This window comes from Sorex fumeus, unplaced genomic scaffold (genome assembly GCF_029834395.1).
Source record: "Sorex fumeus unplaced genomic scaffold, SorFum_2.1 ptg000193l, whole genome shotgun sequence".
In the NCBI taxonomy this organism is placed as follows: Eukaryota; Metazoa; Chordata; class Mammalia; order Eulipotyphla; family Soricidae; genus Sorex; species Sorex fumeus.
This window is the reverse complement of record NW_026606250.1, coordinates 1,330,771-1,574,563: the sequence shown is the minus strand read 5'-3', so window position 1 is coordinate 1,574,563 and position 243,793 is coordinate 1,330,771. Positions and strand designations below refer to the sequence as shown.

Sequence of the window (243,793 nt, the reverse complement as noted above, 5' to 3'; positions counted from 1 at the left end):
GCCGGGAAGGGGCGCTCAGGCTTCCCGGCCTTCCACACTCAGGGCCAGACCCGCAGTCCCCTGGAGCCCCAACGAGGCTGGTCTGGGGCACAGACACAGCCCATGGGGCTGGGCGTGGATGGAGGGGGCGGTGGTAGGCCCAGACTATGGGGCACAGTTTTCCGGACAGCAAACGTCGCAGTGCCGGATCGGGCCCCACTTCTGCACCAGGACCAAGGGGGCAGCAGATGTGGAGAACCCCCAGAGGCACCCCATGGGCGGGTGGGGAACCCTGAGTGTGGGTGGGGGAGAGCACGGCCCAGGCGGCCTGGGGAGCAGTGAACAACCCCCGGCCTCCTCCCTTCTGTCCTGGGGGCCCGGCTGGGATCTGACGTGCAGATCTCTCGGGCTTGGGGGTCTTTGTGTCCCTGTGCCCTCAGGGTCCCTGCTTGGGGGCTGCCCATGACAAGCCCTGGCCTCAGTCCAGTCGCTGTGGACAGCAGCCCTGAGCTCTTCCCTTGAATGCTGGCGAGGGCCTGGCCTCCCCAGCACGGGGGGGGGGGGGGTGCGGGGGGGACGGCGGGGAGTGCTGGAGAGAGCACAGTGGGGAGGGCACTGTGGGGAGGGCTTTGCACATGGCTGACTGGGATTGGGAGTGTGCACATGCGTGTAAAGCATGTGTGTTTGCATGTATGATTCTGTATCATCCATGTGCACATGGGCCTATGTGTTTGTTACATGTAGAGACACGTAGAGGCATGTACTCCAACCTTCTGGCCCACACCTGGTGACGCTCTGGGCTTACTCCTGGCTCTATACTCAGGAAGCACTCCTGGCGGGACTTGGGGGCGCACATGCAGTGCCAGGGTTCGAACTGGGGGTTGACCAAGTGCAGGGCACACTCCCTGCCTATTGACTCTCTCCAGTCCCTAATCTTACTATGTATCTTTTTTGAAGGTTATAAATATTACCTGGCTTTATAATTCCTTGTGCTGGAGCGATAGCACGGAGGGTAGGGCGTTTGCCTTGCACGCAGCCGACCCGGGTTCGATTCCTCCGTTCCTCTCGGGTAGCCCGGCAAATTACCGAGAGTATCCCCCCTGCACGCAGAGCCTGGCAATCTCCCCATGGCATACTTGATATGCCAAAAACAGTAACAACAAGTCTCACAATGGAGACGTTACTGGTGCCCGCTCGAGCAGATCGACGAACAAATCGATGAACAACAGGACAGTGCTACATGTAGAGACACAGGGTGCACATGTGTGCACTTGCATCACGTGTGCTTGTGCTTGTAGATGGAGTGGTTCATTACATGAGTTTGTTCATGTCCATTGAGAGTGTTACTTCGAGGCATTGTTTATGCGCGCATGTGTGTATGTGTACGGTGCACTCACGGACACGTGTATGCATGTGCATGACTGCTGTGTGTGAAATCTTGCTGATAGATGCAAGCATGTCTGTTATCACATGTGCACCTGTGGGTGTACTGTGTATGCATGGCTGTAGATGCACGTAGGTTGAGCATGGCATGTGTGAGCATGTGTGCATGTGTGTGGGGCCAGGGAGGCCCAAGGCAGCGGGAGCGTTGGGTGAGACATCCTGGAGACTCAGTAGAGGTGGGGCTGAGGGGCCCAGGAGCCCTGGGGCCAGAGGGTGGGGGACACGGGACCGGGTGCTGGGCTTCCCATCCTGTGTTCCATGCGGCGTCCAGCTAACATGCATGTCCTTCCCCGGAGTCAGGAGGCCTGGCTGCGGCATTCGCACAGGCGCGTGCCAAGCCCTTCCCCAGCGAGCTGATTAATGAAGCCGCTTCACTCGGTGGCTCCCCACCCCAGCCGCTCCGCCTGGGATGCCTGTCCAGCTGCAGCCAGGGAACTTTCCAGCAGGACAGAGTCGGTGTCCCTGCACCCAGGCCACCCAGCAGAGCGGCAGAAACACAGGACGCGCCCCACAGAGGTGGGGGCCCTGCGGAACAGCCGGGAGACAGCCTCGCTGTGCCCAGGCCTCGCAGCAAGATGCACGCGGGAAGCCCCCACCGCAGCCCGCCCGCAAGCCTGTCTGCTGATGGGGGCGGAAGGGCCGCCAGCTCCCGTCACCTGCCCCGCGCCTCCCTGAAGGCCCCCAGAGCTGCGGTGAGCAGAGCTCCGTGCGATGGCGCCCTCTGCTGGCCACAGGTCTGGACACATGGCGATACATGGGCAGATGGACACCTGGTACTGAGCACATGGGAAAACAGATACCTGGGCACACGGACATGCAGGCACAGGTACGCGGATGGGACGTGGACTGCGACGGTGGCGGCACAGTCACTGGAAGAGTGGGGAAGGCCGTCCCGGCATGACATGCATTGTGCAGACATGTGACTGACCCATGGCAGAGAGGCCTCAGACATGCTGCAAACACGTGGTGGACACTGAGACGCGACTGCATGAGAAACGCCCAAGACATTTGGCCGACGGGCTGCAGAAGGAAGCCGCACCCTGGAGCCAGACACCGCAGCCGCCTGCCCTGTGGACATGCGAGAAGGGACAGAGCAGCAGGGCACGGCCCAGGTGGGTGGGCATCAGGCCACTGAGCACACTCAGACATACTTGTGCACACCTGTAGGCACCTGTGCACACACGCAGACAAACCTGTACACACACATGCATTCAGCTGTGCACACACGGACACACCTGTACACATATACACACCTGTGCACACATGCACATACGCGCACACATGCAGTCACATCTGTGCACACACGCAAACACACCTGTGCACACGCATGAGGCAGAGCCCCTAGAAGCAGCTGCCAAGCCTGTGGCTGGAGGTGGCGCAGAGCAGAGGGGCACACGGCCCGCACACAGCAGCAGCAGCAGCAGCAGCAGCAGCGGGATGGCTCAGCAGAGGTGGAAGTGCCACCTGCCCCCCAGCAGAGCTGTACGAGGATCAGACGGCGGTTCGGGGGACCCTCTCCTGGACCAAGAGGCGGAGTGACCCGTGTTCAGTGGCCCTGAAGGCCCAGGACCGTGTGGATAGTGGAGGGCAGCGGGGAGACGACCTGGTCATGCCCCAGGTTTCTTTTTTTTGCTTTTTGGGTCTCACCCAGTGATGCTCAGGGATCACTCCTGGCTCTTCACTCAGGAATTACTGCTGGTGGTGCCGGGGATTGAACCTGGGTCGGCCACATGCAAGGCAAACGCCCTACCCGTTGTGCTATCGCTCCGGCCCTGTTTTTTTTTGGTTTGGAGGCCACAACTGCCAGAGCTCAGGGCTGACTCCTGGTGGCGCTCGGGGGACCCTGTGGGTACTGGACGGAACTGGGCTCTGTCTTGTGCAAGGCAAGTGCCCTGCCCATTATCCTCTGGCCCCCTGGGTTCTGCAGGCAGAGATAATCCTTAGGGTAGGGCGGGAACGTGGTGCTGGCAGCGGCCAGGCAGCCCCGCCCGAGGGCTTCGGTTAGCCGCTCCTAGCAAATGTCAGAGGTCAGGGGAGGTGACGGGGGCAGTGCAGAGTTCACGCAGCATTTCCCGAGATGGGGCTGCCAGGAGTGGCCGTACCCTTGGGTGCCGTCGCCGTCTCCGCCTGTGGGAATAGGCACATGCGTGTCTTCTGTGCTCACCTCTGGGCAGACACACACTCACCTTCCAGAAAAAGTCAGTCACAGGTCATGGGGAAGCAGGACAGTGGGGCAGGGAGATGACAGGATGGGAATGGGGTCACGGACGTCACAGGTGTTCTGGAAGGCGCAGCACTCGGTTCTTCCAGACTCGAGCTCAGGGGCTGGCGTGACAGCACAGTGGAGAGGGCACTTGCCTGGCACGCGGCGGACAGGGTTCAAGCCTAGGGTCCCCCGAGCACTGCCAGCATGGCCCCCAAACCCCAAGTAAACAGATTCCAGCTCAGTGGCAGACCGCATCCCCACGCCGTGCCCCGTTTCTGCTCAGGCCCTAAATAAATGTGGGGTGCCCAGGGGACAGGGCGGCCAGGTCCACCAGTCTGGTCAAGAGGGAGGTATGTGCCACCCTCACCACAGCCAGTGCCGCCGGGTAGGATGGCCGCGGGGAATGGCTGGACATGAGGCGCGTCCTCCCTCTGGGCACTAAGCAGCAGGACCCAGTCAGGTGGGTGCCCCGACAGCCCCATGAAGCCCCGCAGGGTGAAGCAGGACGGGGCGTCTCTGGGTAGGAGTGGGGTGGGGCAAGCGAGGGGACTGTGGCAGTCAGTGTGGGGTGACACGCATACCCAGGAAGTCTGTGTGGGGTTCAGTGCTGGACTGGGGGCAATTCACCTCCCACAGACACGCGCCTTCTAGAAGCTGGGACGCTCCGAGCTCACGGGCCCAGCACCTGTACTCAGGAAGCTTCCGGTCCATGCACAGGTCTGCCCGGCCCTTCTCATACCAGATCAGACACCAGGAGATTCTCAAATTTGAGTGATCGCGGGCATTTTCCAGAGATTAAGAACTGCACAGCTGCATGGACGCACCACAGCGAGCCAGGATGTGTGCCAGACTCAGCGGCCAAGCCAGACTGTGCTGGTCTCCGAAGGTTGACAGGGAGACCCCTGAGTCACATTCAGGCAGGCCAAGGAGCGCTGGACAACTGGAACCAGGAGACGAGACCCCAAGCACCCCGCTGCTCCCCAAGTTGCAACTTGTTCCCGGCCCCATTCCTGCACACAGGGGCACCTGGTGCCCTGAAGGGACGGTGCCAGGTGCCCTGCCCAGTCCCCGTCTATGTAAAGCAGATGGCCAGGCTCACGGGGCCCTCTGCTCTCGTGATCTTGGTTCGGGCCCTGCTGTGACCCGCCAGCCAGGGAGCAAACAGCTCCCATCCCCTTTCCCTAGGCACCTTCATTCTCCCGGGCTGCAGAGCCACACCTAGTGGCGCTCAGTGTGCCATTGTGCAGGGAGTGACAACCGCATGAAGGCATCTGATGGCAACAGCCGAGTGGGGCAACCCACCTCACCTCAGCTCCTGGGGGTGGGCACCAGGCCAAGCCTGTCAAAACTGACTTCCACAAAAGCATCCCGGTGCCACATGTCCTGCCCAAGCTTTCTGTGACCATATGCAGACCTGAGCAATGGGAGGCTGATAGGAACAGGCCGTCTGCCCTGACCAGGCCCCGTGGCCAGTGGACTGGTAGGACCTCCCGATCCACACTCCAGGCACTCACAGGCACATTGCACCGAGGGAGTCCGAACACGCCTGCGCTCCTGAGCTGCCCTGCGGTGGGCACAGGTGGGCAGGGCTGTCACCCCCTGACCCTGTCCAGCTTGGGGGCTGGAGATGTCAGTGCCAAATGACAGGGGATCCCCGAAACAATGTGTGTTCAAGGGGTCAACTTTCTGAGACCATTTTGGTCATTCTTGAAATCGAAGAGAAACCTTTATTTTCAACAAAACTGCTGAGAAGAGATGGTTCCGTGATCCAATAGGAAAGTCTCTCACCACATACAGCACCAAAATATCTATTTAAAAATGAAAAATCCCACACAGCCCACTTGTCTCACTCATTTCCCAAGCCACTCAGCCCAGACCCAAGGGGACAGTCAAACGCAGCCACACACGGAGTCCTCACAGCAGATCCAACACGGATAGTCTTTCCCAGGAAACAAAGAGCAAACCAGCCGAGGAGACGCACGGAGGGAGGCGCTGTCTGCCCATGCGCAGAAAGCAAGGTCAGGACCAGTGCTCGGGGTCGAAGCGGGCACCCTGGGCGCCCGGCGCCGCAGCTCCCAGCCCTGGCATGGAGCGGCCAGGCAGTCTCCAGCAAACTTCCGGCGTCCATTTCCCAGCGCCCACCGGGGTCGTGGCTCCCTTCAAAGAGGATCCGGGCCGAGAGAAAGAAGGAAAGGAAGGGGAGCAGTCTGCGCCTGGCTCCGGCACGCGGCTACTTGGGCTCCTCGATCACACCCCTGCTGAGGTCTGTCATTTTGGGGTATTTCACTTTCTTCTGGTCCAGCTCATTCTGAGCCCAGAGGAGGAGCTTCAGCAGCTTAGCCAGCTTGGGTGTTGACTCCCGGTTCTCGTAGTCCAGCACGGCCTGGTTCACCTCGCTCCACACCTGGGGCACAGGCACAGTGAGCGGCCCCACGGGTGGGCTGGCCACCGGACTAACACTCCCTCCCCACGGAAAGCCGGGCCCGTGCCCTTCCTGCCCGGCATGGGGGCTCACGGTCACAGGACCTCTGGCCCGGGAAAAGCCAGGAGCCAGGGCAAGTGGGGCTCCGGCTCCATCCTCACGGGCAGGGGAACCTCAGGGAGAGGGGACAGCCGGCGGGAGAGACCGCAGGGCGGGGAGACCCTGTGGGGAGCGGCCACGGGGCTAAGGCAGGAAGGACGGGAAGAGCCTGCCGCAGAAGGTCAAGGCCAGTGGGAGAGCCCCGGCCCGGGCAGGGGAAGTCCGGGCCAGTCTGGGCACTGGGGGGAGTGCCCGGACGGCTCGCAGAGGACGGAGGGACAAGGATGCGCTCCCGGAGGCGCTCACCTTCTGCCGCTGCATCATGTTCAGGAGGTCCCCGAAGGGCGACTCCTCGGGGTTGTCGAAGGCCAGCAGCGCCAGCGTGCGCTCCATCTCCGTCAGGCACTCCCTGCTCTCCTCGCCCTGCTCCGCCAGCTGGGTCTGGGCGAACTCCAGCGCCGCCTCCGTCTCCCGCTGGCGGATCAGCTCGATCAGGTGCTGCTGCTGGATGTGCAAAAGCAGCCGGGCTCAGACCCCGCGACCCCACAGCCCCCGTGGCGCGCATCGCGCGAGAGCCGAGCTCTCAGCCCCTCCTCTCAGCAGACCCTGCGCCGCCCCCTACTCCCTACAAGCCCTGGGCACCTGCTGGCGGCCAGCATCCGTGAGATGCTGCGTTTGCAACCCCCAGCACCAGCAGGAGTGGCCCCCAGCACAGATCCACGTGTGGCACTCACCCCACTCTGGAGGGGGACGCCTGGGACTGCTGAAGACCAGCCCAGCTGGTGGGGAAGGGGCTTTCCTTGCAAGAAGCTGACTTGGGTCTTATTCCCAGCCCCTCTGGGGTCCCCCTGAGCACAGAGTCAGGAGTAAACCCTGAGCATCCTGGGTGTGGCTCACCCCCACCCCAAACCACTCCCCCACACAAAAGAACCATTTCTGAGACATCTAACAGCTGACTCCTGCATCGTCCCTTTCCCAGTGCAGTTCAGCCTTGTCACTGGGGCTGTCACGAAGGTGCCCTCCGAGCTGGGCCTCCCAGCTTACTTGCAGGTGGAAATACAGGTAGCGGTTTGTGTCCAGGAGCTCGGGGTGGAGACTGTTGACCAGGGCGATGGCCTCCTGAATGTGGCCTTTGAGGATCATCTCCCGGATCTTGATGCGCTCATCCAGCGTCTCCAGATCCACGCTGGGCTCGATTCCGGACTCCATACGGAACTTCTCTGCTGCTTCTTTGAAGCCTTCTGAAAGCAAACAAGGCCCAGCTTTGCTGCGTGCAGAGTCGGCAAGACATTGGCAGTCTTTCATCTCTAGCAACCCTTCACCCTGGTTGAGCACCTTCTGCACGAACGAAGCTTTCCTAGGCTTGGGTGTTAGTATCAGCGATTCACTAGTGATGCCCCTGCAGTACAGAAGGGAGAGGCTCCCCAATCTGAGCGGCCAGAGCGCGCTGGAGGAGGGACAGCAGGTCAGGAGAACGGCCGGGCACCCACTGACTCTCGACATCAAAGCCAAGGTGCAGTGCCCCTGGGGCAGAAGCTTCGGGGAGGCTCCTTTGGGAAGGAACGTCCACAGGCGGGGAGGGCGACCCACGCCCCAGCAGACCGCTTCTGTCTCCTGTTCCTGTCCTTCCTCCTCCCCGCTTCTCAACTGGGCCACGCTTCCGGGAGCGCTTTATCAAACTCACCAGACTGGCCAGGAGAGCACAGACTTGGCTGTAACACGCTTTCGAACAGTTAACTTCCCCGATGCAGAGTCGGGGAGGCGGGTGTGGCCTGTGTCAAGTGCCTGCCTCCCACATAAGGCCCCGGACGAGCATGGGCGATGGTTCATCCGTGGGCAAGGCGACACGCGCTCCAGGCTTCATCTTCCCAGGCTTCTTCCCTCCCTCCCAGTCACATCTGCTGGCACCCAGGAGCTCCTCCCACCCTGTGCTCAGAGATCACCGGAGATGGAATCTGGGCTTCTCACGTGCAAATCAAGTGCTCGGCCCAGGAGCTCTCCCCTGCTCCAGACCCCAGAACGGGCCCCTGCCCCGGCCTTTGGCCAAAAAAAATAGAAGACAAACAAACCAAAAAGCCAAAAAACAGCCCAGTAGTGAACTCCTGGCCACAGCTGGTGGTGCTCAGGGCTTCCTCCCCGCCTGTGTCTGCCTGCAGAGGTCACTCCTGGTGGGCTCAGGGACCCACACGTGGTGCCAAGACTGAACCCAGGTCAGCAACACACAGAGCAAGTCCGTGCTGTCCCCCCACTCGGATCTCCGCCTGCGGCCAGGCCTGGCAGAGCTCCAGCTGGGAGCACCCAGGAAGTGCCTTACCAGACCCTGGACGATCTCTCTGGCCCCAAAGGAGGCGGCTTGCGACGGGCACCGGGCAGATGCCTGGACACACCTCCCCGCGGGGTCTCCCCGGAAACGGCTAACTGCGTCCACGCAGGGAGACTCCGACTCCGGAGGGACAGCGGTTACCTGTGACCAGGTAGTTCATGATGAGGCGGTTCATGTCCGCGCGCTGGACGTGCAAGTTGTTGAGCTTCTCCATCCACTCGTCCTTCGTGATCTCGTCGGGCTTCTCCGCGTAACTCATCCTGGTCTCTCTGCGGGACACGCTCGCCTGAGGATGCGCCCGGAGCCGCGAGCGCGCGCGGGGGCGGGGACCGGGCGGGGCTGGGGCCGGCGGGACCGTGGGGAACACGGGCGGGGGCGCGAGCCCCGGCCGAGGCGCGGGGAGACCGAGCCGGGCCGAGCCCCGGGGCCCGCCACACCGGCCGGGCCTGTCCCCACGCCACGCGCCAGCCGTGTCCGCGCGGGCGCGGGGCGCCGGGGTGACGCGATCCCGGCCGGCGCGGGCGCCCGGAGGAGGCGAGGGCCGGCGGCGGGCGCGGGCGCGAGGGGCGAGCGGGCGACCCCCGGGCCCGGCCCCCGGCGCCCGCCCGGGCGCGCGCCCACCCGCCGCGGTGGCTGTGGCGCGGCGCCCCCCCTCACGTCGGCGGCGCCCGTCAGCGGCGACCCGGCGGCACGTGGCGGGACGCGGCGCGACCCCGCCCCCGGCCCCGCCAACCGCCGCCGCCGCGGCCCGGCGCCCCCCGCCCCCGCCCGCCGCCGGCCGGCCCGCCCCCCGCCCGGCGGCCCGCGGCCATCTTACCGTGCGGGCCCCGCGTCCCGCGCTGCGCGGAGTCGCGGCCGCTCGGGGCCGGCCGGCCGGCGGGCAGGGGCAGGGGCGGCGGCGGCGGCGGCGGCGCGGGAGACGCGGCCGAGCGGGGGCCGCGGCGGAGGCGGGGCGGGGGCGGGAGCGGGCGGCGGGCGCAGCGGCGGCCGCCCCCTCAGCCGACTCTCGCGAGACGCGAGCCCGCGAGCCCGCAGCCAATCGGGGCGCGCGCCGCCGGGCCCGCCCCCGGAAGCGCCGCGCTGCCGCTTCCGCTTCCGCGCCGGCGCACGGCGGCCGGCGGCGCCTCGCGCTACGGGTTGGCGCGAGAGTCAAACGCGCCGCTCGGCCCCGGGCCAGACGGCCGCCGCGGAGGCGGCGCCGGGAGCTCGCGCCGGCGGCCGCTCGGACTCGGAGGCGAAGGGCTCGGCGTCCTCCCCGTCGTCTGCGTAAGGCCCCGGCCGGGGCGGGGCGCGGGGCGGGCGCGGGAGGGGGCGGCCGGGCGCGCGCTGGGCCTGGGGCGCGCCCGGGGGTCGCGGCGTCCCGGCGGGGTCGTGGCCGGTCCGGCCCCGGCCGTGCGCGTCGGGCGCTCGTGGTCGCTGCGCCCGGCCTGCGGCCGTGCTGGCGTGGGCGGGCCCCTTCCCCGCGACCGGCGCCCCCGGGGTCGGGAAAGGCCAGCGGCGCGCCGGCGAGGGCCTCCCTTCCCGGGCCGCGGGCTGGGCGCAGGCCCCCACGGCGTCGTGCTGGGGGCGGCTGGGGAGGGTCGCCCCTTGCCCCCGCCCGGGCTTCCCCCGCTGGACCCGCGGCCTGCTCGGGCGGACGGTCCGGCCGGACCCGCGCGGGCTTGGGCCGCCCCGCGTGCGACCGGCGACGCCTGGGTCGGGGCGCCAGGCCCCCTCCTCCCTCTCCGCTGCCTGCCCGCCCTGCGGACGCGGCCGGAGCCGGGCGGGCACTGCACGTTTCTTCTTGCAGTCCTGGCAGCGGTGGGGCTCGGGCTGGTCGAGGGCGTCCGCGCGGCTCCTCGCACCCTTTCGCGTGCACCTTCGGGCTTCGCCCTGCACCTCGGGGTCTGGTGTCTCGGTGTCGGGGCCCACCCCGTGTACCCTTGCTACGGGGCGCTGGGATTTGCCTCTTACTGTTTCTCTGACCACCGAGATCACACCTTTTGTTTGTCGGGGGGCCACACCCGGCGGTGCTTGGGGCTCCTGGCTCTGCACTCCCGTCCAGGCTCAGAAGACCCTCTAGTGCCAGGGGTCGAAGCCTTGTTGGCCGGGTGCAAGGCCAGCGCCCTTCCTGCTCTGCTCTACAGCCTCTGTGACGAGACACCTTTCTGGGGTACTTGGGGGTACAAACACCGATCTCTTGCCGAGGAAAGATCTACTGTGTTTGGATTTGGGGCCTCATCCAGTCCACCTAGCTGTTGCTCAGAGTTTCTTCTTGCAGTCCTGGCAGTGACGGGGGAGCCTGTGCAGAGCCAGGGATGAACCGGCGGCAGCTCTGTGCAAGGCGAGCTCTTTCACCCCTGTGCAGTCCTGAAAAGGAAAGCTTTTCCCAGTTGTTTCCCCCCTACACACGTTTGTAACTTTACCCCTTTTGCTGGGTGAACCCAGAACCATGCATGCAAAGCTTGCCCTGTATTAGTAGGGTTTTGATTTTGGGGCCACTCTGGAGGCCCTCAGGTTATTCCTGGCTGTGCACTCAGGAATCACTCCTGGCGGGCTTGGGGGACCATATGGGATATATGGGTATGGGTGTGGGTACCATATGGGTGTGCCAAGGATCAAGCCTGGGTTGGCCATGTGCAAGGCAAGCACCTTACCCGCTGTACTTTCGCACCGTCCCCTGGCCTCCAACCTTCTGTAAAGATTTGCAAGATTTTATTTCCTCAGATTTTGAAATAACATTCCTTAATGCTGGCTTTTGGCCATACTCAGCTGTGCTTAGGGCCTACTCCGGTTCTTTGCTCAGGAATAACTCCAGGCAGGCTCAGGGGATGGTGAGGTGTCTGATCCCTGATAGCATGTGAGGTATCAGGGATTGAACCCCGGTTGCCTGCATGCAAGGCAAGTGTCTTCCCTACTGTATTCTCTCTCACAATTTTTCTTTTTGTTTCTGGGCTGCACCTAGCTGTGCTCAGGCTTGTCCTGGCTCAGTGATCAGGGATCACTCCTGGCGGAGATCGGGGGACCATGTGTGGTGTCCGGAGGTGAACCTGGGTCGACTGCATGCAAAGGTCCTACCCGCTCTACTATCACTGGTCTTCCGGGCCCAATTTCTAAATTTGGGGGGGATAGGCGCACACCTGGAAATGCTCAGGGGATGCTCAAGGGTTATTCCTTTGCTCAGCAATCAACTGCTGGTGTTTGGGGGACCATATGGGATGCTGAGAATTGAACCCTGGTCAACTGCATGCAAGGCAAACACCCAACCTGTCGTCCTGTCACTCTACTCTGGCCCTTCCAATTTCTGAATTTTAGAAGCTCTTGGTTTTGTAACTCAAAAGTTTTCCAGAATTAGAACTGTACCTTATGGTGTTAATTTGTGGAAATTCAGAATAAAGTTTTTTGGGTTTCTCTAAGAGATCCCTAACCATTCAGCCTCTAGATTCTGTTCGATGTTTCCTTCCGGTATGCTCTCATTTAATATCCTTGCTGGGTTTCTGGAAACTGACTGTAAGCCAAACCAGGCAGAAGGAACGGGATCTTTTAATAAAACACTTTGCTGACCGGATCTTTCACCGGGATTTTGCCCCTCATTCCCTTGTCCTGAAGCTCCTTCCCACCGGGCCTGGAGCTTTTCGACTCCTCACGCTCCTGTTAGGTTGAGTGACCGGCAGAGCTGGCCTCACCCTGCTGGTCCCTCGTAGACAAGCCTAAGGCTGCTCGCTGCTCAGACCCTCCGGAGGGACTGGAACCGGTGCCCCCTAGAGGCTCCCTGCTCGCCGGCAGGCCTAGGCATCGCGTGATGGCCTTGGGCCCTGTCCTCCCATTCCCTTTGCTGCACTCTGGTCGACGGAGTGGCCATCGGGGTGCATGGTCTGGCGCACAACTCCTTCCTGCACGCCTGCCTCTCGCCTTTTCACTGGGTAAGTTTGCCTTCCAGTTCCCAGAGGGAACCACCGGCGGAAATGATGCTCCGGGAAGGCTCACGGTTACCAAAAGACTGCACCGCAGCACTGTCACACGTCTTCCCGTTGTTTATCCATTTGCTCCATTGTGAGACTTGTTACTGTTTCTGGCACATCAAATATTCCACGGGGAGCTTGCCATTCTCTGCTGGAGCAATAGCACAGCGTGTAGGGCGTTTGCCTTGCACGGGACCAACCTGGGTTCAATTCCTCTGTCCCTCTCGGAGAGCCTGGCAAGCTCCCCATGGAATATTCAGTATGCCAAAAACAGTAACAAGTCTCACAATGGAGATGTTACTGGTGCCCGTTCGAGCAAAATACTGCTATGGTCATAATTTTTTTGTTATTGTACCACACACAGTTGTTCTCGGGACTTTTTCCTCCTGGCCGTGCCCAGGGAACCATCTGCGGTGCTAGAGATTGAACCCTAGGATTTTTTTTTAAGTTTTGGGGCCATACTCGGCGATGCTCAGGGCTTACTCCTGGCTCTGCACTCAGGGATGACTCCTGATGGTGCTCTGGGAACCATATAGGATGCCGGGGATTGAGTCTGAGTTGGCTGCTTGCAAGGCAGGTGCCCTAGCCACTTCATTCTGGCTTCTTGGTAGTGAAGTTTTGCTGAATTCAGGGTAACTTGAACATAGCATAACAGAACATTTGTCAGCAGAGGTGGGGAAATCTATGTTCTGCTCAGCCCTGTGGATATTTATAGTGCCATTCTGGGCCCTACAATACGGAGGGCCTTTGGGCAGGCAACGAGCATTTGTGTCAGGCCCACTATGTACCAAGGGTCAGACCACAGGGTTTTGTGGACCTTATATATCTATACTGCAGTGGGGGCCTGAACAGTCCCTGCCCCTGTACTGGGGGGGGGGGTTGGACATTTTGGATGGAGGTGTTCATTCTGGTTTACAGAAATAACAGCTCTGCTCTTGGCTAGAGAAGCACCTCACATTCCTTCTCCAGAGAAGGCTCTGCCTGGTGTCAGGTGGCCTGGGGCAAGGCCTTGGGCCCGGGTTCAGAACGACAGGCAGGGGTGATAACCTTCTCCCCTATGCCCTTCGTTTAGTTAGACTTGTAGTATTTAGAATTGACCATTTGCCTCCTTTTAAATATATAAAATAGCCATGATCTAAAAACTTTGAAAATTTCATTGAAGCATGTCAATTTCAGCATCTTCTTGCAAGGAATGTTTTAGCTAAGAAAAAAGTAACTGGTGAGGATATATATATATATAACAAGCGCTCAGTGGTAGAGCACTTGCCTTGTATATGTGGGACCCTGAGTTCAATCTTTGGGTGTTTTTTTTTTCTTTCTGGGTCACACCCAGCTATGCACAGGGGTTACTCTTGGCTCTGCACTCAGGAGTTACTCCTGGCGGTGCTCAGGGGACCATATGGGATGCTGGGAATTGAACCTGGGTTGGCCATGTGCAAGGCAAACGCCCTCCCTGCTGTGCTCCAGCCCCTGAGTTCAATCTTTGGTACCACAAAATAAAAGAATAGGGCATTGAGTAGTTAGATCAATACTACATGAGTATCTAGTCTTTGCAATAGTTACTAAGGCAAAAGATTTTAGTTTTTTAGCCTAAGACCCTAAACGGCTGTGGTTCCCCTTTGCTATGCAGGCACAGCCCCCAGCGGGCAGCTCCAGGCCTCAGGGTCAGACCCCGGGTGAATTCTGGCCACTGCACCTGCGGTTCCCCTGCATGCACCCTCTGCAGCTCTGGCCAGCTCACTTCACTGGCTGTGTCCATCTTATTGCTGCTCAGATGTAGGTGGGGAATTCGGTCTGCTGGTGCTGAGTGGTCTGTGTAAGAGATCCGTGCTTTGCCTGGTGGCCACAGTCCAGTGCTCCTAGCTCAGCCATGGTGGCTGGTTTGTCTTGTCCCTGCTCAACCAACCAGTGACCTGACAAGGTGCAAAAGTGATTTGATTCATGAGTTTTTCGGGACAGTGATTGAACTGTTAGCGGTTTCAGAATATTTGCATTCCCAGGTGGTACCCTTGGTCCTCTGCCTCCTTCCACAGTGCTTTCAGCCTGGCTGCCTGTGTCAGGGGCAAGCAGCCCCCCGCCCCCCCGCGGCCCCACCCGAGTCATGCAAAATGGTGCCCACTTCCGCACCGGCCGCTGACAGCCTCGGTCTGTTGAGGATCAGGTTTGGAAGAGCCCTACAGCCTCCCTCCAAAGCGCCGCTCTCCCCCGCGCTAGCAGGCAGGCACAGGGAGTACAGAGATCGAGTGCTTGGCGCTTGATCCTTTCCTGGGTCCATCTGGTTTCTCCAGTGGGCTGGGACCCTGGGCCTTGCCTCCTTTGGGCCTGAGAAGACATGAGCGTTGAGATGCCTTTGTTCCCAGCGTGGAGCTCTCAGGCCTTGGGGTTGCATCTGGCCTGTGGATCTCCCCCACGCCACCAGGCGCTTCTCAGCTGCTCTGAACCGGCCTTGAAGCCGGGCTCCCCGTTCTGTTTCTGTTCCCCGTCCTCCTAGTCCCCCTCGTCGTTTCCACGGACTCTGATGGACTCTGGCCTTTGTGCTGGAGTTGTTTAGGGAAGAATTTGAGACAAATGGAGGTGCCCCCTCCCCTTTTGAAATTTCTCCTTACGCTTTATATATACACTGTGGTTTACAGTCAGTATTCCAACACCAACCCCACCCTCCCCTTCGGCTCCCGGTGTCCCAGCCCCCTTGGAGCCTGCCTTTTAAGTGGGCTTGCTCCTCGGATTGCACGCTGGCGGGGGCGCGGGAGACTGCTCCTGGCTGGCACTCAGGGATCCCTCCTGATGCTGCTCGAGGGAGCACAGGGGGTGCCAAGGATTGAACCCGGGTCAGCCAAGTGCGGGGTAAACGCCCTGCCCGCCGCGCAGTCGCTCTGGCCCCCCCGATTTAACTGCTGGCCTGGGGAGTGTCCGGTCCCACTTCAGAAATGCCTCTCCCCAGGGCGGGAGCGCTCCGTGAGGACAGCCGGAAGTACCCCTGGGGTTTCGAAGGGACACTAGGGTTCCCAGGCAGGGCCCGGCCCCGTCCGTTGGGGGCCGAGCTCGGCGCGAGTGGCCTTTCCGCCCCGGGCCGCTTCTCGCGGTGGGGGTGCAGAACGTGGGCGGCCGTGTGGCCCTGTCCCCGGCCCCACCCCTGCGGACCCTCCCGTGGAGTCCGGGGCCGGGCCTGGCTTCCGCCCGGGGCGCGGAGTGTGCGCGGCCGCTCTAGCCCGCTGCGTCTCGGTAGCTTGTGTTGGCCCGGGGCGCCCGCACGCCGCGACCGCTCTAGCCGGCTGCGTCTCGGTAGCCAGTGTTTTCCTTGGGCCCGGGGCGCGCGCACGCCGCGGCCGCTCTAGCCCGTGGCGTCTCGGTAGCTTGTGTTTTCGCGGGGCCCGGGGCGCGCGCGCGCCGCGGCCGCTCTAGCCCGCGGCGTCTCGGTGGCCGCGCCGACCCCGCCCGTCCGCCCACTCGGCGGCCGCGCTCGGAGGAAATGGCTGCGAGACCCTCAAGGCCTGCGGCCCGGTGAGTGGCCTGCGGGGCGGAGGCGCCGGCCGCCGCGGGCGCCCACGGGCCGGCGGGCCGGCGGGGCCGGGCCGGGGCCGGGGCCGGCGCCGGCGTCGGACCGGCGGGCCGCGGCGTCCGCGCCGGCCTCGCGCGCTGAGGAGAGAAGATGGCGGCGGGCGGGCCTGGTGGTCGCGGCCGGCGCCCCCGCTGCCGGGGCGCCCGCCGGGCTGCTGCGGGCCGGGCCGTGGCGGGAGCGGAGCGGAGCGTCGCGTCGCCGTCGCTCGGGCGCATCACAATGGGCCGCGCCGGGCCGGGCGGGCCGAGGTGCCGGTTCCCGTCGGGGCGGCGGGCGGGAGGGCAGCGCCGCCCGGGAAGCTCAGCGGGGGCGTGGGGGGCGCAGGTGGGGCTCGGCGGCGCCTGCGGGGGGCCGCCCCGGGGTGCTCGGCCGGCCTGCCCGTCCCCGGCTGTGGCCCGCGGCTCCGCTTGGGGCCCCGGCGTCCTTCCCTCCGCCCGGCCCGGTGCCCGGGTGGGCGTCGCGGCGGGGTCGTGCTCCCCGTCACCTCGAGCCGGGGTCCCGCTCCGGGCTCCCGGCTCTGCGCCCGCCCGCCCGCCCGGTGCCGCTCGCACCCCGACCTGAGCGTGTTTCTGCCGCTGCTCGCGGGTCCGAGCGCCCTGGCCCGGGAGGCGCGCGGGGCGGCCCCGCAGCGGCGGTCGCGTGATTCGCGCGTGGCGTCAGGGGAGCGACCCCGTCCGGCGGGGTCCGGCGGCTTGGCGAGCCGAGGGTCGGTGGGTGCGTTTCGTGGGTGCTGGCGTTCCTCCTGTGTCTTCGTGGGATGTGCGGGAAATTCAGACGGGGAAAAGTAGGAGGGCAGAGACAACAGACATGGGCCCTGGGCCCCAGACCCGCCGCCAGGCCGAAGGTGGGCATGGTGGGCAGGCTCGCAGGTCTCCCATCCAGAGCGGGAAGGTCGAGGAAGGGTGGCTGCCGCCCGCTCACATCCGTGGCCGAGCAGGCCAGGAGGCCCCTGGCCGCCAGTGCAGCCCTCTGCCTGGTAGACCGCGTATGTGCGTGCGGGCATCTGCTCTCCCGCTTGTGCCACCCGCCGCCCCGACTTGATTTAATCATGGTGGGCGCCTCGGCCCACGGCCGGAGTGGATACCTCATGCTGGAGGCCGGGGTTCATCCGTTCTTTTCTGTTGTGTTTTGTTTTTTTGGTTCATCAGTCCTTAACATCCGTGATTGTGTGTTCCTCCCCATCGTCCAAGCCAGGAATCCTTAAGAATTGCTGGTGTGTGACCCAAAAACTACAAATGAGGCATTGAAATGAGCTCAAAAATTGATAAGCACTTGTGTATTAACGCACACGACATGGTGATTGTTTTCCAAAACAAAAACATCGGTGGGCATGGTGACATCTTTTTTAATGTTCGGCTCCACTGACAACAGCCAAAGTTGGCATTTACTTCTGGGTTACATTTGCTGAAAACTGCTATTAGAGTAAGTAATATTGTCCCGCTGCAATGGACTTCAGGCTACCGAAAGGGTCTCCATCGCACTTGAAAACCTCTGACCCATGTCCTAACTTCTTGATCTGCCAACTGCAGTGAAAGGTTTCTGAATGCCACTGCCAGTAATTGAAAATGAAACAGGAAGTGAATCCAAGGGCTTTCTGGCGCCCTCACCTGTGTTGCTTTTCCTGGGGGGAGGGGTTGTCTTTGGGAAAAGGTTAGCCTTCCTCTAGTTAAAGATTAGAAATGTGCTTATCGTGGTAATGAAATTAAAGTTCCTTCCAGACTTTACCCCTGGGGATTGGGTCACCCGTGAGAACTCGACGGTGTTGGCAATGTGCCTGCTTTGTGGAGAACAGCGTAGACGGCACTCACAGCACGCTGTTCCCTGTCTCTGCCTCTGCAGGGGTGGCCTGGAGCAGAGCTTGGCTTTATTTCAGCCTCTTGCTGATGCAGCACGGATGGGGTGTGGTGGCCGGTGTGGGTGCTGCAGAGTGAAGTGGGGCCCCCATTTGGTGCTGGGGCCAGAGTAAGCTTTGGAGGATCTAAAACAGTAGGTTGGCCAGCGGGGTATTCTCTGGAGGGTTGGCCTCTTTTCCTTCTGGTGGTCGTAGGTGTGAAACCCAGGGCATCGCACAGAGTGCTAGGCCACTGAGCCCTGAGCCCAGGCCAGGATCAGCATTCCTGATGAACAGCTAGAGTTAATAACTCTCCCAGCCGCCTCTGTCAGAGAAGAAGCCTGTCCAGGAACCTTATCCTAGCGTTACCTTGGGCATCTCTCAGGAGCTAGTCTTGGCTCGCACAGCAGCTTTCTCTTTTTTTGTTTCTTGGTTTGGCTTTGGGACCGTTGGGGGGTGCTCAGAGCTTACTCCTGACCGGGTTTGGGGGACCATGTGTGGTGCTTTGTCTCAAACCAGGGTTGGCTGTAGGCCAAGGCGAGTTCCTTACCTCCTGGACTCTCTCCAGACCTTGTGAGTGACTCTTGTTCTTCATAGGTGTTCAAATAAATGAAATCAGGGATTTCTGTTTCGTGGACTTTGTGTTTCTTGTTTCGAGGCATCCCCTGCAGTTCCTCACAGCTCCTGGCTTGTGGCTGGGGATCACTAGGCCAGGTGGCATGGGGGATCACACCTAAGCCTCACATTTGTGAAGTTGCTCTCCACCCCGTTGAGTCATCTTCTGGGCCTGTCCTCCTCCTGTGTTTGGGCATTGGTGGGGAGAGAAGAGGGTCAGGTCAGCCTCAGCTTTGGCTACTGCCTGGAAACTACTAAGGCCCAGATTCCTGGACACAGCTAGTGGCCCAAGATTTTGGGGCACGTTCATAAAAACTGACTTGTAAAGGTGTTTTTAACTGGAAAACCTTCCTTTCTGTCTCACTAGTTTCTCTCTCAGAAGAACGCCGGGCTAACATCTTGCTCCCTCCTCATCCAAGTAAATTAGAGTTGTGGCGCGCATGACCTGTTATACCAAATATAAACATCAAAATATAACGAGCTTTGGCCTACCCAGTCAGGAAAGCTCTGAGTTCGGCATGCCCGGCAGCCAGGTGGTTTCTTGCAGTGGCTCTGATTTCTGACTCCTGCTGAATATTGTTACCAGATCATAGTTGGGGTCCTGTGAGGGTTCTGAGCTGGGGGACTCCAGGTATCTGTGTAGATGCGTGACACTCATGTGTACCTGGTTTCTCCTGGGAGCTGCCGTGACAGTAAGCCCCAAGTAGTGTCAGAGGGCAGTTAAAGGGCACTGCACTGACTACAGTGACTCACTAGGGTTTTGTCCTGTTGGGCCACACAAACTGCTGCTTGGGGCCTGGATTACGGAGTTCTTTGTTTATTTTTGGGCCACACCTGGCGGTGCTTGGGTTATTCCTGGCTCTTCACTCAGGAATGGCACCTGATGGTGCTTGGGGGATCATAATGGAATGCCAGGGATTGAACCCTGGTAGGCTGTGAGCAAGTGCAAGGCAGATACCTTACCCTTACTGTACTATGGCTCTGACCCCCACAGAGTGTGATGGTTTTTTTTGTTTTTGTTTTGGTTTGGTTTGATTTTGGGGTCACACCCAGCCATGCTCATGCTTAAGGTTTACTCCTGGCCCTGCCAGGAGTACTCATGGTGGTGCTCAGGGTACCATATGGGATGCTGAGGATCGAACATGGGTCTCCAGGTGCAAGGCAAATGCCCTTCCTCCTGTACATTTTTGGGAGGTTGTTCGTATTTGGTTTTGTTGTGATCCACTTCTAAAGGAACATTTTACTGAGTTAGAGAATCTAAGAAACTGTAGAGGTTATTACAGATTTTGTTTTTGGACCACGCCCTTAGTGCTTGCTCCTGGGTCTAGGTCTGCATTCTGGGGTCACTCCTAGTGGGGTCAGGGGAGCGAGCACATGGGATGCCAGGGATTGAACACAGGCTAGGCACATGCAAGGCAAACACCTTACCCATTGAACTGCCTCTAGGATCTCCCCCCCCCCCAGTAGATTCTTAAATGATAGAAATGGTACATTTAAAAAGTACCCTGTGTGGGGCCAGAGCTACAGTGTGTCATGCGATTGTCTCACATGCAGCTAGCTTGGCCCTCCAGGAGTCAGCACTGCGAGGTGTGGCCCAGAAACAAAAAAGTTCAGTGAAGCGCTGGCAAGTGCTCCGAGATAACCAGCCTTGCGTGGTAGTGGACACGCTGGGCTGCAGAGCAGTAGCTTCTGAGCCCAGTGGTGCCCACCCTGGCCTCTGCACTGTGTGAGAGGGAACTGCAGGCTTCAGATTCGGTGTTTCCACTCATTCTCTCAAGGAAGCGCTTGAGGGATTTGTGGCTCATAATAAAAATTGTGAAGTTTTAGGGACTGGAAATCATAGTACAGCGGGTGCCTTGCCCGTGGTTGACCTGGATTCAATTCCCCAACACGTGGATGTACCCCCTAGCCCTTCCAGGAGTAAACTCCGAGGCCCCCAACGGGGGGAAAAAAATTAAAAACCAGAACCAAACCAGACTACTACTACAAAATTTCTGTCATTCAAAACTTAGAAAGTTTTGACAGTTACAGATGTTGAGGGAAAGTGTAACTCTTTTGCTTTGTCTAATAACATTTCCCAGTTGCTCAGACACACGTGTGTTCAGTGTGTGAGACAGACTGGCTGGCAGGTGTGTCAGAAAGTGGTCTTGGTGGGTTGGCAGATACACGCTACTCTCTCTTTGGAGGTCTGACTTAGTATCTGCCAACAGCCACGTTGGACTGAAGTATCGGTGAGGTCGTCCGTCTGATAGATCAGGAGCAGAGGTTTGGGGACACACCCAGAAATGTTCAGCTTTACTCCTGGCTCTGCTTGGGGACCCTTCCTGCCGGGGGCTGGGGGGAGCAATGCGTCCCCCCGGGGAATCCGGCCCACGTGGGCCGCGTGCAGGGCAAGCACTCGGCCTGCCGCACTGTTTCTCCAGCCATCAACTACTGCTTTTTTCCTTCAGGAAATCCTTTCACTAAAGTGTGAAGTGGGGGCCTTAGTGATGGTACAGCGGGGAGGGTGTTTTGTCTTGCACGCAGTCAACCAGGATTGGAACCCAGGCATCCCATATGGTCCGCCGAGTGTTGCCAAGAGTGACGCTGAATGCAGAGCCAGGAGTAACTCCAGAGCATCTCCAGGTGTGGCCCCAAAATAAATCAAAGCAGCGTTAAGTGGGGGGCTAGGTCAGGGAAGGGACAGCCGAGACAGTGTGGTCACTCTGGATGAGGACTGGATGCTGACAGGAGATCGGATGATGTGCAGGAGACCCTCTTCTACTGGGATTGGAACCCACAGTGCCTGGGGCAAGGAGGAAGATAAAGGGAAAAGTCCACCTTCGAGGCAGTTAGGGGAGGGGAGGCGGAGGGAAGCTTGGGACTCGTTTGATGAAGGGATTGATGTTGGACTCAGGCATAAATAACTTTAAACTCAGGATTCAGTTGAAAAGCAGTTTAAAAAACGTCTACATGTAGTAGGGTTTTTTGGTAATTTTGGCTTTCTCATTTACATTTTGGGAATATCAATAAAACAGTCCAGATAAACAGAAGCTCATTGTGGGTTACTCCATTTTTGGAGCATGAAGGCCTTTGAGACCAAAAGGTTTGCACGCCGCTGCTACTTGGCAGGGAGGTGGCAGGTAGGCTGTGTCGTCCTGTTCTGAGTGACTTTGGCCACGTGGCTCCGTGGTGTAGACACTAGAGTTGAAAAATTCTGGCTTGGATAAATCCTCTTAACACCTTGGTTCCTTCTAACTGGTAGGAGATGGAGTTTTCTGTTGGGAGGACATTTCCGTGCAGAAGTGTCGAGAGATCATTTAAGATGATGTGCAGGTGTCTCTGGGGCTCTCAGCTCGAGAGAGAAGCCTCTCCTGGGGGGGAAGGGGCGCTGTCAGAGGACCCCGCTCATAGCTCCAGTCTGCACAGCTGTCCATGAAATCCTGCTGCAGGAACTCAGGACAGTTCCTTTGGCTTTGGCCTTGATTGCAGATGGTTTTGGTCCTTGTTGCGTGCTTTGGATCCTGAAGTTCTTACTTCGATTTTCGGTGTGTTGAGGGAGGGCTGCTGGCGCTCTTGAGTACCGGGTGCAGTTCAGGGGACAGAACCCACATCCCCTCCCTGCTGGCCTGTGCTCCAGCCCTTGAAGACCTCTGCCTGGCCCGTGAACTGAATTGTTTTAGAATTTATTTGAAAAAATAGTGAATATAATGAATTTTCCAAATATTAAGTCAAGGTGAATGAAATGTTAGAAATGATCTGAATATTCGGAATATGTACTTTGATCTCGTTCCATGTCATAGAGGTTTATTCCCATCTGTGAAGCAAATTAGTTTTTTTGGTGGGGGAGGGAGGGAGAGCACACCCAGTGATGCTTAGGGGTTACGGGTTGCAGTTGGCTCTGCACTCAGGGATTACTTCTGATGGTGCTCAGGATGCGAGGAATCGAACCTGGGTGAACCGAGTGCAGAGTAAGCACCCTCTCCTCTCCCCTGTGCTGTCTTGGAGCACCGCCAGGAGGGATCCCTGAGCACCCCAGAACAAAAGCCAAAATGTTGTGATTTAACTCAGCGATGTTCAAATTCACACTTCTTTTTTTTTCTTTTTGGGTCACACCTGGCGATGCTCAGGGGCTACTCCTGGCTTTGCACTCAGGAAATCACTCCTGGCAGTGCGCAGGGGACCCAGCTGGGATGCTGGAAATCGAACCCAGGTTGGCCGTGTGCAAGGCAAATGCCCTACCCGCTGTGCTATCACTCCAGCCCCAACATTTTGATTATTTTAAATCTTGGAACATCTTGTTTCATAAATGGTTGGTTTGGTGAAATTTAAAATTTTAAATATAAATGGTTGCTTTAAGCAGGAACTGGAGCGATAGTACGGCAGGAAGGATTCTTGCCTAGTGCCCGACCGACCCTGGCATCCCAGAGAGTGCCGAGAACTTTTAGGTGTGACCCCAAAACCAAAATATAAATGAAACTGCAAGGTAAAGTCCCACTGGATTCTTTCTAAAATCTATTTTTGAAGTTTTGGGGTCACACCCGGTGCTCGTGGCTTGTGGGTGGCTCCTTGCTCAGGGTTCCCTCCTGGCAGCTTAGGGACCTTGTGGGATGCTTGGGTTGCGCCCGGTTGGCTGTGTGCTGGGCAAGCGCCCTGTCCACTGTGCTGCCTCTCCAGCCCTAGATCCTTACGGCGAGGCGGGACTTGCCACCTTTGAGGGCTGTGGTAGCCAGGGGAGGGCCCGAGTACTGGAAGAGCAGTCCGTGGTTCTGTCTCTTTAAGACAAGGAGGCGCCTCAGAATGTTGGTCTTTGTTCTGAGGTCACTGAGGCTCACAGTTACTGGGAGGCAGTTGGAGGGAATCCAGTGGAGGAGGGGAGGTGTGTTCGGATTCAGGCTCAGCTGGGGGCAGTGGGCAGTTGGCTGGCTTACTGCTCGAATTGAGATGCTCAGGAATGGGTACTTGAGGCCTTCCTAGGACCAGGCTGTGTGTGTGAGCTGCGTGTGACTGTTGGAAGGAAGAGGGGTAATAAGCCAGAAAGATGGCACCGTGGGTGTGGTGCTTGTCTTGCACGTGACTGATGTGGGTGGGATCCCGGCGTCCCATGTGGTGCCCCAGCATCACCGGAAGAAATTGCCAAGCTCAGAGTCAGGAGTAACCTCGAGCATCACCTGGTGTAGCTCTGTTTCCCCCGCCAAGAGGTGGGGGCATTAGACACGAAGACCGTTTGTTCTTTTTTTGTGTGTGAACTCTGCATTTTTTTTTTTTGACCGTCTGTTCTTAAGATGGTCAGTGGTTGATCAGGAACAGTGGTCTCCTTTTTTTTTTTCATATGATGGACTTACTTTAATCCTTACAGGAGAGGTGTTTAAAGCTCTTAATAGCAGTCTTCTTTTTAAAAAAGCCGTACCACTAAATAAAAGCCTAGTTAATATCGAATATTTAAAGTTGGTATATCTACAAAACTGAGGGTTCTGGGTTTTGAAGGCTGGTGGTTTTTTTTTGTATTCCAGGGATTGGATCAGGTATAATGCATTCGGTATATGTTCTTGACCATTAAGCCATGTCCCTGGCCTGAGAGTTTTTAATAATTGTGTTTACGTATATAATTTTATTATTTTGATTTTTTGTGTTTGTGCCTACACTGGGTTTCAGTAAGATGCCCTTATCTCAAAAGCTCAGCACGCCTGTGATTGTTTATGAAATTCACCATCCCCCTCCCTTCATCCCTGTAGTTCCCTAAAGATCTATAAGTATTTTTCTTGTCTTTCAGGAGTTTGCTGCGTGGGAGTGTATCTAAACGATCTGAGCTGTCCGAGTGACAGATCCTGGTACTGACGCTGAGGACAGCAGCCCGGCGGCCTGGGTATTTGTTATATTTAGGGTCTCAGAGTGTCCAGCCTTTCAGAGTCAGGCAGGTAAAGTATCTATAAGGTTAGACCACAGTCATAAAACTTTATGGGGTGGAGTCGAAGGGGGCACGCCCTGCTGTGCGTGGGCTCAGGGGCTCTTTTGTGGCGGTGCTCGGAAGCACGCGTGATGTCTGGGATCAGGCTGAGGATTGCTGCAGCATCTTGCCATGCCCTAGTCCCTGTACTATCTCTGGCCTCAACATTTAGCCTGATTCTGTTTGAAATTGTATTTTCTGCTTAAAAAAAGTGGATACATTCTACCATTTTCATTTGTGCTGTTCGTGGGGCCTCTGCTTTGTAGAGGAAAGCTTAGTTGTGAAGCACTGACATACACACAAGCACATGCCCCCCTTTCCCTGCCGGGCACGAGCTTTGTGGGAACTGAGGGCTCGAACTGCATCATCAGTACAGATTAAAAATGCTGTTTGAAAATGCAGACTTAAGGAGCCAGAGGGAGAAGACAGCAGGTCAGACGAGCATCCCCAGGAGTGATCCCTGAGCGGAGCCATTAGTAAGCCCTGAAGAGCACTGCCCGTGTGGCCCCAAAGCCCCCCTCCCCCCCAAAAAAAAAGGGAGAACAGAGACTTGTTCACCTTAAGATGCTCTTCTGTGCTGCAGGATGGTTTGCAGGAGAAAGGATTTCCCTAACTAATTGCCAGGGCAGGTGACCTGCCGCTGGTGTAATGAGAGTCGTTCGCCCTCAGCACCCTCCTAGCTGCTGTGAGGATGGAGTGAGTGCTGTCCTTTTTGAAGGCTTCCTCCTCTCTCGTGTCAGGGCTCAGCCTTCTGCCATCACTGCCCGTCCTGTCGCTGTGAGAGTGGACGGCGAGGCTTGCTCTTGGCGTCGCCTCAGCGTCACAGCTGATTTCACATTGCTGGGTCCTTTGGTTGGGGAGGTCATCTTTCACCTGACCTTGATCAGGTGGCCTCAGCACAGAGGTGCCGTCCTGGTAGCCCTTGGAACACTATTTCTGGGGGGGCTGCAGGATAAACGGGCTCTCAGGAGCGCTGACATGTGGCGGGAGGTGGCAAGTAACCGGACTGTGTGGGGTGTGGAAACGTGTGTGCACTTTGTTTCTCAGGTTTCGTTCTCTGCCAGTCTCCTCAAGGATGGAACATGGTATAAAATCAGAGCTATCGGGAACACGGAAGTGACTACCAGCCTGACAGACAGCCTGGACAAAAAGTCTCGAGGTACAGACCCTTCCAGATGGCACCGTTTTCTGAGGGGCTCGTTCTTGAATGTGGCCTTTTGGTAAAATCTCTAGGGGAACACCGAGCTACCTGGCTGCATAGCGGCTGTCCCCAGCACTAGCGCTCACTAGCGCTCAGCGGGCCCCTGTCTAAGCAGACCCTGGGTGGAGGGCAGTCTCCTCCCCATGTGGCCCTCCAGGTGCCGAGACTGCACTGGGCCCCTGCTCTTGGCCTCCCATCCGTGTGTGGGCTGGTTGGTGGCAGCCCGGGGTAGAAGGAGCCGGTCCTGGGTGGGTGCGAACTGGCTGGCCTGTAGTCCAGCCCACCCGGCTCCTTGGGAAGTAGGTAGACCGTGTTCCACGGGTTCATAGAAACCCTGTGACCGCACTGGTGCTGTTGACTGCTGGGTGTTTCCTGCCTGGTTCCTGCCGCCTCCTAAGCAGCGACTGACAAAATGCTGGTGTGCTGCTTGTTTCCCCTGACGCAGAAGCTCTGCAACTAATTCCATTTGCTTTTTTTTTTTTTTTTTTTTTGCTTTTTGGGTCACACCGGCGATGCACAGGGGTTCCTCCTGGCTCTGCACTCAGGAGTCACTCCTGGCGTGCTCAGGGGACCATATGGGATGCTGGGACTCGAACCCGTGTCGGCCGCGTGCAAGGCAAACGCCCTGTCCGCTGTGCTGTCTCTCCAGCCCCTATTCGCATTTGCTTTGAGTCTCCACGCTTGAGAAACATCATCAGGAGCACTTGCTCTGATGGACAGCTCTCCCTGGTAGGAGATGTTCTGTGCTTTGGTGTTGGGGGGACTCCTTTGCAGTGCTCAGGGGCCGCTCCCAGTGATACTTGGACAGCCAAGCCAGACAGTTCGGAGCTAGGGCCCGGTGATCTGGTGTGTTGGTGGTACCCAGTTCCTGGGGGCGGGGGGACCAAGTCGTGCTGGGGTCACGTGCAGGGATCCAGCCCCGTGCTCTGCCCACCCCCGGGGGCCGCGTGCTCTTGCAGCTCAGTGGGCCTCATTCACGTTGGTCGTGCTGTGGTTGCGTTGTGCCATTAGGTATGGATGATAAAGGTGAGCCGAGCAGTGAGGAAACACCCAGGGCCATCAAGCCCACAAGTAAGGAGTTCAGGAAAACGTGGGGCTTCCGACGAACCACCATCGCGAAGCGAGAGGGTGCTGGTGACGCCGAGGTGGACTCTCCGGAGCGGCAGCCCCAGCAGCAGCAGAGCCTCTCCTTGCGACGCAGCGGGCGGCAGCCGAAGCGGACCGAGCGCGTGGAGGAGTTCCTGACCACGGTCCGCCGCCGAGGAAGGAAGAATGTTTCGGTCTCTCTGGAGGAGTGCGGCGAGCCCACATCTTGTCCAGTCACAGATGTGGAGACTGCCTCGGAAGGGAGCGTGGAGAGCACCTCTGATCTGAAAGGGGGCCCCAAGGCTGACCCCACAGGAGAGAAGGATCCCCCCGCCTCTGCTGAAAAGGCCAGAGGGGGCGAAGACGACGACGACACCTCCGACAGTGACAGTGACGGGTTGACTTTGAAAGAGCTTCAGAATCGCTTGCGAAGAAAGCGGGAGCAGGAGCCCTCTGAGAGGCCCCCGAAGGGGATGCAGAATCGCCTGCGGAAGAAGCGACGCGAAGAAGACCCGACAGAAACCGTGGATGTAGAGGCGGGGAACGCAGTCGAGAGCTCACTGCCCTGCAAGCAGGAACCCGAGGCTGACCGGGGGACGGCAGCCCAGGCAGCCAAGGACGATAAAGAGGGTCTGTTGGAAGGAAAGGCGGCCCGGGGGATGGCAGAGGAAGAGCCCAGAGAGCTAGGCAAGCACAAGCCCGAATGTGAGGTGTACGACCCCAACGCCCTCTACTGCATATGTCGTCAGCCTCACAACAACAGGTAGGTCCCGGGAGAGGAGGGTGCGAGCTGCCCGGTGAGCACCTTGTTAGGGCTGGAGCATAGGAGTGCGGTGGGTACGGCGCCTGCGTGGCAGCTCGCCCGGGTTGCTTTGGTCCCAGGTCCCACCAGGAGTGCTCCTGGACACAGCCCTCCGCATGGCAGGTGGGTCGTTGAGTGTCGCTGATTGTGGCCCAACAACCAGAAAGAGAAAGAGGAGCAAGTCCTCATGGAAAAAGAAACCCGGCTTGGGTGGTCACCGTTGCCAAGTGTCACGTGTGGTCGGTGCTGTCGCAGCTCAGAGGGCCACGGGCTGGGTGCTGGGCAGAATTTGTGAGCCGCTCGGGCCTACTGGGTGTGCTGAAGGCACTGGCCTAGTTGGGGTGGCCCTACCCGGGGCCCCTGCAGAACAGCTGACACGCCTTGGCTGACCGTTCCAAGCACGTACGAGAAGCGTGTGGTGTTTATTACTTTCACACTTGTCTGTAGTTGTTTTCCATTCTAGAATATTGAAACCAGCTTGACTTGTTAGTGTTTAAAAGTCAGTATTTGTGTGTTGTTTTCCAGCCCTAGTACCGTTACTTTTTAATTTCAGGTTTATGATTTGCTGTGACCGTTGTGAAGAATGGTTTCATGGCGACTGTGTGGGCATTTCAGAGGCTCGAGGGAGACTCTTGGAAAGGAATGGGGAGGATTACATCTGCCCAAACTGCACCATTCTGCAAGTGCAGGATGAAACCACCTCGGACTCTGCAGAGCAACAGGAGGCGAAATTCCGGCCGGCAGATGTCGACGGTGCGGAGTGCACTAGCATAGGGACGATTGAGCAGACATCGAGTGATGACCAAGGGATAAAGGGCAGGATCGAGAAAGCCGCCAACCCGAGTGGCAAGAAAAAGCTCAAGATCTTCCAGCCTGTGAGTACTTGTTCTCTGAGCGCAGGCACGGGGTAGGGGCAGCACGATGGCGCTCTCCCGGGAAGGAGCTGGGTGTGGCCGTGGCTTTGAGCGGCGACCGAGCGCTCCGGACTGCCCTCCCAGGGACTTCCCCACTCCCCTCCACGAGGGCCCCCGGGGACCAGCTGATGCGCTCTGCTGCTTGGTTGACCTCCCGTGTTCCTATGTGGGTTCACCTTTGCAGTTCGGTCTCTCCTTCACTGTCTTCCCTTGCTGTGAAATTTTGAGTTGTATGTATGTTAACAAAATCAGTTGCAGTTCCCTGAAAGACAGTGAAGGTGTGTAGGTTGCCAGCACAACCAATCCCAACCCCTCCCTCACAGCATATGCAGCAAAACCTCAGGTGTCTCTGGGGATGGGGCTTGGGGCCATACCAGCCAGCTCACAGCTTACTCCTGGCTCTGTGCTCCTCAGGGACCACTTTGGGTGGGATTAGGGGATCGTGAGTGGGAGTAGTGGAAATGGAACCCGGTAGCCGTGGGCAAGCCAGAGCCCTGTGTGCTGTACTATCTTTCCAGACCCGGGGACTAAATTCTTGTGCTGTTGACCCATGATCTCAGTGATGCCGCCAGCAGTGGCTGAGCCACATCTGTTGTGCTGCGTTATGTGTTGTTGTTATATGCTTTTGTCATCAGGTTGGGGTCGGGGGAGTGCTGAGGAAGGAAAGGGCACCCCTAGACTGTTCGTTGGGGGGGTCACAGTACCACTCTCCTTGCCCTCCCATCTAATGAGGGGCTCCACATGCACTGTGCCCATCGGTGACCCTCAGGTTGGCCAGTTTGGGAAGCTGGCCAAGTATGCATCACCATCCCCGACTCCCACTCCCCTGTTCTCCACACAGGCTGGAGGTGTGGTCGGTGTGGGATTAGAAGGGAGGGTTGGAAGCTTTGTCCTGGGTGTCCCTGGCTCCTCACCCAGGGAGGAAAAGAGCCAGCCCGGGCCCCGGCCTCTGTCAGTGGGCGCACAGGTAGCTCTTGGGTAGTTCTTGGTTCTGTGTCTTTCAAACTTCTCACAGCTGCTCTGCTTTATTGGTTGTTGCGTGTCAGTTGTGAGGACTGTACCACTTCAATGCGTTTCCCATAGACGAATTGGCATTCATTCGTTCTGTTATGAAAAACGAGAACTAAGTACATTTCTAGGAAAGTCATTGTCCTCTCATATTCCAGAATCCCTCTGTGCTAGTATTCCGAGTAAAGCTTAGATTCTTCGGGTGGACCAGAACCTACGTGTGGTCTGTGCGCCTTGTCTTCAGATCAATAAATTTTGGAGCTGAGAATCGAAGCAGTAGTGCTTCTGCCCCCTGGGCTTTGTGGCAGCAGGGTGGCGTGCCTTTCTCCCGCCTGTCACTCAGTGACTGCAAGTGGCTCAGAGGCCAGGCTGTGGGGGAGGGCGGTCCATGGGTTTACTGTAAAACTCCCATGCAGCGTTGGCAGCATTCTCAGATTGGAAGGTGACTTGTTGCTTCCTGGAAGTTCACATGGAATTTGGCGTCCTAGATTTTATTTGCAACCTGCTTTAAGAACAGTATTGGATGTTTCTCTTCGCTGGAAATCCCAGCGCTTTTCACAAGGGCCAGACCCTTTCCATGAACTCTGGCCTCCTAGCTAGGGCCTTGAATGACCTCAGCTGAACTTTTTTTTTTTCCTTGAAAAATAGTCTTTTATATTTGTCCTTAAAGGGTGAAGTAGTGTAAGCTTTTTACATCACAGATACGATAGGCTAGTTCCAATTTGTTTTTTTTTTCCATTTTTTTTTATTAGTGAAACACCATGAGGTACAGTTGTAGATTTACAATTTTTTTGTGCTTGGGCTTCGATTATACAATGATCAAATACCCATCCCTCCACCAGTGCCCATTTTCCACCACCATGGATAATATCCCCCCCACCCCCATTCCCCCCATCCCACCCTGACTGTGGCAGGGCAATCCCTCGTGTTCTCTCTCTCCTTTTGGGTGTTGTGGTCTGCAAAAGAGCCATTGAGTGGCAAACATGTTCAGTCCATAGTCTACTTTCGACATGCATCTCCCCTCCTGGGAGGATCCTCCAAACACCCTTTGTCTGGTGCTCCCTTCTCTATCTGAGCTGCCCTTTCCCCTCAGCTGAACTCTTGTCTCTTGACCTCGTATTAGAACTTGAGTGGGCGCCAAGGCCTCTGTACCATGGATGGTGGAAAGGGCAGGTACGGGTCTTGAATGAGGGCCTCAGTGGGGATTAGGTATCTGCTCAGAGTAAGCAAAGGTAAGTTTCTAGTTGTATTAAAAACACTTCAGGAGGGTGGGGCCAGAGTGGTAGAACCTGGGTAGAGTGCTTGCCTTTCATGCGATTGACTCCAGTTTGATCCCCAGCATCGTATATGGTCCCTCCGCTGCTGCAGAGCTAAGAGTAAGCCCTGAGCACTGCGGGGTATGCCCCCAAACGTAACAAAGCGAAAAACAAAACGTACTCCTGAAGGGCCTGGACAGATAGTGCAGTGGGTAGGGCACTTGCCTTGCTCGTGACCAACCTGGTTGTAGCCCACAATAAATCAGTAAGTTGGGGGGGTGCACTTATAAGGGCCAGAGACCTAATACGGCAGGTAGAGCGCTTGCTTGCACGTGGCTAACCTAAGCTCAACCCCTGACACTCTCATTTGGTCCCTGGAGCCCCGCCAGAAGTGATCCCTGAACACAGCCAGGAGTAAGCCCTGAGCAGCACTGGTATGGTCTGGGGGGAAAAAACGAGCAGCTTTCTAGTAACTGATGTAGGGACAGTGACCTCAGCGCACAGGCGGTGGTTTTGCAAAGCCCCTGACCGCTGGTGCAGCGAGCACATTGTTTGAAGCCACACATGTTCTGGCGCAGGTTGTCGAGGCTCCTGGCGCCTCCAGATGCATTGGCCCCGGATGCTCGCGTGTGGCGCAGCCTGACTCCGTGTACTGTAGCAACGACTGTATCCTAAAGCACGCTGCAGCCACGATGAAATTCCTGAGCTCGGGCAAAGAGCCCAAGCCTAAAGAAAAGGCCAAGACGAAAGTTGAGAAGCTCGGTCTTCCCAAATGCAGCGTCCAGGTAAGCGGAGTAAGTCCCGAGCGGCTGGGCAAAGGGTGGTCGCTTCCGGGTGAGGGCACAGCAGGCATCGAGGGTGCAGACCATCCTCTTGACCTCGTCCCCACGTCTGTTCTAGTACTTTCTTCACCCCTTTCAGCCAGTTTCTTATCAGAGTCCTGCAGTAGCCTTTGTTGGAGGACTTCCTTTGTCCTCCCTCCCCCGACTGAGGGACAGTAGCGCCCACACAGGCACCCGGTGGACATGCCTCCCTTCCCTGCTCTCTGGCCTCTTCCTGCTCTGCTTGTGCTGGTGAGAAGCCGGGGGTGGGGGGGGGACCTGGACCACTTGAACACTCGAGGGACTGTCTTCGCTCCTGCGTTGAGTGTTGTGCCCTCCGGGCGCCTGTCGCAAACCTCCCCAGCACTATTGGAAAGACCCTCCTGGTGGCGCCTGTCATCTGCCCAGGGTATCACCTGGCGGGCAGGAACAGTGACGCCCGCTGGCAGGGAAGTGAGAGTGCGCCTGCAGTTCCTGGTGCGGCCCAGGCAGGGCCCTTGGTTCCGCACTCTGGCCTGCCGCCTGGCCTCCCTTGAGGGTTCATTCTCGTGTGATGCGGGGCCTCAGTTGCTCCAATGTCTTAAGTCCTGAGTATGTCATTGTCGTGGGCAGGAACCATCACCTGCTGCCGCTGCCTAGTAAATGTGTACCCAGCCGGGGCAGGGTGGGGACCCGGGGGGACTGGACTGCACAGGGCGTGTGTCCTTACTGACCTTAATGGTTGGGATTTCGTGATTCTTCAGGCAGGCATTAAAATCTCTTCTGTGCACAAAAGACCAACTCCCGACAAGAAAGAAGTCCTGTTGAAGAAGGTGCTGGTGGCCCTGCCAAGGAGCGAGGCCCTCCCGCAGGAAGCAGCCTGTGATGCCAGCACGCCATCCTGGGCAAGCGACCACAATTACAATGCGGTCAAGCCAGAAAAGACTGCCGCCCCGTGGCCATCCATGTTGTGTGCATGTATGTATCACCTCGGGGTAACCTCCTGGACCCTCCCGTGCCTCCTGCGCAGCCGTCCACGCGGGCCTGGCCGCAGCTAGCAGCCTCGGCCGATTTTCATCTGCACCTGCAGATTGAAGCAAGTGCCCGCGCCTGAGACACTCTTGAGCCCTGTGCCTGTCCGTAGTCCTTCCTTCTGTCTTGATTTTCCAAAGGCTGGACAACCCTCATTGTTGAATGCTTGTTACCCAACAGTTGGTTGCTTTAATGTTTTCTTTGTCGGGCTGCGGTAAGTATTAGCATTCTCCTCAGCCGAGTCTGGTTGCACCGACCCACTGCCCAGCACTCGTTAAGTCCATCTTGTCCGATTCCAGGTGTCAGCGCAGTTCTGTCATGGCCCCACTAGTTTGGGGTGGGTCTTTCCACTCTCGTCACGTGTGATCACCGCCTTCCTTGGGGAAGTCTAGTTCTGTACATTAGTGTTTCGCTTGATACTGTCCTGAAGTCCGAGTTTCGGGATTCAAATGAGTATTTCTCATACCCAGCTCACATGCTACACACCCACACAAACACATTTGCCATTCCCCACGGCTTCCGATGTTGAAGGTAAGTGTCGTGTGAACATTGAGCAGCGCCCAGCTGAGGGCAGCTGCCAGGAGAGCCACTTCCAGACTTCTCCTGAGTGATTCCACCGCAAGGTGCAAATGAGTGGAACCAAGGGATTTCGAAAAGATTTTTTGAAATCACACGTCTGATCATGAAACTTGGATTCGTAAAATTGTTTCACAGTCTGACTCCCAGAATTAAATTTTAGAAGTTCACGTTGACCTGTGGGGCATATCTTTTACTGTTAAGGTTCTTTTCAGAAGGCAGGCATCTAGCTCCGAGGTAGGACACATCACTTTGGAGTGTTTGGAGCCCTCGGTGCGATTCCCAGCAGTCCCTCCCAGTATGTGTAGGTTTGCTGTCTGTCCTCCTGTCCCTTTGAAAAGCATCGAAGTGGCTTAAAAGCCTAAGTGGTAAGATGACCGAGGCACTCTGCGCCACCTGAGCCCATCGCGCCAGGAAGGAGCGCTCCTGGAGACGCCGGGCCTGGTGCTTTGGGAAATGGGAGGCCACACTCCCACGTAAAGACCAGTATAGTCGCAAGGAAATTTCCAAGAAGACTAGTTTTTGGCTTCTCATTAGGCGGGGGGTGGTTCATACGCAGAACCATTGTGGCATTGAGATGAATTGATAAAATCCGGGTTGTTTGAGCTAAGAATTTCATCCTAACGAGCCTCAGATGTGCTTCCAGTTATATATAGCACCTCTGTAAAGTGGCCCGTTCACGGCGCGTTAGAGTACGGGCGGGAGGGTGGGAGTGGCTGCTGGGGTGTCTGCACAGCTACCGGCATCTCAGAGTAAAAGCGGACAGGCCTGGCCCCCACCTGCCCTCAACATCAGTTCCACGGAGCCCGTGAGTGCCAGCGGGCGCGCGAGAAGTCAGTGGGAAGACGGGTGGATGGGCTCGCCTCCAGAAGCTCACTCCCGCCTCGCTCGGGTTGGAGGGGGCGAGGTGGGTAGAGTCGGGGTCCTGCCGCTAGGGAGACTCCGGTCTCCGCTCCTAGGTGAGTGATTTCACCTTGAGCACAGGAGCCGTGGAGGGTGCAGTTCTGCTTCCCAGATCACTGATGCCAATGTAGGACTGTTTCTCGGCCAGGAAGGCCGCCTACTGCTCATCCAGAACCCAGCATGCCCCAGAGGGACCCTCTGCCACCTCTCCGGCCACAGGCTGCGACGCCCTCTTCCTGCACCGCTCCCTGAAGCTGCTGTGCTCTGAGCGACAGGACGGACCAATGGTTACTTTTCCCGGCTTGATACTAGTTGCTTCTGATCATTTGCTCTCCCAGAAATGTCATCTCAGAAGATGATTGGGTGGGAGGAAAGTGAGGTGTTTGGTAAAGCAGCTGGCATCGTCGGCCGGGAAGGTTGCCACGTAGTCAGCTGAGCCCACCTTTGACCGTGAGGACCCCTCCTCCTGCCTTGGCCCGCGGAGCGCTGCTGGTGTGGCCTCAGCATTTTCAGCCCCCATACTGCTGCCCCAGGATGCCCAAGCACCCTTCCCCCTCCCACGACCCCACCCCCCGGTGACAACAGCTGCCGCTTCTCCGTTAACTTGGGGTGCTTGTGGTGCAGGTCGTACTGCTCCCCACCCACCCTTAGGGGACAATTCCGTGCTCCTGTCAGGGTCGCGTTCAGCTTTGAGGGTTTCTAGACAGTTGGCCTGTTTGGGCTGCTTTTCTTCCCACTAGTACTGTTCCTGCCAGAATCCCTGTATTGTCAGGCGTGGAGAGAGATGAAGCCTTTTTCGAAAACGCCTGAGGTTCCTTGTGGACAGTTTGGGATTCTGCGCTGCATATTCATATGCACAAATCCTAGGCTTTTTGAACTCCAAGTGTCTCATGATTTGACCTAGAAGCACATGCCCTGGACAGGTTTTGAATGGGAACTGCGATTTCTACATTTCATCTAGCTCTGAGTGCTCAAATGGAAAATCTCAGAGCCTGTGTCCTGACATCAGGCTGCATTGTGAGACCGTCCAGCCTCGCGTGTATGGACAGGTCACTGCACAGCCCTTGGTGCAGAGTTTAGATTGTTGGAGGTAGCACGTTTCCTCCAGCAAAAATGCCAGGGCCACTGTGCTATGAGAACTTGAATTAGAATAAGAGCGTTGAGCACGTGTCACTTGCATGATCCCTTTTTGTTTGTGGAAAGGGGGCCCAGCGGCCATCCTCAGGGACATGGCTGTGATTGGCACCAAATTACTGGGCCAGGGATTGAACCAGGGCCAGCTGTGTGCAAGACCAGCACCTTAACCCCTGGACTGCCTCTCCATCTGCCTCCCCTTACCCCTTAACTCCAGAACTGTCGGTGGCCATCAGACGGGCGGGGACATGTCAGCCTTCGCGCTCCTCACCGGTGTGCTGCTCGTGGGCTTTTGCATCTGCCGCCGCTTGTTTCCCAGCGGTATCTGTGAGGGTCTGTCTTACAGGCTTTTCAAGAAGAGCCAGCTGATGAGAAGAAAGGGCCAACAAACGGATTCCCGTGACCCTAAATCGGCCAGGCCCCATGCTGCCCCCTTCTCGGGCTCCCCAGGGAGGAGAACCAGTGACGTCCCCAGCTGGCTTGTTCCTGCCAGCTTCACTGCTCCTTGGTGACCCTCACGCCCCTGCTTGGAGCTGCTCAGGAAAGCCTTTTTGGTGGCTTTCCGGTGTCGGCGAGCCAAGGTCCTTCCGTAGGGCACACTGCAGTCCCTGTGTGAGTCTGACCGCTTTCTCGACCCGCATGTGACACATGAGCATGCACAGGAAGTGCAGTAAAACTAGCAAAGTCATGGCCACTTTTCATGGAAGAAGGTTGGGGCAGCTCTTACTGCGGGAGCCTGGAGGACGGAGCGAGAGGATCCTGAGGTAACAGCTTCCCTGCCCGCCCATGGGCGGCTGCTAGAGACCTCCTGGGGTCTGGGGGCGGGGGGCCTGGGCAGCACCAGGGAGGCCACCTAGATGCCAGCAGCTAGGGGGGAGACAGCCACTGTCTTCCAGGATGGGGTTCGTCACGGAGCGGGAGGCAAGGGGCGGCTCACTCTAGACATGGACTGTCCTCTTCCTGTCTGGGGCGGCTCTGGGGGTTAACCCCGAGGCTGTGAGCCTGCAGGGTCTGAGCCCATTCTCAGAGAAGAGTGGGCAGCCACCTCTGGGGGTTGAGGGCTGCGACCTCAAGACAGCATGAGCGATTAGTGTCAGAATCCTCAGGCCAGAAGATCTGCACGACCTTTTCCACCCATCTGCTCGTGACCTAGGCTGTGACCCTGACTCCCAGTCAACGAAGAGCCCCCACCCCCTCGGGTGTTACCAGGGTGTAGCTTTCCTGTGGTAGACGCAAATCAGGACTTGGCTGTACTTGTAGGAGGATGGTTCCCCTCAGACACTTGAGCAAGCGTGCCACCGCAGTGGCCGCCTCTTGCTGCTCTCACCCACTCTTCACACTGGAGAGCGCCTGCCGGTGAAGACACAGTGGAACTGGGGATTCCATTGTACATGGCCGTGCCAGGAGCAGATGCCCGCATGCTTCAGCTCTGCCCCATGCCCTGTCACAGCAGTGCTGGGAGAGGTGCCAGGACCTCTGCTCTCGCCACGTGCCCGCCAGCTCGCCCGTGAAGAGGAACCCTTCCTGGTCTGCGCTGGATGGGGGGGGCGGGGGGCTGGGGGAAGGGCCACGTGGTCTGGGCGAGACAAAAACATGCACCCAGGTTTCTTGCAGGGGCCTGGTCCAGGAGCTGTATCTGAGGGGACAGAGCCACGTGTGTTCCCTGCGCTCCGCATGCCCCCTTTAAGGTCCCATAACGGGGACTGGCGTTGCGCCATCCTGCTGACTCTGTCCCACTAGTGCCATCCAGTGGCGGCACGGCAGCACTGCAGCCAGTCTCATGTCCACCTGACCTGCTTTTGGAAATTGCCCCAGTGTGTGTGCTGATAAGTCTAGTGCACCTGAAACATTTTCTGGCTGTTACAAGTAAATGGCTGCATGCACACAGCATCCGAGGCAGCAAGCAGCTGTTGTCGTGGCGCCTTCCAACAGTTTGCTGAGGGTTCAGCAAGCTCAGAGCCCACACCTGCACCACACTGAGCCTGCTCGCAGGTGGAGGAGCTTAGACCCCTGGGGAGGCACGCAGGGCCCGGGCAGCATGAGGTCAGCCATCCACTGGGGCTGGCCTGCACTTGGCCCACTTCCTTTGCCCCACACAAATGCATGTGTAACTTAAAGAATTTGAAGAGTTGGCAAGTCTGATGATAGCTCTCCTCACAAGGAACGTTCTATCCCGCCAGCATTGTGCCATGGTGGGGGCCTCTAGGTCTGCACGCCAGTGGCTGCCGCTGTCACTGGTTGGACTCGGTCCATGTCCTAGACGTTCCTTTTCAAGGTAGAAGGGCATAACTGACTTGTACCCTGAACATTTTACCAACGAGAGACAAGTTTGACCGAGGCCCAAGGAATTGCTGGACATTGACTTCTGCGTGAGACACTCCAGCCCTTCCGACTCACTGAGGCTGGTCAGCACTCTGGGTCCTCAGAAGCGATCTGTGGGATTGTCTTGACAAAGGCCCTTTGAGGCAGGAGGGGGCAGGTCTGACAGTGTCCTGTATGTCACGGGCATGAGATGAACTCGCAGCCCCTCATGCCACCTTTCCCAGCACACACTCCAGGTAGCACTTGGGGACCACTCCTGGCAAGCTTGAGGAACCATATGGGATCCTAGGGCTCGAACCCAGATCAACTGCATGCAAGGCAAGCACCCTACCTGCTATACTGTGCTGGCCACTCAGGGCAGCTTTGGGGTTTGAAAGCATTGCTGGGCCAGCAGAGTCTCAGCTGGGGGTTTGTGACTACTGCCAGGCAACAGCTCCTGCCACGTTTCCTGCCCTCCCTTTCCACATGAGAGGGTCTCAGCTTACTTGGGTTGGGTGCCGGGTGCCTCACTGCCCGTGTGGTGGCCCCTTGGAGTTGACTCCAGTGGGTGAACTGATGATTGCAGAGGGGGCTGTGCCTGGGGTCTACTTGGGACCAAGGTGAGGATGGGGCTTATGGACAACTCTGCCTCCTGGTCGGATTGCCCCTGCACTGTGGCACTGACCCTGCACACCAGGTGACCTAATGTTTGTGAGGGGGTGGTGGGGCAGGCCCTCCTCCCCGTCCCTGGGGAGCACAAGAGCACTGGAGTCTTTTTCTTCCATGGGGGCAGGAGTCGTTCGCAGCCATTCTGTGACTGGACCTCCTGCCCAAAGTGTGTCCCCAAGGAGCATCCTGCTTTTCTTGACTTTGTCCCAGTATTCCTGACTCCTGAGTGCCAACCTTGTACAAGCCTGCTGACACAGGAGTGAGACAGGCTAGTCGTAGAGCTGTCTGATCCCCAGTCTGACATGACAGTTGGAAGCACCCAGTGACGCTGGGGTCCAGCAAACCCAGAATCCTACAGTGGTGCATTACACGCTTTTTGCAGGGGTTACAGGGTTTTGTTCATGTGTTCAAACTTCTGGGTCCGGTACTTGTTTAGAAGTGCAGTTTTTGGTTTTGTCTTCCCCGATAACTGGACATAGCAAGGACTGTGTGGATGGGAACACTTATGTAACAGCATTTTTGTGTGCTTGTCATATCAGTGTTCCGGTTCACTCCTCATGGTTGCAAGTTGCTGGTGACGTTCCCCACTCCAGAATGAAGCCTGAGTAAACATCCCCCTTCCCTATGGGCTGTTGCTGATTATTCCAAAGCCTGAAGGATTTTTCATAGCAGTTCCAAATTTGTAGTTTGTCTTAGCTATTGGGAAAGAGCTCTGGTTCATGTTTACAAGAAAATCGAACTTGGGCACGGGGAGGTAGTTCAGAGCGGTGGAACAGCACGTGCTTTGTACCGAAGAGCTCCAGGTTCCATCCTTAACATTGAGCTGGGAATGACCCCTGAGCACTCTGCGTCGTTTTGGGTCTTCTGGAATTCCTGGAATTTGCCTCTCAGTGTTGAAGCTCAGCTCATTGAAATCGAGACACTGCTCCCTGGTTGGCTTACTGACCGTAGCCAGAGTTCAGTGGAAAGAGTGTTTTGGAAGTGTGGTTACTATCATGACTACCGCTGGTAGCCTTCACGCCCGTTCCGAAGTGACTGCCGCCAAGGTTATGTGCTTGGGTGGAGAGAGTTCATGGGTTTGGTCTCCAGCACCCTCCGTGCTCCCCTGAGCTCCGCCAGCAGTGATTCCTGGACAGGCGGGGGTGAATCCGAAATAAGATCCTTTGGGGGAGCCGTGCAGGCCCACGGCCCTACTAAGCCTGTTGCCTTTCCTTGCAGCCACCAAAGAGGACCGACGTGTGGAGGAGAAGCCGACTGCGGCAGCGGCTGTGCCTAAGAGAGCTGTCCCTGCAGGCTCCTCTGCCGGCAGCAAAGCCCCTGTGCCCAGAAACCTCCTTCCGAAGAAGTCTCCGTTCGTGAACGTGGCATCCAGCAAGCCAAGCATCAAAAGCTCGTCGCCGGGCTTCCAGGGCACCATTCCTAAAAGACCCTGGACCACCGCGGCTTCCGCGGGCAGTGCTTCCACTGCCAAGAGGGCAGGGCTGGCACCTGGCACCTCCACATCTGCTTCCAAAAAGCTGCTGGGTTCTGCTGCGCTGCTGGGGGCCGGAAGGAAGCTGGTGGGTGCCTCCGTGCCCGCAACCTCTCCCGCCCCGGGACGGCTTGGGGGCTCAGGCCCGGCCCCAGCCCAGCCAAATTCGCAAATCCGGCAAAATATAAGACGTTCCTTGAAAGAGATTTTGTGGAAAAGGTGGGCTATCTGTGTTCAATTCGTATCCGTGGAGAGCTTGCCCTTCCCCAGAGGTCCCTTCAGGATTGCCCTGCTGTTCGGAAAAAGTTTTGTGGGAGGGCGCTGTGGCTCACCCGCGTCTTTCTGATTCCCCTCTAGAGTCAGTGACAGTGACGACTTAATCATGACAGAAAATGAAGTCGGGAAAATCGCTCTCCACATCGAGAAGGAGATGTTTAATTTGTTCCACGTTACAGACAACCGCTATAAGAGTAAATACCGCAGCATCATGTTCAACCTCAAGGACCCTAAGAACCAGGTGTGTGTCACATCTCCCGAAGGCTGAGGGCTCCAGGCCAGGAGGTGCCTGGTGACAAGTGTCACCCTCGCAGGACTGACTGTGCCTTTGCCAGTGCTCCCTCCCCCGTAGCAAGGCCTGCGCCACCCATTGCCCCTGACGTTCCTTCTGGGCATGGCTGTGAACGCCCCTTCCCGAGGTGAAGTGTCTGCAGGGCCACTCCGTCCCCGGCCTTGGCTGCTCGTTCCTGGGGGGACGTCAGCCATGGGCTACCTGGCTTCTGCCCCGTTTGTGCTTTCCAGCTGTCCTCCCACACACACCGTGGTAGGGGCCAATGGCAGGGACTGTGGCTCACCGGCTGCCCTGACCTCTAGGCTAAAGTCTCTGCCTCTGTCCCCGACTCCACATTTGTGTTTTGGGGTTTTTTTTTCTTTTTGGGTCACATCCAGCAATGCACAGGAGTTACTCCTGATTCATGCACTCAGAAATCTCTCCTGGCAGTGCTCGGGGGACCATATGGGATGCTGAGAATCGAACCCGGGTCTGCGGCGTGCAAGGCAAACACTCTACCCGCTGTGCTATTGCTCCAGCACCCCGACTCCACATTTGGCAAGGGGTTCTGATTTGGGCAGAGGTGGCCCGACCGCGGCCCCAGGCAGGACTTGCCCCCTCTGCTCTGCCCCCCGCCACCGAGCGAGAAGACCTTGAGCAGTGAACGGAAGCTGTTTGTCTTTCAGGGCCTCTTCCATCGTGTTCTGCGGGAAGAAATCTCTTTGGCAAAACTCGTGAGAATGAAACCGGAAGAACTCGTATCCAAAGAGCTTTCCACCTGGAAAGAGAAACCCACCAAAACCGTGAGTGCTGTCAGGGCCTGGAGGCGTGCCGCGCTGACGGCACCACAGCCACTCAAGTCACGGGGGCTTCCTCTCCCCAGCAGGTGACGGAGGCCCGGGCCAAGCTGCACAACGAGAGCAAGAAGGCGGCTGTTAAGCAGGAACCCCTGCCCGACATGGAGGACTCCCCGCCCGTGTCCGACTCGGATGTAAGTGGGCGCCTGCGCGGGCGGCAGCCCTCCCCACGCTCGCCTCAGGCCTCGCCCCAGCTTGGGCTCACGGGCTTCTCGTTGGCAGGAGCAGGAGGCCGCACGCGCGCTCCCCGAGAGCAGCGCAGCCCCCCTCCTCGACACGGTCAGCAGCATGCTCAGGGACACCACGAGCCAGCACCGCGCGCACCTCTTCGACCTCAACTGCAGAGTCTGCACAGGTGAGTGCCAGGCCGGTGGCCTCTTCTCCTGTCCTCCCTGGCACGTCGGGCTTCTCACGTCCCTCCCTCACACCCTCAGGTCAGGTTCTGTCCTCGGAGGATGAGCCAGCCCAGAAGAAGCCCAAAGTGTCAGCCACTGCCAAGAGGGAGGACACCAGGCCCAAGGGTGACGGGCCTGCCTCTGAGCCAGCCCCGAGCGAGAGGCCGCCCAGAGATGGCCCGGAGCCCGAGCTGGAGAGGAAGGCCTTCCCTGCCCCCGAGGAGCCTGCGGACGACGGGCCTCCTGAGCCCTGTGTCCCCGAGGGGCCTGCCTGCCCAGCACCCGGGGCGAGTGGGGTGCTCACGACGGTCACACTTTCGGGCCGGGACCCCAGGACTGCACCAAGTGGGTCGTGCACGGTCACAGCCCCTGCCGCAGCCCACCCAGCGGAACCCCGACAGGACGTACCGAGGCCGCCTGTGCCCTCCGTGACAGTGCCCAAGTCCATCCTGGCCAAGCCGTCCCCCTCTCCCGAGCCCAGATATCTCCTCCCAGTGCCACCGTCAGCGAGCATCGGGTACGTGTCCCTACAGCCCCGCGTGTGCCCACCGAGCACCGTCTGCGGTGCCAGGGTTCGGCATGGAGCTGGGCCCAAGAAGCAGCTGCCTCAGTTCAGTGGTTCCCCTTCACCTGGGAGGCCTTGTGTCTGTGACATTGTCATTGCCCTGATTGGCTTGGGGATCAGGCTGAGTGCATGCTTTGTGGGCTGGGTCCCAGGTTGATCCTCAAAACCGCGGGATCCCTGATCACTGCTTGGGTGTGATTGATTGATTCAGAGGCCAAAGAAACTGACAATAATAATCAAGTAATTAAACAGTAGGTGGCCAAGACCTGTAAGGATTCACTTTTAAACCTGAAGTTTTCGCCCTTGAGAAATTCATTGAGTAGAGAAATTGACTCTTACTTCTTTTGGTTTTTTTCCCCCCAGTGTCTCCGAGACACCGTCCCCGCCGGAAGGAGACACAGCTCTCTTTCTGTCTCGACTCAGCACCATTTGGAAAGGATTTATTAACATGCAAAGTGTAGCGAAATTTGTCACGAAGGCGTACCCTGTCTCTGGATGCTTTGATTATCTCAGCGAGGTCAGACCTGAGGGCTGTGTGCGTGCGTGCGTGCGTGTGTGTTGTGTGTGTACGTGCGTGTACCTGTGTGAGTGAGGCCTCTAGGCACGGGTTCTCCTGATCCTGTGTTCTGGGTGTCTACATGGATAAGCCCCTCTAAGGCAGTAGAAATTCCTGCGGGTGCCACCTGCACAGTAGCAGAAGCTTAGAGGAGGTACTGGGCACCTGGGTGTCCATCGCCACTGTTGGGCGGCACGTCTGCTCACCTGCTGTGCTGCCAGGACTCACGGCTTGGTGGGTCAGTCAATGGCAAGGAGCCCTGGGACTCCAGTGTCCCGTGTGTCTGGGGAGCCCTGGGTGTTGGGCGGGACCCACCAGGCTCAAGCCCTCTCGCTGGAGCCTGACTTCAAGGTGACCTCCGGTGCCTTCTGTCTAGGACCTGCCCGACACGATTCACATTGGTGGGAGGATCGCACCGCGGACAGTCTGGGATTATGTCGGCAAGCTCAGATCTTCCGTGTCCAAGGTACCGCCAGCAGCCTGGCATCTGCAGCACCACGGGGGCGGATGGGTCCTGAAACGCCCACTCGGGGGCAGTGCGCCTGCCGGGCAAGCGTCCCGGGTCAGCTCATCGCTGTGTGGCACAGCCGTGACGGGGTGGCAGCCGCCCAGGGTGGGGCTGGCCTGTTGGCTCTGCGCTGTGGGAACGGAGCCAGATCCTCCCCAGCTTAGCAGGAGTCAAGGTCCTCGCTCCCGGATGCCCGGGAGCTCTGCCGTTCCCCCGTGTGATGGCACCTGACCGGCGCCTGCCTGTTTGTGTTGTAGGAACTGTGTCTGATCCGCTTTCACCCTGCGACCGAGGAGGAGGAGGTGGCCTATATCTCTCTCTACTCCTATTTTAGCAGCCGCGGCCGCTTTGGCGTCGTGGCTAATAACAGCAGGCACGTCAAGGACCTCTACCTGATCCCACTGAGTGCCAAGGATCCCATTCCCTCCAAACTCTTACCCTTCGAGGGCCCAGGTAAGCCCTGCCTTCTGGGCGGATGAGTCCCGCCCACCACACCGAGTTCACTCAGCACCGGTGACTTCTCGGACGGGGTCTGGGGGCTCCTGTGGCCCTGGGAGCTAGGCTCGTGAGTGCTGGGCGTGGCGCGACAGTGCATCGCGGTCCCGTGGAGAGGTGCGTGCCCCCGGCCCATCCGGGCTCAGTGGCCAGGCCGGCCTGTGTGTCTGCCCTCGGCCTCCCCGCCCCCGCCTGCTCCCCCTCCCCCCAGGAAGTCTATTCTGAGTCCAGCTGGAAAGGAACACACCTGGCGCCGCCTCTGTCCCCTCCACAGGCGGAGGGGAGCTGGAGGGGCGCGTGCGGCACGGAACCCTGCCCCGTGCTCCCAGGGACCCCAGAAAGAGCAGGGAAGCCCGTAGTTGCCGAGCAGCCTTCCGTCGACTCCGCTTTAATTCTCCTTGCAAAACAGTCTGTACTTACTCCTAGGACCACTTCTGACTTCACGCTCGGACAGTGGGTGTGGCCGGTGGGCGGGTGGCCTGTGCAGTGCTGGGAAGAAGGCGATGGGATCTTCCTGGGTGCAGCGCCAGGTGGGCGGGGGCTCCCTCTTCCAAAGCTGCTCTGGGCCGAGTCTTCGCTTCTGCCTTCTGTCCTTGACCCCGTCGCCGGGCCCTGCCTTCCAGCGATGCCCGTGAAGGCCCAGGGCACTGTGACCCCCTCGGTGGGTGACGAACGTCCACTGGCACCATGTCAGGTGGGACCTGCGAGGCACACTCCAGGCCATGTCTGCGCGCGCACACAGGACGGAGGCTGCTGGAGGGCAGCCCTGGGACTGGCCTGAGCGCCCCAGATGCCGCAGGAGCCCCACCGTCAGTGCGGAAACCGAGACGGCCTTGCGCAGCCAGAGTGCTCCTCTCAGCCGAGGGCCCTGCTTAGAGGGGGTCGGGGCCCTGCTCCCCCTCCTGAGACAACTGGATGGCTGGGCTTAATGAGAGGCAGGGTTCAGTGTGGGGGTGCAGGGGAGAGGGCCACCAGGGCCTCCACAGTGAGGGTCGGGCTCGCAGGTGACCTCCCCTTAAGGGCGCCCCATGCAGAGGGAGGCCGTGGGGGCAGTGCGGGGGGCGGGAGGTACACCACTTCCTGACCCGTGGAGAGGTGTCTGCAGTGAAGCCTGAGCCACTGCGGGTTATCCCCGGAGTCCCGCACTTCGGCCCCACACCAGACTCAGACCTGTCCCCTTTCATGGTGGCACTTGCCATTTCCGCCACCTGCCTGTCTGCATGTCCTGGTCCGATGGAGGTGGGGGGGTTCCCGGGCCTGTGTGTGATTCCATGGTCTGGTGTGTGCGGACCTGTGGGTGGCTGGGCATGGACTGGCCTCCCACACCCGTGGCTCTGTCCCGTGGATCCTCTCTTCGTGGCCCCTGCAAAGATGCATGGGCGGAGGCTGTCATGGACTGAGGCTGTCCTGGCCCCTGGGCAGAGTGCCCAGAGGCTCTGCACGCCTGTCTGGCAGCCAGAAGAGGACCCTACCCTGGCCGGCCGGCTGGCCGGCCGGCACACGTCTGAGCTCACATACCCAGTAAGTGGGCATGGGCCCCCGGGGGCCTCATCTTCTGCCTCTCTCCAGTGGGAAGCCATGGATGGGCATAGCGCAGTGCTCGGAGGGAGGGCAGGGGCCAGAACGTGGGCTGCTGGGGACAGCGTCGCAGTGGACACAGGTCTCAGCTTGCCCAAAGCATTGGGTGGCGCAGAACAGCCCACCACACAGGCCCTGCACTGTCTGGATCCCATGTGGACACGCTGCTCCCATGTGGCTGCTGTCAGCCGGGTCAGACAAGTCAGGTGGCCCTGGGCTGCTTGTGTCCTTTGTCCAAGGACTACACGGCAGGGCGGCCTCAGCCAGGCTAACACAGAGGCCCACTGCCCCTGCGCCTCCCAGCAGGGCCCCCCTAGCCCAGCCAGGACTCTGCAGAGCTGCTCATCCCGGGGTGGGGGTGGGGTCTCAGCCAGCCAGTGCCCGGGGTTCACTCACGGGCTCTACCTCCGCGGGCTGACGCCTGAAGTCTTCCCCTGGAACACCTCAGGGGAGGGAGTGCCAGCAGGTAAGCCAGTCGGCCGTGTACCGACGTACACGCCTGTAGCTCCATGCACACTGGCCAGGCTTGAGCCAGACTCCCGGACGGAATGTACCACCGCCGCCCCTCAGATCAATAAAGCTCTTTCAGAGAACCTGCTCAGTGCCTGTTTGACTCGCACCTCTGCCAGCTGGGGCACCTGTGACGGGTCCAGCTGCGAGGAAGCACCGACACCCGCAGCTTCACTGCCCCTGCTGGTGCACGAGCCACCACTGCTCCAGGCCCTCGATGAAGACGGGCTGAGCCCAGCCTGCTGAGCCTGGCTGTGCACAGGTCCTGGGGTGGAGAGCGGGAGGCAGGAGAGCCCCCGGGAGGGTGTGCGTGGGGCTGGCGCAGAGCTGGGGCCCCGTGTTCCCAGGCCTCTCCCACCTCCCGTCTGTCCAGCTAGGTTCAGACCCCGGGAGGGTTTTCTTCCTTGGGTCCTTGGGCCAGGAGGAAACTGCCCAGGCAGAATGGCCGGCTTCCCTGTGGCACTCTGCCCCGGCCAGCGGGAAGGCTGCCTGCGCCCCTGCGCGCTTGCATCTGCTCTCCCCTTTTGGCTGGGGGAAGGCACAGCCTCCCCGCACCTCACCCCTGCTCTTCGAAGGGGTGGCCCTTGCCTCTGCTAGAGGGACTGAGCCGCGCCCCCTTTAGCCTTTCCCAGGCCCTACTAGCACCCCCTCTGGGTAATGTGAAACCCAGCCCCTCCCACCGCCTCTGCTAGGGCTTCATTCAGGAGCGTCAGGAGCTGCCCCGACGCGGCTTCCTATGGGCCCCCTCAGAGCCATGGAGCCAGGGCAGGAACGCAGGGTTGCCCCAGTGACAGGCACAGGTCGGCCCTCGGGGGAATGTGCCGCTGACCCTGGGCCTTGGCTCGGAGCTGGAGGCTCAAGGTGTTCAGAGACACTGGCTGTGTCTTCCATACCAGCACTGGCACGGGGCTGGCCCGTCCTCGTGCCTGGCCACGTGGGGGTGGTGGGATGGCACGCTGCCAGGACCACACCTGTTGTCCAGGCTGAGTGCAGCTCCCCCAGCGGCGGCTTGGCCAGCCTTGTGGGGCGGGCTGTGGGGGTTGCCTCGTGGGAGGGGCACAGCACACCTGCCTGCAGGACAGGCTCTGCAGCTGGCTGTGTCTACTGACCGCCCGCAGATGCACGCGGAGCTCTGCTCTGCAGGAGCCTCGTCCAGGTGCCTGCGTTGCTCGCGCTCCAGGAGGGGAATCAGAGTGTGTCCCCCCCACACACACACACACACTCCCCCTCTGCCCAGCGCCCTTCAGAGCAACGTCTGAGAAGGCTACTGCCCTTCCAGCCTTGTCCTCTCTCCCCGAGACCCTACGCTGCCCAAGCGTTTCTGAGATGCGGGGCCAGGGTGCTGTGGGGAACGTGTTCCGAGGCGCCTCGGTTCAGAGGCCCCTGTGCAGCTGGACCCACTGTGCTCAGCCCCCTCCCCACTGCCCTTGGCTGGAACCCGGTTGGGCGGGAGCACCAGCTCCCTGGGCTAAGATCTGCCACGACTTAGCTGGAGTTTCTGAAGAGTAGAGCCTGTCTGTACAGACGTGCCATGCTCCGAGCCCTTGTGTAATATGTCTGGTGGATTAGCGCCTGGAGGCTCCTGTTCATGGGCCTGGAATCTTCCATAGCTCTTGAGTTTTCGTGGTGGGAAACCTGAGAGATTTGGCCGTTCCCATTTTCATCTTTCGCCCCGTTCCTCGTCCAAGGCTGAGGTGAATTTCCCCGATGGTGTGTGTCACTCTCAGAATTCTAGCGGCTGGAGGACTGAGCGTTAGGGCTCGCCCCTGACCAAGTCCTTCATATCCGCGTGTTTAGTGCTGTCATTGTCCACGGCAGGCTGGAGTTTCCGTCACCAGGGCTCTGGCTTCCCGCCAGGTAGTCAGAGGCTGAGGGGCAGCTTGGGGGGTAGGCGGGGGGGGCGGGGAGCCGCAGCCGTGGGCTCTGCGCCGTCCCTTGGGCTAGTCAGTGCAGGACGTGCTGGCGCCGCCTCGGGACGCGGGCGGGGTGGGAGGCTTGTGCAGTTGGATGGGCACGGATGGGCGCCTCGGTGAGGCAGCCCAAGAACTCCCTCCTTGTAATTTGATTGTACCAGTGAGAACTCGCCCGACTGGCCACATGGAAGTCCCCGGGGGCGCCGAGCTCGGGTTCTAAGGGGCACACGTCTTCTGTCTTGCAGGTCTGGAGTCCCCACGACCGAACCTCATCCTCGGGCTAGTGATCTGTCAGAAGCTCAAGCGTCCTGCCGGCGTCGGGGAGTTAGAGAAGCCAGAGGAGAAGCGGGCCCGCCTGCCCGCCGCGGAGGAGCTGGACGTCCCTGCCTACCCCCGGCCGCCCCTGGCACCTCAGCCCGAGAAGAAGCCCCCGAAGTATCAGCTCTGCTCCGGGGACCCGGTGGCCAGCACCACGCCTCCAGGCTCCCCTCCGCCTCCGCCCCCGCTCCCAGAGCCCCCAGCTCCGCCCACTTCGGCGTCTGTGTTGAAAATACTGTCCTCACTCAAGTCCAGTCCCTCCGGCACTGCCAGCCCCGCAGCCTCCTCGCCGGTGGCCACGGCAGCCACGGCCACCGTCACCTCCTCGGCCGCCAAGACAGCCTCGCCCCTGGAGCACATCCTGCAGACCCTCTTTGGGAAGAAGAAAACCTTCGAGCCCCCCGCCCAGGAGCCCGCAGAGGCCGCCCCCGCCCCCCTGCATGACCCCAAAGGCCTGCCTGACAGCGGGCTGTCTGCGGCGCCCCTGCTCGACCCCATTGTCCAGCAGTTCGGCCAGTTCTCGAAGGAGAAGGCTCTGGAGGAGGAGGAGGACGACAGGCCCTACGACCCCGAGGAGGAGTACGGGCCCGAGCGCGCCTTCGCCGCGCAGCTGAGCGAGAGGAGAAACCCAGACCCGGGGCAGGGGGAGGAGGCGGAGGAGCGGGAGGAGGTGGCGTATGACCCCGAGGATGAGACGATTTTGGAAGAGGCCAAAGTCACCATCGACGACCTGCCCAACAGGATGTGTGGTGACGCCAAGGGTCCCGCGGCCTCGGCGGCCGCGCCGTCCCTGGTGGAACAGCAGAAGATGATCGAGGAGCTCACGAAGCAGATCGAGGAGCAGAAGAGACAAGTGGAGGAGCAGGAGGAGGCTTTGCGGCAGCAGCGAGCGGCCGTCGGGGTCTCCATGGCCCACTTCTCCGTGTCTGACGCGCTCATGTCGCCGCCGCCCAAGGCAGGGCTCCCCAAGGCCGAGGTGTTCGCGCAGGAGCCGTCCTCGGCCGGCCGGCCCGCCGTGCCCCCCGCGTCCTCGCCGGCGACGGGTCCGGGCTGCGACCCCCGGCCCAGCAGGGACCCCCGGCAGGCACGGCGACTGGCTGCCGAGGGCAGCGACGGAGAGACGGGCCCGAAGCCTCCAGCCAGAGAAGCGCCCGGCTTGTCTGCAGCCCCCACGGGGGCCGCTGAGCCGCCGGGGCCCGCGGCCTGGGCTCCCGCGGAGGACACGCTGCTGCCCGCCCCGCCGGAAGTGCCTGCCTGCAGCCACGCCGAGAGCCTCGGCCCGGCGCCCGGGGACGGTGCGGTCAGGCCTGCCCGGAAGGTGCTGCTGCCCACGCCCCCCAGCCCCGCCTTTGCCCCCCACTTTCCCGTGCCGGGCGACGGGCAGGGCGTGCACGCGCCCCCCGGCAGGGAGCCTCTCCCCGGCCCCATGTTCCCGGCCCAGGACCCGGCAAGCGGCTCCTCCCCGTACGAGGGGCCTGCAGGTGCGGAGTGGGCCGACGGCGAGGGGCTGCGTGCTGCCACCGACGCGGACGGAGCCCCCGTGTTCTCCCCACCCGGACAGAAAGTGGGGGCCCCTCCGCCCCCATTTCAGGGCCAGCGCGAAGCCGCTCCACGCGCGTTTGGAATGTCAGGGCTTCACGGCCCCGGTTTCCCTGGGCCCAGGGGCCCCGTCCCCCCGTTCGCCGAGGAGAACGTGGCTTCCGGTGCTGAGGGGCCCCGCGGGCCACCGCCTGCCAGGTTCGGGGCACAGAAGGGGCCCATCCCTCCCTTGTTCTCAGGGCAGCATGGACCACCCCCTCCCTACGGGGACAACAGAGGCCCCTCGCCCTCGTACCTGGGGGGTCCCCGAGGCGCCGCTCCGGCTCAGTTTGAAGAGCACCAGGACCCCCATGGGGAGAAGCTGGAATTCCAAGATGACCCCTATGGGGAGATGGCCGGGCCGCCTGCCCAGTTTGAAGGACCGGAGCATGCCCAGTTCTTGGGGGCTCGGGGCCCCACGCCTTTCCAGTTCGGGGGCCAGCGGCGGCCCCTGCTGTCTCAGTTCAAGGGACCTCGAGGAGGCCCCCCTCCCTCTCAGTTCGGAGGTCAGCGAGGGCCACCCCCCGGCCACTTCGTGGGCCCCCGGGGGCCGCATCCCGCTCCCTTTGAAGCCACCCGCGGCCCCCATCCCGGTCAGTTCGAAGGGCCCAGAGGCCAGGCACCAAACTTCATGCCGGGCCCCAGGGGCCTGCAGCCGCAGCAGTTTGAGGAGCAGAGGGTCCACTCGCCACCCCGGTTCACCTCCGGCCAGAGGGCGCCCGCACCCCTTCCTTTCGGGGGGCCCAGGGGCGCCGCGCCCTTCCCGGACAAAAGCGAGCCAGCGCCTCCCCGCTTCCACTTCCAGGGCCAGGCAGCCTCGGGGAAGCTCCCGCCCCGGCCCCTGCTGGAGCTGCCCAGCCACCCGCCGCACCGGAAGGACCGCTGGGACGAGGGGGGCCCGGCCCCGGCCCTGCCGCCCGGCCCGCTGGGGCCCGAGGCCGAGGCTCAGTGGGCCTCTCCCGACTTCCGCGAGGGCAAGGGCCACGAGTACCGGAGCGCCGGCTTCGAGGCCCGGCCACGGGAGCGCTTTGAGGCCGGGCCCAAGGAGAAGGCCGCGGACGAGCCGGAGGCCTCGCAGCCTGACAGCCGGCAGGGCCGCGCCTTCGACGAGCGCCGGCGGGAGCGGGAGCGCGGCAGGAACTGGAGCCGCGAGAGGGACTGGGACCGGGGCCGCGAGTGGGACAAGGGCCGCGAGCGCAGCGCCGGCCGGGACAAGGACCGGGAGTGGGACAAGGGCCGCGAGCGCAGCCGGGACAAGGAGCGGGAGTGGGAGCGCAGCCGCGAGCGCAGCCGCAACCGGGAGCGGGAGCGGGAGCGTCGGCGGGACCGCGGCCGGTCCCGCAGCAGAGACCGCGACCGGGACAAGGGCCGCGAGCGGGCCCGCGAGCGCAAGGAGCGCAGCAAGAGCAGGGACAGGGCGCGGGAGCCCAAGGCCGACGCCCCGCGCGCCGACGTGGCGGCCCAGAGCTAGGGGCCCGCGCCCGGCCGCCACCTGCGTGTCTGGCCGTGGCTATGAACTCCGATGCAGCATAGAATATTCTGGACTGCGGAAATTACTGTAATTTTGTGTATGATGGTTTCTTACGAAATTCCACGTCTCTACAATTCTGATGCTTTTTTAAGGAAAAACAGAAACTTACTCTTTCCATTTAAAACGACCGAAATGGGAAGCACCTCCAGAAGCACATTGCTTTCTCGCTGCAGTGTCTGCAGTGACCCGACTCCGCCCGCAAGGGACCCTCGCTCCTTCCCCACCTGGCCCCTCTGGGTTTCTTTGCCCCCAAAGCTGCTTTTCAGGTAGGAAGTTCCCTCTGCTCTGCAGGAAAGGAGGAGCCTGAAAAGCACTTGCCTTTGTCAGAAATTTGAATTGCAAATTTCAGCCTAGAAACAAAAAAAGGCAGTTTCTCAGTTTTGCTCAGTTTTTGTATAGCTAGCGCCTTAATCCTTTTTTTTCTTCCCGGAAACATGGTTAAAAGCAACATCTGCCCCAGTAGATCCTACTGCATTTTAAATAAAGATGTGTTTCTAAAACGTTAGAATTTACCAGCCTACAGAGAAAGTCGAAGAAGACGCAATCACGCGTCCGGGTCCCGGCCTGCGGGTGGCTGTGGAGACTGACTCACCCACCACGGAGGCAAAAGCTTTTCACTGTGAAGCGCTTCTGGCCATGGGTTTTTCAAGTACTTCTGAAGTGTGAAATAGAGAAAGCCTAATTTATTTGACTGTACAAATCCACTTTGATAATTTTTTTATATTTTCATAAACTTTCGCAAATATAAAATTAGAGAATTTTATTTGTTCTTTGGAGTCTCCTCCATGTATGTCACTACAGGGTCCCCTCCCGAGCACACACGTTTCTGTTTGGGCCGTCGGAGCAGAAGCCACCGGGCACTTGTCCAGTGGCATTGCATTGGTGTCCAGCTCAGCGTCTGACGTGAAGTGAAGGCTTCCTACTTGTCAAACGTGCGTTTCTAATTTAAATACACAAATGTAAAAATCAAGAGTGTTTCTTTAGGTTGACTTGATAGACATTTCTGTAAATTGTATTTTATATTGCAAAGTATTATATCACTGTACATTGAGATGGAACTTCATAGGTTTTGTTACTTGAAGTAGAATAAACACCGAGAAGACTCTGCCTCTGCCTCCTCGCTTCCTCCTTCCTTCCAGCTGTGTTCCAGCTGTGCCGAGCAGCCTGGTCGGGACTCCCCGCCCAGGCCCACATGCTGGACGGGGTTTACCGTAGCAGGCTGGCAAGCGGGGCACGTGGCAGGCGGCCGCGCAGGGCTCCCACTCTCGCCCCCCAAAGGTTAGGCTCATTTCGTCCTGTTCCAGCTGGGATCTTTTGCAGGCTCCAGAAATCTGGATGAGGGGGGTGGGCGGATGGCCCTCTGCCGGGACAGAGCGAGCCTGTCACCAGGGGGTCCAGCGGTCCAGGAGTCCCTGGAGGGAACTCTTGTCCCCACCAGTGCCGGCCTTCAGACTGCATTCAGCTCATGCCAGCGGGCCCTGAACTAGAATGGCCGCCCACCCCCCATCTCTCGCAGCCACAGCCCACCCCTGTCAGCACCTCTGCCTTAGGGAAGGTGCCTGTCGGAGATGGGTGGAGTACAGATTTCACAGTACCCGGGGCTGGGCCATGCCCACGTCCAGGGAGAGAGTGCCCTGCTTCCTGCCAATGCCCAGGCCTAGGGCCCACTCCCGCCAGGGTTCTGGGACGCACTGTGCCCCCCATGTTCTCTTGCCCTCCGTGCCCCTTGTTCCCCAGGCTTCCTGTGCTCCCGGTTCCGTGCTCTCCGTGCTCCCTGTGTTCCTCGTGCTCCCATGCTTCATGTTTCTGGCTTGGTGGAGGGACATGAGCCATCCCGGGGCAGGTCTGAACTCTAGCAGTTGTCCCTCCAGACCAAGCATGTCCTCTCTCTGCAGGAATCAGGGGACACTGACAGGCTCCAGGAGGCCCCTACATTCCTGAACCTCGCCCCTAACAGACACCCCATCCCCGGCTGGTGCAGCCCCTTCCGGGCCACTGACGCACTGCCCTGAGGAACAGAGGCTGGTGGCAGTGGATGAGCGCTCGGAAGCCGGCGAGGCCCTTTCCGGCTCAATGAGCCCCTTCCAGCCGGCGAGGCCACCGCTGCGTCCAGACCAGCCTGCCTGCTGCGCTCCATCCCGCCGCACAGCATCCCCGGGCCCCCTCATCTCCGGCCTGAGCTCGCCAGTGACCGCGGTGGGTTGCCTCCACTCACAGCCTCTGCTCCTCTGGCTTGCTTCGCCCGTTCTCTTGGTCTTCTCAGAGAACCAGTTTATGCTTCCGCTGGTTCTGGGCTTGGGCCACAGGCTGCAGTGCTCAGGGGCTGCTCCTGGCGCTGTGCTCAGGAATCGCTCCTGGCAGTGTTCGGGGGACCATATGGAATGCCAGAAATCAAACCTGGGCTGGCCACGCGCGAGGCAAGTGCCCTCCCCGCCGTGCTACGTCTCCACCCCTACACTTGGAAATATTTTTCCTCGTTGGCTCTTAGACTTTTTTTCTTCCCAGGTCCCCCACCCCAGGGCTTCGAGCTGTGGTTCCCACCCCAGGGTCCCTCTCAGATCCACTCCTGTGTGAACTCCACGTTAGCGTCCACAGTCCAGCCTGGCTTTGCTTCCGGAAACCTGTTGAGCCCCAGGGATGAGCGTGCCAATGCTTGCAGCATTGGAGCTCTGTGTACGGTGACCTTTACACGTATATGCAGGTGTAGGGTTCACATGCATGCATGGCTGTGATATGCGTGTGTGAGTGTACTGCGTGCCTATAGGAGTGCATATTGCACCCAGCTGACTGCAGCGATGGGGATACTTGACTGTAACTGCATACATGAGTGCAGCTGATACTCGTAGGAGTGCACATGTCTGACGGAAGCTGTGCACATGGATGGATGTAGCAGTGCAAAGTGTGGGCGTTGTTCCAGGGTACATACATGAATGTAGCATGGCTGTGTACAGCTGTCCTTGTGCATGTACATGGGGATAGTTGTAGACATGCACGCACACGTGGGTGTACTGCCCACAATCCTGAGAGTAGTTGTATGGTGTGGGTATTGCTCTGTCCAGTAGAGTTGTGGCTGTACCCAAATGTGATTTTCCTGTACCTGAGTCCGAGTGTATCGTGTGCATGTGTGCGTGTCCTGGGTGTATGCGTGGGGATGAGTGTAGCCTGTGGGTGTTGCTGGGTGTTTCTGGGGAGAGCTGTGTGCTTCTAGGAGCATGCTGTGCCCATGCATCGGTGTAGTTTGTATACATGCCTGAATGCAGCTCTGTGCGTCCATGTGTAGTTATGAGCATGCATGAGGTTGGCTGTGCTGTGCATGCGTGTAGTCGTGTATATGTGTGACTGCAGCAGTTTGCACAAGTGAGTGTGGCTGTGTGCACAAGCAAACCTGGCTGTATGCATAGGTGTGCAACTGTGTATCACTCTGGCTGTGCCCGTGCACGAGTGTGACTGTGCCTGAACACGAGTGTGACTGTGTTTGAGCACGAGTGTGACAGTGCATATGAGTGTGGCTGTGTCCGTACACGAGTGTGGCTGTGTCCAAGCACAAGTGTGGCTGCGCCTGAGCACAAGTGTGACTGTGTATACATGTGAGTGTGGCTGTGAACACACACGTGAGTACAGCTGTGTCTGCTGATCATTCCGCTGAATCACAGGTACTGGATACGCAGGAACCACCTCACACTCTTACCCGCCTGACATCCAGGGAGAGCTGGTCCCCCCCGCCCCAGCCAAGATGCCTTCCTAGTATCCTGCTTTTTTTTTTTTTCAGATTAGGCTCCCCTGTGCTGTCATATGTCCCCCATCCCTGAGTCTCTTGGAAGGACATGTGTCCCTGCTCTTCGTCACAGTGTGGATGTGCAGGACACAGAGTCCGTCTAGCCGCCGTCTGGCATTTCTGTCCGTGTCTCCCACCAGGGCATGGCCAGGTTCTCAGCGCTCGCCTCTGCTTCCTGCTGGGGGAGCAGCCCCCTTGGGGAATGGCCTCGCTTCCCACAACAGCGCCCAGGCCCGTCTGCCCTGAGCAGCCCTCTGCCAGCAGGGACATGGCTGGAGAAGAGAGGAGGGAGCACAGGGAGACAGAATGGACAAGCCAGCCACCACAGCCCGGCACAGGGCCTCAGCCCTGACCAGTCTCCACAGGCTGGAGTGTCCCCTGGCCCCTCGACGGTCTGCCTCTCTCTGCATCTCCTCCTTCACCCGCCCATTGCCCTGGAGCCAGAAGCACCCGTGTCGAATCTGTCTCTCTGTGGTGCTTCCGTGGCCGTCCCTTGTCACGCTCATGGAAGCCCTGGAAGCCAGGTCATTCTCGTGACCTCCGTGCCCAAGGGCTCTCAAAGGGGCGCCTTGCAAATAGCAGCCTCGCGTGGCGGAGACAGTGGTCTGGGCCGCTGACAGAATCTATTTCCCTCCACACACGGTCATCTCCATCGCGAGGCCCGCAGAGAGCAGTACCCACAGCAGACCGGGGCTTCTCAGAAAGGCATTGGGGTTCTGCTCAGGGCTTTACTCCAGGCGGTACTCAGGGGACCATAGGAGACACTGGGGATCAAACTCGGGTCAACCATATGCAAGGCAAACACCCTACCCGTGTACTATCTCTTCAGTCCCCCAAGCTCTTAATTCAGTGGATAACTGCCTTGCACGCAGCCACTCCAGGTTCAATTTCCAGCATCCATACGGTTCCTCAAGCACCGCCAGAAAGTGATCTCTGAATGCAAAGCGAGGTGTGAGCTCTAATCCCTGCAGGGTCAGGAGCCCAAAAAACCGTAGTAATAAAACTTTTTTTAATTGAATCACCATGAGAGACACGGTTACAAAGTTGTTCATGATTGGGTTTCAGTCATGTCATGTTCCAACGCCCATCCAGTATACGCTAATATTCCAACACCAGCTGGTATGTATTTCCCACCACCAATATCCCCAATTTCCCTCCTGCCACCCCACCTCCCAGCCTGCCTCTATGGCAGACACTTTTCTTCCATCTCTCGGTCTTTCCTGCTGGGCATTATAGTTTGCAGTAAAGGTCATCTTGCATATCCTTTAACTTTTCAGCACGCAGTTCTTGTCCAGGGAAATCATTTCCAACTCTCAAGAGTGGTCCCTTATCTGTCCCTGTTGCCTTCTCCCCACCCCCGAAAGAAAACTACCTTAATTCCTTGGCCGGTGTTTGGACCGGGGCCGGCTTCTGCCTTGCCAACAGCGTTTCACGCCTCAGGTGTGGGGCAACTGTTGGAAGACAGGTGGACTGAGGAGTTGGAAGGGAACCCCAGCACCCCACGGTTCAGGAGCTCACACAGCATCACTGAAGGGCAACTTCTGGCCTTCGGGTGGCGGGTGACTGGGCCCAACGTCACCCTGGGCACTGGGTCTGTAGGTGCAACCTGGATGTTTGGTTTGTTTTGGAGCCACGCCTGGAGGTGCTCAGGGGTTCCTCCTGGCTCTGCATCAGGAATCACGCCTGGCCGCGGTGCTCAGGGAACCACAGGGGATGCTGATGACTGAGCGCCGGCAAGTCAAGCGCTCAGCCGATGTGCGATGGACGTCTCGTGACCCATAGCAGTGCGGCGTCTGGAAAGCCTGGCGGACGGCCCAGTGGCGTCCAGCGACCGTCCAGCCATACACCCGGCTTCATGAGCAGTCAGCTCACGCCAGCGCCCTGCCCCGCCAGCGCCGTGGTCCCAACAGCCTGGCGCACGATGGCTTGTTGGGTGGGACAGCTAACCCGGGGTCAGAGTCTGTGCACTGGGGGGCTGGGAGCTGAGGACCCCGCAGCCTGGGTGGGCGGGCGCTCGATCCGGGTGCGGTAGGCCGGGGTGCGGCCTGGCCGGCTGCGGGCTCTTGGCTCCGGGATCCGGACAAGCCCTCCAGGCCCGCAGGCCCGCCCCAGGTGCGGTCCCGCCCCCTGGGGCCCCGCCCCGCCCCGCTCAGGAGGCCCCGCCCCGCAGGAGGAGGCCCCGCCCCTCCCAAGGAGGGCCCGCCCCCCGCCGCCGCGGCGCGCGCACCCCGACGGCGCGGCCCGGCGGCGGCGGCGGGGCGGTTGGCGGGGGCGGGGCCGCCGCGCAGGGGGTGGGGTTACCGTTGAGGGGCGGGGCGGCGCAGGCGCGCTGCGCGGCCCAGCGGTTTCCCGCCCCCCAACGTCGTCGCCCGTGGCGGCCGCGCCCGCCCGTCGTGCTCGGGCCGCTCGGCCGCCGCCGCCGCCGCCGCCGCCGCCGTCGCTGCGCGTCCGCCGCCCTCGGGCCCGCCGCCGCGCGCCCCGCCGTTGGGCCGGCATGTCGGGCCCCGGGCCGCGGGAGGCGCCCCCGGCGGGCGGGCCGGCGGGCCCCGAGGGCGCGGACGCGGCGCTGGGCGAGGCGGGGCTGAGCTTCACGACCACCGACCTGAGCCTGGTGGAGATGACGGAGGTGGAGTACACGCAGCTGCAGCACATCCTCTACTCGCACATGGAGGCGGCCGACGGCGAGCTCGAGGCGCGCCTCAACTCGGCCTTCCTGGCGGCCGCGGCGCCCGGCGCGGCGGCGGCGGCGGCGGCGGCGGCGGGCGGCGGCGGCGGCGGCGGCTTCGCGGGCGCGGGGGGCGCGGCGGCGGCGGCGGCGGCGGCGGCGGCGGGGGGCGCGGCGCCCGTGTACCCGGTGCTGTGCCCGCCCGCGCTGGCCGACGGCGGCTTCGCGGGCGCCAACCCGTGCCTGGGCCACATCGACTTCCAGGAGCTGCGCATGATGCTGCTGAGCGAGGCGGCCGCGCCGCCCCCCGAGAAGACGCCGGCCGAGCCCGGCGCGCCGCGGCCCAAGCCCGACGCCAAGGAGCACGCGGCGGGGGCGGCGGCCGGCGAGGCGGGCGCGGCGGCCGAGGCGCGGGCCAAGCCGGCCGTGCGCGTCCGCCTGGAGGACCGCTTCAACAGCATCCCCGCCGCCGCCGCCGCGGCCCCCGCGCCCCCCGCGCCCGCCGCCGCCGCCGCCGCCGAGCCCGCGCCGCGCGCGCCCCCCGCGCCCGCCGAGCCCGCGCCGCGCGCGCCCGAGCCGCCGCCCGAGCCCGGCGTGGCCACGCTCAACAAGTGCGTCCCCGCGTCCGCGCGGGTCGAGGGGCGGGCGGGCCGCGGCCCGCCCCGCCCTGACCGCGCCCGCCCCCCGCAGCCTGGTGACCCTCATCCGGCACCCCTCGGAGCTGGTGAACGTGCCCCTGCACGCGCCGCCCGGCAAGTGCACCGCGCTGGTGAAGAACAAGACCACGACGGCCGCGGCCGCGGCCACGGCGCTGCAGTTCACCTACCCCCTGTTCACGGCCAACGCCTGCGGCGCCGCGGGCGGCGGCGGCGTTGGCGGCGGCGGCGGCGGCTCGGGCCTGGCCCCGGCGGCGGCGCAGGTAGGGCGCGCGGGCGGGCGGGCGGGCGGGAGCGCCCCGCCGGACGGACGGACGGACTGACGCGGGCCCGCCCCCGCCCCGCCCTCCCAGAGCTCCGGCGGCTCCTGCTCGGTGCTGGAGGCCGCCAAGCACCAGGACCTCGGTCTGCCTCGAGCCTTTTCCTTCTGCTACCAGCAAGAAATCGAATCCACCAAGCAGACGCTGGGGACGAGGAACAAGGCTCTGCCCGAGCAGGTCTGGATCAAAGTGGGAGGTAGGTGCCAGCCGGGAGGGGCCCGCCGGCCCAGAGGCCGCCCGGACGGACCCAGGCGGGCGGTGGCGCCGTCGCGCTCTCGGTCTCGGCTGCCTCCCGGAACTCAAGCCCCTTTCCCCCACTCCGGGGAAGTCCACCGCGTTTTCGTGGGCTCCAGCTCCTGGGCCACGTCGCCTTTCCCTCTGCCCACTCTGTCCCCGTGTGAGCCAGGCCAGCATCGAGAGGGTGGCATTGGTGGGGGCTCCTAGAGGCCGGAAACTGCTGGCCAGCCCGACCTGGCCCCAGTGTGCAGTCAGGACTCTGAGAACAGTGCCCCCACTGGTCCACGCATCCCTTTCCCGGTGGCCTGCCTGGTGTTGGGGACCCCTGTGTGCACCTCCATGCAGCTGGGGCCCTTCCGCCCAGGAAGGCCGACTACAGTGCGCCAGGCACGGGCCGTGAGATGCTGTCCGTTGTCCCTTGTCATCTTGCCACAAGACTCGCCATGGGAGGGGGCTGGGGAGAGGTGCAAAGGACGGGAGCGTTTGGCTGCCTGCTCGGGCCCTGGCTTCCAGGAACCACATGGACCCCCGAGCACAGAGCTGGGCCCCAAAAAAGCCCTGCTGCGGGGGGCATCGCCGTAAGCCCTTTCACACCTGCCTTCTGGACTCGGAGTTCGAGCAGTGTGGTTAGAATCCCTCAGAGGAAGCATCTCCTCCTGGTTCCAGTATTCGCTTTCTGATTTTTGGGTCACACTTGGCAGTGCTCAGGGCTTACTCCAGGCTCTGGGCTCAGGGGTCACGCCTGGCGGGCCTCAGGTACTGGGGATAGAATCTGGGTCGGCACCATTCAAGGCCAGCACCCTCCCCCCAACACACACACGGTGTTACCGCTCCAGCCCCTGGTCCTGCTTCCCGTCCAGAGGACACAGCACTGCTGGCTCCAAAGGGGCACTGCTGACAAGGCCTGGGCTGAGCAGGTCACAACCCCTGTGCTGTGCTGACCACAGGCGTGGACTCGGTGCCTGTGGCCCCCGCGCTGTGTCCTTGGGGCTCCTGGTCCTTTAACGCTGGTGTCCCAGGGCCGCTGAGGACGGGAAAGGGGCCCTGGCCAGGAGGACACCAATTAAATGTGCTTTTCCTTCTTTTGCAAAGAAGAAGCGCTATGTAAACAGGCGATAAATAAGCGGAATCGAAGCCGCATCCGCCAGCTGGACGCCAGCGTGGAGCGGAGAGCCCTGGGGGAGATCCAGAACGTGGGCGAGGGCACCTCGGGTGCCCAGGGCGCTTGGCCTTCGGCCGAGTCCTCGCAGTGCGCCCTGGGGGAGCAGAGCCAAAGCGGGCCCCAGGGAGGAAGGTCCCAGCGCAGGGAGAGGCACAACCGCATGGAGCGAGACCGAAGGTAACCCGGAGCAAAGGGTCCGGCGCGTCGACCGGTTCGTGGTGGTGGGTGAGTGGTAGCTGGGACTGCAGCTGGAGCGTGTGTGCCGGCGGGCGGGCGGGCGGGCGGGGCGTGTACGTGTGGGGGCAGCAGGTGTGCGTGCGAGTGTGTGTGGGGAGGCGGGCAGGTGTGCAGGCTCGGAGGGGGCTGTGGGGAGGGGTGCCGAGTGCGCAGGTGCGTGCGGTGGGTGCACGCAGGCAAGAGGCCGGGCGTGGGAGCCTTGCCCAGTCTGGCGGGCCCGGCCGGCTCTCAGGGCTCGGCGAGGACTTGGGGCTCTGCTGTCTGGAGCAGGGTCACAGCAGCACCAGCCGAGTGTCCCGGCAGGCGTGTGTGAGCCCGGGTCGCCCCCACAGGTGCACTCTGCTCCAGTACTGGATGCAGGGTCCCCTCTGCGGGCGGCCAGACCTCAGCTTCTGGTAGGAGGGTGCTCGAGGGTCCCCCGTCACGGCCTCAGCGCCCACATGACCCGGGCCTCAGACTCTCAGGTTCTCGTGTGGGGGGGGGCTCGCTTGCCTGGAAGTGGTTTTCCCGTGCGGCTCTTCTGTGGAACAAAAAGGCAGTTCGGTGCCTTTGTCACTGCTGCATCGAGGCCAGGCTACACAGCGGGCAGGCCGGGAGCCTCTGGCAGGTTCCTGCCACCTCTGCCGGCCCTCAGTGTCGTGAAAAGTGTGTCCCAGGCTTCACCTCCGCCCAGGCTTGGGCCCCTTGTCCGGTCCTGGAGGAGGGTGCGTCTGGCACTTGACCCGGCAGGAGCCCGTGCCAGGGAGTGGGGACCCTCGTGAGTTCCTGCTCCCTAGGGCCTCTCCCTTCCCTGCGCTCACAGCACTCTGCGGCCCGTGAGTGTCTGAGTGTCGCTGTTTGTCCCCGGAAGCCCGGCTCCGGCCTGGCTGTGGTGGAAACGGCTGCCGAGTGGGCTTGTTGGGGCCGTAGTTGGCAGCCGTTCCTGGGTCCTCCTCCTCGGGCACCCGGAGAACCTGCTGGCAGGGAGGCCCGGAGGGCAGGTGTGGCCGGCTTGGGAGGGTCGCCTGCCGGAAGAGGCGCGAGAAGTGACGGCTCTCCCACCCCGGCCGCGGCTTCCGCTTCTCCATACGGTTTTCTGCTTGGGCCACAGGCGCCGGATCCGCATTTGCTGTGATGAGCTGAACCTCTTGGTCCCGTTCTGCAATGCTGAGACCGACAAGGCCACCACGCTGCAGTGGACCACGGCATTCCTGAAGTACATCCAGGAGCGGCACGGAGATGCCTTGAAGAAGGTGAGTCGCCCAGCGCCACTGGCCTTGCTGTTCGGAGCCCTGGACGCTGCCGTCTGCCCCGCTTGCGCCACGCTCGGGTCCTGCAGGCCGCAGGCCGGTGCCTGCAGGGCCCGAAGGCCGAGGACCCCCAGGGTGAATGAGGAGTTAGACGCAGAATGCTGCCGTGGCGTCTGTTCGGGAAAGCAGCTAGAAACCCCTCCAGCGGCCTGGGCTTGAGGCGCGCCCAGACTGGCCACGGGCCCAGGCGTCTGGGGCTGGGCTGCTCCGCCTCGGTGCCCCTGACTGACTGCCCCGAGGGACTCTGGCGACTGAGGGGGCAGGACGGAGGTGTGCCTGGCCGGGAGCGGGGGCGACACCTGGCGTCAGGACTTCCTGCGTGTCTCGGGCGGCAGCTGCCGACCCCCCTGTGGCCACGCGACCGTCCCGTCTGGGGCGCTTCCTTCACGAGGTTCGGGTTTCACTGTGCCCTCAGCTGCACCTGAGAGCCGGCCTGGTCCAGTTTGTCCCGATCAGATCGTGTCGTTGATGACACCACTATGCTTGAGCATCGCTTGGTAAGGGTCGACTGTTGGTTTGCGTTTAATGAAATAAAACTCTTCGATTTGAAAAAAAAAAAAGACTGTTTGCCCATGTACCTTTTAGTAATTCTTAATGAAGTTCAAATGACAAGTGAATTAAAATACTCAAAGATTAAGTAGACCGAACACTTAATGAGTGTCACATTTTGTTCATGCTCTGCTTTCTCGACATTACTGAAATTCAATCATGCTGAATTCGATGATTTCCGAATCAGAGCATTAGACTCCTGAGAGGCAGAAAGTGGCGCCCACAAGCAGTTTGGAGGCGTGGAAGGGCTCCGCGGGGACACGGCCCCCCTCGGCAACTTGTTACCCCTCTGTGGACGTGCCCCCCCACCCCGCCAGCTCTGCCCCTGGGGAGGCCGCGGGCAGGCGTGACTCCTGCTGGGGGGCAGTGAAGGTGGAGGCTTGGACCCGCAGCCGGTACCCTGTCCCTGGTGGGGCAGGTCACGGAGCCGGTCGGAAAGCTGGCATGGGCCCCCTTGGGAAGAGTGGGCGGGGCAGCTGCTGACTGGCTTGTCACTGGCGCCGCAATGTCTCCCGGCTTCCTGCAGCCGCTCCCGGCTCTGACCCTGCCAGAAGGCCCTTGGCGCCGCGCGTGCTGGCCCCTGACCTGCTCCTTGGCGTCTCTGGTCTCTTACAGCATCCCCTCTCCTCCTCCTGCGTTGGGGCCTTCCCAGCTCGCACCGCGCCTTCAGGCCACACTGCCGCTGGGCTCTGGCCACACAGCATCTCACGGTGTTTGATGAGTTGTGACAAGGCCATACAGTCCGGCTCATTGAAAACAGATGCTAATTGGGGAGTGGAGGACAGCGGCTAGCTCAGCCTTGATTCAGCTCGGAAGACTAGCACCCCGTCTCCCTCTTTCCCGGAAGCCGCAGGACCCAGTGAGAAGAGGAGAAGCTCGCCCTCCCCCACTTCTGACTCAACTGACCCAAGCCGCACCTGTCTTCCTGTGAAGAGTCTTTAGATGGTCTCGAAGAATGTTGTTAAGCCGGAAGACCGGTTGCTTTCTCCTTTCTACTTCCGTTTAGTTATTCTCCGCGGTAAATGCCGCCTTGCCAATTCCGTGCAGGTTCTGTCTAGCCGGGCTGCAGGTGTCAGCAGCGAGGCGGCCGTCCGTGGGCTCACCTGGAGCGGCGTCGAGGCACAGCGCCCTTTCCTGCCTTGGGCAACGTTCGGTTCGCCCTGCTGCAGACAGGTGCAGCTGCCGGCCTGGGCGGGCTGGCTGCTCTCGGAGTGCCTGGGCCTCCACCTTCCCGATGAGCCAGAGTGAGACCGGCGACAGGACAACTAGTGTTCGCAGGTGGGCCGAGGACTCGTGCGTCCTCCAGAGAAGACAAGCGGAAGGCCTGGGTGTGCCTGGGAAGATGCGCGGCCCCCGGTGACCACCGCAGCCGTGCCCCAGAGCCAGACAGCGGGACTGGAGCCTGTAGCCACGGCAAAGCTTGTGTGCCGTTGGGGGGCACGGACGGGACAGCCCTGCGGAAACAGGATGGCAGGCCCCCCCTCCCCGGTCTTCACAATCGGAGAAACTCACGGGGCAAGCCCCCAGTCCACCCACAGATGAGCAGAGGCGCCCTTCGCACGAGCACTGTGGGCTCAGCGCACACACTTGGCCGCCCTAGAGACAGACGGAAGGTAGAAGACGGGAGGGCCGGGCTCGGTGTGGGGCCGGCTCAGGGCTTAGTCCAGGGAGACCGCAGCGTGGCCGTGTGAGCGTGTGCACACTGGCATGGGCACCTACAAGCCAGGATTTGATTCTGTCGGGAGGCAGGACAGTTCGCCCTGCACTCCACCGGGTCCAGGCCCTGGTACCCCGACGGTGCCCCCAAAATAAAGCTCTGACTATTAGAGAAGCTTCTGGAAAATGTCCATTGATTTGTGAAACTTACGGGGGTGGAATAACGGAGCGGTGTCCCTGTAACCGAGCCTGGCGCGACCGTGTCGCTGCCTCTCCCTCCTGGGGCGGGAAATGCCCCAGCAGCAGCATAGCGCTGGGCCACGTCGTCCGCTGGGCTGCCCAGGCCGCCTTCAGTGGACAGCCTCGTTCCCTTCCTCTCCGTCTCCCCCTTTCGCCTGCGACTCGACTGGTTGGAGTGTCAAAGTCCCGTATGACGTCCTGGAGGCAGCTGCCCCAGTTGGCTGTGCAGTCACAACATCTGCTGCCCAGGGGCCATTACGGTCAAGGCATTTGGGGCCCAGGGGAGTCTTGGCCATGCGTTCCTGTGCGGGGGTCATGCGCAGAGAACACGCATGGTGCGTGGAGGCAGATGGAAGGTGCTGGAGGTGGAGGACGCAGGCACGTAGTTACGAGGGCGGCGGCTCTGCGTGTTTGACCGCGGTAAGCGAGGTTGCGAATAGGGTTTTGGTCACTGAGACCCCCAGCATGGCTGGGCCTGTGGCCGTCTGTTGGAACCCAGGACTGACTGCCGGGCAGCAGAGGTGGGTCCCCGTGACTGCGGCCAGAGCGAGGCGGGGCTCCCCTGAGGCTCCTCTGAAGGGGTTAGCTCTCCAGGTCGGCCCTCGGCGAAGGCCGGTCTCCTGCTCCCGCTTTCCAGGCCCTGATGGTCATTTCTTCGCTTTAGGAATTCGAGAGCGTGTTTTGTGGTAAGACCGGCAGGAGGCTGAAGCTGACCCGACCAGATTCGCTGGTGACGTGTCCTGCACAGGAGAATCTGCAGAGTAGCCCCGCGATGGAGATCAAGTGACTGGGCCTGCAGCCCGATTCCTGGGAGAGGTGAACGGCCATTCCCTGGGACCCGCGAGCACGCCACGGCCCACGGCCGCTCGGGAGTTTGACTCCAAAGGATGGCGCAGGCCCACGGGACTCCAGTGAGGACTTTGAAAGCATTTTGTAGAAATATTTCTCTAGAGCCAAACACCCAGCCACTAGTGTCCTCTTAAACCACTTGAGGATGAAGACATCTTGACAATTAGTAAGTAATTTTTTGATGATCTGTCTGATTCTATCATGTTTCCTTAACATGATAACCTTGAAAAAACACCTTTGTAATTTCTTTAGTCTTAAAAAGGTACATTGCTTTTTATTTTATTTCCATTTAAAATACGCCCTCTTAGCAACTGGACAAGTTAAACTGTACTTAACTAGAAGTAGTTTGGAAATTTTATTTCGTTTGTTTGTCAGTTCCCCTTGTAAAGATTCCTGGTCATGAAGGACTGTGTCGCAAAATGCAGTCCTAACGAAACCCTTTTGCTAGAAATTTTCCAGAGACTTCCTTTCCCAGCCTTTGTCCCTAACTGAAACACTGTCTCGTGGACTGATGGCACCTCATGTCACATCCAGAGTCGTCACTTCCTGTGCAATAAACTGTAGAGTTTGGAACTGAGGTTTTCAAATGAGTGGCTTTATTTATTGCAACACATAATACCGTAGGCTTTAGTGCAATACAAAAGTCACCTTCCACGGACTCTGGCCACTGGTGCAAGTCGCCGCCCAGACTAGCCCGTCCCCTCCCAGAGGGGAGGCGGAGGCCAGGCCCTGTGGCCTTGTCCTTCTGTGGCCATCACGGATCTGAAGCTAGGCCAGACCTGCCACCAGGGTTCTCTCGGTCCTCACGAAAACGCCGTGTAAACAGTGGCTGAATGTTTTACCTCCTGGAATCGTATAACCTTTCTCTGAGTTCCCTCCTCCCGAGGGCTGGATGGAGCACTGTGTCGAGAGTCCCACGCCCAGGAGAGGCGCTCGGCCCCTGTCCTCCGCCTCTGGCCTCTCGGCTCATTCCAGTTATGTTCTAGGAGCTTCTCGGACCTGACTTCTCCCCGCCCCCCCCTGCCACAGCTCCTTGGCAGGCCGAGGTGTCACAGATGCCGGGGGTCCCCTGAGCACCCACAGCACCAGGAAGGCCGGGATCTCCGGGAAGGCCGGGCTCGCCATGGGCTCCGCTGTGGCCATCTCTGCTGGCGCCGGGCACGCCTGGCGGTCCTGGGGGAGAGCAGGAAGGTGAGTCAAGATGCAGCAGAAAGGAACTGGGGCCCAGCTCTTGGGGTGCCCGCGCGGGAGGAAGTGTGGGCGGGAGTCTGCGCCTGGGACTAGGGGCCCGGGTGTGCGGTGCCAGGCGGGGTGGTGGCTCCTTGGAGCCTGGTGGCGGCCAGTGTCCAGGCCGCTGCTGGGGCGGGCGAGCCCCGTGTGCCCACTGTGATGGCATGGCGTGCCCATGGTGACGGAACAGCCCCTCGTGTTGCCTTGGAGGAGCCAGACCCCATGCGCATACCTTGGGGCCCCTGGTCTCCATCGGGCCCGTCCAGACCCACGCCAGCTGCACCTTTGTCTCCTCTGTCTCCGGGGGTCCCTGTGGGGGTAGCCGAGCAGTGTCAGGGCTGGAGTGAGAACAGGGGGTCCTTCCTGTCGCGCCCTTGACTCTCCCCAGGGGGTCGGGGACGTTCCGCCTGTGTTGAGGGGTGTGGGGGTCCCGGCTCCAACCCAGCCCGGGGTGAGGCTGCCCCTCCCAACCCTGTGGGCAGCAGAGCGGGAGGCGCCCCGCCCACGGCTCACCTCGGGGGCCGGGGTCTCCCAGCTCTCCGGTGGGACCGCGGTATCCGGGGGGGCCTCGGGCTCCAGGGTGGCCAATGGAACCGGGGGGCCCGGGGGGGCCGGGGGGCCCTGCCGGCCCGGGCCGGCCGATGGAGCCCGGCTCCAAGGGCTTCCTCAGGTGAGCGGCCAGCTGTGCAATTTGTTCTTGGGGAGACAGACGGAGCCTCGTCCCAGGACCCAGCAGCTGGACTGTCCCCGGGGCGCGGGAAGGGGGGGCGGAGACCGCGCCGGGGGCGGGGGAGCAGGACTCACCGCTGACCAGGCCCCCACACAGCTCCCTGATGTGCTGCTCACTGGCCTCCTTGCCCTGGCGTCACCCACAAACCCATCAGCACCGGGGCCCGCTGGTCCCCCCACCCAGGGGAGCCCGGCCCAGGAGTGGTGGGTGGGGTGGGGAGGCATACCGGAACACCTGCTCTCCCGGTGATGCCAGGCACGCCGGGGGCACCAGGCAAGCCCAGGGGCCCGGGCGGCCCGGGGACACCGTCCACACCGCTGGTGCCGTTGGGGCCCTGGGGGCCTTTGGGGCCAGGCTCCCCTCGGCTGCCGGACTGGAGAAAGCAGGACCTGAGCGCGGGCCCCAAGGGCCCCACCCCCCGCCCGGCCTGGCCCTGGGTCTGTGGGGGGCGTCTCCAGCACCCACCTCTCCTTTGGCTCCAACGGGGCCGCTGGGACCCTGGAGGGAGAAACGGTGGTCAGGGCTAGGCTGCCGGGGTCACTCATCACACTGACCTGGCCACTGTCCCCTCCTACAGACCTGCCGCCATGGACCACATGCCGGGCTGTGTCCTCAGGCACTCCGGGCTGGAGGGACAGGGACCAGCCGGCCCCCAGCCCCTGGAGGCGCCGTCAGCCCCTGCACCGCGCTCTGCCCGGGCCACGGGAAACGGCGGGGCGGAGGGACAGGGCAGACCACCCGCGTGTGTCTGCGGATGAACGGCATGGGCGTCCCGGAGCCGCCCCTGCTCCCCACCCAGCCCCTCCCCCCTCCCCGTCTGGCTGCGCCAGCTCTGCTGATCGGGCTCGAAGCCAAAATAAAACCAAAGCGAAACTGTCCAGCGTGACTCATTCCCACCACAGGTCCCGGGAGAGCCTTCGGGGCACTCACCAGGTCCCCTCTGTCCCCGGGGAGGCCATCGGAGCCCGCGATGCCCTGAAAGAGAGGCTGTGAGTGCACCTGCCTGGCCTGGCCTCACGGGCAGCAGGAACCAGCCCTGGCCCTGCGTGGCCTGACCCCAGACCCGAGCGAGCCCGCCGGGGCCAGCGGGGACCGGGTGGCCTGGACAGGGGCTAGGGAGTGGAGGTGGGTGGGTGCGATGTGGGGCAGGGGCGGCGGGGGGCGGGGTGGGTGTGGCACACAGGGCAGCGTCGGGCACGCGAGAACGACATGGAGGCCCGGGGTGCCGAGCACAGGCCGGCCTGGCCTCGCCCTCACCTGCTCCCCCTTGGGTCCGGTGGCTCCTCCAGGCCCCTGTGGGGGAAGAGAGGCAGCAGTTAGGGCCCCATGCCCACGCTGCCCCCCACGCACAACCCGACCATCCCGGTGGACCCAGATCCCAGAGCCAGCCCGCTGGGCAGTGCTGCTCCAGCGCTGGCTCAGACGTGAGCCCTGAACACGGCGGCCCGGGACGAGGCCCCAGGATAAGAGCAGGGGGGTGCGGGAGGCGGAAGGTCCAGGAGAGGGTCTCGAGCTCCCAGGCAGGAGGGACCCCAGGACCTGGGCCGCAGGGCCCCGTCGGCTCCCACTCTTTAGAGCCCAGAGACCCCAGTGACTGCCAGGAAGCCGGGGGTGACGTCTCAGTGACAGGAAGTGGAGGCAGGACCTCGGATAAGGAGCCCACAGGGTCGCAGCCCGGCCCCCACCCCCACAGAGACGTAGGCTGAGCCAAGCTGACCCGTGAGTGCCCACAGCCTGTCAGCTCTGTGTGTGACTGCTCCGTGGCCTGTCTGTGAGCTGTGTCTCGAAGTGTGTGTGTGTGTGTGTGTGTGTGTGTGTGTGTGAGTCTGTGTCTCTGTCTTTGAGTTTGTGTGTGTGTGTGAGTCTGTCTCTGTCTCAGTGTATCTGTGTCTGCATCTGAGTGTGTGTGTGTGTGTGTGTGTGTGAGTCTGCATCTCTGTCTCTGAGTATATGTTTGTGTGTGTGTCTGAGTGTGTGTGAGTCTGTCTCTGAGTGTGTGTCTATGTCTGTGTGTCTCTGATTGTGTGTGTGTCTGTCTCTGAGTATGTATGTGTATGTCTGTGTGTCTCTGAGTGTGTGTGTGTCTGTGTGTCTCTGAGTGTGTGTGTCTGTCTGTCTCTGTCCCTGAGTGTGTGTGTGTGTGTGTGTGTGTGTGCGTGTGTATGTGTGTGTGTGTGTGTGTCCCCTTGGCCGGGGCCATCAGGGGTAGTGCTTACCTGGTCGCCCATGCCACCTCGGAGGCCCTGGGGACCTGGCATCCCAGGGTCGCCAGCACTGCCCTTTCGGCCCTGCAGATGAGACCCAGGTGGTCACACAGCAAGCCCCCAGCCCATGCCGACCCTCCGGCTCCAGGACCCAAACCTGACCCACCTGAAACCCTCGGATGCCAGGGGCCCCGGGAGGACCTTGTGGGCCCAGAGCCCCCTGGAAGACAAAGGTGGGTGAGTGGGCCCTGCTGGGCAGATGCCAGAGGCTGGGGCTGCTCAGGCCGGGGCGCCATCAGGCTGGGCCCCGACTCTGGGCACTCATGCCCTACTCACCGAAGAGCCGCGGTGGCCGGCCTCGCCTCGCTCCCCGGGGACACCGGCGTCTCCCTAGCGGAGAGGAGGGGTCAGTGGGGCCCAGAGCCCAGGGTGGGAGAGGGGGGCTGGTACTCACCGGGATGCCGGGCTCTCCAGAGGGCCCTGCCTCACCCAGCTCTCCATCGCAGCCCTGCACGGGATGGGGTGTCAGCGTCCGCCCGGCATGTCCACCCCACGTCCCCTGAGGGGGTCACGTACCAGTTCTCCCTTCTCACCCTTGGCCCCTGCTCGTCCCGGGAGGCCCTGCAGGCAAACGGCAGGGGTCAAAGGACGTCAACCTGGGGTGCAGGAAGACCCCCAAGGGACAGGCGAGGGGCTTGAGTGGCACCTGGACCTACCACTCAGACCCCCTCGAGCCCACTGAAGCCCCATACTCACGGGCAGCCCGTTGGGGCCCTTCTCTCCCGGGGCACCGCCATGACCAGTCTCTCCCTGCAGGAGGGGAGGGAAGCTGTGCTGAGGCCCGAGGCAGGCCTGCACCCCTCCCCTCGGGTGCCCGCATGCCCTTGCCCATCCCCCAGTGCCCGCACACCCTGTGCACCCGGCGCCACCACCAACCTTCTCGCCGTCCGTGCCTGGCACTCCGTCTCGGCCGTCCTTGCCTGGCATGCCCTGGGAGCAAGAGACAGGCTGAGGCCGGCTCCCAGCACCCTAAAGAGCATCACTGCCTGCCACGGCCTCAGCCGTGTGGACCAGGGCTGCCCACAGTGGCCAGAACACATCTGTCCCTTCCAGCAGCCTTGTCCCAACTAGGCACCAGGACTAGCCCGGACTCTGCCCCCACACCTGGATGAACTTTGATGCTGGGGACACAGTGGGGAGGGGGACCCGCCAACCCTGCGGGGAGACCCCTCGCCTTGGCAGCAGGAGTGCTGGGGAGCAGAGGGAGGGGAGGGCCGCAGGGAAGGCCACTCACCGGCTCTCCGCCTGGCCCGGCCACTCCAGGGACCCCTTTGAGACCTGGTTTGCCCTGGAAGACAGCACAATGGACAGAGCACCAACTGCCCCCAAGGGGGCCCGCCCCGACCGCCCCAACTGCCCAGGAAGCTGCTTCTGTGCAGCTGCCCCAGGACCTGGTGTCCCACTCACCAGGTCGCCCTTGGGGCCACGGAAGCCCTCGGGGCCCCGCTCGCCTCTGTGTCCCTGCAATGCCAGAGGAGCTGGGGTGGCGGGCAGCTCTCCAGCCTGTGCCCGCCACCACTGCCCCGCCGCGCCCAGCTGTGACTGTGTCCTCGGCCCGCGTCAGGGCGAGGGGCAGGGGCCGGCCTCTCCCGGACGCCCACATACCGCTTTTCCGGGTGCTCCTGGGACACCGGGAGGCCCCCGGAACCCGATGGGACCCTGCACAGGAGAAAGGGTGTTGGGGCTCACGTCGAGGGGCTCAGAGTTCCTGGAACCCCCTGCACGTCCCTGTCAGCTGCCCAGCCTGGGCCCTGGCCCGGCGCCCTCAGCAGGCCCAGCCTCTCCGCCAGGCGGGGTTGGCACTTACCCGGTCTCCGGGGGGCCCGAGAGGCCCTGGGAACCCTGGCTGCCCCCGGGGGCCCTGTGGGGAGAGGCTGGTGGTGACAGCGGCCGCGGCTGGAACTGTCCTGGGGGGCCCCCACAACCCCGCCCGGCCCCTCACCTGCAGGCCCACGGTGCCCGGGATGCCAGCGGCGCCAGGGGGGCCGGGCGCACCCTGCGAGAAGGGGAGGAGGTGGTGAGCGACCAGTGGGGCGCCCGCTCATGGCAGACCCGGCCAACCCTCCCCCTGCAGAGGCCCCCCCGACCACACGCGCCCCTCGTCACCTTCTCGCCGTCCTTGCCGACTTCTCCTCGCTCCCCCTTGTAGCCCGTGGGCCCCTGAAAGCAGCCGGGAAGTGGCACCATGTGACCCTGCTGGCAGCAGCGGCCCCCCTCCACCCCTGGGCACACCAGGGGCCCGCGGCCTCGCAGCTGTCCCTCACCTTGAAACCGGGCATTCCTGGGGGCCCAGGGGGTCCTGGCGGGCAGATGGCTGGACACTGCGGGCGACAGAGTGCTCAGGCCCCGGCCACAGGCTTCCCTGCCCGCTGGGGCCCACCCAGCCCTGCCCGCGCCCTGGAGTTGAGCAGTGGCCCTGGTCACCCGAGCCGACCCAGCCCTGCCCGTGGGCACACCCACCTGCAGATCGGGGACACCTTCTGGGAGCACGGCAGGGTGGCCCTGGGGGAGACAGAGCTGGTTCCTGCCCGCGGCACGTGGAGGGCGGCTGGCGGCTCTCACCCCGGCTGCTGCCCCTCAGTACTTACCGGGGCGCCAGGAGGTCCTGGGGGGCCAGGCAGGCCTGGGAGTCCCGAGGGTCCCTGGCGGGGGTTGTGGCTTAGATGGGGCAGGCACGGGGCCCCTGCAATCAACTGGGTGGGGGGGGGGCGAGGACAAGGCCACGGGGGGTGCGAGGAATTGGGGGTGTTCTGGGAGGGGTGTGGTTACTCACCGGGGGTCCCCGAAGGCCGACGCCACCCGGGAGGCCACTTACTCCTGCCTCTCCCTGGGAAGGAGACATGGGGAGTGGGCCCCCGAGTCCGACCTGCCCGTGTCCCCCGCTTGGGACGCGCAGCCCAGGTTGGCCTGGGGGTGGGTGAAGGCTCTGGTACTTACGGGGGGTCCAGGGAGGCCTTTGCCCTGCGGAGCCGAGCACAGGGAGGGGGGTCAGACTCGCCCTGCGGGAGGGGACCCCGGCACCCCCCCGCCCAGGCCCAGCCCTGAGGAAGTGGCTACTCACCCCCAGCCCGGGGGGTCCCGGAGGCCCCAGGTTTCCCTGCGGAAGGAAAGAGGGCAGCGGGGTTTCTGATCTGGTCCTCACCTGGGGCCCAGGCAGGAGCCTCTGTCCAGGCCTGGACAGTCCCCCCAGCACTGCAGGAAGGGGGCTCAGCGTCCCCGCGGAGCTTCCTGCTGCTGGGCCGCCCACCCCACTCCCCCCGCCCGCCCCCAGGCCCGTAGCTGAGCCCAGGGGCACAGTCGGGGTGGGGGCCTGCGGAGGAGGGGCGCGGGGGGCTGGCAGCAGCTGCCTCTGCTGCGTCTGAGAACGCCGTCAGGCCCAGGAGGGGGGGTCGGGGCAGGAGCACAGTGCCCCCGCCCCACCCCCCTGGCGCTCGGCCCCTAGACCCCTCCAGTGACCTGCCCGCTGCCTGCCTCAGCTTACCCGTTCTCCAGGGGCGCCCTTGGGCCCAGGGGGTCCGTCCTTCCCCGTCAGACCCTGGGAAGGACACGGACGAGGTTTGAGGGCGGTGTCGGGAGAGGACAGCCCCTCCGAGGGGCCCAGAGGCTGCCTTGGCTCCGTGCCCCTTCCTGCCAGCCCACGGCTGCAGTGCTGGGGGGAGACGGCAGCCCCGCCCCCCGATGCCCCCACAGCCACCAGAGCCCGGTCAGTCGCACTGTGCCAGAGCCGCCGAGGCGGGAGCCCCTGAGGTCCCGTGAGGCCTGTGGGACCCTGGCCGCGGGGTCGGGGTCAGGGGCAGCACAGAGCCACTGCCCAGGCAGCTCCTGGGGCACAGCTGGGCAGCAGGGGAGGATGCAGACCCCAGGCCCGGACACCCTCAAGGGCAAAGGGGGGAGGGGGAGGGGCGGAGGGGGAGGGGGGGGAGGGGGCAGGGCCAGCCGGGCCCACTCACGTCCACGCCGGGCAGTCCAGGCAGCCCCGCCTCTCCCGGCGGGCCTGGCTTCCCAGGGGCGCCTTTGGGTCCCTGTGGGGAGACGCGTGAGGGGAGCTGATACCCGGCTTCTGCAGCTCTCCCCGCCCGCCCGAGGGGCTCCCGGGGCCGGTCCCGAGGGCCCCCAAGCCCCGTTCCTGGGCCTGATTGCGGTGGGGGATTCCAGGCCAGCCAGCCAAAGGCACCTGGTGGACCCCTTTCCCCTCCCCCCTCTCCACCCCTCCCCCATCCCAGACACTCACCGGGGCCCCAGGCAGGCCAGGGGGACCAGCTTCTCCCTGCAGGGTGCGGTGTAATCATGTGTCCCCACGGCGCCCCAGAGACGCCCACCCCTCGCAGCGGCTGGCCAGAGCCCCCGAGCGCCTCCTGGAGGCTTGAGCGCCCCCAACACGGGGCAGCAGGAGGGCGCCCCTTCTTGCACCTAAGCCGCCTCCAGGGCCTGGGGGGAGGCAGAGGAGACCCTCCTCCACCCTCCCCACTCTGCCTCCAGCCCGGGGACCCCAACACCAGGCCTCAGCTCCTCATGTGCGGCCCCAAGGCCACCCCGCGCCCCGCTGGGCCCCGACTCCTGTGGTGTGCGGCAGAAACAAGGCCGCCTTTGTGTGGCTGCCTCCCACCCGCGTCACCCCAGCCTGAGAGGGGCGACTAGAGAGGCAGCGACCCGCCCCCCGCCGGCCCCAAACTCACGTCGATGCCGTCCTTGCCCGGCTTCCCGGGAGGTCCTGGGGGACCTGCGGGCCCTCGGGGTCCCACTTTCTGCAGGGAGAAATGCCGCGAGCAGCTGGGAGCCCCCTCTTTCGACCCAGACCAAGGCCTGAGACCCCCCCAAGCCCCGGGACCCCCCAGACCCGGCTGGATACAGCTTCCAGCATCAGCCCGGGAACAAAGGCGGCTGTGTGCCCGGGCCCGGGCCCGTGGGGACGGCGCTCCAGGCTGCCCGCCTGTCGTCCCGGAGCCTCAAGGCCGCGCCCTCCCGGGGCTGCAGCCGGGCCAGCAGAGTCTCACCTGTGCGTGGGAGCCGGCCAGGGTCAGGAGCAGAGCGGGCAGCAGCAGGGCCAGCACGGGAGCCCCGGCCATGGCTGCAGCGCTCTGAGCAGTGGACGGTCTCCGCCCCGTGGCACAAGCCCCCGATTCAGCCGGCCCACCTGGGGCCGCCCCTGGCACTTGGGGGCCGGCCTCCGGGCCAGCGGTGCGCACACACACACACCTTTCAGAAGGAAGACAGAGCCCCTTTCTCCTCCCCGACGGGGCGCCCTGTCCCCACCCCGGCAGCCTGAATGCAGAGTCTGTCTTGCTCCCGCGACCCCCACACCGTGGCCAGAGGAGGGGCGCCCCTCCCCGCTGGCCTGGGCGTCACCACTGAAGCCTCCACTCAGCCTGTGGCCAGGACACTGCCTCCCTGACCCCCAGACACCAGCCTCTGTGGAGCCAAGGCCTGGGAGGTGCCACCGGGAGACTCCGACGCCAGCCCTCGCAGATTCCCTAGGAAAGCTGGTCCCGGCGGGGGACGGTGCCGGCTCCAACCCAGCACTGCACAGTCCCGGGGCTGGATTCCCCAGTGCAGATAAACTCCCACTTAGCCTTGCTCAGTGTGAGTCAGTGCAACAAGGAGTGGGAAAGCCGGGACTCAGAAAAACGGCGACCAGGCCTTTAGAAAGCTGTCAGGGCGCAGGGATGGCACACGGGGGAGGGCGACCCCTGCTGTATCATGGCCACCCACAGCATCCCCACAACCCAAACCACGGAGCTGGAGCGACAGCACGGCAGGGGAGGCTCTGCCCTACGCATGGCCGAGGGTGGACCCCTGACATCCTGTAAGCCCCCACCCCCGAGTCCTACCAGGTGTGACACCCCCCCAAACCCCACAAAACCAGAATACCCAAACCCAACAAAAAAACTTTATTGCTAAAAAGTGTCCCCAGGTAACCCCGAGGGAGCCATCGGCCGAGGGTGGAGGTGCTGGCAGGCTTCTGGCCCCCTGCAGCGTCCCTGCGTGAAGATACTTCTCTGGCTGCCGTGCTCGTGCCCGGAGGTCCCAGGACGAGGGAGGCCCTCTCTGTCCCTCTCGCTCAGACTGTCCCGGGCCGGCGTCTCGAAAGGACCTTTGTTCTGAGTGGTCTCAACAGGCTCAGGATTTGGGCAGTCACGGTATCCCCCCTCAGGCTTTGCTGTGTCCATGGAGGCCCGGCAGGGCAGGCTGAGGCAGGTTCCTAAGGGTCCCGAGGGCTTAGGGGGACACGAGCCCTGGCTCCAGCCTCTCACGGCCGCTTTGGCTCCTGCAGGAGAGACGGCTGCACGTCGAGGTTGGTCCCCAGCTGGGACGTCCCCTCTGGCCGCCTCTCAGGGCAGAAGGCGCCCTCTAGGAGAATCTGCTGTTCAGTGGGGCTTCTTTCTTCAGGTTCTCAGCTAGATCTTCTGGAGAACTGGCTGCAGTTGCTTGGTTGGTCAGCTCAGCTGCCTCAGCTGCCATCAGCCTCCTTGAACCTCAGGAACCAACCCCGGACTTTTCTCCTGCAGCTTCTTTGCCTCTGTCCACCTCGTGGAGGTGACATGAGCCAGGGCCTGGTCTCAGTGAGACCTGCAGTTCCAGGGCTCAGGAGACCACCGTATGGAGATCACACACCCCATCTAACTCTAGCCGTCAGGCTGCTACACACCCACATCACATAGGTGCTCTCTGCAGCAGCCCCTTTCATTTCTGCCAGAACTTTTCTTGACCCCGACCACCTGGCTCTTTTGTAAAAGAGGCCCAGCTTTGGGCCTTCCTCATTCAGCTTTGTCATTTGTAGTTTTTTATGTAGAGAGAAGTGGGAGTCTTCTTTAGGTCTGACCACTTGAGAGGCCATGGGAAGACTCTTCACGGGCATATTTCAGTATTTGTCTCAGAATCAAGAGGGAGGAGAGGAAAGGATGTGTGGGGGACAGGGCTCGATGGAGTGCTAGGGCACACATTAAGTTCTGAATGTGGGCACAGTGTGTGGAACCCCGAAAACAGTGAGCCATCCTATTAAAGGTCACAGGCTAGAAGATCACCATGACAGGATTAATAGTTGTGAAGATTTGAAATATTGGGAGAACCCCCCAATCGTGATGCAGACATGACATTAGCACCTGCTGTTGGGAAAATGGCACCAACAGGGCTGGGAGACAGAACAGCGGGTGACCCGGGTCAGCACTCGAGTGCAGTCCCTGAACAGCCCGGCGTGGCAGGAACAGACCCACCAGGAAAGTGGGCCCCAGCACTGGCCCCAGACAGCTCCAAGGTAGACGCGGTGGCGGCGGGGTCACCCTCTCTGGAGTCAGGGCCGCAGGACGCTGCCCTGGCCGACGCGCCCACACACGAGGCAGCAAAGTGGACGCATTTATTGGGAAAGGCCGCAGCACCGAGACGGGCGTCGCGCCCCAGGCCGGCCTTCCGCCACTCCACTAAGGCTGCCCGGGGCTGGCAGGCGCCACATCCTCGGGCACGGCGGGTTTGGCTTTCTCCTGCACCTCGTCTGCATTCTCTCCACCCTCGGGGCTCCTGGCGGGAGACTCCGCGGCGGGGACCGTCTTCCTTTTCTTCCTCACCTCCTCTGAGCCCTTGGCCGCAGAGGACTCCGGGCCAGGAGGCGCCACCTCCCGGGCGTCCTGGTCGCCCAGGCCGGCCTGGCTGAGCGCAACGTCCTTCAGGCCCAGCGTGACACTCTCCATGTCCTCCTCGGCCGGGTCGTGCGCACGGCTCCCCTCCAGCTTCCTCTTCTTGCTCTCCTTGGGGCTGGCATTGCCCCCTTCTCTGACTGGCTCCGGGGCGAGCGCGTTGGGGGATGCGACGGTGGGCGGCATGTCTGGGGGCACATCGGCAGGTGCGCCTGGGGGCGCGTCGGCAGGGGCATCGGGGGCCGCATCGGGGGCCACACCGGCGGGCGCTTCGGGGGCCGCATCGGGGAACGCGCTGGCGGGCGCGTCGGGGGGCACATCGGAGAATGCATCGGCGGGTGCGTCAGGGAGTGCACTGGCGGGAACGTCGGGGAGCGCGTCGGCAGGCGCGGCGGAGGCCGGTTCGGCGGGTGCATCGGCGGGCACCTCGGGGGACGCGGCGGCAGGTGCATCGGGGGGCACGTCGGGGGACGCACGGGCGGGCGGGGGGCTCCCCGGCGCCGCGGGCGCGTCCTCCCGCGCGGGCTCCTCCTGGGGCTCGTCGGGCGGCGGGAGCTTCTGCAGGCGCGCGTGGGGCGCCCACACGAAGTGCGCGCGCGGCCGGAAGTGCTCCCAGGCGAAGCGCAGCAGGAGGCGGCGCTGCTGGCGGCTGCGCACGGAGAAGACGAAGTAGTCGAGCGCGCTCTGGCGCACGGCGGGCAGCTGGCCCCGCACCAGCGTCTCCTCCAGGAAGAAGCGCGCCAGCGGCGCCTGCAGGTGCTCCAGGCCCAGCTCGCCCAGCGACTTGAGGATGCGCGTGAGCCGCAGGTTGTTGTGGCTGTGGCTGCGGGGCGGGCGGCTGTTGAGCCTGGGCCTGGGCCTGGGCCTGAGCCCCGCCCCGCGCCCCGCGCCCCGCGCTCACCAGTTGAGGTTCTGGAAGCGGGCCAGGTAGTTGTGCGCGCGGCGCAGCCGGCCGGTGCCGCGGTCCTCCAGCCGGATGCCGTAGAAGCCCAGCATGAGCTCGTAGGCCCGCACCAGCCGCTCCTGGGCCTCGGGGCAGCTCTTGAAGGCCTGCGGGGCGGGAAGGCGCGCGTGGCGTGGGCGCGAGCCCGGCCCCGCCCGGGCCCCCACCCCGCCGCCGCCGCCCGCTCACCTCGATCTCCTCCAGCGTCAGGGGCTTGGCGTGCCAGTTCACCCCGGGCTCCCGCAGGGGAAACAGCCTGCAAGAGGGGGCGGCCTTCGGTGGCGTGGCCCCATCCCCGCACCCCAGGCGGCCCCCAGCCCGCAGGAATAAGCCCTGAGCGCGGAGGAGCCGGACGCTAACTGCTGAGCGCTGCTGGGTGGACCCCGGACAGAGGAGCGACAACGCAGAAGCAGAATCGAGGGGAAAGGAAAAAGCAGCCGGCTGAAGGCCAGTCCAGGTAAGGGGGGCCAGGGGGGCCCTGCGCAGGAGGCGGTGCTCAGGGCAGGGTCGGGGGCGCTGTCCAGGGTCGGGGTGGGCGGTGCTTGGGGCAGGGGCGGGGCGGGGTCGGGGCGGTGCTTGGGGCAGAGTCGGGGGCGGCGCCCAGGGCGGGGGCGGGGCAGGGGCCGAAGGTGCCCAGGGCAGGGGCGGGGCGGGGCGGGGCGGGGCGGCGCCCAGGGCTACCCGCCGCGCTCACCACTGGATGTAGGAGTGATTGTCCTCAAGGCGGTCGTAGTCGTCCTTCCAGTTCTGCAGAATGTCCTCGATGAAGTGGCCTGGAGGGGCGGCGGGCGGTGTGCGGGGCGCCCCGTGCCGGCCCTTCTCCCCGCGCCCGGACCCCGCGCCCCGGCCCCGGCCCCCGCGCCCCGTCCCCGCGCGCGCACGCACCGTCGGGCAGGAAGCGCGTCTCGTTCCTGTAGAAGCTCAGGTTGGGCATGTCGCCGCGGCTGTCCCTCTCCCGCAGACCCTGCAGGCCAGAGGGGAGTGGCGGGGCGCCCCGGCCGCCCCCCGCCCCGCCCCGGGTCCCGGCCCCGCGGGCAGCGCCCACCTACCGGGTAGCGGCGCCGGTACCTGGCCGTGTCCCGCGCGGCGCGCCAGTTCCGGGGCCCCGGCGTCCTGGGCTGCGGGGGAGGCGGGGTCAGCGCCGCTCCGGACCCCCGCCCGGCCCGCCCGCCGCCCCCCGCCCCGCCCCGGTGGTCGCCCCGGGCAGGGGCCCGGGAGGGGCGGGCCGGCCGCGCGGGCCCGCGCCCCCGGCGGGAGCCCCCCGGGCAGGCTCGCGGGCGGCGGGCCGGGGTCGGCCGCGGGCCCGCGCGGGCCGGCCGGGGGGGCGGCAGGGGGCCGGGGGCCGGGGCCTCGGACCCCGTCCGCGCCCACCGCCGGGCTGCGCACCTGCAGCGCCGCGCGCCGCGCCTCCCGCCCCGCCTCGCCGTCCGGGTCCGCGTCCCCCGGGGCGGGCGCGTCGCCGTCCGCGTCATCGCCGGCGCCCGTGGCCTCGCCGTCCTCCCCGGAGTCGTCCCAGGTCGAGTCGCAGGCCGGGTCGTCCATGCCGGGCGGTCAGCGCGGGCCGGAAGCGGAACCCGCGGGCAGGAAGCGCGGGCGCGGGGGGCGGCGCCGGGCGGGCGCGGGGGGCGGTTCCGGGCGAGGCGGGGGGCGGCCCCGGTCCAGCAGGGGGCGGTGCCAGGCGAGGGGGCGGTGCCAGGCGGGCGCGGGGGGCGGTTCCTGGCGCGGGGGGCGGCCCCGGTCCAGCAGGGGGCGGTGCCAGGCGAGGGGGCGGTGCCAGGCGGGCGCCGGGGGCGGCGCCGGGCGGGGCGGGGGGCGGCCCCGGTCCAGCAGGGGGCGGCGCCGGGCGCGGGGGGCGGTGCCAGGCGGGGCGGGGGGGCGGTTCTGGGCGGGGCGGGGGCGGCCCCGGTCCAGCAAGGGGCGGTCCCGGGTGGGTGAGGGCCGTTCCGGGCGCGGTCGCTGGCGCGAGGAGCCGTTCCGGGCGTGGCGTGCGCGGGGAGGGGGCGCGCTCCCGGGTGCGCGGGGTCGGCCCCAGGTGCGGGGCGGTGGTCCCAAGTGGGACAGGGGCGGCGCGGGAGTGCGGTCCCGGGTGCGCGAGGGGCGGTCCCGCTGGCCGGGAGGTGGGCTGTGGGATGGAGGGGTGCTCTGCAGGTGTGGGCTCAGAGGGTGTCCCAGAGTCCTAAAGACCCTCGGCCCGAGACCCCTCCCACACCCAGATCGCCGTCCTAGCGCCCAGGTCGCCCCCCGGACCGCTGGTGCTCAGAGGCTTGCTGTGCTGTCCCAGGGAACTCCTGCCAGAACGTGATCCCCCTCCAACACTCTGCTCGGGGCCACGTCCCAGGGATCCTCTGGAAGGTGGCCGCCGTCTGAAGGCCACCCGCAGGACAGCGCCCTCTGGAGCAGACCTCCTCCAGGGTGCCGTCCCTCCTGGGCCCTCCTGGGCGCCCCAGCCCCTCCCAGCTCCCTCCCGGGGCCCACCCACTGCTCAGCTGGCCCCCTGGGTTCTCAGCGCCACAGTCGGGCCAGCGGCAGAGCTCACAGGCCTTATCTTAGAATGACGCTGCCAAGAGGCAGCAGAGTCTGAGGGTGTGACTGCCACCAGCCTCCTGGCCGTGTGTCCGCGTTCTTGCCTGGGTCCCGGGCCCTGGCCTGACCAGAGACTGAGGTGGTGTTGGGATCTGGGCTGGGGCTCCCCGGAGGTCCGGGTGATGCAGACCCTTGCTTGCCCTCAGCCAGGCTGGGGAGCCCAGGGCCGGCGCCTCACGGGCCCTCCACACATGGCGCGGCTGCAGCGCTCCTGTTCCCGTCTCACGTCTGCACCCATCGGGCAGTTTGACGGATACGTGAAGCCCTGGATAAAAACGTCCCCCTGCGGCAAAGAGGGTCCACTCGGGCATCCAACCACACAACTCTTCGGCTGCCTGTGCTTTAGTGCGTGGCTCAGATGCAGGATCCCAGCCATGGCGGCGCCAGTGGGGAGCTGGCCGCACCCAGGGACTCTGCCTGCAGGTGGCCAGGTGACACAAAAATAACCAGACAGATTCGCAGCATCTGGCGCATAAAAACTGAGGAGAAAGTGTCTCAGTAGTCAGGACCTTAAAAATAAAACATCTCAGAGAAAACGCAAGACGATGACATTTTGGAAATACTGGTTTCATAGAAAACTAGTAAAATAGGCTTCTTACAAAGGAAATGGCGAAATACCAACGGGTCATGTACATCGTTACAGTCCAGGGAAGGGGTCTGACTGTCCGGGCCGCAGTCCCTCAGCAGCGCAGACAGATGGACAGAGGAGGGCCCGGGCCCAGAATGCACGCCGGCGCTTTTATTGCTTGCTGTCTGGGCTCCTGTCGGTGCCCCACGCCCGGGGAGCCGCGTGGGCACACTCACTCCAGCCTGGGCCTCAACTCGTGCGGCCGACGTCAAGGTCCCGGGGCCTACGTTCGGCGCCGCTTGGCAGCGCTGGGGCTGGAGGGGTTGCTGTTGGCAGTCAGGACTTTGTCGGTAACCCGGCTGCGCTTCCGTTTATCGGCCCCTTCTTTGGACCCCAAGTCTGAAGAGTTCTTGTCTTTGTCTTTGCTGGATTTTTCCGTCACTTTCCCCAAGCTTCCTGAAGATGAAAAAACTGGGAGACAAAACATTTGGGCTGGAAACGACATCCAGATTTTGCCTCATCTTCCCACTCACTATGTCGGTGGGGGGCACTGGGGTGCTGCCCCCTCTCCACGGCTTTCCGGCCCTGCTCTTCCGGTCACCTGCCCGCCACCCGCACCCTCACCTCCGTGTCCACATCTGCCACAGACACGCTAATGTCCACGCCTGCCATACGCACGCGCACACAGGTCTCTATCCACACCCGCCACACACAATCACACCTGTGTTTTCACAAACCACACACCGCACACACGTGTTCACACTGCCACACGCACTCGTGCCTGTCACACGTACTCACATGCCTGTCCATGTTCACACCCACCACACGCACTCACATACCTGTGTTCATGTCTGCCATATGCACACACGCCTTTGTTCACACTCACACTCCCATCACATGCACTCCTGTGCCCGCTCACGCTCACACCCACCACTCGCACACGCTCACCTGTGTTCATCCCCGCCACATGCCTCACACCCGTGTTCACATCTGCTACAGGCATTCACACACCCATGCTCATGCCCACTATACACACACCCATGTTCATGTCTGCCACACGCACGTACCCGTGTTCACGCCCACCCCACATGTCTGCATACATCCACCATCTGCCCACACGCACACACATGCACCTGCATACACCCAGCCGCCTGCACGCGCACGTGGGCAGTCGCACACAACAGACAGCTGCCTCGGGGCTGCACAGCTCCTGCTCCTGGCCGGAGGGGGGGGGGGGGGGCGACCTACCGTCATCAGCCCCACTATGCGGGTCCACGTCTTCCTTCATCTCCTCCTTCATCTCGTCCTCGATGATCACTTTCCCTGCGGAGAACACAGCTGGCCTTACAGCTGGCCTCGGCCACTCGGGTGAGAGGTGCCGCCACGTCACGCCCCTGGCCAGGAGAGCGCCCAGCGCCCGGCCCCCTGCGACCCTGGCGTGCTGCTCACAGCACCTCACCTTCTCGGACCTCTTGGATGATCTCTTCTGGGAGGACGAAGTTCCTCTCGGGGTTCGGGAACGGGAGGATCTCAGACTCGTGCTGACGGCCAGAGGAGTCACGTGGGTTTAACGAACAGGGAAATGCACCCGGGCAAGCCGCAGCACCCCGGAGCTGGCAGGGGAGCATCAGGAAGGGGGAACCGGGGAACTGCAGGAGGCGATGCAGACGCAGGGCCTCGAGGTGCCACGCGAGGGGCTGCTCAGCCCCAGGAGGCAGAGGTCAGTCCGGGCAGCGCCCCAGGGCAGGCTGCTGCCACCTCCACACACCGGACACTGGCCGGGCCCTTAGGACACTCCCTGGCTCCAGGGGCCTCACGTCCGGGCCCCAGCCCCGGGCACGGGCACGGCCTGAAACCCAGCAGCACCCTTGGGGCCAGTGGTCTGTCGCCTCCCAGCGGGGGCCCAGCCCACTCATCGGTCTGGTCCTGCCGCCAGCACCACTGGCCGGGCTGTGAGCAGGGGCTCGGAGTCCCCAGCTCCGAGCAGGGGGTTCTGCCCTCCAGCTGCTCCCAGCTCCTGAGGGTGCATGCCGGGCAGGGGACGGCTGCAGGGCTGGCCCTCTCCGTGGCGCCCTCCCCACCCGATGCCAGCGGCGGGGCCCTGCCTGCTTTCGGCCGGGGCGGGGCTGGGGGCGGCCGGACTGGACTGGGCTGGACGGACAGCGGCCCCCGGCCCTCCCCGGGGCGGCTTACCAGGGCCTGCATGTCGTACATGGTGCTCAGGTGGTCCCAGATGACCTTGGAGGGCACCTGCCGGCCGATGTTCTGGCTGAACTTGTCCCTGATGCAGATCATGTGGAAGTGCCTGTTCACGCCTGCGGGGCAGAGCGGGGGGGGTTGGGGCGCGTCGGGGCCGGGGGGCGCGCGCCGCCGGCCGTTGCCGCCCCCCGCTCACCGACGGGCTTGTGGCCCAGCATGGCGTGGAAGAGGCACACCTCCACCTCGGGGCTCCACACCACCGTCTCCTCGGCCGGGCTGGCGGCCGCCTCCCCGGGGCCCTTGTCGCCCGCCGCGCCGCCGCCGCCCACCTCGGCCTCCCCCATGGCCCGGCCGCCGCCCACGAGCCCGGCGGGAGCGGCGCGGCCACGGCTCCGCGCAGGCGCACTCGCGCGCGGCGCGCACGGCGGGGGCGCGCGCCGGCGCAGGCGCCGTGGAGGCTCGTTGCCGCGCGCGCGCGGCGCCCCCTGGCGGCCGGACCCCGCGCGCGGGGCGCGGAGCCGGGAAGGGGGCGGGGCCCGCCGCGGCTGAGCCCCGCCGAGCCGCGTGGTCCGCAGGAAGACTGGCCGCCGGGGATAGCCTGCGGTCGCGCGTGCTGAAGGGCTCCGGCGCCCCGCCTGGCCTCAGACTCGGTGCCTGGGACCTGCCGTGCCTCGGAGGGCTCCCGGCGCGGGCGCGGGCCTGAGGAGATTCCGACTCCTGGGCGGGCCTGACCGGGAGGGCGGAGTCGTGGTGGGCGGGGCCCACCGCGAAGATGAGCCTCTAGGCGAGGCGGGGGCCAAGCGCAAGGGGCGGGGCCAGGGCTGAATACCTGGGGCGGGGCTTGGGGCGGGGCCAAGCGCGAGGGCGGGGCATCGGGCGGAGCCAAGTGCAAGGGGCGGGACCAGAGCGGAATACCTGGGGCGGGGCCAAGCGCAAGGGGCAGGGCACATGCCAGGGGCGGGGCCAAGTGGAGTTTTGGGCGGGGCCAAGCGCAAGGGGGGCCAGGGCTGAATACCTGGGGCGGGGCCAAGATCGAGGGGCGGGGCACACGAGGGGCAGGGTATCGGGCGGAGCCAAGCACAAGGGGCAGGGCCAGGGCAGAATACCTGGGGCAGGGCGGGGTAGTTTGGGGGGGGCCAAGCCGAAGGGGCGGGGCACATGTCAGGGATGGAGACCAGGGCGGAGTCTTGGGTGGGGCCAGAACAAGGGGCAGGGCACATGCCAGGGGCGGGGCCAAGGTGGAGTTTTCGGCGGGGCTAAGTGCAGGGGCGGAGTCTTGGGCGGGGCCAAGCGCAAGGGGCGGGGCACGTGTCAGGGGCGAGGCCAAGGTGAAGCCTTGGGCGGGACCAAGCGCAAGGGGCGGGGCCAGGGCAGAGTCTCTGGGGCGGGGCCAAGCCCTGAGCCTGCCGAGAGGGTCGCGGCCGCGGCAGGGGGTCAGCGTGGGCCCTGAGCAACCCCCACCTCTCAGGCCCTGGACTCTGCTGTCGCAGGGCCCCGGCCTGGCCCGTGCCACCCTGAACTGTCAAAGGCCACAGTCCGCCTGGGCACAGCGGGACAAGCTGGAGCCAAGAGAGGCTGGGTCTGGGCAGCTGGATGCTTGCCAGGGCACCTGCTGGACAGCACGGAGAATGTTCTGGAACAACCCAGGTGCTGCTTGGGGCTGGTTCTCTCTCTGTCTCTGCCTCTGTCTCTCCTTCTCTGCCACACAAGTGGTGCCCGGGGCTTATGCCTGTCTGCTCGGGGGACCATACGGGATGCTGGGAATTGAATCTGGGCTGGCTTCCTGGCCACACCTCAGGACTTGGGTGAGAAACCTCCCTTGGGCTGGAGAGGTAGCACAGGGGAGGCGCTGGCATTCCATGCACCTTGCCTGGGTTCTATTCCAGGCGCCGCACAGGATCCCCAAATCCCACCAACAGCGATCCCTGCGCACAGAGCCAGGAGTAAGCCCTGAGCACTGCCGGTGTGGCTGCCCTCAGAAATCCACTAAAGTAGAACCCTTCTGTGCTCGGGTCCTTCCCGCCCCCCATCTCCTCAGCTCGTGCCTGCACTGTGGGGGCACTCGGTCCGGGGTCCCCCTGGCCTTTGTCGGGCTCTGCGGTGCTTGTGGAGCGAGCAGCTTCCCTCCACGTCAAGTGACCACCGGCATGCTTGGCAGACACAGCCAGGAAGTCGCCCCTTCTGCATTCTTGCCTGGACCTGGGGGTCCAAGGCTGGGGCAGCTTCCCTCGCCAGCCCAGCCCACGCTCAGCCCGCGCCTCCCTGCGGCTGTGAAGGAGTCCTCGCCGGGGCTTGGATTCTCGAGCATCGGAGTCCTGCCACGGGGGGCTGCGTGGGGCTGGTTTCCGTCCTGCTGTCGCCGTGGCCAGAGCAGCTGGTGGAATGTGCTAATTGGACGGGGACTCAGGCACCGGCTCCTTCCGGGCCTCCCAGGCGCAGCTGTGCAGCCCCTTGCCTGGCACAAAGGCCAAATCCCCCAGAAGCCTCGTTTCTGGATGGAAATTTCCTTGGCAAAGTTCGCCAGGCCCCGACCTTGTTATTAGCGGCCTCTGTGACTCTGCTGGCAAGAAATTTCCTCATGCTCCTTTTCCGTGGCCAGGGGGATCAAACAGTCGTTACAACACAGGCTTCTGCCCGGAGTCTCGTCTTCCTTCGTCACCTGCCCACCGCACGTGCCTCCACTCGTCCCCCATCCACCCGTCCGCCCGTCCATCCGTCCACGCGTCCGTCCTGACCTGTCCCTGCACCTTGCTCTCGCCCCTCCCCCAGACCCACCCGTCCGTCCCTCTGCTCCACTGTCCCTCCATCTGCTGACACCCCGCCCGTCCATCGCCCATCCTCCATCTGTTTATCCCTCCATCCTGCACCGGTCCATCTGGCCAGCTGTCCCCCCCTTGCAGTTAGCCATCACTGCTCGCTCCCCCCACGCACTCACCCTCCACCCTCGCTCCCTCCCGGCTACTCCTCTCTCACTGGCCATTCACCTGCCCCGCTCCTCCGCCCTCAGACCCGCTCCCCCGCCACCGCGCCTGCCCACCCTCTCATCCTTCCCTGCACACTTCGCTGGCCTCTTGCTGGCCAACTAGGCCCTGGGAGTGAGCAGCGTGATTAGTGGGAGAGGAGGGCAGGCGACGGAGAGCACATGGTGCCCTGTGGGAGGAGAGCAGGGGGAGGACAGGGTAGGCTCTGTCCCTGCGGGGGGGGTCTCTCTTTTTTTTCTTAGTTTTTGGGTGACATCTGGCGATACTCGGGTTACTCCTGTCTCAGTGCCCAGGGATCACTCCTGGTAGTGCTCAGGGGCCATAGAGGGTGCCGGGGATCAACCCCAGGCTGGGCATGGGCAAGGCAGGCACGCAGCCCCCTGTAGCATCTCCCCAGCCCCTAGGGTCGGGGCTCTCTTCTGTGGTCGCCCCGGCCTGTGGTGTGCTTGAGCTATTGGGTCAGGTTTTGTCTTCCTCCTTGGTAGCTGACCCCGTGTGCCAGGAGAACGCGTGGGCCCTCTCCTCTCTGCTCCATGCTCTCCTTACCAGCCCAGCTGCCTCCAGAATACTGCCTCCCTCCTCCCTCCTCCTACCTGCTTGTGGGACTGGGAGTGCTCACCGGTGGGCTCAGAGGGAAGAGAGTTAGGCTTGGGTTAGCGTCAGGGTAGTCAGACCACGGTCAGTCAGGGTCAGGTCAGGTTGGTTAGGGCCAGATCATGATCAACAGGGTCAGGTAAGGGTCAAGGTCAAGATCAGTTCAGGATCTGGGTCAGTCAGGGTTAGATTGTGATCAGCCAGGGTCAGGATCGGGTCAGGTTAGAACCAGTCAGGATCAGTCAGGAGTCAGGATCAGGTCAGGGTCAGGTCAGGGTCAGGTCAGGGTCAGGTCAGGGTCAGGGTCCACATTGTTAGGGTCAGAGTCAGTCAGGATCAGATCATGGTCAGTCAGGTTCAGGGTCAGGTGAGGGTCAGTCAGGGTCTGGTTTAGTCAGTGTAAGTCATGGTCAGGCAGTCAGCATCATACAGAGTCAAGTCAGTCAGCATAAGTTGGGTCAGGTCATTTAGCATCAGTTAGGGTCAGGTCAGCCAGCATCAGTCAGGATTAGGTCAGTCAGGGTCAGGTCAGTCGGCATTAGTCAGGGTCAGGTCAGCCAGCATTAGTCAGGATTAGGTCAGTCAGGGTCAGGTCAGTCAGCATCAGCCAGGGTTAAGTCAGTCAGGGTCATATCAGTCTGAGTCAGGATCAGGGACAGGTCAGTCAGGGTCAGGTCAGTCAGCATCAGTCAGGGCTAAGTCACTCAGGGTCAGATCGAGCTGAGTCAGGATCAGGGTCAGGTCAGTCAGGGTCAGGTCAGTCAGCATCAGTCAGGATTAGGTAAGTCAGGGTTAGGTCAGTCACCATCATTCAGGGTTAGGGTCAGATTAGGCTGAGTCAGGATCAGGGTCAGGTCATCCAGCATTAGGTCAATCAGGGTCAGGTCAGTCAGCATCAGTCAGGGTTAGGTTAGGCAGGGTCAGGTCAGTCAGCATCAGTCAGGGTCAGGTCAGTAAGGGTAAGATCAGTCAGCATCAGTCAAGGTTAATCAGTAAGGGTCAGATCAGGCTGAGTCAGGATCAGGGTCAGGTCAGTCAGGGTCAGGTCAGTCAGCATCAGTCAGGGTTAGGTCAGTCAGCATCAGTCAGGGTTAGGTCAGTCAGCATCAGTCAGGGTTAGGTCAGTCAGCATCAGTCAGGGTTAGGTCAGTCAGCATCAGTCAGGGTCAAGTCAGTCAGCATCAGTCAGGGTTAGTCAGGATCAGATTAGGCTGAGTCAGGATCGGGGTCAGGTCAGTGAGCATCAGTCAGGATTAGGTCAGTCAGGGTCAGGTCAGTCAGCATCAGTCAGGGTTAGGTCAGTCAGAGTCAGGTCAGTCAGCATCAGTCAGGACTAGGTAAGTCAGGGTTAGGTAGTCAGCATCAGTCAAGGTTAGGTCAGTCAGCATCAGTCAGGATTAGGTCAGTCAGGGTCAGGTCAGTCAGCATTAGTTAGGGTTAAGTTAGTCAGGGTCAGATCAGGCTGAGTCAGAATCAGGGTCAGGTCAGTCAGCATCAGTCAGGGTCAAGTCAGTCAGCATCAGTCAGGGTTAGTCAAGGTCAGATTAGGCTGTGTCAGGATCGGGGTCAGGTCAGTCAAGGTCAGGTCAGTCAAGGTCAGGTCAATCAGCATCAGTCAGAGTTAGGTCAGTCAGCATCAGTCAGGATTAGGTCAGTCAGGATCAGGTCAGTCAGCATCAGTCAAAATCAGGTCAATCAGCATCAGTCAGGATTAGGTCAGTCAGGGTAGGTCAGTCAGCATCAGTCAGGATTAGGTAAGTCAGGGTTAAGTCAGTCAGCATCAGTCAAGGTTAGGTCAGTCAGCATCAGTCAGGATTAGGTCAGTCAGCATCAGTCAGGGTTAGGTCAGTCAGCATCAGTCAGGGTTAGGTCAGTCAGCATCAGTCAGGGTTAGGTCAGTCAGCATCAGTCAGGATTAGGTCAGTCAGGGTCAGGTCAGTCAGCATTAGTTAGGGTTAAGTTAGTCAGGGTCAGATCAGGCTGAGTCAGAATCAGGGTCAGGTCAGTCAGCATCAGTCAGGGTCAAGTCAGTCAGCATCAGTCAGGGTTAGTCAAGGTCAGATTAGGCTGTGTCAGGATCGGGGTCAGGTCAGTCAAGGTCAGGTCAGTCAGGGTCAGGTCAGTCAGCATCAGTCAGAGTTAGGTCAGTCAGCATCAGTCAGGATTAGGTCAGTCAGGATCAGGTCAGTCAGCATCAGTCAAAATCAGGTCAATCAGCATCAGTCAGGATTAGGTCAGTCAGGGTAGGTCAGTCAGCATCAGTCAGGATTAGGTAAGTCAGGGTTAAGTCAGTCAGCATCAGTCAAGGTTAGGTCAGTCAGCATCAGTCAGGGTTAGGTCAGTCAGCATCAGTCAGGGTTAGGTCAGTCAGCATCAGTCAGGGTTAGGTCAGTCAGCATCAGTCAGGGTCAGGTCAGTCAGCATCAGTCAGGGTCAGGTCAGTCAGCATCAGTCAGGGTTAGTCAGGGTCAGATTAGGCTGAGTCAGGTTCGGGGTCAGGTCAGTCAGGGTCAGGTCAGTCAGCATCAGTCAGGGTTAGGTCAGTCATGATCAGGTCAGTCAGCATCAGTCAAGATCAGGTCAGTCAGCATCAGTCAGGATTAGGTCAGTCAGGGCAGGTCAGTCAGCATCAGTCAGAATTAGGTCAGTCAGGGTCAGGTCAGTCAGCATCAGTCAGGGTTAGGTCAGTCAGGATCAGATCAGTCAGCATCAGTCAGGGTTAAGTCAGTCAGGGTCAGATCAGGCTGAGTCAGAATCAGGGTCAGGTCAGTCAGGGTCAGGTCAGTCAGCATCAGTCAAGGTTAGGTCAGTCAGCATCAGTCAGGGTTAGGTCAGTCAGCATCAGTCAGGGTTAGGTCAGTCAGCATCAGTCAGGGTTAGGTCAGTCAGCATCAGTCAGGGTTAGGTCAGTCAGCATCAGTCAGGGTTAGTCAGGGTCAGATTAGGCTGAGTCAGGTTCGGGGTCAGGTCAGTCAGGGTCAGGTCAGTCAGCATCAGTCAGGATTAGGTCAGTCAGGGCAGGTCAGTCAGCATCAGTCAGGATTAGGTAAGTCAGGGTTAAGTCAGTCAGCATCAGTCAAGGTTAGGTCAGTAAGCATCAGTCAGAATTAGGTCAGTCAGGGTCAGGTCAGTCAGCATCAGTCAGGGTTAGGTCAGTCAGGATCAGATCAGTCAGCATCAGTCAGGGTTAAGTCAGTCAGGGTCAGATCAGGCTGAGTCAGAATCAGGGTCAGGTCAGTCAGGGTCAGGTCAGTCAGCATCAGTCAAGGTTAGGTCAGTTAGCATCAGTCAGGGTTAGGTCAGGCAGGGTCAGGTCAGTCAGCATCAGTCAGGGTTAGTCAGGGTCATGTCAGTCAGCATCAGTCAGGATTAGGTCAGTCAGCATCAGTCAGGATTAGTCAGGGTCAGATTAGGCTGAGTCAGGATCAGGGTCAGGTCAGTCAAGGTCAGGTCAATCAGGGTCAGGTCAGCATCAGTCAGGGTCAAGTCAGTCAGCATCAGTCAGGGTTAGTCAGGGTCAGGTCAGTCAGCATTAGTCAGGGTCAGGTTATTCAGGATTAGGTCAGTGAGCATCAGTCAGGGTTAGGTTAGTCAGGGTCAGGTCAGTCAGCATCAGTCAGGGTCAGGTCAGTCAGGGTCAGGTCAGTCAGCATCAGTCGGGGTCAGGTCAGTCAACATCATTCAGGGCCAGATTATTCAGAATTAGGTCAGTCAGCATCAGTCAGGGTTAGTCAGGGTCAGATTAGGCTAAGTCAGTTCGGGGTCAGGTCAGTCAGGGTCAGGTCAGTCAGCATCAGTCAGGGATATGTCAGTCAGGGTCAGGTCAGTCAGCATCAGTCAGGGTTAGGTCAGTCATGATCAGGTCAGTCAGCATCAGTTAAGATCAGGTCAGTCAGCATCAGTCAGGGTTAGGTCAGTCATGATCAGGTCAGTCAGCATCAGTTAAGATCAGGTCAGTCAGCATCAGTCAGGATTAGGTCAGTCAGGGCAGGTCAGTCAGCATCAGTCAGGATTAGGTAAATCAGGTTTAAATCAGTCAGCATCAGTCAAGGTTAGGTCAGTAAGCATCAGTCAGAATTAGGTCAGTCAGGGTCAGGTCAGTCAGCATCAGTCAGGATTAGGTCAGTCAGGGTCAGGTCAGTCAGGGTCAGGTGAGTCAACATCAGTCAGGGATATGTAAGTCAGGGTCCGGTCAGTCAGCATCAGTCAGGGTTAAGTCAGTCAGGATCAGATCAGGCTGAGTCAGAATCAGGGTCAGGTCAGTCAGCATCAGTCAAGGTTAGGTCAGTCAGCATCAGTCAGGGTTAGGTCAGTCAGGGTCAGGTCAGTCAGCATCAGTCAGGGTTAGTCAGGGTGAGGTCAGTCAGCATTATTCAGGGCCAGATTATTCAGAATTAGGTCAGTGAGCATCAGTCAGGGTTAGGTCAGTAAGGGTCAGGTCAGTCAGCATCAGTCAGGTTCAAGTCAGTCAGCATCAGTCAGGGTTAGTCAGGGTCAGATTAGGCTGAGTCAGGATCAGGGTCAGGTCAGTCAAGGTCAGGTCAGTCAGGGTCAGGTCAGTCAGCATCAGTCAAGGTTATGTCAGTCAGCATCAGTCAGGATTAGGTCAGTCAGGGTGAGGTCAGTCAGCATCAGTCAGGGTTAGTCAGGGTCATATTAGGCTGAGTCAGGATCAGGGTCAGTTCAGTCAGGGTCAGGTCAGTCAGGGTCAGGTCAGTCAGCATCAGACAGGGTTAGGTCAGACAGGTAAGATCAGGTTAAGTCAGGATCAGGCTCAGGCCAGGGTTGTTTAGGGTCAGGTCGGTCTGGGTCAGGGTCAGTGAGCACCAGTCAGGGTTAGTGTGGGTCAGGGTCAGATCATGATCCATCAGGGGCAGTCAGGGAAGTCAGTTAGAGTCATCAGAATTAGATGATGGTCATTCAGGGTCAGATCCGGGTCAGGCACAGGCAGAGTCAGTCAAGAGCAGGGTCAGTCCTGATTCTGGGGTGGTCCTGAGCAGCTGTCAGAGGTGGCACAGGGCAGGGGGCAGCAGGGGAGTGCTGAGCGCACGGCTCGGCTCCTGTGGCCCCTTCCTGTCGGTCAGCATCCCCTTCCTCCAGACAGGGCCTGGGGGCACAGACAGCAGGAGATCCCTGAGGACAGAAACACAGACGTAGGGGCTGGTGGAACTGGTTATGGGGACCCCCGGGTGGGAGTAGGATGGGGGACTGTGGCCTGCACCTGGTGACTCCAGTCGGCCTGTGGTCAGAAGGGTCTCCATGGTCACCACGCCCCCTGGGTCAGCATGTCCCCGTGGTGAGGAGTGTCTCCACGATCAGGAGGGTCTCGTGGTGAGGATTGGCCCATGGTCGGGCGTGTCGAGTGATCAGGGGCGTGGCTCCTGGTACAGGACAGTCTGTCGGGGAGAGCACTGGGTCACCCGCCCCTCACCCATTTTGGTCTCCTAATGGACACAGACAGACGTGCCACTGATGTCCCGTGTAGCTGTGACAGGAGAGTGGGACCGTGTGCCCTGGAGGCTGGGGATGGGTCCCACCAGGGCTGACGTCCGGCCCTGCTGCTGCCTTCCAGCCCCAGGTCTGCCCCTCCCTGAACGCGTCCCTCCCACCCGCACTTCGCCCTGGGCCCAGCGCGTTCCCGTCGGGCTCTCAGATGGCCGTAGTCGGCCGGGCAACAGTCGCATTCGGAGGTGAGGAGGGGGCTCAGCTGGGCGACCGCGGGGGAGGCCCGTCCTGTGCAGGGAGGTCAGGAAGACCCTTCCGGGGATCTGCACCCAAGCCCCCCGCAACCCCTCCTCCCTGGGGTCAGCTTCTCCCCTCCCCCCCTTCCCCTCTGTCCCCATGGCCTCCTCCTTCCCGCCATCCCTCCCCTCCCTCCCCCCTCCCTGCCTCCCTCCTTCCCTCCCCTTCCTCCATCCCTGCCTCCTTCCCTTCCTCCCTCTAACCCTTCATTCCTCCATCATCCCCTCCTCCCTCTATCCCTCCTCCTTCTTCACCCCTCCATCCCTCCCTTCCTCCCTCTGTCTGTCCTTCCCTTCTCCCCCCTCTCTATCTCCCTGCCCCCGTTGTTGCCTGGACTCATCATCACAGTGTTCACTTTCCTTCTTCAGGCTCTAAGACCCTTTACCCGAGAACTCAACGCAGCCAGGCCAGGACCATCCTGGGGCGCTCACTCTAGCGCAGCGGGGGCCTAAGCAGGCCGAATCAGGGTGTTCTGCGTCTCGCAGGACAGCAGGGCCTGCCCGGTGCTGAGACCTCGTGTGTGCTACATCCCGGGAACAGGCCCTGGAGCAGGCTCTCCCCTGCCCCCACATGTCCAGCCCAGGGTCCCTCCCCCAGAAGCAGGACTAGAGGCCAGGCGAGGGTGCACTTTATTGGTGGGCGCAGAGGGCAGGGTCAGGTGGGCAGGCCCAGTGGTCTCCTGGGCTTGGGGTGGTCTCAACGTCCCCGTGGCTCCTCGCTGGAGGGACGGGCCTGCTCTGGGCACCGAGGTGGAGAGTGGCCGGCAGAGCCCAGTGACCCCCGGCTCCAGCGGCTCCGCCCTCCAGGGTGCAGACAGGGCCTGACCCCGGGAGACATCACGTGGACCCCTGGAGTAGGTCCAGGGGCTTCGCCTCAGGGCCTGCCTGGGGCTCTGGGCGTGGAGGGGCAGAGTCGGGTCTCGCCATGCACGTGTGTGTTCATGTGTGTGGTGCTCACGGCGGGGCACCCATGCAGAGGCACACGGGTGCCTCACGGTGCATCACCTGTGTGTGTGGTGTGTGTGGCACGCATGTGGTGTGCTCGCAATTGCCCACGGGCAGGTGTGCGTGGGTGTGGCGTGTTTCCTAGTATGTGCGTGCTTGGCACACTCACGTTCACTAAATGTGTGCTGGCCCGTGTGGAGGGCATGTGGTCTCTGCACATGCACGCATACGCACAGGACATTCACGTATGTGTCTGTGTGCATGTGAGTATGAGAGATTCGTGTGTGTGTGCTCTGTGCCTATGTATGCCCACATACGTGCACGGGTGTTCACATGTGCAGTGTGTCCATGGGATATTCACATGTGCCCATATGTGCATGTGGGGTGTTCACATATAATGTGTGTGCGTGGTCGTGTGTGATGTGATCATGTGTGTACATAAATGCTCACGTGTGTGGTGTGTGGATGGATGTTCACATGTGTGATGCGTGCCATGTTCACATGTGCTTGTGTGCGCATAGGTGTACACGTGTGTGCAGAGGCAGGCCCTCCAGGGCTCTAGTTCCTTATCTCCCTGCGATGCTGTGCCTTAAGGGCTGCCAGGGACCAGGTCTGCAAAGCATCCAGTGAGACAAAGCTAATGGTGGTTGGGGGGATGGGGGGGTCCTGGACTCCGCCTCCCGCCTCCCCCCAGCCTCTCACCCCACAGAGCCCCTCCCGGGCAGCCTCCCGTTGCCCGGCAACGGATGGGGAATGGCAGTTCTGTCTCCTGTCTCCTGTCGGGCGGAAGGGAGCTGCGGGCAGTGGAGGGGCCGCCCCTGCCCCCGTCAGCGCTTCATTCCTTCAGATGAGTCTCGGTGAATGGGGTGAGCTCGGAGCCTTGGGGCGACCCCAGCTTCTGAGGGTGATGGGGGGGAGGAGTGTGGGGGTGTGGCTGGGGGGAGGGCAATGCTCAGAGGGGAGGGCCGTGGGAGGCCGGGCTGGCCCGGGAGAGATGTGGGGATGGGAGGGGGGACCTCGGGGCTTGGGGCCTGGGGTCACGTGGAAGGGTGGGTGGTCAGCGGGGTGGGGGTCTCCTTCCAGGGCTGATGGGCAGCGAAGCGAGTCCTACTGGCCCCCGCCCTGAGCGAGGCAGGTCCGGAGCCCACTGCTGAGGTTTGGCTGGGGGCTTGGCAGGAGGGGGCAGCTGTGGGCTCCGGGCTCCTGTGGCCCCCGCTGGGCCGGGCCACGAGGCTCTGTGACCTGGTTCCTGCGCACTGCAGGCATCGGACTGGGCCGAGGGGTCGGACCCACTAAGGGGCCCAGAGACGGCAGAGGGACAGCCATGGACAGTGGGGACAGCTGGTGACGCGGCCCTTCCTGGTGCCCTTGCCCTGAAGCTGCCTGCAGGCTGGGGGCCCCCGCGGGCCTCATGCCTGTGCCGGGGTGCCCAGGGAGGCTGGTCCGGGCCAGGTGCTCACCGGCCATGCGGAGGCCCCGCCTTGTCCCTGGAGCCGGGGCCGGCCCTGGGCCCTGCACTCTCCCGAGGCCTTTCAGTCTCTGTCCATGGGGGACTGGGCGAGAGGGGCTGGGGAGGGGCCGGGGGCTAGTACAGCGTCTCGCGAGTGATGTTGCTGGAGCACGTGTGGCTGCTGGACACGCTGTTGGCCGTCCGCGCCAGTCTGGCCGCACGGCGGTGCCAGGGTGGGCACAGGCAGCCCAGCGTGGCCACAAAGGCCTGGCGGAAGTTGGCCGACACCAGGTTGTAGAGGACAGGGTTGACAGCTGAGCTGACGTAGAACAGGGCATTGGTCAGCAGGTAGAAGTAGTGGTAGAAGTCGTACAGGAACCTGGGGTAGCAGGACAGTCAGGCCCGCACACGGAGCCAGCCCCGTCAGACACGCACACGGAGCCCACCCCCACCAGACACGCACACGGAGCCCCCCCCACCAGACACGCACACACAGAGCCACCCTCGTCAGACACACATACAGAGGCACTCCCATCAGACAAGCACACTGAGCCCACCCCCATTAAACACGCACACACAGAGCTACTCCCGTCAGACATGCACACAGTGCCACCCCCATCAACACGCCACCCAGAGCCACCCCCATCAGACAAGCACATGGAGCCCACCCCCATCAGACACGCACAGAGCCACCCCCATCAGACATGCACAGAGTGTCACCCCCATCAGACACACACACACAAGAGCCACCCCCGTCAGACAAGCACAGAGTGTCACCCCCATCAGACATGCACACACAGAGCCACCCCCGTCAGACAAGCACACAGTACCACCCCCATCAGACACACACACACAAGAGCCACCCCCGTCAGACAAGCACACAGTGTCACCGCTATCAGATAACGCACACACAGAGCCACTCCCGTCAGACATGCACAGAGCCACCCCCATCAGACACACACAGAGCCACCCCCGTCAGACAAGCACACAGTGTCACCCCCATCAGATAACGCACACACAGAGCCACTCCCGTCAGACATGCACAGAGCCATCCCCATCAGACACGCACAGAGCCACTCCCGTCAGACATGCACACAGTGCCACCCCCATCAACACACACACAAGAGCCACCCCCGTCAGACAAGCACACAGTGTCACCCCTATCAGATAACGCACACACAGAGCCACTCCCGTCAGACATGCACAGAGCCACCCCCATCAGACACGCACAGAGCCACTCCCGTCAGACATGCACACAGTGCCACCCCCATCAGACACGCACACACAGAGCCACCCCCGTCAGACACGCACATACAGAGTCCGCCCCTGTCAGACACACACACAAAGCCACCCCCATCTGACACGCACAGAGCCCACTGCCCCCCACCCCCAGCAGACCCTGCCAGCACTCTCCCCTCAGAGATGCAGGCCGCGGCCCCGACACCCATCAGCTCTGCCCTTCTGCGGGCAGAGGCCGGGCCAGGTGCAGGGCCGGGGTGAGCAGGACTAGTCCCCCAACACCGGACCTGCTCCTGGTACCTCGCGCACACCACTCTGGAACCTAGCAGCGGGGCCCACGCAGAGACGGTGCCGCTGGCCCCGGCCCCTTCCCGGGGCCCCGTGGCTCTCCTGACGGGCCTGGTTCCCCTGCCCCTTGGCTCACTCCCCGGGTCACAGCCCGTCTGGGGGCCCCGTCCCACCCTGCCAGCTCAGCACGGAGCCGAGAGCGCTGCCCTAGCCCACCTCCCCGCGGCTGGGGCCACTGTGGGTGCCCGTCCCGTGCCCCTGCCCATCACGTCCGCCTGCTGGGGCCCCCCGCCGAGCTCCCCGACTCACGGAGTCCACTGATGTCCGGAGATGTAGCAGAACATGAGGCGCCGCACGTGGTAGGGCAGCAGGCAGGCCACGAAGGCCACGACCACAGCACCTGGGCCACAAGAGGCGGAGCTCAGAGGGCAGGCGGGCGGGGAGCCGGGAGGGAGCCGGGAGGAAGACGCGGGCTCAGGGTGAGACAGGCAGGGGGAGAGGAGTGGCCGGTCCAATTGTCACACAAGGAAGTTCTTTTTTTTATCACACCCAGCAGTGCTTAGGGGTGACTCCTGGCTCTGTGCTCAGGGATCACTCCTGGAAGGACTCGGGACCATTTGCGATGCTGGGGATCAAACCCAGGTCGGCCACACCCAGTGCCCCTCGCTGCACTGTTGCTCTGAGCCCGCCCGGAGGCCAGCATGCCCACCTATGGCCACAAGGCAGTGCAGGATGGGCAGACAGGCACGCTGGGACCCGTGGCAGCAGCCGGCCGAGCCAGCGGGCGTCACGCTGGACCGAATGCGTGCGTCACTGACCCGGGCACGCACACCCCAGTAGGAGGGGTCGTGTTCCAGGGGCAGCGCGCTCTCCTCAGACGGAGCGTTCTGGAGCCAGAGGGAGTGGGCAGTGTGAGAGAGGGACGGCGACGGGCGCGTGGAGGGTGGAGAGATGAGCGCGTGGCTGATGGCTGTCGGAATGGGGCAGGCGGGCGGCGCAGACCATGGAGGGGCCGGTGGACCAGCCATCGAGGAGTAGGTGGGCGGTGATGGGTGGGTGGGTGAGTGGGCGATGGACGGCAGGCGGACGGGTGATGAGGAGGGAGGCGGACGGGGAGTGGGTGGATATTACAGAGCTGAGTAAAAGGGAGGAGTGAGCATGCAGGGGTGGAGACAGAGGAGGGCGAGTGTGCAGGGGTGGGTGGGTGGGAGGAGGGCGAGCGTCTGCCGGGGAGGAGAGGAATGCCCCTGAGGGCTGGCTGTGCTGCCAGCCCTGCACGCTTCATTCTCTGGGACTTGCAGCCTCAGCGCGCGTCGGCCTCTGCTGTCCCCCCAGGCCCTCCCCGGGGCCCAGAGGACATACGGAGCACCCGCACTCCATGCCGCAGCGCCTGCACCCGGCCTGGCTCGATGGGCATGGTGAAGGATCCGTGCTGCCCCCCGACTGTGGACACCTGGCCCAGCTCGGCCGCGTGGCGAACCGTGGCGGCCAGCTTGTTGGCGATGATGGTGTTGAGGATGGAGATGACCACCATGGGCACGACGAAGGACATGAAGGTGTTGACCTGCAAGGACATGGGCGAGCGGCGTCAGACCCGCGTGGCCGTCCCGTCCACACAGCAGACCCGCCCCCGCAGCTCAGAAGGTGCAGCCTGGCCAGTCACTGGCTCAGAGTGGCCAGCACTGGCCATGCCCGTGCCCCCGCCCCTGCCCTGCAGCGGAGAGGGGCGCAGGCCCCGAGAGCCGCAGCACCCGGGCCAGTGTGGAGCCCCAAACTGCATTTGGCTTTTTCTTCTGACCCTGGCCCATGCCTCCATCCCTGTCTTGCACGAGTCACCTGTCCCCAAGATGCCTGCTTGGCCTCCTGGCAGCCCCTCTGCGGGACCCCAAGGTGCCATCAGGGCTGTTTCCGGGGCTCCCGCCAGCAGACAGCAGCCATGCGTCATTGTCCCGGGCGGCTTAAACAGAACGAGTGTATCCAGCGCAGACGCCGAATGTCAAAACATCTGAATTCCATACCTTGCTGAGCCGGCGGGGCCGCGAGTGCCCAGCGTGTCCCGGGGTGTCAGGGCCTGGCCTGGACGCCAGTCGCCCGCTGGAGGATGTCCAGGCCTTGGTGTCGGGCAAAGCAAGTCCCGACGGAACGAAGCCTCAGCCCCCTTGGCCGGGAGGCGAGGGGCCTCTGGCCAGCTCAGGCAAGAGAGCATCCCTCCCCAAGAGCAGACACGGCCCCTGGCAGTGCCTCAGAGATGACGCGGGGGGGTGGGGGAAGGACACCATCCCCCTGGCCGACCCGAGGCACCGGGCCCTCTGGCCGGCCCCATCCAGCAAACACCACCAGGAGCAGACAGGCTGGCTGCAGTCGCAGGAAAAGAATGTCTAAGAATAGCTAGGAAAGTTCTGGAAAGGGAGCACGGTAAGTCACCCTGGACTGGGCGGCATCGGCCTGGACCACACAGGCAGTAGCCTGGAGCCCAGGGCCTGCCCACACCAGCCTCGTTCCCGAAGGCTACGGGGCCCAGTGGGACCTGGGCCCTGTCCTCAGCGCCTACTTTCCCCGTGGCCAGGATTGGAAATCAGGGGGTTCCGGGACAGTCTGGTCACCCCTGTGCCTCAGAGCTGTGCCCTGGTGGCCACGCGTGTGGCCCTGGTACTGCCCTTGTTTCCTTGGGCCTAAGGGCCTGGGAGGACAGGCGCGTGGCCTCGGCACAGAGCCCTGTGGGCGGGCATGTGGGCGCGGCTGGCCGCCTCATGCCCAGACGTGGCCCTTCAGGCACTGGACTCAAGGCCGAGAGTCTCCCCCATGCCCACAGCCTCGGAGTGCCACTGACACTGCCACACACCCAGCCGCGCCACGGCCCACGTGGGGACACGGCCGATGCTGCAGCTTCACGCGAGGGACTCTTGGTAGCACCGGCCCCCTCCCCACGCGGGACAGAGGGGCACCGTCCCAGGACGACATGTCAGGGAGCCCCCATGCCGCGCTCACGGACCTGGGCTCCACCAGTAATGCCAGGCGCAAGGGGGTGGCACGGGAGCCGTCTGGGGCCATGAGGGGGGATGAGCCTGCAGCCCACCAGCCCCAAGACACCCCTTCATGGGCGTCCCTGTCCCACGTGTCCCCGGCTTTCCCCCTTGGGGTCTGAGCTCCCCCGGGAGGCGGGGAGGCAGCACCACGGACAGCACCGGGCACCCTTGGGAAGCGCCCAGTGCCCCCCCCATCCCCTCACATCCTGTCCCCGACACCCCACTGGCACCAGCCTGGCTGCCGGGCATCAATCAGATCAGGGAAGCGGCCCCCAGTGCCCAAATCCCCCTGGGCACAGGGGCGGGGCCACCTGCAGTGGACGCGGGTTCGGGCTTTCGAAGGTCATCAGGGGATGCCTGGACAGGCCGTTCCTGCTCACAGCCAAAGGGCAGCAGGCTGGGCGTGAAACAGCAGCCGGCACAGCCGTGCGTGTCCCCTGCGGGACTCCGGACCCTGGAATGGTCCCCCAGCGCCATCCAGCACGGTGGCTGTGGTCAGCGGGGCTGAGCCAGGCCGTCCCAGCAGCTCCTCGTGTTTGTGGGCTGTCCACGTCCAGCTGTCCCTGAGGGGGTCGGGGGTGGGGCGAGCTTTGCTCCTGGGGACGTTTCCCTCCCACAGACTCGGGGAGGGTTAATGAGGATCCATTTTCCGGAAGGGGCTGGGACGAAGCAGCTCTTGATGACACTTAAATTACGGGGAATGTGGAGCCCCGAGCGCCCATGAATATTGATGCTCCGTGAGGACACCCATGGCCCAGCCTCAGCGCAGCCTCGGACTGACACCCACAGACACTTCCACCTGGGAACCTTCCGGAACTCGGGAATGTCCAGCCCAGAGGCGCCTTTGCCCTGCCCCCCAGACCCCCAGCAGGACGGGTTGGAGAGGGGTGGCCGCGTGCAGTCCCGCTCTGCCTGTCCTCCTGGCTGAGGACTGTCCAGCTCGGGCCCGGCGTCCCCGAGGCTCCGTCTTCCTGCTGCGTCTGTGTTCCATGTAGACGGCTGTTCTCTGTGCTAGAGGCCTCGGGCACACCTGTGCCCAGGAGGCTGGACCACGGCCTTCCCTGCCAGTGTCCACGCTCCCGCATCTCTGGGAGGCTGAGGGGCTCCCTCCTCATGGTGGCCCCGAGGGAAGCGGAGGATGAGAAGCTGCAGGAGGTGGACGGGGGTGGCCGCGATCCTGTCCAGCCAGGGGCCTCCGGGCTGTCCAAACGGTCAGGGCCTCTGCCACAGTGAGCTGGGGCAGCTCATCCTGGGCTGGGTTGTTCCTTCCCGTCCCTGCTGCAGGGGTCGCCGCCACGGGGTCAGCGGGAGACCAGACGTGGCTGGGTGCTGCCGCCCCAGGGGGCTGCTCAGAGGCTGTGGGGGGCGGGGGGGCACTCACGAGGCCTTGGAGCCGCCCGCAGAGACTCCAGCTGCCCGCCGGCTCCCCGGACTCAAGGGCCAACTCCACTCGGGGCCAGCACGGGGTGCCAGAGGAACCCCAACAGCCGCTTCCTGCCCCGTCCCGGCAGATGCCTCACAGCCAGGTCGCGCCCCCTCAGGCCTTCCCGGGGCCGCGCTGGACGAGGAGCACTGGCCGCAGAGCCCCCGCCGTCCTGGGCAGTTGGGGCCGCTGATAGGCTGGTGTTTCTTCTGCCCGCTGCCAGGAGACGCATGCTGGCCGTACAGGGCGTGAGGGACATGGGGAGGCCCAGGGGCCACAGCGAGAACCCGCCAGCCCCCGGGACAGGCAGACAAGCCGCAGGGGCAGGAAGAGCGAGCGCCGGGGGTTGCAGCAGCAGATGACGAGCTGGGGCCGGCCAAGGAGGAGCTCCCGGAGACTGGCAGGGCGGGCAGCTCTCACGCACACTCAGGGATCTGCAGTTTTGGGGTACTCAGCCCTGCCACAGCCAGTGCTCAGGGGACCTGAGGGCCGTGGACACTGCCCAGTGTGGGCATGAGGGGTCTTTATAGTGGGGACAGCTTTAGTGGGGACAGGCTCTGTCCCTGGGCCGCTGCCCAGGGCTCATGGACCCCACCCAGGGCCTGGGGGGAGGGTTTGGTCCGAAGTTAGCACTGTCCCCAGAGGCAGAGCTGTGCTTCCAAAGGGTCAGCAGGGGACGACAGAGTCCAGTCTCTCAGTGATTCTCACACAGGAGACGCCCTGGACCCCTCCCCCAGGAGCCAGTTCCTGCTCCGTGAAGAGCATCAGTGGGACTGTCCACCCCGGACGGGAAAGTGAGCACTGTCCACACCAGACAGGACTGTGGGTGGACAGTTTCCATGGAGCTACTGGAGACGCAGAGGGGGCAGAGGTGAGTGTGGGGCATGGCCAGGCTCTCTGGACTGCCCGTGTGCGGCCTCATACCTGTCGCTTGCCAGGTTCGGGAGTGGGAGCAACCAGCTCCCCAGCCCGGCCCGTGCAGCCCCTCCCGTGTGGTTTGTCCCACCCCACAAACGCCTGCTGGCTCCAGGGGCCCCAGGAGGGCCACGCGTGTGTGTTTTGAGGGTGTCTGTGTCTGCGTTCACAGTGTGTGTGTGTGTGTGCGCGCGCGCTGAGGGTGTCTAGCTGTTCTCACGTGTGTGTCTCTACCCATGTCATCTACGCTCATGTGTGCGCGTGTCTGTGTGGGTCTGTGCTGGCGTCCTTGTGCCTGGGATGTGCCTGGACACTGCTGGGCAGCGCAGAGCAGGGGAGCCAGGCCGCCCCGGGGACTGGCGCGGCCCAGTGGGTGGCGGCGCCCTGCAGGGTGGGGGCGGCCAGGCGGCCTCTGAGAGGCGGCACGCAGGACCCCCGTGGGCTCTGGAGAGAGCGGGGGCAGTGCAGTAATCAGAGCCCTTGAATGGAGAGCCCGGCTGAGGCCAGAGCGTCACAGTGGAGTGACACAGACGTCAGCGAGGTGACGCGAGCCCCCTGGGGGCAGGGGCCTGGACACGGCCCCAGGCTCTTGGGGTGGGGGCTCCACTCCTGGCTCTCGCAGCACCCCACACCCCGATGCCAGGCTGGGGGGGGAGAGCTGGGTCGGGCTCCACAGCAGCCGCGACCGGGGAGAAGATCTGCTTCCTCTGTGTGGCCCGCAGGAAGGGCCCATGGGCAGCTGCTGCCCAGAGTCCTCATGGCCGGGGGCGTTGCAGGTGGGGCTGCCTCTGGGCACCCGTGCTCGGTGCCGTGCGGGGCCGGGAGCTTCCTCGGTGTCCCCTTCCCGGCCCAAGACCAGCACACACCGGCCTCGGCCCACTCACCTCACAGGCTGCCGGCCTGCCTGGCCCCGGGCCCCACACTCCCGAGGGGCAAGTCCACCGGGAGGCGGCGTGCTGGGTGGCTGGAAGCACAGCCTGGTCAGGTGGGGCCTGAGGACAATGGTCCAGGGCTTCCGAGTCAGCCCTAGCCCCAGGCACCTGCTCCCACCCCAGGCACCTGGTCCTCACAGCCCGAGGAGTGGCGTCGCCCACCCTCCCCGACCCGCGTGCCGGAAGGGCACTGCTCCCACCCAGCTCAGGCAGAGGCCAAGGTGGGGCGGGGGTCAGCCAGGGCCCCCTGTGGGGCAGGCCGGGTGGCCAGCAGGGAGTCTGGCCGGACTGGGCCCAGGAGGGACAGTGAGTGTCCAGGGCACACACCGGGAGCTGCTTGGCGCGCCCTGCCCACCTGCCAGCCCCTCTGCCAGGCTCCCCCGCCGCCCCGCCGCCCCCGCGGCTCACCTGGATGATGACCTTGAGGGTGTGGGTGCTGGTGACGGGCGTGCACACCAGCCCCCCGGGGTGCTGGCTGTCGGCGCTGAGGTTCTGCTGGCCCATGGCGAAGAGCATGGGCACGGCCAGCAGCCCCGAGGCCAGCCACACGGCGCTGATGAACTTCTTGGTGCGGCTGCGGGACATGAGGGTCTTGGCCTTGAAGGGGTGGCAGATGGCCAGGTAGCGCTCCACGCTCAGGCTGGCCACGTTAAGGGCCGTGGCGTAGGTGCAGGCTTCGCGCAGGAAGTAGTAGCCGCGGCAGACGGCGTCGCCGAAGGCCCAGGGGTGGTGCACCCAGATGAAGTTGTACAGCTCCACGGGCATGGCCAGCAGCAGGATGAGCAGGTCGGACAGGGCCAGGCTGCCCAGGTGGTAGTGCACGGTGCTCTGGAAGCCGTGCAGCGGCCGCCGGCGCGCCAGCGTGAACGCCGTTACTGAGTTGCCCACGGCGCCCACCGCGAACAGCAGCAGGTACACAGCCGTCACCAGCGTTTTGGAGTAGATGTCCGTGTTCACGTCCAGATTGCTGCTGGGCGCCGCGCTCGGCCACTCCGAGGCATTGGCGGCGCCCGAGCGGTTGCCCACGCCGGCGGCCAGGAGCGCGGCTTCCAGCCCCGACGGCGGCGGCGCCAGCTCGGGCCCCCGCGCGTCCGCCGAGTGGTTGAGGCGCATGGTGGCTGCGGGGCGCGGGCCCGGACGGGCGGGAGGCCGCGGGGACCCGCGATCTCCGGCCGCGGAGCCGGACGAGCCGAGCCGGACGAGCCGCGCCGCGCCGCGCGCAGCGCACGCCCCGCGCCCCTCCCCGCGCCCCGCTCCGCGCACAGCCTCTCCGGGCACACCCGCGCCCCGTTCCGGACACACCCGCGCCCCGCTCCGGGCACACCCGCGCTCGCTCCGGGCACACCCGCGCCCGCTCCGCGCACACCCGCGCGCCCTGCGCCCGCTCCGCGCACTCCCGCCGCTCCGCTCCCGAAGCTCCGCGCTCCGCCCCGCGCGCCCCCCGCCCTCCGCGCGCCCGCGCCCCCCTCCCCGCCCTACCCCGTCGCTCCGCGGCCGCGCCCAGGGCCGGGGCGGGTCGCTGGGGAGGAGGCCGGCCCCGGGGGTGGGGGGTGGGGGGTGGGCGGCGGGTCCCTGTCACCCCGGGCCGCCGAGCAGAGGGTCGGGTCGCGGGTCGGAGGAGGAGGCGGCGCAGCTGGCGGGGCCTCCCTCCCTCCTGGGGTGCCCGCCGGGAGCTGAGCTGGGGCTCTGGGGGGCTTCATCGGAGCTAAGGGGGGTGAAGGCGCGCACGAGGCGGCACAGAGCAGAGCCCTGAGCTTGGGGCGTCTGTACGGGCAGGGCACCGCCCCGCTGGCCACCTTCTGACCTAGGGCCACACCTGTCTGCCCTGTGGTCCCGCCGCACAGTGGAAGTGAGGGACCTAGCGTGCCTCGGGGAGCAGATGGCCCCGGACCCCACCCTCCTCTCTGGTCCCCAGTGGCTTTGGCTCCTGGTCCCTGACCTCACTGGACCCTGGAAGGCAGCAGCCCCACTGCTGACTCCTGGGGGCTGGCGGAGAGCTGAGCGACCCCCGGCCTGGTGCCCCGCAAGTGCCCAGGGCTGGGAGAGGGTCCCAGAGAGACCCCGGTGACCTCACGAGTCGGGAGGCACCTGGGGCGGCCCGTGCTAGTCCCGCATGGCCCCTGTTCCGGCAAACACTCCCGCTGCTCCTCTAGCTGGTGTTTGATCAGCAAAACTGACCTTTCGGCTCACTGGCTCCTGAAGGTGCCGTCTGAGCAGTGAGATCTCAGGGCGGAGGAACAGCCGCCAAGTAACTTGGGGCAAATATTATGACAAGTGTTTGCTTAGCCCGGAGGAAGCGCCGCCCAGCCTGTTCACAGAGCAGCTGACACGAGCCCCGCTCCCCGCGGCCCCCTCACCCGGCTCGGCTCCCCAGAGACCCCCCACATTGGCACCTCTCCTGCCCAAAGCTCGCTGGGCGCGTGGGGGCCAGGGTGAGGGTCCTGATCGTCGCTTGCCCCTGGGACCCAGGATGAGCAGCCGCAGGACAGCTGAGGGTCGCGGGCCGGGACCCCCAGTGAGGTGGGCTCTGCCTCCTGCAGTGTCCTGATTCACGGGCGGGGGGAGGCTGGGCAGGCAGCGGATCCTGCAGGTCTTGGGGTCCCGTCCTGTTCTGTCTCTGGGCCACACGCGCGGGTCCCCTCAGGGGCTGTTCCGAGTGCACCCAGCCTGAGCCCTCAGCCCCCTGCAGTGCGGCTCCTTCACAGGGAAGGCCCAGGACAGGGAGAGGCCCCACTTCTCAGGAGCCTTAGGGCGGCCACCTGGGGCATCGGCCTGGGGGCAGGTTCTTGGCTCTTGGCTGGCCCTGCCCTTCCCGTGGGCTCTGGGGCTGGACAGGGCGACACGAGAACAATCCCAGGACTCCAGGAACAGTCCGCTGGTTCAGTCCACCTGCGTAGACACGGGCACGACCCTCTGCCCTCTGCGGGAACCAAAGGCCTCCCTCCTCCCCGGGGCGTACTGCCTGAACCTTCCAGCTCCACAGAGTCCTCAGCGGGCAGCCGGCCACGGTAAGAAGGAGCCGGCGTCCCGTCACGGCACCCCTGTCCTGCCAGGCCTCTGGCACGGACGCCAGGAGCGTCGTGAGATTGTGGGGGTGAACAAGCCTGGGCAGGTGTGACAGGACCCACCTACTCTGGGGTGTGAACCCCCAGCAGTACTCAGGGCTCACTCTCGGTGGCATTCAGGGGACCTAAGAGGTGCCAGGGATCAAACCCGGGTCGGCGACATGCAAGACAAATGCCCTCCCAGCTGTCCTATCTCTCCGGCTCCAACACCCATCTCCCACCCCTTCTCTTGAACTCTGCTCTCTGCCCTCTGCCCCTGGCAGTGCCTTCCAGAAGGGTGTGGGGGAAGAGGAGGACGACAAGGAAGACGAGGAGGAGGAGGAGGAGGGAGAGGAGCTCAGAGGATCCAGCTCTTCCAGGTGGCTCCCCCCATGCAGAGGTCACTTGCTGTACCCACCCCTGTGGCTGGCCCCTTGGTGGACGTGCCCGCCTGGCGCCCTTGTGCCGTGTGGGGGTTCAGGGCATGCAGTGGAGGTGTGAGGTGCCACACAGACTCGAGGATCCATGAAGGGTGTGTCGGGGAGGGGCCGACACTTCGCGCTTCCCAGGGAGCTGGAGCCGGGGCTGCATTGGGGGCTGGTTCTGTGCGGGTTAGGGGAGCCCTCCAGGGCCTCCCGCGGGGGCGGGCAACTGGCGCTCAGCCCTTCCCTCCCGCCTGCCAGGGCTGCAATCAGCTGAGCGTAGGTCAGGACCAGCGTGGCCACACCCGCCCGCCCTCTGTCCTGAGCCTGCACGGGCTGCCCGGCCGGGCCTGAGCCGGATGCCCACTCTGGCCCCTGATCACTTCAGATGCTGAACCAGCAGGGTCTGCAGTGGTTGCTGTTGTCGGAGGTCGCCACAATGGACCAGACAGTGGACCCGCTGCCGCCCTCCTGGGCCCAGCCCATCAGTGTCCAGGCACTGCCAGTGGATGGCCAGGGATGCTGCCCTCTGCTGGCCGAGTCTGGGTCTGCGCTGCTGGCTGGGCAGTCGTGGCCCCCTGGGCGTCCAGGGGACAGGCTGGGCAGGAGCCCAGCAGCTCACGACCGCGCCCGCGTCCTTTACCGAGCAGTGCCCCAGCATGCGGCCTCGTCCCCCTGAAATGGTGGCACGTGACAGACTCTCAGCTCTGGAAATTTCGAGGCTGGCAGATAAAAAGATGTTAGTCCTGCTCAGGCCTGGGACGCCTGGAGCAGCCAGTGGGCCGCAGCCTCAGGGCAGCGCTGGGCGGGACCTCAGGCACTCTGAGACATGGAGCAGGCTGACAGGGACAGGTCCAGGTCCAGGAGGGGCTCAACCGTCTCGGGGGAGGGTGGGCCCCCACACCCAGAGGGCGAGCAGCAGCGGGTCAAGGGGTGGGAGGGCTGGGCCGGGGCTGGCTCCCAGGGGTCCTGGGGATGGGCTGGCTGTGTCTGGGTCCCTGAGGCCCCCAGGTCCACCAAGATGGGTGAGGTGGGTCCCAGGGGTGGGCGTGTGGAAGGGTGAGTACTGCTGGGGGTGGGGGCTGTAGACGGAGGCCCCAGGGCTGGCATGTGGGGAAGGGGTCAGCTGCACGGGGGCACCCCCAGCCACGCGTCCTGCACCGCCACAAATCTGTCCCCTTCCTTGGTCCTGGGCCCCAGATGAGACCCTGCCTGAGCGTCCCTCAGCCACCGCCGCTGTGAGCAGCCCCGCCCCAGCCACACAAGAAGGGCCGCGGCCAGCAGAGGTCAACAGGCAGACTGGGCAGAGGGGCTCCCGCCCACTGGGCCGCGGGGCAGGCGCTGCCCCTCAGTCTGCATTCAGGACGGGGCTGCCTCACTCGCCCTCCTCAAGGCCACCCCCAGTTCAGGGTAAGACCCCCTGGCCTTCCTCGGGCTCCTGAGTGACCCCCAGGCCCCAGGGGCCCTGGCATTTCTGCAGCAGTGGGTGGGGCCGGGTCCTCCGCAGGCCTGGCTAGCTGTCCAGGCCATTCAGGGCCGCTGTGGGTGGCAGCAGCCACCGCCACACATGACCACACGTGGGGACACTGCGCAGTGGCCAGGCCAGACCCAGGGCCCAGCATCAGGGTGGATCTCCACTGCCCCCTGGCGCTCGCTGTCCACCACTGCGACTTCTCCACCCCTGAAAGTCCTGGGGTGGCCGTGGGCAAGAGTGAGGGACAGTGCGGGCAGTGATGGACATGAGAGGCATGGACGAGGGGAACGGGAGACACCCTGACACACATGTGCCCCACACCCACGGCGACCCAGAGGGCAGCAGACCGGAGGGACTCTGGGGGACAGACTGACTTTATTGAGTCCGACCCAGGGTTGCAGGAGCCAAACACGCGACCTCCCCCCGCCCCCCCAGGGGGCTGTGTGGGCCCCTGCCGGGGAAGGGCAGAGGGGAGGGGTCAAGGAGGGCAGGCACTTTTGCTGCTGTCTCTGTCGGCCAGGGACAGCCAGGGGACAGATGGCCCTCTTGCTGGTCAGTGCTGGCCCTCAGAGGCCAGCCAGTGGCGAGCTGTGGCCCCCGGGGCACCTGTCTGTGTCCCAGAGCCTCTGTCTGAGAACCCTGAGTGCCAGGAGTCACCGAGTGGACGGTGGGACCACTTGGCCCCGGAGGACATGGGGACAGCCTGCTCTCTCCCTCTCCTGCGGGTCAGTAGCAGCGTCAGACAGGGCTCTGGGTGTGCGTGTCCAAGGGGCCGTCAGAAGCTGGTGACTGGCCGGGCTGGGCAGGCTCCCGGCCGCAGGGGGGACCCGGCGGGGCCTTGTACAGGAAACAGGCGGTGGCGAAGAGGGTGAAGCCCAGGACCTGGGGGGACAGGAACCTACTGGCCCCCAGGTGGAGGGACACCGAGTGCCTGGCCTGGGCCTGGTGGCTGACCCCTGCCGGGTGATCGGACACACACGCGCCAACAGGCAACTGTGGTCCTGAGACACTCAGCTCCTGAGTGTGGTCGTGCCCACTGCTGTCAGCGAGGCCTCAGGGACGTCCACAGCACACGACAATCAGACCCCAGGGTCAGAACAGCCTCCGCAGTGGACACAGGCCGCTGAGGGTCGCGGGTCTGGGCCTCCGGTGAGGTGGGGCTCTGCCCCGCAGCGTTCTGCTTGGTGTGGACACGACGGCCGTCCACCCACGATGCAGCGCTGCTGCTGCTCAGGGCCGCTGCGGGAGTCCAGGCAGGGAGGGGGCTCGGGGGGCTCACCTTGTAGGCCAGCCCGGTGGCCAGCATGTAGCGGCTCAGGGCCGCGTTCCGGTAGAGCAGGCAGGAGCTGCGCCCGCCACAGCCCGGCCGCCAGAGCAGGCAGGCCCTGTCGATGACCCAGCCGAAGGCGATGGGCCCCGGGACGCCCCCTGCGGAGAGGGCGGCTCAGGGGCGGGGGAGACCGCGCAGAGGCGCGGGTGAGCCCCCGCCCCCGCACGTACCTAGGCTCCTGACCACGACCCACTGGATGCCCAGCGCGAAGGATCTCTGCTGCTCACGGACGCACCTGCGGGGGGCACGCGGTCGGCCGGGCGCACCCCGGCCGCGCCACACCCCACCCCGACCCGGGGGCGGGCACCTCGCCGAGGACGTGCGCTCTCCGGCCACTGCTCCCGGGGTCCGCAGGGTCCGCCGCAGGCTGCGAGGCAAGGCGGGGTGGGGGGAGCGCGACCCCGGCCCGGCACTTACCGCAGGGTGGCCGTGAGCGCGGGGACGCTGCCGGCGAACGTGAAGAAGATCAGGGCGAACAGGGCGAGCAGGAGCAGGGCCTTGGCGGGGCAGGGGGCGGCGCACCTGCCCGCGGTGGTCGGGCCGGCCGCGCAGCCGCAGCCTTGGTACTCCTGGGCGGGGGAGACGGCGTCAGGGGGCGGCGCCGGGGCGCTGGCGGGGGTGGGGGGCGTGTGGGGGCTGGGAGTCAGGGGCGGGGGCCTGGGGAGTGCGGGGGGCCCGGGCGTCGGGGATCTGGGCGTCGGGGGGGCGTGCGGGTTTTGGGCGTCGGGGGGCGGGACCCCGGGGCGTGCGGGGTCCGGGCGTCGGGGCCGCGCGGGGGCTGCGCGCTCACCTGCCGGCCCCCGGCGCCGGGCGCGGCGGGCCCCGGGCAGCCCGCGTGGCAGGGCGAGACGAAGGTGAGGCCGCGGGGCGCGCACACGGGGCTGTAGCGCGCGGCCCGGCAGTCGCAGGCGGAGTTGCAGGACGCGTTGAGCTCCAGGCGGCCCTCGGGCAGGGGGCTGGGGCGGGCGCGCGGTGAGGGGCCAACCTCCGAGCGGCCGGGCGGAACCTCTCGCGGTCGCTCGGCCCGCTCCGGGCCCGGTCCGGCTGGTCCCCGCCTTCCCTCCGGCCCCCGCCCCACCCCCTGCTGGACCGCCCCGCAGAAGCCCCAGGAGCCGAGCCGGAGCGTTCGGGTGTCCCGCCCCGCCCCGCGACTGTCCCCGCGCCCTGGGTGTCCCGCCCCCCTGCATCCCGCCCCGCGCGTCCCCGCCCCCCGCCCCTGCCCGCGCTGGCTCCCTCTCACCTGCCGCCGTAGGTGACCGTCACCCCCGCGACGGGCGCGTCGGGGCAGTGCAGCAGGAAGGCGAGCGCGGCCGGCAGGCTGGTCAGCGAGCAGAGCAGGCAGAGCCTGGCCAGGCCGGCGCCCCGCAGCGTGGACCTGCTGGCCAGGAAGCCGCCCAGGAAGGTGCCGCCGCCGCCGGCCGGCACCACCAGATACCCTGCGGGGGCGGGGGGCGGGGGTTCGGCGAGGGGAAACCGAGGCTGGGGCGTTTTTCTCCAGCTCTGGGGGGCGCCGCGGGACAGAGGGTGCCAGAGGCGCGCAGGCGGGGAGAGCCCGCGACCAGCCTTGGCCCTGGCACTGGCCTCCCACGCCAGCCCCGACCCCACAGCCAGCGCCAGACCCTCTGCGCCCGGTTCTCACCGAACAGGGTGGCCGCCTCCGAGGCGCTCAGACTGAACTGGGACTCCAGGAACTTGGGCCCGAAGGTGGACATGCCCGCGATGAGCATGGTCTCCGCGGCGCCCGCCACACACAGCAGCAGGAACGGGGGGTTCCTCAGGACGAGCCACGCGGAACTGTGGGGATAGGGGGCGGCGGGCGGCAGCGGGCACGGCTCCCACATCGCCCTCCATCCACGCCCACGCAGCCCTCACACCCACACCCCCCACACCCACTGACACCTACACCCTACTCCGCCTACATCCAGTCCCACCCAAAGCCATCCTACACCCACACACACCAGTCACACCCAGTCACAGCCACACCCACACCCATACTACACCCACACGCAGTCCCACCCACACTCACATGCACGCCTACACCCAGTCATACCCACACTCACACCAAGTCACACACTCACACCCAGTCCACCCACACCCCCATCAGCAGCCCATATCCATGATCTTATCTGGCAACATCACGGCCATGCATGCTTGTGTGTCTGTGTGTGCACGTACATGCCCGTGTGCATGTGTACACGTGTGTCTCTGTGCATCCATGCATTGAGTATGCATGTTTGCCTGCACACTCTGGCCTGGGTGAGGGGAGACACGGGGGCATCTGCCTGTGCCCCTCTGTGGACAGCTGTGCACCTATGGGAACCGGTCAGGGCTGACAGGCCGAGAGAAGAGAGGACATGAGGACAGTCCACTGGCCACCAGCCAGAGACCAGGGGACCAAGGCTTCAGCCTGGACATGACCTCCAAGGCACCCAGGGTGGGGAATTGTGGAGGGGGTAGGGTTGTACCAGGGCAGTGGGGGGCCTTCAGGGGCAGTGGGGGCTTACAGGGGCAGGTCTCTGAGGGTCTTGCCGACGTCAGAGCTGCTGGTGGCCTCAGGGGCGTCTCTCAGCCCTTGGGTCTCTGACATGTTCGTGCCTATGTTGCTCTCGGAGCCTGTGCAGGTGACAGGATCATCAGAGGTGCCACCCAGTGCAGGGTCCCCTCCCACAGCCGGTTGGGCAGGAACGGGTGGGGTGTCCAGCCGGCGCCGCAGGGTGCCGGAGGTGGGGGGAAGCGACCAGGCCCCGTCTCCGGGGCTTGGCCCAGTACAGGCAGGAGGGGCACCCGAAGGTGCTGCGCTGGACCCCAGGCCACCCTAGGACAGCCCATGGGTGCCCCTACCTGGCATGTGCTGCGGGAACCCGAGGATGGGGATGGCGATGAGGAAGGCAGCGGCGCCCGCGCCCAGGAAGCCAACCCACCACGCCCCCACCCAGAGCGGGCTCTCGGGGGTCAGCGTCGTCCTGTGGAGAGACGGTCAGTGCAGTCACTACACGCCTGGGGACGCCCCCTCCAGGCTGACGAACTGCACTCGGGACAGACGTACAGTGGACGTCACACGGGACAGAGTCGGCGTCACACGGTCAGAGCCGGAGTCGCATGGGGCAGAGTTAGGGTCACACGGGACAGAGTCAGGATCTCACGAGGCAGAGTCAGCACAGGGCAGAGCTGGGCCGGACCTCCTGCCCATGCCCTCTGCCTACTCTCGGCCGACGCTGGTCACTCACCCGCGACCCAGCTCTGTGTACACCTTCAGCAGGGCGCCCCCGATCAGGTAGCCCGCGGCGGGGCCAAGGATGGCTGCGCTGTAGACGGCAGCTGTGGGGTGGGGGGGGGGGGTGAGCAGGCCCTGAGGGCAGTCCCCGTCTCTCCCCTGCCTGGTGACCCCCGGGCCACCCGCTGCAAAGCGGCCCCGCCCCACACTATCTCTGCCTTCACAGAGAGCCGAGAGCGGGCAGTGGGGTCCACTGAGGGGCGGCCCGGGCCTCGCTCATGACCACTAAGAAGCAGCTTCCAAGTGACTCACCCATGTACACCGGCGCCTGGCTGGGCTTGACGTTCTCGTCCAGGTAGGTGACGCCCAGCGTGTAGAGGGGCGCGGCCCCCACCCCGTGCAGCAGCTGGCCCAGCACGAAGAGTATCTGGGGGCCCAGAGGGCCGGGGGTGCCGCCCGGGCACTGCGTCTGGTTGGCTGGGCACGTGGCCACGCCGTCCCCGGCCGCCTCATAGGGGCTGGACGTGAAGTGGGGCAGTGCGAAGAGCAGCGAGCCGGTGCCCAGGACCAGCAGCCCGCAGCCCAGCCAGCGGGGCCGGTGCCCGCGGCCCCCGAAGTAGCCGACGAAGGCGAGGCAGAGGCAGGCGGCCGCGTCATAGGCGCTGGCGATCAGGCCACTGAGGGCGCCGGGCAGCCGGAAGCGCCGCTCCAGCGAGGTGACCACGCTGTTGACAAGCCCGTTGACCGTCAGGCCCTGCAGGAAGGAGGCGGCACACAGGAGGCACAGGAAGCCCCCTGGAGACACGCACCCCAGGCCTGTCCGCCCCGGGGGCCAGCCAGGGGACGCCTTCCGGGCCCGCCCTGCCACGCTGTCCATGTCCAGCCGGGGGCTGGCGGGGGTGAGCTGGGCCACCGACACCAAGGGCTGGTCCCCCGCCGAGTGCTGGGGCATCTCTGTGCCTTGACGGCGCCACAGAGCCCAGGCCTGTGGAGAAAGTTCCGGTCAGGGGGCCGGCGCCGCGGCCAACCCGACATCCCACCCCGCAGACCTTGCTCACCGGTCCTGCGGCTCCCTGGACCCCCTCAGTCTCCACCCGGGTCTGGCTGGGTGGGCAGGGCCTGCTGGCCAGGCGCGGGTGGGCCCGCCGAGGCAGGGGTGCCGGAAACACCGGTCACACTCCTGCTGCTTCCCTGTGGTGGTCACTGGCCCAGACGTGGGGCCGAGTCCTCCTCACGCTGCCCGGTGCTCGGCTCAGCTCAGCCCAGAGCCTCCCGGGAGCCAGGGCCTGTGCTTAGGCAAGGGTGACTGACAGGAGGGTGACATGTGCCCTGGGGCCAGCCCTGGGGCCACAGTCTGGGGCTGCCACACGAATGCGTAGGTTTGCACAGATTGATTCTGTGACCATGTCTGTACTCACGGCCCCTCACACCTGTGTGCATGTATATCCATGTGAGTATGTGTGCGTCTGTGTCACGCCTGTGGGCGCAGTCATGTATGGGTGCACGCAGGACATGTTAAAAGAATTCTCTTCTGACTCCCCTGGGCTGGACCAATCCCATCAGCTGGCCACGGCAGAAAGAAATCCAGGTCCCTCTCCGGGCCCTGGCTGCACCCATGGTCTGGCTGGGTGGGCAGGGCCTGCTGGCCACTGCAACCGCCTCTCACCTGCAGCCCCCGCCCCCTGGGGCAGCGACACCCCAGGGCCCCAGGGAGACGGAGTGCCCGGCCCTTGCTGGCCTGTCTGGCTCCAGACTGGCTGTGCAGCGGGACACTCAACTCGGCCCTCCGTCCCTGCACCAGCCATGACCACCCTGCAGCGGGGACACCACTTCCCTCGGCAGGACCCTTCTCTCCCTGAGCTGGGCCTGAGTTCTCCCACAGTCCGGGTACAGACTGGGCACAGTGGGGCTGGCAGGCCTGATTTGCATGTCGGTGACCACAGGGGGCTCTGAGGGGGAGGCAGGCCACGGCTGCTTTGCATGGTGGACAGGAAGTGTCCCGCAGGGAGTGTCCCTCAGCCTCCCCTTCCATGTCCAAGCCACGCTTGTAGCGCCAGGTGTGCCCACCTTGGGCCTCAGTTTTCCTGCCACACGGCATGGTGGGAGCAGCCACTACACCTCAAAGGGAGACCCCCGCTCAGAGCAGCCCCTCACATCAGACCCCGGCACAGGAGATGCAGGCCAGGACTCGGCCAGCGGGTCCTCAGGGACTGGTGGGCTGAGCCTGAGGGCCACGTCCATGCGGCTGTCGTGCCCACGTGACTGCTGGGAGGACCCCACAACCAGGGCCCAGTGAGCTGGGGGAGGGGTCCGCCCGCTGGGATGCCAGGGAAAGACAGGCGCTGGCCTCCCTGGGCGCAGCAGAGTGGGGGGCGCAGTGCACAGCCCCCCCAACCCGCCAGGGAATGAGGTGGGCGCCCTGGTACCTCCCCGGGAGTTGGGGGACTGGAGTCACCGGCCACCCTGGGAGGGGCACGGCGACAGCTGCTGGGGACCTCAGCGGACCGCGAGAACGCACGGACGGGGGCGGCCAGAGCCTGTCCTGGCGGCCGAGCAGCGACCGGAAAGCTGGTGGGCGGCTCCTGGAAAAGTACTGTGCTCGGTGGGCAGCCGCGACAGCCGCTGCCCAGCCAGGCGCCCGGCAGGCCACGCACTCCCCGCGCGACGGGCGCTGCCCCCTGCACTCCCCGCCCCCAGCAGGACGCCCAAGGCGCGAAGCTGCGCTCACACCGGTGGCCCCTGGACCCGCTGCCTGGGAGGGCCCCCCCCCCAGTCCAGTGCAGCCTCGCTCGTCCCGCCGGGGCCAGGGTCCTGCCCGCCGAGGGCGTCCCGGGGCAAACGCGAGGGGCTGGGGGCGCCTCCCGCCCGCGTCCGCGCGGCCTCGGTCCTGCCAAGGTCAGTGAGCACCTGCCGGGCTCCTGACGTCAGCAGGCCCGGGCCGAGCCGCCGCTCACTTACCGTCCGACCGTCCGTCCGTGTCGACCCAAGTTCTGTCCCGCAGAGGTCCAGCTCGGTCGGTCAGCGCGCCCGCTCATCGCCCCGCCCACGCGCACCGCCCCGCCCGCCCCTGGACCCCTCCTAACTCCCCCCATGAGCCCGGCCCCTGTAAGGCCACGCCCCTACTCCTTGGCCCCCTGCCAGGCCCGCCCCTTTCTCCTCCCTCGTCCCCCCTTGTCCCTGTGGTTCCAGGAGGGGTCTCCTTCGCTGGGGGGGTCCTGAGAGCTCGGAGGTCCACCTGCTGCTTTTCCCCGGCTAGACGATCCTTCTCTGATGCCTTGGCACCCGCTCCAACAATCCCCGCAGGACCCCGTGGGACCCGGGGTTTCCGAGTCTGTAGAAGGGGCGCTGTCTGCCCCTCAGGGCGGTGGAATCACCGGAACGAAGCGTGGTTTGGGCCGGGTGGGCTATCCAGGTCCGCAGCTCAGCTCAGCGGCAGGCAGCCTTTCCTGTGAGTTTGCAGGCAGAAACGTGGCGAGGGTTGGTGTCCCCAGGCCGCCAGGGGAAGGGGCAATGCTTGGCACCACCAAAAGGCACCCACCAGTGTGGGCGGGTTTCAGCTTCTTCCTGCCAGGGGTCCCATGGGGGTCCTGTCCTCAGCTGCCGAGCCCGGCTGCCTGGACCCTTGTCCTCCGTTGCCTGCCCTGTCCCCAGGTGTCCCTTGGAGAACTGGTGCTGCCGGGCATCATGGGCGGTCACAAGAAAACACGCCGAGGACCTCAAGGGCACGCCCGAGCCCACTGCCTGTCCTGACTGCCCAGCCTGACCCCTCTGCCACTTCGCCCAGGGACGCTGGTGGGTACCACCTGGCTCCCGGCACAGGGGCACACTCCCCCCTGGAGTTCCCAGCACTGCAGGCGCCAGTGCTCCATGCATCTGGGGGGCTGGTGCCAACCGTCCTCCGCCCGGGGAACACTGGCCCTCCAGTCCCCTAAAGCAAGGACTCAAGGTCCCTGTCCCAGCCCCTCTCTCCTAGATGGATGCTCTGAGGTGCAGTGGGCAGCAGAGAGCTGCCTGGAGACGGGCATCGAGGCTTCCCACCACCCACGTCGGCCCCCAGGGCCCGAGTCTGCATGTTGGACCTGGTTCCGCTCATGGTGCCAGAGTGGGAGTGATCCCACCAGCCATCCTGCCTCCCACCTTCGCTCAGAGAGAATTCCAGGAGACGAGGGCGGAGTGACCAGTTTATTCCGAGAAGAGGAAGGAGAGGGCCAGCATGGACCGAGGCCTCCACGAATCGTCTTCGAATGCCTTGGCCGGGGCTTCTCTGCAGACACGAGTCAGCCCGGGCCCTGCTGGGTCGGAGGGGTCTTCCCCGCGTGCCCTTATGTGGGGACAGCTCCTATCCTGTGGGCGCCGGCCAGCCTCGGGGTCAGCGGGAGCCTGCTCAGCGGAATCTCCTGCTCCGGGGCCACACCTTGCGCTGCGCTTGGGGGTCACCCTGGAGGGGACTGGGACCCTCTGGGCTGCTGGGGATGGAACCAGGCAGTCACGCGCAAGGCGAGCGCCTCCCAGGTCTGATCGCGTGGACCCAGATCAACGCCTCTGGGCCTCTGGTCTTGGCTCCGTTACCTCCCGCCTCCTCCTCCCACCCCGTTGGCTGCGTCTGAGAGGAAGTTGGGGTAACCCTTAGGGCGTTTCGGCCCCTGCCCCAGCACATCCCTGCAGCAGGTGCCAGGCAGGGCTCAGGGGCTGCAGCCTGGGAGGAGTTGTCTGTGGGAGGCAGCCTGGTGAGTGCCAGAAACTTCTGGGCTCAAGCCTTCGCAGCTCAGGGTTAGGGGGCCTGCCGGTCACGGACAGCCCTCCCCCTGCCCACTGGCTGCTCACCCTGGGCGCCCAGGCAACTCGGCAGCCTCCGGGCTCCTCCCCTCCTCACTTGGGCCCTGAGTTCGCCACTCGGGGGGCAGGTCCAAAGGAAATGGGGTCCCCCACGCCCTGTGCTAGATACCACCAGGGTCCTCATGCTGCAGGAGCGTCTGAGTCTGGGGGTCAGCTGCACTCTGAGCCTCCCCTCACCCCTTCCACCCTTCCTCCCAGTCCCAGCCTCCTGGCCCTTTTCCCCGGGTCACCCCTGGGGAGAGTGGGGAGCGTGCAGGACTCCGGCCCTCCCCTCCCGCTGCTCCTGGGGTGACTCACCCAGGGCCTGGGGCAGGGTGGTCCTGCCCACCACGACTTCCCGTGCCCCAGAAGAAGTTGCAGGCTTGGAAAATCACTGGGCAGGAAGTGAGGGAGTTTCAGCCCCGGGGCTGGAGAAAGAATTTCCTGGGTGGGTCTGGCCCGGGGCAGCCCTCGCTCCTGTTGCCTGAATTCCAGGGTCCCCTTCACTGCCCCATTCTTCAGGCGGGTGACTGAGTGACCTCAGGCTCCAGCTCTGTGCAGGGCGACGGCGAGTCCCCAGAGCCAGCCCCTGTGTGTTGTCCTCACCCCAGATCCATCCCGCACAGGTGATGTGTCTGTGGGCTGCCCCCCAGGAGAGCTGCCCAGGGCAGTGCGGGTGGGAGGCGGCTGGTGTGACCCAGCGTGTGGCAGTGCCCAGAGGGGCCGCGGCTGGGCTGCAGGGTCGGTTTCAGTCCAAGGCGTGGGCCAGGGGCACTGGGCTCAGGAGGCAGAAGCACCAGGGCCTCCGTGCGTGTCCTGCTGCTGGACCCGCTCACCTGCGCCCGGCCCCTCCTGTCCCCATGCCCACTGCCTGGCTTCTCGGGGCTCCCATGGTCTGGGGGCTCACTCGGTGGCAGCCAGTGCTTCTGAGCGACTGGGGTCGAACTGGGGGAGCTGAGGCCGGGTCACGGCACCCACGACACCCGGCCCTCGCCCCACACCCCTGCGGTCCCCGTCCCTGCCAGTCCAGCCCAGCCTCTCTGTCTCATCCTGCAGCCCCCGTGGGACCCTCCGGATCCGCCCCATGCCAGGTGCGTGCCCTGGACCGGCTGAGGGCAGGAGCTCATACTTCGGGGACGGAGGTGCAGGTCCTGGGTCGCGGCCCCCCGCCTGCCTGCTCGCCCCATTCTCCCTCTGCCCCTCAGCGAGAGGGCACCGGGGAGGCCTCGCCCCATCCCCAGAGCCGGCCCCAGAACCGGCCCTGCCCGGAGCCTCTGCTGGGGAGCCAGTGTGTGAGGGTGTGTCGCTGCGTGCGGGTCTGTGTGCCCGTGCGGGACTGGGTGGTTCTGTGTATGCGTGAGTGTGTGAATCTGTGTGCTGCGTGCGAGAGTGCGTATGTGTGTGGCTGCATGTCTGAGTATGCATGTGTGAAAGTGTGCGTGAGTGTGCGTGTCTGCGTATGCGGGAGGTGCGTGTGTGACTGCCTGAGTGTGTGTATGTGGGCGTGCGTGTGTGAGTGTACATGAATGCGTGAGTGCGTATGAGTGTGTGAGTGTGGGTCTTTGGTGCTGACCTGAAGTCCAGTCGGGTCAGTTCCTGGCTGGGCTGTTCTGGGGGCTCACTCGGTGGCAGCCAGTGCTTCTGAGCAGCTGGGGTCGAACTGGGAGAGCTGAGGACAGGAGCTCAGCCGATGTGACAGGGCCTAGGACCCCTTGGTGGGGGCCCACTGCCCGAGGGCCTGAGAGGACGTCGGTCTCTTCACAGGCTTCCTCCCACCTGACCTCCAGCCAGACCCCCAGGACCCTGCTTGGGGAGGCCCCGTGGGGCCTGGCTGAGCAGTAGGGCCAGGGAGGGGACCCCTGCTTGGCAGTGACAGGGCGTGGCTGTGACCGCCCCGGCCACTTCCTCTCGGCGCCTGACACAGAGTCACTTAGGAAGCCACAGGCTGGGGACGTGGTGCTCATGGCCTGTCGTGGCTGGTGGGAGCAGGTGACGTCCTCCCTGGGAGACCCCATCTGTGGGGCTGTGGGCATCTGTGAATTGGGCAGCAGCCCCTCTGGTCAGAGCGGGCCAGCTGCCACCTGAGCCGCAGGAAGTGACCCTGGGCAGTGCCTCGCCCCAGGCCCTCCCGGCCAGACCTGGCCAAGTGGAAAAGTTCGGGCTGGACCTGAGGGGTGGGGTCGGTGGAGGGCCCAGGGCACAGACCCTCCGGCCCAGCCCCGAGGCCGATGAGTCACGGCAGAGGCGGCGAGCCGAGAGTTCTAGTGAGGACGCGTGTCTGCACTTGGAGCCTTCCTGGACCTCGGCCCCCCCCATGTGCCCTGCGGTGCCCACTGGGCAGCTTGAGTGGCCCTGGTAACGAGGCCGGGCAGGAGGTGGCCGCTCATCCTCTGCCCGGAGCGTGACCCAGACCCGTGGCAGACGTGCTGTGCCCAAGGTGGTCTGCATCAGAGTAGGACACGCAGCCAGGGCCCCCTGAGCTGAGCCCACCCAGGCCAGCATCAGACCCAGTCTGACAGCAGTGACCCCGGCCGCCCCCGTCCCCGCCCTTTACAGACCGCTCAGGTCATTCCCGTGGGGAGCACCCACAACTGTCACACAGTTCCTGGCCGGCTCATCTGTGGCGTGGCCCTCTGGACACTCCCTCCCCAGGGCTGGGCACTGTCCGGCCAGCACAGCCTCGTGCTGAGAGCCAGCGTGGAGGTTGGGCTGAGGCGCAGGGCATGTGGGGGCCACTGCTGACCTCTAGGGAGGGGGTCCCTGTGGGGCTTAGCCGGCAGCTGGACTCCAGGTCACCTCTTCAGAGGGCCCGGGGGACCCTGCTGAGGCAGAGGATTGGCACACGGGTCGCCTGGAAGCTGCCTTCTGCCAGTCCACACTTGGGGGGCTGGAGCTTCACTTCAGCTGAGCTCAGGGGTGCCCGGCGGCCCAGAGGCTTCTGCAGACCCTGTCCAGACTCAGCCCCCGCAGCCCAAGGTCCATTTCCCTGCTCAGAAAATGGCAGGGTAGCCCCTGATCGAGTCCTGCAGTGCCGCGCTGGGCCAGCAGAGGGGGCCACGTAGTTGGGTCTCCAGAGGGAAGGGACAGGCACTGACCAGGGCCCCAGAGAAGCGACTGGTCCAGCGGGGCAGACACCAGGCCCTGGTCATCGTCTGCTGGGGCCTTGGTGTCCATCCTCAGGGCCCCTGGGGCTGATCCAAGCTTTGTTGCCCATGCCCTGCGGTCTTTTACCCCACCCAGTCCCCCGCCCAGGCCAGGGGTGCCCTCTAAGGTGGGTTCGGGTGCAGGGCTGGAGAGGTGCGGAGTGTCCAGGCCCCCATCCCCCGCCTCTGCTTTGCATGCGGGGGCCCCACCCACTAGCTGCATGGTGAGGGGGGCGCCTGGCCTCGGGGTGTCTGGCTCTCTGCTTCGGGTCCCTCACTGGCCGCTGCCTCAGTGCAGGGGGGAGGTCTGATGTCCACGGCTCACCCCGCACACTGCGGGCATCCTGGTAGCCTGTTCCATGCCTGGGGAAACCCAGGGCTGGGCGGCCGGCTCTGTCTGAATCACCAGCCCAACGGGAAGAAGGGCCCGGAGACCCCCGACCCTGACACGGTGGGCGGCCCCTTTGTCCGGTGAGCTGGGCCTGGGCCCTGAACCCCCATCTGCTCCCGGAGCCACCTGCGCCAGCTCTGCTGGCACCTAACGCCCCGCTGTCAGCCTGGGACCTCCCTCTACTGCCTGTGGCCTCGGGCGTGTGGCCACTACCTGCCCATCGGCAGACACAGCTGCAGCCAGATGAGGAGTCCAGGTGGGACAGACCAGGTGAGAGAGTCCAGAGCGATTCCAGGTGAGGGTCGAGGTGAGAGGGTCCAGGTGAGTGTCCAGGTAAGAGGATCCAGGTGAGTTTCCAGGTGAGAGTTCAGGTGAGAGTCCAGGTGAGGGTCCAGGTGAGGGTCCAGGTGAGGGTCCAGGTGAGAGGGTCCAGGTGTGTGCCCAGGTGAGAGGGTCCAGGTGAGGGTCCAGGTGAGGGTTCAGGCAAGGGGGGTCCAGGCTAGAGGGTCCAGGTGAGGGTCCAAGCGAGAGGGTCCAGGTGAGGGTCCAGGTGAGAGGGTCCAGGTGTGGGTCCAGGTGAGGGTCCTGGTGAGAGGGTCCAGGGTCCAGGTGAGTGTCCAGGTGAGGGTCCAGGTAAGAGGGTCCAGGTGAGTTCCCAGGTGAGGATCCAGGTGAGAGGGTCCAGGTGAGTGTCTAGGTGAGTGCCCAGGTAAGGGTTCAGGTGAGTGTCCAGGTGAGAAGGTCCAGGTGAGAGAGTCCAGGTGAGTGCCCAGGTGACGGTCCAGGTGAGGGTCCTGGTGAGAGGGTCCTGGTGAGGGTCCAGGTGAGGGTCCTGGTGAGAGGGTCCTGGTGAAGGTCCAGGTGAGATGGTCCAGGTGAGTGTCTAGGTGAGTGCCCAGGTAAGGGTTCAGGTGAGTGTCCAGGTGAGTGTTCAGGTGAGAGGATCCGGGTGAGTGTCCAGGTGAGTGCCCAGGTGAGGGTCCAAGTGAGGGTCCAGGTCAGAGTCCAGGTGAGAGGGCCCAGGTGAGAGGGTCTAGGTGAGTGTCCAGGTGAGGGTCCAGGTGAGGGTTCAGGTGAGAGGGTCAAGGTGAGTGTCCAGGTGAGAGGGCCCAGGTGAGAGGGTCTAGGTGAGTGTCCAGGTGAGGGTCCAGGTGAGAGGGTCAAGGTGAGTGTCCAGGTGAGAGGGCCCAGGTGAGAGGGTCTAGGTGAGTGTCCAGGTGAGTGTCCAGGTGAGGGTCCAGGTGAGAGGGTCAAGGTGAGTGTCCAGGTGAGAGGGTCTAGGTGAGGGTCCAGGTGAATGTCCAGGTGAGGGTCCAGGTGAGAGGGTCAAGGTGAGTGTCCAGGTGAGAGAGTCTAGGTGAGTGTCCAGCCGGGACAGCCGCGGCAAGATGCCCAGGTATGAGAGTGGGCCCTCCAGGTGGCACAGTTGCGGGGGTGCAGCATCTCTGCTGTCACCCAGTGGTGCTGACACTTCCCTTCCTGTGCCTGGTGGTGGATGGCGGATGGTACCTGGTGCGCCCAGTTCGAGTGTTTCTTGGTGAGATCTTCTGGATCATTCTGCTGCAGCTGACCCTCTGTCCTCTTCTCCGTGTGGGAGCAGGTGCGGAGATCCGGCTGCGACTGCCTTGGTGCACAGGGCCAGCCTAGCACCCTTGGCTGTGTCCCCAGGGCCCTCTCATCTGCATGGGTGACAGGGCTCGCAGGTGCACCCCACTGCCCTATCGCCTCTCCTGCCAGGAAGATGGCCACTTACGCTTCGCTGGCAGCCTAGTATCTAGAAGGTTCTCCGCCTGCTCTGGGGCCAGCACCGTGGACCTGGAACTGCCATCTGGTGAAACACGGAAAGTTGTCTTTCTCAGGAAACAGCTGGAGCGCAGAGCCGGCTGGAGTGTGGTCTGGGCAGTGCCCACTCATGGGCAGTGGGTGGCCTGAAAGGACGCAGTTCCAGGAGGGCCCCACGCAGCCCTGGCTGGCCTCAGCCGAGCGTGCCCACCTTCACCCTGCAGAGCCGTTGGTATCCAGAGCAGCGGGCGGCCCTCTGACGGCTACTGACCTGGCCCCGGCTGGCAGGCTGCTCCCTGTTGCTTTCTGGAGGTCAGCGGGCCGAGCAGGCGTGCTCTCAACGGCTTTGCAACCGCCCAGCAAACCTGCGGGTTCCTCGCCATAGATCCGGCTCTTTGCATGTACTGGGCGAAGGTCGGGTCCCAGCTGCTGCGACTGGGTGAAATACGAGGCCAGGACAAAGGCTGGGTGGGAGGACGGGCGGCGCCCCGCCAGCCGAGGGGGCCAGGGAGAACTGGCGTGCGGAATCCCATAAATCAGGGCGATTTTCGTTTGCAGGCTTGCAAATTGATTAAAGTGTGAGCCATCCGGCGTCTCAGCCGCGCTCCGGCCCGCGCCCCGCGAGTCAGCACTTTTCCCGGAAAGCAGTAACCGCGACGCGCTGCCAGGAAGGCCGCTGCGGGGCCAACCCTGCGCTCGCTCGCAGGTGCCTCCCCTCCAGCCCCCGGTCCGGGGCGCTGGCGGCTGCTCTTCCGGTCCCGCAGGCGCGGTGGGCCATTTGCTCTGGCTGGGACAGACCCCAGCAGGCGGGGGAGGGGCGGCCGGGCAGCCCAGCCCCTCCTGGGGTTCTCCACACCTGACGAGAAGCAGAGAAGCACCGTCTGGGGGTGGGCACCGCGTGTCTGCGCCGGTTGCAGGGGTCTGCGTGTCAGAAGTGCGTGTCACATCAGCTGCATGAGTGTCTGCACGTCTGCATGTGTGTCTGCATGTCTGCTGCGTGTCGGCTGCCTGTGTGTCTGCATGTCCACATGTCAGCCTCCATGTCGGCTGAATACGCATCTACATGTCTGCATGCGTGTCACTTGTGTCTGTGGCTGCGTGTCCAGCTGGCGCCTCTTTCAGTTCCTGGGCCCACAAGGGCAGGGGCAACTGCAGCCAAAACGGTGTCTGTGCCCTGGAAGCCCAGGGAGAGGAGGTCCGAGCGCCCTCAGGCTGTGTGGGCAGAGTGACCGGTCCCGGGGACTGTCCCCGAGACCCCTCAGTGGAGCTGACATCCCTGCCCCCCAGAGTGGCCCCCTCTGGTCTCTGCAGGCTTGTGTTCCTGGCCCCACCCCTTCCAGCTCAAGCCTAGACACAAACAATTGTCTCAAGGCCTGACCTGCTCTCCACCCCTGCCCACACCAAGAAAGCCTCCACTACCTTCCATCTGCAGTGAAATGGTGCCTCCTCCAGGAAGCCCTCCAGATAATCCTGACCTCGTCCCAGAAATTCTTCCTAAACCACATGCAGGGGACTCTTGGGGTGAGATCGATCTCTCCTGTAGACTGGAGGCTGGCCCCTTGGTCCATGAGTCCTCACAGTGATTCAGTGAGCAGATGGGAAGGGGGTGGTACAGTGGGTCAGGATACCCTGAGGTGCTCAGCCCCCTGAAGTGCCTGAAGCTGGGCCCTGCGGCCCCAGGGCTAAGGGTTCTGTGGGTGAGTCTGAGCCTGGTCGTGGAGGACCCCCATCAGGCGGCTCAGGTCTCCCCAGGGTGGTGGGGTCACTGGGCCCGGCTGCCTGGGGTGTTTCCGCTGAGCCCGCCTTCTTCCCAGAGTCTGTGCCATCAGGCTGGGGGCCCGGGAAGGGGTGTCCTGCGACTCAAGCCCCCAGTCGCCCCGGGGACTCTGGGGCGGCTCCCCCCACGCACAGCTCCTGGGGGGTACCTGGGACCCTCCTCGGAGACGCTGCTGGCCCCTCCCGCCTCCTGCCCGTGGCCAGGGCAGCCCCGGCCTCAGTACAGCTGGACATGGGCACCCTCCATGCTCTTGGCCTCCCCTCTGCCAGGACCCGTGACCTCTGACCTCTGACCTCCTCTTGCCACCTTCCCTCCCCCCTCTGGAAGAGGCACTTTTCCATCAGCGGGGCTTTGACTCACGGAAGTCCAGGAGCACGTGGGCACCCCGTGACGTGTCAGCCTGTGTGTGGGGGCGGCCCTCCCTCCCTCCGAGCCCCCGTCTGCCCCACGCTGGTGCCCCGGTGGTCCCTCTGGCTTCCCTTGTGTTCGGCCCCTGGTGGTTCTGAGGCCCTGCACCCACAGGGCTGAGCCTGCCCTGCGCCCCAGGGCTGTCCTGCACGTGGTCTCCAGGGCCAGCCGCCTCAGGCGACTTCCAGGCCAGTGTTTGAGAGTCCAGCCTTCAGGGGCGGCTCCCTCCGAGTCAGGCCCTGTGGCCCCGGGGGAGCCCGATCCCTCTGAGAGGCCTGGCGAGTAGGTGTAGCCCCCACAGCACACACGCCCGGCCCTCGGGCTGGTGAGGTGTGTGTGATGGGGAGTGGTGTGAGTGTGTGAGTGTGCGGTGTGTGAGTGGTGACTGTGTGTGTGGAGTGTGAGTGTTGAGTGTGCGGGGAGCGGTGTGTGTGAGTGGTGACTGTGTGTGTGGTGTGTGAATGAGTGTGTATGGAGTGGTGTGTGTGCACGTGCGACGTGTGCGTGGCTGTGTTGCGGGGATGGGCGTGGAGGGGTGAGTGGCGCGCGCGTGTGTGATGTCGGGGTGCACCAGGCTTCCGTCCCGGGGGCCCTGTGCCGCGCTTCCCCCTCAGCACTGGAGCACCCTGAGAGAAGCCAGTGGCCCTCTTCTCCAGGGGATCTCGGCGAGTCCAGCGCTGGGGCCTCAGTTTCCCCACTCGATGTCCCGGGGCGGGGCTGGCCGGACTGCGGGGCGCGGCCTGTCCTTGGCGGGAGCCGCTGCGTCCTGCCCGGTGCCTGGTGCCGAATCATTCACTCTCCTGGCCCGCAGCATGTTCTGAGTCACAGACTCACGGAACCGCAGCACGAGCTCCCTCGGCGCCAGGCTCTGCCCGGGCCCTGCCGCTCCCCGAAAGTGGCTGTGTGTGGAGTCACACAGACTCCAAGCAGGAGCAGGTTGGCCAGGGCATGTGTGCGTGTGTTTGCATGTGTGTGCATATGTGTGTGCATGTGTGTGGCGTGTGTGTATCTGTGTGTGTGGTGTGTGTGCATGTTTATGTGTGGTATGTGTGTGCGTGCATCTGTGTATGCACGTGTGTGTATCTGTGTGTGTATGTGTGTGCGTGTGCGTGAATACAGCGGTGCAGGCGTGTGTGGTGCCCGTGTGTGTAACACAGCGAGCAGGGGGTCTGACTTGGGCTGCTCATCCCCTCAGCCCCTCGATGGTTCGGGTTTCCATTCGCTTGCTGTTTCTGCTGACTTTCCCAGAATCCCCCGCACCCAGGTCCCTGTTGCCTTTGGCTGCTGAGAGACAGGCAAGGCCTGAGGCGCCCAGGCTGTCCAGCGGTCAATCAAGGACAGCCCTTGACCTGGTCTTCGGCCCAGACTCCAGTGAGGCAAGCCCTTCCCAGGGCTCCAGCAACGGAAGACAGTGAGGCGCCCTCAGCCAGAGCGACCCTCGCACCCCTCGGGAGAGGGAAGGCATCCCCCCGGGATACAGAACTCACCCCTTAGACAGTTTGTCTCCTCAGGAGAGAGATTCTCCCTCAGGAGAAGGGACGTGTCCCCTCAGAAGACTGATTGTCCCTCAAGGAACAAAGACTGTCCCTTAGGAGACAAAGCTCCTCCTGAAGGGAGATAGTCTGTCCCTTGCTTGGGGGGAGCTTACCCCTCAGGAAACAGTTTTCCTCCTTAGGAAAGAGAGCTTGTACCCAGGGGAAAGTTCTTGTCCCATCAGGAAAAGTAACTTGTACCTCAGGAGAGTTTGTCCCCTGGATAGATTGTCACTTCAGAGAGTGCCTGTCCCTCAGGACACAGACTCTCCCTCAGGACCCTGAGAGAGATTGTCCCTCAGGGCCGGACTCTTGTGGGGGGTGTGAGGTGGAAACAGGGGCGGTGTGTTGGAGGGTACTCCGGGAAGCCTTGCGTGTCCCTGTCCTTCGGGGCAAGGGGTCTCCAGAGCAATGTCCATGGCTCCAGGCGCCAATTCCTTAAAGTCGTCTGTTCGGAGAGAGAGGGAGACGGATAGGTGCCAGGCTGACAGCAGGGATGACAGAAAAGTGAGAGGCTGGACAGGTGGGCATACGGGGGACAGGGAGGCAAGACAATACTGACCGACAAGAGATGATGGATGCTGACAGGAAGCCAATGTTTGGGCAACACAGGTGCAGGCGCTGATGCAGAGGCTGCTCTGGGCACACACGCAGATCAGACGCAGATGCAGAGACAGAGGCTGATGCAGACACAGATGCTGATACAGATACTGACGCAGATGCAGACACAAATGCAGACACAGATGAGACGCAGATGCTGATACAGATGTAGCAGATACGGATACAGTTGCAGACACAGATGCTGATACAGATACTGATGCAGATGCAGACATAGATGAGATGCAGTTGCTGATACAGATGTAGCAGTTACTGATACAGTTGCAGACACAGTTGCAGACACAGATGCTGATACAGATGCAGACACAGATACTGACACAGTTGCAGACAGAAGCACTGACCACAGCCCTGTTTCTCCAAGTACCTTGAAGACAGAGTGCCTCCAAATCTGTAGCCACTTCCCAAGCCTGGTTTCTTAGGTCTGGGCAGTCCAGCTGGGCATTCATGGTGCCAAGAACTCAGACCTCGGGCACCCAGACCTTGAGAGGGCAGTGAGCCCCGAGGGCTTTGCACTACCCGGGCACTGCCCTAGTGCAGGCCTCGGTGCCCCGGGAGCAGTGGTGGGGCAGAGGTGGCGTCAGGGGAGGGCACTGTCAGGGTACATCCTGGGGTCCATGCCAGGTGGGGCCTGGCAGCTTTCTGGCAGCCGTGACTGTACAGCCAGGAGCAGCTTGGTGAACTGTCTGCCAGGCCCTTGGGCAGAGCTGGCAGGGGGGCACGGGGAGTCTGGGGTGCGAGCTCGTATGCCCCCACCCTGTTGGGTGGCTTCTTCAAAGCCTCAGGCCCGACGGTCCCTGGCTTGGGCATGCACTCGCCGCTCCTGTCCACTCCCCCGTCTCTGGGTGCCAAGCTCAGGGGTGCTGGCACTGGGTCCTGTCCTGGGGTCACCCTGAGCCCTGTCCTCCACCTGCTTCGGGCGCTGGCCCAAGCAGGGGCCCCAGCCCAGTGGTCCTGGACACCGGAACCCAGGAGGGGGTGGTCCTGCCACCGCAGGCCCCCTACGAGTGCCCCTCGGCCCAACCCAGGCACACAGTGTACTGCCCAGCTGGACCCATGTGCAGGGGCCCAGGGACCCACCAGCTGCAGCCCCATCTCAGCCTCCCCCCTCGGCTTTCCCTCCCGTCCACACTCCTGCAGAGCTGAGCCCTTCCCAGCCCCACCCCCTGCATCCCCAGCTCCTGCTGCCGGGAGTCCCAGGGGTGGACACAGGACAGTGGCGAGGGCACTGGCTTTGCACGCAGCTGACCTGAGTCCAATCCCCTGCACCCTACAGGGCCCCTGAGCCCACCAGCAGTAAGTCCCAAGCACCGCTGGATGTGGCCCCAAAGCTGAAACGAAACAAAACAAGTTTTGAAATCCCCAGAGCTCGAGTCTTGCCCTCTGCCAGGAGGGCCACCGGGGAAAGTTGCTGAAAAAGAACAAGCAGGTGACCAGGGCCGACCTCTGAGCTTAGGGCAGCCCAGGCCCAGCCCCGTGCGAAGGGCTCCGTGTACGGGGTCCAGGGTTTGGGGTCCCTGGTCCTGTGTATGTGGGTCCCCGTGTCTGGGGTCCCCCACACGCACTCACTGAGGAATGAATGGGCGTCTAGGGTTGAGGACCCTTTGGAAAACCATCCTGAGCCTTCGGACACAGGGACAGGGAGATGGGGATGGGGACGGGGACAGGGACGGGGAGAGGATAGGGACGGGGACAGGCAGGGACAGGGACGGGGACGGGACAGACAGAAGCTGCTCGGGACACACGGGGCAGAAGTCTCTAGTTCACTCCAGCAGGGCCTGCGGGTGGGGGTGGGCAAAGTCGGGGCTGGAGATCTTGGCCTGGGGGGTCCCACGGTCCCTGCAGCAGGAGCTGGGAGGGACCACATGCTGGGAGGCCGCGAGCCAACAGCCCTGGACCGGGGCCGTTAGCGTGCTGTCGCTAGTTATTAATGCATCGATACATTGATACAGCACCGCATTAATAATTCACGTGTCAGCCCTGGTCTGTGGGTTCCAGGAGGCTGCGGCCAGCCGGGGTCCCTGGGAACAGGGTCTGCGCCCAGAGGCCAGCAGCCAGCAAGCACATCTTACTGAAAGACGGGATGACCAATGACCGTTTGCTTCCGCTTCCCGGGGCGGGGGTCTGTCTGAGCCCCCACTTCCCACAGACTCCGCCCGTGCCCCCAGGGTCCTTCCCAGGGGACTGTCCGGGCGCAGTGCTGAAAGCCAGCACTGGAGGGGCCCCGCCCCAGCACTGACGGCAGCGAGACGGGAAGCCGTGAGGCCTGGTCCTGCGGACCTGGGGCAAGAGGTGGGTGCTAAGGGTGGGGAGACCCCGGGATGGGCCGGGGGGCCAGAGCTCCTGGTGGTTGAGAACATCCTCCAGACTCGGGCCCGCTGCCAGCCAGCACGGATCAGCAGGAGAAAGGGCTGGGCGCCGCCGAGACACACAGGCAGCGACAACCGCCTGGGACCCCGTCCTGGCCAGACGGCTGCCATCACGGCCACGTGCTCTGGGCTGACACAAGCAAGGCCAGGTCGGGGCCAGCTCCACCCTGACGCAGCCCAGAGGATGGTCACAGGTGAGAGCACCAGGAAAGGCCCCTGGGACCGGGCAGAGCCGCACGCTGCCACACAGCCCCTCAGCCGGGCCCACCGAGCACGCCATGCACAGGCGAGCTTCTCGGAGCCACGTCGTGCGGCCTTGGCATCTGCCCTGTCACCGACAGCCCCCGCCCATGGCCCCCGCCCCAGCTGGAAGCTTCCACCCGAGAGGCAGAGAGGGGCCTCACGTGGCGGCTGTGGAATCCAACCCAGGGAAGCTGTGGAGGGGCAGGCACGGCCCGTGAGGAGGCGGACGCCTGGTGGCCGCTGGTCTCTCGGCACCTGCCATGTTCTGGGGGCCCCAAACGCCCCCTGTCTGTCCCCAAGGTGCTAGAGAAAGGTCACACAGAGATGGGTCGGGTGGGGACTCCGGGCCCCTAGGCCTCCCCCCAGGGGTCATTGGGGGCAGCCGCTGGCCCTTCTAGAAGGATAGTGGGTCACTGGTTGATGGATGGATCAGTGGGTCAGCAGGTCTGGGAGCAGGGGACCAGGCAATGGGCATCAGTGGACAGGGAGCAGTGGACGAGCCTCAGTGGACAGTGGAGCAGGACTGGGGGTCAGGGGACAGGGCCCCGGCGACGGGCATCAGGGGACGGGATCAGGCGTTTCCATGTGAGGGGGCAGAGCAGCTGCCCTTCGCTGGCTCTGGGTGCGAGTGCTGCGTAGAGCCTGTGGCTCTGCCTCCTCCTCCACGGGGGTGCCAGGAGGAGGCCAGGCCTCGCGCCGCTCCACTGAGGGCTGCGTGTCCAGGCTGTCCTGTGCCGCTGCCGTCCTGGAGTCGATGGCACCGCGGGTGGCACCCATGGCCCAGGGCTCACACCTCCCGCTCACCGGCCTGGGAAGGGCAGGAACCTGCGCCCCGATTGGGGGCACCCGGACAGTGGGAGCCGCTGCTGACCCCTGGGCCACGTGCCCCTGGCCCCTCTGCGTGACGGGGACGGGCCGTCTGTCCCCAGTGAGTGCCGAGTGTCCCGGCCTGGACTCGTGACCACACCCCATCTCCCCGCCCTCAGGAGAGCTGCCCCCACTGCCCCACACAAGGGGTGGCAAGCAGGAGAAAGCACACGCACGCACACGCTCACACACGCATGTCACACACGGCTCCCACTGAGAGAGGAGCAGGGAGCGGCTGCACACACCCCGGGGCCTGGATGGGCCCCAAGAGGCGCGCCTTGCGGGGCTGCCAGCTCAGGGGCAGGCACGGCCGCGCGAGGACACCCCCGTCCCCGTAGGAGATCAGAGACAGAGACGCGCGGGGGTGACTCCAGGCGGCTCTTCCCACAGCAAGTTCTTCAGCAGCGGCAGCGTGTGAATGGGGGGGTGAGCCCTGGGGAGTCTGGGCCTCCCCAGTCTCGTCGCCACCCAGGGACTCGGCACCCTCGGGCTCCAGGCTGGGCAGGACGTAGCCTGCAGCCCTCAGAGCCGAGCCCGTGTGTGTGTGTGTGTGTGTGTGTGTGTGTGTGTGTGTGTCTCATCTTAGTGTCTCATCTGCAAATAGCAGGATCTGACTCATGGGAATTCTGAGGAAGGGCCAAAAACCAAGTGACCTTGGAGACGGGCTTAGCTTACAATGAACGCTTGTTTGTTAGATGGACGAAAACTGGATTAAAAAGTTGGGTGGATGGATGGACAGATGGACAGATGGATAGATGATGGAGGGTGAGTGGACGGGTGATGGGTGGATGATGGGTGATGGATGATTGATGGAAGGACGGATGGATGAGGGGTGACAGGTAATGAATGACGAACGACTGATGGGAAGACGGACGGTGACTGGGTTGGCGATGATGGTTGATGAGGAAGGAGCAGATAACGGGTGGAGGAAGGGTAATGGATTAATGATGACCAGGGATGGGTGATGTGTGAGGTCTGGTGACGGGAAGATGGAAGGGGTGGAGGGACCCCCTACCCCCATGTCACACAGGGGCAGGTCATGGCAGCCGTGGCATGGGTCTCTCCCGGGAACGGACATCACACAGGAGTGAGTCCGAGCAGACAGAAGGTGGAGGAGCACTTGCCAAGGCCGCGAGGGGTGGAGCGGGGGTATATAAACCGCCAGCCTGCATTGGGGTGCCTGGGGGAGGGTGTGGGGGGCTGGGCTCCACCTCCATCACTGCTGGGTTCTGCCCCTCGGAAAGGACAGTTGCGCAGCACTGCCAGGGAGAGAGCAGGGCTCCCTCCCTCCCTCCCCTCCCCGTCTCTCCTTCCCTCCCTTCCTCCCCTATCCCTCCCTCTCTCCCTCCCTTCCCCCCTTCTCCCCATCCTCCTTCCCTCCTCCCTCCCTTCCTTCCCTCCCTCCCTCCCTCCCCTCTGCCTCACCTGGCAGGGCTGGGACCGGCTGTGGTGTGGGGATCTAGCCCAGGTCTGTTGCTTGCAAGGCCAGTGCCCGACTCTCTCTCATTCATGTCACAACTATGACTCTGTCATGCCCGAGAAAACCACGCAGGGAACGCCCCCGGCTGCAATCACAGCCAAGCTGAGGCCCGGCCACCCCTTCCTGCCCCCCAAGGCAGGTTCTCCCCGTGTGGCCCCAGAGGCAGCGCTCAGGGTGGGGGCGGGCTTCCTTCAGGACCCTCCTTCCTCCTTCCCTCCTTCCTCCCTTCCTTCTTTCCTTCCTTCCTTCCTTCCTTCCTTCCTTCCTTCCTTCCTTCTTTCCTCCCTCCCTCCCTCCCTCCCTCCCTTCCTCCCTCCCTCCCTTCTTTCCTTCCTTCCTTCCTTCCTTCCTTCCTTCCTGCCTTCCTCCCTCCCTCCCTCCCTCCCTCCCTCCCTCCCTCCCTCCCTTCCTTCTGTGCCTCCCACGGCAACGGGGACCTTGCAGGGACTCCAGGAGTCTGCCCAAAGCCTGGGCCCAAGCTGAGGGAGCCACTGGCCGTCCTGCGTGGGGTCCGGGCTGGCGGGCCGGGTGCTGGTTTCCGCTTCCGTGGGCCGAGCCGCGGCAGCTTGCGGCAGCAACGGTGCGCTCAATGCGCAGCTACAGCTGGTTGAAGGGGACCAAATCCATAGAGCAGTTGATTTGGTTCCATTTTACCAGCTTTAGCAAAGCATTTGGTCCCAGGCCCGCGGCAGTGCAGTGGCGACGGCGGCTGAGGAGGACGGCGAGGGGCCCGCACCCCTTCTCCGCAGCGCCCGACACACACGGACACGCACAGACACGCACAGACACACCTGCACACATGTGGGCGCGCACACACACCTCTCGGCCTTCCCGGCCTCCCACAGAGCTTCCCTGAGGGGCCGGACCCACCCTGGGGCACCTACCCCCCTGCTTAGCCTGGACACCTCCAGGCCGGCCCTGCCCTCCACGATCATCGAGGCAGCAGCTGGGCACTCGGCCTCTCCCGGGGGGGCTCGGGCCAGAGCGTGGCAGGGACAGCGGCCTCTGCCCCGGGGCCGCCCCACAGCATCTGACTGTCTTGCTTCACTGCATAAAGCAAGGCTGCCCCGACACCCACTGGCCAGGAGCACCTCCCGGTGGGCTGCCCTGCAGGGTGGGCTTCAGGGGGGCCCACTGCACACTCCTGCTCCCCAGCTGCCCGCTGGGCCTCTGGCCTCCAGGGCTGCCACATGTGTGTCTGGTTGCGGCGCTGCAGGGCCCGAGGAAGGAGACTGCGGCCCTCCTGACCCCTCTGGACTCCAGCCCCCGAGTGGCCCCACAGCGACGAACCCTGACCCCTGCACCCCGAGCTGTGGCTGACACTTGGCGCAGCCCAGCCTGTGTCCAGGGTGCTCAGAGCCGCGGGAGGGAGGCAGAGGCCGGCGCTCAGGGTCTCCATACCGACTGCCTGGCACCCCGACGCCCACTGCCAACATTGCAGTGTCCAGCGCCCTGACTCTCCAGCAGCCCGACTGACCAGCACCCCAACTGACCAGTGCCCTGACTGACCAGCACTTTGACTGTCCAGCACCCTGACCAGCACCTTGACTGATCAGCGGCGCGACTGACCAGTGCCCCGACTGACCAGTGCCCTGACTGACCAGCACCTCAACTGACCAGTGCCCCAACTCACCAGTGCCCTGACTGACCAGCACTCTGACTGTCCAGCACCCTGACCAGCACCTCGACTGACCAGTGCCTTGACTGATGAGCACCTTGACTGACCAGCGCCCCAACTGACCAGTGCCCTGACTGACCAGCGCCTCAACTGACCAGTACCCCGACTAACCAGCATCCTGACTGACAAGAGCCTCAACTGACCAGTGCCCCGACTGACCAGCGCCCTGACTGACCAGCACTCTGACTGTCCAGCCCCTGACCAGCACCTCGACTGACCAGTGCCTTGACTGATGAGCACCTTGACTGACCAGCGCCCCAACTGACCAGTACCCCGACTAACCAGCACCCTGACTGACCAGAGCCTCAACTGACCAGTGCCCTGACTGACCAGCGCCTCGAGTCCTGGCAGGGCCCGACAAGTGCCCAGCATCTCCCTCTCCCACCCCAGCCCAGCGATGGCTCCCTGAGCACAGTCAGGCCTGGGCTGCTGGTGGAGTAAGGGACCCGGGTCTCACGTCCAGCATCTCCGACAGGGACCCCAGGGGCTCGCAGCGCCAGGGCCACCCAGGCCACCCAGCCCTCCCAGACACTCGCCTCATCGGGAAGGTCCCAGCTGTGGGTGGGCCCGAGGGCCCCCATTTTCCCGGGCTGTGGGGAGCGGGCTCTGCATCGGACACAGAAGACGGTTAAGTTCGTTCACAAACGCCCGCTGGACCACGCTCTTCCGGGGCTGCTGGGATCGATGGGAAACTAGAGGCCATGGAGATGCTCGGTTCGAGCAGCAGGGACGGCGCGAGGGGCCTGTCCACGGGGGCCGCGCCACACGGCAGCCAGCACTGCCCCGGCTCCTCCTCGGCCTCTCCCTGTGCTGATGATGACGGCCATGGAGGACCCGGGGCGGCAGCCCCCGCCCTCTCCGCTCTGGCGACTGCCCCCTCAGAGCCGGCACAGGACGCAGCACCCGCGGCAGCCCCTCGCCAGCTGGCCGGCCTCCCCGGAGTCCAGCCCTGTAGCCTGGCGGCGCTGCCCAGTTACTCCGGCTGCACCTGCGGGTCCTCAACTCTGGATTTCGGTTGTCAGAAGAAATGGCAGCGAGTCACAGGGGGCCGCTCCAGGCAGGGCAGCCCCTGGACACCCCAACAAGGCCCTGCGCACGCCCGGCAGTCCGGCCCCTGCACTCCCGGCGTACACCGAGAAAGTTTCCGATGGCTTCGCCGGTTTTTAAGAAACTCATCAGCAAACCAGCAGGACTAAAGGCCAAAGCCCGTCCTGAGATAAGTGTGGCCTCCCACAGGCCCAGAGAGGGCGGCGCGGGCAGCGCCCACAGACCTGCAGGGGTCTGCATGAGGCGGCCGGGAGGAGAGGGACCCCAGCCTGCTGGGCCCCAGGCCCCTCAATTGGCCCCACTAAGGGACACGAGGCCAGCGGCAACTGCAGCCGCCAACTCCGGCCCTGCCCCGGAGCCAGCCGTGAGCGCCCGCAGGAGGCTGGGGGCCGAGCCTGCAGCGGAGGCCAGGGGTCACGCCAGCCCTTCACCTCCCTTTGCTGAAGGTGCCCCACGCCCTCGGGGTGGATGCAGCCACCAGGAGGTGGCAGCTGTGGAGGGGGCGGGGCCGGCCGCGACTTCCTGGCCGGAGGCGTTGGAGAGGCCCCTCAGGACAGCTGAGAACTCGGTTATTTATACCGGTGAGCGGTGCCATATCTGGGCGTGAGCGGGGCCTGCCAGGGACAAGGCCAGCGCCATCTGTCCTGAGTGTCCTTCAGCCCCCAAGTCCCCACTGTCCCCGCGAGAGGCCCCTCTCGCCCTCGCCCACCACGGACTCCACGGGGCTGCCCACCTGCGCCTGGAACTCCGCACAGCAGGACCATGGGCCCCGAGGTGGGGCTGGACCCTGCGTCCTGCGGGCGTCCCACCCAAGACTCTCCCCTGCCTGCAGGCCCCGCTGCCTGGCCACAGCTCTCAGCCGGCCACCGTGCAGGGTGGTGCTGCAGACCCCACACAGGCCACCCGAGCACCCAAGTCTCCTCCCTCGGGGCCTTTGGGGACGCCTGAGGCCTCAGTGGGGCTGACTGAGCACAGAGCTGCGTGTCTCGCACCCCAGGAGGCCGGCCCTGTGCCCCTCAGCATCCGCGCCCGCGACCACCCGCACACATGCAGCCTCGCACCACCCAGCACACGCGCACTCACCAGGAATGTGCTTGCATGCGGACACACACTCGTGTAACACTGGCTGGGTGCATGTGTGCACACACACATTCACACGTGTGTGCACACGTGCACAAATGCTCGCGCATGCTTGCACATGCCCACATACGTGTACACACGCGCCCTCACAGGTCCATGGCACACTCCCAAGGCACACACACCCACGCTTGTGTGCCTGCATGTGCAGCACCCAGACTCAGGCGCACACGCTCACACATGGCCCGTGCTGGTCCCCACACGCAGCTGTGCACGTGCTCGCAGGTTGGCCTCACACACGGCCACACGAGCGCACACACTGCCCGCACCCTGCCCCTGCCCTGCGCGCTCCGCTCCCGAGGGTGGAGGCTTCCCAGCAGCCGGGCAGAACAGGGTCCGCACCAGGGGGGGAGGCACGGACACCCCTCAGCCGGGGCGGCGCTTCCGGGGTGCCCTGGAGCCCAGTGAGCTCCGGCCAGGGCCTCCTGCTCCCCCAGGGCACCTGCCCGTCTGGCCCCACTTGGCAGACAAGCCCCTGGGGGTCCCTCCTTGCCCGCAAGGCCCCAGCCCCCTGCTGGGCCTCCCCAGGCCTCGTGGGCAGGGAGGGGCCCCCAGTGGCCAGCGTCAGGGCTGGCGAGGGACAGGAACTCAGGCCCACCAGCCCTGCCCCTCTCCCCTGCCCCACATCCTGCCAGCACAGCGGTCTGCGGCCGGAGCTGGAAGCCAGCGGGCACAGGTGACCTTCCGGGGACACACACGGCCCGCCGCCCGGCGCCCGGAGGCTGGAGGACGACTGTGCGAAGGGCCCGAGCTCTGGGAAGTGTCCCCCCGCCTCACCCCTGCGGGACGAGTGCTCCCGAGCCCTTGCTCCTAACAGGGGGTGAGTGCTCCCCGCCCCCCTCGCCTCCTGCCAAAGCAGCAGCAGACTGGGGGCGGGGTGGGTGAGGAGGAGCCCGGCCCTGGGTGAGGGAGGGCGGGGGCAGCAGGCCCGGGCCCAGGGGCAGTGCCTCCTCCCAGAGCCCCCGGGACAGCCGCACTCACCCTGGGGCCAGGCAGCCGCACTCCGGGGGGCCTCCGAGTCCACCCTGGCCGCTGTCCAGCGACATGCGCTCCCTCCTCGGTGCCTGTCCATGCGCCTCCGGGGCCCCTCTCCTCGTCCACTCGCCCCGCGGGGGGGCCTCCACTTTCCTCGGCTTCCCCGAACCGTCCCTCTGCCGGAGCGGCCCGTGCGGGACCGGCTGCCCTGACCGCCCTGCCGCAGTCAGCACAGTGCATATTTAATGGACGCGGGACGTTCCCTGCTGCTGACCTGGCAGAGCGTCAGCCGCGCCCGAGCGGGGCCTGGAGCGAGGCCCGGCCTGGGACACACACTTCCTTACATTCCATAGCTCAGCAGCTCCGTATGGGCCTATAAAGAAGCGTGTGCCCCAAGCAGGGGTCCGGCCACTCCGCCTGGGGCCCGGGGCCTCGTCCACCCCTCGCCCTCGGTCTGCCCACCCGCCTCCACCGCGGTCCTGTGGGTTCCCTGGCCGTGCGCGCGCCCACACACTCACACATGCACACGGGCCTCAGACTGGCCCTGCCCCCACAGCTGGTGAGTCGGGACCCCCAGGAGCAGGGGGACACCACGGTCCCCAGGACAGTCCAGACAGCAGCGGTGGTGCTTACCTGGGAGGCCGCAGTTCCTGCAGACGTGCTGGCCCGGGCTCCTGGCCACTCTCCGCCGGGCGCAGGCGAGCTCAGCTTGGCCCAGAGAGGCCTGTCTCCAGCCGGCCACCGCGTCCGCCCTCTCCTGCACCCCGCCTGTCCCTCTGGACAGCCCTCCGTGGCCAGTGCCTCACTGGCTCTTCGGCGCCGGGATCAATATCACTTCCGGTCACGCACAGGGTCGCTTCCTGTCCACGATTTCCCGGGATGCGCCCGCCGGGGGCTCAGCAGACTTGGCACTTTGTGGAACGTCACGGGCGCCGCCTTGTCCTGAAACTTGCTGGACACATCTCGAGGGGACTCAGCCCACCCGGTCTGAGCAGAGGGAAGGGATGGCCCTGGTGGGGGTGGCGCCACGGCCGAGGCCACCAAGGCCAAAGTGAGCCGGCGGCGGGCGCGGGCGCTGGGGGGCTGGGCAGGAGGTGGCACCACTGAAGGTTGCTGCGGCCCCTCCAGCGCAAGGCAGCGCCCGCCCGCCCGCCGCACCACTTCCCGCTCCTGCAGTCGCCAGGCAAGGCTGGGCGGTGGCCGCAGCCCCTCCCCACCCCCACTGCAGGGGCTCCCGGCCAGCCAGTCCAGAGAGGCGGCTGGGGTTGGCCTGAGCGGCGGAGCTGCCCTTCAGAGGGCCGAGCGGGCCCTGAATGCTGAGAGGTGTCCGCAGGCCCAGGTCCACGCTGCTGTCCCACGTCATCTCAGTGGAGCTGAGGATGAGGAGGGACAGGCACAGCCCTTGTCCTGGACACTTCCAGCCGCGCCCTGGGCTCTCTCCTGGACGAGCTCCTGAGCGCTGGGTCCCAGGAAAGCAGAACCCCGAAGGGCAGCCTTGGCCGCCCTGCGCCGCGCCCCACCGCAGGAAACAGTCCTCCAAAGTTCTCCAAGGTGCACTGCAGCCCGGGCTCCCCCGACCGGGCTCCTCCTGGAGACCCCCGCTCTGCACACGCTCTGCACACGGGGGGCAGCCTGCCCCCGCAGCCCGGAGCCCCTAAGTTCCCCGGTGGTGCAGACGTGCTGCCTCTGCCCGGCTTTGTCACGGCTGCAGGGTCCTCCGGCGCCTCCGAGCGATCCCGCGAACGCGCGTGCCAAAGTTCCCGCAGCAGCCGGAGCGCCGCGCCCGCAGCCGGCCGGAGCCCTGCGCCCCGCGCGCCCCGCTTCTCTCGCGCCCCGTCCCCACGCCCCGAATCCCGCGCGCCCCGCGCCCCGCGCCAGGAGCCCCGGGCCCTCCTCCCCCGCGCCCCGCGCGCCCCGCTCCACGCGCCCCGAGCGCCCCGCGCCCGAGCCCCGCAAGTTCGGGGCGTCCGCGCGGGACTCACCGCAGGGCGCGGGCGCGGCGCTGCAGCACGGCCGCCACATGCACTTTCTCGGGAGCCAATCGCGACTGCGGCGGTGGGGGCGGCCGCGCTCCCAGCAGGGCGAGCGCAGGCGGGATCACCCCCTTCCGCACTGGCCCTTCCCCCGCGCCTGCAGCCGCGCGCGCGGAGCCGGGGGGAGGGAGCGCGCGCGGGCGCTGCGGAGTTGCGGGGAGCTGGCGCCCGCACACCTGGGCCCCGCCCGCAGCGGCTCCTGCACCGCGGGTCAGCGCCAGGTGGAGGTCAGTGGGAAACAAAGGGGCCGCGCCAGGACACGCGGCTGCGGGGGGCGGGGAGGGCGGGCCGGACCCGATGGGGCGCGGGCTCACCTTTGCAGCCCTTTATACCCCCACAAGCATCCCAAACACGCGGCGGCGAGTGGCCCCCTCGGCCCAGCTCCCTGACCATATATAGTCAGGCAGGGGAAGAATAGCCGCGCGGCCGCGGGAGGCCCAGCCAGGCCCGTGTGCGGCTGTCCGCGCCCCACGGGGGCCACTGCCCCTCCCGGTCCCCCAGGGCTGCCCTGCCTCGCCCTGCCACCCCCCGGCTATTCTTAGCTCCGCCAGCCCAGAGGACTCCTGGCAGACCTGGGAGATCCGGCAGCTGCCGGCACCTGGTCTCGCGGGGCCGCCGGGCGCTGGGGCCCTGGCTTTGCCCTTTCACCCAGAATTAGGTCCTGGTCAGGTGGGGGCAGCCGGTTCCGGAAGCCCGGGCAGCCCAGAGCAGGGCCTGGGGTCACCTTGCTCATCCCTGCCGCAGGGGGAGGGGACCCTGGCACTCCTGTGCCCGTCCTGTGCTCACCCTGAGAACCACAGGTCGGGGGCACACGCTGACCCTCGGACAGGAGACCCTTCGACTTCCTGCGTGGCCCGGGCGTCCCCGTCCCGTCCCACACTGCCTGCAGGCGGGTGCAGCGTTGGGGCACCCCAGGCCCAGCCCGAGGCTGGTGGCCAGGTGGCTCCGGAGGTAGCACAGGGGGCCCAAGACAGGAGGCCAGGCGGCAGCACAGCACGGCCAGGCCCTGTCCCTCGCGGCCTGTCCACTGCGTCCTGCTATCCTGCCCCCAGCCCGCCAGAAGAAGGGGAAGGTGACAGGGAGTCATCAGACCTCAGATGGCAGGAGGGAGGCACCTTCAGTGACTCCAGGAGGGTGCACAGCCATGAGTCACGCCGAGAACCAGAACTGACAGAGTTGAACACGGCACATGGTACATACACGCATGCATACACTGAACACAGCCCACACAGTACATACACAGTACACAGCACACGCATACACACAGCACACATACAGCACACAGCACACACAGCATACATATGATACACACAGCACACAGCACACTCACTCACAACGGTAAGGCGGGGTGGAGGGGCGTCCCTGGGGTCCCGGGCAGGGACAATGAAGACAGGCAGCCATGCCGGCCCCGTCCCACCTTCAGACTCAAGGAGGCCCTGGACGCAGCTCCGAACACAGACCCCCTCGGGACAGGAGCACAGATAGAGCAGTGGACGCTGCTGGTCGAGCTGACGCCGATGCCCCCTGGAAGCCCAGCAGGGTGTGCCCTGGAGGGAGATGGCCCGCGGCCCCCCAGCCCCCATCTCCCTGAAGTCCACAAGGCACATGCATGCTCACCACTGACTGGCCTGGGCTCGGCCTGGGCTGACCATGGTAGGGGGAACCCGCCTCACCCAGGCTCAGCTCCAGCAGCACGGCTGGGCCCCGAGCCCCGCCAGGAAGGAGGGCAGCCAAAGAACACAGCCTCCTTCCCCCCGAGGCAGGGAGCACTGAGAAAGGGAGTCCTGGACGAGGAAGGTTCTGGAAGAAGAGGCCTGCTGCGGTCAGAGGCTGGGAGGTGAGCTGGGAGGAGCATTGCTGGGCCCGGGGTGGCCAGGGCTTGGAGGACACTCAGCCATGCTCCTGCCCCCAAACTAGTGACTTCCTGAGGGGGGCAGGGTCCCGCCTGCACAGGGAGGGCAGCCACGCCTCAGAGCCCAGGGGGGCCCCGCCGGGGCCAGTGGCCAGTGAGTGACCCCTCGAGAAGCAGCCAGGAGGGCGCAGTGAACACCCCCTTCTGCAGAAATAGGGCAGCGGGCAGGCGGGCTGCCTGGCCGCTGAGGAGGGGGCTGGGCAGGGGAGGCGGGTCGGACCAGCGTGTGGGGACACAGACACAACGTGACGTGGTGTGGCGTGACGTGGTGTGATGTGACGTGGCCGGTCCAGCAGCAGGAAGAAAATGGGCACGGGTGTGTCTGCGCATCGGCCCCGGGGCAGTGGCGGAGCGCATGACCGGGACAGCCCGGCTCCAGCTCAGCAGCTCCCAGGGGCCTCCAAGAGCCTCGAGGCCGGAGACTCAGTGTGGCCACGGGCACGTGGGGGCTTCCCAGAGGCTGGGGCCCCAGGCGGGGGTCCTGGGGGTCCTGGGGCCCCGGGCCTCGTGCTGGGTGGGGGAAACATGCCTGCAGGACATCAGACCAGGTCATCAAGCCCGAGGGTCCTGCCCCGCCCCTGGGCCTTCCCACGTGCCCTCATGATCCCGAGAGGGTGGCCCAGCTGGACCCTGCGTGGCCCTGCCCAGCCCAGTGCCTGCCGCGAGCGCCGTCCCCAGCAGGCTCTTGGCGCTGGGTGTTAGGCTTGTTGGTTGTTCTGGGTGGTGCTCGGGGCCGACTCCTGCCAGGCTCGGAGCTGGAAGCAGCTGACGCGCCCCCGGTCGGCCGACGCCCACCTGAGCCTCACGCCAGCCTGTCTCTTGACCGAGAAACAAGAGCTCAGGGAGCGCAAGTCGGGGGCCCGGCTGGGTGTGGCCCCTCTGCGGCCAGTCTGCTCAGGGGCTGACAGGCAGGGCAGTAAGGCGCCATCTACCTTGGAGCCTGTGGCCGGGCCCTGCCCCTCCCGCCACCCGCCGAGACCCCCTGCGCCTCCCGCCACCCACTGAGGCTGCTCTGTCTGTGTCCCGAGCCCGCGTCTGCAGGGGCGTTGGCCCTGAGGCTCGGCCATCTGGCACCTGCTGGCCCCGCTCCTCCGGACCCTACAGGGACACACCCATCCCGGGAAAATGGCTCCCTTCCCGCACGAGACTGGGGCCTGGACCAGGGACACTCTGGGGGGTCTCAGTCACAGGGCACCCCCGGGATTCTGCACACTGGACCCCAGTTCTGTGGATGTGGGGGCTGAGCCCCCCGCTGCCTGAGAAGGAGGGTGGGCTGGGCCAGCCTAGGGCAGTGAGACGGGTCAGTCCACGGCCACAGGACGCCTGCTCCCCTGCGCCCGCCAGCCACAGGAGTGACACAGACAGGAGGGCTGCCCGGCAGCACTGCCGGCGTGTGGCCTGTCCCGTGGCCCCAGCAGGCTCAGCGCAGGTCCCAGGCCCCTCACCGCCCCACCCCTCCTGCCTGGAGCCTGAGCTCTGAACCCTCCCGAGGCCGCTCCCCTGCCCACCGCAGACAGCTGGGGGTCCTTCCTCTGGCGTCCGTCCGCGTGCCTCCACCCCCGGCAGAACTTGGGGTGACCTTGAGAGCCCGGCGGGGGCGGGCCTTCGCTGCCAGCAGGAACCTCCCACGATCTCCTCACAGCGGCAGCAGCTGCCAGGGAGCATCGATCCGGGCTGGGGGCTGGCCCCTGCCTCCAGGCTGGCCTCCATCTGCACCCACCAGGCCAGGGCAGAGGCGGCGGGGCCGGCTGTGGGGTCGGGACGTCCTTGATCCCTGCTTTAGCCCCACTCCTCAGCCCTCAGCACCTGGGACAGGCCTGGGGCGGCCCCGGGCCCTGCCCTCCCTGCAGGGCGCCTTCACCGGCCACGGCTGCTCCTCTGAGCCAGAGCTGGCCTGCCTGCCCCCGGCCCCCATGGATCCTGGTCCCAGAGCCCAGCCTGTGGCGAAAGGGCTCCTTGCACCCTGGCAGGGCCCTGCACCCACAGACCAGTGTGAACACCGCCAACCCTCCCCCCACAGGGCCCAGGAGGGGCCAGGACAGGGCCAGGAGGGCTTCCTGCAGGAGGAGGCAGCCGCCCCTGAGTTAGTCCTCAGCTCTCTGGGCCCTGGGGAGGCTTGTCGGGTCAGGAGCAGGAGCTGGCTCGGCAGAGGCACCTGTGTCCACACAGCCCAGCGGCACCTCCAGCTGGCCCTGGGGTGTCCGGCTCGAGGGCACTGCCCGGCCACTGGGGAGGCTGACCTCAGGCCGGCCCAGCCCCAGCACCTGCTGCCTGGCCCAAGAATAGCCTCCACGGAGCCGAGCAGAGAGCACGCGGGAGCCGAGCACAGGGCCCGCGGCCCCAGCAGGGGGACAGCTGCTGGGCAGCCCTGCCCAGAGCCTGCCGTGACCTCCCTCCTGCACCCTGAAACTCGCATCCTTCACCCTGAACCCCTGCACCATGCACCCTGCACCCTCTACCCTGCACCCGGCACCCTGTACACTTCACCCCTGCACCCTGCACCCCCACACCCATGCCTCCAAACCCCAGAACCAGCAGGTCAGGTCGAGCCTGGCCATGCCCTGGATGGCCGTGAACCCCTCGCCCACACCCCGCAGGGCCCTGTCTGTCCATCTCCTGCCCCCAAAACACCGTCACACTCACCCGCCGTCTCCTCAGCCCAGGCCTGAGATCAGCCTCTCCCCACTGGGCCCCCATTGCCACCCCAGGGGTCCCTGGGTGAGATCAGTGGCCGGTGATGAGCCTGTGGGCTGGACAGATGGACAAACAGTGCTGGGAGCTGCTGCGTCCTTCCCTGGGCAGCCCGGGAGCCACAGGGATGGACACAGAGGACCGCAGGAGATGGCCCCCAGAAGCCTGCGGGGGGCCGTGGCCCAGGGCACCCCACACACCTTCAGGGTCGTGAGGCCTCGGGGCAGCTGCGGGACAGCCCTCCCTGCCCTCTGTCCTTGGTCTGAGGCAGCAGGCCCAGTATGGGCAGGACCCAGGGGACCCCCTGTCCTCTGGCTACTTTCTCGCAGTGCCCTCTAGGGCCCGTGGGGCATGGAAGGGATGGCCTGGGTGTCCGTGTCCTGCAGAGGGGCAGGCAAGGGCACCAGGCAGCTATTTAAAGACAGGCTGGGACAGGTGTGGTGGGGGAAGGGCACTGGACACTCCCTCATGAGTCTGGGTGGCGAGGGGACAACGGTCAGTGCTGGCCATGAGGACAGCCCGTGGTCAGCCTTCCTCCATCTGTGCTCCAGCCTTGCTGGCCTGGGGTCCTGGGTGCCCACGAACGCTGTTCCAATGTCCCCATGCCCTGGCCCTGGCCCTCCTGTGGGGACAGTCTGGGTGGACGCAGGCCAGGCAGGGTCCTGCAGACCCGCGCATACTACCCCTCACAGTCAGCGCTCAGGTCTGAGTCTCTGTTCGCTCTTCTTGACGGGGGGCGGGGAGTGGGGCACCCCCAGCCCAGCTCTCTGTGCCTGTACACGCTGCTGATCTCACCAGGGCTCCATGGCGGCCGCTCCCCCATCCCTGAGGGGGTGTCCCACACCATCATAGCCAGCCGAGGGCACCCCCCTACCCACACACAAATGCACACACGCATGGACACACAGACACACATGTGCACTCATGCACACACAGTGGACAGTGGGCAGCTTGGCCACCAGCATGCTTGCGTGTGCGCAAGTGCGCACACACAGGGCATGCAAGCCAGCTCACAGACGCACACCCACATGGGAGACAGGGTTGGGGTGCCCCCTGGTGGCCATCCTGCGAACACTTCGTCCCAGTGGAAGGTCAGGCATGCTGGCCTCTCTTCCCTGGGACACACGGCCCTCCCTGGTGGCACCCAGACTCCCATCCAAGCTCTGTCCCTCGCCAAAGCTCACAGACCACCTGCGGTGAGCACATGTGGCACCAGGTTAAAGCCCTGGCAGGTCCCCGCGCATCGCAGGACCTGAGTTCCCCAGTGTGGCCCCCATAGCAGTCGTGGCCTGGGTGTGGGCCAAGTGGCCGGTGTCCTGTCCACATAGCCTGGGTCCTGTGAGAGGGCCACGTGGCCTCTGTCGAAGGTACAGAATTGCTCCTGTCTGTCTCTGTCCTTCTGCCCGTCCTGCCCATGGGATGTCCACCAAGATCTCATCCAGTCTCCCTGCACTTGACCAGGAACCTCAGGGACGTGGCCACTCCACGGGTCATCCAGCACGGGCGCACCTGGCCCTGGCCTGGCCACCCCCTGCCCCCCCCCGCATCCAGCCTGCATCCCAGCCCTCATCCCGGCCCTCTCCCGCGCCTGCTCCCGACCTGGGCTGGCCGAGCTGCAGAGCTGACAGTGGGACGTGGGAGGGAGCAGCCAGGCCCAGAGCCTCAGGGGCGGTCTCCAAGCTCACGTGTGGCCTCGGGAAGGGCCGCGCTTCCCTGGCACCTCCGGGGATGGCACAGCCGCTCAAGGGACAAGCCTCTGGCGCCTGCCCACGCTTGGGGGCCCCCCCGTGCCCCAAGTCAGCAGAAGAGGCCGGAGGGCACAGCCCCCCGTGGGCTCTGCCCCTCCCCGTCACCGGCACCCACTTCCCCACTGCCCGGGCCTACGCTTGCCGGTCGGTGAGGGAGACCCTCAGCTTCCGGCGGTTCCCCCTGAGAAGTCCCAGGTCTGCCCGGCTCCCTGCATGGCCACCAGGGGGCGCCCGCCACGTGCCTGTAGTACCCAGGACGCCCCAGACCCAGCCTGAGACTGTCACCAAGGCATGGTTCCGCAAAGCTGCTGCCCTGCTCCTCAGGGTGCCTGCACACACCTCAGGCTGGGCCCCCTGCCGAGTGCCCGCTGCCAGGCTGCGAAGGGGAGCGGTTCTCAGACCCAGCACCAGCAAGGACCTCCTAGGGGAGGCGGCAGCAGTAAGGAGGGCTTCCCGGTGGAGGCAGTGCCTGCCTACACAGAGGCTACAGCTTCTGGGGGCCAGAGAGACCCTCCCTGCACCTCCTCAGGGGCTGCAGAGGGGTCGAGCACAGGCACCGTTGTCCCGCCCAGGCTCAGCCACAGTCTGGCCGCCCAGGGCTTACTTAGGTGCCTGTCTCCTCTGCACACACCGTCTGAGTGCAGCCCCCACGGCCCAGTGCCTTCTGCCTCCCTGGACGTGCCAGGTGTGCTGGGAGCTGCTGGACCGGACATCCTCACCCCATCCGCCAGGGGCCTGCAGGAGGGGGCTCGGCCTGGGACCACCCTGGAGTCCAGCCTGGAGCGACCAGGAGTCTTGCAGACCCCACCTGGTCGGGAGACTGCGCCCACCTAGGACCCAGATGCTCTTGTCCTTGTGGGTCCCCCCGGTCCCCCTAAATCATGAGCCCATTACCGGGTCCACCCACCATCCCCCAAGAGCCCCACTGCCACCAACTCCACTGGGAAAGTGGGGAGACCGAGGCACGAGAGGCGAGCAGGGAAACGGAGGCAGGACTCCTCCAGAAATCAATCTGCTGTTAGAACTCAGGTATGCAGGTTTTGAGACTGAGGTCTCCAGGCTGCCTCCCCCCACCCCTCTGTACCGTCGGAGTCCGGCAGTCACAGTCCCCCAACGCCACCGCCCAGTTCACAGTTTAACTCTGGCTGCATCGCTGTGTTAAAAACTGTGGACTTCTTGGGGGCTGGAGTGATAGCACAGCAGGTAGGGCGTTTGCCTTGCACGCGGCCGACCCGGGATCGATTCCCAGCATCCTATATGGTCCCCCGGGCACCACCAGGGGCAATTCCTGAGTACATGAGCCAGGAGTGACCCCTGTGCATTGCCGGGTGTGACCCAAAAAGCAAAAAATAAAAACAAAAAAAACTGTGGACTTCCTGGAGCCACATCCCAAACTTCACGTCACTGATAAACCAGGAGTAGCAGGAGGAGCTCAGCAGGATGACGGAGGTAGCGTGGAAACGTCCAGTCTCAATGGACAGAACGCGAACACAGAAGGCTGAACCCGGCTCAGCACCGAGGAACCTCCATCAGCAGGGGCTTAGCGGCTCCACGGTGAGATTCGGCAACCTTCACTAACGTCCTCTAAGAAAACATGTTTTGATCATTCTGTTAGCAAGTTATTTGTGAGCAGCAATATTAAATAAACCGTTGCGGGCCTGCTGTCCCCAGAGGCCTAAGTGGCGACTGGGAGAATCGGCGACAACGGCGGAGATGAGCCGCAATGGCGGTGGGGTTGGTGTTGGAACACTGAGCGCCTGTAACAAATCGCCATGAACAACTTTGTAAAATTAAATAAACATTTGTTTTCTTAAAAAAGAAGCCGAGCCATGAGAAGCAAGCGGGGAAACTGAGGCACGAGGCATGCTGCGGGAGTGGGGTCTTGAGTCCACGGAGAAGCAGGCTTCAGTCACGGCAAGGACTCACAGAGACGGGCTGAGCGCCGGGCCCCTGGCCCCGACTCCACGCGGGCGAGGCACGAGTCACACCGCACGGCCGCGCCATGCCCCAGCCGGGTCGGAGGCCGGGCGCCGAGGCCAGGGCTGCCGCTGTCCGGTCCGCGGTTCTGCCCAGAGGCTGCTCAAGGCGTCTCTGTGGGTGCTGGTCCCTGAGGTCCGAGGCGGGACAGCCTGCCCGACCCCAGGGGCTCGGGTCCTTCCGAGAAACCAGGGACTCACTGCAGATGCCCCCCACAGCAGCTCCTGCGGCCTCGTACCCCTGCAGAGGCAAATACGGACACACCCACAGGGCGTCGTTGGCTCGGGGGCAAAGCAGCCACCTCTGCGGCCATGTCCTCCCCACTCGCTGTCCCTGATCCTACAACCGCCTTCAGGTGAAGGATGACCACAGGCCCAGGAGCAGGAAGCCGAGAGCCCCCCAGGGAGCAACCAGAGAGAAGCTGGGCTGTTGCCCTGCCCTGCCAGACGCACAGTCTGACGGTGAAGGCGCGGGGACCAGTGCCCCCGTGAGCACTGTGCTCCAGGTCAGGCGGGGTGCCGGGCCTCTGACCCGGCTGGGGCATGGCGCGGCCGTGCAATGTGACTCATGCCTCGCCCGGCATGGAGTCGGATCCAGGGGCTCGGCGCTCAGCGCCTCTCCGCGAGTTCTTGCTGTGACTGAAGCCTGCTTCTCCGTGGACTCAAGACCCCACTCCCTTATCTCTCTGCAGATCTGGAGCCAGGGCGGGGTGTCGGCAGCAGGGACAGAGCCGCTGGTCCCCGTGACCCGGCCGGAGCAGGTCCAGCGGGGCTGGCTGGACAATTCCCCCCACAGAGTGGGAGCCGGGGTCCCGCTGCGGCTGGGGCACTCCTGGGGGCCAGGCAAGGTGGACCTGGCCAGTCGTGGGGCACCTGCTCCCAGCGCCCTCCACACACACAGCCCCAGAAGCCGGCTGCCCCGGCACCCCTGGGGCAGCACCCTGCCTCTTCCTGAGGCGCCCCCACCCCCTTTCCCAGCCGGAAGTGCCCTGAGTAGCCCCAAACATGGTCTTAGGGGGCAGCACCGCCCCCGCCTGGCTCTGGAGGGCAGTGCTAGGGCCCAGGCAGCAGTGCTGGACTGAGACCCCAAGAGCCACCCCAGGAGCCAGAGCCAGCCAGGGCCCAGCTGGCAGGCCCTTCCCTGAGCACCGCCCAGAGCACGTGTATGCGTGTGTGCATGTGTGGGTGTGTGCGTGTGCACGTGTCTGCATGGGTGTATGTATGTGAGCATTGTGTGCACACACAAGGACGTGAGCATGTATGTGTGTATACGTGTGAGTGCATGCAAGTGCATGTATGTATGTTCATGGCTTGGCCGGCCCCATCCCAGGACAGCGTGGTGGCACCCCAGTGTGGGGGGAGGCGTCCTCCCCTCCACTGGCACCACAGAGCCCGTCCTGCCCTGCCTCCCTTGCTCGGGGTCTCACCGTGGGCCCCTGGGGAGAGACCGGGCTTGGCGGGCCTCTCCCAAGGCCCTCAGCTGGGGCTGGGCACCACACCACGTGCTCCCCACACTGGTGCCTGGGGAGGGGGGAGGAGCTGGGAAGGGGCTTGGCAGAGACCCCCCCCCTTGAAGGGCAGGCACAGTGGGGACCGCGGGGAGCTTGCACCTACTCCACGGGCCTCTGCCAGGAGGGCCCTGGGCACCCGCCCTGTGCGCAGATGCGGGGGCTTTCCTGCCCCCCTCCCACACACACAGAGGCGCCCAGGCCCAGTCCCTGGCTGACTCCAGTCGCCAGCGCAGTTCCCCCTCTCTTCCCGCCCAGGCCCGCAGGGTCACGTGGCAGAGGGCTGACCCCGCGGGGAGGGAGCCGAGGCCTGGACGGTGGGGGCGGGACGGGGAGGGGCGGCGCGCACCGACGCGCCCGAGATCCCCGAGCGCAGCACAGCGCAGCGCAGCGCCGGGCCGGTCCGCATCCCGCCTGCCCGCGTCCTGGCCAGCTGGTGAGTGCGCCCAGCCGGCTGTCCCCGCCCGCCTCCCGCCGCCTCTGCGCCTCTCCCAGTGCCGAGGGCCGGGCGGGGACCGCCCTGACCCAGGGGACCCCGCGACTGAGGAGTCGCCCTGAACCCCGGGGGTCCCGCGTCCCCATGTCTGGGAGCCGCCCTGACCTCCGGGACCCCACGGGCTGGGGAGCCGCCCTGAACCCAAGGACCCCACGGCTGGGAGCCGCCCTGACCCAGGGGACCCCGCGGCTGGGGAGTCGCCCTGACCCCCGGGGGTCCCCAGCCGCCCTCATCCCGGCTGTGCCCCGCGCGCCGTAGCTGAGCACCTCGCACCCGGATGCGCTGGGCCCCGTGCCCAGAGACCCGCCCCAGGAGCCCCACGGGCCCCACGAAGGCGGCGGAGCTGCGGCATCGGCTGGGCTGGGCCCCCGCGGGTGGCCGAACGGCGGCGACCGCGACGTGTCCCCTGTGCAGGTGGCGGCCGCGCCCGAGATGTACCGGAGCCTGACCCTGGGCACCAGCCCCGGCCCGGCCGCCTTCGCCGACTCGGGCGCGTTCCTGGTGCCGCCCGCGCGCGTCCCCCCGATGTTGCCCTACCTGCCCACGTGCGAGCCAGGCCCGCAGCCGTCCGCGCTGGCCGCACACCCGGGCTGGGCGCCCCCCGCGCCCGCGGACCCTCCGGCCTTCGCCTGCAGAAGCCCGAACCCGCCGTCCGCGCAGCCTCCGGGGACCGGCGCCTTCAGCCTCGCGCACAGTCCGCCAGGGCCCGGCGGGGGCCGCGGAGACGGAGGCTCCTACCCGGACCAGCATTCCCGGCCCGTGGGCGCCCCTTACCCCACTCCCTACCCCGCCTACGTGGGCTCCGAGGTGGCCCCAGCCTGGGCCTCGGGGCCGTTCGACGGCAGCGTCCTGCGCGGCCACCCGGGCCGCAGAACCGCCTTCGGTGAGCGCGCGCCGGAGCGTGCGGGTCGTGGCCGGGCGCGCGCGGAGCCGGGGTGCACCGTGGGGCTGGGGTCGGAGCTGAGGCAGGGGCGCGGGGCTGGGGCTGGGGCCCGGGAAGTGCACGGGGCTGGGGCGCGGATTGGGGCAGAGGCTGGGGCGTGGGGCCGTGGCCGGGGTGCGGGGCGCGGGGCCGGGGAGCGGGGCTGGGCTGGGGCTGGGGCCCGACGTGCGCCCAAGGACCCGGACGTAGCGCAGCCATCTGTCCCAGGTGGACCGTAGTGCGCAGACCCCGCATTCTAGGAACTGCGCCGACCAAACCGACAGCCCTCCCCCCTCCCGGCTCTTTGGATAAGGGGCACCTTTGTGGCTCTCATCCTTGAACCCCTCGCTCGCTCGTTCTGGGTGGCGTCTGCTGAGAGCCCGTGCTGAGACAGTCCTATGAAGTTTTGGAAATGATTTTTTTTTCTTTTTGGGTCACACCCCACAATGCACAAAGGTTGCTCCTGGCTCTGCACTCAGGAATTACTCCTGGCTGTGCTCAGGGGACCATATGGAATGTTGGGAATTGAACCCGGGTCGGCCGCGTGCAAGGCAAACGCCTTACCCGATCACTCCAGCCCCAGGAAATTATTTCCTTTAAAGTTCCAAATACTGGTTTATTATTGGAAGCCATGGGAGTGTGGTCTAGAATGTTCCTTTATTCTATTCTGAGGCCTGGTTTCAGTCACTCCCAGCAACTCCGGGGTCTGAGTTTGGGAAACAGGGTCCAGACCTCACAGATGCCCCAGTTTCCCCCGCCCAGCAGAATCCTACAAGGACCCCTGTCCTCCCTCCCCGCTTCCCCCAGGAAGCACGGCTGGCCTTTGCAGGAGACCAACTCCGGGCGCCCACCCCCCGGGGAGCCCCTACCAGCCCATCAGCACCCCTGCCCAGGGCACCCATCTGCCCCGACACTTCGGGGGAGCTGGGTCAGACCCACGCTGAGCCCTTTACGTCTTCCCCTTCCCTGCCACTCTTACCCCTTGGGGCCTCCTGCGTCCCCCAGATATGGCGAGGTCGGCTCCTGCTGGCAGCCCTGGGATCGCGCACACTGACAATGGTCAGATGAGACCTGAGGGCCAAGCGGTCGAGGCCTCCTGCCATGCAGGCTCAGGAGGTCCGGGGCCCACGGGCTGCCTGTCCCTGCAGTGTCCGACTTCCTGGAGGAATTCCCGGGGGAGGGCCGGGAGTGTGTCAACTGCGGCGCACTGTCCACGCCTTTGTGGCGCAGGGACGGCACCGGCCACTACCTGTGCAATGCCTGTGGCCTCTACCACAAGGTCAACGGAGTCAACCGACCTCTGGTGCGGCCACACAAGCGCTTGGTGAGTGCCACTGGGGGACGGGGCAGGCTGTGGGCGGGGCCTGGGCGAATATAATATGGGCGGAGCCTGGGAGGGGCAGGGCTTGCGGGTGGGGTATGGGCAGGTGTGGATGGGGTCTGGGTGGGCGGGGCCTCAGGGCTGCTCTAACTCAGCGGGGGGCGGGGGGGGCTGGGCCCACCCCAGCACCATCTCCCCATCTTCACAGGGGCCCCCTGAAGCCTGACCTGCTTCTGGGCTGGTCTCACTTCTGCTTCCTTCTGGCCTGTGGCTGGGCAGGGAGTGGGTGGGACAGAGCAGAGTGCCCAGGGTGTGAGGGACAAACTTTGACGCTGACACTGTGGAGAGGCCGGGCTGGGAGTGGGGAGCAGGCGTGTGACCCCCAGGGGTCCCACTAGTTTGGGGCAGACCTTGCACTGGTGCCTCGTGGCCCCCAGCTACAGTCTCTTCAGACTGCGGGATTCTTGGCCACTGCCCTGCAAGGCCCGGGCTGCCCCCACCACCCCCAACGAGGCGGGCAGGTAAGTGGGGGTCAGAGGTAGGGGTCCCCTCCCTAAATCCGGCTTGGGCTGCGTGGATCTGTGTCCTTCTGGGCACTCTGCCTCTCAGGGCCCGCCGAAGCCCTCCGCTGCCTCCACCTCAGCCGGCGGAGGGTCTCCCCAGTGACGGGAACCAGGCAGAGCGGCCTTGGGCTGGGGTATTCCCTGGAGGGGGAGGGCCCGCTCCTGAGGCGCCCCCTGCCCCAGCCCCGCGGGCCACAGAACCCTACCTGGGGGGTGTGCCTATGCTCTGTCTACGGGCATGTCCAGGAGGAATTTGGAGCGCGGGGTGACCGAGGCTGGGCACGACTAGGTGTGACTAGATGCAGGACACGAGAGGGACAGAGGCCAGTTCCATGTCTCACCCCCCACCCCCCAGTGGGCTCTGGGGCCCCCTGTCACCCCCTCTTTACTGGTGGAGGGCTGGAGTGATAGCACAGCGGGTTACTGGTGGAAAGCCAGACCCAGAGCAGGGAGACCCTGCCGGAATGCCGCACACTCGGTGCGGTGGTCGGCGCCGCCCAGCCACAGCGCCCAGGCCTCCCCCCACAGTCGTCCCGGCGCGCTGGCCTCTGCTGCTCCAACTGCCACACGACCAACACGACGCTCTGGCGCCGCAATGCAGACGGCGAGCCCGTGTGCAACGCGTGTGGCCTCTACATGAAGCTGCACGGGGTGAGTGGGAGGGGCGGGGCTTGGGAGTGGGCGGGGTCTGTGGGAGCGGCAGTGCTTGGTGGACGGAGCCTTGGGGTGGGCGGGGCTATGTGGGTGGAGTCTATGGGAGGGGCCTCTGGGGCGGAGTCTAATGAGGGGCGTGTCTGTGGGAGTCTTGGGCGGGGCCTCTGTGGGCGGGGTTTATTTAGGGGCGTGTCTGTGGGTGGAGTCTTGTGGGGGTGGAGTCTATGGTAGAGCCTCTGGGCGGAGTCTGTGGGAGGGGAGGGGCTGTGTGGGTGGAGTCTATGAGCGGGGCAGGGCTCGGTGGGCAGAGTCTACGGGAAATGGGCCCCTGGGATGGAGTCTGTTGAGGGGCATGTCCTCTATAAGGAGGAGTCTGTGGGCGGGGTCTGTTGAGGGGCGTGTCCTCTATAAGGAGGAGTCTGTGGGCGGGGTCTGTTGAGGGGCGTGTCTGTGGGCGGGTCTTCTGTGGGGCGGAGCCTTGAGAGGCGGGATTTCTGTGAGGGCCTGGGTGGTGGGCGGCCACTGGAGCCCAAAAAGGCAAAGCCAGGAGAGGCTGCGCCCTGGGCCATGGAGCCTGATCAAGCCTGGCAGGGTCTGCACTGCTCCTGCTGGACCCCCTGAGGATCCTGGGCAGCTGTTCTCCAGGCAGGACTGACCTGGGGCCTGGCTCAGGGCAGGGCAGTGCCGGTCAGCCTACACATCCTCACAGGTGCCCCGGCCTCTGGCGATGAAGAAAGAGAGCATCCAGACCCGGAAGCGGAAGCCAAAGAGCCTGGGCGGGACCAAGAGCTCCCCAGGTGCCAGGCCAGGGCCCCCCAGTCCCACCCCAGCCTTGCCCCAGGGCAGGACGCTGCTCACAGCCCCCCACCCCTCGGTCAGTGTCGCCCACCAACTCTTCCCCACCTTCAGGGTCCACAGGGAACCCCGGCACCTCCCTGCCGGCCTCAACCCCCCACCCTGAGAGCTCTGTGCCCATTTTGAAACCTGATCCCAGCCTGGACTCCCCATCGTCCTGCCCCGGGCCCAGCGGCCCAGCCCAGGTGAGGCAGGCATGGCCAGTGATCCCCGGACATGACGGCCGCCCGGCAGACTGCCCCCCAGGCCCTCCGTCAGGTCACACTGCTGTCCTCCCTGCAGGCCTCTGCTCGCCTGGCCGAGCCCCTGGCCCCCGGCCACCTGGAGTTCAGCTTTGAGCCAGAAGCCTTCGTGCCCCCTGCGGCTGGCCTGGGGGGGGCCCTGCGCCAGGAAGCCTGGTGTGCTTTGGCCCTGGCCTAGCCCAGCAAGTGCGACTCCATCCCCTGAGCAGGAGCCCCCACCAGCGCACGGCGCGCGAACTCTCGTCTACTCTCGCCGCCCACCGCCCTGTCCGCGGCCTGTGGCAGGACCACGAGGCAGAAGGAGGGGGGCCGCCCAGTGTGGCCCACAGCCCCGGCTCTGCACCTCCTGGCTGGAGCGGGCCACCGAGACTCGGGGACAGCTGGTGGCCACACCGGCCTGGGCCTTCCATGGGCGACTGGTCAAGGGCCCGGCCCGACAGTGTCTGAGGCTGAGAGGGGCCTGGCCAGCGCAGCGCAGCAGTCTGTCCTCTCCTGCTGACCCCCAAGTGCAGCTGACGGAGCCAAGGGTGGCAGGGCGGGGGTAGCCAAAATCTGGGTTCGAGACTCCCAGACTCCGTTTTCCTTCCCCTCCCCGTCCTGCACCGCACGTGCCCGGCTGTTGCCTTTTGCCAACAAGACCTGATCTTCCCAGGAGAAGCCAAAGTCTGGATTGTTTTTAAGTGAATCTTGGGTGAGAAGCGTCCCCCCAAGCTCTGTTGAGTGTGGACGTTGCGTTCGACCCTGGGAGCTGACTCCCCGCAAAGCTGAACCCTATTTAAAACTCACACCCTGGAGGCGAGGGCTGGGCCTGGTGGGAGACAGAGAGCTCCTACACTGACCTCGTGGGGCCGACAGAAGCTTCTGGAAGGAGTCCACTTCACCCTGATGTGGCCTCTGGGTTGGTTTCTGAGACAGAGGCTGCCTCCGTTTTCCCGCACTGGGGAAGGCTCGCCTTGGAAGTGCCCGGGACCTGCCGGGGGCCCCTGGCCATGGGAGCTGCTTCGCCTCAGGACCCCACGGGGCAGGAGCAGGACAGACCCAGCAAGAGGCAGCCCAGGCCCACACTGAGAGGTCGCCTCTGCAGCCGGAGGATCTGCCCGGGCACCGTGCCTCTGGCCTGGGTTGAGGCAGCGGGGAAGAGCGGAGGTTTGGGGCCAGGAGTCTCTGGTGGGTCGCGGGTGCGTGTTCACAGTGGGGTGGGGCAGGAGGCTGAGGGAGTCCCCGTGGGAAATGCAGGAGGAAACCAGGGCAAAGGGCAGTGGTCAGTGCCTCTCCGCTCCTCATCCCGTCCCTCATGCTCTCTGGACCCACCACAGGCTGCGCGATCCTCAGCAGGGGCCCTTCCCAACTCAGGACTGGGACTCGGAGCCCCTCAGGAGGGACACAGCCCAGGGAGGGACACGGGCCCAGGAGGGACATGATGTGAAGAGAGCCGGGGGCCACGGAGACGGCCCCAACTAGGGTGGGGACAAGGACTCTAGGAGACTCTCCAGTCTGTGGGGGCTGCCCTGACACCCAGAGGGTCTGGAGGTGCCCCCCCCATGCAAGGGACGGGAGGGGGAGGAGGAGCGCCCCTCATGCCCCAGGAGCTGGCTGGGCAGGGCCTGTGCTAATTTTAGCCTTTCTCCCTGGGACCCTGGGGCAGGAAGCTGTCAGCACCCAGGGCCTTAATATAGCTCTGGGCACCCCCTTCCTGCCAGGGGCCTTCCTCTGCCCGTCGGGACAACAGGATGAGTGGAGGCAGGCAGGGGCACAGCATCACTCAACCCCCCCACGTGGCCAGAGAGCCCAGGGTTCGGGGCCGGGCCTGCTTCAGCCCACACAGGAGGGTCCCCCTCATCCCCAGGGCTGCCTGGCACAGGGTGGGCAGATGGACAGACGGTTAGGGTCTCTTGGAGGAGGACAAGGCTCTGACGAAGGCAAGTTCCTCGAGGCCTGGGGCGAGAACAGCCCCTGGGATGTGAGGGGTGCGGCCGCGCCTTCACGGGGGCCCTGGTGCCTCCCGGGGGTCTCCAGCCTCAGTCCTGCCCTGCCCCTGCCCAGGCCTGGCACGTGGGGTCAGCAGCTCCAGCACGGGCACAAACCAGGCCTTGGGGGCGCGCGGGGGGCACGTTGGAAGGACACGAGACCTCGGGCCTTGCTGCTCCTTTGGGGCTCCTGTCCCAGGTTTCTGGAGAGCTCAGTCAGGGCCTGTCCTGTTCCTCGGGGCTCCCCCGGGGTCCTGCCCATCCCCGCCAGGGCCCCCCGCAGTCCGCAGCCTCGGCCTGGACCCTGGCACATTAGACCTGGCCGGACGAGGAGGAGCAGGCAAAGGGCCTCAGGCTCCCCGGGCCCCCGCAGGAGATGAGAAATGACCCCAGGCACTCCCGCCAGTCCCCCAGGCTCCAGCCCCGAAGAGCAGGGTGGGCAGCCCCCCTGCAGTGCCCGCGCCCGCCAAGCGCTGACACGGACGGCTCCAGCAGCCTTATTTATGACCTGATAAAGCTCCGCTGGCGGTGGCTGGCCGTCTGGCGAGGGGCCTGGGGGTGGGGCCGAGCGGCCCGTGCTGGACCCCGGAGGCCCCCGAGGACTCTGGACTTTCCTTCCTGGGCCAAGGCTCTCCTCCTCCACACCTGACACAGGGGCTCCCTGCCACCCCGCCCAGCCCGGCCTGGCCCTGCCCGCTGACCCTGCTGCCCAGGGACCCGCAGCCAGGAGCGGGGCCCCTACCGGCAGGGAGCAGACCTTCCAGGGTGCAAGTTTGGGACTGTATCTCGCCAGAAGCCTGAGTTCACTCTGTTCCAGCTCGAACCCGTCTGCCAGGCACCCCCAAGGATGAACCCCCCGGCTGCAGGGGAGATGCCTCCCACCCTCGAGAGGCCCCGGGGCAGTCAAATGGGGTGGGGGCAACCGAGACTGGCAAAGATGTGCCCTGCAGAGGCCTGTGTGGTGTGGGTCCCTTCCGGCCCACATGGCTCCCCGGGGGTTCCTGGGCACCAGTGTCCCCTGCGTGCCCCAGGACAGGAATGGTGGTACCGTCTCCAAAGGTGAAGACGAGGCGGCTGACTTGGGGCGCCTCACACCATCTCCACCAGCAGCCGCGACGGCGGCCGTAACTGGACCCCAGGTCTGGGGAGCAGACTGGGGGTCTAGGGCGGCTTTTGCGGGGGGTGGCGTCCGGGCCACACCTGGGGCACTCGGGGTCTGGCGGCCATGGGACTCCTGCACACAGAGGGGCACTGGGCACCGCGCAGCCCCTTTCTGGAGCCTCGAGACCCAGAAAGCTGCAAAGTCTCCCCAAGTCTGGCCGGGGGCCACATACACGAGGGGAGGGGGAAACTGCCCAGAGAATCAAGGTGCTCCAGCCCAGCCGCTGACCGAGGGACGCCCAGGACCTGCAGGCCCCCTGGAGACCTCCCGGGCACAATGGGCTCTAAAAATACCCCCAGGCGAGCAGGATTTCCCAGTCACATCTGTAAGTCCTGTCCCGGAAATTATAAATACTGAGTGATGTTCATTCGGAGCCGTGAGTCACAGGGACGGCCTTTGTGGGGACAAGGGATGTTTTTCCACGTTTGTGATTTACGTTCCTTTGCAGCTCGATCCAGCAACGCCAAAAGGGAACAAGTGAAGCTTCCGTCCAGGGCCAGGAGGGGCCAGATGTGGCCCACGAAGCGGCTGCCCTCCCCTGCTCCAGCCCCCAGCCTCACTTGCTCCCCCACCTCCTAACTCTCCCCAGCAGCAGGACCTTGAGGCCCACACCCAAACATCCCGCTTGGTCCTGCTCTCTCTGTGCAGCTCCAGGTTCTGCTCAGGACGGCCCGTGGCCCGGCAGTCATGGAGTTACAGACTGAGACCTGCTCGCATAGCCCCACCCTAAACTGTAGGCCCCGCCCCTAATCCACAATGCTCCAATCCACAGGCCCCACCCAAACCACAGGCTCGGCCCCTGCCACAAGGCCCCACCCAACCCATAGGCTCCGCCCCTGCCACAAGGCCCCACCCGAGCCGTAGGCTCCGCCCCTGCCACACAGGCCCCACCCCAACCCGTAAACTCCGCCCCTGCCACACAGGCCCCACCCAACCCGTAGGCTCCGCCCCTGCCACACAGGCCCCACCCAACCCGTAGACTCCGCCCCTGCCATAAGGCCCCACCCAACCCGTAGACTCCGCCCCTGCCACACAGGCCCCACCCAACCCGTAGACTCCGCCCCTGCCACACAGGCCCCACCCCAACCCGTAGACTCCGCCCCTGCCATAAGGCCCCACCCAACCCGTAGGCTCCGCCCCTGCCACACAGGCCCCACCCCAACCCTTAAACTCCGCCCCTGCCACACAGGTCCACCCCAACCCCTACATAGGCTCCGCCCCTGACAGGCCCTACCGTCAGTCTCACCTTCCTCTTCTCTCTACCCTGCTTGGGGTGGTCCAGTCTCCCTGTCCTGCAGCATGTCTGGGGAGTCTGAGGACACACTCAGAGTTGGCCCCTGCCCAGCTATATGAGGCCAGTGGCACAGTGGCACCGGCCAGAGTACAGTGGGGTTTCGAGGGGACTCAAGAACCAGAATCTCTGCAGCCCCCTGTAGTGTCTCCAGCCACCTGGCTGAGCCCCAGCGATCAGCAGCTGCCAGGGGCCAGGAACCTTGGTCAGAGGTCCAGCAGCACCTTGGCCAGAGCTTGGGGCCCCTGCAGTGGGCACGAGCTGCACAGGAGCAGGGTCAGGGCAGGAGGCAGGCACTGGGCACTGGCCTGACATCCTTCTCTGCCCGAGGGGCTGGGGGCTCTGCAGCCTTGGTTTCCTTGGAAGCAGAGGCATAGGGAAAGTCTGGCGGGATATTCTGGAAGAGAAGAATACCCACAGGGTAAAGCCCCCACACAGAGAGGCTGGGCAGGGCTGGGCGTCCGGGGTGCCCTGTGATTTCCAAGCCCCAACACACAACAGGTCTGTACGAGGGAGGGACTCATGGTCCCTCACACCTGGGCAGGGAGTGCAGGGCTCCCCTCCCCCCTCCTTGCCTCTCCCTGTCTCTGCCTCTGTGTCTCTCCCGGTCTCTGTCTCTGTGTCTTTCCCTGTCTCTGTGTCTCTCCCTGTCTCTGTCTCTGTGTCTCTCCCTGTCTTTGTCTCTCCCTGTCTCTGTCTCCGAGTGTCTCCCTGTCTCTGTGTCTCTCCCGGTCTCTGTCTCTGTCTGTCCCTATTTCAGGCTCGCCCAGCATCCTGGGATGGCATGGGGGGTTACCCCCTTGCAGAGCTTCCTCTGTCCTAACCTGAGCAGGACGTCCCACAGCCCAGGGAAGGTGGGCCCTTTCGGGCGCAGCTGCTCACATGGGGCCCACACGAGGCCCCTGCTGGACCAAGTCAGTCTCTGATGGTCATTAGCCCTGGTGTCCCGACACCCTCTCGGGAAGAGGGCCTGAGGCAGCCCCCAGCAGAGCCTGAAGCCCCTTTCCCCAGGTCCCTAGGGAGGCCCCAGTCCCTCTCACCCTAGCCCCAGCCAGGTGGGGGCCAAGTGGGGGATCTGTTCTGTAGTGCCCTGGCTCCTGCCTGGGGCGAGCTCCATAGAGGCTCTCCGGGCTATTTTTAAATAGACCCCGGAGCTATTTTAAAAAGCCACTTGGGTTTGAAATATAATACAGCAGGGAAAGCACTTGCATTGCACATGTGGCCAACTCTAGTTCCATCTGGCATTCCATAGGGTCCCCCAAACCCCTCCAGGAGTGACCTCTGAGCAGCCAGGAATAAGCCCTGAGCACCACCAAAAGCCATTGACAAAGTTATTAAAAGCAAATCCAGGGCTGAAGAGTCAGTACAGGAGTTAAGGCACTGCCCTGGTTCAATCTCCAGTTCTCCATGTGGTCCCCCAAGCATCACTGGCTACATCCTGAAGACCCCGATGACCACCCAGAGTCCAGGCTCATGCCTGACACCTTGGGGCTCAAATAGCACCCCACTCTCAGACCCTCACGCGAAACTCAAAAGCCTAGCTGGCTGAGAACCCCCAGTCTCCCAAGCTCCTCTTGAGGGACCCCCCAAAAAACAAAGCAAACCCAGAACTGCCTACAAACTACAGTTGCTTTATGTGGCAGAGATCCCTGCAGTGCCATCCTCCAGGACCCGTGAGGGCCACAATTGAGGCCACACCCAGAGCTCAAGCTACACCCACGGCTCAAGCCACACCCACAGCTCAAGCCACACCCACAGCTCAGGCCACACCCACAGCTCAGGCCACCCACACAGCTCAAGCCACACCCACAGCTCAAGCCACACACAGAGCTCAGGTCACACCCACAGCTCAGGTCACACCCACAGCTCAGGCCACACCCACAGCCCCGGCCACATCCATAGTTCAAGCCACACCCATGGCTCGGACCACACCCACAGCCTAGGCCACACCCCAAACTCAAGACACACCCACAGAGCAGGCCACACCCACAGCGCAGGCCACACCCACAGCCGAGTCTACACCCACAGCTTGGGGCACACTCGCAGCACCCCCAATGTTTGGACCAGCTCCCACGGGTGCTCTGGCCAGGCCGAGTGCCTCCGAAAGCCAGGGAGCTGCTTGTGGCCAGCGAGGACCTTCTGGGGGCTCCAGGTGCTGGAATCTGGGGTCCCTCTAGGGGCTCAGGGGTCGATGCCTGAGCAGGGACAGCCAGGAGGCCAGCACCCGGCTTGGGATGGGACCCCTGAGGGCCCCCGGAGCACAGCAGGAGCTGGGGACGCCCACTGAGCGCCCACTCTTCTCTCCAGCGCTAGAGCAGATGCCTCCCGGGTCCCGGCTGGCGTGACCACACGCTGCCCCTCTGCCCCGGCTCTGCTGCCGTTCCCAAGCCCTGATGCTGCCCCTTGGATGCCCCAGAGAGGGAATAAGCAAAGACGCCAAGTGGGCCAGCGGGCCTGAGGGGTCTGCTTCTCCGGGGACCCCGGTCCCAGGGCGCCCAGTCACAGGCGGGAAGGGGCTACTCAGCCTCTCACTGGCCAGCGCAGAGCCTCGGGCAGGAAGGGTGCCCGCCACCCACGGGCACAGGCCTTCTGCAGGGGGCAGACCCAGGGACCACGGGGGCAACCTCCAAGTGAGGGTGGCAGGGCAGAGACCCCCCCTCCATCTCTCCCTCCTCCTTCCCGTCCTCGCTCCCTCCCCCCCTCCTCTCCTTCTTCCTTCCTGTTTCCCATCCTTCTTCCCCTCTCTCCCATCCTGCCCACTGGGGGTCCAGACCCCGCCCCATGAATGGCCTATCCCAGGGGAACCCCTCACCCGCCACCCATGTCCTGTCACCCCCACAAATCTCGGCTGGTTCTTCCTGGCTCCCCCGCACCCGCCCTGCACACCCACTCAGGGCCCCTTCTGGGTCCTGGGCCCGGCTGTGGCTGCCCTGTCGCGGTCGACGCCCCCACGCCCGCTGGCGTGCCAGGGATGAACCGGTGAGGCAGGAGGCGGCCGGGCTGGACCCTGGGGAGCGGGCAGAGTCGGTGGGCCTGGGCGGGCGTCTCAAGCAGTGCGTTCCTCACAGTCACCCCGAACCCCGGCCTCTCATAGTCACACACAGTCCCCCCCCACACTGTCCTCACACCCATCTCCACGCTCGGGCACAGAAGCCCACCAGGGCGCGGGGCCTCAGTGCTGCGAGCCCGCAGCCGCCGTCCCTGCGTGCGCGTCTTTGATCTCCCATCAAGGCCGGCCCCTGTCGGGCTGCTGCTGACACTGTTTATTAGTCTGGAGCGGCCGGGCTTCGTGTCCAGCATTCCGCATGCTGGAGAAATGTTGATGAAGTGTCATCACCCTCACGGGACGCGCGTGTTTGGGAAAGCGACGGCCAGTGCGTGGCCCACACAGGCCTGTGGCTTCCTGACTGACGTGAAGCGCCCCGTGAAGCGCCCCGCGCCGGCTGCCCCCGGGAGCCTCCCCCAGCGCAGGGTCGGGGGGTCGCGCTCACCTCGGCCCTTCCCACAGCGAGAGGCACTCGGGCTGCCTCAGCGTGGCCCTGACTGTCTCCCCAGCTTGGAAATGTCCACCAGCTGGGGGCCTCTGGGTGTGGCCCCCCCAGCCCAGGGACAGTCTGGGGCCTGGTGGGTGCTATAAAAACCCCCGCACGGCCCCTGCCCACTGCCCCCGCGGATGGAGGCCGGTCAGGCCCCGTCCAGGTGCCGTGAGCCCTGTCCCCTGGGCGGTGGCCAGTACTGGCGTCCCCATCTTGGCGTGCTCCAGGAAGAGGCACCGGGGCCCATTCTCGGGGGCCAGGACCCCCGTGCCTGCGGGCAGCACTGCCACCCACGTATCCTCATCTCTCTTCCCGTGTTCTCATCATTCAGCCGTTTTGGAGGCCGTAAAATTCTGACTTTTCATATTCCCCAGTCCCGTTTCCCATAAAACAGCAATATTCGTGTTTCTGGAAAGCCGCCGCCGTTCCCGTATCTTTATGAAGTGAGCGGGATCCGCGAGGTCTGTCCGAGCCGACAGCACGGCAGGTCGCCCCTCCCGCTGGCAGTCCCCGAAAGCCCGCAGGAGACGCGGCTTTATTATCTGTGAGTGCAGCCGACGGCCCGGCCCGGCGGGGTCACCCGTCAGCGACACCCCCACCCCCAGCGTCCAGCGCTGGGCCCGGGCCCGGAGCTCGAGGAAGCCGGAGGCGCTTCTGCGCAGACACGCGGCCCTGGGAGCCTGCCACGGCCCTCGGCCCTCGGTGCCGCTCAGATCCAGGGACAGATGAGCAGAAAAACAGGTTCCAACTTCCCGGAGTCGCTGAGGAGGAGCAGACGGCAGGCTCCGGGCAGAGGCTCGCGAGGGGCACTGCGCAGTGCCAGGCCCTGCGCCCGGATCGTCACTCTCGGCCCGCCTGGTCTGGGTCTGCAGCGGCCTCTGCCCGCAACGTGCCAAGAGTGACCCCGTCTCGAGGGCACGGGGGCAGGGGCCGCTCTTGTTTGCGCCCGCCCCCCGGGCCAGGGACCCCGGCCAGTCAACTCAGCCTCCCAACGGCCCTAAAGCAAGGGCTGTGCCTGAACTCGCAGGGGAACATTCCAGAATCAGCCCATTTCACAAGGGTCTCGTGTTTCCCCATCCTCATTGTTTTTAACAAAGTCAGGCGCCCACAGTTTCAGAGGAGCGAGCCAGTGGGCTCCTAGGAGAAGCAGCCCACACCCCCCAAGGACCCCGAAGGCTCTACACCCCCTCCCCCAGGCAGCCCCGCCAGTTTTTCCTGCCGTTACCTGGAATTTCATGATTTCTCCATTTCTGAGCGAGATGCAACCTACAGGCGGGCTCTGAGGAAGATGGGGACTTAAGCCCTTCACTAGCCTGGGCCGCCAGGAAGAGCTGCACACAGACTCGGGAGCTCGGAGCGGGGGCTGAGAGTGAGCGTTGCGGGCCCCTCCGGCCGTGCCCCACGCGGCATGGAGAACACACAGGCTTCCGGGTCCGCACCGATGCCCCGACCAGGAATCGCGCCTTGGTGCACCGACAAGAGAAATCACAGCAAATCCTCACGCCACGGCGGAATCCAGCTCAGAACCAGCTCCCCCGGGCCAGCTGGGAAGTGCCCAAGAGGTGCTCCCAGCTGGTTCCCGGGGGCTGTGGCTGCTCGGGGCACCCGTGGCGCTAGAACTGCACCCAGGGTGCCTGCAGCCTCGCGAGGGCAGCCCGAGGGCACTTGGTAACGGAGTCACCAAATGTGCGTTGGAGCCGCTCAAGGAAGGGCCGGACAGAAGAAAACGAAGGGAAGAAGAAAGACCGAAAAGCAACGGTGCAAGCTCCACGTTTGGAAACCAGAAAAAGAAGAGCCGGAAGGAAGCAGGGGGGAAGCAAGAACAGGGATTAGAACAGAAATGAGCGAAACCGGGAACAGGAAATCAATGGAGAAACCATGAAACCGAAAACCGGTTCTTTGAAAAGATCAACAAACTTGATGGGTTCCGAGCCAGCGGACTTCCTGGGCGAAGAGACGCGGACGAGCCGTCAGTGGCGGAGAGGAACGAGGGGCCGTCACCTCGGGCGGGAGGGAAGAGACGGGCCGGGGCCGCCGGTGAGAAAAGGCTTTGTCTGACGCGCAGGAACCTAGCTTCAATCCCCCACACACACCCACTCACAAACTCACACTCTCACACTCACACAGACTCACGCATTCTCTCTCACTCACACTCTCACACTCATACAGTCACACTACCCACTCACACACACATACGCCTGTACTCTCACACACTTACACACGCTCACCTCTTACACACTCACACTCAGACGCGTACAAGTCTCGCCTCATGCACACTCCCATACTCACACTCACACTCACTCACACTCACACACTTTTACACCCACCTCATGGACACTCTCAGACACACTCACACACTTACACACTCATCTCTTACTCCTCTCACCCTCACTCAGACTCTCACATGCTTACACACTCTCACCTACACACTCTCCCACTCACACTCACTCTTACACACTTTTACACTCTCACCTCATGGACACTCTCGTACTCACACTCACTCAGACACTCCCATACAGTCACACTCTCTCCTACACACTCTCATACTCACACTCTCACACACTCATGCACAAATACTCAGATGTTCTCACTCACTCTTACACACTCACACACTTCGACACTCTCACCCTCAAACACACTCTCACAAACATGCACACGCAGTGGGACACTCACACAGGGCTGCTGTGAACATCTCTGTGTGACGCAGATGACATCATCAGCCCCTTGGGACATGCGACGCGTGCAGGGGACGCCCAGACCCGGGGCTGCGGCAGGGAATGCTGCCGGCTCTCCCAGGGAGCACCGTCAGGCGGGCCGGGTCTCCCGACCTGGGCTGCTCGGTCATGGCCTCCAGACTTGAGGCGAGAGAGTTTCGCCTTCCCCTAGTGCCAACAGACACTGCAGGAGAGCTCAGGTGCAGGAAAACTCCAGAGTACCGTCTCTCCTGAGCATAAATGAATGAACCCACAACTCCATGTCAGCCAGTCGGGCCCAAGAGGTGCAGTAAGAATTAACACAGCGCAGCCACGGCCAGAGAGAGTCAGGGCTAGGGGCTTGCACGCAGCCACCCCCGCCCCCCGCGGTCCTGCACGCCGGCCGTGACCTCTAAGTTCAAAGCCAGGAGTAGCCCTGAGCACCGCTGGGTCTGACCCACAGAGGAAGCAGAAGGGACACCACAACCCAGTGGACTTACCTTAGGAGTGTCTGACTGACTCGCAGTCTGGAATACTTTAGCTTCGCATCGGCAGGTTCAGAAAGAAAAACCACGCAGTCGTGCGAAGGATGGAGCAAATCACCTACCTAAACGCCGGCCGGAACTCGGAAGCGAGCACTGAGGGGAGTTTCCTCCACTCGGGAAGGAGAGGCCACGGGCTGGAGCCAGGCAGGAGGCCGCCCCCGCGAGCCCTTGAGGCCCCTGGAGACCCTCCGGGTGCAGACAGGCAGGCGAGCAACGGAAGGAGAGAGGAAGCAGCGGCCCAGGCGGTCTGCGTGGAGACATCGCCCGGGAGGAACACACACGGCTGCCACGCACGGCGACACACGCCAAGTCTCACCTCCCGTGCCGGCAGCAAAGGGGGCGCCAAACCCACGGCACCCGCGGGCGGGCCCAACTGCCGCTCCCGCCCCGTCTGCCGAGTCACCGCCGTTGCCACCGCAGCCCGGCAAGTCCGAGTGGATGTTGGTGGACCAAATCTAGAGTTTCCGCAGAGAAGCGAGAGAGCGGAAGCGCCAAGCTAGCCTGGAAGAAGGAGGGAGCACTGCACCCAGAGCACTGCAGGCAGAGGACCCGAGGGACAGAGACACAGCAGGGAGTGGGGGGCGAGAGCCAGGGCAGGCGCCCGCACGCCTGGGCACCCACCGCCTGCCACAGACAGACCCAGGGACCTGCCCCGGGGCCTGGGGTCCCACCCGTGAAGGCCGTGCTGCTCCCGAACGCAGATTTCTACCCTTCGAGGCCGGCGAGGTCACAGCATGACCCGCGGGGGCAGCCTGAGCCACACGGAGCCTCTGGCCCAGGCAGGAAACACAAAGCCACGCGCCTCCCCTCCCACCCGGAGAAGGCCGGGGGCAGCACGGAGAGAGCTGGGGAGCCAACGGAAAGTCTGGCCCCGCGTGAGAAGGGGCCCGAAGCCGGTGAGGCCTGGCTGGGGGCTGAGGCCCTCCGGGTCCAGCCGGCTGTGCCAGAACAGCAGCCTTCCCTGGGCCCGTCCTGTGTCGCCTCTGCCGGCCGGACTCGGGAGCGACCACGCTGCCCCCGCAGACAGATGGGGACGCAGTGGCCACCCAGGGCGGGGCTCCCGGCTCCGGAAAGGATCGAGCCAGGGTCAGTCCCTCGCACCGCATTAGGGCCCCCGAGCCCCACCGGGAGTGACCCTGAGCTCGCTCGCTGGGTGTGAACCGAAAACGAAACGAAAGGGTTGTGGGTCCAAGGGAAGAGCTGGGGTTTAGGAAGGAAACTGGAGGAGGCCTTTCGCGTCCCCGAAGAGGTGGTGATCCCCTGTCCCCAGGTGGACAAGTCCAGGGGCCTGCACAGATCAGATGTATGGACTTGATATGCAGAGATGTGCACACACTCGGGTACACACAGGTGCAGGTGACACGTGTGTTTGCACACTCACAGGTAAACACACAGGTGAAATGACACGTGTGCACACCCTCACAGGTACACTTGAGTGCTCGCGACACGTGCGCGCACACCCTTACAGGTCTACACGCAGCTGCAGGTGATGTGTATGCACACACTCACAGGTACACACACAGAGTAGGCAATGTCTATGTGTACATGGGTATGCACATTGCTGCGGGTAACACAGATGTGCACACTAACAGGTACATACGTGGGAGCAGGTAACATGTGCTTGCACACTCGGTATACACATGGTGCATACAACACACATGTGTACACACTCATAGGTATGCACCGCAGTAGATAACACATGTGTGTGCACACTCACAGGTATACATGGTGTAGGTTACATGTGTGTACACTCCCGGGTACACATGGGTGCAGGTCGCCCTAATCCAGCCAGCCTGGACCTGCCATCAGGGCGGATCTTCACGAGGGACACTGGTTCTAACCCTGAGCACTGCCAGGAGCACCGCTGGGGTTGGTAAAAGCAAAAGACCCCACACCTGGGACATCTAACGAGGGAGTGAAGAGAGGAAAAGTTCCGCAGACTGTGGGGCCGTGGGCACTGGAGGGACGAGGGCACTGGGCCACCCTACCATGGGTCCTACGTGCCTGAGCTCAGTGCCGACGCTCACTGCTTTCACCTCTGGCCATCTGACTCCCAGTTTTCGGGCGGGGCCTGAGATGGATCGACCCACGAGGTGCCATCAGTGCACACCAACCACCTGTCCACCTGTCCGTCCACCCGTCCCCCTACAAACCTTCCAGCCAGGCATCATCCGTCCAGCTTAGCCATCCGCCGTCCGCCCCTCCATCATGTCATCTCTCCATCCACCGCCGCCTCCCTGCATCCCCTGTCCGTCCCCCCGTCCATCACTGCCTCTCTACCGTCCCTCCGTGCATCCGGATATCCACTCATCTGCTCGTCCCTCTATTCGCTCGTCCCTCAGCCCACCCTTCCGTCTCCCTGCGTCTCCCTCTCTTCTCCCTCTTGTCTTGCCCGCCGGCGACAACAGTGGTAGAGAATTGTAGGGTCCACGTGAAGACCGACCATTCTCCTCCGCTGCCCGTTTGAATCACCTGCAGAGTCCCGAAGCCTGACCCTGGGCAGAAGATGAGGTCAGTGCGTCCGCCGCGGCCCTGCTGCCTGCAGCTGCCCGAGAACTGCACGCCTGACCTCGGGAGCGGAAGCTGGGGTCCTTGCGGATGGAGCACCAACCGGGCACATGCGAGCTGTGGGGTTCCTCACCCCTGAGAGGGTCCCCGCCGGGCCTCGCTCAGTGGCATTGCAGACGCAGCTGTCCAGGAGTGCGGGCAGCCGCTGGCAGTCACAGGAAGGAGCAGACACCCCAGGGCCCCTTGGTGCTGATGAAAATGCTCCCGGAGGCGGGCAGAGCCGGTGCCGAGCAGATGCAGCAAGCGTGCGGACAGGCTCTGGCGGCTGCGTCCCCAGGGAGCTCGAGCACGGTGAGCGGAGTCTTTGGGCTCAGTCGCAGCCTTTTAGTGCTGGGCAAGGCGGAGCATCTCTGTGTCATCAAAGAACACGCAGCTGGGGGGCTGGAGTGATAGCACAGCAGATAGGGCGTTTGCCTTGCACATGGCCGACCTGGGTTCGATCCCCGGCATCCCATATGGTCCCCCAAGCACTGCCAGGAGTATCTCCTGAGTGCAGAGCCAAGAGTAACCCTGGCTGGGGTGTGACCAAAAAAGAAAAAAAAAAAGAACACGCAGCTGCTGGGGCTGTGTGAGGTGGGCTTGGGGGTCCCCTGCCCCGCCAGGGTCTGTCCTGCAGAGTCACAAGTGACCCCCTTACCTGGGGTCTGAGCCCGTTGGCCTGGCCGGTACCGGCCACACCTGACCCCTCCCTGTAGGAACACAAGCAGCCTTTGTTGGAAGTCTTATCTCCCGCTCCCTGCTGGGAAGGCCTGGGACACCGAGGCGGGCTGTGGGGTCCAGGCGCAAGGGGGCGGGGCGGGGCCCAGCACAGCTGAGGGACGGAGCTGGCCAGAAGGGCCTACAGCTGAAGAGCAGGGCTGGGGTGGCTGAGCCCAGGGCACTGCCCACGGCGGCCGGTCTAGGCCAAGGACTGGGGCCAGGACGCACCCTGCTCTCTGGCCCCCCGTGTGGCCAACTGAGCTGAGCGACGCCTGGCTGTGTCCACACAGAGCAGGCTGTGGGTGCAGCTGGAGCCGCCACTGGAGGGTCCCGGGAACGAGCCCAACGAGCAGCCCAGCAGGCGCACAGGCGAGGGCCCACGGTCCCGCCACTGCCCCCCATGCCCCCTGCACCCCCTTTCTGTCCCCTTGACCCCTCGCCCTCCTCTCCAGTGCCTCACCCCTCCAGCTCCCCTCTCTGCCTGACCCCTCACAGCCGCCTCCTGCAGGCAGCCCTCTGGGCGTGCAGCACTGGCCCATGCTCCTCCCAGGGCCTCTGCCTGGTCACACTGCGACGTCCTCCAGCACTGGCCGTGTAGCTCCCGGCCAGCCGCTCGCACCCAGGCTGCACTGCTCCACAGGTGGTGTCCGGAGTGGACTCAGGGTGGCCCGGGCAGGACCTGGGCCATGGGAAGCAGGTCCCGGCAGCTTCTGGGGCTCGGGCTGGCTGGGCAGGGGCGCCCCCAGCTTCTCCCACCCTGCTGTGCCCTCACAGGCCCCCCACCCCACCCCACCCGCTGGGAGAGTCTGGGGGCACCTGGGACTGCCCTTCCCGTGACACCCACACACACAGGCACAGCAGGGAACCGCACGCTCACGGGCCAGCTCGCCTGTCACACACAGCGCACACCCAAAATCAGACCCACAGGAACACACGGGAACACACGGGCCCACACGGGAACACACACGCCCACATAGGAATAACGGGCCTACACAGGAACACACGCGCCCCACACAGAAACACATGGACCCAGACAGGAACACACACGCCCACACACAGGATTACATGGGTCCACACACAGGGACACGTGAGCTCACACAGGAACACACATGTCCACATACAAACACACGGGCCCGCACTCAGGGACACAGGGGCCCACACTCAGGCCGGCACCACCAGATGCCACAGAAGGCTGTGAGGGTGGCCCTGATGCCCCACGCCCAGGCCCAGCTGGGGGCTTCTAGGGACTGTCCCTCGGTGCAGGGGCACGTGGGGCTGTGGGTATGGACGGGCAGTATGTGGGCAGCAGCTCTTACCTGCCACGGCCGCCCCAGGCAGAGCACAAGGCTGGACCCGCCCGCGGCCACCAGCTTGAGCCCTGAGACCCAGGGGTGCCCCAGCCTGCAGGGGAAGGGCAGGGTGCAGGGAGGGTCACTCATGGACACTTCCTGGTCTTCTGAGCCCCCTGGAGCAGCAAAAATGGGCCCTGCCAGGGCCCCGCCTGGACGGCACCGCCCCCCCTCTGGCCGGACGTGGCTCCTGCAGTGGCCCTGGGCCTGGGGCTGGGCGGCCAGCGTGATTCCGGGGAACAATCCCGGCTCTGTGGGCGCAGCCCAGACCCGTCCTGCCACTTGGCTGGGATGGCAGAACCCGTCGGGCCGCTTTGGGCCGCTCCTGCTCCTCGCTCTGCCCCAGCCGGGCGGGAACCTGTCGGGCAGGTCCGGCCCGTGTCTCAGTGCCCTGCAGCCTCCCCGGCAGCTCCAGGCTCAGTGTCCCGCCGGATCCGGGCTCCTGGGGTCCACCGCGGTCGAGCCAGGGACATGTGAGTCGGTGCGGTGGCCGGCAGACCCGCTGCGAGGAGACGCCAGGTGGGTCCCGGGACGGGCGGGGCCGGCTTGAGCCCTGGTCTGGCAGCCAAGTGGGGGAGGGGCTCCTGCAGGCCCTCGGGTGCAGGGGTGCGGGCCCCCGGGAGCCCCTGGGCAGAGTCAGGCCTGTGCCCCGGGTTCGGCAGAGGAACCAGACCTGGCTCAGCGTGGCCCTGAGCGGGCACTGCAGGACAGGGACGCGGGGGGCCAGGCCGGCCGGGGGAGGGGAGGCGGCGCAGCCTCAGCCTCTCGGGCCTCCGGAGGCGAGTCCGGTTACGGCTCCTGTTACCTGAGCCCTAGCGCCAACTCAGCCTCCTGCCTGGTGTGTGTGTGTGTGTGTGTGTGTGCGCGCGCGCCGGACCCAGGAGTGCATGTGTGCGCTCCTGTGCAGCAGCTCTCCCGGGGGCGCCCGGCGAGTGCAGCGGAGACGGTGCAGAGCACACGTGACGGCATGTGTGGCATGTATGTGGGGTGCGCATAGCATGGTGTGTGCGAGATGTGTGTGGCATGTGCACAGGGTTTCATGAGATATGCGTGGCATGGACAGGTGTGTGTGTGACGTGCACACTGCAGGACTCTGACATGTGCATGGCGTGTGCCGGGTGGGGGAGGCAAGTCCGTGGCGTGTGCAGGATGGGCGTGGTGTGTACGTGGCGTCTGCAGAGTGGAATGGAATGCACAGAGGGCCGTGGCGTGTGTGTGGTGTGTGCAGGGCATGTGCGTGCGTGGCATGTGCGCCGCCAACCAAGGCAGGCGTGGGGCAGCGCCCTCGTGCGCCCTGGGCTGTGTTCAGCAGGTGTGAGAAGCGGCCCTGACACCATAGAGGCCGCCTGCCCCTGAGCCGGCTGCCCCGAGGTCTCAAGTCCCAGGCCCCCGGGGGTGGGACGGCGGGGACAGCCCTGCTCTGAGCCTGTGTCCTCCTTGGTGCTGCCCGGTCTCTCCATGCCCGGGACACCGCATGGACACTCTCTCGGCCAGGCAGAGTCGGGAGAACCTCCGCTTACAGGCTGGCCTCCCTCTGCTCCCTGGAAGGACACTGAGGCACGGCCAAGGCCAGCCGGCTCCGGATGCGCAGAGTAGCTGTGGCCGTAGCCGGACTTGTGCTGGGCTCAGTGCTCGGTCACCTGCCGGAGCCGGGACTCTGATGGCCAGGCATGTGCTCATGGCCATAGTTAGCATGGCTAGGGTCAGCACGGCTCCAGCTCCCTGTCGCCCTGCTGCGGTGGCCGGTGTCTGGGGGAATGACCAGCTGCAGCTGAGGTCCGTGAAGGCGCCCCACGCCACTCAGACCGTGGAGTGTGGGTCAGCGGCCATCACGGGAGTCCAGGCCTCTGGCCTGAATGGGCACAGCTCTCCGCAGAGGGCGGAGGACACTGGGACCCAGACATGCCGGGTCTGCGTCACTAGGCACTAAGGGGGGACTCTGGGGTCTGGGGCAGCTGAGCACTGACCCCGATGGCCCAGGCTGAGCCGCAGTGTCAACTGTCACGTGGACGGCGTCACTGGACACACGTCACCAGACTGTCACTCGGACGTGCCACCAGACGTGTACCACCACACTTTCACTGGACACAGCCTCAGAGGGTGTCTGGACAGGTCACCCAGTGTGACCTGGACACACGTGACCCTGGATGCCACCAGATGGTGTCGCTCAGACTGGCCACCGGTCAGGATGCGCCCGGTTACCCCAGACAGGGCTGCCGAGGCCGAGACTCTCGGCAGCCCGTGGGTGGGGCAGGCCCCTCGGCAGCAGCTGGGTGCGGGCGGCGGCCAGGCTGACTGCCCGGCGGGTCAGGGCGGAATTTCCAGCTCCCAGCACCTCGCCATGGGGCCATGGGCGCCTGCAGACGCAGGGACACGCCCCGTGCATCGGGGAGGGGCAGCCCCAGGTGAGTTCAGAGCCCACTGCCAGGCAGGCGACCATGGCACGTGGCTTCCTGCGAGCCTCCCTCTGTCCCCTCACCTGCAAGGACATCCCTTTCCACTAAGTTCCAGCCCCTGGCCTCCGGGGAGGCCCCCTCGGCCGCCTCATTCCCAGGGTCCCCACTACACTCCAACCCGGGGGTTGCCCAGAGAGAGCCCCAAACCCAGGCAGGCATGAGAGCCGAGGTGGAGTCCCCCTCCCCCACCCTCCATCACACACCTCAGCCGGCCCCGCCCCCCGCCGAAAGCACACACAGACAACCCCGCACTGCCCAGGAGAGACACACACCCACGCACCGCTCGCAGACAGACGCCCCACACCTGGGAACACCACACACACATGCCACACACTTATGCACGTGTATGCACAGAGCATAGGCAAGGAGACAGCTCAGTTCAGTTCACACCATGCACACAATGAACCTATGCATGACACAGGCTCACATACGCACTGCACACACACTCACACAGCACACGCACATGAACACTCACACAGTGCACACACACACTCACATGCCTTCACACACACACTCACACACACTCACACATGCCTCACACACACACTCACACTCACACATGCCCTCACACACACACTCACACATGCCTCACACACACACAGTGCCCACACACACTCACAGTGCCCTCACACACACCCACAGTGCTCTGAGGAACACAACCTCCTTCATGTCTGGAGGGGCCCTGCTGGAGCGAGCCCCAAGACACCAGGAGTTCAAGGGCCTGGCAGAGATCTGGTCTGGACCCTGGGACTCACTGCCCGTCCGTGTCCACCGCAGCCCGAGCCAGGCGGCAGGGTGGTGTGGCCAGGCCCCTGGTGACATCGGTGGGGCTGGGCTCAGGGCTCTGGCCACTCCCGAGCCCCTGGGGTGTGAGCACGTGTGTGTTGTGTGCATCTGTGTGTTGGGCCCACCCACGTGAACCCTTTTGTGTGCCGTGAGTCTGGGAAGGGCCAGGCCATGGCTGGGGAGGACGCGGCAGAGAAGGGCCCACTCTGAATGGGCCCGGGTCCGGCTGCTCCCTGCCTGAAACCGCACCCGCTGCCCACAGGCCGGTGAGGCTGCGGGGCTGCAGACGTGTCCAGCCGGGTCTGCACCATGGAGAGCTTCATTGAGTCTCTGAACAGACTCCGGGACATCCACGAGACGGAGGTGCTGGGTGAGTGTGGGCGCCGCGGCAGCCCGTCCCCTCCTGTCCTGTCCGGGCCGACTGGGGGCCCAGAGCCCAGCCTGGGCGGAGTCCGGGTGGCCGCACGCTGCTGCCGGGGCTACTGGACCCATACCGCCGGGCAGTGCCCCCGGCTCAGCCAAGTCACCCGACACTCAGACCAGGGTCAGGCCCCGGTGTCCCCAGACCAGTCTGCCGCCCGGGAGCCCCGAACCCTGCCCGGACCGTGCCAGGGCCTCCCTCTCCATGACCCCAGGACCTCGGGGCAGACACCAGGCAGAGGACAGCCACTGGGCCGTGGAGGGGTGGGCGTGAGAGGTGTCTTGTCCACGTGTCTGTCCCCCGCCCCCAGGCCTGCAGAGCAAACTCCTGGAGCTGAACGCAGAGCGGTGCAGGTGCATGGGGCAGGGAGGGTGGAGGCGGGCCAGAGAAGAGGGGTCCTGGGGAGCGAGCGGCCACCCACTCCCCCCCCCCACACCCCGCAGGGACGCCCAGAGGGCAGAGGAGCTGAGCGCCAAGAACCAGCAGCTGCGGGAGCAGCAGAGGGCGCTGAAGGAGAATGTGCGGGCGCTGGAGAACAGGTGGGCGGGGCTGGAGGGCGGGTGGGCGGGGCTGGAGGGCAGGTGGGCGTGGCTGGAGGGCGGTTGGGCGGGCCTGGAGGGTAGGTGGGTGGGGCTGGAGGGCAGGTGGGTGTGGCTGGAGGGCGGGTGGGCGTGGCTGGAGGGCAGGGGCGCTGGCGGGCAGGTGGAGGCGTGACTGGTTGTCAGGTGGGCGGGGCTAGGGCAGGTGGGGGCGGGGCTGGATGACAGGTGGGCGGGGCTAGGGCAGGTGGGCGGGGCTAGGGCAGGTGGGGGCGGGGCTGGAGGGCGGGCGGGCGGGGCGGGCGCTGGAGGAGAGGTGCGCGGGGCGGGGCCGGGGTGGGCGGGCGCGGTGTGGGGCGTGGGGGGCTGAAGGCCGTGATGGGATGGGGGGCTGGGTGCAGGAGGGAGGCGGGTGCGGGCAGGGCTGAGGGGGCGGGGCGGGGTGCGTGGGGCGGGCAGCGCGGGGCTGGAGCATGCAGGGGGCAGGCGGGTGCAGAGCACGGCCCCCTGGGCGAAGGGCCGCGTGCCCGTGGCGGAATCTGAGCGCCCCCCCCTGCAGGCTGCGGGCTGGCCTCTGTGACCGCTGTGTGGTGACGCAGGAGCTGGCCAGGAAGAAGCAGCGCGAGTTCGAGGGGTCCCTCCTGCAGAGTCTGCAGCACGTCTTCATCCTCAGTGAGTCCCCGGCTCGGACCCGGGAGGCGGCACGCGTGGGCCAGGTGGCCGCGTGCGCCGCGAAGGGACGGGCCCTTGCTGGGGGGCGGGAGCAGCCAAGCTGGCCCCCACCCGTCCCCGCCTGGCTGCCCCTGGGCGACACCCGGGGTCTCGGCCGGGTCCCTGCCCACCCTGCCGCTAACCCTGGCCTCTCGCAGCCAACGAGATGAGTCGGCTGCAGGAGGAGAACAACGGCCTGAAGAAGGAGGTGAAGCGGCTGCGGGGCCCGGGGTGAGCGCCGACGGGTGGGTGCGACCCACTGAACCCTCGGGCAGCAGCGGCCGCCCCAGTGCTGACCGAGAACCCCGCCCCCCGCCTCCCCAGGGACAGGCCGCGGCCCCCCAGCAGGGCCGGCACCTCCAGCCCCCCGTCCCCGTCCTCCCCTGGCACCTGGAAGACGGGGGCCGAGACGCCGGCCAGGGTCCCCGCGGAGGCGCAGGACGAGCACCCAGGTGGGGTCGGAGGGAAGGGGGGCTGGAGGCGCCCCAGGCCACGGCACTGACCCCGCCTCCCCCCCCAGAGAAGCCCGTGGGGTATCAGGTGTCCCCAGGATCCAGGACCTCGCCAGGGGGCAGCGGCCCTGAGCCGCCCTGGCCCTCAGACATGGTGAGTGCGCCCCAGGGCTCTGCCGGCAGGGCCACCTGCCCAGGTCACCCCAGCTGACCCCCTGCCCGCAGAGCCCCCAGCGCATCTCCAACCAGCTGCACGGGACCATCGCCGTGGTGCGCCCCGGGCCCTGGGCCCCCCGGCCCGCCTGCAGCGGCCCACCCAGCCCCCCAGCAGACAGGTGAGGGGCCCGTCCAGACTGGGGAGGGCGCGGGGGGCGGGGCGGGCTGTGTCCTCCCCGCCTGGGGCCTCCTGGCGAGGGAGTGACGGGTGCCCCCACCCCACAGCCTCCTGCAGCCTCCCGCTGGGGCCTCCGCGTCCCTGACCTGTCCCCGGCGGGCCGGCCACCTGTGCCTCCTGGCCCCTCACCTGGCCCTGCGCCTGCACAGCCCGCCGGGCCCCAAGGCAGGGGCAGAAGAGGCCTGGGAGGAGACCCCCGGGCCCCCCACGAGCCCGCAGCTGGAGGGGGCCCTGCAGCTGCTCCTGGCCCGGCAGCTGCGGGCACGGGGGCTGGTGGGTGCGCCCAGGCCCCGACGACTCCCCACGCCAGCACAGACGCCCCCCTCCCCAGCAGCCGGGTCTGACTCCGAGGGCCCCGAGGGCGAGGGCCCGCCCCCCCGGCCCCCCCGGCCCGACAGCCCCCCGCGGAAGGAGACCTCGGCCGCAGGAGACTGGCTCCCGGACAAGCCCCTAGACCTTTCCGAGTGGGGCCGGGACCGGGGCCGGGGCACCCCCAAGCCCGCCAGCACCCCGACTGCCAGCCCCAAGCCCCCCCTGGGAGCCGAGGCACCCGGGCAGCCGGGGGTCCAGAGGGAGGACGCCCCCCAGGTAAGCCCCGGTCAGCCCCCACGGGGCCGGGGTCTGGGGCCTCCCCCAGCGCACTCAGGGCGCTGCCTTGCTCTAGGAGACCCCGCGTCCCCTCTGGGGGTCCCCCCGGAGCCAGCCCTCCCCAGGCGTGCCGGGGGAGGAGGCCAGAGGCCGGCTGAGAGCCCCCCACTGTCCGCAGAGGCCCCAGGCCCTCCCCGCAGGTGAGGAGAAAGGAAGGGGCCGCCGTGGGGGGCCACGGGGGGCTGCCCAGGGCGGGAGAGCCCCGGCGAGGGCCCTGGGGCCGGCTGTGCAGGAGACGTCAGTCAGCTGCTGCGGCCTCGGTTTCCCCCGCGCCCGGCTGTCCCCAGGCCCACCGGGCTGACACGGCCCTGCCCGCACCTTCCAGAACACGGCGAGGGACTGCGGCTGAGGTCGGAGCAGCAGGAGCCGGAGACCCCGGGCTGTGAGGTGGGTCCTCAGCCACACCCTCCGGGAGGCCCCCGCAGACGGGGCCTGACCCCCCCTTCTGCCCAGGGGGACACCAAGGAGACCTCAGAGGCGTCCCGGCTTGTAAGCGAGGACCTCGGGGCAGGGCCGGCCCCCAAGAGGAAGCGGAGCTCGGAAGCCTGGGGTGAAGGTGGGAGCAGCCCGGGGTGGGGTGGGGGGCCGTAAAGGGGCAGGCGGGGCTGACCCCATGCTCTCCCTCCCTGCAGCCTCCAAGAAGCCAGCCCTGGGCCAGACCCCCGGCGAGTCCCCGCTGGGCGGTGCCAGCAGCCCCTCGGGGCAGACCTAGGCAGCGGGCACAGACACGCCCGTGCACAGCGCCACGCCGGACCACGGCAGCGAGTGCCAGGCGCAGCCACTGCACGGCGGGAGGGCCGGTTCCCGGGCTGACCTCCCCGCCTCCCGCCTCCCGGACCCCACACCCCCCCCTGCTGCCGGACTGCCCTGCTGGCCCTCCCCGCCCCAGCTCCGCGCGGGCTCGGGCGCCCCCTAGTGGAGGCCCAGAAGCAGGCGGCTCCGGGGCCCCGGGAGAGCCCTGCAGGGTCAGCGGTCAGTGGCGGCCCCCAGCTGGGCAGGGGCCTCCAGAGGCAGTTCTGAGTGGGGGTGAGCCGGGCCTCCTGCACTGGCCTCGGACAGCTCGGGGGGTCCAGCAAGGGCAAGGCTGCAGCCCAGCAGGCCCGGGCAGAGCTGAGGGGCACCCGGGGCAGAGCGCCAGCGGGATCGGAGGCCCCCCAGCACCAGAGGCTCGCCGGGTGCAGGAGGGGCGTCCCAGCACCCCGGAGGGCTGAGGCCTCCTGGGCGTGAACCGGGGCTCCCAGGACAGGGCGGCACCTGAGCCCCACCTGCTGCCAGAGACGGGCCATTCTGTCTGCCTGCAGCTTCAGGGTGCGGGGGAGACAGACGGGGCCGGGGGCAGGGCAGGAGGGGCCCAGAGCACAGAGAAACTGAGGCCCAGAGGGAGGGGTGCGAGACCCCCTCCCCCGGTGCCAGACCCTTCTGGAATGAATAAACCAAAACTACTGACAGGCGGCTGGGCTTGGAATGTGCGTGTCCCCCGACAGCCAGGGGCCTGTGGCAGGTCGCCCGGAAGCCCGCAAGGCCATGCTCCCTCTCACGCCCTCACACCTTGGCTCCTCACCAGAGCGGCCCCCCAGGACACGGGAAGCCCCCAACATGCACAAGGCCCCCTTGGCACAGCACACAGGCCAGCACTGAGCCGGGGCCAGGTGTCCCCTCCACCTCCCCGACCATTCCGCTGCCCAGTCCCTGCCTTCCTCTGGCCAGCTCCTCACAGCACCGCTGGGTCTGAGGGCCCCTCCCCTCCCTTTCCAGACCTCTGGGGCACAGTCAGCACCCCGAGTCCAGAAGCTGAGAACCCAGTCAAGTGGCCAGCACGGCCCCTATAACTGCCAGCACGCCCCCACACGCACATGCATGCACACACACATGCAAACACGCACACACACATGCACGCGTGCACACACTCAGGGAGCAGCACACCACCCCCTCACCCCGTCCCCTCCTGATGCTCTTCCTAGGGCCGGGCCGCGGGGGTGGGGGGCTGAGGCCAGATCCACCAGGCACGGCTGGCACTGGCCGCACTAGCCCGTGGGGCTCATCCGGGAGCGGGGAAGGGACGCCAGCCCCTCCGCAAGGTCGGTCGGGGCACTGTGAGCTGAGGAGCGAGCGAGGGGACCTGGACTTCGCAGGTGACTTTGCAGCACCACAGGCTGTCCCCCCACTGCCTGCACCCCAGCCCACCCTGAGGTCGAGCGGCCGCTGCAGGGAACCGGGCCCGCTGGGGACGCGGAGGGAGAGAGGGCGGGCGAGGGGGAGCCCAGCTTCCCCGCCCCGCGGCCTGCACCCCCGCCAGGGGCACGCCTCTACGCCGGGTCAGAGGCCGGTCCTCCCCCGAGGCGGCGCTGCGGAGCCGGCGCCCCGAGGCTTCCGAGCGGGACTCGAACGCGCGGAGCGCCCGACACGCGGCCCAGGGCCCGGCACCCGGGGCCAGCAGGTGCGCGGCGCGCGGGTCCCGGGGGGCGCGGCGGGCCGCCTCTAGGACCCAGGGGAGCCGCCGGGCGGCCCGCGCGGGCCAATGGGCGGCCGCCCCGGCGCCTCATTTGCATGTCGGCGCGCCGCGGCCAATGGGCGGCGGGCGCGTGCGCATGCGCGGGCGGCGGGCGGGCGGCCCAGAGCGAGGATGGCCGCGGCCGCGGCGGGAGGAGCCCCGGGCCCCGCCGCCCGCGCCCCCGGCCCCGGCCCCGGCCCCGGCCCCGGCCCCGGCCCCGCCGCCCGCGCCCCCGGCCCGCCCGCGCCGGGGCCCCGCCGGCGCGGGGACTCGCGGCGCCGCCAGGCCGCGCTCTTCTTCCTGAGCAACATCTCCCTGGACGGGCGCCCCCCGGGCCGGGGCCCCGGCGGGGAGAAGCCGCCGCCCGCGCCGCCCGCGCCCCTCGCGCCCGCCGCGCCCGCCGAGGCCCCCGGCCCCGCGCCGCCGCCCGCGCCCCCCGCGCCGCCCGCGCCGCCCGCCGGCCCGCCCGCGCCCCCCGCCGGCCCGCTGAGCCCCGCGCCCGCCGCGCCCGGCCCCGGCCCCGGCCCCGACGGCCCGCGCCAGCGGTGAGTGCCCCGGGTCGGGGGGCCGGCGGGGGGCGCGGGGGGCGCGGGGCTGCGGGTCCCCAGGCTCCGGGAAAGCCGCCGAGGAACAGACCCCGGCCCGGCCCTGCTGCTGCCCCTCGGTGGGGCTCGGCTCCGCTGCGCTCGGAGGGCCCCCCCCCCGGGCGCCCCGCTGGGCACCCCCGACCCGCCTCCTGGAGCCCCTCTCCTGCCCTCGGGATGCCCGCGCTCCGCCGCTGGTCACTGGGGAGCGGCTCCCGGCCCATCCCGACCGCCGTGTCCCCGTGGTCGCCCGTACGGCCGCCTCCACTGCCGGTGGCCGTTCTGGCCTGGCCAGCCACAGCCGCGGGCCCGGGCCCGCCGGGAGAGCGCGTGCTGGGGGGCAGCACCAGACCCTGCCCGGGGGCGGCCCGGCCGGCCCCTGGGCCCCACCCGTCTGAGCCGGCCCCCTCCCGTCCCCGCAGGAGGCGTGTCGCTTCCCAGCGCTGCTCCCTCGAGTTCCTGGAGGACACCCCGGGATCTGCCCCGGGTCCAAGGTACCGACCGCCCTGGGGGCTCCGCCCTGGCTGCCCGTCCCGGGCAGAGGGTCTCGGGCCGGAGGGAAGAGTGACCGTCTCGTCCTGCAGGACCAAGCACAGCTCGGGCTCGCCCAGGCACAAAGGCCTGAAGAAGACACATTTCATCAAGAACATGAGGCAGTACGACACCAGGAGCAGCAGGTGCCACAGGGGCCACGGCCGAGGCCCCCCGCCAGCCCCCTCCCTGGCCATCCTCTGCGGAAGCCCCGAGCGTGGGTCAGGGCCGCAGGTCCCGGCATGATGGGCCCTGCCTGGTGCCCACGGGGGCCCTTGGGCGCTCAGGAACGGGGGAGGGGCGCCCCCAACCACCGTCCCCTGTGGAGGAAGGGCACTGCTGGCGGGGTCAGGCTGGGGACAGGCCCCCCGACCTGTCCCCCAAGCCCTGGCCTTCCTGGGGCCCCTCTCTGAGCACTGGAGGTGGCGCCTCCGTCCTGAGTCAGTTCGTCCCGGCCCAGGATCGTGCTCATCTGCGCCAGGCGGTCCTTGTGTGCGGCCTTCTCGGTCCTGCCCTACGGAGAGGGCCTGCGTGTGAGGTGCGGGCCAGTGGGCAGGCGGGGTGGGGCACCCCTCCTCGAGGGGCGGAACTGCAGCCCCCTGTCCTGCAGTGACCTGCGGGCGGACAGTCAGAAGCAGCGGCACCCGTCGGGCGGCGTGGCTGTGGCCTCCGAGATGGTGTTTGAGCTGGAAGGAGTGGAGCTGGGAGCCGACGGGAAGGCAAGAGCCGGGTGGGCAGGGCACCGGGGCGGGCACCGCAGCCCCCAGACGCCCCCACGGCCCGACAGGTGGGCCACGTGCCCTGCCTCTGCAGGTCGTGTCCTACGCCAGGTTCCTGTACCCGACCAATGCCCTGGTGACACAGAAGACTGACGGCCACATCCCGCTGCCCCCGCCACGGCCCAGCGTCCCCCGGGCTCTGCCTGCGCCAAGATGCAAGCCCGCCCCCACCAAGGTGGTGCCCACCAGCTCGGAACTCGGTCAGTGGCCTGTGGCTGCACCCAGGGAGGTGCGGGGGGTCCCCTGGGAAAGACTTGGGTGCCCGCAGCTGGCCGGGCCGGGGACCCGGCGAGGATCTGCCCACCAGGATACCTTCCTACACCCTGACCTGGGGGCTCCAGGGTCAGCACTGTCCACTTACAGGGAGCGATGCGGGGGACACACTGGAGTACAACCCCAACCTCCTCGACGACCCCCAGTGGCCGTGCGGGAAGCACAAGCGTGTGCTCATCTTCGCGTCCTACATGGTCCGTGCTCGCGCCCCCGCCCCGCCCGCCCGCCTGCCCCCTTCCCGGAGGCCCTGGGTCACCCCCTCTGGTCTGTGTGTGTGGCAGACCACGGTCATTGAGTACGTGAAGCCCTCAGACCTCAAGAAGGACATGAACGAGACCTTCCGGGAGAAGTTCCCGCACGTCCGGCTGACCCTGAGCAAGATACGGAGGTAGGACGGCCCCCTCCCCCCCCCGCCCCTCGGGGCCAGACCCCGCTGTCCTGCCGGCACACTGGCCCAGGGCCCCGGCACACTGGCCCAGGGCCCCGTGGTGTGACCCGAGGGGCCGCCGCCCTCCCGGGGGGCTGGGGCCGGCCCCTCTCTCAGGCAGGGCTGGCCGCCCCCAGCTTGAAGCGGGAGATGCGCAGCCTCTCGGCCGAGTGCAGCCTGGAGCCGGTGACCGTGTCCATGGCCTACGTGTACTTCGAGAAGCTCGTGCTGCAGGGCAAGCTCAACAAGCAGAACCGCAAGCTCTGCGCGGGCGCCTGCGTGCTGCTGGCCGCCAAGATCAGCAGCGACCTCCGCAAGAGCGAAGTCAAGCAGCTCATCGACGTGAGTGGGGGCCGCGGGCCGCCCCGGCCTCCCCCGAAGGCCGCCGCTCACCCGTCCCCCTGTCCCCCCTCTGCCCGCAGAAGCTGGAGGAGAGGTTTCGCTTCAACCGCCGCGACCTCATCAGCTTCGAGTTCACGGTGCTGGTGGCCTTGGAGCTGGCCCTCTACCTCCCCGAGCCCCAGGTCCTACCTCACTACCGCCGCCTCACCCAGCAGTCCTAGCCCGGCGGCTCGGCCTCCCCTCGGCGTCCCGTCGCCCGCCCCTGCTGGACGGACGCCCGCTGGCCCGGGCAGAGCCCCGGAAGCAGCTCAGCCTGACCGTGGCCTGGGCCCACGCCGTGTCACTGTGCGGCCGTCCTGGGCACCCGGGCCCAGCCGCCAACCCCAAAGCAATAGCACGGGAGCCCGCGCCTGCGAACCCGGGACTAAGGGAACAGGAGCTGGCCGGCTCCCGCAGGCCCCCCAGCCCCCTGCCCGGTTATTTAACTCCCAGGCCGAGGCTGGTGCACGGCCTGGGCCCCCTCTGGTTTACAGCTTGGCCCTTGGAGCCGACGAGTTTTCCTATTCACGCTGCCCCCTCCCCTTGCCCAGCCGGTCTGCATGGAGGCCGGCACCAGGACGAGAATGTCCAGTGGCCAGCGGCCACCTGGGGCCAGTGGCCAGGCTGCTCTCGGGAACATTCCTGCGTGTAGAAGTAAACACTCGTTCTTTGGGCCCGTGTCTGCATCCGCCGCCACCCCGGGGCACACAAGACAGGACACAGGGGTGGTGGGCTCGCGCCGTTTATTCACGAAGGACGTCCCCTCCGTCCCCTCCGGGCGGCTCCCTCAGAAGTTCCTGGGGCAGAAAGAGGCGGTCAGGGGGCGGGGGCGGAGGGCGGGGGCGGGGCGCACCCCGGCCGGGCGCTTACTTGGACACGATGCTGTCGGCCTTGGCCAGGCGGAGGATGGAATCGTCGGACTCGCCCTGCAAGAGCCACGCGGGGGCGGGGGCGTGAGCGTGGACGCGCCGCCCGGGGGGGGTGGGGGGTGCGCGGGGCACGTGGGCCGGGGCCGCCGGACACTCACCATCCTGCGGATGGCCCCGCAGATGGCGTACGTCTTAAACTGCCCGTTGAACCTGCCGGTGACTTTGTCCACCTCGGCCACGTTCATCTGGATGGACGCGTGGTCCTTGGCGCCGATGATGCGGTTGCTGGCCGAGCTGGGGGAGGGGCGGGTGAGGGCGCGGCGGGGGGCCGGGGCGGGGGGGCGCGGGCGAGGGGGCGGCCGGGGCGGGGGGGGCGCGGGCGAGGGGGCGGCCGGGGGTCACTCACCACTTCCGCGGCACGTACAGGTCCACGAACTCGCCGGCGTCGTTCTGCATGGTGGCGGGGCCTGCGGCGGGCGCGGCGTGAGCGGCCCCACGCGGCCCCCCGCCCCGCGCCGCCCCGCGCCGCCCGCGCCGCCCGCGCCCCCGGCCCGACCCCGCGGCCCGGAACACGCGGCCCGGTGCCCGCGGCCCGGACCCAGGCCCGCGCCGGGGCCGCGCGACCCACCTGGTGCGTCCGCGACGTGCTCGAGCGCAGAAAGGAAGCGCCGCGCGGCCGCGCTGCGATATTGGCGGGCGGGGGCGGGACCCCAGCGACTGCTTCCGGGTCCTGGCGCGCGCCTGCGCAGAGAGGCCCAGCCGCGCTGCCCGCGAGGCTCCGGCCCCCAGCCGAGGCCACGCCCCTCCTCTCAGGCTCCGCCCTCAGTCCAGGCTCCGCCCTCGGCCGAGGCCCCGCCCCTCCGTCCTGGCTCCGCTCTCAGCCAAGCTCAGGCTCCCCAGCCAGTGTCCCAGGGCCCCGGCATCGGGCAGGGGCAAAGAGGAAGGGGCTCGCTGCGTCGGAACCCACAGTCTAGGTTTTGTGTTTTTGAGCCCAGTACTGTTGAGGGATGCCTAGTACAGGTTCCATCCCCCGTGGCACCCCGGTGGCCGGGATTGAGCAAATATTTTTTTCTTTTTGGGTCACACCCGGTGTGGCACAGGGGTTACTCCTGGCTCTGCACTCAGAAATTACTCCTGGCGGTGCTCAGGGGACACTATGGGATGCTGGGAATCGAACCCGGGTCGGCCGCATGCAAGGCCAACGCCCTCCCCGCTGCACTACCGCTCCAGCCCCCTCCGCAAGTGTTTTGATAGAAGCGTAGACACATAAATCAGGAAAACGATCTGGTGAAAATACATTGGTTGGATTGCAGGTCAGACCCTGGAGAAGAAAAAAGATCAGTGAAAGATTTAACAATAGGAACTAGAAACTACCTCAAATGAAACAAGAAAACAAAGGTTTTTGATGGGAAAAGCTTCCCTGGGGGCTGGAGAGTAGCTGCTTTGCACAGACGAGGTCATGGGTTTGAGCTCAGGCACCAAAAATATTTCTAGGAAGCAACTATGAGATGAAAGATCTCAGGATCACTTCAAATTGCCCACCGTAGGAGATTGGACGGGGCTGGAGGGGAGAAGAAAGTGAATGGCCCAATTCTCCCAAATATGATAACAACCGTGAAGTTTACGAGACGCAGGTACAAGGTCGCTCCAAGTACCCTGAGAGACAGCACTGCAGGTCGGGCTCTGGCCTTACCTACCGCCGACCTGGGCTCCATCGCCAGTGTCCCTTATGGTCCCCAGAGCTCACCAGGAGTAATCCCTGAGTGCAGAGACAGGAGGAAGCCCTGAGCACCACAGGGTGTGGCCCAAAAGTTTCAAAAACAAGGGGCTGGGGCTGGAGAGATAGCACAGCCGGTGGGGCGTTTGCTTTGCACGCGGCCAACCCGGGTTCGATTCCCAGCATCCCATATGGTCCCCTGAGCACTGCCAGGAGTAACTCCTGAGCGCAGAGCCAGGAGTTACGCCTGTGCATCGCCAGGTGTGACCCAAAAAGAAAAAAAAAAAACCAAGGGGCTGAGTGATAGTACAGCAGATAGGACATTTGTCTTGGACGTGGTCCCCAGATCCCATATGATCCCCCAAGCACGGCCAGGAGTTATTCCTGAGTGCAGAGCCAGCAATAACCCATAAGCATTGCTGGGTGCGACCCGAAAAGAAAAAAAAATTAGAAGAAACGGGACTAGGATGGTGGCAGCAGAACTCCCAATGAAAGAAAGGTGAGGAAGATGGTTGCAGCGTCAGTCTTCAAGCGCTGGGTGGGCCACCCCCACCAGGATCCCCACACCCCGACCACAGTCTGAGGGGGCGACCACTCCCGGCTTGCAGCAGGACCATGCCTGCCTCCTGCTTGTCTCTGGAGGCCCTGCTGTCTCGAGATCCTTGGTGCTGCAGGTTCTGGTCACACTACAGCCAGGGCACAATTCCCAGTCAGCCCAGCAGCTGGAATAAAGGCCTGCGACCTCTGTGGCTGGAGCAGTCCCCTGGGGAGCACAGCAGAGTGAGGGAGCCCTGGGGAGCACAGCCGTGGAGCTGATCTGACCGCGTGCTTTTGGCAGTGTTTGGTTTCTGCTTGGTGTCTAAGGACATCTCGGTGGGAGCGGAGGCTGCGGGGCTGAAGGACAGTGATGGGCCTGCCTTGCAATCGGTCTAGTTTGTGGGTCCAGGAGCCTGGCGCAGAGCTGAGGCCTCGCGTGCAGCCGACCCTGTCCCTTCCCCTGGCCGTGCGGTTCCTTGGATGCTGTCGGGGCGGCTCCACCCTGGCACAGACCACCTTCTCACTCTGACCTGCCTGCCATTGCCTGAGTGACCGGATCTCTGAGCATCCCTTGGGCGGCCCCAGGTTAATCTGCGCTGACCACAGCCCAGAGTGGGAGGGCCGGTGGGTGGGACGGTGGGAGGACTGTGTGCACCGTGGCCGCAGCATCGTGCTGGCCAAGTGAGCTGGCTGCAGACACAAGGCATTCAGCGCGACCCCCAAGACTGCCAGAGAGAGGACGGGTGTGACCTGCCCCTGGACTGCAGGGCTCCAGGGCATGTGGCCTCCGACAGTGAAATAAGGGGGAACCAGGAAGGTTTCTCAGAGGCGCAGCCACATGGAGCACCTGTGGGGGCCCCACCTTTGACCCTAAACTGGCACTCAGCCAGGCGGGAGCACTGGGAGTGGCCCCAGGCGCTGCTTGGAGCCCCCAGATAAGAAAGGAGAAAGAGAAACTGGAATCCTGGGCCAGAGCAAGAGTGCCAGGGGCGGGCGCTCGCCTTGCTCCCCTGGGCTCGGTCCCCAGCACCCCGGAGAGTCCCTGTGCCCACCTGGAGTGACCCCAGCACAGCCTGCTGTGGCCCCAAACAAACTGAGCTCTGAATGGACCCAAGGCCTCCGCAAGCCCCAGAGAGTCGGGAAACAGGCAGGCGGACACGCGGTGCCGGGCTTTGGCACAGGCTGGCCCCACCTCTTGCTGGTGACCGCTAAGGGGCGCCCGAGAGCCGCGCCGGCCTGCAGACAGCCCAGGGCGCGGGCCTCCCTCTGAGCTTCTCTGAGGCCCATCTGGGTCAGGGGGGAGCCAAGGCGGGGGGGGGGGGGGGCAGTGGGGCAGCACCCATTCTCCACGGCAGAGGCTGGGCACCCCAGGAGTAACAGCCAGCCCCATCAAGGCCCCCCAAGTTCATACCCCCTGCCACCCCTGAGGGTCAGCCCCAGGACGAGCCTCTTGCGGCCCCCCGCCCTACTCGGCGGAGCGGGACCTCCCGCAAGGGGCAGGAGGGCTCTGCAGGGAGGCACTGACCACCCACTCCCCACCGCCCACTCAGGACTGTCCTGCTGTGGCCCAGGTGGCTCAGCAGTGGGACCCCGACACTGCACAGGTCACAGGTCACAGGTCAGCTGCCTAAGTCCCCAGCCAGCAGCGCTGCCCACTGCAGATTGCTGTCTCCGGGGCCCACCGCACAGGCAGGCCCCTGGGGTTCCGTCCCGAGCGGCCAGTCCCAGGAGAGCCCCCTCCTCGCAGAGTGCTGTCCCTGGGCTGGTGCACTGTGCGCGGCCAGGGTCAGCCCAGAGCAAGGAACCCGTCCTTCCGGAGGGGGCAGGGCCCTGGGGTGAGCGGCCGGTCAGGCTGACCTGCCCACGTTGGCCTCTGTTCTCATGGTGCTTCTCGGGGTTGTGGGGACCACCCCCTCTCTGTGGGACGGAGGCAGGCGCGACCCCCATGTGGAGGGGTTGTGGGGGCCACGAAGAGCCAAGGGAGCGATGACCACTGAGCTACGTTCCCTCACGCTCCCCTACGTGTTTAATGTGACTCAGTCTCTCTTGGTGCAAGATGCACTGGGCTGCCCGGGGGTCGGTGCCACCTCGTCCCTGGGCCCCCTCCTGCAGAGGGACCAGGAAGGAGGCACTTCCAGCCAGCCGGATTGTCCCGGGATGCCCCGAGACCACCGCTGGAGCCCAAAGCAGCCCCAGCTCCCCAGCTCAGGGGAGATGTGAGGCGGCTGCCCCTGGGGCCCGACCCCTGACCCCAGGAACGGCTCCTCTCCCTGCCCCGTGCCCCCTCCTCTGTGCACCCCAGGAAGCAGTGGCTGTCCCTGCCGCTGGTCCAGTTTCCACGCTCCAGTCTTGGGGAGCAGGTGCCCAGGCAGGAGAAACAGCACCGTCCACAGCCTCGGGCCTGCGGCTCGGCTCACAGTGCTCCAGAGCAGACGGGGCTGGGGAGGCAGCGTGGGGCTGTGGCCCCGCGGGAGGCTCCATGCGGAGGGTCCCAGCTTCCAGCCTGACTCTGTCCAGAAGGGAATTCGGAGAGGCAGCCCAGGTGGCCCGGGCTTGACCCCGGAGCCCCCTACGGTCCCCGAGAGTGCCACCCCGAGTGCAGATCCAGGAGTCAGCCCTGAGCACCGCCAGGTGTAGCCCCCAAACAAACAACAGAAAAAGAAGCTACTCAGCAACCCCCACAGAGCTGGGAAGAGCCCACCCGCGGAGCCACCGCTGCCCCGGAAGGAAGTTTCCAGTGCCCTGCCTGGGCCGGCACCTGCTGGGGGGGCGGGGGCGGGCGTCCCCCTGCACAGACCCGACAGGGAGGAGCCTGGCGGGCTTCCAGGCCTGACGGGGGTTCTGGGGTGACGCCAAGGAGGCCTTGTGGGGGCTCGTGAGGGGCCTGGTCTCGCCACTTCCCCGAAGGCAGCCCGCGGAGGCGTGGCCTGCCAGGAGGGCCGGAGATTCCAGACGGCGCCGCCCCCACCCCGGCCCCCAGCCTCGTCCTACTCCTCACCCTGGGCGGCAGCTCTGGGTGGGCCGGTGGGGTGGGGCGGCGGGCACTGGGGGGGCAGGGAATCGGTTCATCTCCCAGGGCACTGGGTAACCTCAGGCGGGTAAGCCCAGCCAGGAGCGCGCGGGGTACCCAGGCAGGGGACAGGAGGGGGCCATGGGTGCCTGACGTGCATCACCCAGCAGGGGAGGTCAAGGGTCACCCTGGGGTCATGGTCCCCGGGACCCTTCAGGGAGGACCCCCTGAGGGCAGAGTCCAGAGGCGTTGGGCGCCCGAGTGCGGCGGCCCCTGGAACCTGGCACGGCCTCGCAGGCCTTGGTGTCTGTTTACATTCCCGCGGAAGCATCTCGGCGCGGGCGGCTTCCTGGAGGTTGGGACACGCAGCGGCCTCACTCTCTGGGCAGCGGGGGGCCCAGCTGGGCGGACCCCGGGCAGGCAGGGGCCTCTCCACCCGCCCCCGCTGCGGTGCTCTCCTGCGGGCCCCCCAGGGGACGCGCCTGGTGGCGTGAGTCGGGGGTGCTGTGACTCAGCCTTCCCACAGCACAACCCCCAGACCCCTGCTGAGTTGACACCTATGGGGGGGACTCAGGGTCATGACCCCATCTGGAGGCCGGTGGGAACCTCAGGCCCAGTGACGCCTTCCAGGTCCCCCTTGGAGTTGAGCCCCAGCAAAAGACTCATCTCCTGGGGACAGCTGGGGACAGCTGGTGGCCAAGGGGGCCCCAAGCACTGGCCGGCAGGGTGAGGGGGTGGCCAGCGGCTGCCCGCTGGCCGAGGTGCAGGCCGGGCTGTGCGGGGTGCCAGGAGGCTGCGTGGTCCTGGGCCGTGAGAGCCCAGGGGCCAACGAGGGGCAGCTGGCACGAGGCGCAGAGGAAGGCGGCCTGGCCGGGCTCAGAGGGCACGCGTTTTCCTGGGGTGGATGTGGCAGGAAGGGGTCCCTCCGTGTCCCCTCAGGGCCAGCTGCCTCCTGAGCCTCCATCCCCCTGGAGGACTGAGTGTCCCTGGGTGCAGCACGCGAAGGGGCAGGAGCCCCAAGTCAGAGGGTCTGTGGGGGTCTGCATCGCTCTGGAGAGCAGGGGGCTCCCTTCGCAGGGGCAGGGGCCAGAGCCAGGCACCTGCCCTGGGGCGTCTCCCACTCCAGGACTGTCAGCCCAGAACCCCGGGCCCCATGCGCCCCCAGACCCCCTGCCAAGGCTGACCCAACAATGACAGACCTGTGCGGCAGTGAGCCAGTGTCACTGGGCCCTCCAGGCCCCCCCACTGGGCCCTCCAGACCCTCCCACTGGGTCCCCCGACCCCCCCATTGGGCCCTCCAGACCCCCCGCTGACCCCTGCAGACCCTCCCACTGGGTCCCCCGATTCCCTCACTGGACCCTCCAGACCCCCCCACTGGGTCCCCCGACCCCCCCACTGGGCCCTCCAGACCCTCCACTGACCCCTGCAGACCCTCCTACTGGGTCCCCTGACCCCCCCACCGGGCCCCTCCAGACTCCCCCACTGGGTCCCCCATCTCCCCACTGGGCCCTCCAGACCCCCCACCAGGCCCTCCAGACCCCCCGCTGACCCCTGCAGATCCTCCCACTGGGTCCCCCGATTCCCTCACTGGACCCTCCAGACCCCCCCCACTGGGTCCCGCATCTCCCCACCGGGCCCTCCAGACCCCCCACCGGGACTTCCAGACCCTCTCACTGGGTCCCCCGACCCCCCAACTGGACCCCTCCAAAACCCCCCAACTGGGTCCTCCTGACCCCCACACCAGGCCCTCCAGACCCTCCCACTGGGTCCCCCGACCCCCCCACTGGGCCCTCCAGACCCCCCCACTGACCCCTGCAGGCCCTCCCACTGGGTCCCCCGACTCCCTCACTGGGCCCCTCCAGACCCCCCCACTGGGTCCCCCATCTCTCCACCGGGCCCTCCAGACCCTTTCTGGGGGGCCCGCCCAGACCCGCTCTCTGGGGGGCCCGTCCAGACTCGCCCACTGGGGCTCATCCTAAACAAATTCTCCCAGACGCCCGCCCGCAGGAGGCCACTCTGAGTCAGACTCGGCCCAGGGCACAGGCAGGCTGGGGAGGGGCAGGGCAGGACCCGGAAGCAGCTACTTGGCGTGTGAGCATCCTGGGGTTGGTCTCGGGTACTGCCTGGAGCATCTGGAGCGCCCTGAGGGCCAGGAGAAGCAGCAAAGAAGCAGAGACCCAGAAGGGTGGAAAGCGGAGGGCATCTCGAAAGAGACAGATGGAGAGACAGAGACAGGCAGAGACAGAGGGAGACAGAGAGAGGCAGAGGCAGGCAGAGACCAAGGGAGACAGAGAGGCAGAGAGACAGATAGGTGGAGACAGAGAGACAGAGAGACAGAGACAGGCGGAGACAGAGAGGCAGCCAGAGACAGAGGGAGACAGAGACAGAGAGACAGACAGAGAAAGACAGGCAGAGAGAGGCAGAGAGACAGAGAGAGAGAGACAGGCAGAGGCCGAAGGAGACAGTTGGAGATAGAGGAAGACAGAGAGACGGGCAGAGGCAGAGGCCCACAGGGTCGGGGCGGCCACAGCGGCCACAGCGGCAGAGCCAGGAGGGGCCACAGCCACCCCTCGGCCATCACTGCCAGCCAGTGCAGAGATGAGGCGGGGCCCTGGGCAGCCCGGGGTCCCAGTGCTGGCCAGGGGCTCTGGCCGGGACAGGCCCCGCGCAGGACGAGGACCCGGGCTCTGGTCGTGCTGGCTCCCAGCCCCCGCTGCCAGGCTCTGGCCATATAAGGCAGCGGTGGGCACCTCCTGGACTCGGCTCCGCCAGCCCCTGGGAACCAGCCTGGCCGGCCCCCAGGGACAGAGGCGGGAGGGGCTGGGCTGGGGGGAGGGGGCCTGGCCCAGCGCCCGCACAGGGTCCCCGCCAGCTCCCACAGCACAGCTGGGGCTGGGGACCCCGTGGGTCAGAAAGGAGGGGTGCGAGGGGGCCCGGGAGAGTCCAGCCGCCAGGCCCTCGCCTCGGACTCCCAGATATGGTCACAGACATTTGGGGGTCCCAGGTCCTTCCCCTGAGGCTGCTCCCCCAGGACTGGGCTCAGGGGGGAGATGGAGGTAGGGGGCCCCCACACAGCCCTCCACAGTGCCAGGGAGGTCGGAGGAGCCCAGGAGTGGCCGAGGTGCACTGGACAGGGACCCGGGCTCTCCACATCCCCACCTGGACCTTGCGCTGAGCCCCCACGCCTGAGCCAGCACCATGGCCAAGGGTGTGCTGGGGGCCAGGGGACCCTGCAGTGACTCAGAGTGCCCCTCTTCTCTTAGGGACAGCTGGATGACCCCGGAGGACTTTGCTGCAGTCTGGGGCAGAGTACAGGCCTCCCTACACGGGTGGGTGTGCAGTTGAGGGTCCCGTGAAACATGTGGGTGTGCAGCCCTGGGCCCCGGGACACAAGTGGGTGTGCAATTTGAGGGTCGCATAACACGGGTGGGCGTGCAGTTGAGGGTCCCGGTCACAAGAGGGTGTGCAGTCGAAGGTCCTGGGACGCAGGTGGGTGTGCAGCCCTGGGCCCCAGGACACAGGTGGGTGCGCAGTTGAGGGTCCCAGGACACAGGTGGGTGTGTACACAGGTAAGTACTCAGTCGCGGGCCCCAGCCAGGTGTGAGGGCTGCCTCGGAAGGAGGCTCCTGGGGGACCCATCCTTGGAGCTGGAGGGCTGTCAGGGGGGGCATACCCTGGACAGGGTGTGGGTCTGCCACATGGCCCCCCCCCGCGCTCTCCGCTCTCTTGCAAACCCTCGTCTGACCTCTTGGGCTCCCTGGCTGGGGTCCCTCCATGCCACCCTGGGGCTCCAGGCTGCTTTGTGGGGGTCGTGGGGCCCCCACTGTAAACATGGGGGTACAGTGGGGCGGATCGGGACCCTCCAGTCTCCGCCTGCCGCAGGGGTCACAGGAAGGCGGGACCCTGGGGCCAGCAGGGGGTGGGGGTGGGTGGGAAATGCGGTGTCCTGTGTGGGGGAACAATGGTGCAGAAGTCGGGGTCACGGCTCCATCTCTGGGCCTCAACTTTGGTGCTGTTCCCTCTGAGCACACCTGGCAGTGGGCACGGCACCTGTCCAGCCCCTCCAAGGCACTTTCTCCTGGGGTGCCCAGGATGACCCTTCCTGGTGGGGCAGCGCTGACCTAGGGCACCTCACCTGCCTGCCCTGCCCGTGCCAGGGCTACCCTCTGTCCTCTGGCAGTTCTCTGGGGCGCAGGGCTGGGGACAGGTGAGACACCTCCTGGGTGCCAGCGCTGTGGGCCCTGGGAAGGCAGCAGAGGGCCCAGCCGTCTCTGCAGGGGGCAGCTGGCACTGTCCCGGCAGGACGCTTCTGCCCAGTCCAGAGAGAAGGAGGCTCCCAGCACTGTGGGTCGGTGGGCTGGAGGCCAGCCGGTCTGGAAGATGTGTGCGGGACCGGCCAGGACCAAGTGGCTGTGGCCCCTCCCGACCGGGCGCCCGCACCCCGCCAGCCGGCCGGGAAGGGGAGAGGAGCAAGCCCCGCGCAGGGGCACGGCGCAAGTCGGCGACCAGAGGGATTTGTCGCTGGTCCCCGGCGGGGCTGCTCGGCCGGGCGTGGGCCGCTGACCGGCAGATGCCCGTGCTGGACCGGGCAGCGAGCAGGCCGGGGGAGCGCCCAAGGTCCGCGCAACTCGGGCGGAGCGGCGCACCGGGGGCGCGGGGCCGGCGCGGCAGGTGCCCCCGGCCAGGCGGGTGTCCGGCCCGGGGAGGCGGCGCGGCCCCCGCCGCGCCCCGCCCCGTCCCGTCCCTCCTCCCGCTCCCCGGGGCGCGGGGCCGGGGCGGGGCCTGACGTCCGCGGGGCGGGGAGCGGCCGGCGCGCTGCACACTGGCCGGGCTCGCGCGGCGCCGGGTGCCGGAGCGGGGGGCGGCGGCGGCAGAGGCGCGGGCGGCGGGCAGCGGGCGGCGGGCGGCGGGCGGCGGGCAGAGGCGCGGACGCGGGCAGAGGCGCGGGCGCGGGGGCGCACCATGGCGCGGCGGCTGCTGGCCGGACTGGCGCTGCTGGGCGCGCTGCGGGCGGCCGCGGGGGGCTTCAGCCTGCACCCCCCCTACTTCAACCTGGCCGAGGGCGCCCGCGTCCACGCCTCGGCCACCTGCGGCGAGGAGAGCCCCGCGCGCGGCGCCGCGCGCCCCACCGAGGACCTGTACTGCAAGCTGGTGGGGGGCCCGGTGGCCGGCGGGGACCCCAACCAGACCATCCAGGTGAGCGCGCGCGGGCCGGCCGGGGGGTGCTGGGGGGGGTGGGGAGCGGCGGGGACCCCAACCCGGCCACCCAGGTGAGCGCCCGCGGGTCGGGCCGGGGGGCGGCGGAGACCCCCCAACCCGGCCACCCAGGTGAGCGCGCGCGGGCCGGCCGGGGGGCGGTGGGGACCCCAACCCGACCGTCCGGGTGAGCGCGCGCGGGCCGGGCCGGTGAGGGGGCAGCGGGGACCCCAACCCGGCCACCCAGGTGAGCGCGCGCGGGACTGGACGGGGGGCGGCGGGGACCCCAACCCGACCGTCCAGGTGAGCGCGCGCGGGCGGCCCGGGCCGGGGGGGGCGGCGGGGACCCCAACCCGACCATTCAGGTGAGCGCGCGGGACGGGACGGGGCCAGCTCGGGCCTGCCGGGGCGCTGGGCGCGGCCCCGATCCGGGCCTGGGCGGGTTCGAGGTGTGGGCGCAGGTGGCCCCGAGGGACCTGGGGCGTCTCCCCAAAGTCTGGAGCCGGCGGGTGGGGAGCAAGTTAGGTGGCCTGGGGGCGGCCAGCTGGGGGCCCCGAGCCCCCGTGAGGCCCCTCCGCAGAGAGTGGGGGCGGGGTGGGTCCCCTGGCGGCTGTAACCCGAGCCGCCTCCCGGGACGGCCCCACCTTCCTGCGCGGGGGAGGGGCGAGGCTGGGAATGAGGGGCCCGAGGTGGGGGAGGGTCAGAGCCGGGACCCCTGCAGCCACAGCATGGTCTGGGGTCCTGGGGAGGAGCTCAGACTGTCCCCAACAGTCTGAGCCCCTGAGACTGCCCCCTGCAAGCCCTAGGGTCTCTTCCTCCTGCCCACGCGGGACGGATGGAGGGGCGCCCCCAGCCCGGTCCTGCGCCCTGTTGCTCGGGGACCGCTGTAAGGGCAGAGGCTGGCGGTCCCGGCGGCCCCCGCTGCCCCAGTTCTCAGCCTGGTCACTCCTTTCCCCCGGGCCAGTGTTGGGGTGGCCTGTGGCGGGGGCGCTGGGGGCTTGCAGACCCCAGCCGGGGACCCTCCTGCTGACCCCACCTCCCCCAGATCCCAGCCCTTTCTCTCATTTTTTGCTTTTTGGGTCACACCCGGCGATGCTCAGGGGTTCCTCCTGGCTCTGCACTCAGGAATCAATCCTGCCAGTGCTTGGGACTGTTCGGGGTGCCTGGGATCGAACCCGGCTCTGCCGTGAGCCAGACAAACGCCCTCCCCGCTATGCTGTCCGCCCCCACCCCAGCCATTTTTGCGAACAGCAGTGGAGGGTCCGGCGGGGTCTCATGAGGACTCAGGTGGGCACGGGGAGGCCTGGACCCCCCTTGTAGTGACTCATGGGGTCACTTTGCGCTGCCATTTCCTCGCTTTGTTCCTGACAGGACACTCTGGGGAAGCGAGGTGGACCCTGGTGGGGCGGGGCACCAGACCAGGAGACCCCTGCAGTGACCGCAGGGGTCAGAACTGCCCTTCTGGGCAGGGCAGACGGGAAACCCTTCTGGGTCTTGACCCCTGCTCCTGCCCGTCCCGAGCCCCCGACCACCCCAGCTGAGCCCCCCGCCACAGCACCTGAGCCGGAGAGTGTCCTGCATTGTTTCAGGGCCTGTTGCCACCTGTGGGCAGTGGGCTCGGACCCTGACGCTTGGCCGGGGAGGGAGGAGCGTCCATGGCCGGCCATTGGCTTCCTGGGGAGATAAATCAGACTTGTGGCAGGGAGGGGCAGATCGGCACGCTGGGTGGTCCGAGGCGCCAGGGGTCCGAGGGGGGGCCCAAGGAGGCAGCCAGGGGACATGCCCTGGCGGGGGACGGGGGGGGGGGGCGGTGGGCACGCAGGGGGGTCCCAGGAGCTCGCAGAAGGTGCACCCGGAAGCAGACGCAGGCAGGTGGGGGGGGCCTTGGGGGCCAAGAGTGGGGCTCTCCGGGGTGAGGCCCGCCCCGAGCGCCGTTCCCAGAGGCCTCTCCTGGCCCCGGTCCCTGCCGGAGAGCCTTTGTGTGCCCAGGGCGGTCGGGCAGCTTTGCTTTCCGGCGGCGGGGGCGGGGCACCGGGGCCCAGCACTGCCCCTCCCCCCGGGGCTGCCGGGACTCGGCTCCGCAGGGCCTGGCCCCGCCCTCACGCCCCTCCCCCCAGGACCGGTCCCGGACAGGTGGCCTCGGTGGCGCGGGTGGCCCCCACTGGTCAGGGGCCGTGACTTGGCCCAAGGCCAGGGCTTGGAAGTGACCGAGCAGGAGGCCCAGATGGCCCCCACGCCCCACTCGCGCCTGTCCCTCCAGGCTGCAGCCCCTGAGGACCCCAGCGGGCCTGGCGGGGGAGGGGCGCAGTGGGCATCAGGGCTGACCGGTGCTGTCTGCCGGCCATTCTCACATGGCCCTTCCATGACCCCCGTGAGGCCTGTTGGCCGGGGACAGGCGTGTACGTGACGGCCCGGCGGTAGCAGAGACGCCCCCGCCCCACTTCACCTCCTGCCGGCCCCCGGGTCTGCATCCCCCTGAGTGCCAGCCTCCTGCCCGCAGGGCCAGTACTGCGACATCTGCACGGCGGCCAGCAGCAAGAAGGCGCACCCCGCCAGCCATGCCATCGACGGCACGGAGCGCTGGTGGCAGAGCCCGCCGCTGTCCCGTGGCCTGCAGTACAACGAGGTCAACCTGACGCTGGACCTGGGCCAGGTACGGCCGGACCCTGCAGCCCCTGCTGGCCGCTGACCCAGGAATTCCTGCGCTGGGAGCCGCCTGAGGGAGGGCCTGGAATGCGCGGGTGGGGGCGGCCGGGGCTGGGCAGGCAGCTGGGGCCCAGCTCAGGTGTGACAAGCAGGTGTGGCCGCACCTCTCTTCCCTGGCCAGGGGCAGGGGGCTGCCCCCAGGGCTCAGATCCTATCACCTGCCTGGAATTTCCTGAGGCCCCTCTGGAGGCCTGGCAGGTGGCTGGAGGGGGAGGGGCGTGCTGTGTGGGGCCTGGCTTGGGGTGGGGGCTCTCCCCTCTCCGCCCGGCAGGACACGTCCTGCCTCTCCCAGCTCAGTTTCCCTAGGCGCAAACGTGGAGGAGACAGGTGGCGTTTCGCCTCTGCCTTCCGCCCCTGTCTCCTTTTCCTCCCCCGTCCCACGTGGCAGAGCAGCGGGGTCAGCCCTAACCCATTGCTGCGGGGTCACTGGGTCAGGCGCGGCTGGGGTGGGGTCGGGCATCGCTTCCTGCACGCATGAACGGTTCCATGAACAGTTCCGGAGGAATTTCCCCAGAAACGCGCGTGAGCTCTGGCCCCAGGGTCCCTGCTCTGCGCCCCCAGGGGGGCTGGGAAGTGGCCAGTCTGGGGTCGCCTGGTGTGGCAGGGGGCACTCCAGCAGGGGCCGCACAGGGCGGGGCAGGGTGGACCCCAGGCTGCCTCCCTGGGCGCCAAGCTTTGCTTCGGGGGCTGGGCAGGCAGGAAGCGGCCCCAGGCCTCCGGGTGCCATTGTCCGGCTCTGGACGATGCCAGGGAGGGGCGGCCCTGGCCTTCAGCCTTCACGAGTCTTCCTGCGTGACTGGCCACTCCCCGCCCGGCCGCCCAGTGCTGCCCTGTCCTGTGGCTGCCTCCCACCCCGTCCTGGGGTTCAGCTGAGCTTCCTTCTGATCCGATTGTCCTCCCAGGCAGGTCATCTGCTTCCTTCCCCCGGCCACTGTGTGCGGGAGGGATGGGCAGGGCCCAGGCCTGCCCCACCGGCCCGGCGGGGGCTGAGCCTGGTGGCCTGCAGAGCCTCTGGGAGTCCAGGCCCTGCCCGCCCGGCCGAGCTGGCCCTGCAGCTCCCTGTTTTTGGGGGGGATATACAGGCCCGTGGTCGCCCCTGGAGGCCGGAGCAGGGTGGACCACACAGGGTTAAATGGGTTAGGATGGGGGTCTTGGTCGCATGTGGTGCGGGTGGCTGAGGGCTGGCCCTCGAGGGCTGCCTCTCAGGAAGGGTTCCCGGGGTAACAGGTGCCAGCCCAGCACCTCCCGTCAGCAGGATGCAGGGACACACCTCAGCCCCAGGCCCCAGGAATGCCCTCGGCTCGCCTCCTGCCCACGGGCTCCGCTGGGCACGCGGCCATGTGGCCAGTGCCCCGGGTGAGCCTGGCCAGGCGCGGGCAGGAAGTGAGGTCGAGACTGGCTGGGCTCCGGTTACTAGGACAGGTGGGGGCTGGCGCTGGAGGCTCCTGCCGGCCCGGGGACGCCAGAGTCCACCATAGCCCACCCACTTCACGGGCCCCCGGTGCCTCCCACACAGACCCCTGGGTGCCCCCCACATGGGCCCCCAGGTGTCCCCCATGAGCCTCACTCCGTCCTGTGTTCCGGGGGCTCCTCCCTGACCCCTCACATGGCCCCAAGCTGCCCGGCAGAGACTAAACTGCGGTTTCCGGGCCCTTGGGATAAACTGCATTTCCTGTGGCCAGATGGCCTGGGGGGGCCTGGCTGAACCCCCAGCCAGCCCCCTCAGGGCTCCTGGGCCTCTCACTGGGGAGGATCCTCCCACAGCGGTGTCTCTGGGCCTGCCTGCCCTGTCCCATCCCTGTGCCCACCCTGACCCCGTCCCTGACCACGACCCTCTCCCCTACCCAGTCCTGTCGCTGACCCCATCCGCGTCCCTGACCCCATCCCTGACCACGACCCCATCCTCATCCTCATCCCCGTCCCTGACCCTGTCCCTGACCCCGACCCCATCCCTGATCCCGGCTCCAATCCCGGCTCCATCCTTGACTCCAACCCCATTCCCGACCCTGACCCTGTCTCCACCTCCAGCTTCAATCCCGGCCCCATCCCATCCCTGACCCCGACCCTGTCCCAGACCCCCGTCCCCAGTCCTTCCTGTCCCCAGCCTGGGCCACCACCCCATCCCTGTCCCTGTCCATCTCCTTGGAGGTGGCGGCGGGTCTGGCCGTCCGTCCCTCCGCCTGTGCTGGCTGGTGTCTTGCCCAGGGATGGGGCAGGGTGGACGTGAGAGGGCCCTGGGGCCACGGCACAGGTAGTTTCAGGCCCAGGCCTGGGGGGCCAGCCAGCAGTGGGGGCACCGGGCGCGGGGGCACTCCTGCCCCCACCTCAGCCAGGCCTGTCCACCCTGGGCCTTGGCATGGGACCACTTCCCCCGCTGAGTCACGCCCGCCGTGACTCACTGCCCCTTCCTCCCTCCCGCCCGGGGCTCCCCACGAGCGCTGCCAGCAGGGTCACACCCCCCGGCCTCTGGGGGACCCGGGGCCACGTTTTCCCACGTTTCTTCGCTGCACCGGGCCAGCCCTGCTGCTCACCGTTGCGTGACCGGCCCAGGCCCTGCCCCTCTCGCACAACGCCCCAAGGCCACGGCCCCTTGAGCCCCGCAGGACCCTCTGCTTGGGGCTGGTGTGGGCCCGGAGGCGGGCGGGCCGCCGTCCTGGAAACGTGCCTACCCCGAAATAACCAGATTTTTAAAAATAACTCGACAGCCTCTTGTTTGGCTTTTGCTTTCAGGGACTTTTCCTCCCTGCCCAGAACCGTGCTCCTCGGGAAAGGTCAGCCCGTGCTGGAGGCGGGGCTGGGCCAGGGGCCTGGGGTCCAATGGTCAGGCACCCCACCCTGGCCCAGGCCTGAACGCCGCGAGTAGATCCACGCCGGGCCTGGGGTCACGCGGTGACCAGCAGGGGGGCAGCCTCGCGTGGCCGCCGCACGCGTGCTCTCAGCGGGCAGGAATGCTCGGCCGCACGGCCTGGGAAAGGCGGGGGCGAGCCAGCTGTCCCCGTCCCCACAGCCTGTGTCCGTCTCACACCCCGCCCGCCTCGCACACCCTCCTGCACCCGCTGGGGCCACGGGGGCCCCGCAGTGGGTCAGAGGGCCTGCAGTATTGGGGTCCTGGGATCTCGCCCCCACTGCCCCGGGCCCGGCCTGACCCTTCCCTGCCACAGGTGTTCCATGTGGCTTATGTGCTCGTCAAGTTTGCCAACTCTCCGCGGCCCGACCTGTGGGTGCTGGAACGTTCCACCGACTTTGGCCTCACCTACCAGCCCTGGCAGTTCTTTGCCTGTGAGTGGGGGATGCCCACGGGGGTCCTGGGGTCACTGCCAATGTCCTGGCCGCCAGCCTGTCCCACTGTGGCCACAGGGCAGGTCTGTGGGCACCCTGGGCAGGTGGATTGGGAGTTCCTGCCCTGCCCCGAACCTGGCCAGTGCCAGAGTGTGTCTCCTGGGTGCGTTGGCTGGGGCCTCCCTGGGCACAACATCGCTGCCCCTCCCTGCTGCTAGCCCCGCCCCTGCTGCTACCCCCCTGCTCAGCCCCACCCAATGCTCTGTTAGCCCCTCCCCTCCGCTAGCCCCGCCCTCTGCGCTGTAGCCCCGCCCCACAGTTTCTCTGCCCCGCCTTCTGCTCTGTAGCCCCGCTCCGGCTCCGTTGGCCCCGCCCCACAGCGGCTCTGATCCCGCCCCTTCTCCGTTAGCTCCGCCCCACAGCTGCTCTGCCCCCGCCCTCTGCTCTGTAGCCCCGCCCCTGCTCCGTTAGCCACGCCCCACAGCGGCTCTGATCCCGCCCCTTCTCCGTTAGCTCCGCCCCACAGCTGCTCTGCCCCCGCCCTCTGCTCTGTAGCCCCGCCCCTGCTCCGTTAGCCACGCCCCACAGCGGCTCTGATCCCGCCCCTTCTCCGTTAGCTCCGCCCCACAGTTTCTCTGCCCCGCCTTCTGCTCTGTAGCCCCGCCCCGGCTCCGTTGGCCCCGCCCCACAGCGGCTCTGATCCCGCCCCTTCCCCGTTAGCCCCGCCCCACAGCTGTTCTGCCCCCGCCCTCTGCTCTGTAGCCCCGCCCCTGCTCCGTTAGCCACGCCCCACAGCGGCTCTATCCCGCCCCTTCTCCGTTAGCTCTGCCCCACAGCTGCTCTGCCCCCGCCCTCTGCTCTGTAGCCCCGCCCCTGCTCCATTAGCCACGCCCCACAGCGGCTCTGATCCCGCCCCTTCTCCGTTAGCCCCGCCCCACAGCTGCTCTGCCCCCGCCCTCTGCTCTGTAGCCCCGCCCCGGCTCCGTTAGCCCCGCCCCACAGCTACTCTGCCCTGCCCTGCAGCCCCCACCTGCGCCTCGCCCGCCTGTGCCCGGCCCCCCATGCCCCGCCCCGCGGCCCCCTGCCCCGCCCCCCTCCGCTGCTCTGCCAGCCTCGCCCGTTTCCAGCCTCGCGCAGAGACTGCCTGGAGCGCTTCGGGCCCCGGACGCTGGAGCGCGTGGAGCAGGACGACGACGTGGTGTGCAGCACCGAGTACTCGAGGATCGTGCCGCTGGAGAACGGCGAGGTGGGGCGCGCCCCGGGGAGCCCGGCCGGCCGGCCGCTGCGGGCTGGGCGCAGCCTGACCTGCCGCCCGCCCGCAGATCGTCGTGTCCCTGGTGAACGGGCGCCCGGGCGCCAGGAACTTCTCCTACTCGCCGCGGCTGCGCGACTTCACCAAGGCCACCAACATCCGCCTGCGCTTCCTGCGCACCAACACGCTGCTCGGACACCTCATGGGCAAGGCGCTGCGCGACCCCACGGTCACGCGCCGGGTGAGCGGGCGGGGACCCCGGGCGGGGCGCGGGGGCGGGGGCAGGGTTCAGGCGGGGCCCCGGGGCGGGGCGCAGTTGGGGACCCCCGGGGCGGGCGCGGCAGATTGGGCGCCGCTCACCGGTGTGCGTTGCAGTACTACTACAGCATCAAGGACATCAGCGTGGGCGGCCGCTGTGTCTGCCACGGCCACGCAGATGCTTGTGACGCCCACGACCCCACGGACCCCTTCAGGTGAGTCCCTCGCATTGCCGCGCCCCAGCCCCACGCTGTCTGCCAGCACCCCTGCCCCCGACCCCCAGCAGTCTCCCTCAGGGCCGGCGGCTGCTGACCGCCTTCCCTCCCGGAGCCCCCACGCCGTTTCCATGTCCTGGAGGTTGTGAGATCCCCTTGCCCGTCCACGCGGCCGCGAGTGGCCCCTCCTGGGCCCGAGGGTCTGGCTGTACCTTGTCACTGCATGGGCGACGGTCCCACTGGGCCTCCACCTTGGTCCGGCCCTTCGCGGGGTGGGCGGGTCACTGCCCAGGCTCTCCCGTGCTTCCCCCGCCCCGTGTACAGTTGTGGGGGCGGGCTCTGCAGGGTGGGCCTAGCGGGAGGTGACGCAATCTCGCCTCCTGCGTCCAGCTGTCTCCTGGCCCCCCAGGCCAGCAGGCGCTGCCGTTCAGGACCCCGGGCACAGCTCCAACTCAACGTCCGCCCCCGGCGGCAGGAGGAAGCAGCCCTGGCCACCTGCCCGGGGAGCTGCTGGGCACTGGGGCGCCAGGCTGAGTGAGGTCACTGGGCAGTGAGGTCACTGCTCTGGGAGTGACCGCCACACTCACCCTGTGGAGACCCTGCTCCCGGCTCTCTGGTCCTGAGCCCACCGTGGTCCAAGCCGTCCCTGGCCCTGGTCCCCACCTCGCGCCCGTGTCCCCTCAGGCTGCAGTGCGCCTGCCAGCACAACACGTGTGGGAGCTCCTGTGACCGCTGCTGCCCCGGCTTTAACCAGCACCCGTGGAGGCCAGCGACCGCTGACAGTGCCAACGAGTGCCAGTGTGAGTGCCCCACACACGTGCACACACGCGCGTGCAGTGTAGACCTGAGCTCGCGGCACAGAGGTTCCTTAGCTACACGCGTGACTCGCACTACAGTGGGTGCCCACGGGACGTGGCGTGTGCCGGGGTCCCGGCCGCTGATTGCGCGTCCTTACTGCAGCCTGCAACTGCCACGGCCACGCCCACGACTGCTACTACGACCCCGAGGTGGACCGGCTCCACGCCAGCCAGGACCTGGAGCAGGTCTTCCGGGGCGGCGGCGTGTGCATCGACTGCCAGGTGGGTCCCTGCGGCGGCTGGGTGGGGCGGGGGGCTGGTGGGGTGCTCTGGACTGAGACCCCGCCCCCGCAGCACCACACCACCGGCATCAACTGTGAGCGCTGCTTGCCCGGCTTCTACCGCGACCCCGACCACCCCCTGGACTCCCCACAGGCCTGTCGCCGTGAGTAGGCCCAGCCGGTCGGGGTGCTGTGGCCACCTCCCGCGGCCTCCACCCTGCCCACACTGGACCCCCACACCACCTGACCCATCTCCCCTGGGCCCCTGGACCCCACAGCTCTGGGCCTGGGGCCTCCCCGGCCCCATGCCCTCACCTCTGCCCCCGCCAGGCTGCCAGTGCGACTCGGACTTCACTGACGGGACGTGCGAGGACCTGACCGGCCACTGCTATTGCCGCCCCAACTTCACGGGCGAGCGCTGCGATGCGTGTGCCGACGGCTTCCTGGGCTTCCCCCAGTGCTACCGTGAGTCCCTGCCCGGCAGGCTGGCAGCAGGGGGTGGCCCAGGGCCCTCGGTGTGGCGGCTCCTGCTGACTGTGGCCGCGTCCCCGCAGCTGTGGCCTCCTCCCCCAACGACACCGGAGAGCAGCAGTCGCCGGCCGGGCAGATCGTGAGTGAGTGTCTCCTGGGCCGGGGCCCAGAGCGGTTGGAGGCTGCAAAGGTGGATCTCGGCCTGGAGCACCTGTCCCTGCCGTGGACAGCCCCAGCCGTGGCTGCCGGGGCTCTCTCTGCTCAGCTGTGGCAGGCCGCTCCGGACAGAGCACACCTTCTCGTCCGGTGGCTGCTCACGGCCACCAGGAGGAAGCGAGGGCCAGCCCTGCCCCTGGGGAGACCCTGCGAACCAGCTGGCGGCCAGTCTGCCCGACTCTGAGGCCTACACTCAGCCCACCCCTGTGTCCACCCCTGCTTTCGGCCCAGAGTCGGCCACATGCCCGCCCGGGCGGCTGTGTTGCGGTTCTGCGGGCTGCAGGCTGGGAGCGGCCGAGCCCTCCTGGTTCCGGGGCTTGGTGGAGCCCGCGCTGACCAGCCCCTCGGGCAGCGTCCATGGCGCCTTGGGCACAGGGCCTCTGCCCCGTCTTAGGCACTGTCTCAGCTGCTCGCCGGGAACCTGCTCTGCTGTGGGGACGGTTGTGTCAGGGGCAGGGGCAGGGGTCTGCCAGGCGCTGGCTCCTCCCTCTCCTGGGACCTCATCCTCCTCCTGACCCCCGGGATCTGGGCTCTAACAGCCTGTTCCATGGCCCTCGGGGCTCTCTGGCCCGTCCGGCTGTGCTTGCCCCCCCTCCCCCGCGGGCGCCGTGGGCTCTGCGCATTTCCCTGACGTCAGCGCATTTCTCTGACGCAGCTGCTGACCGGCAGGAAGGAGACAGCGGCCTCTGCGGGTCTGGCTGGGGGCTGGTGGGCACTTCCTTCTGGGCTGTTCCAGGGGCTTCCCCATCTCCTGTTCCCACAGCCATCACTCTGCTCTTTAGACAGATGTCGTGTTGTTTCTGTTTGGGGTGACGGGGCTGCTCCTGGCTATGCCCCGGGCCTCGCTGCCACGCCCTCTGCTGTGCCCACGGGCAGGAGTGCCAGCTGCCGCCTGCCCTCGCCCACCCAGGCCAGTGCCTGGAGCGTCCGTAGTGGCGGCTTTCTTCCCGCTCTCCTTGGGGCCCCTCTGGGTGTGACCCTGTGCCGGGGGTGGGGGACTGGGTGCTGGAGGCTCGGTGGCGGCACCTGAGACGGTCCTTGTCCCCAGACTGTGACTGCAGCGCCGCGGGGACTGAAGGGAACGCGTGCCGGAAGGACCCGCGGCTGGGGCGCTGCGTGTGCAAACCCCACTTCCAGGGCGCCCACTGCGAGCTCTGTGCTCCCGGCTTCTACGGCCCCAGCTGCCAGCGTGAGTGTGGCTGGTCCCGTGCCCCGATGTCCGTGGAGCCCGTGTCCCCGCGCCCCGTGACCCTGTGCTCCCTGATGCCCTCCCGGCCCGGCCCCCGCCGTCCCCCGTGGCACTGACACTGGCCCGGCCCGCAGCGTGCCTGTGCTCCAGCCCCGGAGTGGCTGACGGACTCTGCGACCAGGACTCCGGGCACTGCGTGTGCCGCACGGGCTTCCAGGGTGCGGCGTGTGACCGCTGCGCCCCCGGCTACTTCCACTTCCCCCTCTGCCAGCGTGAGTGCCCCCTGCCCTGGGAGCCAGGGGGGCGCCGGGAGTGCCCCCGCTGGCCGCCTCGCTCAGGCCTCTCTCCCCGCAGTGTGCGGCTGCAGCCTCGTGGGGACCCTCCCGGAGGGCTGTGACCAGGAGGGACACTGCCTGTGCCGGCCGGGCTTCGCCGGCCCCCACTGCGACCGCTGCGGGCCAGGCCACCACGGCTACCCCGAGTGCCAGGGTGAGCGGGGGACGGCCCCCCCCCCCGCCCCGCGCCCCCGCCCCGCGCCCCGCCTGACCCGCATCTCTGCAGCCTGCAGCTGCGACCCGCAGGGCGCCCTGGACCAGCCCTGCGGCCCCACGGGCCTGTGCCGCTGCCGCTCCGGCTACACCGGCCCCACCTGCGGCGAGTGCAGCCCCGGCTTCCACGGCTTCCCGGACTGCGCGCGTGAGCACCGCCCCCCAGGCCCACCCCCGCCCGCCCCGCCCAACCCGCACCAGGCTGGGCCGCCCCGCCCCTCCTTCCCGCCCTCCCCAGCTTGCCCCGCCCACACACTGCCCCACCCACCGCCTGCCCCGCCCCCGTCCCTCTCAGCCTGCCCCGCCCTCCACAACCTGCTCCGCCCCTTGTCCCGCCCACAGCCTGCCCCGCCCTCCACACAGCCTGCCCTGACCCGCCCACAGCCTGCCCCGCCCACAGCATGTCCTGCCTCTTCCACATATTGCCCCGCCCATAACCTGCTCCACCCCTTGCCATGCCCACACCCTGCCCCGCCCACATCCTGCCCCACCCTCCCCAGCTTGCCCCGCCCACACATTGCCCCACCCACCGCCTGCCCCGCCCCCTGTCCCTCTCAGCCTGCCCCGCCCTCCACAACCTGCTCCGCCCCTTGTCCCGCCCACAGCCTGCCCCGCTCACAGCATGTCCTGCCCCTCCCACATATTGCCCCGCCCATAACCTGCTCAGCCCCTTGCCATGCCCACATCCTGCCCCACCCACGCCCTGCCCCGCCCTCCACAGCTTGCCCCGCCCCTGCCCCTCCTACAGCCTGCCCCGCCCTCCAGAGCTTGCCACACTCCCATGCCCACAGCCCCTTCTCGCCCCCAGCCTGCCACTGCTCCCCTGAGGGTGCCCAGCACGGCTTCTGCGACCCCCAGAGCGGCCAGTGCAGCTGCCGGCCTCACGTGACAGGTCTGCGGTGTGACACATGTGTGCCCGGCGCCTATGGCTTTCCCCGCTGTGAAGGTGGGTGGGGCCTGTGCCCCCTGCGTGTTCTGGGACCCGGTGGTGTCCCCGGGATGACTGTGCGTTCAGGCATGTGTGCGGCTCCCATGTGTGTCCCCTGCCGTGTGCTGCGACTGTGCCGTGTGTGTGCATGTCCCAGTGCTGTGCCTTGGGCCGTGTGTCCCTTTGCTGAGTGCACGTGACCAGAAACCGTGTGTCCCCTGTGTGGGAGGGGGACTGCATGGCCGGGCCATGCAGTCTCCCCACTGCCCTCTGGGCGTCTCCCCACAGTGGGCTCCTGCCATCCAGCCGGCCTGGACCTGAGCCTGCCCCAGCCTCCCGAGGTGAGTGGGTCGGTGCCAGCCCTGGGTCCCTGTGCCGCGGCCCTCCGAGGGCACCACACCCCCATCTGACTGAGGCTCCCCGACCCCGTCTCCCACCCTCCCTGGCGCAGGGCTCCTGCGTGTGCCGGCCTCACGTCGAGGGGCCCAGCTGTGACCGCTGCCAACCGGGCTTCTGGGGACTGAGCGCCGCCAACCCTGAGGGCTGCACGCGTGAGTCCGGGTGCAGGGGGAGCGCAGGGCCTGGTGGGAGGTCGGCCCTGCGCTCCGCCCTCACGCCGTCTGCCCCCCAGGCTGCAGCTGTGATGCCAGGGGCACGCTGGGCGGAGGGACCGACTGCCAGCAGGTGAGTGTGCTGTGTGTGGGTGGGCACGGGGGTCCCGCGGGCCCTGCCCTACCCACAGCCCCGTTCCCCCGCCCCAGGGTAGCGGCCAGTGCTTCTGCAAGGCCCACGTGTGCGGCCAGACATGCGGGGCGTGCCGAGACGGCTTCTTTGGGCTGGACCGCGCCCACTACTTCGGCTGCCGCAGTGAGTGGCCGCTTGGCTTTGGCTCTCCTGGGACCCCCAGCGGACGTGCCCGGTGGGAGTGTGGGTGCCCCACGGGGAGCTGAGCCATTCCTCCCGCAGGCTGCCGCTGTGACGTCGGCGGGGCGCTGGGCCAGGGCTGCGATGCCCAGACGGGCGCCTGCCGCTGCCGCCCCAACACGCAGGGCCTCACCTGCAGCGAGTGCGTGTCCGGGCCCCGGGGGGAGCGGGGCGGGCAGGATGGGCTCTCGGGGCCCCCTGACGTGCCGCCCCTGCCAGGCCCGCGCCGGACCACTTCCTGCCGGACCTGCACCACTTCCGCCTGGAGCTGGAGGAGGCCACGACGCCCGCCGGCCTGCCCGTGCGCTTCGGCTTCAACCCCCTGGAGTTCGAGAGCTTCAGCTGGCGCGGCTATGCCCAGATGACGCCCATCCAGGTGCGCCCCGGCCCAGGCTCAGGAGGGCCAGTGAGCTGGTGGGCAGGGCCCGAGGGTGACCCGGCGCTCTGCCCCCAGCCCAGGATCGTGGCCAGGGTGAACGTGACCTCCCCCGACCTCTTCTGGCTCGTCTTCCGCTACGTCAACCGCGGGCCCTCGAGCGTGAGCGGGCGAGTGTCTGTGAGAGAGGACGGCAGGTTTGCCGCCTGTGCCAACTGTGAGTCTGGGCACAGCCCCGCCTGCCCCGGGCCTGCTCCCTCCCCCCGCCCCCCACCCCACCCCAACCCCGTCCCCACCTCCACCTCGCCCCGTCCACGTCCACGCCCTGCCCCCCCACCGCACCCCGGAGGCAACCCCGGGCTGGCACCCAGCGGCCTCCACTGTGACCCAGGCACGGAGCAGAGCCAGCCACTGACCTTCCCGCCCAGTACGGAGCCCGCCTACCTGGCCGTGCCTCAGAGGGGCTTCGGAGAGCCCTTCGTGCTGAACCCCGGCACCTGGGCCATGGAGGTGGAGGCCGAAGGGGTCCTGCTGGTGAGGAGGGGCTGCCGGGGTGGGCGGGCCGCGCGGGCCGCGTGGGCGCAGCGCCTACATGGCCGGCTCTCCCCCAGGACCACGTGGTGCTGCTGCCCAGTGCCCACTATGAGGCGGCCGCGCTGCAGCTGCGGGTCACTGAGCCCTGCAGCTACCGGCCGTCGGCCCAGCGCCCTAGGGACAGGTGAGACCCCTCTACCCTGCTGCTGGGGACGGGCAGACCACCCTGCCTCCCGCTGACCGCACGCACTGTGTCCCCAGCTGCCTGCTCTACACCCACCTGCCCCTGGACGGCTTCCCCTCGGCTGCAGGGTCCAGCGCCCTGTGTCGCCACGGCAACAGCCTGCCGCAGCCCTGCCCCATGGAGCAGCTCAGCTCCTCACACCCGCCTCTGGCGGCCTGTCTGGGCAGTGACGTGAGTGTCTGCGAGCGAGGCCAGGAGGGTCGTGGGGGGGCTGCCGCGTCTGGGGGCTTCTCAGCCAGAAACCGGCTGCTGCCCGCAGGTGAGCGTCCAGCTGCAGCTGCGAGTCCCGCAGGCCGGACGCTACGCCCTGGTGCTGGACTATGCCAATGAGGACGGCCGCCAGGAGGCAGGCGTGGCTGTGCACAGCCCCCAGCGGGGCCCGCAGCGGGGCACGCTCACCCTGCACCCCTGCACGTACAGGTGTGTGTGGCAGGCCCGGGCTGGCGCGGAGACGGGTGGCGGCCCGTTCCCAGTGCTGACTGTCTACGCCCTGTCCAGCACCCTGTGTCGGGGCACTGCCCTGGATGCCCAACACCACCTGGCCGTCTTCCACCTGGACTCCGAGGGCAGCATTGAGCTCACGGCCGAGCAGGCCCGCTTCTTCCTGGTGAGGCCCCTCCCTCACCCGCCGGCCCCCGCCCAGGCCCTGCCCTGTGCCCCCGTGGCTGCCATGCCAGGCTCTCTGGCAGTGGAGCCAAGTGGGCAGGCGGCATTCACAGCCACGGGAGTGGGTGCAGGGATGGCTGCGATGGACAGGGGTGTCCTCAGAACCCGAGGGCTGGCAGCCACACCGACGCGCACCCCTTTACCTGCAGCACGGCGTCACCCTGGTCCCCGTGGGGACCTTCAGCTTGGAGTTCCTGGAGCCACGCCCTTGGTGCACCAGCAAACACGGAGACTTCAACCCCAGCAGGTGGCGGAGCGGCCTGGGGGGTGCGGGGGTGCTGTCCCGGAGTGGGACTCACCCCTGCCCCCCACAGTGCCGCCTGCCTGCCTTCCCGCTTCCCCAAGCCGCCGCAGCCCATCCTGCTCAGGGACTGCCTGGTGCTGCCCCTCCCGCCCGGCCTCCCTCTGGCCCACGCCCAGGACCTCCCCCCAGGCACACCTCCAGCCGGGCCACAGCCTCAGCCCCCCACCGCAGTGGAGCCCGACGCAGCGCCCACGCTGCTCCGCCACCCCCAGGTGGGGGCCGGGGCTGGGGCGAGACGGGTGGGCGCCGGGCAGCCCCCCAGGACCCCTGGGCTCATTGCAGCTTTCGTCCACAGGGCACGGTGGTCTTCAGCACCCATGTGCCCACCCTGGGCCGCTATGCCTTCCTACTGCATGGCTACCAGCCGGCTCACCCCACCTTTCCCGTGGAGGTGCTCATCAATGGGGGCCGCGTCTGGCAGGGTGAGTGCTGACGGGCACTGGGCGCCCCGCAGTCAGCAGCCGGCCCTGCCTGTCCTGCCCTGCCCCACGCCCCCCAGGGCCCTGCCCCTCCCATGGCCCCGCCCTCCAAGGCCTGGCCCTTCATTGGCCCCGCCCTCCTGCCCCTCTTCAGCCAGGCCCTTCCGGACCTGTCCCTTTTGTGACCACGCCCTCCCCACACCCCGCCCCCCCAACCATGCCCCTTCCACGGCCACACCCTCTGTGACCACGCCCTCCATGACCACGCCCTGTTCGTGGCCGTGCCCACGCCCTCCCTAGCCACGCCCTTTACGAGGCCACGCCCTCCCCACACCCCGCCCCTAACCATGCCCCTTCCACGGCCACACCCTCTGTGACCACGCCCTCCATAACCACGCCCACGCCCTCCCTAGCCACGCCCTTTACGAGGCCACGCCCTCCCCAGACCCCGCCCTCCCGCGACCACGCCCTCTGTGACCCTGCCCTCTGCGGCCACACCCTCTCCAGACCCAGCCCCCTCGACCACGCCCCTGCGGCCACACCCTCAGACCACGCCCTCCACAGCCACGCCTCTCGTGGCCACACCCTCCCGACCCCTTCTTGACCGTGCCCTTCGTGACCACGCCCTTTGCGCGGCCACACCCTCCACAGACCCTCGCCCTCCTGTGACCACGCCCTCCCCGACCGTGCCCCTTTCACAGCCACACCCTCCCCAGACCCCGCCCCTTCGCAGGTCCCACTCCTGGCCACGTTCACCAATCAGGGATCACCCTTCCCAGACCTGTCCGACTTCCCTGGCGTTTGCCTCGCCCCTGAGCAGCCCAGCCTGGGGTGGTGCTGAGGGAGCAGCCTGGCCCTGCAGGAGACTCATGTTCCTGCGCGGGCCACGTGTCACGGCTGCTCATTGGCCGTGGGCGCGCCATCTCTTCAGTGGGCCAGGCGGGCTGGTGCCTGGAGCCACCGTGCCGTCCGTTTGTCCTCAGGCCATGCCAATGCCAGCTTCTGCCCCCATGGCTATGGCTGCCGTGCCCTGGTGATGTGTGAGGGCCAGACGGTGCTGGACGTGACGGACAGCGAGCTGACAGTGACTCTGCGCGTGCCTGAGGGCCGCTGGCTCTGGCTGGTGAGTCCATGCTGGTCGTCCTGCTGTTGGCTGAGGTGTGACCCCCCCCCCCTGCCAAGGCCCAGCTCCCCGCCGGGTGCAGGCCAGCACCAGGGACTGAAGGTGCCAGCATTTGTGGCCAGCCCATGCGGGCCCATGGGTCAGGAGGGCCTTCTTGGAGAAGGTGACCTGTGGCAGAGTGGAGAGGCCACGGATCCAGAGTCCTTGACGGTCTTAGCTGTCTGGCTGGGTCCTGGCCAGCAGAGATTCTGGGGTGCTGTGGGCGCGGGCACATTCCTGTCCTGGGTTCTGCTGGGCCCCAAAGGTGACGGGGCCTGTTGTCGCAGGATTATGTGCTGGTGATCCCCGAGGACGCTTACAGCCCCAGCTTTCTCCGGGAGGAGCCCCTGGACCAGTCCTACGACTTCATCAGCCAGTGTACTGCCCGTGGCTACCACATCAGGTGGGCCGGGCCCTGGGGTCAGGCCGGGCGGGCAGCGGGGCCCTGGCTGGGCACTGGCCTCATGCCGCCTCTTCCTCAGCCCCAGCAGCGCGTCCCCGTTCTGCCGTGCGGCGGCCACTTCCCTGTCTCTCTTCTACAACAACGGGGCTCAGCCTTGCGGCTGCCACGAGGCCGGCGCCACGAGTTCCACGTGTGAGCCGTTTGGGGGTCAGTGCCCCTGCCGCGCCCACGTCATCGGCCGGGACTGCTCCCGCTGTGCCACCGGCTACTGGGGCTTCCCCCACTGCAGGCGTGAGTACCCTGAGCCTGTGTGGCGACTTGTGGCCGGATGTTCCAGAAGTTTCCAGGGGTGGGAGGGTCGCCGTGGGCCCGAGCCGTGGGCGCTCGGACGTGCATGGGTGCCGTGTCCCCCCAGCCTGCGAGTGCGGAGCGCAGCTGTGCGAGGAGCTGACCGGCCGCTGCATCTGCCCGCCGCGCACCGTGCCCCCCGCCTGCGTGGTCTGCCAGCCCCAGAGCTTCGGCTGCCACCCGCTGGTGGGCTGCGAGGCGTGTAACTGCTCGGGGCCAGGCGTGGAGGCCCTCACGGACCCCACGTGTGACGCGGACAGCGGCCAGTGCAAGTGAGCGGGGCGGGGCCTGGCGGGGGGTGGGGGGTGGGAGGGGGGATGGGCGGAGGGAGGCCCTGCAACGCCGCCCCCCCCAGGTGCAGACCTCACGTGACCGGACGCCGCTGTGACACCTGCACCCCCGGCTACTACGGCTTCCCCAACTGCCGCCCCTGTGACTGCCACGCGGCGGGGTCGGCGCCGGGCACGTGCGACCCCCTGTCGGGCCAGTGCTACTGCAAGGCAAGGCTGGGGGCGGGGCGGGGCGGGCGCGGCCGGACCCGGGGAGGCCCCAGACTGCGCCTGACCCGGCCTTCCTGCCCCAGGAGAACGTGCAGGGCCCGCGGTGTGACCAGTGCCGCCTGGGCACCTTCTCCCTGGACGCCGCCAACCCCAAGGGCTGCACCCGCTGCTTCTGCTTCGGGGCCACCGAGCGCTGCGCCAGCGCGGCCGTCACCCGCCACCAGGTGCGCGGCGCGGGGCGCGAGCGGGGCGCGAGGGCGGCGCCCGGGGCCCAGCCTGAGACGCGTGCGTCCTGCAGCTCGTGGACATGGCGGGCTGGACGCTGCTGAGCGGGGACCAGCACGCGGTGCCGCTCGAGGCGCAGGTGGAGGCAGAGCTGCTGAGCGCCGACCTGCGGCGGCTGCCCGAGGCCTTCCCCGAGCTCTACTGGCAGGCCCCGGCCTCCTACCTGGGGGACCGCGTGAGTGGTGGGGGGCACCGGAGCCTGCAGGGGCGGGGCGTCGGGGGTGGGGTGCCTGCTGGGGGGCGGGGCGCCTGGGGCTCGGGGACCCCAGCCTCTGGGTCGCGCCCGGGGGGCGTCCTGGACACCCGTCTCCTCCAGGTGTCGTCCTACGGGGGCACCCTGAGCTACGAGCTGCACTCGGAGACGCAGCGAGGAGACGTGTTCATCCCCGTGGAGAGCCGCCCCGACGTGCTGCTGCAGGTGGCCGGGTGGCGCGCCAGGGGCGGGCGGGGCTGGGGGGCGCGGTGAGGGGGTCGCAGCTTCACACCCGCCGCCTCTCAGGGCAACCAGATGAGCCTGACGTTCCTGGAGCCTGTGTACCCAGCACCCGGGCAAGTGCACCACGGGCAGCTGCAGCTGGTGGAGGTGAGTGAGCGCCCCGGTCTGCGCCCGGGCCTGCGGAGGGCAGAGCCAGCGCCCCGTGGTGGCCGGGGCCCTCGAGCCTCGCCGCTCTGGGCTTGTCCCTACTCCCCGTGCTGGACCTGCTGTCTCCTGGCAGCTGTGTGCGCGTCCCGCGGGTCCCCCCTCGGTGTGGCCGTGTCCCGGAGCCTCGGGTCTATGTGGGCAGTGGGTGTCGGGTTGGAACCAGGCCTCTGGCCCGCAGGGGAACTTCCGGCACACGGAGACCCACAACACCGTGTCCCGCGAGGAGCTCATGATGGTGCTGGCCGGCCTGGAGCAGCTGCGCATCCGGGCTCTCTTCGCGTCCATCTCCTCGTCTGTGTCCCTGCGCAGGGTGGCCCTGGAGGTGGCCAGCGCCGAGGCCGGGGGGGCCCCGGCCAGCACCGTGGAGCAGTGCCTGTGCCCCGCCAGCTACCGCGGGGCCTCCTGCCAGGTGAGGGTGCCCACCCAGCGCGCCCGTCCCTTCCCCTGGGCCCTCGGTGTGGGGACAGGCTGTGAAGCGACCGTGCCCTCTTGTCTGCTGACCCCCAGGAGTGCGCTCCTGGCCACTACCGGGACACCAAAGGGCCCTTCCTGGGCCGCTGTGTGCCTTGTCAGTGCCACGGCCACTCGGACCGCTGTCTCCCCGGCTCTGGTGTCTGCGTGGTGAGCGGGGAGTTCCTTGCGGGTGGTAGGGACCGTGGGAACATGGCACTGGTGGGTGCGGCAGCTCAGACGTGCTCTGCCCCAGGGCTGCCAGCACAACACGGCGGGCGACCACTGTGAGCTGTGCTCCCCGAGCTTCCTGCGCGGCCACCCTGAGGACCCGGCGGCACCCTGCATCAGCTGCCCCTGCCCGCTCTCGGTGCCGTCCAACAAGTAAGCTGGGCGCCCTGCCACGTGGAGGGCCTCGGGTGGGTCAGCGGGGGCTCGGGCTGCCTGATCGCCTGACTGCCGTCTGGCCTGCAGCTTTGCCACCGGCTGCGTGCTGCGTGGCGGCCGCCCCCAGTGCCTGTGTCGGCCTGGCTACGCGGGCCCTTCCTGCGAGCGGTGAGTTGGCCGGGCCGGGGCAGACGGGTCGGGCTGGCGGGCAGGCGGCTGGGGGGTTACTGGGCGGGCAGGCCTCTGACACTGGCCCTGCAGGTGCGCCCCCGGCTTCTTTGGGAACCCGCTGGTGCTGGGCAGCTCGTGCCAGCCCTGTGACTGCAGCGGCAATTCGGACCCCAACATGCTGTTCAGCGACTGTGACCCCCTGACGGGTGCCTGCCGCAGCTGCCTGCACCACACGGCCGGGCCCCGCTGCCAGAGCTGCGCCCCTGGCTACTTCGGCAACGCGCTGCTGCCCGGGAACTGCACCCGTAGGCGGGAGCCAGGGGGGCGGGGCAGGGTTCTGAGCTGGATGGGGCGGGGCTAACGGACTGGGCGGGGCTCGCGGTGGGTCCAGGCTTGCAGTGGGGCGGGATTCACGGGGGCGGGGCTGAGGGGCTGGGCGGGGCTTGCACTGGGGCGGGATTCACGGGGGCGGGGCTGAGGGGCTGGGCGGGGCTGAGGGGCTGGGCGGGGCTTGCACTGGGGCGGGATTCATGGGGGCGGGGCTCGCGGTGGGGCGGGGCAGGAGGCAGAAGGCAGCGTGAAGGGTGGGCTGCCCCACTACCCCGGGTCGTGCTCAAGCCTTGGGTCCTGGCCCAGCTGCTCCAGCTGCCTCCAAGTCTGCGGACCCCCAGGCCCCTGTGGTCACGGTGGGGCCAGTTGTGGGCAGCTGGGGCTGGACGAGGGGTGTGCTTGGAGGGTGGTGTGGTCACATCCCCTTCTGCAGGGTGTGACTGTTCGCCGTGCGGGACGGAGGCCTGCGACCCCCACAGTGGACGGTGCCTGTGCAAGGCCGGAGTGGGCGGGGCCCGCTGTGAGCGATGCCAGGTGGGCAGGGGATGGGGCGGGCAGGTGAGCCCTCAGAGCCCGTGAGGGGCGTGCTGACCCCGGCCCCCTTGCAGGAAGGACACTTCGGCTTTGAGGGCTGCGGGGGCTGCCAGCCGTGCTCCTGTGGGCCGGCCGCCAAGAGCCCCGAGTGCCACCCTGAGAGTGGACACTGCTCCTGCCGGCCGGGTGCCTGGGGGCCCCAGTGCCGAGAGTGTGCCCCCGGCCACTGGGGGCTCCCGGAACAGGGCTGCAGACGTGAGTTCAGGCTGAGGGTACAAGGGTCCCTGGGGCATGACGAGGCTGGGGTACCGGGCGTCCCCGGAGCCCTGAGCCCAGTCCTCACCATCCTCCCCCACACCCCAGGCTGCCAGTGCCAGGGGGGCCACTGTGACCCCCACACGGGTCGCTGCACATGCCCTCCCGGGCTCAGCGGGGAACGCTGTGACACTTGCAGCCACCAGCATCAAGTGCCCGTGCCCAGCGGGCCTGGGGGTCGAGGCGTCCACTGCGAAGGTAATTTCCCGTCACCGCCTGCTCCTCCCTCTGCCCTCTTCCACCTCTCCCTGTCCCTCCCCCGTCCCCCGCCTTCCAGCTGACCTGTCCCCCACGCCCCCAGTGTGTGACCACTGTGTGGTCCTGCTCCTGGACGAGCTGGAGCAGGCTGGCTCCCTCCTCCCCGCCATCCGGGAGCAGCTGCGTGGCCTCAACGCGAGCTCCGCAGCCTGGGCCCGGCTGCACGCACTGAACAGCTCCATCGTCAGCCTGAAGGTACTGCCCGGCCCTGCCCCTGCACCCCAGGGACAGAGCGCCCCCTCACCATCCCCCCCCCCGGTCCGCAGAGCCAGCTCCAGGACCCCCTGGGCCCCCGCCACCACGAAGAAAAGCAGCTGGAGGCGTTGGAGCAGGAGCGTGCCCGGCTGGAGCAGGAAGGACAGCGGCTGGACGCGCAGGCAGGACCCCCCGGACCCCACCCTTCCCTGGAATCCGCCCCTGGGACCTAGCCCCCCGCCCGCCTCAGTGGCGTCCTGGGGTGGGGGTCGGGCCCCCACAGGCCCTGATGGGGTGGGGTCTCGTCCACAGGCCTCAGAGGCTAGAGCCCGGGCGGGCCAGCTGCTGGACAGCACTGCGGCCACCCTGAGCCGGGCACAGACGCTGCAGACCGACATCCGGGCTGTGGAGCAGAGCCTGAGGGGTAGGGCTGGCTGGTGCGGCTGGAGGGCGTGGCCTTGTGCCTCCAGCCCGGCTCGTGGGGGGGGCGGGCAGCCTGGCCAGGCCTGGGGGCTGCCCCGTCTGATGACTCCCGCCCCACAGAACTCGAGGCGCGGATGGACCGTCTGTTCCCAGCCAACACTTCGGCGCCCTCCGGGGAGCAGCTGCGCCGGGCGCTGGCGGAAGCCGAGCGGCTGCTCGGGCAGATGAGGGCCCGGAGCCTGGCGTTCCCGCGCGCTGCTGCGGAGGCTGAGCTGGGCGAAGCCCAGAGATGTGAGTGTTGAGCCGGGCGGTGGAGGGGGCCCTGGGGGCACCACCTGACTGCCCCCTCCCCCTCCCGCCCCTGCTGGCAGTGCTGGCCCGGGTGCAGGAGCAGCTGACCAGCCGCTGGGAAGGGAACCAGGCGCTGGCCGCACGCACGCGGGACCAGCTGGCGCAGCACGAGGCTGGGCTCATGGAACTGCGGGAGGCGCTGAACCGGGCCGTGGGCACCACGCGGGAAGCCGAGGAGCTCAACAGCCGCAACCAGGCGCGTCTGGAGGAGGCCCTGGTGAGCCACGGCTCCGGGCTGCCCGGCCCCGCCCCTCTGCAGGCCCCGCCCCTCTGCAGGCCCCGCCCACGCCGCCAGGCGCCGCCCCCTCTGCAGGCCCCGCCCACGCCCCGCCCACGCCGCCAGGCCCCGCCCTCCGAGTCGGCCCCGCCCACCCGCCCCCTCCCCCTGTCTCCTCTCGCCACCTCGCCCCTGCCGCCTCTAGCGACGCAAGGAGGATCTGTCCCGGGACAACGCCACGCTGCGAGCCACACTGCAGTCGGCCCGCGACACGCTGGCCCAGCTCTCGGTGCTGCTCCGGGGCCTGGACCAGGCCAGGGAGGTGAGCTGACTGCCCGCCCTGCGCCCCGCGACCCAGCCGCAGAGCGGGGAGCTCACAGATGCGCCCACCGCAGGAGTACGAGCACCTGGCCGCCAGCCTGGACGGGGCCCGCACGCCGCTGGCGGAGAAGATCCAGACCTTCTCCCCGGCCAGCAGCAAAGTGGGGCTGGTGGAGGCGGCGGAGGCCCACGCCTGGCGCCTGGACCAGCTGGCGCGCAACCTGAGCAGGTGCGCCGGGGTGGAGCCGGGCGCGGGCGCGGGCGGCGGGCGGGCGGGCTGCCCCGTGACTGCCTCCCTCCCCAGCATCATCCGTGGCGTGAACCAGGACCGCTTCATCCAGCGCGCCATCGACGCCGCCAGCGCCTACAGCAGCATCCTCCGGGCCGTGCAGGCTGCCGAGAGCACCGCCGACCAGGCCCTGCGGGAGGCCACTCACACGTGGGAGGTGAGGCCCGGGTCTGGCCCCGGGAGCCCCGCCCCACGCCGGCCCCGCCCCGCCCCTGGTGACGCGTGTGTCTCCTGGGCAGACGGTGGTCCAGCACGGCCTGGCGGCCCAGGCTCGCGAGCTGCTGGCCAATGGCAGCGCCCTGGAAGACGCTGTCGGCGGGGAGCAGCGGCGGCTGGACCAAGGTGAGCCCGTGTCCTCGGCGCTGTCCCCTGCAGCCTCTGGGCCCGGTGCCCGGCGGTGGGGAGATGGGAGGGTGGGAGCGCCCGGCTCCTTTCCCGAGGGCCCACTGTCTCCGGGAGGTGGGGGTGCCCCTGCCATGGAGCCCGGGGCTGGTCCCCTGAGCCGTGTCCCCCGTGCAGCGCGGGCCACCCTGCAGGTCACAGGGACGAAGCTCCGCGATGCCCAGGCCCAGCGGGAGCAGCTGGCCGCCCGTGTGCAGGAGGCGCAGGCCATGCTGGCCATGGACATGAGTAGGTAGCCTCAGGCCAGACGCAGGCCCGAGGCCGAGGCGAGGGGAGGGGAAGGGGGAGCCGGGGACGGCCGGGAGACCCCCGCTGCCGAAGGCCCCAGGCGAGTGGGGGGCGGGGACTGTCCTGGTGGCTGAACGCAGACCCCGCCCCCAGACGAGACGAGTCAGAAGATCGCCCACGCCAAGGCCGTGGCCACCAAGAGCCTGGACGCGATGGCCCGCGTGAACGCGCAGCTGCGAGACATGCGGGAGAACGTGGAGCGGTGGCAGGGCCAGTACACGGGCCTGCAGGGCCAGGACCTGGGCCAGGCCGTGCTGGACGCCGGGCGCTCAGGTGGGCCGGGGTCCGGGCCCTGTGGGGGGTGGGCCTGTGCCGGGTGCTCACACGCCTCCCCCACAGTGTCGGGGCTGGAGAAGACGCTGCCCCAGCTGCTGGCCAAGCTGAGTGATCTGGAGAACCGAGGCTCGCCCAACACCAGCCTGGCCCTGGCCGCCAGCATTGGCCGCGTGCGGGAGCTCATTGCCCAGGCCCGGGGGGCCGCCAGCAAGGTGCGGGGGTGGGTGCCAGGGCAGGGGGCACCAGGGCCACTGGACGCCAGGCAGCGGCTGACTGGCGTCCACACAGGTCCGAGTACCCATGAAGTTCAACGGGACGTCGGGGGTGCGCCTGCGGGCCCCGCGGGACCTCTCCGACCTGGCTGCGTACACTGCTCTGAAGTTCTACCTGCAGAGGCCCGAGCCCGCAGCCGGGGAGGCCGCGGGCAGCCAGTTCGTGCTGTACATGGGCAGCCGCCAGGTACGGGCAGGCTGCGGATGGCGGGCAGTGGGCTAGGCCTCTGCCACCTGGACCCACCCCTGAGTGTCCCCCGCCCCCGCCCAGGGCACTGGCGACTACATGGGTGTGGCGCTGCGTGACCAGAAGGTCCACTGGGTGTATCGCCTGGGGACAGCGGGTCCAGCCACCCTCAGCATCGACGAGGACATTGGGGAGCAGTTTGTTGCTGTCAGCCTTGACAGGTGGGGACTCGCCCGTGCGCACCCCCGGCCCCTCCCCCCACCCCTACCCCACTGTGCGTCATCCCTCCCCTCAGGAGCCTGCAGTTCGGCCAGATGTCGGTCACTGTGGAGAAGCAGACTCTGCACGAGATCAAGGGGGACACGGTGGCCCCCGGGGCTGAGGGGCTGCTCAACCTGAACCCTGATGACTTTGTCTTCTACGTGGGGGGCTACCCCAAAAACTTCACGGTAAGACCCCAGGCCCCTCCCACCAAGCCCCCGGAGTCAGTCGTCTGTCCTGGAGGGCAGGACCCTCACTGGCTTTCCCACAGCCCCCCCAGCCCCTGCACTTGGACCGTTACCGAGGCTGCATTGAGCTGGACACACTCAACGAGCAGGTCGTCAGCCTCTACAACTTCGAGGAGACCTTCCAGCTGGACACAGCGGCGGACAAGCCCTGTGCTCGGTGAGCTCCCCGGCCGTGCCCAACCCCACGCCCGCCCCCGCCCCCGCCCCCCTGACCCCCTCGCACCTGCAGCTCCAAGTTCACCGGGGACCCCTGGCTCACCGACGGCTCCTACCTGGACGGCACCGGCTTCGCCCGCATCACTCTGGACAACCGTCAGAACTTGGGCTCTTACCGCTTCGAGCAGGAGCTGCGGCTGGTTTCCTCCGAGGGCATCATCTTCTTCATGCAACACCAGGTGCCTTCGGCCACTCCCGCTGGCCACGCCCACACACTCACCCCACCCACTGGCCACACCCACGCATTATGCCCCCCTGGTTCTGTTCACTGGCCTCCCCAGGAACCATGCCCAGTGCTGGCCCATGTGCCTGCCCACTGACCACACTGCCGACCCCCTAACTACCCACATCAACTGACACCACTGATCTCACCCCTTGACCACTCACTCACTGACCCTGCCCACTGATCCCACCCCACCGACCTTTGCACCCTTACTGACCCCCACTCCCGCTGACACCTCTCCCCGCTGTGCTCCTCCCCACTGGCTCACCCTTACCGTCCCCTGCAGTTCCCAAGCCCGTTCCCGCTGCCCCTGGCCAAGACTGACCGACCACTCCTTGTTCCCAGGCCCAGTTCCTGTGCCTGGCCCTGCGTGAGGGCCGCCTGCAGCTGCTCTATGACTTCGGCGGGGGCCTGCAGGTGGTCAACACCACGACCAGCTCCACCGCAGCCCCGACCCCTTCGCCCCTGACTGTAGGCAGCAAAGCGGTAAGGCCCGGCAGGGGGCCGCTGGGGGGGGGAGGGGTGGGGTGGGCGCGCGCCAGCCCTGAGCCCCTGCCTGTGCAGATTCACGTGTTCGTGCTGTACACCCCCCCGCCGCGGGTGGTGGTGCGCGTGGAGCGGATCAACGTGTTCAGCGTGGAGCAGAACTCCACGCTCAACCTGGCAGACACCTACTACCTGGGCGGCGTGCCGCCGGAGCAGCTGCCCGCCAGGTGGGACGGGCAGAGGGTGGTGCCACCTGGGCCAGCTGCCCGCCGCGTGGGACGGGGAGGGGGCGATGTCACTCGGCGCTGCTGTCAGCTGCCCGCCAGGTAGTACGGGAGGGGCTGGAGCTGACGCCTCCCGCAAGCGCCCCTGCCTCGCGTCCCCACAGCCTGCGGCGGCTCTTCCCCTCGGGGGGCTCCATCCGGGGCTGCGTCAAGGGCATCAAGGCCCTGGGCAAGTACGTGGACCTCAAGAGGCTGAACACCACGGGCATCAGTTTCGGCTGCACGGCGGACCTGCTGGTGAGCCTCCGAGCCCGTCCCTCCCGCCCCGCCCCCGGCCGCGCCCCCAGCCTCAGGCCCCGCCTCCGCCCACCCGCAGGTGGAGCGCGCTGCGACCTTCCACGGCCACGGCTTCCTGCCGCTGCCGCTGCCCGACGTGGCGCCGCTGTCCGGGAGCGTGTACTCGGGCTTCGGCTTCCGCAGCCGCCAGGACAGCGGGCAGCTCTACTACCGCGAGGGGCAGGTGGGTACCCGGGCCCCAGCCCTGCCCGGCCCCGCCCGGCCCCGCCCCTGGGTCCCCGGCCCCGCCCCTGAGCCCAGCCTGGTCCCGCTCCTGGGTCCACCCGCCCCCCAGCCTGGCCCCGCCTCCAGGTGTGCTCGCCCCGCCTGGCCCCGCCCCTGGGTCCCCGGCCCCGCCCCTGAGCCCGCCCCAATCTGGCCCTGGCCCCGCCCCTGGGTCCCCGGCCCCGCCCCTGAGCCCGCCCCAATCTGGCCCTGGCCCCACCCCAGGACTGCTCGGCCCCGCCCCTGGGCCCTCCCGGCCCCGCCCCCAAACCCCAGCCCCACCCCCCACCCGCCCCGCCCCGCCCCGCCCCTGCTCCCGTCCCGCCCCTTGTGTCCACCGATCTGGATCCCCTGCGCTGGGCTCCTGCGGGGATGCGCAGGGCGGTCCCTGGCGCAGCTGGCCGTGTCCCCCCAGGGCGGGCCGTGCGAGGTGTCCCTGCAGCAGGGCCGCGTGGCGCTGCGGATGGCCAAGACCGAGGTGAGGAGCCGCGTGGCCCTGGCCGACGGGGCCGCCCACTACGTGGCCTTCTACAGCAACAGCAGCGGGTGAGCGGCCGGAGCGGAGGCGGGCGGGGGGCGCGGGCGGCGGCGCGGGCTGGACACTGCCCTTCCCCCAGGCTCTGGCTCTACGTGGACGACCAGCTGCAGCAGGCGAAGCCCCACCAGTCGTCCTCCAGTGCCGGGCCCCCGGGGCCCGCTGAGCTCTGGCTGGGGGGCGTGGCCAAGCCCGGGGCTGCCCGGCACTTCCAGGGCTGCCTGCGCAACATCTTCGTGCAGCGGTGAGTGGGGCTGGACCGGGCTGGGCTGGGTCCTGGGCAGCCTGACGCTGACCACGGACACCCCCGCCCCCAGGCTCCAGGGCCCCCAGCGAGTGTTCGACCTGCAGCAGCACCTGGGCAGGGTCAACGTGAGCTCAGGCTGCGCCCCCGCGGCTGCCACGCAGCCCTCGGCGCTCCTGCCCAGAGGACTGCAGGCCCTCCCGGCTCAGAAGGTGGGTCCCGGCGGCGGTGGGCAGGGGACTGCCCCGGGCAGCCTCACGCATCCCACCCGCCTTCCCCTTGCAGGCCTCTCGCCAGAGCCGCCAGCCCCGCCCGGACCCCGCCTGCGCGGTGGCCGCCTTGCCCCACAGCGCCCAGGACGCCTACCAGTTGGCAGGGGCGCTGCCCGGACACCTGGAGTTCGGCCTTCCCGGGCACTGGTAGGTGGGGTGCTGGCTGCGGGCTGGGGTGTGCGGGCCCACTGCTGACCCGTGACTTCCTCTGCCAGGACACGCCTGTCCCTGGTCGTCCGCCCTCAGACCTCCGACGGCCTGCTGCTCCTCGCTGCCCCCCGGACGGCGGGTGGCCCCTCCCTGCGGCTCTGCCTGAAACGCGGTCACTTCCTAGTGCAGACCGAGGGGCCTGGACCCCGGCTGCGTGTCCAGAGCCGCCGGCAGATGCGGGCCGGCCAGTGGCACAAGGTGAGGACCCCGGAGGGAGCGGGGCAGGGCGACCCCAGCCGGCAGGCCCGGCACGGCCCCACCGGCTTCCTGTTCCCACAGGTGTCCGTGGTCTGGGAGAAGACTCGCGTCCAGCTGGTGACGGGCCGGGCCCGGAGACAGGCACAGGCAGCACCCGGCCAGCGGCTCCAGGGGTCGGAGTTGCCCCGGCCCCACACTCTGTTTGTGGGGGGCCTCCCTGCTGGCAGCCCCCAGGTCTCAGTGAGAAGCAGCCCGCCCGCCTGGCACCCCCCCCAGCCCTGGCCCTGCCCCGTGCCCCGCCCTGACCCGGGACCTCTTGCGCCCTATAGGTGGCCAACAGCTCTGCCAGGTTCAGCGGCTGCGTGAGGAAACTGAGGCTAGACGGGCGGCCCCTGGGGACGCCCAGGCGCGTGGTGGGGGTCACGCCCTGCTACTCGGGGACCCTGGAGAAAGGCCTGTTCTTCGCTGCAGGAGGAGGTGTCCTCAGCCTAGGTAGGCCTGGAGCCGGCAGCCCTGCCCAGCCCGCAGGGGGGTGCCTGCAGCCCCCTCACAGCCTCTCCCCGTAGGCCTCCCTGGGCCTCCCCTGCCCACCCTGGAGCTGGAGCTGGAGCTGCGGCCCCGGACGGCCTCGGGCCTCGTCCTGCACCTGGGCGGGGACCAGGCGCCGCCTTATCTGCAGCTGCAGCTGGTGGGGCGTCAGGTGAGCCCCGGGTGTGGGGGCGGGTGGGGGCGCCCCTGGTCTTGGCCGTGCCCCTGACCCCTGGCCCCCAGGTCCTGCTGCGGGCAGATGACGGCACGGGCGAGGCCTCCACGTGGGTGACGTGCCCCATGGCGCTGTGCGACGGGCAGTGGCACCGAGTGGCAGGTAAGTGGGGCCCTCATCGCAGGGGGACCCCGTGGGGGAAGCAGGGCCAGCCCTAAGCCCCCGGACCCCACAGTGACCAGCGGTGGGCGCGTGCTGCGGCTGGAGGTGGACACACATGCCAACCACACCCTGCGGCCTGGCCCCGCGGCTGCCCAGGGCCCGGCCCTGCTGCACCTCGGAAGCCTGCCCGGTGAGTGGCCTCAGCGCTGGGCCCACCAGCCCCGACCCCAACGGACCCAGGGCCCCACCTCTGCTCACTCGTCTTCCCTGTGCCACAGAGCCCACGTTCACCCGGGACGGACTCCTCACCTGGGCACACCCTCGGCCCCCGGCCTACAGCGGCTGCATGAGGAACCTGGTGGTCAACGGGTCCCCTGCCCCCTGGTCTCACGCTGCCAGCACCCAGGGGGCAGTGGGGGCCGGCGGCTGCCCCGCCGGGTAGCAGGCCCTGCCCCCCAGCTGTCCATCATTTCCCTAGTCCAGATAAAGCTGATTCTGGAAAAGGCGTCCGTGTGTGCTTTCTCTAAGGGCGAACGGGGCTGGCCGGGTGGGTGGGTGAGGTGGCGGGCAGCCCCGGTCCGGCTGGGCACCCCCACTGCCCTGGGGGTCCCCACAGTGGGCCACTTGTCCTGGCAAAGAACCCGGCATTGGCCGGTAAAGAAAAGACGTTTATTGGTGAGCACAGCGGGAGGGGGGGGCGGGCCGGCGGGCGGCGGCTCAGTCCAGGCTCATGTCCTCCTCTTCGTCCTTCTTGTCCTTCCCCTCCTCAGCCTCCTTCTGCTCGGGGCTGGCACCGTTCTGCATGGCTTTGGCAAACGCTTCCACATCTGAAAGCGGGGCCGAGCTCAGGGCCCTTCCTGGGCGCGAGGAACACCCCTCCCGCCCGCGGGTGGTACTCACCGCCCTTGTTGGCCGCCTCCACGGCCTCGCTGGGCAGGCCGAACTGGCACATGAGGGGGCCCAGCTGCCCCGAGGCCAAGGCCGCACTGAACATGCCCAGGGCCTGCGTGGGAGCAGCAGCGTGAGTGCGCCCGGAGCCGGGCAGGGCCCTCCCGCCCGGGCGCGGCCTACCTGCTGGAACTGGGGGGAGGTGAGGGTGTTCTGGATCTCCTCGGCGGTCTGGGGCAGCGACTCCCCCGACGGCAGGTAGGGCAGCAGGCGCTCCTGAACGTCCGCGTTGGCCAGGATGGGCGCCATGATCTCCGGCGTCAGCACGCTGGCCAGGTCCACTGGGATGCAGGCATGGGGCCGTGAGGGTCGCGCGCAGCCCGCGGGTGGACGGACGAATGACCCGCCCGCCCGCCAGGACCAGGGACTCGGCCTGGGTACCTTGCTGGCCGGCCCCGGGGCCTGGCGGCACGTTCATGGTGGCCAGGATGTTCTGGAGATCGCTCAGCTGGATGGGCTGGCTCGGGCTGGCAGCCGCGCTGGCCCCGTTTCCTGAGCTGGGTGCGGGGCTGGTGGCAGAGGCAGCGGCTGGAGCGGAGGGGGCGGGGGTCGCGCGGGCGGAAGAGGCCGTGGAGGACGGGGTGGCGGCGGCCGACTGGCTCCGGGAGCTGAGAGCGAGAGGCCAGCTGGAGGGGCAGCCAGAAAGACCGGGCCCCGCGGGCGCCTCGGCCCCGCCCCTCCCGCGACTCGGGGACCGGGACGGACGCGGGGCCTCACCTGGACGGGGAGCCGCTGGCAGGAGGCCCTCCGCTCCCCAGCAAGCTGGCCAGGCCCGGCCCGGTCAGGGCGCCCAGCCCACCTAGGACGGGAGGCAGCCGGCTCAGCCCGGGCCACTGGGGGCGGGGGCGCCACCTCTCCCCCACGCGTCCCTCGGAGCCCCGGCCTTACCCAGCCCCCCGAGGCCGGCGGGTCCGATGAGCTGCATCAGCTGGCTGTGGCTCATGTTGCCCAGCAGGCTCTGCAGGCCGCCCTCGCCTGCAACACAGCGCTCAGGCCCGGCCCCCACCCGCGCCCGGCCGCCAGCCCGCCCGCCAGCGCCGCGGGGACCTACCGCCCAGCGCGGACAGCTCGTGGCCTCCGCTGCCGCTGGCCCCCAGCGCCCCGGGCATCGGGGGGTTGTTCAGGTACTCGTTGACCTTCCGGCAGTGCTCCTCGTCCTGGTCCGTCTTGGGCTCCTGGAGGGGGCCCGGAGCCGCTGAGTGGCGGGCTCCCCGCGCCCGACCCCGGAGCAGCTCGCCGCGACTCCTGGGCGGGCCACGCACCGGCACGGCGGGCACCGGAGGGACGGGGTCGGGGACGCGCTCCCCGCGGAGGCACGGCACGACCGGCACAGGTGCCAGGTGGCTGCCGCCCGCCGGACAGGGCGCAGGGAGCACACACCTGCATCCAGAAGAAGAGCCGCTTGGAGCCGGCCTTGAACTTGAGCACGTAGACCCTCCCGCTGGGGCACTGCGGCACCCGCTTGAACTCACAGTCGTCGGGGAAGATGATCAGGTCCTGCGGGGCCGAGGGTCAGGGCGGCCGCAGACCAGGGCCCTCGGGAGGGGCCCCGCCGACCCAGCCCCGCGCTCTCCGCCAACCCTGCGCGGCGCCCACTCACGTCCTCCACGCTGCCCGACGTCCTGTCCTTCCAGCAGAAGTGGATGAGGGAGTCGTCGGTCTGCTGGATGTAGACGAGCCCCTTCCGCTTGTCGGGGGTGACCGTGGTGCCCTTCAGGGACATCTTGCCGGCCCGGAACTCCACCAGGTACTTGTTGGAGGTGCCCCGGGCGCCGGGCACCAGGCTGGGGAACAAGGCTCCGGAGGCCGCCATCCTGCGGCAGGGGAGGGGCTCAGCGGCCACCGGGACCCCCGCGGCCCCCCCCGCCCCCCGCCGCACCAAGACCCCCAGGCCCGCGGCCCCCCCCCCCCCCCGCCGCACCAAGCGCCCAGGCCCGCGGCCCCGGGACCCCCGCGGGTCCCCCTCCCCCCACCGGCAGCTCTGGGAGCCCCGCGCCCCCCAGACCGGCAGCACCGGGCCCCCCGGCCGGCCGCATCAAGACCCCAGGCCCGCCCCGGCCGACCGCTCCGGGACCCCCGGGTGGGCAGGTCCGGGCTCCCCGCGGCCCCCCTGCCGGTGGCACCGGGACCTCCAGGCCCGCAGCACCGGGCTGCCCACGCCCCCCGGCCCAAGCGGCTCCGGAACCCCGGCGGCCCCCGGCCCGCAGCTCGGAAGCCCCCGCGCCCGCCCCGCCGACCCGCAGCTCCGGGAGCCCCGCGCGCCCCCCCCCCGCAGCTCCGGGGCCCCCAGGTCACTGCGCCGCCGCCGACGGGGACGCCCGCAGGGGCGCGGGCACCGGCCGGCCCCCCGCGACCCTCGCCGCCCCCCGCCGCCCCCGGACGCCCCGCACCTGTCCGCGCCGAGACTCCGCCGAGCAGCGCCGTCCGGACCGCTTCCTCCTCCTCAGCGCCTGCCGGGCCCCGCCGGAAGTCCCCGCTCGCCCCGCCCCCGCCGCCCTCGCCGCCGATTGGCTGCCGTCAGGAGCGGGCTCGGCGCCTTCCCTCGAGCGATTGGCGGAGCGGGCCGTCCATCACCCGCCCGGCGGCCCCTTCCGGCGGAAGCGCGGGCCTGTGCGCGCTGGCCAGAGCGGCCCCTATTGTTGCTGTGTCATAGGGGCGCGGCGGCGGCCCCTAGCGGCGGCGCCGGGAACGGCGGGCGGGGCGGGACGGGACGGGACGGGACACACGCGGCCAGGAGGCGGGGACGAGCGGACGCCCCGTCCCGCGGCGGGCAAGCGGGCGGCGACCCGGACCCCTGGACCGCGGCCGGATCTCGGGGCAGCACGTGGGAGGGGGTGTCTCGGGGACCCTGCGGGCTCGTCTGCCAGGATTGCAAGACCCCGGGCATCAGGGCCCTTGCAGACCCCCCCAGCCAGAGCTCCGCGGGGACCCTCACGCCCGCCGAGACACGCACCTGGCTGGCCAGGGGGCTCGGGCCCCGCGGTCGCTGGCTTTGGCGGCTGCGGCTGTAGTCGGTTCTCTTCGGGTCGTGTCCTTGCACCCAGTTGGCTGGGCAGGGTCGGCGCTGGGTCTGCGACTCTGCGACCCCCGAACCGGGTGTGTCCCCGTGGTCCTCCCAGCTCCTCTGACTGTCCATCGCGCGGTCAGTGCTGCAGGGGGACACGGAGGCCACAGCGGCCTGCCCAGTGTCTGACCTGAGACCGAGTGGTGTGGCCAGTGGCTGGGCACCAGGTAGCCCAATACTCGTCTAGGGGGAGGCCCAGCTTCCTGGGGGCACCAATTCAGACACGGGAGCGCCCGCGGAGAAACCTCTGGGGTGTCACACTGAGCCGGAACCCGAGTGACAGGAGCCTGGGGCTGATAATTACCAAGAGAGACCAGGCCTGGCCAGGAGCGCCCGGGGCGGGCTTCCAGGTCCAGATACTGTCCCGGGTGACCCCCAGGAGTGTGACGAGCTCAGTTTGCCCTCTGGCCGGCTGGGCCTGTGAGGACGCAGGTTCTCGACAGCACCGCTGGGGCCAGTGCCATGGGCGCAGGGGCTGGCCCGGCCCAGGGGGTCTCATGCCCTTCTCCTGGCCAGGAGTCACAGCTGCCACGCCCAGCCCCGAGCAGGGACCCAGCACGCATTCGCAGGGTCCAGTGGCACCGCCAAGGACTTGGGGTCCAGGAGGTGGAGCTTGTGGAGGGCAAGACCGTGTCTGGACACGGATCCCCAGCACCCCGGGGAGGACCCAGCATGGTCCCAACTAACTCCTGAGAGCTCTAGTAACTGCCACACTCAGCAGAGGCCGAGGACGGGCCACCTCTAGGAAAGCGAGATGGGCTGCACCTGCCTCGGCGAAGCCTCAGACCCCCTCACGTCTAACAAGCCCCAAGGCCGTCCCCGTCCTTGCAAAGCCTCTTCTAGGGAGCCTTGCGGGGGTCCAGCCTGAGTTGCCAGCACCCAGATGCCACAGCCAGTGTATGAGCCACAGCAGTCAGGCTCCAGTGCGGGGCCACAGCCCACCCACATGGTGCTCAGGACACAGTGCTCAGGCCGTGCCTGCATGGCCTTGAGGGAGCGTTTGTGGGAAGGAGCGTCCCTTGCAGACTGAGTTAGGCGCACATGTGCCCAGGAACCCACTGACCAGCCCAAAGCCTCAGGCGATCCAGATGTGAGCTACTGGTCAGCAATTCGGAAGCATCCTGAGACCCACCCAGACACCTGGCTCTGTGCTCAGGGCTAAAACTCCCAACTCTGTGCTTGGGGCTGACTCTCAGCTCTGTGTTCGGGGCTGACTCTCGGCTCTGTGCTCGGGCTGATTCCGGCTCTGTGCCCAGGGCTGACTCCCAGCTCTGTGCTTGGGGCTGACTCTCGGCTCTGTGCTCGGGCTGACTCCTGGCTCTGCTTGGGGCTTCCTCCTGAAGCCTTTCTGCAGTCCCATCTCCTAGCCCCGGAGGGGTTCTTTCAATGCAACTTTGGGCTTACCCTCCCCCGTTTCCCATCGCCCCACCCCCCAAGGAGCAGCCAGACAGGCCCACCTTCCCTTCGGCCCTTTGCACAGAGGCCTGGCACGCACCTCTGATGGGGACGTGCAATGAGACGCCAGCAGCTTCCCAAGTGCTTTAATCACAGGTGTGGCCAGGAGCCTTGACACGCAAGGGCCTGGGACAGTGTCCTTGCACCAGCATGAGGCCCCGGGGACAGCGTCAGGGCCAGCGCAGGGCTGCCTGTGGCCTGTGGTGGGCGGGGGCAGGAATCTGGGAGTTTTCTTGTGTTCTGGTCACACCCAGCAATGCTAAGGGTCACTCCTGGTTCTGTGCTTAGAAATTACTCCTGGTGGTGCTCGGGGGCCATACGGGATGCCGGGGACTGAACCCGGGTGGGCGGCGTGCCAGGCAAGTGCCCTCCCAGCTGTACATCGCTCCAGCACCAAATAACTTCCTTTTTCCTTTCTTTTTTTGGTCTTTGGGCCACACGTGGCAGTGCTCAGGGCTCACTCCTGGCTCTCCACTCAGAGGTCCTCCTGACAGGGCTTAGGGGGCCACACCGAGTACCGGGAACCAGACCCAGGTGGGCCGCGTGCCAGGCAAGTCCCCTCCCCGCTGTGCCAGTGCTCAGCACTGTCGGTGGCCAACTGGGGCGGTGGACGCGAGTCCTGCTCTCCAGCCGCCCCAAGCCAGAGGGGCAGACCTCTGGCCCTTCCCAAGCTCCGGCTCCAGCTCCGGCCTTCGAACACGTGGCGGCCGTCCACGGGGACACGCGGCAGGGTCCCCATCTCCTCCGCGAGGACATGCTGGTCCCGGTGAAGCTTTGTGGAGAAACGCCTGGCCCGACGGCCTCTCGGGTCCAGCCTCGGCGGGGCCAGTGCCGGTTCCCGCGGGAGGGCCCCAGCCGCTCAGTAGATGTCGGGGCAGCCCGAGAAGTCCCGCTCGAAGTAGCGGCCCGTGTACAGCCAGTCAGGGGAGCCCGTGTGCGGGTTCTTGCCCCGGTGGAACCACCTACGGGCAGAGGCGCATCAGGGCCCAGGCGGCGCCATCGGCTGCGTGCTCGAGACGGGCAGCTCTCGGAAACAGGCTGGCATCCCTCGAGCCACCCCGAGGCAGCCTGGCCCGGCGGGGCCCCGACGGTCGCAGGCCCCCAGCCCTGTGTCTGTGCGTGTGTGTGCACGTGTGCATCTGTGCATGTCTCTGTGTGCCTGTGTGTCTGTGTCTGTGCACGTGTGTCTGTATCTGTGCATGTCCCTGTGTATGTCTGTGCGCGTGTCTGTGCATGTGTCTGTGCGTGTCCCTGTGTGTGTCCCTGTGTGTGTCTGTCTGCGCACGAGTGTGTCTGTATTATGCATGTCTCTGTGCGCATGTTTGCATGTGTCTGTGTGTCTGTGACTGCACGTGTCTGTGTGTGTCTGTATCTGTGCACGTGTCTGTGTGTCTGTGTGTGTGTCTGTCTGCACTGTCTATGTGCGTGTGCACATGTGCCTGTGTGTTTCTGTGCGTGTCTGCGTGTGTCCGGGGTCCCCTCACCTTGTCTGCCACTCGGCGTCCTCCCTGGCGCGTCCCCTCCGTGCCTCCCGCTGCTTCTCCTCCAGCCGCTCCTTCTCCTGAGTGGCCAGATCTAGGCGCGAGCACACGTGGGGGAGTCCGCAGACAGGCCAGAGGACAGGGTGCTGGGACCCCCCGCACCCCCAGCTCCGCCCGCGTCCTCCGGGGGCCTCCCGCAGCCCCCAGTCTGGCCACTGCGCTCCCGCCCCCTGCCAGGCCTGCCGGCCGCCACACAGGGGTCCCCTCCAGGCAAATGGGGTGGGGTCCCTCCGCCCGGCGCACCCATGTCGCCGTTCTCCATGCTGCGGATGTCAGGCCGCAGGCGGCAGTCGGTGGGCGCCAGGAGCCCCTCCATGCCCGCCTCCAGCTCGTTGAGGCTCATGGTGAAGCTGCTGAAGTTGTACATCTGCAGGGGTGGCCGGGTCAGCGGCGGGCGTCCCGCAGCCCCGCAACACAGCCCAGTGCTCGCCGCCACGGAGCCGCCCCCCCGGCCCTGCTGGCCAGCGGGAGGCCCCTCGCGGGCAGCACAGGCCAGCCCCGGGCGCCCACCCCGCGCTCAGCCGACCCGGCCGCGGGCTGCACAGACCTGGGCCGAGTTTGGGGGCCGGCTGCTGACCCTCCAGAGCAGCTTGCTGCCGGGAATGACCCGCACCGACTCCTGCGCCCCGGGCACCGCGTCCGCCGCGTCCCCGTCCTGGAAGAGGTGCAGCCTGTGGAGGGGACGCACGTCCCCACGCCCCGGCCCGAGCGCGTGGGCGGACCCCCGCCCCAGGCGAGACCACGGAGCACAGCCGGGTGGCCCCGGAGCCAAAGGGCCGAGGTGGGCAGCTGGGGGGAAGCCGGCTGCCCCCTCGGCCCGAGCCGGCACCCACGGGGGACGACGGGGACCCCGCAGCCCTCACCAGGCTGGGCTCCCTTGGGGCGCCGCCCCTGCGCTCCTCCTTCTGGAAGCGCTCGTAGGCCGCGGGCTCGATGCCCCACAGACACTCAGTCCACTTGCCGTAGACCACGAACAGCTTCTTCCTGCTGGGGGGCGGGGCGGGTCAGCGGGCGCAGAAACGGGCCCATTCCGCCCGCAGGTCACTCGGGCGGCCGGCCGGGCCGGGGTCTCTGCCCTGGCCTCCACTGCCTGGGGCGCCCGGCGGCCCCCCGCTTCCAGGGCCGAGCGTGCCAGTGTGGAAAAGAAAGATGGCCCGGAGCGCCCCCCCACCCAGGGGTCCCCACCCCGTCCGGCTGGACCGCAGCCCCTTCCGGGAGCCCCAGGCCCACTCTGGGCCTGAGGGGAGGTGGGGTGGCCTCCTGCTGGCTGCCCCTCTGGCAGGGCCCCCCCCCCCCCCCCCCCCGCCCAGAGCCCAAACAGGACCACGCCCCGAGTGCTCGGGCGGCCCAGACCTACTTCTTGTCCTGGATGTGGCCCTCGACGCGGTGCAGTTCCCTGCCGAACAGCCCGCAGGGCCGGAAGTGGAGCACGCACTTGTCCCCGGTCCTGCAGGAGGATCGGGTGCGCCCTGAGAAGGGGCGGAGGGGTGGGGGAGGGGCACGTGGGGGAGGGGGCGCACCGTCCAGCCAGCCCGAGCGCTGGCCGCATCTGGGGCCTCAGGGGCGAGCCCCGGGGCCGGCCCGTCAGCGGGGCCGAGGCGGGCACCTGTGGTTGACGATCTCCACCGTGCCGTACTGCTCGATCCACAGCTTCCCCAGGAGGATGTTGTGCACGCAGCACGTGGGGTTGCTCCACGTGTAGGCCTCCTGGTGCCTGCGGGCCGGCAGGTCAGGGCGCCCACCCTGCCGACCCGGGAGGGCACCCGCGGGAGCAGGGGCGGCAGCGGCGAGGGGGCGGGGGGAGCACGCCTGCGTGAGGCCACCGGCTTGCCTCTGGCTGTAGCATCCGGGAGGCTGGACTTGGGCAGTTCAACTCGAGGGTGCTGGTGGCCTCAGAGCTGGGCCTCAAGGACCCGACCCTGCACAGCCCTCGCGCCCTGGGCCAGCTGCGGGCGAAGCCAGAAGGGCACGGAGGTCCCCGCCCAGCCAAGCCGGCGTCCGCGAGGCCTGTCTGCGTTTCTGGAGGGGCCCAGGGTTGGGGGGAGCCTCGGGAAGGGGAGGGGGGCACGGCAGGGAGAGGCCCCCGGGCGGTGCCCCGGGGGGTGGGGCCACTCACGCAGGCAGCTCCAGCGTGATGGTGCCCCGCGGCTCGGCCTCGACGCTCTTGCCCCAGAAGCGCAGCTTGGGGTAGATGGAGCCGTGGAACAGGAAGTCCTGCCCGAGGCCCTCGGAGTGGAAGGCGCTGACGGGCGGGTGGTGGCTGACCTGCTCCGAGATGCACCTGAAGCCCAGGTCTTCCCTGCGGCGAGCACGGGCCAGCCTGAGTGCCACGCGAGGCGGCAACGCAGGCACCACGCCAGCCTCTGCCCGCCCCCCGGGACCCCCCGAGTCCGGGGAGGACACGTCTTCCACCCCAAGATATTCCTGGCAGGAAATGGGAATTTCAGCGACTTGCTTTTTCAATAAAAATGTCAGTTTTTAATTGTTCCGGAACCGTGAATACACCTACAGCTGCAGTCATTAAGAATTATAAAGCTAAACCACATAATTACGAACTTAACTGGGACCAGAGCTTCCACGCGCTGCCGGGGAAGGCAGGCGCAGAGCGGATTTGAAAGGTCGCCTGCCCAGGTATGTAATTTGGAAAATGAGTGCTTGTCTGCGCGCCAGGCCCCGACCAGCCTCCGCGAGCCGCAGCCGGGCCTGGGTGGGCTTCCTGGAGACGCGGGGGCCTTGGGGGGCGGGGGTCAGCCCCTTCCCGTCCTGCCCGCCGTCACCCTCCCAATCGATCGCCTTCAGGACGCGCGTGCGGCGCCACGCAGGGCCGAGCACCCCCGGCTCGCCAGAAGCATCTAGAAAAGGCCGTCAGCCCGGAGCGGCCCAAGGCGAGGCCCTCAGAGCTCATCCGCCTCGGTCCAGCCCCCCCTGCTGGGACGGGGCCTTTAGCCCGTCCATGGGACTGCACCCACCCACCCCACCTCACCCCTGCCCCCACGCCCCGGCCATGCGCCCTCCCCCACCACCCCTTCCCCCTGCCGTCCTGTGGTGAGTGAAGCGGCCACACCTGGCCCCAGGCCTGGAGCTGGGCCCACCCCTGGCTACCAGCACCCGCAGCAACTGCGAGGGCCCAGGGGTCACAGCCAACAAAGCAAGGGTGGACACGGACACCAGCAGGCCTGGGCAATGGCCACGGGCAGCACTGTCCCACCCGGTGTTTGTGGCCATGGGGTGTCGCGGTCCTGCGTGTGGCGGCAGGATGGATGGGTCCCGTCTTACCCTCCTCTGCACAAGCCCCCCAACTCCCACGGCCTCGGGCTGGGTGCTGAGGTGGCACAAAGGCTGTTCTAGAAGCTGCCCCTGCAGGCTCAGCCTGAGTCCGGGCCTCTCTCTGCGGGGCGCGGCTCAGGGCGGCACGGAGGACCCCCAGGCCTGCCCGCAGCCCAGCCCGTCCTGGCCCTGCCCTGCCCTGCCCCCAGCCACGGCCCTCCCCGCCCCCAGGCTCCCCGCAGCAGCCACTGGAGGGGCCTTACCTGACCAGCTCGTAGGTCTCTCCCAGCAGCGGGTTGAAGGGTTTGCCGGTTCTCTCCCACTGCGAGGCCACGGCCGACACCGCGAAGGCCGCCACGGACTGGAAGCAGGAAGCAGGGCCTTGAGGGCAGGGCGGGGGGGGGGGGGGAGGCGAGGGGCAAGTGGGGAGGGGCAGAGCGGGATGGAGAGGAAGGGGAAGAGCAGGGGAGGGAGGGCGAGGAGGAGGGGGCTCATCGGTCTGATCTCTCCATGCCACACCCAGTGGTGCTCAGGCCTGCTCCCAGCACAGTGCTCGGGCCCGGGAGGGCTGGGGCTCCCGCACGCCAAGCTCCACCCACTAAGCCCTCTGAGCCCCAGCCCCGTACCGGCCACTCGCAGGGACAGCAGAGGCAAGAGGAACTTCGGGAGCACGAACCCTCAGCCTGGGCACACGCCCGGCGCACACGTGCCCACACACTCACAATGCACACGTGCTCACACACTTCACACATTCACACATGCTCGCCCAGCACCCATTCACACGCAGTGCACAGGTACTCACACTCGCACAGCGCAGAAGTGTTCACACGCACCTCGCACTTTCACACACAATGGACATGTGCTCACACTGCCCGCCTCACGCACAGTGCACACGTGCTCGCACGCTCACTCACCACCCACGTTCACATACACAGCACACGTGTACTCACACCTCGCGCGTTCGTGTGCAGTGCCTATATTCCCACAGTCACACACGTCTCGGACGCATGAAGCTCAGTCGTGCACACACCGACCATGTTCGCAAATGCACACCCCGTGCGCAGATGAGCACACGTGAAGTCCATGCTCGCTCACGTGGCACGCTCACACATCCCACGCGTGCATTCCCACGCACGTCGCACCGCGAGAGCACACACAGGCAGAGCACACCTCAACAGTGAGGCTGAGAAGCCCAGGAAGGTCAGAGGCGCCGCCCCTGCCCGCACCCACCTGCATCCTCTCCAGGGGCTGCGGCTGGCAGGACGCCCTGCGTATGAGGTACACGTGCTCCATGTACTCCGTGATCCGCTGCAGGAAACTCAGGGGCTCGTTGAAGGCGATGGGCATGGTGATCTTAGAGAGCTCCTGCGGGGACCCGAAGGCTGTCCCGCCCGGCCCGGCCTGCTCTGTCACCAGCCTCCCTCCCACCCCCGCGGCTGTCCCGGTTGGCTTCTGTCACCAGCGCCCGCCCTCGGAGCCGCTCACTGCATCACTGGTGGAGCTGCAGGCACCGCATCCTGCCACCCAGGTGCCAACGCAGAAGGTGGAGCGCGGCCCGGGCAGCTCGGAGCCTCACACAGCTGCCAGCCCTGCTCCATATGTGCGGCCGTGACACCAACATGCACACATGTTCTGCCACAGCAAACATGCACACAGGTACACAGACACGCACACATGTGCATCCATGACAGACATGCATGCACGTGCAGTCATGACACCAACACGTACGTGTTCTGCCATGCACACGTGTTCTACCATGGCAAACATGCACACAGGTACAGACACACATGTGCAGCCATGGCATAGACATGCAAGTGTATAGTCATGACACCAACGTGTATGCGTGTTCTGCCATGGCAGGCATGCACACATGTTAAGTCGTGACAGATATACACATGTGCAGCCACTGACAGACACCAACATGCACGCGTGTTCTGTCATGACAGATGTACATACATTTACATAGACGTGCACAAATGTGCAGCTGTGACGTTCATACACGTGTGTGTAGACACAGGCATGGACGTGTGCAGCCGTGAACACAGATGTGGACACACATGCAGCTGCGTGTAACTGTGCCAGAGGGTCCCCCCATCCCTGTTGGAGGCCCTGGAGCGGCCCTGGGGGCCAGGGCAAGTCTGAGGAGCCCAGCTGGGTCCCTACGGGGGCCACACAGGGAGCTGGGCCAGGGTACACATGGGGCAGGGGCACATGCACGCAGGACGGGGCCCGCGTGACAGGCACACACTCCCGCCCCTAGCACAGGCACGCAGGAGCACTGCCACCGGCCCTTAGGTGCTGGCCATCCTGCTGCCTGCCGGGTCCATGTTCTGTGCCCGCGTCCTGCCCTCTCCAGCTGGGACCCCGTCAGACCTGCCATGCTGAAGCACTCGGCTGCGGGCGCCGCAGGGGCTGACCGCGGCCTGGCCATACTCACCAGGCCGATGCACTTCCTCAGGATGCTCCAGACGCTGAAGTCGCTCCTGCTGAACATGGGCGCGGGCAGCGACGTCCTGCAGAGACACGGGCAGCCCCAGAGCTCAGAGCGAGGCGGCGCCTCACGCCAGGGCTGCGGGACTGGCTCGGTGGCCGGCGGCGGTGGGCGACGGGTGGGAGAGCCTGGCTCAGGTGTGGAGCCACGGGGTCCCCGCAGGCTGGGCAAGGCGCGTCCGGGGGCCAGTCAGGAGAGGGGGCGTGGGTCAGCCCACTCGGGCAGCTGCAGCCGTGTCCCTGTGTCCCCCAAGGGCCTCCCCCACCTGGATGGCACAGCCCAGGCACACGCAGTGGGAGGGCAGGGGCCAGTGCCAGCTGAGGCACCGCGGGCAGGGCTGCAGGGGAGGGTGTGCGCGCCGCAAAGGTGCAGGCAGAGCTGAGCCAGCCCTGATGGCAGACCGGGACGACGGCAGAAGCCCGGGAGGCGCAGCAGGCGGCCTCCCTGCCGCACCCCACTGGTCGCACACATTCGTGAAACTGGGGGCCCAAAGCAGCCGGGGGGGGGGGTGGCGGCAGGAAGACTCGGCCCGGCAGGGAAGGAGCCCGGCCGGAGGGCCACGTACCTGTGCTTCCGGACCCCATTTTCCTGCGGGGGGCTCTCCCCGGCATCTCGGGGGCTCGTCTCGGAAAACTCCCCGGAGGAGCTGGCAGAGTCGAAGCCTGGGAGACGGGCACGGGGGTCTCAGCACGGGCAGCAGCCCCAAGACCGCCGCCACCCCGAGCACTGAGAGCGCAGCAGGCAAGTCAGCACAGGCTGGCACCCCGGGTGCAGCTTCTGGCCCAGTCGGAACCACGCGAGCCCCCGCCCACGCACTCAGAGCAAGGCTCCAGGGGTACCTGGGAACCCCCAGGGCTGGTCCTGAGCAGTCCATGCGCGCTGGCAGCCCCAGTGAGCATGTGTGTGTGCGCGTGTATGTGTGAACGTGAGTGTGTGAGTGTGTGTGAGTGTGTGTGTCCCTGCCGTTCCCCACTGACCGGTGACGGCGTCGAAGAACTGCTCCTCCCCGTCCATGCTCCGCAGCAGGCCCTCCTCTGCCTCACTCCTCAGGCATGGCGAGTCAAGCACACGCAGTGAGTGGCCACTGGACTCGGGAGTGCTGCACCCTGGGGAAGGACACCGTGGCTCTCAGAGGCCTGCAGATGCCACTGTCCGGCCTTGGTGGTGGTCAGGCACGGCCCCAGTGGCCTCTCCGGCCGCAGAGGGGATTCCCAAGTGCCCGTGTGATGCGGAGGACCCTGAAGGGTGTGCCTTGGAAGCGCCATCGTGTCCACCCAGAAACAGGGAGACAAGGACGGGACCGAGGAGGCCGCCCCGGGGGCTCCGGCCCGGCCACCGTGAGGCGCACGGAGTGCTGAGGGGGCATGTCCACACCTCAGGTCTTCGCACCGGGCAGCTGCAGCCAGCACGGAAGGGTGTGTTCAACCAGGGGAGCTCAGGCCGGCGATTCCCATGGGGGCGCCTGCAGTGTGGACGGCTGGCATGCACAGGGGCAGGGGCCAGGCACCGTGTCCAGCCCAAGCCCACACGCAGTTGCCCACCCGGGGGAGGCTCCAGAGCCCGGGTGGCCCGTGGCCCTGCGGGAGGGGCCTCAGGCCGCCATGCAGTCCAAGGGGACAGTCGGTGCAGGAAGCGGCTGCTGGCTCGTCTCCTGGGCAGCCCCAGCCCGGCCCAAGGCTGAGGCCCCAGGAGGGCAGGGCGGGCTGTGTGGCCGCGAGGGCAGATTAGGGGCGGCCTCCCCTTCCTCCTGGCCTCATGCTGCTGACGGGCGTGGGGAGGCAGAGCGGGCCGCAGTGGGGTCCCTCCCAACTCAGGTCAGCAGCAGGGACCCTGTGAGGGCCCCCCAGACCCGGTCACCCGGGAACAAGGGAGCAGCCGAGCACCTGCCTCCCGCCCACTGCCCAGCAAGAGAAGAGGACTGGGACAGCACCTCTGGGTCAGGTCTGGGAAGGACGACCAGCCCCAAATCGGTGGTTCAGACGGTCAGTGCTTAAAAGCTCAGTCTCGAGCAGGGCGACAGCATGGCGGGGGTGGAGGGGGCATCTGCCTTGCCCGCACCCACATGGTCCCGGGCCGCCAGGAGTGAGCCTGGAGCACCGCTGGGTGTGGTCCAGAAACCGAAACCAAAACCAAAACGACTCTTGGGCCAGGAGGTGTCTGAGGGAGGAGCAGCGCTCCTGCCAGGGAGACCCCCAGACCTCGGCTAGCGGACGGCAGGGACAAGCTGTCCAGGGCACAGCCCCCGCGGCCGAGTCTCCACGCTCTCCGAGGGTCACGGCCAGGCCAGGCGCCTTCGCAGCCCGGAGGATGATGACAAGTTCTAGGCCAGGGTGAAGCCGGGGACCACGAACAAGGCACAGCCCGGCCGGCGGGCCCAGGAGCCACAGAGCCAGAAGGCGGCGCGGCTCGAGCGGCACATGCAGGCGCCAACACGGAGAAAGCAGCCGGACGTCACGGCCGCTCGGGAGTCTGCTCCTGGGGACGGCACCGCGGCCGGAGTCCAGGCGGCCAGTCCCAGAGGCCACTCCAGGGCAAGACTGAGGGCTGAGCGAGGGCCCCTGCTCGGCCCCCCGGCCCGGAGGAGGAGGACTGCCCCGGGAGATGGGGGCAGCACCCCCTTGCATCCTGCCCGTGAGGCCCCGGCCGCGCTGGGCTGGGCCCCTGCGAAGAAAGGGCAGCGGTGACCCTGCTGCCCTAACGCGAGGGGCGACCCAGGGCTCGGGGCGGGCGCTGGGGCGCAACCCAGGGGCGCACGTTCCCCGGACCCAGCAGTGCTACCCCCGACGCAGTGCTGAGCTGTCCGGGGTATTTGGGGAGGGGGGACTTGGGGTCGTGACTGGGTGCTCAGGGCTGACTCGGGCTCTGCACTCCGGCTCACTCCTGGCGGGCTCAGGGGACCCTCGGGATGCCGGGGATGGAACCCGGGTGGGCCGCGGGCCGGGCAGGCGCCGTCCCCGCAGCCCCCGGGACTCAGTGCTCGGGACGGGAGCAGGAACCCAGCCCGGCGTGGGGAAAGGGGCGCTCGGGGACCCTCGGGTCTGCTTCTGGGGTCGCTCCTGCGAGGGCCGCAAGCCGCGGCGCGTGGGCCCGGGTCCTCCCTGCCGCCTGGACGCCCCCGCAGCCCTCTCGGCGCCCCTGGACACGCCGGGGCGCTGCGGACCCGCTCGGGGCCGGCGCTGGGCGGGGCAGCCCGAGGCCCCCGGCGGCCGCCGCGGGGACCCCAGGCCCGAGGCCCGGCGCCCCTCCCCCCCGCCCGCCGCCCCCCGCCCCGCCCAGACCGAGGCCGGCGCGGGGACGGGGCGCGCCGGACCCCGGGGGCAGCGGCCGGCCCGGACACGCCCCGCCGAGCCCCGCCGCCGCCGCCGCCGCGCGCCCCGCCGGGCCCCGGGCCCCGGCCGGTCCGGCTAGGCCCGCGCCCCCGAGCCCGCCCGGCCCGGCGCGTCACTCACCCGCACCGCGGCCCGCGCCCGGCCCAGCCCGCCGCCCGGCCCCGCCGCAGGCCCCGACGACACCGAGGCGGAAGTGCGGCCGGCGGCCCCGCGACGGGCAGCCGCGCCCGCCAATCGCCGCGCCCGGCGCCGGCGCGTCCGTGGCGCCTCGCCCAATCGGCGCCCGGCCCTTCGTCCGCGGCGGGAGGCGGGACCGTGCGAACCGCGTCGCCGGCACGGCCCCGCCCTCCGCCCCTCGGGAGTCCCGCCCACGCGGAAGAAGGACTCCGCGGGGCGCCAATCACAAGCGCGGGCGGGCGGGGCTATGCAGATACGGCCCCGGAGGGGGCGGGCGCGCGGGCGGAAGGGGCGTGGCCAGGCGCCGAGTTTACAAACAGAGTCAGGTGGTGCGGGGCGCGGTCGCCGGCCGGGCGGGGCCGAGCTGGCTCGGGGGCGCCCACCCAGGGCCCCGCTCGCCCGCCTGAGGCCCTGGGAACTGCCCTCTGACCCGGGAGGGCCACCCCTGGTGGTGCCGGGGAGGGGGACGTCCCCTCCTGGCCGGTGCCCAGGGTCACTCCCCGGCGCCTGCGTGCAAAGCTTGAGTTGACTCGAGTCTCCTCGGTTCTCTCCTCCCTTGGGGTCTCCCGCTGGATCGCATTGGGTGGGGTGGGGGGCGAAGACACACAATGCAACCTGGCCGTGGGGAGCAGGGGGTGCAGACGGGGCGAGTCAAGACCGCCCTTTTGTTGGGGGTCACAGAGCTCAAGCCAGAGGGGGACTTCAGCAAGATGTGATCTGGGGCTCCTAGAGGTGACCGCTGGGCACGGAGCCGGCCCTGGGGAAAGTTCGCCAGAAGCCTCAGGAGAAGCGCCTGGTCCTGCTGAGGTCAGCGGCCAGGGGAGGCTGGACAGCCTCTGTGCAGGGTCGCAGACACCCCTGCTCCTCCCCAGCGGCTCCCCAGAGATGGGCTCTCAGGGGGAGACACACCCCGAGGTGCTCAGGAATGACTCCTGTCTCTGCTCCAGGATCACTCCTGGCGGCGATGATCAGGGGACCCTGTGCAGTGCCAGGGCTCAAACCCGGCTCAGGTGGCCCTCGGGCCCCGTCTGGTCAGCGTGGGAGCCCCGGGCCAGGGAGGCCGGTTGAAGCCCCGTGACAGCAGCATGGGGAAGCAGGGGGGCTCTGCACCCCTGGGCACCCTGACGCCCGGGTCTCTCCCGTCTGCAGAAGCCGCGTCTCCTTCCCTCCCTTGGGGTCCACTGGATTGCAGACAGTCGGAGGCCTGTGGGCTCTGGGGAGCTCTGGGGGTCCTCCAGCAGGAGGGAGGGGCTCTTACTCGCCCACTCTCTCTCCTTTCTTTCCCAGCTCTTCTCTCTATCTCTCCCGATCTGTCTCTTTCTAACTCTCCCTGTCTCTTCCTCCCTCCTTCTCCCCTCTCCTCTCTCCCTCTCTTCTCTCTCTCCCTCCTCCCTCCCTCCTCTCTCCTCCTCCCTCCCTCTCTTTCTCTCTCCCTCCTCCCTCCCTCCTCTTTCTCCCTCCTCTCTCTCCCCAGCTCCCTAAGCCTCTCACTAGCCACCAAGGCTCCAGCCCGACTCAGTTCTGTGAGCCCCCCCAACCTTCCTTGCGGGGACAGCACCCCAAGGCAGTGACTGGTCCCCACTCCCAAGCATCCGGTGGCCTCACTGCCAGCCCTGGCAGGGGCCCAGCCCCAGTCCAGGAGGGCTTGTCTGCAGCTCGCCCCTAAAGCACCCTCGGGGGCCTTGAGGTCTGGGCCGCCCGGTGGGCCCTGAGCAGAGTCTGCCAACGGCTGGGCCCTGGGGTCAGACAGCCCCAGCCTCAGTGGGGACTGGAAGGAGCCTCAGCCACTGCAGAGGGGAACCCGGGAGGGAGGCGGGACAGACACAGCGGAAACAAAGGCGTTGCCATGGCTACCGGAGAAGCTGGTTCCAGCAGGCTGGAGGGAAGGGTGCGCCCCGCAGCCCCCTCCCCAGCAGGACCGGGACCCCGCGTTGCCAAGGAGATGCTGGGCTGGGCCTGAGCAGAGTGGTCGCCCGGCCAGACCCCTCCTGCGCCCCCCACCCTGGGGAGGGTCCACAGAAGCCCGCCTGGGGCTGGCCGGGGGTCCCGGGAAGAGATGGGGCGGCTGAGTCCCTCGTGCAGTCCCTGGACGGCGCCCGGGGCTCTCGGGACCTCCCGCGGGATGGGGGAGGGAGGCCGGGCGTGTCCCCCCAGCCCAGGCCGCGGGGCAGAGGCACCCACCCGCCCCGGGTGGGCCTGCCCTCGTGCCCTCCCGCGCCCACAGCCCTCGGCCTGGCCCTCCTGGCCGCCATCACGGCGGGTGGGCCCAGCCCCCCAAGCGTGCTCGACCTCGTGGGAGACGCCGTGCCAGCCTGCGGGTAGGCGCTGGTCTGGGCAGGAAAGGCACAGCGCGGCCCCGCCGAGCGCCCTGCCCACCCCCCCCTGGCCTCACAGCCCTGCGGTCACCTCGGGCCCCGTCCTGCCCGGGCGTCCCCACTCCCCCAGCAAGGCCGGACCTGCGGCCCTCACGTGGCCCGGCCTCTCGTGCTCCCCGAGGCGCCCTGCAACGTGACAGCCGCTCCCGTCGTCGGAGCTGAGTATTTTTAGCCAGCCCCACGTGAGGAGGGAGTTATCAATAGCGGCGGCAAAAGGGCTTTTCTTTTTTCTCCACGGCTTTGGGACCTGAGCAATCTGCACGGGAGAATTCTGCCAAGAGGGAAGACACGGGCCCACGGGACCCGCCGCCCGCCCGCCGGCCAGCAGCCGGGACCAGCCCTCGGGCGCGGGGCACCGGGCGGCCGGGGGCTCGAGTGCGCCCTGGGGGTCACGCGGGCGTCGCCGCGAGGCGGGCGGAGGAGCCAGTGGCTCCGCTTCATGTGACGCAGGCCAGCTGCCTGGCGGCCGGGCGTCCCACGTCTCACTGCCACCTACCCCTTCTCCGGAGTGGGCGGCTGGCCTCAGGCCTTCACGGCCCATGACGGCTGCTGCGGCTCCAGGCGTCACATGCAGCCGCCGGGAGGGAGGCAGGGCCGAGCACCGCCGGAGGGGTCAGGTCCCTCTCGGGAACACACGCGGGAGAATGCCCGGGAAGCACCCCCGGCCCTCCCGCTCACTTGCCGGGACCCTGTCGAGCCGCTGGCACGGCTGGGGCCGGGCCCTCCCCACGCGCCACCCAGCACTGCGGTCGCGACAGGCTCCTGTGTGGCTCCCCAGGGCCGGGGTCTCCTGAGATTCACGAGTGTCTGGGCGTGTGCACGTGTGTTGTGTGAGTGTGTGTCTGTGATTGTGTATGAGTGTTATACTGCATGTGTGTGAACGTGTGTATGTATATGTGTGAGTGTGCACGGGTATGGGTATGAGTGTGTATGTTTACGTGTGTGAGTGCAAGTGTGTGAATGTGTGTCTGCGAGTGTATGAGTGCACAAGTGTGTTCGTGTGAGTGTGTATTGTGCAGTGTGAATGGGGCGTGTGTATGAGTGTGTGAGCTGTGTGTATGAGTGTGTATGTGAGTATTGTGTGAATGTGTATCAGGGTGTAAATGTGTGCAAATGTGAGTGTGTTAGCATGTGAATGTGTGCAATTGTGTGTGAATGAGTGTGTGAATGTGTAAATAAGTGTGTGCGAGTGTGTCTATGTGTGAGGATATGAGTGAGTGTGGATAAGTGTGTTCAAGTATGTGAAAATGTGCAAGTATGAATGTGTGAATGTGTGAATATGTGTGTGAGTGTGTGAATATGTGTGATTGTGAGTGTGAGTGTGGGTGACTGTGTGAATGTGTGTGTGAACGTGAGTATGTGAATATGAGTATGTGAGTATGTGTGAATGAGTTGTATGTGTGTGAATAAGTGTGTGAGTGTGTAAATCTGTGAATGAGCATGCGAGTGTGAGTGTGTGAATGGATGTGAGTGTGAGTGTGTGAGTGTGTGTATGTGTGAATGAATGTGTGTGAGTGTGGGTGAGTGTGAATGTGAGTGTGAATCTGTGAATGATTGTGTGTGAATGAGTGTGTGTGAATGTGTGAGTGTGAATCTGTTAATGAGTGTGTGAGTGTGTGTATAAGTGTGAGTGTGTGTGAATGAGTGTGAGTGAATCTGAATGAGTGTGTGAGTGTGTGTGAGTGTGAATCTGTTAATGAGTGTGTGAGTGTGTGTATAAGTGTGAGTGTGTGTGTGAGTGTGTGAGTGTGGGTGTGAGTGTGAGTGTGTGTGTGTGTACGGCGAGTGGGTGGAGCAACTGCGCAGATCTGAGAAGGAGGCCAGAGGAGGGCGACCGTCCCTCTGGTCCCAGTATCTGTCCTGCACACGCACCCCCAGAACCCCCAACCCCCGGCTCCCGTCAGCCACAGACCAGACACACACGGATTCCGAGTGGCTCACCAGACACGGTCACAGACACACACAGACATCGGCGAGCACACACACCGACTCCTCGCCCACGAACACACGTGTGGACACACACGAGCCCGTGCCTCCAGGGCTTGGGCCCTTTAATCAGACCGCCACCGGCCCTGGCAGGGCACTCGCTGTTTCCCTGACAGGTGGTGCGTCCCGGGGGAGGGGGGGAGCCAGGGAGTAAACAGAGGCGGCCCCTGGGGCGCAGGGCCGGCCGGTGGCAGCGTCTCAGGGAGAGAGGGTGTGTGCCGTGTCGTGTTGGGGGCCGCTCTCCTCTGGCGTCGGAGGGAGAGAGGCCGTGTGTGTGTGTGTGTGTGTGTGTGTGTGTGTGTGTGCGCGCGCGCGTGCGGGGCAGGTGTCCCTCCCGCCAGGGCGGCTCCAGGCTGGCAGCTCTGAGAACAAGGCTGGGAAGCCCCGGCGTGACCCCAGGCTCTGGAGGCTGCGGGAAGGCAGAGGGCGGGGCCTGCCAGCAGGAGAGAAGTGGGCGGTGGAGTCGAAGGGGCACCAGCTCCGGGCGGGGGGGGGGGGGGGGGGGGGCGGGGGGGGCTCCGGGGTGGAGCAGGAGGGGCGCGGTGGGCTCTGCAGGGCAGAGGGGACCATCCGCCCCATCGGGGGGACCACAACACCACCGAGGTGGTACCAGACAGCCCCCTGGAAGAAGGAGCCGGGGGGAGGGGGCACGGGGGCGCGGATGCGCTGGACAGTGGCAGAGGGCAGAGGGCAGAGGGCGGGGCCGCCTCCAGCCAGGAGGAGCCGAAGGTCCTCCCTGGAGCTGGGCAGGGGTGCAGCTCAGCGCCCACCCCCCAGCCTGCAGCCAAGCGGGCCGACAGCCACACCCACACCCTGCCGCACTCCTGCCAGGGAGACAGAGGCCCGGGGCACCCTGCCCACAGTCACCCGGGCTTCCCGAGCTGCTAGTGCCGCCAGACTCGCCCGGGGTACCTCGGGCACGGCTGTGGGCTGGCCAGAGCCTCAGGGAGGGACCCTCTCCCGCCTCCCACCACCCAGCGTTCCCTCCTGCCCTTCTGACCGTGGGATCAGCCTCTGCGAGGGTCCGCACCAGGCGGTCAGGGCCAGTTCCGGGCTTCTGGTGGTGGACAAGGCAGGGACCTGGGGGACATTCTGCTGGGAATGAGGCGACACGGTGGTGTGAGCCCCCGGACGCCTCCCTGCGTACCTGAAGGCGCTCCCCGGCCCGAGGAGGACACGGCAGGGGCGAGAGCTCCGGACTTGGCGTCCTGCCCGCACAGGCACGACAGTTGCCTGTCTCCTGGTGCTGTTCTCCTGCCGGCCACCAGGGCCCGGCCCAGCCCCTCCCGGGAGGGGGATCAGAACCGCCTTTGATCCCCCGGGAGCCTCTGATCTCTCCGGGCCCTGAGCTCATCAGGACAGGCCCGGAGCTGGCTCAGAATGTCACCGGGAAAGCAGACAAGGAACAAAAAAGGAGAGCACTGTGTCCCCATATTCATGAGGGCTGCGAGGACAGGCACAGGCCGGGCCGCCCTGGGATCCCACAGGCCCACGGTGCCCACGCCCGGACTCCCGGGCGTCTCGGGGCTGAGAGCGGGCGGGCCGAGGTCCACGGCCACAGTGTGGGGTCCGGGAGCAGGGCCGGTGGTCCGCAGCCACTGCTCTCTGCCCAGGCCAGCCAGCAGCCGGGGCGCGGGGGTGGGGCTGCCGAGCCTGCACTCTGCTGGCCAGGGCAGCTGGACCTCAGCTGGACCCTTCAAAGCTGGGCCCGGCCACCAACTCTTCCGGAGGCCGAGGGTCCTTCACGGGACAGACCGCACCGGGGAGGTGCCCAGCAGGATGAGCAGTGCCACCGTGGCCTCAAGTGACAGAAGTCCCTGTCGGTAGCAGCTGATCCCTTGCTAGGGGCGAGGCAGGGAGGGACAGAGCCAGTTCCGGGGCCAAGTGGGACAGGAGCCCCGTCCCCGTCCCCAGAGTCCTCGTGGAGGGTTTTCTGGGGTGCCTGTCCCCATCAGGACAGGCCCGGAGCTGGCTCAGAATGTCACCGGGAAAGCAGACAAGGAACAAAAAAGGAGAGCACTGTGTCCCCATATTCATGAGGGCTGCGAGGACAGGCACAGGCCGGGCCGCCCTGGGATCCCACAGGCCCACGGTGCCCACGCCCGGACTCCCGGGGTCTCGGGGCTGAGAGCGGACGGGCCTGAGCAGACCTGTCCCTGGCCGTG

The 243,793-nt window shown here is 66.2% G+C and overlaps 15 protein-coding genes across 17 annotated transcripts; 6 read left to right on the top strand and 9 right to left on the bottom strand.

The window, feature by feature from the left end:
• Positions 1-5,344: 5,344 nt before the first annotated feature.
• On the bottom strand, positions 5,345-8,741 carry GID8 (GID complex subunit 8 homolog). 2 transcript variants are annotated; one of them, XM_056108122.1, is made up of 4 exons: positions 8,614-8,741; positions 7,194-7,390; positions 6,456-6,653; positions 5,345-6,032 (listed from the first exon to the last, which is right to left on the bottom strand). In XM_056108122.1, exons 1-4 carry the CDS (start codon positions 8,729-8,731, stop codon positions 5,859-5,861), a joined length of 687 nt encoding a protein of 228 aa, XP_055964097.1. In that variant the 5' UTR covers positions 8,732-8,741; the 3' UTR covers positions 5,345-5,858. The 2 variants fall into 2 exon arrangements, with proteins under 2 accessions (XP_055964097.1, XP_055964098.1); XM_056108123.1 differs by having other exon boundaries at positions 7,194-7,387.
• Positions 8,742-15,863: 7,122 nt separating this feature from the next.
• On the top strand, positions 15,864-51,955 carry DIDO1 (death inducer-obliterator 1). The gene is made up of 17 exons (XM_056108039.1): positions 15,864-15,914; positions 24,171-24,315; positions 25,392-25,503; positions 26,557-27,394; positions 27,987-28,308; positions 31,190-31,396; positions 32,176-32,389; positions 39,245-39,716; positions 39,855-40,014; positions 40,731-40,847; positions 40,931-41,035; positions 41,124-41,256; positions 41,336-41,813; positions 42,225-42,378; positions 42,794-42,883; positions 43,183-43,378; positions 47,667-51,955. The coding sequence occupies exons 4-17, from the start codon at positions 26,559-26,561 to the stop codon at positions 50,786-50,788; spliced, it is 6,606 nt and encodes a 2,201-aa protein (XP_055964014.1). The 5' UTR covers positions 15,864-15,914; positions 24,171-24,315; positions 25,392-25,503; positions 26,557-26,558; the 3' UTR covers positions 50,789-51,955.
• A 5,162-nt stretch (positions 51,956-57,117) lies between these two features.
• Positions 57,118-65,017, top strand: TCFL5 (transcription factor like 5). The gene is made up of 7 exons (XM_056108139.1): positions 57,118-57,783; positions 57,844-57,899; positions 57,979-58,163; positions 58,287-58,460; positions 59,597-59,840; positions 60,991-61,132; positions 64,299-65,017. The coding sequence occupies exons 1-7, from the start codon at positions 57,118-57,120 to the stop codon at positions 64,419-64,421; spliced, it is 1,590 nt and encodes a 529-aa protein (XP_055964114.1). The 3' UTR covers positions 64,422-65,017.
• A 70-nt stretch (positions 65,018-65,087) lies between these two features.
• On the bottom strand, positions 65,088-73,773 carry COL9A3 (collagen type IX alpha 3 chain). The gene is made up of 31 exons (XM_056108134.1): positions 73,702-73,773; positions 73,384-73,452; positions 72,939-72,974; positions 72,658-72,729; positions 72,189-72,242; positions 71,769-71,804; positions 71,645-71,668; positions 71,481-71,534; positions 71,296-71,349; positions 70,972-71,028; positions 70,814-70,867; positions 70,650-70,703; positions 70,515-70,568; positions 70,313-70,366; positions 70,115-70,168; positions 69,942-69,995; positions 69,584-69,637; positions 69,404-69,457; positions 69,224-69,268; positions 69,102-69,155; positions 68,984-69,037; positions 68,814-68,867; positions 68,660-68,731; positions 67,701-67,736; positions 67,374-67,418; positions 66,909-66,941; positions 66,670-66,816; positions 66,518-66,572; positions 66,227-66,409; positions 65,946-66,023; positions 65,088-65,656 (listed from the first exon to the last, which is right to left on the bottom strand). Exons 1-31 carry the CDS (start codon positions 73,771-73,773, stop codon positions 65,466-65,468), a joined length of 2,007 nt encoding a protein of 668 aa, XP_055964109.1. The 3' UTR covers positions 65,088-65,465.
• An 805-nt stretch (positions 73,774-74,578) lies between these two features.
• On the bottom strand, positions 74,579-78,863 carry OGFR (opioid growth factor receptor). Its single transcript, XM_056108119.1, has 7 exons — positions 78,665-78,863; positions 78,328-78,396; positions 78,164-78,242; positions 77,973-78,051; positions 77,468-77,534; positions 77,237-77,385; positions 74,579-77,158 (listed from the first exon to the last, which is right to left on the bottom strand). The coding sequence occupies exons 1-7, from the start codon at positions 78,818-78,820 to the stop codon at positions 76,123-76,125; spliced, it is 1,635 nt and encodes a 544-aa protein (XP_055964094.1). The 5' UTR covers positions 78,821-78,863; the 3' UTR covers positions 74,579-76,122.
• A 1,647-nt stretch (positions 78,864-80,510) lies between these two features.
• Positions 80,511-83,001, bottom strand: MRGBP (MRG domain binding protein). Its single transcript, XM_056108140.1, has 5 exons — positions 82,825-83,001; positions 82,623-82,744; positions 81,889-81,970; positions 81,678-81,752; positions 80,511-80,900 (listed from the first exon to the last, which is right to left on the bottom strand). Exons 1-5 carry the CDS (start codon positions 82,970-82,972, stop codon positions 80,713-80,715), a joined length of 615 nt encoding a protein of 204 aa, XP_055964115.1. The 5' UTR covers positions 82,973-83,001; the 3' UTR covers positions 80,511-80,712.
• An 11,473-nt stretch (positions 83,002-94,474) lies between these two features.
• NTSR1 (neurotensin receptor 1) lies at positions 94,475-103,353 on the bottom strand. Its single transcript, XM_056108141.1, has 4 exons — positions 102,571-103,353; positions 97,229-97,430; positions 96,176-96,266; positions 94,475-94,718 (listed from the first exon to the last, which is right to left on the bottom strand). Exons 1-4 carry the CDS (start codon positions 103,273-103,275, stop codon positions 94,475-94,477), a joined length of 1,242 nt encoding a protein of 413 aa, XP_055964116.1. The 5' UTR covers positions 103,276-103,353.
• A 4,487-nt stretch (positions 103,354-107,840) lies between these two features.
• On the bottom strand, positions 107,841-148,182 carry SLCO4A1 (solute carrier organic anion transporter family member 4A1). Its single transcript, XM_056108133.1, has 15 exons — positions 148,123-148,182; positions 137,888-138,081; positions 137,129-137,278; positions 121,505-121,619; positions 111,959-112,631; positions 111,660-111,750; positions 111,274-111,395; positions 110,937-111,045; positions 110,072-110,226; positions 109,673-109,868; positions 109,223-109,388; positions 108,850-109,001; positions 108,603-108,667; positions 108,382-108,530; positions 107,841-107,984 (listed from the first exon to the last, which is right to left on the bottom strand). The coding sequence occupies exons 1-15, from the start codon at positions 148,180-148,182 to the stop codon at positions 107,841-107,843; spliced, it is 2,541 nt and encodes an 846-aa protein (XP_055964108.1).
• Positions 148,183-148,701: 519 nt separating this feature from the next.
• Positions 148,702-153,004, top strand: GATA5 (GATA binding protein 5). The gene is made up of 6 exons (XM_056108077.1): positions 148,702-149,152; positions 150,340-150,515; positions 151,604-151,726; positions 152,439-152,526; positions 152,639-152,769; positions 152,867-153,004. Exons 1-6 carry the CDS (start codon positions 148,702-148,704, stop codon positions 153,002-153,004), a joined length of 1,107 nt encoding a protein of 368 aa, XP_055964052.1.
• A 19,183-nt stretch (positions 153,005-172,187) lies between these two features.
• On the top strand, positions 172,188-175,755 carry RBBP8NL (RBBP8 N-terminal like). Its single transcript, XM_056108132.1, has 13 exons — positions 172,188-172,248; positions 172,610-172,652; positions 172,743-172,838; positions 173,398-173,510; positions 173,708-173,780; positions 173,874-174,022; positions 174,070-174,155; positions 174,227-174,336; positions 174,443-174,983; positions 175,162-175,183; positions 175,369-175,430; positions 175,497-175,599; positions 175,676-175,755. The coding sequence occupies exons 1-13, from the start codon at positions 172,188-172,190 to the stop codon at positions 175,753-175,755; spliced, it is 1,539 nt and encodes a 512-aa protein (XP_055964107.1).
• Positions 175,756-177,666: 1,911 nt separating this feature from the next.
• Positions 177,667-180,982, top strand: CABLES2 (Cdk5 and Abl enzyme substrate 2). The gene is made up of 10 exons (XM_056108081.1): positions 177,667-178,079; positions 178,541-178,612; positions 178,703-178,795; positions 179,110-179,187; positions 179,260-179,368; positions 179,463-179,628; positions 179,792-179,895; positions 179,983-180,089; positions 180,266-180,470; positions 180,551-180,982. The coding sequence occupies exons 1-10, from the start codon at positions 177,667-177,669 to the stop codon at positions 180,689-180,691; spliced, it is 1,488 nt and encodes a 495-aa protein (XP_055964056.1). The 3' UTR covers positions 180,692-180,982.
• A 253-nt stretch (positions 180,983-181,235) lies between these two features.
• Positions 181,236-182,089, bottom strand: RPS21 (ribosomal protein S21). The gene is made up of 5 exons (XM_056108079.1): positions 182,007-182,089; positions 181,785-181,845; positions 181,537-181,672; positions 181,380-181,435; positions 181,236-181,306 (listed from the first exon to the last, which is right to left on the bottom strand). Exons 2-5 carry the CDS (start codon positions 181,832-181,834, stop codon positions 181,297-181,299), a joined length of 252 nt encoding a protein of 83 aa, XP_055964054.1. The 5' UTR covers positions 181,835-181,845; positions 182,007-182,089; the 3' UTR covers positions 181,236-181,296.
• Positions 182,090-191,578: 9,489 nt separating this feature from the next.
• On the top strand, positions 191,579-221,445 carry LAMA5 (laminin subunit alpha 5). Its single transcript, XM_056108080.1, has 80 exons — positions 191,579-191,838; positions 194,339-194,491; positions 197,706-197,823; positions 198,951-199,069; positions 199,146-199,316; positions 199,451-199,548; positions 200,233-200,348; positions 200,509-200,627; positions 200,700-200,790; positions 200,957-201,091; positions 201,181-201,240; positions 202,362-202,502; positions 202,637-202,774; positions 202,857-202,991; positions 203,064-203,198; positions 203,859-203,996; positions 204,267-204,319; positions 204,430-204,529; positions 204,610-204,662; positions 204,740-204,845; positions 204,945-205,044; positions 205,122-205,278; positions 205,357-205,495; positions 205,670-205,812; positions 205,890-205,996; positions 206,074-206,227; positions 206,316-206,476; positions 206,555-206,663; positions 206,872-206,969; positions 207,037-207,238; positions 207,322-207,448; positions 208,429-208,568; positions 208,895-209,010; positions 209,090-209,301; positions 209,426-209,630; positions 209,714-209,858; positions 209,942-210,082; positions 210,157-210,318; positions 210,460-210,561; positions 210,643-210,726; positions 210,965-211,195; positions 211,294-211,407; positions 211,493-211,620; positions 211,711-211,791; positions 211,885-212,099; positions 212,558-212,658; positions 212,733-212,913; positions 213,022-213,171; positions 213,275-213,426; positions 213,498-213,608; positions 213,739-213,850; positions 213,970-214,140; positions 214,221-214,417; positions 214,623-214,739; positions 214,813-214,967; positions 215,043-215,184; positions 215,267-215,369; positions 215,547-215,657; positions 215,811-215,990; positions 216,057-216,205; positions 216,282-216,452; positions 216,537-216,673; positions 216,748-216,901; positions 216,985-217,118; positions 217,191-217,356; positions 217,746-217,886; positions 217,965-218,113; positions 218,275-218,407; positions 218,487-218,630; positions 219,087-219,217; positions 219,289-219,450; positions 219,524-219,662; positions 219,736-219,869; positions 219,938-220,130; positions 220,212-220,364; positions 220,460-220,622; positions 220,697-220,830; positions 220,902-220,995; positions 221,069-221,185; positions 221,274-221,445. The coding sequence occupies exons 1-80, from the start codon at positions 191,605-191,607 to the stop codon at positions 221,435-221,437; spliced, it is 11,031 nt and encodes a 3,676-aa protein (XP_055964055.1). The 5' UTR covers positions 191,579-191,604; the 3' UTR covers positions 221,438-221,445.
• Positions 209,875-224,426, bottom strand: ADRM1 (ADRM1 26S proteasome ubiquitin receptor). 2 transcript variants are annotated; one of them, XM_056108075.1, is made up of 11 exons: positions 224,334-224,426; positions 223,544-223,757; positions 223,324-223,440; positions 222,995-223,118; positions 222,832-222,918; positions 222,661-222,742; positions 222,325-222,551; positions 222,067-222,224; positions 221,896-221,998; positions 221,709-221,822; positions 209,875-209,888 (listed from the first exon to the last, which is right to left on the bottom strand). In XM_056108075.1, the coding sequence occupies exons 2-10, from the start codon at positions 223,754-223,756 to the stop codon at positions 221,713-221,715; spliced, it is 1,221 nt and encodes a 406-aa protein (XP_055964050.1). In that variant the 5' UTR covers position 223,757; positions 224,334-224,426; the 3' UTR covers positions 209,875-209,888; positions 221,709-221,712. The 2 variants fall into 2 exon arrangements, with proteins under 2 accessions (XP_055964050.1, XP_055964049.1); XM_056108074.1 differs by lacking the exon at positions 209,875-209,888 and having other exon boundaries at positions 221,661-221,822.
• A 2,167-nt stretch (positions 224,427-226,593) lies between these two features.
• On the bottom strand, positions 226,594-234,866 carry OSBPL2 (oxysterol binding protein like 2). Its single transcript, XM_056108070.1, has 13 exons — positions 234,739-234,866; positions 234,327-234,423; positions 233,708-233,783; positions 232,501-232,635; positions 231,534-231,631; positions 230,120-230,302; positions 229,610-229,717; positions 229,361-229,450; positions 228,867-228,990; positions 228,551-228,658; positions 228,247-228,370; positions 227,947-228,037; positions 226,594-227,424 (listed from the first exon to the last, which is right to left on the bottom strand). The coding sequence occupies exons 1-13, from the start codon at positions 234,773-234,775 to the stop codon at positions 227,322-227,324; spliced, it is 1,374 nt and encodes a 457-aa protein (XP_055964045.1). The 5' UTR covers positions 234,776-234,866; the 3' UTR covers positions 226,594-227,321.
• Positions 234,867-243,793: the final 8,927 nt, after the last annotated feature.

Bases quoted from the DNA above. Each gene is read 5' to 3' on its own strand.
- MRGBP (XM_056108140.1), bottom strand. From the start codon at position 82,972: ATGGGGGAGGCCGAGGTGGGCGGCGGCGGCGCGGCGGGCGACAAGGGC. The intron at 81,971-82,622 runs GTAAGCCGCCCC...TCTGGCCGTCAG, and splicing joins TGTACGACATGCAGGCCCTG to CACGAGTCTGAGATCCTCCC. The intron at 81,753-81,888 runs GTGAGGTGCTGT...TGTTCTCCGCAG, and splicing joins CATCCAAGAGGTCCGAGAAG to GGAAAGTGATCATCGAGGAC.
- RBBP8NL (XM_056108132.1), top strand. From the start codon at position 172,188: ATGGAGAGCTTCATTGAGTCTCTGAACAGACTCCGGGACATCCACGAG. The intron at 172,249-172,609 runs GTGAGTGTGGGC...CCCCGCCCCCAG, and splicing joins CCACGAGACGGAGGTGCTGG to GCCTGCAGAGCAAACTCCTG. The intron at 172,839-173,397 runs GTGGGCGGGGCT...CCCCCCCTGCAG, and splicing joins GTGCGGGCGCTGGAGAACAG to GCTGCGGGCTGGCCTCTGTG.
- OGFR (XM_056108119.1), bottom strand. From the start codon at position 78,820: ATGGACGACCCGGCCTGCGACTCGACCTGGGACGACTCCGGGGAGGAC. The intron at 78,243-78,327 runs GTAGGTGGGCGC...TCTGGCCTGCAG, and splicing joins GGTACCGGCGCCGCTACCCG to GGTCTGCGGGAGAGGGACAG. The intron at 77,159-77,236 runs GTGAGCGCGGGG...CCCGCCCCGCAG, and splicing joins CGCTTCCAGAACCTCAACTG to CCACAGCCACAACAACCTGC.
- SLCO4A1 (XM_056108133.1), bottom strand. From the start codon at position 148,182: ATGCGGACCGGCCCGGCGCTGCGCTGCGCTGTGCTGCGCTCGGGGATC. The intron at 111,396-111,659 runs GTGAGTGACCAG...GTCTCTCCACAG, and splicing joins TACACAGAGCTGGGTCGCGG to GACGACGCTGACCCCCGAGA. The intron at 110,227-110,936 runs GTAAGCCCCCAC...CTATCCCCACAG, and splicing joins ACCCTCAGAGACCTGCCCCT to TTCCGCGTGGCTCGTCCTGA.
- GATA5 (XM_056108077.1), top strand. From the start codon at position 148,702: ATGTACCGGAGCCTGACCCTGGGCACCAGCCCCGGCCCGGCCGCCTTC. The intron at 149,153-150,339 runs GTGAGCGCGCGC...CTGTCCCTGCAG, and splicing joins GGGCCGCAGAACCGCCTTCG to TGTCCGACTTCCTGGAGGAA. The intron at 152,770-152,866 runs GTGAGGCAGGCA...TCCTCCCTGCAG, and splicing joins GGCCCAGCGGCCCAGCCCAG to GCCTCTGCTCGCCTGGCCGA.
- NTSR1 (XM_056108141.1), bottom strand. From the start codon at position 103,275: ATGCGCCTCAACCACTCGGCGGACGCGCGGGGGCCCGAGCTGGCGCCG. The intron at 97,431-102,570 runs GTGAGCCGCGGG...ATGTCCTTGCAG, and splicing joins CCCTCAAGGTCATCATCCAG to GTCAACACCTTCATGTCCTT. The intron at 94,719-96,175 runs GTGAGTCGGGGA...CTGCTACCCCAG, and splicing joins TCCGGACATCAGTGGACTCC to GTTCCTGTACGACTTCTACC.
- OSBPL2 (XM_056108070.1), bottom strand. From the start codon at position 234,775: ATGGACGGGGAGGAGCAGTTCTTCGACGCCGTCACCG. The intron at 230,303-231,533 runs GTAAGGCCCCTC...TGCTCGCCGCAG, and splicing joins GAGACCTACGAGCTGGTCAG to GGAAGACCTGGGCTTCAGGT. The intron at 228,659-228,866 runs GTGAGGGCTGCG...CACCTCTTCCAG, and splicing joins CCCCAAGGGAGCCCAGCCTG to GACGGGGACGCGGCGGACGC.
- COL9A3 (XM_056108134.1), bottom strand. From the start codon at position 73,773: ATGGCCGGGGCTCCCGTGCTGGCCCTGCTGCTGCCCGCTCTGCTCCTG. The intron at 73,453-73,701 runs GTGAGACTCTGC...TTCTCCCTGCAG, and splicing joins TGGCCGGCTCCCACGCACAG to AAAGTGGGACCCCGAGGGCC. The intron at 67,737-68,659 runs GTAAGCACTACC...CTTCCCCCACAG, and splicing joins GAGGTGGCATGGGCGACCAG to GGGCCTGGAGGAGCCACCGG.
- LAMA5 (XM_056108080.1), top strand. From the start codon at position 191,605: ATGGCGCGGCGGCTGCTGGCCGGACTGGCGCTGCTGGGCGCGCTGCGG. The intron at 202,992-203,063 runs GTGAGCGGGGGA...GCATCTCTGCAG, and splicing joins CGGCTACCCCGAGTGCCAGG to CCTGCAGCTGCGACCCGCAG. The intron at 218,631-219,086 runs GTGGGTACCCGG...GTGTCCCCCCAG, and splicing joins TCTACTACCGCGAGGGGCAG to GGCGGGCCGTGCGAGGTGTC.
- GID8 (XM_056108122.1), bottom strand. From the start codon at position 8,731: ATGAGTTACGCGGAGAAGCCCGACGAGATCACGAAGGACGAGTGGATG. The intron at 6,654-7,193 runs GTAAGCTGGGAG...TTGCACATCCAG, and splicing joins ACCTGTATTTCCACCTGCAA to CAGCAGCACCTGATCGAGCT. The intron at 6,033-6,455 runs GTGAGCGCCTCC...CCTGTGCCCCAG, and splicing joins ACATGATGCAGCGGCAGAAG to GTGTGGAGCGAGGTGAACCA.
- DIDO1 (XM_056108039.1), top strand. From the start codon at position 26,559: ATGGATGATAAAGGTGAGCCGAGCAGTGAGGAAACACCCAGGGCCATC. The intron at 27,395-27,986 runs GTAGGTCCCGGG...TTTTAATTTCAG, and splicing joins CGTCAGCCTCACAACAACAG to GTTTATGATTTGCTGTGACC. The intron at 40,015-40,730 runs GTGTGTGTCACA...TTTGTCTTTCAG, and splicing joins TCAAGGACCCTAAGAACCAG to GGCCTCTTCCATCGTGTTCT.
- TCFL5 (XM_056108139.1), top strand. From the start codon at position 57,118: ATGTCGGGCCCCGGGCCGCGGGAGGCGCCCCCGGCGGGCGGGCCGGCG. The intron at 57,900-57,978 runs GTGCGTCCCCGC...CGCCCCCCGCAG, and splicing joins GGCGTGGCCACGCTCAACAA to CCTGGTGACCCTCATCCGGC. The intron at 58,164-58,286 runs GCGGCGGCGGCG...CCGCCCCCGCCC, and splicing joins CGCGGGCGGCGGCGGCGTTG to CGCCCTCCCAGAGCTCCGGC.
- ADRM1 (XM_056108075.1), bottom strand. From the start codon at position 223,756: ATGGCGGCCTCCGGAGCCTTGTTCCCCAGCCTGGTGCCCGGCGCCCGG. The intron at 222,552-222,660 runs GTGAGGCCCCGC...TCTCGCTCTCAG, and splicing joins GCCAGCGGCTCCCCGTCCAG to CTCCCGGAGCCAGTCGGCCG. The intron at 222,225-222,324 runs GTACCCAGGCCG...CCTGCATCCCAG, and splicing joins CCCCGGGGCCGGCCAGCAAG to TGGACCTGGCCAGCGTGCTG.
- RPS21 (XM_056108079.1), bottom strand. From the start codon at position 181,834: ATGCAGAACGACGCCGGCGAGTTCGTGGACCTGTACGTGCCGCGGAAG. The intron at 181,673-181,784 runs GTGAGTGACCCC...CCCCTCCCCCAG, and splicing joins CTGTACGTGCCGCGGAAGTG to CTCGGCCAGCAACCGCATCA. The intron at 181,436-181,536 runs GTGAGTGTCCGG...TGGCTCTTGCAG, and splicing joins GCGGGGCCATCCGCAGGATG to GGCGAGTCCGACGATTCCAT.
- CABLES2 (XM_056108081.1), top strand. From the start codon at position 177,667: ATGGCCGCGGCCGCGGCGGGAGGAGCCCCGGGCCCCGCCGCCCGCGCC. The intron at 178,080-178,540 runs GTGAGTGCCCCG...CCGTCCCCGCAG, and splicing joins CCCGACGGCCCGCGCCAGCG to GAGGCGTGTCGCTTCCCAGC. The intron at 180,090-180,265 runs GTAGGACGGCCC...GGCCGCCCCCAG, and splicing joins ACCCTGAGCAAGATACGGAG to CTTGAAGCGGGAGATGCGCA.